This window comes from Aulonocara stuartgranti, assembly GCF_965226115.1.
Source record: "Aulonocara stuartgranti genome assembly, chromosome: 18".
Classification (NCBI taxonomy): Eukaryota; Metazoa; Chordata; class Actinopteri; order Cichliformes; family Cichlidae; genus Aulonocara; species Aulonocara stuartgranti.
The window spans coordinates 36,331,968-36,620,325 of NC_138954.1; the positions used below are offsets into that span (position 1 = coordinate 36,331,968).

Consider the following 288,358-nt stretch of genomic DNA (forward strand, 5'->3'; position numbering starts at 1 on the left):
CCACAAACACATGTAGACTGGTTGGGCAAACTCCCATGCATCCTCGAGAGGATAAAGAGCTGGTCCAGTGTTCCACGACCAGGACGAAAACCGCATTGTTCCTTCTGTATCTGAGGTTCGACTAGCGGACGAACTCTCCTTTCCAGCACTCTGGCACAAACTTTCCCAGGGAGGCTGAGGTGTGTGATCCCCCTGTAGTTGGAACACCCACTCGGTCACCTTTCTTAAAGATGGGAACCACCACCCCGGTCTGCCAATCCAGAGGTACTGCCCCTGAGCTGCACACAACATTGTAGAGGCGTGCCAACAAGCCTGATAAGACTCCTTCTTCAGCCTGGTGACTCCCTCACCTCTGGTGTCCACCATTTGGTTCAGGGATTACCACCATGACAGGCACCAACCACCTTGCAGCCGCAGCTCAGTGCAGCGGCTTCAGCAATGGAGATGCTGAATATGGTCCATTCGGACTCAATGTCCGTCTCCCTGTTGTTGAATCTCTGCCGGAGGTGTGCGTTGAAGATCTCATGGACTGGGGCCTCTGCCAGGCGTTTCCAGTGCACCCTCATTACACGTTTAGGCGCCAGGTCTTTCCAGCATCCTCCCCCGCCACCTGATCCAACTCACCACCAGGTGGTGATCAGTTGACAGCTCAGCCCCTCTCTTTACCCGAGTGTCCAGAACATATGGCCGCAGGTCCGGTGATACGATTACAAAATCGATCATCGACCTACGGCCTAGAGCGTCCTGGTTTCATGTGCACTTATGGACACTCTTATGTTCGAACAAGGTGTTTGTTATGGCCAAACTGTTGTTTGCACAGAAGTCCAATAACAAAACACAGCTTGGGGTCAGATCTGAGAGGCCTTTCCTCCCAATCACGCCCCTCCAGTTCTCACTGTCATTGCCCACATGAGCACTGAAGTCTCACAGTTGGACAACAGAGTCCCCAGGTGGAGCACCTTCCAGCACCTTGCCCAGGGACTCCAAGAAGTCTGGGTACTCTGAGGTGCCACTCGGCGCATAAGCGCAAATGACAGTAAGAACCCGTTCCCCAACCCGAGCACTGAGGTGAGCCCGACGTTTTCTAGCCGGTACCTCTCAACCTCAAGCACTAACTCAGGCTCCTTCCCCAAAAGTGAGGTGAAATTTCATGTCCCAGTTGCTAGTCTTGGTAGCCGGGGTTTGGTCTGCCAGGGTCTCTGTTCCTGGCTGCTGCTCGGCACACAATGCACCCAACCACTATAGCGCCTCCTGGGGGTGGTGGGCCTGCAGGAGACCCATGTCCCCTTTTTCGGGCTATTCCTCCATGGACTAAGGTCCGGCCCCCAGACGCTTGCCCTCGGGGACTCTCCCCAGGCCTGGCTCATGGGCGGGGCCCCGGTAACCCTACCCTGGGCAGGGTGAACTGTTCCCTTGGTGTCCTACTCATAGGGGTCTTCTGAATCGCTCTTTGTCTGGTCCCTCACTAGGACCAATTTGCCATGGGAGACCCTGACGGGGCAGAAGCCCCCAGACGACATAGCCCTGGGATCCCTGGAACACACAAACCCCTCCACCACAATAAGGTAGCGATTCATGGAGGGAATGAACATGTTTACTGAAATGGATTCAATACGTCGTACAAAAGCGTTTGTTGGCTTCAATACGCCTGCTGTATGCAGAAACTAGTCACAGTGACAGGTGTGATTTTACCCGTGCTGCCACACAGTCCAGAAGGTTCCGGGTCATTCTAGCAGCTTTGGTTTGTCTCTCTGAAACTAACCGAGTTTGTTGGCTGTGTTTGGCATCACTGTCCCCTCGTTTCATCTTCATCATCCTGGTAGGTGGCAGCAGGTTTTTATCAAGACTCTCAGGACATTTTTCCACTCATCCTTTAATTATTTGAATCACAGTGCTGTATGCTGAAAAACAGCCCCACGTCACGATGTTCCCACCTGTTGGTTTGGTGTTTTTGGGGTGATGTGCACTGCTTTTCACCTCCAAACATGGGGTGTATTCTGGCATCCAAAGAGTTCAGCTTTGGTCTCATGTGACCAGACTCTACTCTCCCAGTGTTTCACAGGCTTGTCTAAATGTTGTTAAGCAAACTTTAAATGTACTTGCCTGTGATTTGGGATTTTCATGTGTGGATTGGATGGGTTGTTACTGACACGTGGTGAAAATTTCACATCAATAGCACCTTTGGAAATAGATTTGCTTCGAAAGTTGGTGACTTGTTCAAAACTCATTTTACCTGCTGTATTGATAGTTCATATTACAGGATTTATAAAGAACAATAAAGAACTGAGCACTGAGAAACTCCATGTCAACTGGACAGTGGATGAAGTGCAAATGCCCCCGACAGTTTCAGGCTGTAATGATATGTCCACCCGATACTTAGACACCCAGGGTAAAAACACATGGGCAGCCATAGCAAAGCTAAAGGAGATGATCAAAATAGCTCCATCACTGAATATCATGAGTGTGTTCTTTTCTAATGTGGGGGAAAGATAATGACAGAATGAGAAATACTTTTGATATAGCAGTCAAAATTATTATGAAATACTACTACCAATGATTACAGTAATAGTAGTAATAATAACTACAAGCTGTTCCCCTGTATTTAGTTTAATCAGTGACCCTGCCAGAGCTAGCTAGCACGTCTAAACAAATAAAGATAGTGGTCAAAGACAAACCTCCAAACTACTGAATATGAATTCAATAAGGTGTATATACAGATATATAGGTTTAAATAAGTTCCAGAGCTTTGTTAGAAATGCCATGTTTGTTATTAGGAAAGTAAAGACACTTTGCTTTATGCGTCATTTTCTGTAAATACATTTATATATGAACAACATCTGAGTAAATGAGTGAAAAAATAAATCTTCAGTAACATTAAAATGATCTTTTGTTCTTTCAGTTCACTCTGTTCCATGTTTCATGTGTTTATGTTCATTTTAATCTTTTATTTTGATCACATTCTCTCTACTTTTATTTACTGGTTGTTTCACAGAGTACTACTATTGTAGTTCTGCCCATCTAGGATACACAGAGGCTTTAGGGTGGTTCAAATTACAAATGCGCTCCTGCCCCCTGCAGTAAATGCTTTTAACCAGCAGGGGGAGGTGTTGTCATTTTCTCCCAAAACAAGAACGCTCAGAGAAACGTCACTATTGGTGTTTTACTGATGTGGTTACAGATTTACAGATTTCGGATAAAGCGGATGAAGATGGATGGTTACAGATTTCAATGGTTTGACCCATATGAACCCACACCCTGTTAAAGTTTCAACATTAACTCTACCATAGTTTTCCTGACAGTCTGGGCTCTCATGGGTCAAAGGTGTTTTTCAGCCCTGAAAGGGTCATATGGCCGGCTGAAGATTGATAAATGCTGGCAAGACCGCATAAAGTGAAAAGAGCCAAATTTGGGCCCAGCCCTAGAGTTTAAAGGTAAAATGATGCACAGCTTCATCAACATATTAGCTGAGGTTACTAAGAATCAGCTGATTGTCAGGGTTGCCACAGGCTGACGGTCTGTACAGGCTGGATCCCGACATTCACCTGGAATAAGGCCTGAATCGGTAGAATGAGTTGAAGTAACTGCATGGATGGATGGCAGACACTTACTTTTCATGGAGTGGGCTTTTTGAGTGTCCTGAAGACAGCTCAGTGACACCTGGACTTAACCCATAATGGCAGCTTTCTCTGTTTTCGTCACAGCCACTGGATAAATGACAGGCTCTAAAAAAGCGTATTGATATTTGAATATTCATAATATGAATCAAAATGTGGGATGAGTGGACAAAGGATTAAACAACTGTGCAGTCTCCAATACAAACCCAGGTCAGCAGTCACAGGGAGTTGCAACTGTTGAGAGATTTAAATGATATCCACAGTATTGATACTAGCGCTGGCATTGGTATTGGATCTATACTATGATCGATCCTTTGTTTGTAGCCTCTAAGTTGAGTATGTAGCGCACCGATTAATGTTAAATTCATTGGTGTTTATGCACTGTGAGAAATGGCTGAACCTGTGCTGTCGCATCTATGTTATCTATAAGCCTCAAACACATTTAAACACACGTCAGAGACGAGCACAGCTCCAAAAACCCAAAACATGAATGAAAAGTGTGTTTTCTTATTGCTGTACCAATCCCAGCGTTTAGTTTGCAGATTCTTCCCAACCTCTCTCCGCTGCACGTGAAAGGTCAAAGTATCGGTGTCACTGCCAGTGTTGCCAACGTAGCGACTTTGTCGCTATATTTAGCGAGTTTTCAGACCCCTTAGCGACTTTTTTTTTTTTAAACTCGTGAAAGCTCGTATCGCTTTTACTCTCAACAAGCAGCGGGTGCTGTAACGCAGTCAGTTCTTTTACTCTTATGCTGTTTTGTGGATCACAAGGTTTAAAACTACTTATAAACACACACTCAAAGTAACTCCACCAGAGCGCCTATTTCGGGTCACTTGCCGGTCCAAGCCCGGGTAAAGGAGCAGGGTTGGAATTGTGACATTAAAAAAAACAATAATTGCTAAAATAAATTTAATTTGTAGTTCTAAATAAACTCTAAATGCATTTAGGACGTTTTTACTCACTTTATGTCTCTTCCACGATGTTATTTCTCTCTCCAACAACGTAGGTTACAATTACATTAGCATGACCGATTATGCAAATTAGGCGATGACGTCATTTAGCGACTCTTAGGACAGCCAATAGCGAGTTTCCTGAGAATCTCAGGTTGGCTGAAGATCTCACCTACATGGAGAGACAGTGTAGAAATAAACTGTGGCCCGTGACGAGGGAAAGAAGACCAAATGGATTGGTCCTGTGTAAGACACAGCGCATAAATAAGAGGTTATTAAAAGATCAGCAAGATGACTGAAATACTTTAAGTTCACTCTGTAAGTTACGTAACATTAACAGGTATTTCAACTACCTCAGGCTCCCAATGTTACTGTTCAATATTTAATCATTTGAGGCACTTGTATATTGTATCTTTTGTTTGTTTTGTTTTGCTTGAAATACCTCAGGTTCATTAGGTAATATGTTTACAACCAATAATATCCTCTTTAAATCTTCTATAAAACTTTCATACCTCCAAGTTAGTTGTACCAATACTTGGCAAACATTATTATGGTTATGTTTGGACTTGCTTATGTTTTACAGTGTGAGTAGTTAAACATCCTACTTTCTTGGTGTATAAATGTTAATTTGCTTAAAGTATTTGGGTCACTTCAATGGGGAAAAACGAAATAGAGTCTGAAGACTTTTACTTAGGTACTCAACATTTAGTTTTCCTGTTTGAGAGTATCTTTAGGTGTTTATACCTTAGCACCTTATAAATTTCTAGTTAATTTTACAGACATCCAGTTCACTTTATTCATTCCCTTCTTCTCTTATGACAGACTTACATTTCAGTTCCTTAAAAATACTATCCCTTAATGTTAGAGGGATTCGCGACAGTACCAAAAGAAAGTCAATTTTCATTTTCTGTAGACGAAAAAATGCTGATTTGATTTTTCTACAAGAAACTCATTCGAGTGATAATGATGTAAAATTCTGGAAAGCACAGTGGGGTGATCAGTGTTATTTTTGCCACGCCTCTCAACATTCGGCAGGCGTAGCCATTCTCCTTAACAACTTTAAAGGTAATATTATTGAATCGTTGTCTTCAGATGAAGGCAGATGGATTATTCTGGTTTTCAAATTGGACAACACCTTCTTTATAGTCTGTAATTTATACAGTCATAATAACACAACTCAGGCCAAATCTATGTGCATACAATTATCTGAGAAACTTGATTTTTTAAAATCAAAATATAAGGGAGCCCACATGATTCTTGGAGGAGATTATAATGATGCTCCAGACGATCTTATAGATAGAGTACCAATAAGAACATCTCAACACTCAAAATTTAAAAGCACTGCATTTTTCTGTGAACAACTTGCAGTTATAGATGTATGGAGATTCTTCAACTCTGATACAAAAGAGTTTACCTGGAGCAATGCAAATAGATCTCTACAATCCAGAATTGATTTGTGGTTAATATCTTCTTCGTGTTTACATTTTGTTTCAGAATCTTCTCATGATTTTGCTCCATTAACTGATCACAAATTCATCACAATTCTCTTAGTTGGCAATAAACAAAGTCAAAGTAAACTACGTGGTTTTTGGAAGCTAAATAATAATTTATTGAATGATGATACATTTTGTAGTATAGTGGAAAAAACGGCAGAACAGATATTCGGGGGTTTACCAATATGAATCACACACTAAAATGGGAATTTTTCAAATTCAAGGTAAGGAAAGCGGCAATAAGGCGAAGCAAAGAAATTAAAAAAAGAAATGACACTAAAGAAATCAGTATTATGAAGGAATTAAACATATTAATGAAGAAAGATGCTCTATCAGATGATGAAGAAATTAAATTGAAAAGACTAAAGGAAGAAATAGATAATGCATATATTAATATGGCTAAAGGGGCTTTTATAAGGTCCAAAGCAAAATGGCTAGAACTAGGTGAAAGAAATTCTAGTTACTTTTTTGCTCTTGAGAAACGAAACCAAAGAAGAAACAATATATCTGCTCTTAAGATTGATAATAACATAACCACTAATTATTTAGATATCTCAAAACATGTTGGTTCATTCTACAAAGATATATTCAAATCAAATTGTAATATCAATGATTGTAATAGATTTATCGAGTCAGTTAAAAACTTTGCACCAACTATCTCAGAAAACTTTAAAACTAATTGTGAACGTCCCATAACAAAATCAGAAATTTCAGAGGCAATTCGATCAATGAAAAAGGGCAAATCTCCAGGCAATGATGGTTTGTCAGTGGAATTTTATTTACAGTTCTGGGATATCATTGTTGATCCTTTGTTAGAAATGTTTAAGGAATGCCTTGATGGAAAAGAAATGTCCACAAGCATGAAACAGGGTATTATAACTTTAATTCCTAAACCTGATAAAGATCTTCTTGTTATAGAAAATTGGAGACCTATCACGCTTTTGAACATAGATTATAAGATCATCTCATTGGTCTATGCCAAAAGATTAAAGAAAAATCTGGATGAGATCATAGCTGAAACGCAAACCGGATTTATGACCAACCGCCATATCAGTTCAAACATAAGGCTTATTTTTGACCTATTAGACTACTCTGACAATATAGATGATGATTCCCTTATTGTGTTTCTTGATTTTTATAAAGCTTTCGATACAGTAGAACATTATTTCTTATTTAAAGCACTCAAAACCTTTGGTTTTGGTCCAAACTTTGTGTCAACTATCGAAATGTTTTATACAAATATTGACAGTTGTGTTATACTATATCCAAATACTACTAAAAGATTTCCAGTCATGAGATCTGTTCGCCAGGGTTGCCCAATTTCACCCTTTTTATTTTTGATTGTGGCTGAACTACTTTCATTACACATTTTAAATAGCCCAGTCATTAAAGGTTTATCTATTTTTGGTAAAGAAATCAGAGTGACTCAACTAGCAGATGACACCGTTTTATCCTTAAAAACAAAGATCAGATTGAAAATGCTGTTTCATTAATAAATGATTTCTCAATTGCCTCTGGATTAAAACTAAATAAATCTAAATGTGAAATTTTATGTTTGTACCAATCAAATGTCAAATCCTTACACAATATTCCTGTCAAAGACTGTGTTAGATACCTTGGTATTCATGTCTGTAAGAATGATACAGAGCGTCAACAACTCAACTTTTCTCCCAGGATGGAAAAACGAAAACTATACTGAACTGATGGCTCCAGAGAGACCTATCAATTTTTGGTAGAATCCTTTTGACTAAAGCTGAAGGTGTTTCCAGATTTGTGTATCCAGCCCTTTCCCTTAATGTGTATGATTCCACATGTAAAAATGTTAATAACTTATTTGTTAACTTTGTATGGAAGAATAAGCACCAGCATCTAAAAAAATCATTGCTTTGTGGACCTAAAGACAAAGGTGGTTTTGGCCTTCTGGACTTCATGGACCTGAACTATACATTTAAGGTGAAATGGCTAAAAGAATGCTTAAAATCTCCTGGATCATTATGGCATTTCATTCCACATAACATTTTTAGAAATGTTGGAGGTTTACACTTCCTGTTGTCTTGTAGTTACAGTATATCAAAGTTACCAGTTAAAATGTCTGCATTTTATCAACAGGCATTGTTGGCTTGGAAATTATGTTATTCACATAACTTTTCTCCACATAGATCTATTATCTGGAATAACGAATGTATTACTAAGAGGAACAAATCACTATATTTGCAGAATTGGCTTGATAAAAATATAATCTATTTAAAAGACTTATTTGACTCTGAAGGCCAGCTACTTAGTTACAATGACTTTATTACAGAAAAAGCATTCCCTATCAAATTTAAAGATTTTAGCTCTGTAGTAAAGTCCGTTCCCAGCGGACTGATTGATTTAATGAAAGGCTACAAAAACAGAACACACCGCATGCATCCGTTAACACTCTTTATATAAATGGTATTGATTTCTTAAGCAAGAAATGCACCAATAAACATATTAGAGAATGTTTGTATAATGCGAAGAAAATAACTCCAAGAGGGAAGTTTTTTTGGAATGCTATTTTTGATAATATCACCTGGGATAAAGCGTGGCTTGTTCCTTTTAGATTTTGCATTACAAACAAAGTTAGAGAATTACATTTGAAGATATTACGTAACATATATCCATCCAACATGTACATTTCAAGATTCTGTGACATTGATAGAAAATGTACCTTTTGTAAAACTGAACTTGAAAGTGTTACTCATTTGTTTTATGGCTGTTCATATAGTGCTACATTTTGGAGAGAGCTTGAAAATTATATACTGTGCAAGACAACACACGAAATCAAAATTGAAGGGAAGAACATTATCACTTATTTTGAAACTAAAGAAAAAAAATGTGCCATTGTCAATCTTTATATCTTATTAGGGAAATTCCACATACATAAATGTAAATTTCAAAACTCAACCCCATCATTTAATTGTTTTTTGATTGAAATTGAATATTACTTAAACTCTCTTAAATTAACTTCCAATAAAAAAGGTTTATCATTGATTGAAATTCATTCAGAAATGTTTAACAAATGAGCTGTCACAAGTACTAAATTATCAAGTCTGTCACCCCCCCCCCCCCCCCCCCCCCCTTTTTATCCTTTATTTATTCATCCTTCTTATTTCATCGTACTGTATATTGTTACCTTTACTTGCCTTGTATGTCTACTGTTCAGGCTGAACTGGAATGACTGGCTGTTCACTTTGTAATTTCAATAAAGTTTGAAAAGAAAAGAGAAAAAAATAAAAAAATAGCGAGTTTCCTTACTGAGGAGTTGGCAACACTGGCCACTGCTCCTGTAGGTCTTGTGTTGGGATCGATACCAACATCAGTATCGCGATGAGCAAACACTCAAAGTCCAGCTGCTCGTCACAGCTGTCTCCTCCTCCTGTCTTTGGCTGAAGGCTGCCTCCAGCAGTCAAATGTAAGCGGACCTGAGGGCAGCATGAACGGACCTCAGCTCAGCGAACTGCCGGACGACTCGGAGCAGCTCAGGCCGTACGTCAGCCGCCTGAGGCGGGGTGCGCTGCGGGCCGGCGAGCTGTCCGCTGTCGGGAGCTTATCCAGCGGCTTTCTCCTCAGGTTTCTGCGGGCCAGAGACTTCAACACGGAGCTCTCCCTCAAGGTAAGAGCCGTCACTGAGAGTCAGGGGAAACATGCTGAAGTTTAGGAGAGTCCAGGAGAGCTCACAGAAACCACACCGTGAGGAAGACGTTTGGTCGTGCTGACCATCATCATCATTCACCCACGTTGAGCTGAGCAGTTCAGTCCTGAGCTGGGCTCGTGGGGAGGCTCACGGTTGTTTCCAAAATCACTTAATGTGGAGTGTTGGCACTGTTCTTACCAAACTGCATGTAGGTTAACACATGGATTAAAATAATATGCAGCCTTGTTCTGTGCTATCCAATGGTAAAGCTAAAGCCTCACACGTGATTGAGTTTGCTCCTGTTTTGCAGGTGTTGGTCCACACAAGCTCGGTTGCTGTGATCTTGAACAGCTCATTTTCTGCTGGGTTGGTTCAAATGATCATTTTGTTCCTGCTTTGACAACATGAGCATTTTTGTTTGTCTCTCTGTCACCTGACTGTCTGCGCTGCACTCGCCTTATTATTCTCTTCGTGTCTGACCGCAGTGTGTTTGCATCACAGCAGACATGCTCCTGCGTGGGCTCTGAGGTGTCCTCTTTAGCTTTCAACGATTGCTCCCTGAACAAATGTAAGAAGGTCTGCTGGTTTCAAAGTTGCTGCAGAGCTGTGGTCACGTTGTTCTTCATGAGCACGTTAAATGAATCAGTGCAGTTTAAAAACAGCGTTTACTTTGCTCCACAGGATAGTTGAGTAATTTCAGGCATGTGGGTCAAAGCTCTGCCATTCAGTCGATCTGACTTTTATCACATAAACACTTCTTTGAATTTGCCTTTGTTTCAGATAAACAGCCGGGTCATAAATGTCTTATTTACTGTTTGTATTTGGTGCAAGGCTATCAGTGCTGACTCACAGCAAGGAGGTCATGGTCGTCTGAGCCTAACGATCGGCTCTGGCTTCTCTGTGCAAAGTTTGCACGTCCCTGTGCGGTCTTCCTCCCAGTTCCATGCACTTCAGGTTTATTAGCGATCCTAAAATGACTGTGGGTGTTGATAGCTGTCAGTCTGTGACAGACTGCCAACCTAGTTCCACCTTTACTTATGGTAACTGCAAAAGACTCCATCACACTGGTAATCTGGCTGTTGGCTGTGCTCTGCCCTGCAAGCTCACAGCCAACACTGAATGCAGCAGTCTTCATTTTGTTGTGTTGTGTGGTTGTTTTTGTTGCATGCAGTGATGAAGTATTAACCTTTTAACTACGTGTTTGAACCATGTTCATAGAGTCCTAGGAACTCCCTAATGTCCCCGGGGTGGAGTGGTGGTTCGATCCCTGGACAAGATATTAACCCAGAGTTGCTCTCCATGCATCCATCAGACTATGAATGTGTGTGGATAGAGAGCACTTACATGGGAAAGTGCTTGTGTGAAAAGGTGTGACTGTGTGAGGGAAGTATAAGAATGAGTCCCTCTGTAATGTGTCCTGTACAGCTCTTGCTCAACTACCAGCGGTGGCGAAGGGAAAGTCCTGAGATCAGCAGCTGTCTGTCTCCTTCCTCGGTGCTCGGCCTCCTCAACACGTCGTACCACGCTGTGCTCCCGCAGCGAGACTGCACAGGCAGCAGGGTGCTCATCTACAGGATTGGTCAGTATGCTTGGGTGTGGATGGATTATTGAAAGGGCCTGCTAGGAGCAGCCCCAACGACATCAACACGAGCTACGATAAGCAGGCAAAGCCTCCCTGGTCTGTTTCCTCAGTGATTTAACAGCTTTTAAAAGAAGCTGATCTTAAATTGTTATCTAGTTTTATAGGGTTACACAAATAAAACTAAGATGCTGTTTAATGCTGGTCATTCTCTTTGAGTCGACATTAAACTCATTCAGTCCTGTCACCATAGGACAGGAGCTCTGCTCCATCAGTACGGCCACAGATGAAATCCCCCTCATGTCTGTCACCACTGACCTACTCTCAAACTTGTTTCTCAACATTTTAAACATACTGACAGTAAAGGCAGCCTGCTGGGATGGTACGGAGATGAACTCTTCCTCTTTCAAACATGCAAAAGCTTCAAATAATCAAATGTCCTTCACACACAATTCTAAAGAGGAACAATACAAAAAGGAAACGTGACTGAATGTGCAGAGTAGAAGTTGACGAGCGTTTCAACGGTGCTACGATAACGAGCAGAGACATACGCTGAAACTTCTACTGTGCACGTGTCAGTCCAAAAACGGTTTATTGGCTCTCATTTATTAGCGAGGACTGTCTCGTTTTATTGTATCGTCTCTGACCGCGATGGCTGCACAGTTCCAGGACTGCACAGCACAATTTCAGGGTTTTAGTTGATTTTAAGCTAGATTTTAATGGCAAACATTGGTGTGTTTTGAAAAGTGGCTTTGCTAGTTCATGATGTATAAATGACACCGATTCAGAGATTAGCATATTAACTGTGCTCCACAGGATGATGCTGTGGTCCTTCTTCTGAAATATGTTTTATTCGTGTAGAGTAATGTCTGCTTGTTTGCAGGGCAGTGGAACCCGAAAGACTGGTCAGCCTTCCAGGTATTCAGAGTCAGCCTGATGACATCCGAGATCATCTCAAGGGAGAACGAGACACAAAGGCAGGGTGTGAAGGCCATATTTGACCTCGCGGGGTGGAGTTTGAGTCATGCCCTGCAGATTAACCCTTCGCTTGCCAGAAAGATTTCATCTGTGCTTTCGGTAGGACTGAGATCGAGCTGTGCAGATGACGACCTATCGTTTGTTCTTTAACAACAGAACATGTGTGTTATTATGAATGTTTACCAGTGTAACAAAACTCTGCACCACACTGAACCGGATGCGTTTTCCTTTCCTTCTATGACCAGAAGCCCAGGGTCTTGAGTCACCCCTCACTTCTTGCAGGCTGTCATGTTAATAATAATTCAGTGTTCTGGCCTGTTGGGACTGAATGAGCTATTAAATATTAATAGTTTTGTTAACACAAGATTTTGTATTCTTTCAAAATTGTTACAAAAGCCTTTAAATGGCCTGGTACATGCCACGCCCCCTTTAGTTTCAGCCCAGCTTGTGCAGGTATCGTTGCCATGGAGAGTGGGCCAGCTGCCTCAGCCAGCTGCTACATTGTATCGAGTTTACAGCTCATCAGCACATGTTGCTGTCATATCTGTAGCTTTACTGGACATGTGGATGCCTAAAAAACCTTCCTCAGCAATATCTGAGAGACAGAACAATCCATTAAAGACCTGACACGGTGCCTGAGAGATGGATCTGGACCATCTACTGTTTGCTGAAGCCTCAGCACAACTGGTCCCAGTGAAAGTGTGGCGGTCAACAAGCCATCCTCGAGGAAGAGAAAACGCTGACATGCCAAATTACACAAGAACTGATATGAAAATCAGGAGCAACAGTCCTTATGGAGATGAATCCACATGTGAAGTGTTTGGACCAAACAGAGGAGATACTGAGTAAAACACGGTGGAGGGTCTGTCAGGGTTTGGGATGGTGTTGGGCATCCTGTCAAAACTGATGGAATTGTGAATCTGGACAGCTACTGTCAGATGTTGGAGTTCCACCTGGAAAGCGTCTGATTTGCAACCTTTTCAGCATGATGATGATACCAAGCAAGCATTCCTGGGTAGAAACACACAATGGAACATGACCGTCCTGGACTGGCCTCCCCAGAACCCAGACCACAATGACTGAGGTAGAGTGGGAGAGAGTGGAGATTTAGAATTCAAGGAGCCTGTAGAGTTATTCCTGAAGACTGCTAATTACAAGAAAGCTGCCCGAGAGTTCGTGTTGAAAATTCAAGGTGGTCATGCCAACTTTGACTTTCCAGCTTGTTAGAATTGAGCAAACTCTGTTTTTGCCTGATATGTGCGTGTGTGCAGATCTTTGAGGAAACGACTGCACCTATTTCTCCTTTTCCTTTCAAAATGGAAAAAAGGTGACTCAAGACAGTTTTTTTGTTTGTTTTTACAGCGACCCTTTTCTATAGAAATGTCCTTAAAAAGCTTAAACTGAAGGCCAAATGCTTGTTAGAGACTTCCTGTGAAAGGTAGCATCTTATAGCTCCTAAAACTGCTTATTTGTAACTCAGTCGTAACCTTGCCCCTAAGGGACCGGCTGGAAGTTCAGAGGTAGAACTTTGATGTGCAGAGTTTTCTGTATTTTTATATTTTTAAGTTTTCAACTTGTTAAATATGCTTTGATGCTTGTTTATGTGTATGTTCAGGACTCTTTCCCACTGAAGGTCAGAGGAATCCACCTGGTCAATGAACCGATGTTCTTCCGTCCGGTCTTTGCTATGCTTCGTCCCTTCTTGCCTGATAAAATCAAGCAGAGGGTCAGTACCCGCGCTACCTCATGTACTGGTTATACTGAAGATGACAGATAACAACTGTGGATTTGAAACATCCTTTCACCCTCTTTGTTGTAGATCCATATGCACGGTTCTGATTTCCAAGATTCTTTAAGTGGCTTCTTCTCATCACACGTTCTGCCTCCAGAATATGGAGGGCATGGGCCTGGAATAACACAAGTGTGTCAAGGCTGGACCAATCACCTGCTTCAATCAGAGAACCTCCTGCAGCAGATTGCTGCCCACCCAACGGGTGACATCACAATGACCCCTGATGACTGTTTGATCACAGAGGAAGGCGGGACTCTGTGAAAGATGATGATTGGACGTTTGGGTGGCTGACTCGCGTATACGTGGCGGGTTTGTGCACATGTCTACGGTCTCTGCAGTGCTTGTTGTGGAAGTTGGCTGAAGTGAGAGAGCTGAAAACGAGATCCTTAATGGCCGTGCTGTTTCATGTTTACGCCACAGCCGACCAATCTGGAATTTTTAAGAACAATAACAATGCTGATATTATTATGTCATGATTTTAAAATCATATTTTGATCGATCTGCTGCTTTTGTTTCTGTTATCATTTTTTATTTGTTACATTACTCACATCATGTTATAAGTAGTTATTTATTTATTTAGCCTCTGCCCAACTCAGCTATAATCAGCTGATTGTTGTTTCCCAGACAGTTTTAAACCTTCCCTCTGGCACCAGGAACAAATCACCACCGAGCTGACATGGGCCCAATCACTGAGGCTTTATAGTGAATGCTTATGGTTTTTTAGGAGCTTGATGTAAGTATCTGGGAATAGTGCTGTGTTGTAATTTCATCGTCATATTAATGCTGCTCCGGGACCATCACTGTAAACGATGAGTCACGCTGATGTTTAGTCAAAGGATCCTGCAATAAAAAGCTCTACTCTTAGTGTTGTGGAAGGTGTAAAAGTAGGGCAACAAAATCTGTGTCAGTCACACTGCATACATGGGATCAACCGGTCCGAGGCCCAACCCCCGGGCCTCGTACCGGTACCGGTCCGTGAGTCGTTTGGTACCGGGCCGCGAGAGTTGAGGCTCGGGTGTGAAATGTGTGGTTTTCAGGGTTTTTATCGGTTTTCAGCGTTATTTTGTTATCGTTTTGATCGTTTACTCAGTTTTCCTGGGTCTTTTCACCTGTGTTATGAATAAATCTTATTTTTTGTCGGTACCGGTACTGGTTTTATTTTGTTGTATTTATCCGCGACACCTTAAAGGCCGGTCCGTGAAAATATTGTCGGGCATAAACCGTCCGTGGCACAACAAAGGTTGGAGACGGCTTTGGTCTCGGTGCTTTATAACAAAGGCACATTAACTCGCTCATCTAGATTCTAGTAAGATTTAAAGAAAGCTGCCAGCTCGGCCTTGCTGAACATCCCCAACATGTTCATGTCATTTGTTACCTTTTGGATAACTTCATATGTCAGGTATTAATGGCTCTCAGCTATACGAGTGTGCAAAGGTTTCAGGCAGCTGTAAACAAAGAACTTTACTGGCCCCAAATGTATTCTGCAGAAGGACAACGAGCCAAAGTCATCAAGAACTGTCTTCAGTGTAAAGAAGAACCTGAAGTACTGAAGTGAGGGTGTGGCCCCCACAGAGCCCTGATCCCAACATCACGGAGTGTCTGGGATTACATGAAGGATGTGAGGAAGCTGCATCCACAGAAGAGCTGTGCTGAGTTCTCTGAGATGTTTGGATCAACCTACCAGCCGAGTTCCTTCAAACTGTGCACATGGACCTAGAAGAAGGCAAAGGGCGGTCCCACCAACATGGATGTGATTCTCTGTTGTTCATTCACTGCATTTTGTTGATGGATGAAAATAAATGGTAACACTTTTATTTTTGAAAGCGTTCTTTGTCACAGCAGCGTTTTCTTTATCACGGGTCCGTGAGCTGCATGCTGACAGCCCTGTGTTAGAGCACATTTAATCTCTGATAAATGATATATTATGTACCTTTGGTTTGTGCCTCAGTGTCAAGGTTTCACTGTTCGCAGGAACGACTCTGTGGTCATCAGACACGATGGTGTTCAAAGTGCTGATGCTGGAAACCAGTGGAGGCATGATGCTGATGACATCCACTATTTATATACAGTATATGACACACACACACACACACACACACACACACACACACACACACACACACACACACACACACACACACACACACACACAGAGGCTGTCAGACTGTGGACACTGGGCCAAACCTCAGAGGGGACAAGCCTCCCTCTCTTGGCCTTGTAGGCAAAATATATATAAAATCCACAGTTTGTAATATGCTTGGCTCAAAACTTGTAATATTTTTAGCACTGATGGCATTTTTAGTATTGTATGCCACATGTTCTGACAAGTAAACGATGCAGATTTGTGAAAATATAAAGGGCTCCAAATATCATTGAAAGTGTTCTTTAGACTCATTAAAGTCTGAGGTTTTCTGTGTCAGGCTCAAATCCATCTAACACAGTGGTTCTTAAGCTTGTTGGAGGAGCGAGCCCCACCAGCTTCATATGCGCATTCACCCCTCTTTAGTGAAAATTAAAATGTGATTTTTTTTACTGGTGCACAAAATGAGCCGTGCACGTCACGGCGGAGGCTCTGCCGAACCCGAGACCGACTCACCGAACCCCTAGGGTTCGATCGAACCCAGGTTAAGAACCACTGATCTAACAGTTGATAAAACGATGAACTCACATCAGGGGAAATGGATGTTTGAACACTAATAAAATGAAGCCCATCCAGGCCACAGAGTGATGCTGCAGTCAGATTATCCCAATGTGAGGTTTAAATATATGATAAAGGGCTTTTACTCTGTTCTCTCAGTGAACACGAGCTCTGTAGGCACATATCAGCTGAGTCCAGACCTGATTTGACTTTAGCACCAATAACTTGAAGTTCCTGTTTTCTGTGTGAGTTATGAGTGTCGCATCGTTGTGGGGGGATGTTGGTCGAGTCTTCTTTGGCTTCAGTTCATTGATATTTGTGAACGTTTTCTTCCACGTGGCTCTGAAAGATCCTGCCACAGCATTTCAGTTAGACTGAGGCTTAAATCCCATCAACAGTTGGTCATGTGTGGTGACAGTCAGACAGGAGCTACCATGAAAGCAGTTGTCTGTTACTTTCTGTTGTTCTATCTCTCTCTCCAAGTTATCCCTCTGCTCCAACAAACTTTGAATATTCTGTTGACAGAGTTTTAGCTTTTCTCTGGAGAACAAAAAACACAGGATAAAGAAGACACAGTGCTAAAGGAAGATGACAGACATTTTCCATGGAACTGCATCACAGTTCATCAGGTGCTCAATGGCTCATGGTCCAGACAAATAAAAAGACGGAAGGAAAGTGGGGAGAAAGGACATTATAAGAAATGTTCTGTCCTCGGCTGAAATCATTTTCTACAAATTGCCGAATCAGTTGGAACAGATATGATTGGCCTTGTGTGAAAAGGGCAGGAGCAGAAAAAAATGGAATAAAACGGGAACATTTTTGAAAAGACTGGGCAAAAGCCTGTGTATTTTTTTTAAATTCTCATAAAAAAGCTTTTCTACTGGTACTGGTTTGTGTGGAGTCTAGAAAGGTTCACAAAATGTAGGTAAGGAGCTTCTGTAGCTCTAGAGGTCTGTCAGTGCCAGGTTCAGACCTGGCTTTCAGCACGTCATGCTCCTTCTGTCGGTGAAAGCAGTCCAGCTGGTCGAGGTTTCGTCTCAGCTTGAACATCCGTGCTGTCTCGGCAGAACTCCTCTTCTTACAACCGCAAGGTCACCATCGTCAACACCATCATCCTCTCTTGGGGCAGATGCAGAATTACATTTAGAAAAGGCTCCTTATGTGATGCAAACTCTTAGATACACTCACTATTATTCACAGACTGTCTTTCATGTATAGAAGTATATGATGCAACAGACTTTCAACAGATGCTGAAATAAAAAACAGAAATTGAACTTTATTGCTTTGCATAACAAGATCTGACCGAAGCAAGCACCGTGGTTTTGAATACAAGACACACTGCCATTTGGATTTAACTGCCCAAAAAATAAAAACTAGCAAACACCCACTCAGACAATTCTTCTAACCAGTCCAAATCAGCAGGCACATCTGACTCTTCGGCTTTAAAGGTTTCATCACTTGGATCATCTGAAATAAATCAGCATAATAAAAAAAAAAGAAAGCAGTTCTTTGTTTTGTCGATATAAAAATATGAGATTTGTGTGCTCGTACCACAGACCTTTGATCAGCATTCAGTCAGCATGCATATCAGCGTCGGCAGAGTTCAGGGAACATTGTGTTCTCTCCAACACTACAAACCCAAATGTTAGCAGCCAATCAATAGTGAAAATCAGGAGGTGATCTACAGCAAGCTCTTTATCACATCTTTGATCAAAAGCTTGTTGTTGGGATGAATCCCAGGCCCTGACCTCCCTATCTGTCCTTATCTGTTGGCTAAAGTTAAAGTAATATTTCCAGCTTAACTACATGAAGTCCAACGACTAACTTTGTTTTGAGGTGGTCTTGCAATAATGTGTAGTTATTACACCACCCACAGTAAATACAGAACTTGATGAAACATACCTGTGCACACCCAAAGAGCTAATCATTGAACGCGTCACAGAGCGAGCGACATGCTGGCAGGATTTCATCTGAAGCTGCTCAGCAGCTGGAGTAAATCTTCATTGATGAATTTCAGATGCATTTTTGTGTGTTTCACGTGTGCTGCTGTCACGTCCCATTCCACAGCAGCGTGGGAAACAGCTGTTTTTTATGTGCAAACATACGTGGAAATACAGCACATAAGGCAAATCAGTGTTTGCACAATGATGACAAGCCTGAAAGTCAATATTTGGTATTTTTCTTCAACATGTGAACTCTGAACTCTATTAGGCAAGTTTTCTCTAAGCAGCTTTCTGGAATAGTAACAAGGAAACATTCAGGCAGAACACCTGGACAGCTGCTGCTAACCTGCTTTTTAAGAGCATTCAAGAAGGTCGAGGGTTCCTGTGTGTCCTTCTGTGTGCTGGTGTGTCTCTGGTCATGGCCACATGCTGCTGTGCTCCCACTGAACTCTTCTCCACATATTTAACTTTCCAATGTGGTACAAAGGCTATCGTGCTCCTCTGTGTGCGAGTCGCCTCACCTACAGCTCCACTCAGACTCGCAGGCTGCTAATAATACAATAGTGTTATCAAAAACACATAATAAACTTTAAGGAACTTTGTTTTTGAGGGTAGATGCATTCTTTTAAAAAGAGCCTAAGATCCATTGCAGTTTTATTTTGAAAGTCAGTATATTTCTGCTTGTAGCATCCAGGAAACATTTTTATGGCTTTCATACTTTTATGCATACTACTAACTTTCTGCAACAACTTGGGGCTTTTATTTTGAAAACCACACGTATCTCATTTTAGCCTCTAAAAGAAAACTTTGGAAATTCAACAAGAGGCTGCAAGAACGTTTTTATCTGGCTCAGCCCACTGTGGAGAAATCCCATAACTTCAGATGAATGCATGGACTGTAGTTACGACATACTCAGAGCAAGTTCATCGTTTTAATTAATGCAGTGTGATGTGCTTTTATTACGTTTAGAGTCTAAAAACTACAGGATCCTGTGACGACACCGAGCTCTGTGTTTTCAGTGTTCGTTTCTTTTAGCTTTTATTCCAGTCTTGTGGACTCTAAACATGGTCAGCTCATCTGTACACAAAGCATATAGTGAAGCTAACAGCACGACTGTCGTTGGCACTGGTTGTTTCAATCCATCCAAGTCTGATTTCACGGACAGTGTGTGTAAATCGGATTCCTCTGGGAGGAAATCCGTAGAACCAACTGGTTTAGTGAGTACTGTGTGAGCCCGTGTGCACATCTTTAGAAGAAGACAGTGTGCTCATGCTTGCTCCGGTAGAGCTGTGAGTACATGCAGATTAAACATGTAAAATAAATGTTTATTGTCAATCAGATCCGTCCACTGGGGGGCAGTGTCTCCTTATACCTACCTGACCGCTGTATTATTGTAGGGTCTACCTTATAATAAAAACCACCTCGAGGTGACTGTTGTTGTGATTTGCTGCTGCATAAATGAAGTAAACTGATCTCACGTACTGGGTACATATACTGGACATACTGGGGTTGGACTAATTAGAGGCAGGTGTAATTGATTGCACTGATACACTAGCACACACAACAAACACTGCTGTGTTATTTTGTCTCTCTGTGCAGGCCGGGGCCTATTATATGCCACAGCCTAAAGGCAGCGGAGTTGCAGAGGCTGGAGTGATCACTGGCGATCTGCTTACAGGGTGGTGGGTCTGCGAGGACAACTGTTGAAGTCAACATGTGGTGTCGTAGCATAGCTGGCTCTGGCCTTGGGACTGTGTGTTTTTTACTTGATCTGCAAATGCGACACTGGACTGTTTTATCTTTTCTCTTTTGATTATTGTGTCAATAAATTACCTTTTAGAACTTTATTGACTGCCATCTATTTGCCCACAGCTGAGACAGTTGGTCAGACCTACAATCTTTCTGTGTGTGTTACAATGGGTCCAGAAGTCCAGGTCATCCTAGAACAGTGTCTCTGTGCTGTCAGCAGGGGGCGGAAGAGAGCTACACCTAAAAATGAAAAACATTGTTTTAATTTAAAAAATTTTAACCGGATGTCAAACCACAGATGTCCATAAGTGCAGTTATGTGCAATAGTGAGAAATGACACAAGGAAAAGTATTGAGCATACAAAAAGGCATGGAGCGTGCTGGCACCGGCTGGAATCTACCAGCAACTGGAAAACAATCGTGCAACTAACTGAAAATGATTTCATGTCAATAGCATATATAGAAATAGATTTACTTACCTGCTGTACTTCAGATTGTTCCACTGTTGGGTGCAAACAACAGTTATTGTCACTTATCATGTTTGTCTTTCCTGAAACCCAGAGTAACTGGAGAGCCTGAAGACGCTGACAAATCTTCATTTTTTGATAATATAGAGATTTTATAAAAGACAGATTTCTCCTGTTTTGGCTTCCTGTTAAATCCAGGATTCAAAATCCTGCCCCTCACATACAAGGTCTTAAATAATCAGGCCCCATCTTATCTTAATGACCTTGTAGTACCATATCACCCTATTAGAGCACTTCGCTCTCGCTCTGCAGGCCTACTTGTTGTTCCTAGAGTATTTAAAAGTAGAATGGGAGGCAGAGCCTTCAGTTTTCAGGCCCCTCTTCTGTGGAACCAGCTTCCAGTTTGGATTCAGGAGACAGACACTATCTCTACTTTCAAGATTAGGCTTCAAACTTTCCTTTTTGCTAAAGCATATAGTTAGGGCTGGACCAGGTGACCCTGAATCCTCCCTTAGTTATGCTGCAATAGGTGTAGGCTGCTGGGGATTCCCATGATGCACTGGGTGTTTCTTCTTCACTCACTGTGTGTTAACAGACCTCTCTGCATTGAATCATATCTGTTATTAACCTCTGTCTCTCTTCCACAGCATGTCTTTATCCTGTCTTCCTTCTCTCACCCCAACCAATCACAGCAGATGGCCCCGCCCCTCCCTGAGCCTGGGTCTGCTGGAGGTTTCTTCCTGTTAAAAGGGAGTTTTTCCTTCCCACTGTCGCCAAAGTGCTGCTTATAGGGGGTCATATGATTGTTGGGGTTTTCTCTGTATGTATTATTGTAGGGTCTACCTGACAGTATAAAGCGCCTTGAGGCGACTGCTGTTGTGATTTGGTGCTGTATAAATAACATTGAATTGAACTTAAACAAATTTGGTATCATTGGATGCAATCCCAAAAATCTCTTATTAAAACATGATGTGAATTTGGTGTGAAAATGTAAACACTGCTGGGTTTTTGTTTTTTGAGAAAGAAGCTGATTGGCAAAAAGTCTGTTCTGGGCTTTTAAGGATTTTGTGTGCAAATTCCAACGCAGCCTCCCTGAGAAGGCTCTGTACAGGATACAGGAGAGCCAGACCTCACAGGAGGAACAAAGCGGCCTTCGTTGTGGTCCTAGAAGCTCACCGTATCCTCTTATAGATATTTGAGTGTGGGATTTTGCCTAACCAGCATACATGGACTTCACCACGGCTGCTCCTCAACATTTTAATGGACAGGATAAATTCGGGGCCACATTTTGTGGATGCTGTGCTTCACCTTGCTTCTTCAGGTGGTGACCTGAGGGACTGTCTCACAGCTGACTGTGAAGCAGCGGGAATGAGAAAAACCACCTCCAAGTTTGAAAGGAGCACATACAAGGTCTGGGTTCTTCTGTCTGCGCTGACCAGAAAAATCTCATAAAACTGCTGAGTGTGAAGTTGGGCACTGTGACAGGCTGGACGTGCACGTTATATGTCTATACATCACACACCTGTGAATATTTAAAAGCCATTTTCAGCAGCTAATTAATGAATTTCTCATCGTTTTTATCCACTTTATTGTTGCAACAACTGACACGTGCCCAGGAGAAGCGACCTCTTACTGGGGATTTATGCTTTTTTGTACGTTCCCTCCAGTGAATTTTGATGGTTTCACCACTGACACCCAGGAATCTACCGAATCCTTAAACTGACGTTATTATTCTTTATGCTGAGGTTATGATTGTTATTCTCTCACTGATTAAATCCAGAACTGGGTGGAACAAATGCACAGCATGAATCAACAGTACAGGCCAGTCACAACAGCTGTGGGCTGCATCAATCCGATGTGTGCTTAAAATTCTCAGGTGTACATCAGGTCACGACGTAGGTCACAGGGTAGGCTATGACATAGATTTCCTGTCGAAGCGTACGTTGGGCATGACTGGCTTCTTCAGGAATCACTGATATCACAGATGTCCAAATCTGACTTGTCAGCCTACAGCAGATATGACAGGGGGGTCCACTGTCCTGCAGGTTTAGATCTCACCCTGGGTCAGCACACCTGAATCACATGATTAGTTCATTCCCAGGCCTCTGGAGAACTACAAGACATGATGAGGAGGTCATTTATCCATTTAAATCAGCTGTGTTGGATCAAGGACACGTCTAAAACCTGCAGGACATGCCCTCGAGGCCTGGCGTTCGACGCCCCTGAGTTATGACAGCATATTTATGTTGCACCACAGTGTGGCTGTGGCAATGCTGCTCAATCCAAAGAATTTCTGTTGACAAATAACTGTGCAGCATGTGTCCAGCCATGTTAGTGACAACACACATGTTACAAGGAAATATTTGAGATGGTTTGCTGAGGGATGCATCTGCATCTCCTGTGACATCCTGTATAAACAGCGATGCACCTGGGATAATCAGCGGCGGACTTTTCTTCTTCGTTATTGGCAGTTGGCAAACGACGAATTGGTACACTACCGCCACGCACTGGTAGGAGGTACATATGTAAATGTGTGCATTTAAACGACAGAAACAGAAATGAGTTAATGAGTCCAGAGAGTTATCACTTGTGCTGCCTCCGGAGTCAGATTGGACAATTAAATTATTAGCAAATTATCTGGCTGACTGAAACCATTGCATTAGTAAATGTAGTATTATGCTATTTACTATTAGTATTACTGTTTACTAATTGTTTCTTCGTGTAATAGAACACTGTACTATGGAATATCATGTAAAACGTAATATGTTAGCACTGTGATCAAATGTCCAGCAGAAACTATTTGAATGTGCTCGCTGCTGCTTTTCTTTGTTTTGCTTGTAAACACTGATTTTAAAGGCCGCAGATCTTTACGCTGTTGTTAAGAGAAATGTTTTATGCTCATATTTTGACATTTAGATGTTTAGATGGTGAGTGGAATAAACATGGCAGTGAGGGGGATCTACCATATTGCCACGTTCCAAAGCAGCGAGGGGGAGGGGCAAAGATAAGATTATCCACACGGCTGAATAAGCCTAAGGCTTCTCGATACCCATTGGTCATAACATTTCCAAACCCCGCCCATCTTTGTGTAACAAGGCATTCATTGGCAGAGAGAGCCGTCAGTGGTAAAGCGGGCGGGGTTTCTTTGGTTGCGAGTTTTATCAGATAGGAGCAGAAATTTTGATTTCTCTTCTCCGCTTTCAACAAGCACCGGTCGTTCCCGTCTTCCCGTCGTTTCCGGTCCTGCAACCAAGGACTCAGCTATGGTTTCAAAGAAGGGCAGCAAAGGGAACCCAAAACCAAAAGGTGGGTTTGATTCTGTCACGATAGCGTCGGCTGGGATGATGTAGCCGCCAGCTTTCACTGGCAGGCCTTTGGAAGTTGATTGGCTGTCGCTCTGTTATTTCATCCTAGCTAGCTGCTCCGCGCGGGGATGGTTTAGCCGTGGTTCAGGAGTCGGTGTTGAGAGACTGCTGGCTGAGCGACACCTGAGTGCTTTTGTTGGTTAGCGCTGCCTCCAGCGCGGATAGTTGTAATTATCGCAACAGCGCAGGTCTGCCTGACACGGCCGCTCCACCCAGCCTTCAGGTCGGTTCACCATGGCGACTCTAGCTCCCGGGATTACCGGGCAACATTGCCTCGCACGCGACAGATAACGTTAGCCGTCTCTCGTGAGGCTTCGTTGCGTTGGTGATGTTGGCAGGCCTGTTGGGCCAGTCAGTGTGGACTGCGGGACCCCGCCCCCAGTTTATCCCCGTCACTTTCTGCTCACGTGTCAGTATCCGCGGTGGGCTCCTACGTGGCTCCCGGGGCTCTCCTCCATCCAAAGGCTCTCCTCCATGGTTGTAGTTTCAGGCCCGTCGCTGAGCCTGCGCAGTCTTCTGTTTAATCTCAGTCCCGTTTTTGTTTATTTTTGGAAATAACATGTGAGGTGCAAAAAAATGAAATATTCGTTGTCACATCTTAACGTACTTTATGATTGAGTAAGGTGATGAGTCAAAGGCCGATGAGGGCCCCATGTGCTGAGGCTCACATGCAGAGTACACTCTGTCCTCACTGTGCTCGTTTACAGTTCTCCCTTTGCACATCTCAGGGTTAAGGTTAGCACAGGAAACTATACGAGCAGGTCATGACAGTGTTCTGCAAACGATGGATAAAGACTCCACTGTGGTGACAGCGGGAGATGAGCATCTGGTTAGTGTGCTGAAGACCTGAAACACTAAGACAGCTTATACTGAGCTGTCTTTGTTTAGCTGGCACAGATCAGGAAAGAACAAGACCAACATAACATATGGAAAATAAAAATGTTTAGTTCATTGTTAGTTAACCACTCCACTCTTGCTGTTTTGCCCCACTTTTCTCCAGCTCTCTGACTGTGAATGAATCTCAAAGAGGACAGGGCATGCTCACTACTGGAGCAGTGCAAAATCCCATATTTCCCCCCCTCGTTTCAATATGATCTGTAACAGCTCCGTAGAGGTAACATGTCTCTTTACATCAAGCTCAGTGCCTGTTAAAACACTCCGTGTCTAACCTGCTTCGTCCCACGCTCTCCATCCTTCCTTATGTTGCATAATTCACTTAATTAAAGCATGTAATACTACGTTTGCCTCTATTTTACAGCACGTAGATGTAGCAGACGTGTTGAAGAGTTTTGCATGCTGTAGTAAATCCAAAGGCAGTGTGACGTTTAGAAAAACCTGTGGCCCAGAATAGAACCGGTGCTTTTGGTCTCCAAAAACATTTTCATAGTTTGACTAATTGTTGCAGATAATACCTCCGTTTTTCTGTCTTTTTCACAGAGTGTGCAACTAGAGTTGGTTCTTTGTCAACATAGGGAAACTTAGCTGTACTTTGATAAGTCCAAGCATAGCTCCAAGTTGATTAGGTGAACACATGAATGTGTGTGAGGTCCAGGTATTGACCTGCAGGGGAATCCCAAGAACTGCAAAAGCAGCCATTTTTGTTTGGTGGTTAATGCTTTTCCTGACCCTTCCCTCGACATCCCTGTAGCCCAGGGGTGGGCTCAGAGGGCTGCACGAGAAACTGGACTGTCGTGGAACGCTGCTCGAATAAACCGATCTCTTTATAAACTGCTATTAATAAGAGTAGATAGAGCTAGGCAAGGCATGTGTGGCATAAGCACTGGAAAAATGCTAACGTTTTATTACTATTTATTTAACAATCGTAAACGAACTATTCATTTTTTTGCAAAATTCAAAGATTTAGAATGTTCTATAAAGTGCTGTTGCTATGTGACTTGTAGTTTAATGACTCCATCTGCAGCTTTTCCAGGGTTTTCTTGTTGGGTGAGAGAAATATCGTCTCTTTGCAGCTTTGAAAGATGCATTAAGGTCATGTTCAGTGTTTGAAGCAGACATGCATCTGAGAACTTGTTCATAAAAAGACAAAGCAAACAAACCACAGTGTTAGCACTTGGCCCAGGCTGTCAGCATGTTGTGGAAAAGTGAAAACTCCGTCCGTCAGTGCTTTTGTCTTGGTAAACTATTTTCTTTATAACATTAGTAACATGGTTTTAGCTCCGACTTACACACTGGCTCCTGGTGTATAACACAAATAACTGCAATCCCAAATGTAGTTCTGGCTTTTCATTTAAGTCAGTTTAACAGATTTGTGCTGCCATTGGTTTTAAACTCTGCCTGTTTGTCCCATTTCAGCCTAACCAAGTATACAGTTACCTCTATCACCAGACCTCTAATGTTGTAGTCAGTTTTACTGAGGGCATTGCTACCAGGTCTCTGCAATCTTATGTTATCCCACGTACAAACAGTGGACTGTGTCATGGACGTCACCACTCCAGAGACAAAGAGACAAAGTCAAAACTGTATCAAACTTGACAAATTTAAATGCTCAGTTCACCACTGGAAGCCCCCAGTAGGCTCAGCCTTTTACAGCATAGTTAGAGAGCCAGCCCTAACTATATGCTTTAGCAAAAAGGAAAGTTTGAAGCCTAATCTTGAAAGTAGAGATAGTGTCTGTCTCCTGAATCCAAACTGGAAGCTGGTTCCACAGAAGAGGGGCCTGAAAACTGAAGGCTCTGCCTCCCATTCTACTTTTAAATACTCTAGGAACAACAAGTAGGCCTGCAGAGCGAGAGCCAAGTGCTCTAATAGGGTGATATGGTACTACAAGGTCATTAAGATAAGATGGGGCCTGATTATTTAAGACCTTGTATGTGAGGAGCAGGATTTTGAATCCTGGATTTAACAGGAAGCCAATGAAGGAGAAATCTGCTCTCTTTCTAGTCCCTGTCAGGACTCTTGCTGCAGCATTTTGGATTAGCTGAAGGCTTTTCAGGGAGTTTGTAAAAGAACCTGATGGTAACGAATCACAATAGTTGAGAATAATACATGCATGAAGTATTTTTTTTCAGCATCACTGATACAGGATGCAAAATGGCACAAATGATCCTGTCCATGATCTTTAGACCCTCAGTGCATTAAAAACAGCCGCGACTCTGTAGGCTTCTAACTGCTGTAAGTAAATACAGTCACATTCAGAGTGATTCACTTCACTAGATTGTGAAGAGTCATGATAGCCTGAGAACTATGAGCAGGTGAAAGAGGCGTGTCGTATCATGCACTTTCAGTGCTCTGAAGTAGAGCAGAAAAGTGATGTATCAGAACCGGTCTGTTTACTGTTGATTTGAATGCAAGAACTCAGTCCTACACATTTGTGTTTTATTTGTTCCATATGTGTAGAAAGGATGTGTCCTGGTTAAAATCACTCCGATTCCTCAGCTTTCTCCATATTTATGACTGCTTGGTTATAAGAAAGAGATTTGGGCTGGTTGTCTCCTCTCCTGGAGCACACAAAGCGCTTATCAACCATTCACAGCCTTTCATACTCCAGTAGATGCATCAGAGAGAAACTGGGGTTCGTGTCCTGCCCAGTTGTGTTTGGCATGTAGACTGGAGCAGAACCACCCGTCTGTCAGCCATGTCTTCCTCCAAATTTACTCAGGCAGGTCCTTTTCACTGCTAACCAATGGCTGCAAGACGTGTGCACTTTGTTACCTCATGTGATCAAACAGTGACAGCTGCTCACTTAATATTGACTCTAGATTAAAGAGGGGACAGTGAAGCGTGCTTGTCGGGACTTTGGAGCATGTGATCATACCTGGATGCTAGATCTCGTCCTCTTTGTCATTGGTGTGTTTCTGCTGAAATGTGCACTTTCCCATTTCTCATTATGTTTCTCATTATGTTTCTCATTATGTTTCCTTGTCACATGCCTTCTTGACTTTCCACATTACCGTCCCTCAGGGCTGCTGCTTCCCCTCTCCAAAGGGCTGGGATCTCAGATGGAAGGGTAATGGCTGCGTCTGCTCCTCGGGGGCTGATGTGTGATGTTTTGTGTCCTTTGCGTTTGCTGAGCGTGTTGTTGTTCTAAATCCAACCCTGAGCACGGCGGTGGCTCCATGTAACCTTGCATGAGAGCACAGCGTTTGTGCATCTGTGTCAGGTATCGTGTTTTGGTTTGGAGCCGTCATAATATGCTGTGTGATTAATTTTGCAGAGCCAAATGCATGATGCAGAAATTTAACTCAACATGAGCATTTTATGCTGATGTCCAGAGAATAAGTTCAAAACCACGAATACAGTGGCGGTGCCAGAGACTCCTAATATGCAAAGACACATGGTGCATAATGCAGAGGTTACACAGCTGTGGCACAGTGAGGAACAAAGGCGCAGAGGTGCTACCAAAATAAAACAGGAAGGGAGACATAACGGACAGTGGAATGGCATTTTACACATGGAGCGAGAGGAGGATAAGACAGGGAAACATGGAAGACGAAGGACAAACACAGAAATGGAACGTGACAGGAAACTAAAAGCAACCCTCAAAGCCTAAATAAGACCAACAAGAGCTGAAGACTCGATATAGACGAATATAATGGAAGTTAATAAAGAAACCAGAAAGAGCCAAAGAAAAACAAACAGTCAGTTCGTCTTTCTTTAACTTTAAATGATAAACTCAAATGTCTTTTTCATTAATGTTTCATATCCATTGGCTTTCAGTCTGATGTTTTGTCTTCCAGTCCAGTTGAAATGTGGTTAGAGAGGTTGTAAAGACACCTGTGGATAGGGCTGCACGATTAATCGTTAGAAAATCCCGATCTCGATTCATACTTGTGTGCGATCTCATTTCCAAATGACAACGATTTAAAAAAAAAGACGACGATTGTACCGCGTTTTGATCCGGGACGTACTCTGCATGAAAACAAGCGCTCACTCTTCCTGCTCAACAAATGACAAGGGCGGAGCCTTATACCACGTGATACAGAAGCTGTGCCGTGTGATGCTAAAATTAGCAGGAAACAACAACGGAGAGCACGTCAGGGATGACGAGAAAGTGACAGGAGAAAATCCGTCCCGGTCAACCACCCAAACATCAATAACGGGAACCTTATACAGCGCTTCCCTATACCCGTCGAACTCGCGCAGGCACAAAGAAACTACGGAGGCTATTACTTATCACCTGACCAAAGATATGGCTCCATCAACACTGTGCAAAACGAGGGATTTAGGAAAATGATCAACACCCTAGACAAACGCTACACAGTGCCGTCCCGCAACTATTTTTCTATTGTTGCACTACCTGCTCTGTACACGCAGCGTCGAGCAACGGTGGAGACGGAATTGTTTTTATGTTCAGTCTCAACTGTTACGAAGTTGATGTGCAGTTAATAAGTGCAATAAATATTTATACTGGAAAAGAGAATCGTGAGAGAATCATGATCTCAATTCTAAGCCAAAAAATCGTGATTCTCATTTTATGCAAAATCGTGCAGCCCTACCTGTGGACACCTGGAACTGCACAGTTGCTCAGAGTTGACTAGTTTGTTTGTCCCTGTGATCTAATCAAAGTAGCTCGACGCTAGCTTCAACAGACAGCAGTCTGATCTAATGCTAGTGACTTTCTGGGGATCTGTCACAACAAAGCCCGGCGTGGGGTTGGTTCCTGCACATAGGTCGCTGCCACCATCAGTGGAATGTGCTGCGTACTGCAGCAGATCCTGGCGCCACAAACTGAACCAGCCTGCTGCACTGAGGAAGCGCATGCAGCTGCAGTCGTATGACGTGGCTTTTAAAATGTGTGTGTTTGAAAACATGGTGCCCCAATGAGGAAAAAGTGTTCCTGTAAAAGCTGGCTGAAGATCAGAGCTCTGCAGAGACCGTGCAGAGCTCCAGTGTCCTCTGTAGTACACAAAGCTGTGCACATGTGGACGTGCATGAGCTTGGACACACTCTAAAAGCTTGAGGGAATCGAGGTAAGTTTGAAGGCGTGCACAGCAGCCCTTATATAAGAGGAGCTGCTCGGGCTGAACAGTGTGTTCAGAATGTGACAGAGACTCTGCAGAGCTCTGGAGGACAGCACTGTGCATGTGCGTGTTTGTGCCGTGCTCATATGAACATGGAGTTTACACAACAACAAAGTGGTGTGTTACTGCATGCTTTCAGACGTTTTCTTTTCATGTGGAGCTGTTGGATGCATCCCAGCAAATGGATATGCCTCAGATTTCCTGTTAGTCCTTTTTGGGGTAAAATTGTGTTACTGGATACTTAAAAGCAACAAGTAATCCTCTGAGATCGTCCAGTTTGTGCTTTGTTTTCTGTCACAGCATGAGGGCACGAGGAGAACCGCTTCAGCGTATCTATCAGTGTATACCTCATCCTCTGTAACACGTGTAGCAGCGGGCTGCTCATGAATATTCTAAGTGTGGTCATATAATCAGATTTTGAAAGCGGGCTCTCTGGATCATTCAGCTGCTGTTATTTGTAAAGATGCCCAAATTATTCTAGTCACCATCCATCTCACTGAATTCAGGTGTTTCAATCACTTCCATGGCCACAGGTGTATAAAACCAGGCAGGCTGCATTTGTAATGAGTCGCTCTCAGTGAATCCCAGCGTGGTGCTGTGATAGGACACTAACAAGTCCACTCATGAAATTCCAGAGTCAACTGTTGGTGTTATCACAACAAAGTGGAAGCGGTTGGGGACGGCGGCAGCTCAGCCACAAAGCAGTAGGCCACGTCACAGAGCCCTATGCTGAGGGCCCAGTGGTCACCACAGGGCCCAAGGTCTACCAGAGCACTGAACACAGAGTGGGCCAAGCACCTGCATCCAAGCCGTATATCAGCCAGCACAGGTCCTCTGGGTTCTAGATCAGTGGACGCTGTTCTCTGGATTGAGAACACATTGAGTCTGGGATTGGGAGTTCATACTTGGTTCCAGTGAAGGACCTCTCAATGCTTCAGCTTATAGAGACCATTCCAAGGTCCAGACACTGTGGGAGCTGGTTCTTAGTGTACTTGGTATCTGACCTGACAGATGTGCTTCTGTTAGAGTGGCTAAGAGCTCCATAAACACACTTCAAGCCTTTTCAGAGAAACTGAAGCTGCTGTAGCTCCAAAGGCTGGGCCTGTGGACTCAGACTGGTGGTACGTGCATATGAATGTTTGATGTTGAGGATCAGATAATAACTGCTCTGCAGAGGTCGTCCAGTGCCAGTTCTTTGTTTATTTACATGTTCTAATGTTCATTTTGTAACATGTAGTTATGTAATTGTTTTGTCTCATATTATTCATTTGCCGTCTTGTGGGCATAATGGACTGAACATGTTTTGGCAGCATCACAGAGTAACATCACAAGTGAGCAAACAGAGGTGTGTCTCTGCCACACTGTTTGCATATCCAGTGTCAGTTGGGTCAGTAAGACTAAGGATGGTCGTCAGCCCTCATTCCCTTCATCTGTTGGAAGTCTTAATAATTCCAACGAGGAGAACATGCCTGTGGAAACCGGAAATACTCGCTGTGTTCACAATGTTGCCACATAGCTGCTTGTAGCAATGCTATTGTGCAATTGTACCAGTACAGAATATAGCATTAGAACCTGCTTCTTACAGAAAACAAAACACAGTGACAATAAACGGCTGTTCTGTTCTATTCTGTTCTATTCTATTCTGTTCTGTTCTGCTTTGTTCTGTCCTGTTCTGTTCTGTTTTGTTTTGTTCTGTTCTGTTCTGCTTTGTTCTGTTCTGTTCTATTCTGTTCTGTTCTGTTCTGTTCTGCTTTGTTTTGTTCTGTTCTGTTCTATTCTGTTCTGTTCTGCTTTGTTCTGTCCTGTTCTATTCTGTTTTGTTTTGTTCTGTTCTGTTCTGCTTTGTTCTGTTCTGTTCTATTCTGTTCTGTTCGGCTTTGTTTTGTTCTGTTCTGTTCTATTCTGTTCTATTCTGTTTTGTTTTGTTCTGTTCTGCTTTGTTTTGTTCTGTTCTATTCTGTTCTATTCTATTCTGTCCTGTCCTATTGTGTTCTGTTCTGTTCTATTCTATTCTGTTCTGTTCTGCTTTGTTCTGTCCTGTTCTATTCTGTTTTGTTTTGTTCTGCTTTGTCCTGTCCTGTCCTGTTCTATTCTATTCTGCTTTGTTCTGTCCTGTCCTGTTCTATTCTGTTCTATTCTGTTTTGTTTTGTTCTATTCTGTTCTATTTTGTTCTATTCTGTTCTGTTCTGTTCTGTTATATTCTATTCTGTTCATTCTGTTCTATTCTGTTTTGTTTTGTTTTGTTCTATTCTGTTTTGTTTTGTTCTATTCTGTTCTATTTTGTTCTATTCTGTTCTGTTCATTCTGCTTTGTTCTGTCCTGTTCTGTTCTATTCTGTTCTGTTATATTCTAGTCTACTCTATTCTGTTATATTCTGTTCTATTCTATTCTGTTATATTCTGTTATATTCTATTCTGTTCTGTTTTGTTTTGTTTTGTTCTGTTCTATTCTGTTCTGTTATATTCTAGTCTACTCTATTCTGTTATATTCTATTCTATTCTGTTATATTCTATTCAATTCTGTTCTGTTCTACTTTGGTCTGTCCTGTTCTGTTCTATTCTGTTTTGTTTTGTTCTGTTATATTCTATTCTGTTCTGTTCTGTTCTGTTATATTCTATTCAATTCCTTCCTGTTCTATTCTGTTTTTTTTCTGTTATATTCTGTTCTATTCTATTCTGTTATATTCTATTCAATTCTGTCCTGTTCTATTCTATTCTGTTCTATTCTGTTTTGTTCTGTTCTATTCTATTCTGTTATATTCTATTCTCTTCTGTTATATTCTATTCTGTTCTATTTTGTTTTGTTCTGTTCTATTCTATTCTGTTCTGTTATATTCTATTCTCTTCATTTATATTCTTTTCTGTTTTGTTTTGTTCTGTTCTGTTCTGTTCTGTTCTATTCTCTTCTGTTCTGTTCTGTTCTATTCTGTTCTCTTCTGTTCTGTTCTGTTCTCTTCTGTTCTATTCTCTTCTGTTCTGTTCTGTTCTATTCTGTTCTCTTCTGTTCTGTTCTGTTCTCTTCTGTTCTATTCTATTCTATTCTGTTCTGCTTGCAGTCACTGGGTAAGGACCTCACGGTGTCGTGACAGTTTTCAACACATTTGCCAAATACAACAATCACTGGATTTCTTGGATTTCTTTGTTCATGATTTGCATTCTGCTGAGGCTGCTTAAAGTTTCTCAGCCCTGAACCAGTTTTCATGTGCAGTATATTGCCGAGCTCTTGTTTCTAAGGTTTTGTGTGTAATTGCTGGTACATGCACTAACTTTAAGCTTCAAACAGGCCGGTTATGTAACAGCACGTTAGCAGGACTTCATTTGTGTCAAAGCCTTTGTGAAAGCTCGTTTTTCCTGTGTTGGCTGTGAGAGTGGCACCTGTGGCTCACTCGGTGAAGTTATGTGGGGTTGCTCCTGCCTCGGGTGGAGAAACGATCTGATAAATTGCTGACGTAGCTTAACTGTGCAGCTGGGAAGAGGGCTGTGTTTTCCAAAGACACAATGCAGCATGCCTGCTTGGTGAAAAACAAACAGAAAGCCCAACATTCTTTTATTTTGGTAGACTTCATTGTTAAAGACAAATATTCATTAACTTAACAAACGTGCACTAAAGTTTATAAAGGAGTCTTTATGGGGCTTCCATTTAAACACAAGATCTACTTCATTTACCATGTGGTAGGGACCTGGGCCGTCGTAGTGTAAGGATATCCTCCAACAATCAGGCGATCCCTGTAAGAAGCAACGACAACAGCGGAGAAAGCTCAGGCAGAACCAGGCTCAGGGAGGGGCTGTAATGTGCTGCCACCAGCTGTGGGTGAGGACAAGACAAGTACGGGAGACAGGTCAAAACATGCATTATGGGAGAGAGTGCGAGAGTGAATGAAGCTTTTTAATCAACAGCCTGATGATTGTTGAAACCTTTGACAAATGTAACCCTCCCTGATAGACGCTGCTCACAACACGGTGTTTCTTTACCTTGGCTCTAGCTCAGCAAACTGGGACTGTTGTGGAGGCCACACCAAGTTTGGATCCATTATAGTTTGAATTTGTCAATGTTTAAGTTCTCAGACATAAAAAAGCAAAGTTAGTATTTGGTGGGGCTTTATTTGGACATGTTACAGTAGCACAAACCAACTGAAACCAGTTTATGAGAAAAACAAGCCTCCTGATGATTGACCGTGACTGATGGTGCTGCACGCTGTGTTCATCTGTAGCGTCTGGAACCCCCTCAGTTCATGGCAAAGATGTTTGATCTGAGTCCATGCTGATGGTTGGAGTTTCATCTCATTTTAACCAACAAGCCCGTGATTGGTGAAGTGGTTTGTTCCCAGTTACATGCAGTGGCACAAATGTCTCTTCATGTAGTTACGTGTTTGTTACGTGTGTGACATGTTGCAGCTGTCTGCTCTGACATCCTTCCAGGACCTTGTTTTACTGCTGCTGTAAGAATACTGAAGGTGCAGTCGGCAGGTGCACCCTGCAAAGTAAACATGGAGGATTTTAAAGTTCACAATATCAGGCAGGGAGCGTTTAAATAATGTCCTCCCCTCTCTGTGCGAGGGCCAGCTGGTTTAACAGCACTATTAATAGCTGTGTATGACCTCTAGAAGCCATATCGTCTCAGAGAGAAGAATGGCACGCATGATGACGCTGGATGAGCAACAGAAAGAAAGCCAGTAAACAGAGAGAGAGGGCGGGGCCACATAGAGGGAGCGGCTGAGCTGATATTCGCCGTCGCTGGGCTGCACGCTTCTTTTTGGCCGGTTAACCTCCTGTTGGTCCACCATACGCCATAGATGGGTGATCCAGTGACCCTGGAGTCTGCCGCCTCTCCTGGTGTTACAGCAGTGCCCGCAGTGCTAGCTGCAGAAAACCAAGGTGAGGCTATCGAATACCAAGCAGCATGGCCTGGGTGGACGAGTATTTAATACCTGCTGGAGGAGCGAGTGTTCAGTCAGTGTCCAGGTTTAACATCCAGGTGTGTTACGATGCTGTGATCCAGATGTGTGACTGAGTGAGAGCTTCTTCTAACACGTAGTCACGCCTTTGCTGCTGCTGCCTGCTGTGAGTTAGATTTACACTCCCAGCTGCAATCATGCCCACGTATGGATTCAGCCAGAAACACACAAACGTCTGCAGAGGAAAAGATGATGTCACAGCACAGGTTGGATGAGTTGGGGACCTGGCATGTTTCAGGTGTGCAGAGGAAGGAGGTTTGACCTAGCATGTAGCGGACTTTAGCACCTGTTCGTTCTCTCTGCCACCATGTTCTCACAGCGAGCGTGTCTTTGTCACTCCAAGAATAGATCCTTGGCTACACTCTACTGTCCCAGCACCACATACACGGCACTGGCACAGTAATGTCCTCAAATGATTTCAGATTATTTACACCAGGGAAATGTGACTGCTGTGGAAAATGCACCGTCAGAAATCTGAGGGTGCGAGTGATTCACAGCCTCAGGAAGAGAGAAGAACTCTGAATCTGATCGATTTACTGCAGAGCAGCAGAATCAGGCCCTGATCCACTCACACAAGCTTTCTTTGAAGGGTCAGATCTGCTGTTTGTTTCCTCTGAGTGGACACACAGTGGTGGGAGGGGTGAAAGGGCATGGTGTCCAAACACCTGAACTATGTGGTGACCTCCTGGAAATAAGGGTGGAGCTAAAATCTGCTTTTTTTCCCCCCCTTTCTTTTTTTAAGCAACATTCTGGTTCACGCTCCACAGCAGCCCGCAGTGTGGGGGCCCGGCGGCGCCCAGTGTGGGGGCCCGGCGGCGCCCAGTGTGGGCATCCTGTGGGGGCGTGTTTCCTGGGATTAAGCATGCTCAGAGTTTCAAAATGAGGGCAGTTTATGGATGTACGTCCAAAGCTCAGACTGTCCTCAACATTTCTTTGAACACTTCGTCCTGCAGGTGTGTTCACGCCGTGCAGTTGGGCTTCATAAACACACAGGAGGACTTCAAGCTCCTCGCTGTGTTCACTGCTGTTTCGTCGCTCTCATCATTAGTCACACTTGTAACTCTAAAGTAGCATTAAGGTCAATGTACTTCAACTTCTATTTCAATGTTCTGAGTGTGTAAAGGAAAAGTTTGTGAGGGCCACAGCTGAACCTGACATCACGTGTGTTGTCTTTCCAGATGGTGCTAAAAGCCAGCCGTCTAACAAGAATGGGAAGAAGGCCGACTCCAGTGGCAGCAGCTTCTTCACCTGGTTCATCGTGTTGGCCCTGCTGGGCGTCTGGACGTCTGTAGCTGTGGTCTACTTTGACCTGGTTGACTATCAGGGAGTTCTTGGTGGGTACCCCCCCCCCCCCCCCCCCCCCCCACACACACACACACACACACACACACACACACCTAGAGGAACTTCCTGGGAAGGTGTGGCAGTAACCAGTTTGGCTTTTGTTGTCATCTGTCCACAGACTACGCCTAAAGTAAACCTCCACCTGCAATAAGAACCAGTCTAACTGTCGTTACCGGAGCATTAAATTCAGACCAGCAGTTATTACTAGTGAGCCTCAGTCTGCTGCTGTCTCAACACTTTAAACCAAATACTTTGGTGAACAGCCTGCCAGTCACATTAAAGCCAGTCAGATGAAATGAAGCTTGTAATGGTTGCATCTAACACAGCAGCATTTCTGTAAGTTAGCTTAAAGCTAGGTGCAGACTTTGCCTGCTGAGCCACGCGTGTAGAGGACGGCTGAAGCTGCTGCAGCCTGCCTGTCTTTGACCACAGCCGCCTGCATTAATGATAAATGGTCCATTCTTGTGTGTATGAAATGTGATTGTGTTTTATCTCTTAACCCTGTCTTTGTTACATTATGTGTGTTTTATTATTTGTTTGTTTTGCATGCAGATAAGGCTAAGGGCTTACAAATTAACCTGTCTGAAGCATTGCAAGGTAAAAACCCATAATGTATATTCTGCATATGTGAACAAAAATGACTGTTGTCACACACACTGTTTGCAGAGCCCTGAGTCGTGTAGTGTTTGGCAGGAACATCTGCAGCGCTACACACATCCACAAACACTACGTATGCAGTTCAACACGCCCTTATAGTCGACCTAAACTGGCACCTCTGTGTACAGTGACACGCTTCATGTAGCACTCAGAGCCCACAGGAGTACAGGAATCAGCAGCTGTAGAGAAAGGTGGAGTGAAGGCAGCCAAGCTGCCACACAGGCTGGAGGCTCGTCCCTAACCCTTGGTCACTAAGGACACATATGTAAGCAACAAGTTGGCTGTGGTCGGTGGAGGAGTGCACAGCCTTGCAGCGTTGGTTCCTGAGTGTGATTCAGCTGGTGTGACTGGTGTGGTCACACTGGTCTCCAGCTGCAGTGTTCATGTATGATCTTAGAAACGCAGGCATCATGTAGGAGCAGTGGTTGGTAAACTGTCTTTCTCTAAAGGAAGCATTGTTACACCCATGTTTGACTTTAATACATTTGCCTTTAAAGTCATTTCTATATCATGATATACAGTTAGAATAATTACAGTAAGCACATGTTTAATGTACACGTATGAGAATTTGTCTAAGTGTGTCTAACTGTGTTTGCTGCTGCTGTAGGTAAACTGGTGGCGTACGACACAGACGGCGACGGAGATTTCGATGTCGAGGACGCAAAAGTTCTGCTAGGCAAGTTGATCAAACTACGATTCACAGCTGTTGTCTCTGTCACAACTACAACAAAAGGAATATTATCATCACAACATCTGCTTACCAGCTGTGATGGCTTTGTGTTTGTGAAGTAGACTAAATGCTAGTTTGGGTTTCTTTTGCATGGCTCACTCATTAGAAACAAGAACTCAGAGCTCCCTGTTTGGCTTTTATTCCAACATGAACATCTGAATGGCCTCAAACACTGGCTAATGCAGTCTAAAGCTTAGCTCTCTACATGAAAAGGTAGCTGCTCGGCCAATCAGGCAGCTTGTAGAGGCTGAATGGAGGCTCGTCACCGTCGGGTATCTAAGAGGGCGTTACTGTTCTTTATTCGCTCACGCAACAGGTTCCTTTAAGGAGCTTTTGTGGTGCTCAGCCTGGACACAGGCAGCATGTGTCTGTTTCAGGAGTCATCTGTAGACACTTCAGGGTTATCTGAGTCCCTTTGTTGGGTCTCTGAGCAGCTTGGCAGATTTTGCAGCTGGTGCATAATATTCGAAGGGAATTTGGGATTTCAGCACTTTCATCATGTCAGCAGACGAACTAGATGAGTCTTAGTGCTGCTTTGGCCTCTGGAGCAGGAAAACGGTGTAAGGCAACTAAGCTGTTTCATCTTATGTGCCCGCTCCAGTCTTTTGGAAATCATAATGTATTCTGTCGTCGCTACATTGGGATAACCCATATTTAAGTTTCAGAGCATCTCCCCTGTTGCCCCCTTCACCATCCACATTTCCACTATTCTGAGACACGTTCTAATTTGTTCACTGGATTTTGAAAATGTAAGAGAACGTGGTAGTGGTGTGTGTTTGCGGGCAGGAGGGACAGAAAACACACAAGTTTAAAAAACATGTAGTTATCCCAGTTGGGCTTCATCCAATCAGCACAGGTGCAGAGTAAAGAAGGTCAGACACCAACTAGGGAGCCTCAGCAGGACAAACAATCCTGATGTAGCAGGTGTATCAGAGAAGATCAGGAGAGTCTTCTCCAAGCACGGCATCCCAGCGCACTTCAGACCCAGCCACGCACTCACACACAACCTGGTTCATCCCAAACACAAGCTAGCAACACAGTGTGTGCTGTGAAGTGCAGCAAGGAGTGCGCAGACCTCTGCAATGGAGCCACTGCATCAATGCACTGGAGCCGCTGCATCAATGCACTGGAGCCGCTGCATCAATGCAACGGATCCACTGCATCAATGCAACGGAGCCGCTGCATCAATGCAACGGAGCCGCTGCATCAATGCACTGGAGCCGCTGCATCAATGCACTGGAGCCACCTCGACATGACGAGACTCGGCTGTACATGTGCACCTAAAGGTCAAAGGTCACTCTTTGGAGGATGCCAGTGTTCACAGATTGACAGTAAAAGAGAACATCTGTGTCCACTGTGACCGACCGTGGTTGTGGTTTATCACAGCGACTGTCTGCCGCCTGCACTGCAGCCTCAGCCCTCACTCACATCTTGGTCAGGTGATCTCAGCAGGTCACGTGACAGGATGGGGCGAGGTCTCACAGTGGTTTCGCCCAAAGCCTCTGGATGTAATGACCAAACCTTTTTCCACATCTTGGCTCATGTGATGAGGCACATGACGAATGGTGGGTCAATGAGAAGCTGCTGAGGGACGACGCCCACTACCCACCGGGGGCTCCCACTGTTGGTTTTAGAACTGAACGAGTCTCTCGGATAAGAAGGGAACATCTCCAGGTTCACTTGTCTTCATCTGAAGCTGTTAAAACTACCAGAACCTTGAAGATGACCATCCTTCTTCTTCATGGGGATGTTTTATCCCCCTTTTATCTGTGTGGAAATAAATCCTCCATGTGTCAGATCGGCCCCCTCAGAGTCATCAGTGATCATTGGACTTCACATGAACCCTGACCCCGGGTCTTCATCCTAAGGATCACATTAAAGCCACAGTAGATCTGTTCATTTGCACCAAAGCAGAAATCTGACACCAGGACACCAAATGCACGTAAGACTTGACTGGTGTCTGAAACTGTGGTTGCCTTTGTTTGTGGCTACATGCTGTCTAACCCTAAATGAGGGTGATTGTGGTAAAGGCTTCCCAGGTCTCACCCTGCTGTGTGCAGGCTCTCTCATTAGTACACATGTATACAGTATTAGAAGCCGAGGAGGACAGCCCGACACATTTTAAACATGTGGTATTCATGCCTGAACAAGCTTTTATGGCCTTGTTCATACTTGGACAGATGTGTGGGGGCGTGTGTGGTCCTGGGCCATCTGCCTCCACATGACCTCTGCTCAGTGCTCTCATTACTTCCTGTAGTTGTCGACATGTCTCAGGTTATTGTGTTGCTGTTGGAGATGCAGGACTGTGACAACTCTGGTTCCAAAGCTGAAGCTGTTTCATTAGAGAAGCTTTCCCACAGAAAGCCAGCGTCAGTGCTCCCTCTCCTCCTCTGGGCTATCTGCACATGATGAGCATGCAGCACGAGTTTCTGATCTTTAAAGAGTGCACGTCTAAACCAGTAGATGACGCGTTGTTCTGCAGTCATGTGCAGACAGCCTGGCTTTGCTGATAAAGTCTGATTCCCTTGCTGTCTAACCTGCAAACTTCTCTGACCTTCTCCTGTTGTTTCCTCTCTTTCCTCCTGCACATCTTTTTCCTTCATTTGGTTTCACACTCTCCTTTTTCTTAGTTTTGTCACCACTTCCTTTCTCTCCTTCACTCCCACGTTTTGCTCCTCAACTTTCCTCCCATCCTCCCCGCCCCCCCTCATTTGCGTAGGCCTGTCCAGTGAGGGCGATGGTCAGGGTGAATCCCAGGTTCTGGATTGGTTAGAAGAAGTGGAGGAGGGCGGCTCTGATTGGTTAAACGGGTTCTTCACGTTCCTGTATGGACTGATAAATCCGCTGGAGCCGCTGGAGGAAGAGGAGGGTGAACACACTGCCTCAGGAAGAGCAAAGGATGTGCAGGAAGAGGATGAGGAGGATGAGAACGAGGAAGCGGTCAGAGGAAGACGACAAGCGAAAGACGATGGAAATCAGGGGCAGAAGATTGTGATTGTTGGCCTCCATAACCAATAGCCTCGGATTCCTGATAAATGTGTTGATCTGTGATCTGAGGGCCCATGCAGGAGCCGGAGCCATGGTGTCAGTATGTTTGGTAGATTTTACACAGCTAGGAAACGTTGGATCACCTCGTCTCCAGCCTGGCTGTGTCCACACCCAAGTTTCATCCTCTGTGACCGGAACAAACTCGGTTCTGGTTTCAAACTGAGGAGAAACTCTTTCTGTTGTTCTGGATACTCAGGAGCACTTTTAGAAGTGGGCGAGTACACTGAGTGCACAGCACTGTTAGCAGCAGCCAATGGCTGTGTGAGATTACACAAAATGCACTCGGACAGCGGCTCACGTGTCCCTCACATGGTCTAACAGTCACTGGTTTAATTTAAATGGCATGAATTAAACCAACAATTGCCCTCGTTATGGTTTTGGACCTGCTCAACACATAACCATGTTAATGGGAGTCAGGAAGTGCAGGAAGAGTCCATCAGGTGATCTCAAGCCACAGCCTCATCGTCCTACGTTTGCTGACTGCGTCTTCGTGGCGTCCTGACTGTAGCTGTCAGATATCGTCGCACCCACGTTCTCTGTGCAGCCACCACCAGCACTCATCACCTTATTAATGATTATGTTTCTGTAACATTGGGCACACACCCATCAGGTTTCATGCACCTTTGGGTGCAAGTGAGCTAGCTTCAGGTGGGCCCTGCTAGCAGTACAGCTCAGTATCACAGCATCACTTCAGCACATTCATAGATGGAGCTGATCAGGCTGCTCCGAGCTGGAAATCCAAGTGAGGGAATTTCCCAGATCAAACTGGGAAATTCCAACTTTGAATTTGGATCTAGAACACACTTGGTGCTATTGGTTAGTGGGACTAAAGGACGCGCTACCTCCAGCAGGTACTCCAGCTGTGTAACAGGTACACATCTGTGCAGATGTCAAACTTCAGCTAACATGAAACATGCAGCTCCATGCAGCCTTTGGTCGGACTGCAGTTCTTCTTCATGAAGCCTCCACACAGTTCACACTTATTAAAGACACACGTGCATGAAATAAGAGGCTCGTCCCTGGATGTTGTTGACTCCATCATGTATGCAGGTTACATGTTAATAAGAACATTTTGGTAGTTACGTGTTTGTTAAACTGCCTTTGTCCAACTGTAGGTTGCCATGTTTGTCTTTAAGCCCTTGTTGCACTCAGCAGTGTCACATTTCGTTCTGTCCACCTCCTCGTCTCATTTACTCCATAATAAAGAAAAGTGTTTCAGCGACCAGCAGTTGTGAGTTGACACCAATAAAGCGTTTGTTGGGACAGTGTACATGTGCAAGTTCATGCTGTAGGTAACAGTTTGTGTGACTAATGCAGGCAAACGTGTTTGTTTGCAGCTGAATCGACTAATATCAGCCACAAGCTTCGAGATGTGAAACCCACATTTGCTGTATCGACTCGTGCATGTGTGTGTGTAAGTGTGTTAACGCGCCTGCACTGAACATGATGAATGAAACAGGCTCTTCCTGCTCCGAGGGGGACACACTTCAACTTTGGCATGTGAGACCGGCTCACATCCTCAATGCTGTCAAAGCACAAAAACCGTCTGTGACCCAGACGCGAGTGCAGAGCAGGTAGCGTCTCACCTCTTTGCTGTTAGCCGCCGGGCCTGGACCCATCGCCGTGTGTCCACCAACATGCTGAAGATGACTAATGTGGAGCTTCAGCTCACACCTGGAGTGCTTTTTGTAGCTCAACAGTTTCTGAATTTTCAAAATAAAAGTGTGGAATAGTTAAAAATAATAAACTATAAAATGTTCTTAGCAGTCAGCAATATATTAGCCCACCTAAGTTAATTATAAACACTGTGTGTGCAGAATAAGTTCATAAGTAATAAATATGAGCTGAGCTTTGTTCCAGTGATGTTGGAAATAAGGTGACGAGCTACAGCTGTCTCGCTCAGGTCAGAACAGGAAAGTGGAGTTTAATTCTTATTCATGAATTAGAACATATATATATGTACAAATTCTATGTTTGAATGAATTTATCAATTCATGGATTTCAGCAATCGTGTTATTTGGTGTCCAGCCCTTTGCTTGATGCGTCCGAGTCGGCCTGGTCTCTGACAGAAAGTGTCCACCGCTGCTGTAACGAGTGAACTTGGAAACCAGACTGTTCCTGCTCCCTCGTGCAGCCTAACGGTCAGAATATAGTCAGTAATCCTCTGTGTGATACGTGACTTTGTGCAGATGTCAGTGCATTTACAACTTCAGGTACCCAAACAAAATAATCAGTAACAGGAAGTTTACTTCCAATACTTCCTTTTTCTGTGCTGTTGGGTGATTTTCAGACCGTAGATTGTGAGTCAGTCTGGGCAGCAGCAGGAATCGATTAAAAACTACTACAGGTTCTTTTGTCAGCTGTTGTTCTTACACTGCCTAACAGTGACCTGTGAGTTCAGTCTTTGTTTCACTGAAACATGTCCACTCTGACCAGTTCACTCCCTCTGTGCTTACTGGGCCACTAAGTATTCACTCCTGCTCCAGTGTTTACCTCAGAATAGACTCAGTATATCACTGTCAGCTATCAGAACTGGCCTGTGGTCAATGCTGTAGATGCTAATGTTGGTTAAACATCCTTTCTTTTTGGCTAACATCAGTACTGTTAGACATCATACACAAGTTACTATCATGGAGCATATCAGCTAGCTCCAGACAGATTGTTGGCTAGCAATAATGTTAGCAAGCAGGGCACATTTAGTTGGCTAGTAGTAACTTAGCTCATAGATGGTCAGTGTGTTTCTAGCTTTAGCTGTCCGTCTGTTACGTTGCCAGACTTATCCTGGAGTCCACTCTGGGAATGAAGTAGAATTCAACTTTATTGTCATTGCACATGTAGAGGAAAGGGCTCATCACACAGCCTTGTGGTACACCGGTGTTCATTGTGATGGTAGATGAGCAGCGGTTATCCAGCCGGACATGTTGGGGGCGGTTGGTCAGGAAGTCCAGTAACCATTTGCAGATGAGGGAACTGATGCCCAGGTCTGTCAGTTTCCTGATGAGTTGTGAGGGGTGGATTGTATTGAATGCTGAACTGAAGTCTATAAACAGCATTCTGGCGTAGGTGTTGTTGTTGTCCAGGTGTGAGAGGACAGAGTCCAGTGCGATGGAGACTGCATCCTCTGTGCTCCTGTTCCGGCGGTATGTGAATTGGTGGGGGTCCAGGGTGGGGGGGAGACAGGATTTGAAGTGTGCTAGGACCAGCTGCTCTAAGCACTTAGTGATGATGGGGGTGAGTGCTACTGGGCGGTAATCATTGAGGCAAGATGGGTTGGAGTTTTTGGGTATCGGGACGATGGAGGTGGATTTGAAGCAGGCCGGTACCACAGCGTGGGCCAAGGACAGGTTGAATATGTCTGTGAGCACTCCTGCAAGCTCCCCAGAACACGCTCTGAGAACACGCCCGGGGATGCCATCGGGACCTGCAACCGTGATCCTGCTCAGCACCGCTCCTACATCGGTGGGGGAGAGAGTCAGAGGTTGGTGGTCCGGCGTCACGTCTGCTTTGGTTGTGGTTGTGGGGTTCCCTCGCTCAAAACGAGCATAAAAGTTGTTGAGCTCGTTGAGGAAGGAGACATCAGAGGATGCGGGGGAGGGTTTGGTGGTCCTGTAGTCTGTAGACGTGAGCTCACTAGCTAATGTTAATAAACTGGTTCATGCTCAGTGTTGTGGATAACTGGCTAAGGTTAGCTTAGCTTGCTAATGTTGTCTCTTGCTCCATGCTTTGAATGTCTCGTCAGTGTTTGTTATGTTGTCCTTACTTGGAGGGTTGTTGTGATGTTTGTGTCGGTCTTTTCGGACACTTGGTATCGCTGTCACCCTGCAGGGCAGGCAGGAGCTGTAGACGCCATGCAGAAGTCTCACACTGATACCGCAGGTGAACAGATTCAGACTGGTCCTCACTACACCTGTTTGTCTTCCCTGTGCTGCACATGAAAGTGTTGCTGTTATAGCATGGCTGTGAATTCACACTCAGCACTGATTACAGTGAGATAAAGTTGAATCTATTTTTGATGTCTAGCATAATTCCAAGGCAGGTGAGGTCAGGTGTGCTTCAAGCAGCTCTGGTGGGCTGTGGATCGTTTCAAACGGTCCGTAAAGTGCAAACGCTGTAGGTCCAACTTAAACTGTTACAATTAAAAGCATTGCAGCACCATGACTTTGATCTTGTTTGTGTGTAACATCAGATGAAAAACCTGGATGTGCGCCTGGGGGAGGAGCTAAGAAAGGTATCGATGTGCAGCTGCATGCATGAAGCTGTGCTGTGTTGCAGTGTGGGTCAGACTGATCAATGAAATTTGAGCTACTCAGCTGTTTGTGGTCATTAGAGCATGTGTTTATTGGATTAACAAACTAAAATCCTGCAGATACGTGTTGATACGTTGGTGCTCGATTATCAAAGCTAGCCTGTGGTAATGCATCTGTAAGAAGCTGCTCGAGTTCCTGTTTTCATCTGAATATTAACAAAGAATATAATACTGCTCGTTCCTCAGAGGGGAGCATGAGAGGCGGCGTGCCTGAGACAGATGTTCCTAATGCCATGCTCGTGCTGGCCTGCTGTGTGGTGACCTCTGATAACAGAGTGAGTCTGAGCATGGCTCTTCCTGTAATGAGTTTTTAATGACTATCACCATCATCTACTCCAGAAAGCTCTCCAAAGAATGTGGGCTCGAAGCTCCGAGAGGCTCTAAAGCAGCAGGTCGCCATCATCCATGAACGCATGGAGGCCAAGAAGCTCGCCAAACTGGCTCTGGCTGAAGTCCGAGAGCTCCTAGCCAAAGAGGAGCAGGAGAAGGAGCTCGAGATGGGGAGGAAGGAGATGTCAGCCAGGGTGAAGGAGAGGGTGGCTATGAGGCTGAAGGAGGAGGAGGACAGGCTGGAGAAAGAAGAGATGGAGAGGGCTCTGGAGAAGCTACGAAAAGAAAAAGCAAAAGGGACAGATGAGGAGGAGGGAGGGGAGAAGAGGATAAAGAAAGGAGCGGAAAAAGACGAGAAGCCTGAGAAAAAGGAGGAGGGGCAGGGAAAGAAAGAACGGGAGGAGGCAGGCAAAGAGTCTGCAGCTGAAAAGAGAAAGAAGACTAAGGCAGAGAAACCTGACAAAGGGAAAGTCGAGTAGTGCTCAAACACAGTCACATGATGCTGAGTATCTGCTCACAGCGGCTGGAGCCACAAACATCATTCACTGCTTCTTCTATTCAGTCAGGCCGTGTGCCTGTAGTTTAGTCTGCACTGCTGCTGTTAACCTCACATAGTTCAGCTGCTTGTCTGCAATAAGGACAGTCAGCACCTACTGTGAGCTGGTCCTGCAGACGAGCAGGGACCAGGTCATGCAGCGTCGTGTGTGAGTGTCTGTGTGTGTGTGTGTCTGTGTGTGTGAGTGTGTGTGTGTGTCTGTGTGTGTGTGTGTGTCTGTGTGTGTGAGTGTGTGTGTCTGTGTGTGTGTGTCTGTGTCTGTGTGTGTGTGTGTGTGTTCGTCTGTGTGTTCGTCTGTGTGTGTCTGTGTCTGTGTGTGTGTGTGTGTGTGTCGTACTGCAAAATGCAAGTCTCCCCTGAGTTTAGAGAAGTTTGTGTAACTGTAACAAACGTTGTCGTTGGTCAATAAAGAGTCTGGGTCCTTGTAGTCTCACTGTTTTAAAGGTGAAAGCAAACGCTTGTCTGTGGATTTGTAAGAGGTCAAAGGTCAAGAAGTCAGTGTGAGGAGAGCATACTGGACACATTAGAAGTGTGCTCAAAAAGGACGACATGTTTCCCACTGATAGTTTTTGTCACCTGTGGATGAGAAACACCGACAGTGTCATTAATGTAGCGCACAGGTGTCCAGCTCCAGGCCTGGAGGGCCGGCGTCCTGCAGGGTTCAGGTGTGTCCTTGATCCAACACAGCTGATTCAAAGGGCTAAATGACCTCATCATGTCGTGTAGTTCTCCAGAGGCCTGGGAATGAACTAATCATGTGATCAGGTGTGCTGACCCAGGGTCAGATCTAAAACCTGCAGGACGCCGGCCCTCCAGGCCTGGAGTTGGGCCCCCCTGATGTAGCACGTTAACCACAGGCTGTACAGGAATAATGGGCGTGGCTATCAGGGTTAAACACACCTAAACCTACATGTTTTTTTCTAATGAGTCGTCTGGGGTTAACAGCCGAGACCTTTGACCTTTGCTGATGAGCTGTGCTCTAAACTGTTAGTTTTTTATTTAATGTTCACATTTTAACTTTGCTGGTTCCAGTTAAAGTTGAGGACAAAGAAATGCTTGTTTTCTATACACACCTCGAGGTCAAAGGTCATTATTGGAGGTTTTTGTCAGTTTAAGATGAACTGTAATATGTCAGCAAATGAAACCCAAACCTTTGATCGAACTGTAACACATTCATACACGTGTTTGACACATGCAGCCGGGTACACACATATGCATACAGTACATGTCCTGTGACACACTGTGCACACACGTGCTTCCTGCAAACCACATGTGCATCATCCCACGTAGGACTGAAAGAGAAGGATGTTGTCGTCACTTCCCGCAGCCCGGAGGCCGCTGCACCAGCGGAGACCGCTCATCCTGAAGCCACACCTGAAGGTAGCGCACAAAAGACACACTGACAGTACAACTGTGAGCACAGTGAGAATTATACAAGTTCACAGAAAGATTATTATTCATGTTTATGGGCCCGAACAGACACAGCTGTGAGGTGTGTCGTGTCCTCCAGTTCACATGGTCACACAGCACCAATCATGTTTCACTCACCTGTGACTGAAATATGGAGCAAAGGTTGTATGCATTTACAACATTATTCCAAAGTCCCACATCTGATGGTCTGTGCTGGATCCATGCAGACACGTGGAGGACCGTGTCAGGGTCAGAGGAACACAGCTGACGTGGTTTGAATAGAGCTGGACTGCATCCACACACAGCTGTTACCAGTGTGACATTATCTACTCCACCTGTGCAGTCAGGCGTGTCAGTATGTGGATGCAAACGGCTGTGCTCCCTACTCGCACTATTTATATAGCACATTTAAAACCAAAGGTAGGCCAGAGTGCGTCACAATAATACAGTAAGTCATTGTCATCAAACATCAACAGAGTGCAAAATCAAGCACTAGTACTAATACTAAGCACTCGTTAAACCAGGAGAGTGGGCTAAATACAATGGATATCGGGCCTCGGTTCACAGATCGGTTCATAAATATAAAATATTATCTGGGTGAATAAGAAATAATGCAGTAAAAAAGTTAAAATAGATGAAATAAGGGCACTGACTAGTGAAACTAATGAAATGGGTACGTTTTTAACCGTGTTTTGAAAGATTGAATAGAGTCTGAGGCACGAATAGTAACAGGAAGACTGTTGCAGAGGTTCGGTGCAGCTGAGACAAAAGCACGATCGCCCCGGGCTTCAGGTGGGCCCCGGGCTTCAGGTGGGCCCCGGGCTTCAGGTGGGCCCCGGGCTTCAGGTGGGACCCGGGCTTCAGGTGGGCCCTGGGCTTCAGGTGGGACCCGGGCTGGACCAAGACTAGTTCACCAGATGATCTTAAGGCTCGACCAGGGGTATACAAGCTAAGAAGGTCGGCGAGATAGCTGGGCGCAATGTTATTTATGATATTAAAGGTAAGCAACAAGATTTTAAAATCAATACAATATTTGATGGGCAGCCGATGTAAGTCAAGAACTGGAGTAATGGAAGCAAATGTTCCAGTTAGGAGACAAGCTGAGGATTTCAACAAGCTGAAGTCTATGAAGGTGGACTGATTGGAGACCAGGGTGAAGGGAAATGCAGTAACCTAATGTGGAAGTCACTAAAGCATGGATAGGTTTGGCACAGCTGGTAAAAGATTACTGAGGACGCTTGTTATCCAGCTTAAATGAACTGTCCAGGAAAACACGGAGATCGCTCACAGTGTCAGGAAGCTGGCGAGGGCCAAATAGAGCGGCTGGTTGGTCCCGAGGGATATGCCTATCAAACACCACAAACTCGGTTCCATTCAAAAGAGCGACAGTCCGTCCTCACTCCAGAGGCGTGACATCCCGACGATTCGTCACGTCCCGCGGCATTCCTGAGGAACGCCAAAGGTGACCTTGTGCGTTCTTATGCTACGCACCGAGTTATGGATGAGATCCAGTAGCGTACACGTCCCAGCCATGTATTCCAGCCCGACCTTATCCCTCACCATCATTTAAGTAAAACAAACGTACATGTGTAGATTCATTCCAAACGGTTCTCATGTTTCCTCATCTTCCGATCTCGTAACATTGGGACGTGTTGATGCCTGGAAGCGTAATATAGCGACGATTTGTAAAATGAGACGCTTTGGGAGTGAGACCGTTCGCCTGCACTCCTGTTACTGAACAAGGAGAGTGATGAGGACTGAAGTCGATCCTCGTTGTGACTGAGAGCTGCATCAATAACCTCGCTGCAGACTCGGGACCTACCAGAGCTTTATAAGTGTCTGTGTTGGCCTTTGTGCGATAACACAACCCTGAAGGTGACCGACGAGGACTGAAACACTAAGGACACTTCCACAGCGTCCTTGGTTACACATGAAGGCCCCTCTGTGATCTACACGTGTGTTTGCTTCCTCAGCTGCTGTGGAGCCTGACCCTGTTCCTGTGGAAGATGTGATTGAAGCTGCTGTGGCAGAAGACACAGCTGCACCCTCACCACCAGGTATGTGTGGACAGCAGAGTCAGCTGTTAGGTCATAGTGAGATATACTCGGTGTGTAAAGGCACATCAGGCACAGGCAGTGCTTAACGATCTGACAGTGGGAACTTTGTTTCCTCAGAGCCTGAAGCTGCATCAGAATCAGCTCCTGAGGCTCCTCCTGAGGCCGATGAGGTTATACTGACAAACCTTTCACTCTTATTTCTGTCGCGCTTCCTGCCTGCTGATGACACTTTGGTGGTCTACCTGTTGTTGTTCAGGTGATTGAGGAGGAGCCAGAGGTGCTGGAGGAGGAGCCTGCTGCAGAAGAGGAGGATGCTGCCGTTGAGGAAGAGGAGGTGATGTGTGTTTGTTATTAGTGTGCTGCCGTGTCAGTGTGTCGAGCAGAGACTCTTTCACTTTCTGAAACTCTGAGCTGCACTTTGGTGAAAAGGTTCATTTATTCACTTTTATTTGACTTCGGTTTGAAACTTTTAGATTAGAATTTGTTTCTTTAATCCATAGAAACATGGATATAAACAAATCCATGTTTCTATGGTAGATGGTAAAAAAACAGGAACGTCTGTCATGTAGCTGTTTACCTTTCACTTCATTGCGTTGGCGTATGAATGGACCCAGGGGTGTTTTTATTAACGGAAAAAGTTCTAAACGTTATGAACATGTAGTAAAAAGTCCAAAATGAGTGTCTTTCCCAAAGCTGCTGGGTGGGCTGCAGGAGGGCAGGCCTGGCTCTGCGAGCTTTGAAGGAAACTGAGCCACATCATGCAGAACAAACTCGGTGTGTCTCTGATGATCTGTGTCCCCCAACCAGTCTGACAGAAACACCCTCACACATCCAGCACATAGGAACACACAAACACTGGGCAACAATGCCAGTGTCCTCTAGGACAACAGATGGAAATTAGCCCTTGGCTATAATCTGGTATGTTTACATTCATGTAATTTTTTTTTTACATTTATGTTCATTAACATGCACTGTCCTAAATAAATAAATAAATGTTCTGCTCAGTTCATCCTTCCATGGGAATGCCATGTTCTTCGTTTGTTCACCGGCTCATGTGAGGCTTTCCCTGCATAAACAGAAGCTCTGTGGTCCAGAGTCATGCTGACAGCCTGATTGGTCCATGTGCAGGGAAGGCCCGGCGTCCACGTTAGCCTGAGCGATAAAGACACGGCTCAGGTTAAAGACCCGGTAACGCTGTAGTGACAGGAATCCCTCTCTATAGTTGGTGCAGCCTGCTGGTAAGATGCAGCAAAACTATAATTCAATTCAATTTTATTTATATAGCGCCAAATCACAACAAAAGTCACCTCAAGGCGCTTCATAGATACAGAGAAAAACCCAACAATCATATGACCCCCTATGAGCAGCACTTTGGCGACAGTGGGAAGGAAAAACTCCCTTTTAACAGGAAGAAACCTCCGGCAGAACCAGGCTCAGGGAGGGGCGGGGCCATCTGCTGTGATTGGTTGGGGCCATATAATGTCTGAATATGGTTTAATGTGACTGTGCTGATTCAGGTTGCTCCAGCTGAAGAAGAGCCAGCTGCAGAGGAGATGATGGGAGACCAGCCTGCAGAGGAGGAGGAGGAAACAGAAGCAGAGGCCGCAGAGGAGGCTACAGAGGAGGCCACAGAGGAGACTACAGAGGAGGCTGTGGAGGAGGCCACAGAGGAGACTACAGAGGAGGCTGTGGAGGAGGCCACAGAGGAGACTACAGAGGAGGCTGTGGAGGAGGCCACAGAGGAGGCTACAGAGGAGACCGCGGAGGAGGCTGTGGAGGAGGCTGTGGAGGAGGCCACAGAGGAGACTGTGGAGGAGGCCACAGAGGAGGCTACAGAGGAGACCGCGGAGGAGGCTGTGGAGGAGGCTACAGAGGAGACCGCGGAGGAGGCCACAGAAGAGGCTGTGGAGGAGGCCGAGGATGAAGCTGCAGCAGAGGTGGAAGAGTCTCTCGCTGATTCAGTGGAGGACACAGACGAGGAGGTGGCTGAGGAGACAGCTCTTACAGAGGAAGCTGTTGAGGAGCCACCTGAGGAGGAGGCAGCTCGCTTGGAAGAAGCTTATGAGGAGACGGCAGCAGTAGAAGAGGAGGAGGAGGGGGCTGCTCCATCAGAGGAACCTGCTGAGGAGGAAGAAGCTGCAGAAGAATCTGAGGCTGCAGCAGAAGAAATGGAGGCAGCACATGCAGAAGAAGCTGCTGAGGAAGCTCCTGTAGAGGAGCAGGAGGCTCCTTTAGCAGAAGCTGTTGAGGAGCAAGCTGAAGTAGAGGAAGCTCCTACAGAAGAGACCACTGAGGAAGAAATAACTGAGGAGGAAACAGAACCAGGTAAGACTGAAGCTCCTGAGAAAAAGTACACACTGACACATATCAGTTAAAGTTTCCAACTCAGGAAAGCATATTTGTTTAATATGTGCGTTGAAGGACATGTCCTGGTCAAAAATGACTCCAAGGTTCCTCACAGCGTTACTGGAGGCCAAGGTAATGCCATCCAGAGGAAGAATCTGCTTAGATACCATATTTCTAAGCTTTTCAGGGCCGAGTACAATAACCTCAGTTTGATCTGAATGAAGAAGCAGAAAGTTAGCGGCCATCCAGGTCTTTATGTCTTTAAGACATTCCTGCAGTTTAACTCATTGGTGTGTGTTATCTGGCTTCATGGACAGATAGAGCTGGGTGTCATCTGCATAGCAGTGTAAATGTATGCTATGTCTTCTAATGATGCTGCCTAAGGTAGCATCAGCAGCATGGCTCAGGTGTGGGTGCTGACACTCAGAGTGAGCTGTCTGTGGGGTCCAGTTTAACCTCAGTGGAACTATTGAGTGGTCATGGAGGTCACTTGTAACAAGCCTGAGCCTGTCTCATGTCTCCATCAGCACTGATAGCTGAGCCATCAGGACAGATCAAAGTCCAGCAAGCTCCTGAGAGCCTGTGCTTCACAGCACGTGTGCTAGCTGACCAACACAGTGCTGAGGCAGGAGAATAATGTTGTTTCAATGTTTGTTTTTTACAGTCGCAGAAGAAGAAGCAGCACATGGTGGTGGTGAGTGGGTACACATCTCATTCCTGAAAGCTGACCTTCGCTGTGCCTTCAGAGGGCTGTGACTCAGTGTTGTTCTCGCTCTACTTCAGCATGTGTGTTTCTGTTTTTGCAGCAGCAAGGGCTCCTGAGATGGAGGACCTGTGGAAAGACGAGCCTACAGGTAACCAGTTTCATGGCTTCTACGTCCCATTAGAAGATTTGAAGAATTGAACTCCCTAAATCGAACGTATAAAATGCATCTCTGCCCGACTCCCTGCAGTCGTAGTTTGAACAGGGAAATCAGTCTTAGCACAGCTAATGAAAGGTCACACAGCTGCTGTGTGACCTTTCATTAGCTGTGCACTGATGAGTCGGGAGGCAGTCATGGTCAGCTGTTTGGTGTTTAAACAGCTGCACATACTGTAGCTGGTTGTGATAGAAGGATGTTAATCTGCAGCTGTGTGCACGGAGCATCACACTGGACCACAGAGCAGTGGCAGAGGCCGGTCCAGGCTGAGTCTGTTTTCTTTGACATCACCTACCTGAGGAACTAAATGCACATGTGGGGTGCTTCATGGTCACCTGATTCAGCCCCTCTGTCATCCACAGGGTTGCGATAAAGAGCGATCATTAGCAGGAATGATGTGCATAGCTCAGTTTGAGGTGAGGCGGTCAGACTTAGGGAACCATCACAGCAGAACGTGATGAGGATTAGGGTGGGACCCCCGAGTCCAGACGCTGGGGTGGAGATGAAGAGGGAGCGATGGGGAGGAGGTGGGGTGCACAAAGATGTCTGCAAGGAACAATGACAGATGCACAGTGAGATTTAAAGTACGTGAAGAAGGCCAGAGGGCCTAGACCAGTGACGTGACAATCAGCCTGACGGCGTGGGAAAGTGGGAGTGATGTAAAGCTTAGATTAGCCGCCAACAGCTGGGAGCAGACAGATGTGTGACTGCAGATGTTCCTTATCAGAACGTACGTTTCATAAGAGATGAAGGGGGAGTGATCACCTGTCAGGTCACCTGTGAACACTGACCAATCGTCTCTCTGCTCTTGCGTCCACAGAAACGTAGGCCACGGCAGTCACCGCTGTGATGGAGCAGGGACCCACTGACATTGCATCAGCACCATCTGAGCTCAGATGATGATGCCCCTCTCCAGAGAAATGATTGAGTTGTCACGGCAACAATCGCCCCTCTCCCCCCATTTTCATCCCTCCCTTTAAATCTCCCTTTTAGTGTCAGTGTGTGAGATGATGTTCACTAACATGCTTCCTTTACCTTTGTTGTGTTTCTTTCAGGTTTGGGCTCATTCTTTTGTTTTCCTGTTTTCAGGGTGTTTTAGTTGAGTGTGTTTGGGCCGATGTCCACTCCCTGTGACGTGCGAGTGTGTGTTGCACTCGCACAGTCTTGTACCTCTCAGCAAAAAGAGCTGTAGCTGCACGTTAAGAAGCTTCACACTTTAAAGTGTCGGAGCAACCAAATCAAATGCCGGCTGAGAGCCGAAGCTGCTGCTCAGTGTAGAGAGGACTCTATGCAAAGGCGTGACGCGTGTCGCCCACCTCCTTCCTCCCCTCCTCCTTAGCATCAGGTGAATTTACCACTCAGTGTCGACTCCAGGATGAGCCATATGCTAACACATGAACTGTGTGTGTGTTTGTGAGTAATGCGTTGTTATGTGCGGACAGATCTTTGCTTATCCTTCTTGTTGTGTGAGCTGTAGTTTAGTTTTGCAGACTGTGTTTGACTCTTTTCGTTTTGTTATCTCACTACATCAAACTGTATTCTGTCGGCTCCTAGCTGGATCTTCTGTTTGCACAGCTGAACCTCAGCTTGTTGAGCTGTGAGGGCAGCGCCCCCCCACGTTTATAACAGTGGCTCCTTCCTGTGGAAATCCAGCCTCTCTGTAGAGGCGCAACGCCACCCTGTCACACACACAATAATGTCAAATCTTATTTTGAAGGCCAGATATAGACTCAAACATCGTTTCTGTTTGTTCTGTAAAAATAAATCACCTCGCTTCACTCGAGGATGATGATGTATGATGATGCGGTGAAAATGCTGTAGGAATCAGTAAACACTACGTGTGGTCCTCACTTACTGTAACAACAGCCGTGTGAATATGTCTGATTTTTCTTTCTCCTGTAACACTAGCTGGTGTTTCTGTTTGCTGAAACTTTGAGTCAATGTGAACTGAACCTTTGTAACATTGAAAAGTAGAATCTTTACTGAGAGACAACTTTTAGATTTTTTAATAGATTTTTTAAAAAGAATTTGGAGAGATGAGAAGAATTCTTATTTCCAGAAGATGCTTGCGGTGCTTTGTACTAAGCCATAAGCTGTTGCTGACTTTGTCCTGTGAAGCACAAACAAGAGAAACACTGTTGGGTTTTCAGTACTCGGCCCTGGTCACAGGTCACGTTCCTGTCTCAGATGGTTGTGGCGCACAGGCAGCGCTGTTGCTAAGCAGAGGCCACTTCTGATGAACACTATGCAACAAAGTATCAATGATGACAGAGGAGCGGAGGGGGCGTGGCCACGTCTTCGATGACATGCTGTCTTTGAGCCATAACCCTCAGATTATGGTTGAGTGTGCAGGTGTGACACTGTGCTGACTAAATGATCATGAAGTACTGACGGAGATTTGAAGTGGGAAGTTTTTCTGTTCTGGGAGCTACAATAAAAGATTTGGGACAACACAGCAGTGCCTGTTTATTTAGTTGTTGTTGTTGTTGTTTACCTGTTGTTTACCTGTGTGAAGCCTCGTCACAACACAAGACTTATTTAGTATTCCTAATCGATGCCGTGATGGTAGAGAAAATCCTCCAACATGTGACGTCGAGCTGCACAGCGCTGTCAGACTGCTGTGTGTGAAACGGCCACAGTGGGTCACTGTGTGATTATTGAACAGCTCTATGTCCCACTGTCCTGTCACAGAAACAAATCCGTGTTTCTGTGCTTTATGGCTATTTTACAGAATTTCAATGATCTTTTTCCTCCATGTTCAATTTTCTGTTTGTTTCTTTTTCTTTTTGCAGAAACTTGTTGTTGAAATTAGTTTAAAAACAGAAGAATAAGAATTTTATCATCATCATATAACACACTTTAAAACAACAGCTGACGCAAAGTGCTGTACATCAAAACTAAATAATACAAATACATAAGATGTAAAGCAAAAAGTACGAAATGAATTAGTTTTTTCTGTAATCAAACTAAGTCTCGCTGAGGCCAAAAGCCAAAGAATAAAAATGGGTTTAAGACGTATTTTATCTCATCTTATTTACTAATGCAGAGTGACTGCACAGGAAATGGTATTAACACTGCTGGAAGCACCGTGCACAGAATTCACCCAGTGAAAATGATTCAGAGTGGAGACATCAATCAGACTGAGGTGCACAATACTTTTTTTTTTTTTTTCGTGAGAAGAATGGGAATGTTTTTAGTTTTAGTATAGGAAAGTATTCAAAGGGCTGGTTGGAGCTGAAGAAGGTGGAGTCTAGCAAAGGGAAAGGCTTATACCGAGCTGTGGAAGGAAGGAGAAAATGACTTGTATCAGTTGGCTTCGCAGATCAAGCTCTAGCAGATTAGGGCGATCGTGGCTCAAGAGTTGGGAGTTTGTCTTGTAATTGGAAGGTTGCCGGTTTAAGCCCCAGCTCCAACAGTCTCGGCCGTTGTGTCCTCGGGCAAGACACTTCACCCGTTGCCTACTGGTGGTGGTCAGAGGGCCCGGTAGTCCGGCAGCCTCGCCTCTGTCAGTGCGCCCCAGGGTGGCTGTGGCTACAATGTAGCTTGCTATCACCAGTGTGTGAATGTGTGGATGACTGGATGTGTAAAGCGCTTTGGGGTCCTTAGGGACTAGTAAAGCATTATATAAATACAGACCATTTATCAAGGACGGGTGGAAATTGACTAAGAAGTGACGAGGGGATGTTAAGAAGATGTAAGGAATACTTAGCAGCCGATGAATGAAGAACAAGAGGATGGAGGACAGATGGTGGGTATGAAAGTGCAGAGGAACAAGTGATGACATGTATGAAGAGTGGAAAGGTGGTTGGTCCAGATGACATGTGGAGAAATCTGGGACTGTGGGCTTTTTGTAGACCAGATTGTTTAACACAGTCCTGGACAGTGACAGCATGTATGCTGCTGCTGATTTCCAAAAACAGGACAGAAATGCAGCAACTACAGAAGGAATCAAGTTGATAAGTCACAGCAACAGTATGGGTTCATACCAAGAAATAGTGCTACACATGTGATGTTTGCTGATGGAGGAGTATGGAGAAGGTAACAGAGTTGTATTGTCTTTGTATGAAGAAGTCAGGAAAAACAGATAAGTATGTGAGGGTGGTGCAGGACATGTATGAGGACAGCAAAACAGTGTTTAGATGTGGAAAGTGATGGATTACATCAGGGATCAGCTCTGAGCCCGGTCATGTTCACAGTGGTGATACGTTGGCCTGATCAATCATGTTTGAAGATGACATTGTGATCTGTAATGAAATTCAATGCAGTGCTATTTACACAACAAATCACAACAGTCGCCTCAAGGTGCTTTATATTGTGAGGTCGACCCTACAGTAACACATACAGAGAAAAACCCAACAATCATGTGACCCCCTATGAGCAGCACTTTGGTGACAGTGGGAAGGAAAAACTCCCTTTTAACAGGAAGAAACCTCCAACAGAACCAGGCTCAGGGAGGGGCGGGGCCATCTGCTGTGATTGGTTGGGGTGAGAGAAGGAAGTCAGGATAAAGACATGCTGTGGAAGAGAGACAGATTTATTTACTTTTTTTTGCCGAAAATTTAAATAGGGGCAGCACGGTGGTTAGCACTGTTGCCGCACAGCAAGAAGGTCCTGAGTTCAATTCCACCATCAGGTCTTTCTGTGTGGAGTTTGCATGTTCTCCCCGTGTTTGCGTGGGTTCCCTCCGGGTACTCCGGCTTCCTCCCACCGTCCAAAGACATGCAGCTTGTGGGGATAGGTTAATTGGATAATACAAATTGCCACTAGGTTTGAATGTGCGAGTGAATGTGAGTGTGAATGGTTGTCTGTCCCTGTGTGTTAGCCCTGCGACAGACTGGCGACCTGTCCAGGGTGTACCCCGCCTCTCGCCCTATGACAGCTGGGATAGGCTCCAGCGCCCCCGCGACCCTGAAAAGGATAAGTGGAAGCGAACGGATGGATTTAAATAGTTAAAAGTTGAAATGTGAATAGTTGGTTTTTGTATTATATGATTTATTTATTAAATTTTATGTGGAGTGAATAAATAAAAGTATATTTACGGTGGCCCCTACAGACAAAACACATACAAACTCCAAAACACGTAAAAACACGTACGAACTCCGAAGCACGTACAAACTCAGAATTATTTGACTATATATGAATGCTTGTGTATAAATACACAAACAATACACATATGCTTTCATGCTTTTAATTGTGTAATTTAAGTGATCTAGTAGCTCTGTTTTGGAAGTTCAGTTCATGCTAGAAATGTGTTTTGGAGTTTGTACGTGCTTTGTCTCTAGGGGCCACCGTAAATATTTATATATAAACATATATAAATAAAACCACTTTTGTTTTTTACATTAGTAATTCCTTTTGTACATAATTTTATATTATTGTTAATAATAAATTAATTAAAGCAACAAAACAACCTGAAGAGCCGGTTCGGAGCTGAAAGAGCCGGAAATCCCATCACTAATATGTGTGTGTTATGAGAGTGTGAGTAATGTGCATGTCTAAGTTGTGGAATAAAATTGAGGCACAGGTGGCCAGAAGGGGACAGATGGTGGGGAGTGTCTCCCCTGTACCCTGGTGACCAGAGATGGGCAGTAACGCGTAACGCGTTACTGTAATCTGATTACTTTTTTCAAGTAACGAGTAAAGTAAGGGATTACTATTGCAAAAACGGTAATTAGATTACCGTTACTTTCCCGTAGGAACGCTGCGTTACTGCGTTACTAAAACCGTGATTTTTTGCGAGAGTGTCTCATGACAGTGACGTAAGCGAGTGCGCCGTTAGTGACAACAGCTGTGTGCAGATCAACAATGGATCATATATCGAGTGCAGAGAGAGTATGAGCGTGCAGCGTTTAAAGCGTGGAAGTACTGACCTTACTTTGAGTTTGATTCCATAAAAAGTGACAAAAACATTAGTGTCCGCTGTGCGTGGGAAGAAAACTTCTTTTTACAGCGAAAAAAACCCCTAAACTTCCAACAAGCACCGAGTAGCTACGACGTAATGGGAAACTCACAGAGAAACTCACGGATTCTTCCACTGACCGCGGCACACCTGCACCAGGGTAAACCTCCGCCTACCCCACTCCTGCTTTACAGGTGAAAATAGAGCAACAGGACCGCTGAGTCTTTGACTTTATTTATTTTCTGCTGTGTTTTACTTGCATCTATTTGAAAGACTGAGTGTAAACACACAAAATATTTTATTTTATGTGCTGGAATGTGCAGAAAATAGGTTTAAATGTTAAACTAATTTATTCAACTCAGAGAATGTTGCATATAATTAAATGTTTGTTTGATGCATAAAGTTAAAAGATTAAAACTAATAAAACAAGTTAAAAAGAGACTTTTCCATTTGATTACATTTTGTATGATGGATTATGCAGAAAAAGTAGAATTGGGCTGAAAGATCTATCGCTTTATCACCTATTCAGGTTGTAAATCGTGTTTTTAAAAAGTAACTAAGTAATTAATTACTTTTGAAAATAAGTAATCAGTAAAGTAACGGGATTACTTTTTTGGGGAACTAATCAGTAATTAGTTACTGATTACTTTTTTCAAGTAACTTGACCAACACTGCTGGTGACACACCTGCACCCCAAGGCCCTGCATGTGTGGGTGGGTGTGGTGGAGCGAGTAGAGGGAGGCAGTTGAGGATCGAAATAAGGGAGGGGCAAGCAGCCCCTCCCTGGGTCAGCTCCCCTGCTGACCACAGTAGGCACCCCCGCCCTCTGGAACCCACCAAGGCCAGGGGGCCCAGACCCATCCAGACCCACGGCAGTAGCACCGCCAAGCCCCACAGGACCCGTGGCCAGAGATTAATAACAAGTATGGTTCAGTGCAGAGAGGTTAGGGTCATTAACACATCATGACAAAAGAAGAAACACCCAGTGATAGAGTTGTATTGTTGATTGTCATTTATGCTTAGAAATATTTAACCATAGATGCTTAGAAGTGTATAATCAATTGTGTAGTGATAAGTTGTGTGATCTTTAACAGGCTACAGAGGCCTGGTGTGCATTCCACACTGGGAGCATGGGAAAGTTCGTACCTTGTTTAATTGTTATGGTAGGATTAACGTAGTTACATTTGTTTTAGTTTAAGTGCTTTTTGTGTATAAATGAACTGCTAGACTTCCTTACTGTGTTATCTAGGATGAGGGGGGGTCTACCCTCTTCCTGACCAAGGATGTTTGCTTGTGTGCTTTTATGACCCTTTGATCAGCAGTAACACACACACACACACACACACACACACACACACACACACACACACACACAGGCAAGGTACTCTTTGTGTATGTAGACGTCATATGTTAATGAACCTATGCATATTCATGTAACCTCAATAAAAGGACAGTGATACGGGAGAACGGACGAGAGCAACTGGGGCCAAGCGAAGGAATGGCGTTTGTCCGGTTCTCTCCCGTGCACGAATAACATGAAGCTTGCCTACTTGCCTTCAACGTTTCAGCGAATAGGTTTATGCTACAAACCTATCACCCAGTGCATCATGGGAATCCCCAGCAGCCTACGTCTATTGCAGCATAACTAAGGGAGGATTCAGGGTCACCTGGTCCAGCCCTAACTATATGCTTTAGCAAAAAGGAAAGTTTGAAGCCTAATCTTGAAAGTAGAGATAGTGTCTGTCTCCTGAATCCAAACTGGAAGCTGGTTCCACAGAAGAGGGGCCTGAAAACTGAAGGCTCTGCCTCCCATTCTACTTTTAAATACTCTAGGAACAACAAGTAGGCCTGCAGAGCGAGAGCGAAGTGCTCTAATAGGGTGATATGGTACTACAAGGTCATTAAGATAAGATGGGGCCTGATTATTTAAGACCTTGTATGTGAGGAGCAGGATTTTGAATTCTGGATTTAACAGGAAGCCAAAACAGGAGAAATCTGCTCTCTCTTTCTAGTCCCTGTCAGGACTCTTGTTGCAGCATTTTGGATTAGCTGAAGGCTTTTCAGGGAGTTTTTAGGACTTCCTGATAATAATGAATTACAGTCGTCCAGCCTGGAAGTAATAAATGCATGAACTAGTTTTTCAGCGTCACTCTGAGACAGGATATTTCTAACTTTAGAGATGTTGCACAAATGGAAGAACGCAGTCTTACATATGTGCATTGAATGATTTCCTGTGTTGTTCAGTGGTGCATTATGGGTAATCTCAGTCTCTCACTGAGCGTGCTCCTGTGACTAGCCAGCACATCATGGAGTGGGTGGGAGGTATAATCCAGCACCGTCCTTATCTTGGACAGCATCCGCCTCTCAGACACCACCCCGAGGGAGTCCAGCTCCGTCCCCACAACATTACTGGCCTTGTGATCAGTTTAGTGAGTCTGTTGGCACCTGCGACTTCTGCAGGAAGTGGAAACACATAGGGAACACAGCTGACACAAATGAACATGATGCCACAGGGGAAGCAAAACTAAACACACTGAACAAGACTTTCAAAATAAAACAGGGAACATGGAGAGACATGAACTGGGACACATGAGCTTGACAGAGAGGGAGTCAGAGGAGAGAGACACAAGGGGAACCTTACAGAACAAGGAATTATTACTTAATACGAGGGAGAAAGAGTCTTTTTTTGCTTTTTGGTAGACATTTCTACTAAAACACTTTCGCCTTTATCCACACCTATTGTTATTTTATCAACTTTAGCTCATGACATGAGCTTAGCTTAATAAGCATCTTATCTTAATGACCTTGTAGTACCATATCACCCTATTAGAGCACTTCGCTCTCGCTCTGCAGGCCTACTTGTTGTTCCTAGAGTATTTAAAAGTAGAATGGGAGGCAGAGCCTTCAGTTTTCAGGCCCCTCTTCTGTTGCTTTTGAGCCACTTGCAAACAACATCCACACATAATTTAGAATCATCAGTGGAACCAACACAATACAACCAACCAATGTTGGGATGTCAGGAAACTTGAAACTTCAAAGAGTAATCAAATTACAGTATTTAATGGGTCACTTATATTGTTGAGCAGAAGCCATCTGTTTTTGACACAGACAGCAGTTTGCTGGTGAAAACATCGGAGCATTTTTCAGCTAAAGGGAAATTTTCCAAGAAGTAGATGGAAACCAAAAAGAGAGCTAAAGGAAGACAGCGCTGTTCTAGATTCAGCATGCTGATGACACTTTGTGTCTCCTCAGTTTGTAAATAACCACTTCCTAAATGAAATCCTATATCCCCGTCTGCTCCAGTCTGCATGCCAAATATCCTTGGGCAAGATGCTAACCCCAAGTCTCTCTCTGATGCATCCATCACAGCATGATGGTGTGAGGATGTTAGAGAGGAAGAGCACAGAGGAAGGTGCTGGTGTGAATGGGTGAACGAGGCAAGTCGTGTAAAGTGCTTTAGGTGCTCAGCTAGCTAAAGTTCTGTATAAGAACCAATCACCCCATATGTGCACAACTAGCTATTGGTCCAACTAGTTATGAGATATACTAGTCAGCTGAAGCAAATTCTGCATGTTATTCATGTATGAGCTAAGCTGCTGCACGCCCATCCTGCAGGTGGCAGCAGCGTTCTCTCTATGTTGGAAGGAGGCGGCATGAAGAAAGACGATAGTTTGGTTTTTCTAGTTCGTTGAAAGTGACTGGTTGTATGTAGAGTTTGTCATAGTAAACTAACATATAACCACTTGACCAGTGCAAGGTTGAACCCTTCTGTTGCAGGCATATGGGTATTAATGCTCACATTAGCCCCACTTGGCAAAACTGCTGTGATCTAGGATATGTCCATGGTTTTACACAGCATATGATGTGATCATCGAAGAATGACTCAAACCTTATGAGATTCTGTGAAATCTTGACTTTTAAATGAGTTTTCAGTAACGTCCCGCTGCATTTAAAACAAGTGTCTCCAAATCGCCAAAGATCTGTGAGTGCAGGTTCAAAACACACGATGTGGTCAAAGAGGCAGAGTTGTGTCTTTGGTCCTCATGGTTGATGTGCATCACTGTCACACACTACAGACGCCTCTGCAGTTCCCTTCTGGGGACAAATCCTGATTGGTCGACTAACCCTGAGTCGGTCACACGTCCATTTTGCATTCGTTAGTGTGTGTGAGCTCCAGTGTGCTGCATTCATGCTGAGCTCTCTGGCATAGTTGCCATGGTGACTTTCTGACCAACCAATCAAAGTTTTGTCTGCAGAATATTTCAGTGTTTTGTGCAAAAACACACATAACAAGTAACATGTTGGACCCACTATATAAATACTGCATAAACACACACACACTGCATGTCTGCATGGAAGTGTATAATAAAGCCCAGATCGCTCTCTTTCCCTCTGTATCGAGTACCCACCCCCAGTCTATCTGCTCTCCTCTCCCTCATGGCATTACCATGGAAACTCAGCTGAGATTACAAGGTTGCACCAGCAGTGAGGAGGACGAGACGGAGGGCGAGGAGCTACTGTAAAAGGAAGCAGGATGTAGTGTGAGATGGTTTTAAATGATTACCCAGCCATCGCCATCATCCTCACTCCCTCCTTTCATTGTCTCTCTGTTGTGTGTGTGTGTGTGTGTGTGTGTGTGTGTGTGTGTGTGTGTATGTGTATTCAGGTCGCTAACCGTCTGACTTTCCTGCTGACTGCTCTGCTGCCTTTTCTTCTTCATGCTCCCTAATGCTGTAACTCCACACAAACAGGAGAATATCCTCAGTAAACATCCCATGCTCCCACTCCACTCCACCCGGGCCCCACACACACACACACAGACACACACACACAAGCCCGTTCAGCTATCTTAGTGAGGACCTTCATTGACATAATGCTTTCCCTAGCCCCTTACCCTAACCATTAAAAATGAATGCCTAACCCTTACCTTAAACCTAACCATAACCTAACTGTAACGCTGACACTAAAACTACATTCAAACTTGTGAGGACCGGTGTGTGTGTGTCCTCACAAGTGACTGTTGGTTCTCACAAGTGTAGTAGAATGCAGATTTCGGTCCTCACAAAGATAGCTAGACAGGAACACACACACACACAAGTGATCAGGATGTTAAATGTTCGAACTAGGCCTTATTATTGTCGCTCAATAAGCCGTTAACAGGCTGAAACACTCTTGTAAACGCGCTTCTATTCCCTTTCCTCTCCACACCACCACAACTGCACCGCCTCATTTTGCCAGACAGTAATAACTAGAACAAAACACACTCACTTCATTATTTAACCAATAAGAAAGAAAACTGATATTTATGCAGAAATCAAGTGTTTAACAGATTTGTGCAGCAATTTTCAGTCCCACATGTCGCCAGCTGCTGTTTCACAAAGTGGTAACACTAGTTTGTTCTTCCAGTATTTAAATGATCAATGCTCATTTTATAGAATGGTATACATTATATTATTACTAAACAACACAATGATGCATGCATATATATATATTTACGTGTTTTCTTTTGCAGTCATAGTAAAGCTGTTCAGTTTTAAAGAGCCTCGCAGCAAAGGACACTAGGTTACTGTGAGGTGCAGAAGATCAAGAGGATGAGGATGGATAACAGACGCGTCCTTTTTTGGAAAACCATGCAGATGAAGGTTTTCCTTGAGATTGGTTTAATGGAGTCGAAGGTAGTACTCCAAGATTCCTCTCAGTGTTACTGGAGCCCAGTTCTCTGCTGTGGTATCTGAACCCCTGGTAAGGTCATCCTGTTGAATATGTTGTTACACATTGTGTTTGTGAAAAGTGTACCTGTATATTGTTCACATGTTGAAATAAATGACCAATCAATCAATCAAAGTGGGCAGAAACAGTTGTGTCCTATAGATGCAGCATCAACAGGCCAGTACAATAAAAGAAAGCCAAGCAGCGTGATATCAAAGCTTTATTTAGTTACAGAGACACCACTGCAGAACATCATTATCAGCAAACTGCCAATGTTCCACTTCTTTACAAATTCAGTTCATATCTGTTCATTCTGATACACTCTGACCCTTAACATTGACCTGCTTTGCACACAGAGACAGTCCTATAGTCCAGATCAGAGCTTGTTTTCATTAGAAGTGTTGTTACAGTCACAGATACGACAAGTCCAGTAATTCTCTTCACATGGAGCTCACATTTAGTCTCAGAGGCAGGTTATGGGAATGATTTGGTAATAAAACACACATGAACTGGCACTTAGCATTAACTAATGTGACACAACAAAGCAAATAACACATGAAAATAATACTAAAATTACAAATGATGCTGATTATTCTCAGTAGCAGTGTTAATGTTGTGATTCTGCAGCCTGAGCTTTTGTACCTTCTCTACATACTATGACCTCATTATGTTTAATGTGAGCATCCAGAATCAAACAGGACACAACAAAAACACCAGCTTACCAACAACACCTTTACAAAGATTGAACTTCCCAGAAGAACACCGCACATTTATATTCAAGTTGGTCGTCTTTACAGTGACGATGTCGTGTCATCTCAAGAATAGCAACTTATTCCCATAAAAATCTGGATAGTTTAATTATGATATAATAAATGTGTTGCTGTTGTTTTTGTTTGTTTGTTTTGGCAACGCTGTAACAATAAAAGAAACAGAGCATGAAACATACCACCCAGCAAACATGCACACAGTATACATACAGTACAATACCATGTACACGTGAGCATGTCCACTGAATGTAGAACATGACACCGTTTCTCTCTATGATATTAAATTCTATGTCTGCCTTTTCCATCAGTCATCTAGAAATGATGGTGCTAGCTGCAGAAAGATTTGTAGACATGTGGATTATCTGGTTGGTGCAGATGTCAGTGTGCCCTACAGCTGCAGGAGTCACTCGAGTTTCAGGCTTTAACTTTCTTGCCTCTTATTGACTTTAAGTGGGGTGACATAGCGCACTGCCAAATTGTGAGTTGTGAACTGTGCTGATTCGCATTGCTGATGCTGAAAGGCTGAGCACTGGCCAATCAATTCACAGTTTTTTAGCTGCTAGCCAACCTAACTATATTATAAAAATAACTGAAAAAGAGGAAGTGGGTAGTGATAGTGTGCTCGCTTGGCTCATCCTAGCTGCTCATTGAAGCTTGGTTAGCTTGGCTTCCGAGGATATTAGAATGACACGAGGAGACTGGAATGATGAGCACTACAAAGTTCAGGCAGGCCCGCGTCTCCAGGCCGAGCTCAAAATATTTTGCAGTCTATGCTAAACTTTAGCATTTTCACAGAGCTAAAACCCCAAACCTAACACTGCGGTTTGGCATAGAAGATTTACTGATGAGCAAAAAGATACAAATGTCTATGTACAGCATAGAAACAGGAAATGAATGCTGCTGCCAGTCATTACAAAGAGCTAGTATCTTTTATCTTCCAGTTATTATAAATCTGATAGAAAAAACCCTAAAAGTATAACAAGATTAAGATAACTTTACAGCTTCAGTTTTGTTTTGGTATTGCTTATTTGGATCCTGCTGGGCTCGTGTAATGAACGAACAGTAAAATAGCACTAAGTGGTCTAAACCTCAATAAGAAGGAAACTCTGGAAACAGGACATTATTTCCTCCCTGTCCAAAAGAACTAACTAACAAAGTCCTTCCACATTTCTGTGAACACAGACTTTGATCGTCCACTTTATATAAGTTACAGGATTTATGAGCCCTGGAAAGGCCAGCTATTTTCCTCTACTTTATAAGAAGCTTGGCTAACCACCACTTCACCCCAGCTTGGAGTCTTGTGAAAAACACATATTTTTCCAAATATGGACTGATCCCCGCCTACCGGCTGGCGACTGGGACGCGTATTCACCTTTCTGTTTGGGAAGGAGCCTGAGTGTGTGACACTAGTGGTGACTCTGGAACCAGTCTCTTGGAGAGGGGCTGGACTCTGTCCTAGTCTGGAATTGCCTTCGGTGAGAGGCAGTGGGCTGGGGTGGGGATTTTGGTATTAACTGTGGGTGAGAGGGTTCAGGTTTGGAAACAGATCTTGACTGTCATCTGTGCTGAACGACAGTTCAGAGTACCCCGCCTTCTTGGAGTCTCGGGGTGGGGTCTTCAAAGTGCTCCACCTGTTGTCCCCTTTATTGTATTTTATATTTGTATTTTATTGTACAGCACTTTGGTCAGCCTCGGTTGTTTTTAAATGTGCTTTATAAATAAACTTGACTTGACTTGTCCTACAGGGAGACTTTAATGTTCATGTAGGCAACAACAGTGAGATCTGGAGCGGCGTGATTCGAACCCAAACGGTGTCCTGTTACTGGACTTCTGTGCAAACCACAGCATGTCCACAACAAACACCATGTTCGAACATAAGGGTTTCCATAAGTGTACGTGGCACCAGGACGCTCTATTATGCAGGTCGATGTTTTTGTAATCGTATAATCAGACCTGTGGTCATATGTTCTGGACACATGGGTGAAGAGAGGGACTGAGCTGTCAACTGATCATCACCTAGTGGTGACTTGCATCAGATGGTGGGGGAGGAGCTGGGCAGACCTGCTGCACCTAAACATACGGTGAGGGTGTGGGTGGGAACACCCAGCAGAGACCCCGGTCCACAAAATCCTCAGCTCCCATCGCTGGTAGAGCTTCAACAGCATTCCAGGGCACACTGGGGATTTTACTTCCTCCAAACCATCAACGTGTCTTTTAGACCCCATTCCTACAAAACTGCTCAAAGAAGTCCTGCCATTAATTAATGCTTCGATCTTAAATATGATCAACCTATCTCTAATAATCAGCTATGTACCACAGGCCTTCAAGCTGGCTGTAGTTAAACCTTTACTCAAAAGCATCTCTAGACCCAGCAGTCTTAGCTAATTATAGGCCAATCTCCAACCTTCCTTTATATCAAACATCCTTGAAAGAGTAGTTGTCAAACAGCTAACAGATCATCTGCAGAGGCTTATTTGAAGAGTTTCAGTCAGGTTTCAGAGCTCATCACAGCACAGAAACAGCTTTAGTGAAGGTTACAAATGATCTTCTTATGGCCTCTGACAGTGGACTCATCTCTGTGCTTGTCCTGCTAGACCTCAGTGCAGCGTTCGATACTGTCGACCATAATATCCTATTAGAGCGATTAGAACATGCTGTAGGTATTACAGGTACTGCACTGCAGTGGTTTGTATCATATCTATCTAATAGACTCCAGTTTGTGCATGTAAATGGAGAGTCCTCTTCACACACTGAGGTTAATTATGGAGTTCCACAGGGTTCAGTGCTAGGACCAATTCTGTTTACATTATACATGCTTCCCTTAGGCAGCATCATCAGAAGACATAGCATACATTTACACTGCTATGCAGATGACACCCAGCTCTATCTGTCCATGAAGCCAGATAACACACACCAATGAGTTAAACTGCAGGAATGTCTTAAAGACATAAAGACCTGGATGGCCGCTAACTTTCTGCTTCTTCATTCAGATCAAACTGAGGTTATTGTACTCGGCCCTGAAAAGCTTAGAAATATGGTATCTAAGCAGATTCTTACTCTGGATGGCATTACCTTGGCCTCCAGTAACGCTGTGAGGAACCTTGGAGTCATTTTTGACCAGGACATGTCCTTCAACGCACATATTAAACAAATATGTAAGACTGCTTTCTTCCATTTGTGCAACATCTCTAAAGTTAGAAATATCCTGTCTCAGAGTGACGCTGAAAAACTAGTTCATGCATTTATTACTTCCAGGCTGGACGACTGTAATTCATTATTATCAGGAAGTCCTAAAAACTCACTGAAAAGCCTTCAGCTGATCCAAAATGCTGCAGCAAGAGTCCTGACAGGGACTAGAAAGAGAGAGCAGATTTCTCCTGTTTTGGCTTCCTGTTAAATCCAGAATTCAAAATCCTGCTCCTCACATACAAAGTCTTAAATAATCAGGCCCCATCTTATCTTAATGACCTTGTAGTACCATATCACCCTATTAGAGCACTTCGCTCTCGCTCTGCAGGCCTACTTGTTGTTCCTAGAGTATTTAAAAGTAGAATGGGAGGCAGAGCCTTCAGTTTTCAGGCCCTCTTCTGTTGAAACCTACAACTAACCCTAAACAAGTTGCCTGGAGCAACCTGTGGTTAAAACTCTGTCTTTATTGACATTTTGCAAGCAAATATTTGTAGCAACCATGAAACAATTTAGTAATAAGTCAGATATGCACAACAAACTGTTACCAGTTGTATCAGGATTTGATAAAACAGGCTCTTCATTCAGCCAGAGACAATTTTGTTATATTTTTCTTAGGCAGGTCATAAGATGGCCTGTTACCACAGTGTCAACATTTTTTTTTAACCGTTAGACGTCAGTGGGGATTGAAGCATCACAAGATGAATTTAACTGCAGCAACTGGTTTTTTGACTGACTTGTAACTCATGTTTTTAGTATCCTGAAAAAAAAATCTGATTTCCAACATGTGATAGTGTGAGACTCCTGTTTGTAGGTCATACTGACTCACAGGAGTGCACATGGTAGCAATCTGCCTCTGAAGTCTGACATCATTAGCTGTTTCCGGGTCCAAACTCAAACACTGCAGCATCACTGAGAGTTACAAACTGTGTGGCTGCTCTACCAGGTGTCACAATAAAGTTTAACATCCAGGAATCCATGAAAAAGGATTTATGAAGTTAGTTAGCAGGCAGTTAGCAGGCAGTTAGCTCACTAGCGTCCAAGTAAAGATGATACACCACGTTTTGGCTGAGGGATTTCTGAAATCCCTAACCCCTAACCCTATTACTTACAACATAAATGAAGACAGAAGACTAAACAACAGTTTGTAGGGTTACTGAAGTTGGCTGCTATATAATGCTGGTGGCTATGGTTATGATAACATAAGTGCATTAGCACAGTGAAGCTGGAGGATGAACACTAACTTTTTTCTCCTCAGTAAAAGTTACGGCGAGAGCCTCTGATGGGCAAAGACAAATGTAATCACATGACAGGAAAAAGATGCTGAAAACAGACCAAACTTCAGCCAGGAGACCATCTGAGATGATCCATCCCAGCACTACTGCTGCATGGTTTGTATTACTTGTAGTGAAAACATCCTGGTCCCCAGCTTCATGCACACATTCTAATCTTTCTCAGCCTACGAGTGATTCTTTTCTGTCCTGTTCAAATATGTGGCGTCTGGTAAACCGTGAGCCGACGAGCTGTAGTTGAGCTAATAAAAACCCAGCGAGGCCGGCAGTGATCACTGACTGTTTTTAGGGGCTTGTTCAGATTAAACAGAACAAGATCCAAAGCATTACAACACGTTAAAACGACAAAAGCCTTAATGAACACAGTGTAGTTTGCACCTGGAAGCAGGGTTTACACGTCATCACTTAACAACCGGATGATAATTAGCCACAAATTTTACAAGCAGATATAAAAAATTCACACACAACAATATAAAATATCTATACATTGTATCTATCAAGAGAGATTGAACAAAAAAAAGACAAAAATAACCCTACAATTATAAATAAGACAATTATTAAATAGTTTCAGTTATGGGTAATTTACATTGTATCAAACATTTTTAGGACATAATTTCACCAGATGGTTAAATGAACACAGTGGATGTGTTGTAAACAGCAGGCCATACATCGTGTAACAACAGGCAGGATAGCGTAAGAAGGTTACCCGTGTAGCTGTTAGCTGAAAAAACCTGCAACCCTGGTGTCCTTAGCTAATAACTGTTACTACTCCCAAACCAAAGATCGCTGTGCACTGAAGACTCTAGTCTGATAACACACTCCACACCATGGTGACACACAGAGGTCAAATTAACACTGTAAGGTTGCAACTTTGACATAAGTTGTGAGAAGCGCTTCAAATATTACTTTCAGTGAACACGATTAGTAACAGGTCATGTGAAACCATGCCTACTGATTCATAGTACTGAGCCATGTACCAACACTGTAGTGTATGCTGTAATTTGCACTGTGCACCTACCCACAACATAACTACACACTAAAGCAACACAGACCTGAAAAACTGGCTTTGGTCTGCTTGGCTGTAATATTCAGTGCAAACACAGCATATTTGAACAGCACATACCATGGCCCACTATGGCTCTACAGAGATTTTATACTGTACTATAAATTAAGGCTGATGGTGCAAAAAAAGAAAAAACCCTTGTTGTTATATGAAGTTATTATTAGAACCAGAAATCCGCGCAGAGCATAAAGAGGAGCCTGGCAGCTGCTTCGGTGACAGTAATGATCAGGTGCAGGGACACTTGGCTTGTACAGTTCTAGTTCTTGGGCTCACCATGACACCATGTGCACGATTGGCAGGGGGATTATCCACATCATTACTGTATTATTCCATGTTATTTGAAACAATTCCACGTTGTTCCAAATTACACTCCAACTACATCTGAGCATAGGTGCAGGTCGTTGTGTGCTTCAGACTTTAAATCGAATCCCCAGACTCTCAAAGTCCTTCACCTTCAACTGACAACATGTGCTTTTCAGTATCATCATCCAAACTCCTCCAGTATCAAACTGTACATCGTAACAATGATAAAATGAAGTAGAAGTGTTTAGAAATATTCATATTAGAAATATACAAATGCTTAAAAAACCAGATGAGAATCATTTATGACCTCCAGTCACAAGTTATGAATGTTAAGATGCAGAATGACGTCCCTGCCAGAGCTTAATAAAACTCCAAATTGTCCTTCAAGCACAAATCATAAACCAATTTTTCTGTTCCACAACTATCACAGCCCGTTTCACTCCATCCAAGCGACACACAAGTATAAAATGTTTAGAATGCAAACGTTCACTTTGAAATATTTGGGCTTTTGGGTTTTTGGCGAGTCAAAGTGACTCTCCACCTGCTCTCACTTTAAACTGTTCTCTTTCCAGGCCTGTACACAGAGATCAACATTGTCTCATGCCGCTCACAGCATTCGTGTCAAATGCAGCTGAACTGGAATCACATGCAGAGCACGAACCACAAACATGTCGGAACAATTCTACACGTGTTCTGGCTGCAGTTTCATACGTGTACGTCCACTCTGCATTCTCCCATTAACAGGACAAAGTTACCTGTAAACTTGTAAAGCAGTAGAAAAAAATGAATTTTTTTAAGCCTTACAAACTTCACCAAACCTTCTGAGCTAAAAACACATGCATACACTGCTCACCAACTGCTGCTTACCTAGAAACTTAGTTAACTTCCACTGCTGAAATGAACTGCAGGGCTCAGTTAGTGGGAAATACCTACCAGATTAAATCTTTCATAGCAAAGAGACAAAACGATTACCAGAAGATCAAAGAACTGATAGTAACTGCAGTCGAAGGCATTCTCAGGGACAACTCTAACCCTACCTCCAGGGAATCAGAATATATTTGTGTTTTTATTGGCGATCCAGAGACGAGGACAGTGATGCGTCCGTCAGTCAGCACGCAGTCTTTTATAGCTGCATCATTCACTGTGTTCAGAAATATCTTTCACTTCTGATATTTCAATTGGCCCAAATAAACATGCATTTGTTAACCAGTGTCTCTTTAATGTGATGATGCTAGAAGCCTCCACAACTTACACACCATTTCAAATTTACACAACATCTTTAGCTGGTCTCGAAAAAACAAAAACAACAAAAAACCAGCTGAAAAGAATTCGAACAAACAACCGAAACACAAAAATGACTTCAGCGGCCGGGAAATCATCAAACTGGTGCTTCTTGATCAGGGTACATTCAAGTTGTCTGTTGGTTGGGTAACAACTAAAAGTATCTTTCATATTAGTCCTCTGCCATAATCTTCTGAGGTTCCCTCGTGATTCCTATCAAGCTCCTCTACTTCCTCCTTAGTTCGCCTTGCACTGATTTCCATTGTGCTTATGTGGTTAGCATGTCACAGATCTTTGACTGAAAGCGATTTATGTCAACTTTTGTTTTGAAATTTACTATATTACTAAAGCTCGCTTGACCATTTAAAAACAGCTCGACAGGCCCAGTCTTTCCAGTAGCATCAAACGTTATCATTCACTGCACTGACAGCTGCAATAAGCAAAGAAATACTGGAGCACAAGCAAACACGTACAGAAAGTATATAGATATCTACACAGCACAGCAGCTGGAAATCACCCACCGCACATGTTGGTGCTTTCTGAATGTTTTCACAATCCCAACGTCACTTTGCTGTTTCTAGGCAGATTCTCATCAAGATAAACAAAGTAGAGTCCTGCACAAACACGTGGTATCTATGTGACTCGCCTACAGCTACAGGACTTTTCTTTGATGGCACTTGGGCACAAAGTTTATTGAACAATGTAAACACTGGGTTAAGAAAATGTCTATTAAATATTCTTCTAACTGGCAATCTATACATTTAAAAAGAAAACAACAACAACAAAAACATTTTTTTCCACTGACATCAATGACTGAGTGAAAAAAGTAATAATAATAATAATAATAATACTGTCTATACTCTATGAATTCACCCACACATGCAAGTATTAAAGTATTTGAGTGTATGAGATAAAAACAAAGTTTTCATTTCATATTTCCACAACTGCGAAACATTATAAAAAATAAATAATAAATATGTGAACAGAGAGCAGGGAAGTGTTAAAAAAAGAATTTTTAAAACCTTTCTCTGGTTTATTCCCAACGTTTTTTTAAAATCTTCGATAATGGGTGATTTATTTGTAAAATAATAAAGTATTATTAATGGAAATATTTTATCTTTTATCATTTATATGTTTTGAAAATAACATATATAATAAAATTACATTTGATTATTTTAAGAGTTTGACCTTTTCCTGAAAATGTTATTTAAATTATGATAATTACATTTTAATTATACTGTACACTTTTTACTTTTTAGTCTTTTTCTCTTAAAATATTCTGATTTCCTTTGAAAACGGAACAAAGTGGCATTTCACTTATATTTACTCGTTCTTCACTTTAAAGTACAAATCCTCACTGTTACTTCAGCGTGCTCGTATAATTATTATCTTTTTCATCATAAAACATTTTCGTATAAAACTTTATCTCATAACCGTTCCAACTTTATTCTGTAATGACTCCATGTTTCGTCCTTAGAGTGGCTGTAATACCAAGTCATAACGCTGGGAAATCAAACTAAAGAACAGGAAACGAATGAACTTCCTTTGTGCAGGCGATGCTGCGTGTGTCAGTACAACTACCACACAGTAAGAATCATTTATACACTGCGCACCAATAAAACACAGCATGAGAAAAAGTGCTTGTTTTAGTATCTAAACACCATATATGCCCCTTGATATTGTTCTTATTCAACACAAACACAATACCACCATCAAATAAGATATATTGTTATTACCCAGAAGGGACTCTTTGCAGTCCAGACATAATTAAGACCGTGGATTTAATTTCCCCTGTGGCTGCCCACACTCTTATGTACAAACACAATCACAGTTATAGGCTTTGAATACAAATTTCCATCTAAGGGCATGTGGTTACGATGTTCGATGTTACCTGTGTGTGACAAAAACGTGGATGTGTAGAAATGTCACCCCTATTTTAGCTGAGCTTTGTAGCCAGAGAAAAGCGAGTCATTAGTGTGAATCTGTCCTCACTGGCAGGGTAATAATACCAGCGTAGACCAGCAGTTTATTTAAGCCTCTTATCTTTGTGCCTACGAAGCAAGTGTAGCGATACGTGATAAAAATATGTAAATATGTAGTAAAATAAGAAGAAATGTTGACTCAAACTCAGTCCAACCGACTCCTTGTATGTTGACCAGGAGCAAACTGGGAGCAGTCATGACTCGACGTCTATGGCCTGTGAACCCAAGTCGATCTCTAACCTACTGCTAACAGAATTTAATAAGCTGGACAAAAGTGGCCATCTACTGTAGCCTGATTGGTCATTTGAGAACGTGTGAATGTCTTTTACCATGTCCTATTGGCTGCAGGTGGTAAGCAGATTGTTCACATCATCTCCAGAAACGTCCCATTGGTCTAGAATGGTTTACTTGTTTTTATAATTGTAGTTATAGATGGATAACTCACACTGAACATGCTATTCTTTATAGGCCAGCCCAAAAGTAGGCGGGGGAGTGTGAGTCAGGATTGGGCGGGGTAAAGTAGGGGGAGGGGTGGGGCTTGGACGCCCAAACACTCCCTGCAGCTGCCTGTTGGGGTGGTTGGGGTGAATGGGGTTCTCTTGAAAGCTTCGCAGGTTTTCGTGAAAGCGGTTGCTGCTTTCGTTGTCAAGGCGGTTGCCGTCATCACAAAGGCGGTGGTTGTTGTGGAATTCAGGGGTAGGCCCTCGATCCTGGACGTGGACCATGTTGCTGCTGCTCTTCCTTCTCAAGGTGGATTCACGGCTGGATGAGGCAACCGACTGGCAGTCCGAGCCGCCGTCACTGCTGGCAGCTGTCGCCTCCACTGGTGTAACCCTGATAGTGGTGACTGCTTGAGGGTGGGGGTGGAAGGGAGGAGCAAAGGTGGCAGTGGGTGTGAACGGCATGTTCGAGTTGTTAGAAGGAGGATTAAAGTTAGCGTGAGCGTTGTTAAAACTGGGATTATTGGAATTGTTAGGATTAAAACTGAGGTGCTGGTAGTTGTTGGGATTATTTGGATGTAAGGGATGTAACGGGTGCACAACATGTGGATGGCTGGTGTAGACACCTCCTCCTCCTCCCATTCCACTGCCCCCTGCGTCCCCACCCCCATCGCTCTCTGTTTCTGTCCCCATGACACTCCTCCTCCCATCCACCGATCCACCGTCCTTCAGCGAATCGCAGCTGTCCGTGTGTCTGTTCAGGTCATTGAGGTTGAAAGCCGACTGCCGAAGGGAAGCTCTTTGTTCTGGTGGTCTCCATCGCCAGGAGCCGCTTCCATCAGTGCTCGGAGGTTTCACTATTGGTTTGTTTGATCTGGACTCTGGGTGGGCTTCAACACGAACGATACTCCCAGTTCTCTCCAAACCTCCCCCTAGAAGAGCAAGCAAGTATTCAGCGAACTGAATCATCAACAAGCATGTAAGTACGAGCCAGAAAAGTATGAACAGCAAAATGTGTTACTGTAGGTGCTCACAGGGATGCACCAGCCCAATGATGGGATGTGTCAAAGTTTCCTTTTGTTAGACGGAGAAATAAGAAACAATTCTGAGAACTACACATTTGTTCCAGCTCCAGTTACTAACAACAGGGCTGGCTATGGTCACTGATTTCCAGGAGTGGGTTTAAAAACAAAACAATTTCCCGATTCAAATTGATTTGAGTTTGAATAATGCAATATCGATTTTTAAATCATGTAAAAATCCAATATAAATATATGCTACAATATAAATGTATTTTGCCAGAAACAGCAGAATTTCAGTGTAAAGCTCACAAAACTATGTGAACAACCACCAAAGAGCTCAAACACCAAACGATTAACGAGCAGGTAAACGGAGTCTGCAGAAAGACGTGAACACAAAGAGCGACGGCACGAACACGGACACGCCGTCGGGGCTGGAAGCCGACAGCTCACAGACTCTGATGCTGCAGGTTTCGTCACTCTGACCAAAATTCACTGAATCAGCAACAAAAGAAGATCCAAACTATGCTTCACGTTTGATTAAATTAATTTTTAAACCCACCCCAACTAACAAAGTGTGTCTCAAACCAGCCAACCGAAGAAGTCTTGTCGTATTCATGGATTCAGATCCTCAAGTCACGCCATTACACAGTTAGGGTCAGAGCCAGCACTACACACAGTTTGTCTGCTTATCATTATTATACTGTACTTAATTCTGTGTTATTCTTTTTGTAGCTTGTTTATTTTATTTTTTATAAATATAACCTTCTCTTCCTTTGCTCTTTAACCCATCTAGCTTGAGGATTTGGTTCATCAGCACTCTAAACATGTCCTGTTTCTTTTAAATTTGGTTGGACCCAAATGGAAACTCTTTTAGCAAAAAAACTCAAATCCCAAAATGCATTGTGGGATTTCATTTAGAGGCTTTTAAGAGCACAAACACTTTAAATATCAAATCAAAAACGGTCCAAACTGCACACAGCGTCTCCAAACTAGGACCTGGGGAGGTTAAAGGAAGCAGGGAAAGGTTTTTTAAAGCTGCTGCTGGGATCAAAATCCAAATGAGTTTACATTTAAAATGTTTCAGTGTCACATGTTGTCTTGTACTGTTTTCAATTAAAAGTAGAATTTGGATGATTTACGAGTCATTGTGTTTCACTGATGAGCAGTCGGCTGAATCTGCGCTATTAGAAGTACAGACCTCCTCCCACGGCTCCAGTGGTGGAAGCGGGTGGAGATGGATCCTGGTCTGTCAGGGCTCGGTACCGAATGGATCCGGTGCAACTGACAGTGCTGCCACCGTCCTCTGACCGAGGAGAGTGAAGCAGACCCTGTTGTTTAGATAAGGCTATGACCTGGAAAATAAGAGACAGGCAGTGTAACGTGAACTTCTCCACACTTGGAAAACAGGTCTAAGAAGCACGACCGTGTCAGCTTCTCAGCAGCCGCGGCTCTCATGATGCAACGCACCAGCACTGTAATAAAGCACTGTTACTTTTTTATTTTTAAACCAACGAGGAATCCATGTGACAGCTTTACAAACTGAAGCTTTTTGTTTCCCTTATGAGACAACTCAGGATTGTGTCAAACTGAAGGTTTAAAGATTATTGGAAAACAAGAAACTACATTAACTGTGTGTTTGGTCAAAGATGACGACCAGTGTTTTTGATGGAACTCTCTTTATATCTTCTCATGTTGTCGTAGTTATCATTCATTCGAATGTAGCACAAATGTTATTCAAACACACAAGCACAAAGAAACCAATAAATGCAGAGTACTGCATGCTGACTGTGAACATGTGGAGTGTGATACTTTTTGTTTAATTTTGTATTTGTTGTTTGAGTGTGTAAGACAGATAAACAGGGTTATAGTGGAAAAAGAAGCCAGTTTGTCTTTGTTTCCCTCATTATTGGGTTTTTTATTTCAATCAAATGATTTTGTTTTTTTCTGAACGCAGGCTGCTGCCGTTCTTTCAATCACTGCATTTAGACGCAGTCTGAGGAGGGCGCCGTTAAAACAGCGCTATTATATTTTCTGTTGACTGCTTCTCTTGGCTTCAACCAACATTATTAGCAAACTTACTCATGGACAAATAAATAAATAAATCGCTCGTGTAAAACCAATGAAAGGCTCAGCCTGTTGTCGATATATTCGCCCAACCTTGGTGAAGACCTTACAGTGTACAGAAAGTTCCCCTTGGAGCAAGCACACGGTGAAAAGGTGACAGACTCTCTGTGCTCTCCACAGAGAAGCTCTGTGTGCCTCCAGACAATAAGTGTGCCATTAATACAGGATGGGGGCTGGTTCAGGGCACCCCAGGCATCATCTGCAGAAGATTCAATCTCACAACACAAGTCGCCTCAAGGCGCTTTATAGTGTACAGTAGATACAGAGAAAAGCCAACAATCATATGACCCCCTATGAGCAGCACTTTGGCGACAGTGGGAAGGAAAAACTCCCTTTTAACAGGAAGAAACCTCCAACAGAACCAGGCTCAGGGAGGGGCGGGGCCATCTGCTGTGACCGGTTGGGGTGAGAGAAGGAAGACAGGATAAAGACATGCTGTGGAAGAGAGACAGAGGTTAATAACAGATATGATTCAATGCAGAGAGGTCTGTTAACACACAGTGAGTGAAGAAGAAACACCCAGTGCATCATGGGAATCCCCAGCAGCCTACACCTATTGCAGCATAACTAAGGGAGGATTCAGGGTCACCTGGTCCAGCCCTAACTATATGCTTTAGCAAAAAGGAAAGTTTGAAGCCTAATCTTGAAAGTAGAGATAGTGTCTGTCTCCTGAATCCAAACTGGAAGCTGGTTCCACAGAAGAGGGGCCTGAAAACTGAAGGCTCTGCCTCCCATTCTACTTTTAAATACTCTAGGAACAACAAGTAGGCCTGCAGAGCGAGAGCGAAGTGCTCTAATAGGGTGATATGGTACTACAAGCTCATTAAGATAAGATGGGGCCTGATTATTTAAGACCTTGTATGTGAGGAGCAGGATTTTGAATTCTGGATTTAACAGGAAGCCAAAACAGGGGAAATCTGCTCTCTCTTTCTAGTCCCTGTCAGGACTCTTGCTGCAGCATTTTGGATCAGCTGAAGGCTTTTCAGTGAGTTTTTAGGACTTCCTGATAATAATGAATTACAGTCGTCCAGCCTGGAAGTAATAAATGCATGAACTAGTTTTTCAGCGTCACTCTGAGACAGGATATTTCTAATTTTAGAGATGTTGCACAAATGGAAGAACGCAGTCTTACATATTTGTTTAATATGTGCGTTGAAGGACATGTCCTGGTCAAAAATGACTCCAAGGTTCCTCACAGTGTTACTGGAGGCCAAGGTAATGCCATCCAGAGTAAGAATCTGGTTAGATACCATATTTCTAAGCTTTTCAGGGCCGAGTACAATAACCTCAGTTTGATCTGAATTAAGAAGCAGAAAGTTAGCGGCCATCCAGGTCTTTATGTCTTTAAGACATTCCTGCAGTTTAACTCATTGGTGTGTGTTATCTGGCTTCATGGACAGACAGAGCTGGGTGTCATCTGCATAGCAGTGTAAATGTATGCTATGTCTTCTAATGATGCTGCCTAAGGGAAGCATGTATAATGTAAACAGAATTGGTCCTAGCACTGAACCCTGTGGAACTCCATAATTAACCTCAGTGTGTGAAGAGGACTCTCCATTTACATGCACAAACTGGAGTCTATTAGATAGATATGATACAAACCACTGCAGTGCAGTACCTGTAATACCTACAGCATGTTCTAATCGCTCTAATAGGATATTATGGTCGACAGTATCGAACGCTGCACTGAGGTCTAGCAGGACAAGCACAGAGATGAGTCCACTGTCAGAGGCCATAAGAAGATCATTTGTAACCTTCACTAAAGCTGTTTCTGTGCTGTGATGAGCTCTGAAACCTGACTGAAACTCTTCAAATAAACCTCTGCAGATGATCTGTTAGCTGTTTGACAACTACTCTTTCAAGGATGTTCGATATGAAAGGAAGGTTGGAGATTGGCCTATAATTAGCAAGACTGCTGGGTCTAGAGATGCTTTTTGAGTAAAGGTTTAACTACAGCCAGCTTGAAGGCCTGTGGTACATAGCCGATCATTAGAGATAGGTTGATCATATTTAAGATCGAAGCATTAATTAATGGCAGGACTTCTTTGAGCAGTTTTGTGGGAATGGGGTCTAAAAGACACGTTGATGGTTTGGAAGACTGTAACAGACAAACGTTCCCCTTGTGGTCTGAGGAGGAAGCACACACTGTATCCTGCCAGGTAACATCAACTGAAGCCTGGACAAACGTATATTACAAGTAAAGGATGGCATTAAGAGCTGTCAGTCAACAGCAACCATACTGCTGTTCAAATGAGTCCCTGTAGATTCCTGTAGGAAGGCGTCTGTGGTGCTTGTGATCTCCTGCCTGGACTAATGCAGCTCTACCCTGCTACACGTCACTGTCCTGGTTCTGACGTTTAAAGAAAGAAGTCAAAGAAGTTACAAACCTGCATGAGACGTGGCTGTCCTCCAGCACTGAGAGGCCTGCAAGGGATGGTGGTCTTCTCCGTCACTCTCAGCCACTTTTCTCTCACTGACCCACCCCCGTCCATGATGCTGTCCTCGGATTCACTCTCCTGATCCTTGCTGGTGGGATTTTCCTCCTCTGGGATATGAACTAGCTGAGAGGATCCAGGTCGGGACTGGATAGATACTCTGGCCCCACCAGTCACTGCAGTGCTCCCATTATGGGACAGATGATTATGATTGGCCATAGGAACAGAGCTAGCTGCTAGTTTCATGTACTGAACTGGGATGTGCGCCCCAGCACGCAGCTCAGCTTCCTGGCCTGTGGCTATAGGCAGGTGGGTCCCACCGCGGAGCTCCACCTCCAGACCCATGGCAGACGGCTCAGAGGAGCAGCGCAGCTCCATGTTCCTCTGAGGAGATGAAGAGGAGGCGGGCCTGATACCGTCTATCACCTGCAGAGACAGCTTCCTGTTGTCGTTCTTGTTCTTCCATTGGCTGAGCAGCTGTTTGGACCGGGTTGAGTCCATCGAGGCGTGGATGGAAGCGTGACGCCGTGGAATACGACCTTCCTCCAGCGAGGAACCTCCGTGGGATCTGAAAAGAAAGATAAAGGCACTATGAGAAGAAAGAAAAGAGTGACAGCACTGAGCTCATGATCTTCTTTGCTTGATCTTCACAAATGACTAATTGATTTTGGTAAATATAATTGTTCTGTCAAATTCATAAACTGAAAGCACAAATGCCCAGTTAGCGTTCTGGTAGAGCAGCCTTCTGTTATCTTTGTGCCCATGAACATTTCCAAACATGTTATGGTGTTGTTTAAAGTCTGGACATTTCTAATATAACACAGCATCACAATTTAATTTGAAACAACCCCCACCAAAAAAATAATAATTCAGCACTGTATGGATACTCAGAGGACAGAAACCTGGGCACTGGCATTCATGTCGCTGTCCAGCGGCAGCCCCAGTCTCCCCAGTAGGACGATGTACTGGATGCTGAGGTTACTGGTTCCACTGTATCTGACAGAACATCCAGAGAGGAGAACAGCAGCGTGAGCCACATAACAGGGAGCATGCAGAGGCCCATGGCCTGCATGCAGCTGTTCTTCATGTTGCACATGTGGCTCTTGTGTTTCTGTGGCGCTCTGTGACTCTTACCAGCTCTGTTTCTAGGGCTCAGTGCTTCTGCTGCGTTTTGACTGCCTTTTTGCTGTTCTGAGGTCAGTAGGAAAAAATGGCAGTCATAAAGAATCAAATGATTTTTTGTTGTGCAGCAAGCAAGTGTTGCCGTCAAAAAAGGAGCAGGGCATCAAATTGTTCTGTGACTGCTTTCAGCGAAGGCATTTTAAATGAAGTTAGCTCAGGAAGTAGATAACACACTCGTCTGAAGTGCGAGGCCACAGCTTCTCCTTCTGCACCACCTTAACCCCGAAGATCAACCCTGCAAGCGATACTGTCGTGGTATTCTTAGTCTTCGTGTGTTTTGTATTTTGTTCTTTATTCATGCCTTGGTTCCTAGGTTCTGTTAAGATGTTCCTTATTTGGTTCCCCTCTGTGTGCCCCTCTGTGTATCTGTGAACCCTTGTTTCCCCTCCTTGTGTTTTATTCCCCAGCCCGTTATGTCCGTGCTCTCTCCTCCTGTCTGAACCTCTGTGCACTTCCTGTTTTACTTTGACAGTCTCTCGTCAGTGTGCGTCATGTTGTGTTCACTCCTGCCCTGTCTCGTTACGATTATCTGTGTCAGCTGTGTTCCAGATGTGCTCCCACTTCCCTCGTTTACTCTCTGTGCATTTATGTCCACCTCTCCCTCGGTTCAGTGTCGCGTTCTCCCTCATGCTGTGTGTGACTCTCCCTGTGTTTCCTGGTGAGCTTTATATTTAGTTTTTCCCAGTTTAGTTTTGTATTACTCGTGATCCGTCTTTCCAGCAGTAAAGCTGTGCTTTCTGAGTTTATTCCCCGCGTCCCCGTGAGTTTTGCGTTTGGGTCCTCTCCTGCCTGCCACACAGCCTAATCATGACAGACTGCACAACAAGCCTGTGTAGAAATGTAAGGAAAGTACAGATTTTTGCCTAAATATAGGGAGTAAAAGTAACGTTTGCAGAAAAATATATACTCCAGTACATGTACCTGACAATTCTACTTAAGTACAGCAACAAAGTATTTGTACTTTGTTATCTCCCACCTCTACTCAGGCGCTGCTTTGGACTGTTCTGCTAACACTGTTGGCTTTGAGTCTGTCTCCCTGTCCATCTACACCGTCTCTGTCCAATAAAGGCTAAAAATGGCCTTTTTGTGTTTTTTCCTGTAAGATGCTTCACATTGAGCCGTCTGTCTTTAAACATCCTGTGCCTCAGGGGATCTTTGTTTTTACAGACACAAACATTAGATCCAGGTTTTGTTTGTTCTTGTTACCTTGGGGACGTCATCTATTAGTACGTTACTCAAATACTTGTTTGTACATGTATAAACCTATAAAGTGAAACAGCTACACCGCCCCATCAGAGAGCCGTTTTGCATCATCGTCCCTGCTCCACAGTGGTTCTGTCCAAGTCGTTTCCAAACCAGTTGTTCTCAGTGTCACCACACAAACTGTGAGGCTCCTTCCTCACATCAACAGACAATTTTGTCACCTCTGAAATCCCTTTGCTGTCTCTGTCATTGCACACTGCCCGTGGGAACAAAGGCACTCAAGGCCGACTGTGGAAATTAAAGAAAAAATAATATACAAATGTATTTCCAAACTTCCAATAATATTCCAACTACATGCATTCACACAATAACAAACAAAAAGTGTACACACACACACGTATGTATGTACTGGTATTTCACGTCTCAATGTGTACTCAGTGGCGGCGGACTCTGTGAGCTAAGACTGCTTAATAAAGACGACGGCTGAACGAACTGTTCACTCATCTGCACATAAAACACACTTTGTCTTCTCTTATAAACACAACAAGAACTTACTGTTTTACTCCTACAGCATAATCTAGTCTGTTCATATGCTCAGCGAATGCCAATGACTGCACGCTGCAGTTCTGTTATTCTACGGCCAACGGCGTCCCTGCAGAGGTCCCGCTCCATCACAGTTAACCTGTTAACAGCCACCGCCAACGCTACATCCAGAAAAGGCAAAGAGTAATGGCAGCATTAAACTGGCATTCAGTTTTTTACTTACATTTTCCATTCTGTTCACCTACTTCTAGATTCAGTGTTACCCGGATGAACGACTTGATATTTGGGTTTCTCACATCTACAGATCAGACAGATCTCTCTGAACACATCTCTCTAGCTGCAGTGTGAATGGAAAAACAGGCTATTATTACTGATGTACGAGGGCTGAATACAAAGAACTGGTGTTGCAGTGCTTCCATGTTTGTTCTTCCCCAAACCTCCCACTGTTTGCTTGGGAAAAACGATGATCTTCCAGGTAGCCTACCGAGACCATTAAACAGTATATGATACTCTATCTTCAAATTGTAAAGCAGCATTAAACATGTGTTCAGAATACTTGTTTATTAGTTTATTAGAAAGTTAATATAAATCCTGTTGCCAGAATAAATGACCTACATTAAGTCAAATTCAAATTCAAATTTTATTCAAATTTTATTTGTCACGTACACAGTCATACACAGTACGATATGTCGTGAAATGCTTGGACAACTGCTCGTGACCTAAAGAAAACAAAAAAGGAAAAGGCTATGAATAAGATAGGAAATAAATATGAAAAATTAAAAAGGGTAAATTTAACTAGGAAGGAATAAAATATAAATTAAGGTTAAAAATGAAATAACTGTACAACACAAATTAGAATGAAGGGTAAATTTAACTGGGAAGAATAAGATAAAATATATAAATTAAAGTTGAAAATAAAATAACTGTACAACAAAATACACAATATAGAACTATATAAGAATGTATGAAGAAATATAAATATAAATAAATATATACACAATAACAGCAGCTGTACAAGTATTAACCGGAAATGAAGAATATAGTGACCAGTGTTGTGCAATCCACATTATGTCTTGTGCAGTGCAAATATGCTTAAAGTGATTTAAGTGATGAAGTGAAAACAATGTCCAGAAAGTCCAGTGTGTGTGTAAGAACTGTATGTGTGGGTCAGTACTGTGTGGTGGTGTGATTGAGAGACCGTATCGCCTGCGGGAAGAAGCTCCTCCTCAGTCTCTCTGTGTTGGTCTTCAGGGAGCGGAATCGCTTTCCTGACCTCAACAGAGAGAACAGTCTGTTGTTGGGATGGCTGAGGTCCTTCACCATCTTCCTGGCCTTGGTCCAGCACCGCCTGCTGTAGATTGAGTGCAGGTCAGGGAGCTCGGAGCCAGAGGTGGGACCAAGTCATTGTTTTGCAAGTCTCAAGTAAGTCTCAAGTCTTTATCCTCAAGTCTCAAGTCAAGTCTCAAGTAATGTCAGGCAAGTCAGAGTCGAGTCTCAAGTCACTGGTGTAAAAGTCCGAGTCAAGTCACAAGTCTGAAATTTTGAATTTCAAGTCCTTTCGAGTCTTTAAAAAAAAAAGAAGAAAAAAGTATGTTGCAGTTATGCTAAATGTAAATATTAGACCATGTAATTTTAAAATCTGTGTTTTTCTCAACACATGACAAAATAGTGAACTTAGAAAATATACACAAATTGTGAAATTGCACCTCTTTAAAATGCAGCTCAATTAAACCTAGCTCCAAGAATAATTTTCACCGACAGTTCTGAGATAAGCTGCATGTTATTCTTGGATGCGGTTGTAGGACCGGTATTTGCCAAAAAGCGATTGCTCATATTTAAAGTGCTATAAGTAACTTGTTGGGCTATAATATGTTAAACATATGTCAAATGCATCCCTTATGGATGACATAAAGTCATCTTGAGCCACAAACAACATTCGTGTAACAAGATACAAGCCGCAATCAGTTTTTGGCAGCGACTTTTATATAACCTTTATTTATGCAGTAAAAAAAAATCTCATTAACATTAAAAATGTATTTTGTAAGAGTAAGTTGCCCAACAGGACAGCAGAAATGGCAGCAAATATTACAATAGTTCTGTAAAAATATTTTAAGTGGGGATAAAGGACTGGATTGGTTATAATGTAAGTACAAGTTGTAAAGATACTTAAAAAACAGATAATTTTTTAATTCTTTATGTAACCCCTTTGTATCCCCTGTTCACCGAAGTCTATTTACGAACATACGTAAAGATATTACACATAAAAAATACACAGAAACACTGGAAATCAGTTTTTGGCAGACAATCACTTTTTGGCACAACACCGGCTTTAAAATCGCATGACAAAAATATCATACACATAAAAAAAAACTGTATCACCAACGTAGCCTGGACAACATTTGCTAGTTAGATGAAGTCAGCTATCTCATCGTAGCATATTTATATGCATATTTATAATCATACGGTTCTTGGAGTGAGTGCATACACTCATGAAGTTTAGTAACTTCAGGTCACTGCAACAAGCCCAGGTACAGTTTACCGACGGATGGGTGCAGGACCTTGAAATGCACCGTGTAGAACGAAAGACCATCGTACGTATCATAAGTTTACCAGTCTCACAAATCGTCGTCATAAATACACATTCGTTATCCGTTTATTAATAGGACCTTTGAGCTTAACGGTAATTAATTAGTAGTGGAAATAATTTCTGGTACGCCTTACAGAAATGTAGCAGTGACAATAATACTGTATGCTGTAATCGTACTGGACAATTAGTGATACAAAACAACTGTTTTATCCTGTGAATAAAAGTATATGTTTTTGTCAATGTACCATAATAACAGAAGCGAAACGCAATATTGTGTCAGGACAATTCACTATTTATGCACAATAAACACAATAAACAAAGGAGCATAGCGCGGCAATTTCTGTTCAGCGCCAGACTTGCTTGTAACCTATATCACCAATTATGTTATGAAAATAACGTATTAACTACAACAGCAGACTGACCTTTGTGTAAATGCTTGGAGCAGACTAACCTGTGAGCTGGAGGGTTCTGGGACGTTATATTTGATCTTTGAATGGCTGCAATCCAGGCCATCCGTCGCGTCTTTGTTACTTCGGAAACATGGCTCGAACAATTTCTCTTCAACGACGTAATCCGATAACAACCGATCTCTTTACCCGTCGGCTTCCCGTGGCTGTCATGCGACCGGCTATTGCAGTTAATAATACAACGGCTTGTTGACATTTTTTGTGTTTCTTTTTATCGCTGTGTGACTGATTTTAATTGAAAGCCTGCGTGCGCTAGTACCTCTTGCCACGAGTTCCCAGAATCCTTTGCGGTTCTACCCGTGAATGACGTCACATTTTCAATCTCTATATAATATGCATGTTAAATTTTATATTTGGGGTAAAATATCAAGTCTTTTCAAGTAAACCGGTTCAAGTCCAATTCAAGTCCCAAGTCATTGGTGTAAAAGTCCAAGTCAAGTCACAAGTCTTAGAACATTTTTTCAAGTCAAGTCTAAAGTCATAAAATTAATGACTCGAGTCTGACTCGAGTCCAAGTCATGTGACTCGAGTCCACACCTCTGCTTGGAGCGGATGGTGCGCTCAGCTGACCGCACAACCCTCTGTAGAGCTCGTCTGTCCTGCATGGTGCTGTTCCCGAACCAGGTTAAGATGTTTCCCGTCAGGATGCTCTCTATGGTGCACGAGTAAAAGTTCCTGAGCACCTTGGAGGGCAGTTGGAAGTCTCTCAAGCGTCTGAGGTGGTGGAGACGCTGACAGGCCTTTTTCACCACAGTGTTGATGTGACAGGACCATGACAGGTCCTGCGTGATGTGAACTCCGAGGTATTTGAAGCTGTCCACTCTCTCCACTGGGCACTCGTTGATGACGGGGGTCTGGTAGTTCCTCTCCTGCTTAGTGCTGAAGTCCACTATCAGCTCCTTTGTCTTACTGACGTTTAGAAGGAGGTTGTTCCTCTGGCACCAGTTCTCCAGATTCCTAATCTCCTTCAGGTAGGCCGTCTCGTTGTTATCAGAGATCAGGCCCACCACGACGGTGTCGTCAGCAAACTTGATGATGGTGGTGGAGCTGGTAGTGGCCACACAGTCATATGTGTACAAAGAGTACAGCAGGGGGCTCAGAACACACCCCTGGGGGGCTCCAGTGCTGAGAGTGGTGGAGGCTGAGACATGTCCGCCCATCCTTACTGCCTGTGGTCTGCCAGTTAGGAAGTTGGAGATCCACTGACACATAGATGAGCTGAGTCCCAGATGCTCCAGCTTGGTGGTGAGTGTGGAGGGAATTATGGTGTTAAATGCAGAGCTGTAGTCTATGAAGAGCATTTTAACATAATTCCCCCTTCTAGTGTCCAAGTGAGTGAGTGATGTGTGGAGGAGATGAGAGATGGCATCGTCTGTGGAACAATTTGGACGGTAAGCGAACTGTAGTGGGTCCAGTGTGTCTGGTAGTGAAGAAATGATGAAGTCTCTGACCAGGCGTTCAAAGCACTTCATCACTACTGAGGTGAGGGCTACAGGGCGATAGTCATTGAGAGAAGCAGGGTGGGGTTTCTTCGGGACAGGAACAATGATGGACTCTTTGAAGCATGTGGGGATCACCGACTGAGATAAAGAGATGTTGAATATCTCAGTGAACACAGGAGCTAGCTGGTATGCGCAGTCTCTGAGGATACGACCTGGGATGCCGTCTGGTCCTGCTGCTTTCCTGGTGTTCACTCTCTTGAAGGCTCTCTTTACTTCATGCTCGGAGATGACGAGCACGTTTCCGGTGCTGGCAGTATCTTCCTGTCTGCAGCCGTTAGCGCCGCTAACACTAGCATCGTTGGAGTCCTTAGCTGCAGCCTCGAAGCGAGCATAGAAAGTGTTCAGCTCGTCTGCCAGAGTCACGGCCGCGTTCGTCATACCGGTTGTTGGTGCTTTATAGTCCGTTATTGTCCTTAGTCCCCGCCACAGGCTCCTAGAGTCACTCTGTTGGAGTTGTGACTCTAGTTTCCTCCCGTAGCGCTGCTTTGCCTCTTTCACCGCCCTCCGCACGTTATATGACGCGGCTTTGTACGGGTCCATGTCCCCCGTCATGAGTCCCGTGTTGTAGGCAGCGGTGCGGGATCTCAGAGCGTCGCGGATGGTTTTATCCACCCACGGCTTCTGGTTGGGAAACGTTGTGATAGTCTTTGTCTCCACGGTATCATCCGCTAGTTTCCCGATGAATCCCACAACCGCTTCCGTAAACACGTTGACGTCATCGTCGGAGCTGTTTCTGAACATGTCCCAGTCTGCGTCGTCGAGTGCGTCCTGTAACGCGGCCACCGATTGATCCGTCCAGCGCGCGACCTTCCTCTGAACCGGAACTTCCTGTTTCAGCCTTTGTTTGTATTTTGGCATGAGGAAGATGGCGGCGTGATCAGATTTGCCAAACGGGGGGCGGGATTGTGCCTTGTAGCCGTCCTTGACCGTAGTGTAGCAGTGGTCCAGTGTCCTTTCACCCCTGGTGGGGCAGGTGATGTGTTGATAAAAGTTCGGCGCTGCGCGTTTGAGGTTGGCGCTATTAAAGTCCCCCGTCACAATAAGCGCAGCGTCCCGGTGTTGTGTCTGGTGCTGTGTGAGTGCCTCATGCAGCTCGCATAAGGCGGTGACCGTGTCCGCTTGTGGTGGAATATAAACGGCACTTACAATGACCGATGTAAATTCCCGAGGTAGATAAAAAGGACGACACATGATGGACAGTAGTTCCAGATTTGGTGTGCAGGAGCGTGTGAGAGGAACAACGTTCGCACTGTTGCACCAGTTGTTGTTCACCATTAAACACACGCCGCCTCCCCTTGACTTCCCCGAGTCTCGTGTCCTGTCCATGCGGTGAACCGAGAAGAACTCGGCCGGCTGGATGGCGTGGTCCGGCACCGCTGGGTTCAGCCATGTCTCGGTGAAGCAGAGGAGATTGCAGTCCCGAATGTCTCTCTGGAACTTTGCATGAGAGCTTTCCACTCTGCATTTTTCCTCTGAACATTCAGGACCTGGAAACGATACTCAGCCGTTTTCTGAGTATCAGAGTCGTTGAACTTCAAATGGACCCAAACACAAATATTTTTGTAGCTCCAACGTACATCAGTGATCTTCTTGGTTCTTATCACCCCAGCAGGTCCCTGAGGTCTTGTGACCAGGGGTTGCTGGTTGTCCAGCATACAAGGTTAAAAACAAAAGGTGACAGAGCGTCAGCGGCTCCCAGACTCTGGAACTCGCTCCCTTTGAGTTTGAGATCTGTGGACTCAGTCGTGTCTTTTAAAAAGCAGTTAAAAACGTATCTGTTTAAACTCGCTTTTGGTTGATTTTGTTTTGTTTTAGATTTTGATGTCTGTTTTCTGCCTCTGTAAAGCACTTTGTGATTTTATCTTGAAAGGTGCTATATAAATAACATTTTACTTTACTTATTAAAAACCTCCACCTGGCACATGATTGTATAAAGTGGAATTCAAAAATACTGGCGACCACCAGTGCTTCCCTCAGCCTTCTAGACAACATGGTATCAATTTGCTACGTGTTCTTGTTTTCAAGTTATCACATTGACAAGAATTCGTGACCTGTGACGTTGAAGTCATGGACACCTACGCTCACAAACGTAGGTGTCCATGACACCCACCCCCCCGAACGTTGTCGAGGTGGTGACAATGACCCATCAGCCTCATATTGCCCATCAACACTCCCTCAACATGAAACTACATCAGGTTTCCTAATCATTGCCATTATTCCACTGTTTATAACGATCCAAAGATCATGGACCCTGCAGACAGCTCGTCTTGGTCTGCAACTCCTTACTTTCCAGAATCTCTAAAACAGACAATTTTACTTGCTGGAAAAAATTACTGAAAAAAATGGATAAAATAAACATGATATCTTTTCAACTAAAACAATAAAAAACTAGATATTCCAAAGTGCAACTATGACTATGGACTCATTAAAAAACAGCTACCTTGGCAGTGTGCTGCTGCTGAAGGTCATCATGTTGTCACGGTTGCCTAACGGACTGGACGGACTTATCACCTCCACTTCAGCACTGGCTCTCTTCATATTGGTCATAGACGGCTCTCGACAGGAGGCGCTACGCGTTAGCATGGGTCCTGTTTGCTCTGGGACTAAGGGGTGGGAAGAAGTCCTTGTAATAATAGGTTCTGGTTGGCTGGGACCCAGTGTGTGGTGGCCTATCAGAAGACAACAAAGCCAAGGCAAACATTAATAACAGGTTAGAAAGGGTGAAGCCACAGAAGTGTCAGTGTGTCATAGCCAGCAGCTCCTCTGTTTCAGCTCTATGGGAAACAAACACCGGCTCTCAGGGTTTGTGACCACACTAAACACTTTCATGTCGAGGTTATGGTCTCATTCGCCAGTTTCAGGTCATGCTGAAAACGAAGTGATGTTCAGTGTGTAAGTTATGATTCCCTTTAGAGCAGGTGAAACCAGTCTATGCTTATTGGTTCTTGACTTTTCATTCACAAATCACGAGCCGATGATTTTCAAAGTTTGATACGACATCTGGTTTAAAAATAGCTAAGATCATGAAAATGTTCATAGCTTCATAAGCGCACATAACCAACCAACAGGTGACATCACGGTGTTCAGGTAAGTATTTCATAGACATCTTGATGCACGCTCAGTCATCCAGGTAAGAAAATCTCCAAAAGCTGATTCTGTTCATCTGGACGTTTTCAGTGGGAAACGTTTCGTCATCATCAGCTGACGTCTTCAGTCTCAGCTGACTGCAGGTTTCAATCTTATAATCAGCACATTTACATAATGACTGAAACCAGCCCACTGAAGGAACAATGGGCTGGGAGGTCAGTTCATTGATCTTAATTATGCAAATTCTCATGACCATTGATCAACAACCATTGATCAACAACCACTGATCAATAACCATGAGTCCCATTCACAGAGAGTTGGGGAATGGCTGCAATCACAGCATTGGAAGATGGTGACAGATGTACCCTTAGGCCCCTCCTCCATTCAGAGATGGTCTTTCCCTTTTCACGTAAACGGCCTCCTTGACTCCGCCCTCAAACCAGCGTTCCTCCCTGTCCAGGATGTTACATCCTCATCATTGAAAGAGTGTCCACTGGCCTGTAGGTGTAGATAGACTGCAGAGTCCTGGCCTGACGAGGTGGCTCTGCTGTGTTGTAGCCAGAGGTTGTTTGGTTTCCCCGATGTATAAATCCTGGCATAAGTCCCTCATCTGGGACTCTCCTCAGCTCTTTCTGGGACAGTGGCGCGGCTGCCCCTCTGTTGGTCTTCCTTGGTCTCTTGTGTTCTGGGGGCCTCTGGATGTCTGGAGTTTTGATCTCCTCCACACCTGCTTCATGCCCTGGAGGACGGGGCTGTGGCCCCCCCACACCCTCTAGCAGATCATTACATGAAGGAACCTTTTAAAAACAAGCACGTCCATGCTCACAGGTGTACACACGGGTGATCACACCCACAAACTACACCCTTTTTGGCTCCTACCTCAAAGCACACTGTGTTCTGTTGATCTTATGTGCTGCACAATAATGTTTAATATTTAGTATTTACTGTCATATTCCCATATATCATTGTGATGTTGTTTATTCTATTACTCTTGTTTTCTTCTGCTCGTTTTCTTTTTTCTTTCTCAGCAGGTGATCCAGGTGATTGATAGATGCATTTTTTGTCTGCTTATTTTGTTGGTTTTTGTTTTTTTGCCATTTATCCCCGTCCCTCTTCTCCACTGTTTTTCCCCTCTTCCTTTCTCCCTTTTCTTTTCCTCATTCAAGTCTGTCCCGTATCTAGCAAGTGAAAATAAAAAAATAAATAAAATAAACAATAAAAGGTGAATCAAATAGACCATTACGGCAAGGCTGGGATGGTCCATTTGGTAAAGTAAATCCGTTGAGCATCTTTCTTTGCCTTTAGACAACAATTCTGATGCAAAAGAACCAAACGGGACAGGCGAAAGAAAAAAAAAAATCCTGGCAGTCCTCCTACACTTAACAGCGTACACTCTGTTACTCTGTTTGTGTCCGGGGACCCGATCCTTGGGGTGGACCCGTTTTTGGCGCAGAGTGTTTTGGGGTTTAAAAGCCACAGAGACGCGGTGTTTAGAGAAAATGCGTCTCTGCTGTTCCAATATTCCTAACATGTACGGGATCACTACAGGTTTTCTCTTAGGCAGCGGTTGTCCTTCTCTCCTGGATCAGCTGGAGCTTTCTTTTGGAGCCTTCCAAGCTTTGACAAAAGTCCAGCTGGGGTAACCACACTTACTCAGGGCCTTCTTGATGTTCTTCTGCCTCCCTGGCTGCTGTGTCAGTGGGGATGGTGTTCACTCTGTGTTGTAGCGTCCTGATGACACCCAGTTTGTGCTCCAGTGGATGATGAGAGTCAAATGTTGAATACTGATCTGTTTGTGTAAGTTTACGGTACACTTTTAGATGTCCCCCATTACTGATGGAAATCTCACAGTCTAAGAGTGGAAGGTTAGCCTTCTTAGACTGTGGCAGAGTAACAGAGTGTACGCTGTTAAGTGCAGGAGGATTGGCAGGATTTATACATCGGGGAAACCAAACAACCTCTGGCGAAGAGGACGGCACAACACAGCAGAGCCACCTCGTCAGGCCAGGACTCTGTTTACACCTACAGGCCAGTGGACACTCTTTCAACGATAAGGATGTAACATCCTGGACAGGGAAGGTTAAGGAACTGACCTCCCAGCCTATTGTTCCTTCACTGAGCTGGTTTCAGTCATTATGCAGATGTCCTGTTTATAAGATTGAAACCTGCAGTCAGCTGAGACTGAAGACGTCACTTGGACGAGTGACAAAACGTTTCTCCCACTGAAAACACTGCGTCCAGATGAACAGAATCAACTTTTGGAGATATTTCATAGACAGTTTATGACGTTGAGCTCAAGTGCAAACAGATCAGCTGATCTCAGTGCCAGCCCACATCAGCTGATAATGGGCTGGGCGTGGCCACAGTTGCTGCACATCTTCCAATCCACCGTGCTTTATTTCATATTTGTAATAGCCCATATGGAAAAGAAATAGTAAAAACTTATAAAAGACTTGCATCAGATGTGGCCTACTTCATATAGTGAATCATATCAGGCTTATATGATTTACTCATGAAAGTGGCCACTTTCTCATTACTTTCATATATTGTTTTAGGAAGTATCCAAAACATACAAGTTTCATTTATATAGATCTGTTTTCACTCTTGTATGCTTTTCATACAAGTTTCACACAAGACAGATACAAACTTTATAAGATTTATATAAATCTTTTCCATATGGGAGACCAAGGCTGCAGGGGGCTTCCCATGAAGTATTTCTTCTTCACTATCTGCTTTTACATAACTCTGCATGTAATCCTTACTTATTATTCATCTCTGGCTTTCTTCCAAAGTGTGTATTTAATCCTGTCTTCCTCCCATCACCCCAACCAGGCCGCCCCCCCTGAGCCTGCTTCTGCTGGAGGTTTCTTCCTGTTAAAAGGGAGTTTTTCCTGCCCACTGTCTCCAAGTGCTTGCTCAAAAGTGGTAATTTAAATGTCTTGTTGTCGGGCCTGCCTTACAATATAAAGCGTCCTGAGGCGACTGTTGTTGTGACTTGAACTGAACTGAATTGAAATCATACCACTAAATATGAATTAGTGCAGTCGGTAACCACAGCAGTCCTTTCTGATTAGGAGCTCACTTACATTAGCCAGTCTTCATTATAAATGGCAGCACTCGAGATTCACATTTCAACACATGAATTATTAAAAAAAGATGAATATTTAAATTCGGAGGAGTCGACTGACTACAGTGGTCTTGAGAATACTACTTGACAACAACAGCTGTATCAAGAGACCTTTCAGCTGATCAACTTTAGGAATCGTGTGACATTTAAACATCACATTACCCACTTAATAAAATCTGACATTTAGTATTTTCATGCTCACTGGATATACACAACTCTTTTGCCTATAGTTATCAATCACAGCAAAATAATGAAGAAAATTAATCTCAATCAAGCAAAAATGCCAAAGATTTTCAAGTTCTAGCTTCTTGAAAGTCATACTGTGAGCTTTTCCATGAGTTATAAGTATTTTCACACTGGCCCAGGATCACACTTGTTAGGACTGGGCTGAACCCCGAGAGCCCCTCAGATCAAAAACAGTTGTTAAGAACATTCTTTCTGGAAACAATGTTACTAATCGACATGTCAGGATGATGTAACCTGTAATCTAAAGTAGCAGGCGTAGCTTTACCTTGGTGGCTGTTGCCAATTGCTGACTGGCTGACATTGGGCAAGGAGGAGAGGGGTGGCTCTCTCAGTATGGGGGCAGGTTGTGTACTCCCGGAGCAATCTTCACTAGGCTGGAAATTCCCCACGGCATACACACCCTGCATCCAAACACACTGACAGTAATGAGAAGCATGTAGCTAACACAGAACCTTTTGAATATTGAACCAACGAGATTTTCAGTCTGTATGTTTTAAATTAAAAAAATAGCAACATCAAAAAAAACAAAGATTAAGGTAAAAGTGATGTTTCTGTAACTAAATCGCTGGAAGATAATGTGTATTTTTACTATTTTGGGGACTGCACTGACATATGATTATCACCTGTTACTGACATGTATTTATCTTTTGTGTCACATCAATTTTGTAGCAAAACTCTTTAGACTGAGTTAGACTGAGGAAAAGATTGTTCTACCTGATGCCATAGGTTTAAATACCAAGAGCTCTGTGATCATCTCAAGTTCAAAGACACCTCAAGGCCATTACACACTTGTGAAAAATATTCTTCTGCTTCACTTAATCTTAATGCAGCTGTTCAGACCAACAAATCTGTGGGACGGATTTGCAGCATTTGATTTTTCAAACACTGGTTGTGATAAAGGCTGACCAGAGTTTGTTTTTGACTTTCCTCAGTCTCTTTAGTGATACGTGGATGGACAGGCATCCAAGGTTTCTCTGGCTCATCTGGTGATTGTTTGGCATGTTTATGGGGCAGCTGTTTTTTTTTCAGAGGCAACAAGTCTATTCCAAGACTCTCTCTCTCCTGCAGAGAAACCTCTGTCAAGGTTGCATGGCTGTTTCTGCCAAGAGCTGCCAGAAGAACCGCGCTGGATTCCTGCCACTTTCACCGCTCCGACGTGCCAGCGTTCCCCTTACCTGGATGTCTCAGTGTCACCAGCCTGCCTCAGTTTGCCTACTTACCAGCCTACTAACCTGTTCACCTGCTCAGCCAGCTGTCTGCTGTAAAAAGTGTGACAGGTAGGATTTATTGATTCACTCGATAACTCCACTTATTAACTTGGCAATTTAAAATGTCAAGTTTTCCCTCTCCCCTCCGATCCCTCATGTGCTACCAGCCTATAAGTACTTTCCTGTGTCGTCAAATTGCACGGTAAATAACCTTCATCACTGCATTGTGAGTTTGGGTTGTTTTGAGTTTGTCTGCCCTTTTGGGTCTGCTTGACATAATCGCATATGTGCAGATGAGATTTCCCTGATTGGATTAAACAGATCGAGCTAATTAGACCACTCCGTTTGGCAACAACTGCACTAGTAGCTCAAAACACCAATACTGAATATACAAATAGTAAAATAACACCATTTTACATCAGACACACTGGACTCTGGTCAGGATCAATTGGCTCTCTGAAAGGATTTCTCTTGCTCTTCAGATGTGGTCACAACTCTGCTAACAACAGCTCAAAATTCCCCAAATGCTCACAGAGAAGGTCAAAGCGTATGACTCTTACTCTAGCAAAACACCAAATGTATCAGATCAGTGTGTACATTTTAGACAGCTGACAGCAGAACTATACATAGGTCAAAGCCAAAAAATCCCTGCTGGTGATGTGAACTGCACCACCAGGCTGACTGGTGCCAGTTAAAAGTCTTGTGTAAAATGGGCTTGGTGTAGCCAAACACTTTTAAACTGTGTAGGCACTTCAGTGCACTTATAGGCACCTCCAGACTTTCCCCTTGAAACCATTTATGAATGCTCAGCCACTCCTGATAGGCTGATATGTCCCGACAACAGCTATCAGACTACCATCTCAGCCAACCTGGGGGGCCAGCAGCACTGAAAACCATGCTAGACATTGCGAGTCAAGTCATGTTAACAGTGCAGCCACAAACAGCAGTGACCACCATCTCCTCAGCAGCAGTACTTTGGTAATTAAACTGGCCATGGATCAAGATGCCATTAACCTGCTGGAGGCAAACAGCTAGAGTGGAAGTAGCATCAGTATGCAGATTTGCCACTCAACTACTACATGCAAGTAACACGCCCACTCTCATTTCAGCGCCTGAAGCAGTCCTTCCCAGCTTGTGCGGTATAGAGCCTCAGCGGAGATCTAGTTAGATCTAGCCCTGCCCCCCAGTTACAATGAGGGGCGGGGCTTTTAGTTGCTCTGCCCCTCGACTGTGGCGTTCCTTACCCCCTGACCTCAGAAATATTACTTCATTCCCTCATTTTAAGTCCACCCTCAAAACTCACCTGTTTAAAATTGCTTATGTTTAAACCTCTGCATGCTCTTAACTTTTATCTGTTACTCTTATTATTGTGTATATTCCCAGCTTTTCTGTTTTTATATATATATCTGTTTTATTTGCTGTACAGTGTCTTTGGGTGTTCTGAAAGGCACTATTTTTAAATAAAATGTATTATTATTATTATTATTATTATCCATCCATCCATCCATCCATTCGCTTCCGCTTATCCTTTTCAGGGTCGCGGGGGGCGCTGGAGCCTATCCCAGCTGTCATAGGGCGAGAGGCGGGGTACACCCTGGACAGGTCGCCAGTCTGTCGCAGGGCCAACACACAGGGACAGACAACCATTCACACTCACATTCACACCTAGTGGCAATTTGGATTATCCAATTAACCTATCCCCACAAGCTGCATGTCTTTGGACGGTGGGAGGAAGCCGGATTAATTATTATAATTATTATTATTATTATCTAGAAAAGACTGAGGCTTACCAAGCTGAGACTGAGAAGCTAGAGAAGGCAGGTGATTACAGTGAGGGAAGGTTAGACCCTCCAGTCTTGATTCATTCTTCATCATATGGTGATTCATAATGAGACAAATCAAGATGTGTTCAGCTGTTCATTGACATACAAAGGCCAAAACCTGGATGAACTGCTACTGCCAGACCCAACCTCAGTGCATCTCTCCTGGGTTCCTCCTGACGTTCAGGCGGGATTTTGTTGCTATGAGGAATATTGGGAATATCCCACCAGGTGAGATTGCTACCTGAAGACCAGCCACTATTATACTTTCTCTGGTGTGATATGAGAAGAATTCCTAACCTAAGGTGTAGGAGTGGGTGTTTGTCATTAAGTGTTCCCCATGTTATGCCCAGATGCTCTTTGGAGGAATGGGCTAGGAATGAGCCATCAGGGAGATGGTGATTGTGAGTCCTTCAAGAAGTACTGTGAATGTGTATATAGAGGCCAATGACGTCATCAACAAAATGAGGGAACTATTAATGGAGGAAGACTCGGAGCTATGTCAGCAGGACCTCAACGATTGGTTGACATAATCAAAGACGTCAACTAGAAAAATTGGCAAATGTGGAATTTTGATGTGTCATATTCTAAAACCACATAGTTATGTTTTGCATTTTCATGTGTTTGCATTTCCTTTTGTGCAATACTTTTGTAAATAGTCAACAGTGCAATAGACCTCAATACTTGAAATGTGCAATTCACTTGTATTTGTATTTTTTATTTTTTATTCCTATTTATTCTATTTATCCCCTTCGTATATTTTATTTATATTGTCTCTGTATTTATATATATGTGTGTGTGTGTGTGTGTATATATATATAATATTCTGTAACTCTGTAACTTCTGTCGGTGCTGTGCTTTTTTGGAAATCGAATTTCCCAGAGGAACCCACCCGAGGGATTAATAAAGTTCTATCTTATCTTATCTTATTTCTGCAATACACTACTGGAAAATATGGGCGTTTTATGTTCTCAGTCATCCAGGTGATGATGGTCTTAAGAGCTTTAAAAAGGGGCAAATGGACTTCTTTACATTTGTGAAGATGTTTCACCTCTCATCCAAAAGACTTCTTCAGTTCACAAAGGAGCCCTCTCAAGTCAGGCTTTTTGGAGGCTCCTTTTATCAAGCTGGTAAGACTGCTGACAGTCTTTGGTTCCATAGCCAATCTGTAGCTGCCACCGAGCCATTGGACGGTTTACTCTATTATAAATACTGTTATACACATTATACAATGAAGGCATCACGGACGAGCAAAGAAGGTCCACGTCCTGGCTAGTTGCAGCAGTAAATACCCCTTGATATACTCTACCTGATGCTCAGCAGATTAGCACCTTCAATGAACTAGTGAAGGCAACCACGTGGCACCTTCACGGGGTGGCTTTAAACACTGAAGAGACCTCGATAGTGGACGAATTCTGGGAATCAGAGGCCAGCATCTTGCAGTCTGCTTAATGAGACAGCTTTCCTGAAGAAATTGAGTGCAGGTGGGAGAACAGGTGGGAATCGGGTCCCTTAATCAAACTGCTTGATGACCTTGGACCAACAATATGATGAATCACTTCAGCTGATACGGGTGGGTGGTTGTCTATGGCACTGTCAAAGTCTGGAGGATGATTTCCCCTGTAGTCCTTGACTTGAGATGTGGTGGCAAAGCTGTTAATCAGACACGTGGAGTTTAATGTGAAACACCCTGGTGCAGAGGGCCTCTTTGCTGAACTGAGGACAAAGCTTTGGATCCTTTGTGGCTGTGAGGCTGCTAGAAGAGAACAGCACTCTTGTTCTGTTTGCCAAAGATGGAGAGCCCAACCAATCAGCCCAAAGACCCTGTATCCTGCTTGGCTCTGACTTCATATCTCAACAGAAATGTACTGTTTTGGACCACTGCAGGTTAAAGTTGGCCGTTGGCGTGAAAAACATTGAGGTCTGCTTTTCACATTTAGAAGGTGGTGACAGGAAGTTACAAGAAACTTTCAATCCCCCACAGACTTAGCTGTCGGAGCACCAAATACAATTGCACTGCAACCCACCAGAGCTCCTGAATTTGGAGGCCCCTTGGAGAGCAAAATCAGTACTTTGAGCACTGCCCTGACTGCAACCCTGGGCTCAGAAGTCATCAGCCACGAAGTGTTAATATTCCTGGTTGAGATTGAGGGCATTCCTAACATTACGCTTGACAGACCCAGATCCAGCCAGTTTGTGGCTGATGGGGCAGTCCGCGCCTTCAGCACCGTAGGCAGTACATCATGATTCAGGGCGGTTTAGACGTAAACACTGAAGGGCCTGTCAAGTGCTGTCTGACTGCTTCTGGACAGGGTTTCTGCACCACTATCTGGCGGCCCTGCAAACTTGGTTTAAGTGGCAGTGAGATACAGCCTCTCTTCAGCTGGATAATGTCATAATTGTCGATCCCCAATTAACCAGAGCTTCATGGCCTGATGGAAAGATTAGCGAGGTGTTTCCTGAAGCCTTTTTCACACTGCAGTGGTTGAAGTGGGGGACTGTACCTATGTTGGACAAGTGTCACCCAGACTTGGTACTGTAGCAGGTTTTTTGGCAGCTGCTCTGAAGATGTAGCAGGACATGCTATTTGCAGGCCAGGCCACAATAGACAGCGGCAGACTGCACCCAATGCAATTAAATCAGTTATAAGCAATAAAGCAACATGCTGCCAGTCTATTCTGTCTTGTGTTTGATCAGATTCCCAGTTGATTTACTCACTGTGTCCATGTATTATATCATTAATCCTGGTTTTTCCATAAAGACAATACTCGCTCTTGCTCCACACTGGCCAACTGACCGCCAGTGGTCACAGACCTGGTTCTTGTCATTGAAGCAACCATTTCAAAGGCAATGATATCGCAGGTTCACTGTGCATGGTTGTAATCATTTTGGCCATGCCACAGTCCCCACCCACTGTTTTCCCTAGTGAGAGAATAGCAGATTAACAAAAGCTAAAGATGCTAGTTGTGGACATGTGAACAGTAGAAGTTCACAACTGTTTCAGAAGCTGTCCTTTGCACATATATGGTACAGGAAGAACTTGTATGGGAGGGGGTTTCACAATAAAAGCTACCAGGTTGTGATTTTGGCACTTTGGTCATGTGTCTACTTGATCAGTTATTTCTACTCATCCCATTAACTGTTGAAGTATGTAGCTATGCAATGCATTCTGGAAACTTCTCCGTCCCTGTGCTTCTGTTACTGTTTTATAATTTGGTGGTGTGAATGATTTATACCTGTAACTGCCACAGGAGTCTGCTGACAAGAGAAAAAAATAAATAAAAACTGCCAGTCAGGTCTACTTTTATTTAAGAGCAGAATATGAATTTGCGTTATAATTTCCTTTCTCAGTACATCTATCATCTCTCCACACCGATCTCTTATCACAGCAACGAAAGAGCGCAGCCAACACTGTGACAGACAGCTTCACATGTTGTTGAAAACATTCTGCTAGAGTGGAACACCTGGAATACAAAAAGTATTTATTTGTGTGCTATCAACTCATCCTCACCCTGTCCTGCTAACCAGAACCAGTGCAGCAGCCAAACAACAGGATGCTTCAGCCTCAATGAGTTTTTTCTTTTTATTCTGATCTAAATATTTCTAAAACAGCCCAGAGGAGTCCGGACTGCAGCGAGCCTACAAGAAGATCCAAGTGACAAGTAAAAAATAAAAACTTAATCGCAGAGATGCTATTCCAGTGAAACACTTTAAATGGAGAATCATCTGATGGTGGACAGTTGTTCTGCAGCAAAACCTCAAAGATTCTTCTTGCACAAAAGTGTAGGCAGTGTGTGTGTTTGTGTGTGTGTGTCTGGGTGTTTGTGGGCTGCAGGGTGATGGTGTGTGGGTGCAAGTATCCAACAGTTTCTGCACTACAGTTGAGCAGAAAGATTTCTTTCCAGCCCCTGAAGCTGTTTGGAGCCACATGTCCTAAAGCAGCTATATTACCTCGAAACGATCTTCATCAAACACAAAACTAAAAATCTAGAAAGAAGAACAATCTGACTCTGTGTGCTTTTATCGCTGTAACTGCTGGCCCTCTGAAGCTGGTGTGAGATGACTACAGTAGCATATAGTGTAATGTGCTATGTTATTCTTTCAAATATTGCTTTCGTGTTTCATCGTGATGTATGTAACTGTAACTTTTACCAGGTAAACAGCAATGGCAGCTCCCAGCACCCACCCACAGTATACATCAACAGGGTGGTTTCTAAACTGGATGATCCTGGTTAACCCAGACAGGATGGCCAGCATGACGAAGGAGAACACTAGGAGAGGCTTCAGCAGCTTGGCTGAGTCAGTCAACACCGTGTTGAAGTACATCTGAAACACACAAACTCACGTTAACAAATGTTTGTTTAACAGGCCTCATTCAAACCTGCTATTAATGTGTATTAAGTAACATGTGTGACTGCAAGAAATTCAAGATGGCGCCGAGTATGGCAGCCTCGTCGCGAGCTCCCCCAAGCAACGGCTTTCTTCTGTGTTTAATTTTACTTTTCCTTTATTTTTTCACGAGCAGCACTTGTCTCCTTGTGTACGACCGACAAACCTTACTGGACATAAAAGACGGTCTTTCTTATAACTTTCCGGAGTTCAAGTTTTGCAACACGGACGCTCCGTTTGCAGACCCCCCATTCATCTCACCTGAGACGCCTTTGTTCTCTGGCCCTGGAGGCCGCAAACGCCGACGCAGAGGGAGAAGACCTGGCGTTCTGGTTCGACTGAGACGGCGCACTTACAGACCACCGTTACCCAGTTTATTACTGGCTAATATGCAGTCTCTGGAGAACAAGCTGTGCGAGCTTCGGGCACGGATCTCATTCCAGCGAGAGATGCGGGACTGCTGCGTGATCTGCCTCACAGAAACCTGGCTATCGGACAAAGTACCGGACTCCGCAATACAACTGCCGGGGTTCTCTGTGCACCGCGCGGACAGGTCACAGGATCTTACTGGGAAAAGCAGAGGCGGTGGTGTGTGTTTCATGATCAACAACAGCTGGTGTGATTATGCGAACGTGCACCCGGTCAAATCCTTCTGCTCACCGGACCTGGAGTACCTGATGATTAAGTGCCGGCCATTCTGGCTACCGAGGGAATTTACAGCAGTGATTATTACGGCTGTTTACATACCCCCACAAGCCGACACTGACCGTGCACTCAGGGAACTGTACAGCGCGATCAGCAGTGAGGAAACCGCACACCCAGAGGCAGCGTTTATCACAGCCGGAGACTTTAATAAGGGAAACCTGAAGAAAGTCTCACCAAAACTCCACCAACACATCCTTTTCAACACACGTGGAGACCGGCTACTCGACCACTGCTACACCGCTTTCCGGGATGCGTACAAAGCCCTCCCCCGCGCCCCATTCGGCCAATCAGATCACTGCTCTATCCTGCTCCTGCCCGCCTACAGGCAGAAGCTGAAACAGGAAGCTCCAACCCGGAGGGCGGTGCACTGTTGGACGGACCAATCGGAGTCTGCGCTGCGGGACTGTTTTGATCACGCGGACTGGGAAATGTTTCACGTGGCCGCCAGAGACATTGATGAATACACAGACTCAGTCTGCGGATTTATCAGGAAATGCGTGGAAGATGTCGTCCCATCCAGAACAGTTAAATCCTTCCCAAATCAAAAACCCTGGATTAACGGAGATGTTCGCGCGGCACTGGCGGCACGGAACACCGCCTTTGCCTCCGCGAACACATCGGACTACAAACACGCACATTACCAACTCCGGAAGACGATCAAAGCAGCCAAACGTGAGTACAGGGACAGGGTGGAGCAACAGTTTGACAACCCTCGGAGTATGTGGCAGGGACTAAACACGATCACAGACTTTAGAGGGAAACCCAGCACACCGCAGACCACGGCCTCTCTGTGTGAGGATCTAAACGTATTCTACGCTAGATTCGACGCAGCGAACACCATGAGACCGGACAGTGTGCGCACCGCGGATGATGTCAGTGCGCACACTGTGTCTGAGGAGGATGTGCGGAAGTGCTTCAGGAAGGTGAACGCACGCAAAGCTACTGGTCCGGACGGGATTCCCGGCCGCGTCCTCAAGTCATGCGCGGCTCAGCTGGCTGGAGTGTTCACGCACATCTTCAACCTTTCCCTCTCTCTGTCTGTAGTCCCAGCCTGCTTCAAAATGGCCACCATCGTCCCTGTACCCAAATCCTCCACCATCTCCTCATTGAACGACTGGCGACCTGTAGCCCTGACCCCCATCGTCAGCAAATGCTTCGAGAAGCTGGTCAGGGACTTCATCTGCTCTGCACTACCCGACTCACTGGACCCTCTACAGTTTGCATACCGCCACAACAGGTCCACTGATGATGCCATAGCCCTGACACTACACACTGCCCTGTCACACCTGGAGAAGAGAGACACGTATGTGAGAATGCTGTTTGTAGATTACAGCTCAGCATTCAATACCATCGTTCCCTCGAAGCTGGACAGGAAACTGCAGGATCTAGGACTGAGCAGCTCCCTCTGCAGCTGGATCCTTAGCTTCCTGTCTGACAGACGCCAGGTGGTCAGACTGGGGAGCATCACCTCATCCCCCATCACACTGAACACTGGTGCTCCACAGGGGTGTGTACTGAGCCCTCTCCTGTACTCACTCTACACCTACGACTGCACAGCCACTAACAGCTCCAACATCATTGTGAAGTTTGTGGACGACACTACAGTGGTGGGTCTTATCACCAACGGTGATGAGACGGCTTACAGGGAGGAGGTCAGCGCCCTGACCCACTGGTGTCAAGACAACCATCTCACCCTCAACGTCGCAAAGACAAAGGAGTTGATAGTGGACTTCCGGAGGTGCAGAGAAGTACACACCCCCATCACCATCAACGGCGCTGCTGTGGAGAGTGTGAGCAGCTTCCGGTTCCTTGGAGTACATCTGGCTGAGGATCTTACGTGGTCAGTACACACAAACAAAACAGTGAAGAAGGCGCAGCAGCGCCTCTTCTTTCTCAGGAGACTGAAAAGATTCGGCATGAGCCCCCGCATCCTCAGGACCTTCTATCACTGTGCCATTGAGAGCATCCTCACTGGATGCATCACCACCTGGTATGGCAACAGCACCGCTTACAACCGCAAAGCTCTCCAGCGAGTAGTGCGGTGCTCTGAACGGATAATTGGAGGTGAGCTTCCCTCCCTCCAAGACATCTACAGGAAGCGGTGCCTGAGGAAAGCGGGGAGGATCATCAAGGACTCCAGTCACCCCAGCCATAAACTGTTCAGACTACTTCCATCAGGAAGGAGGTTCTGCAGCATCCGGTCCCGTACCAGCAGACTGAGAGACAGCTTTTTCCATCAGGCCATCAGACTGCTGAACACGTCATAGACACCTCAGCTTCACTACTGGAACTTCAACATTATGCACTCCATACTGTACAGTAATGCCACTGTTTTGCACATGTCTCAACTCTGTATATTTTATTTATTGTTTACTCTATTTAATTTGTAAAATATGTGTACACACACACACACACACACACACACACACGTAGAAAAATATTTAGTATACACATCCAGAAATGCATACACTATTATATATTGTACATATATTTATTAGTTTCAGATGTAGCCATTCTTGTATTTTGCACAACTCTGTTGCTTGTGAAGCTCGCACACAAGAATTTCACTCACATGTGCTGTACCAATGTACCTGCACATGTGATGTGACAATAAAAGTGATTTGATTTGATTTGATTTGATTTGCAACAAGCCATAACGGTTAGAACAGGACTGTGGTCACACTGAAGTGTTGTTCTTCATATGTGTAAATGCAGTAACCACTTACTGAGATGTAGACAGCAGCAAAGGCAGCCAGCGTAGCATGCTGGGAGGGGAAAGATTTCCTATAAAGCAGAGCGGCAGAGTGTTCTTGATGTTAATTATCATGTTCAGACAGCTGAGAACAATGCTGAATATTCATGTGCAACAGAAAAATGACTTTCAAAGAAACTTGGACGCGTGACGTGTGCGTGCTGACAAATCTGCCCGAGCAGGTGTTCAATAAGGAGGAAGGATAACCAGAAGGGCAACGGCTCAACCTGGTTTTTAATATCTGCTCTAGGTAAATGCAGCTTCTTAGCTAAAGCTTGATCTGTTGTCCTTAATATACCAAGTATGACGCAGTATAGTTCAGTAAAATGATTAAATGGGTCACTGAGTAGGTCTGTTTAATCTGTTTACAGATTTGCATAAAGGTTGCCTTTAATAATTATATTTTCATAACAGAAAGAACATTTTAATAATCTGAAGGAAATGGTGTTTGGAAAAAGATGCTCGAGATGACTGACAATGCCTTCTACATATAAATTTCAGTGACGTTGGTCAGCAGTTTGGCGTGTGCAGGCACAGTCTGTTACGCTCAACGTAAAACATACAGCTGAAACGCCCACAGTTTGGATTGTGGCTCTTGTTCAGTGCTTTATTATTATTGAAATGACAACATTTCTTTCATTCTATAGCTTCTGCTGTCCAATGTGTGTGCACTTTACAACTTGAGGCAGTACTAGTGTTTTGTGCAAAAACACACCCACATGCATCCACTCTCACACTCTCCCACACACAGTAAATCAAAGCCTCACCTGCCAGCATTGATGAGCCCTATGTCCTGTCCAGAGCAGATATCCTCTAGGATAAACGCTTCATCGCAGGTGGACATGTTAAGGTGGGTCAGGTTAGGTTTGCATACATCCAGCCAATAGGGAGTATGCTGGCCAGTGGATAGCTGAAGAATGTCTGTTATCAGTGCTGTCACACACAGGCCAAAGATATGGACACCTGTAAAAAAAGAAAGCTTTTACAATAGAGAACACTATACGCATTCATATAATACACCAACATATAATAGTCATATTACATAACATCGTTATTCAGTGGCTCCTATTAAGTGCTTGTTTATCTGCTCCAGACATGACAAGAGAAATTCTGTCCTCGTTCACAAACTTTATTTACGTGTTGGAGAATCAAAAATGTGCACGTACATGGATCAGAAAACCGCAGTCTGCAAGCACTTATCTGTAGGGATGGGTTCCGGTATCCGGGGCACCGGTTCTGACATAAACGGTAGTAACCAGACCGAAAAGCAGCGCACATTTCGGTGCTTTATTTCGGTGCCTTTTGTTTTTTCTTGAGATGTCATACACTTTGGATTCTAGCCAATCATTTTACCTTTCCAAGGATAGTAGGCGGGCCCAGGTACGTTCGTTCTTTTGAGCAGAGCTACAGATTAAAGGCAAAGGCGAAGTGGTCAAAGTCTGGCTGTACTTCACAGTAAAAGATGCAAACTCAGCAGCCTGCAACAAGTGCTTTAAGATGATACTGTGCAAAGGAGGTACAGCGGCTTGCAAAAGTATTCGGCCACTTGAACTTTCCCACATTTTGTCATATTACAGCCACAAACATGAATCAATGTTATTGGAATTCCAGGTGAAAGACCAACACAAAGTGGTGCACACGTGAGAAGTGGAACCAAAATCATACATGATTCCAAACATTTTTTACAAATAAATAACTGCAGAGTGGTGTGTGCGTAATTATTCAGCCCCGAGTCAATACTTTGTAGAACCAGCTTTTGCTGCAGTTCCAGCTGCCAGTCTTTTAGGGTTTGTCTCTACCAGCTTTGCACATCTACAGACTGAAATCTTTGCCCATTCTTCTTTGAAACAGCTCCAGCTCAGTCAGATTAGATGGACAGCGTTTGTGAACAGCAGTTTTCAGATCTTGCCACAGATTCTGGATTGGATTTAGATCTGGACTTTGACTGGGCCGTTCTAACACACGGATATGTTTTGTTTTAAACCATCCCATTGTTGCCCTGGCTTTATGTTTAGGGTCGTTGTCCTGCTGAAAGGTGAAGCTCCGCCCCAGTCTCAAGTCTTTTGCAGACTCCAAGAGGTTTTCTTCCAAGATTGCCCTGTATTTGGCTCCATCCATCTCCCCATCAACTCTGACCAGCTTCCCTGTCCCTGCTGAAGAGAAGCCCCCCCAGAGCATGATGCTGCCACCACCATATCTGACAGTGGGGATGGTTCAGAGTGATGTGCAGTGTTAGTTTTCCTCCACACATAGCGTTTTGCATTTTGGTCTCATCTGACCAGAGCAGCTTCTTCCACATGTTTGCTGTGTCCCCCACATGGCTTGTGGCAAACTGCAAACGGGACTTCTTATGGTTTCCTGTTAACAATGGCTTTCTTCTTGCCACTCTTCCATAAACGCCAACTTTGTGCAGTGCACGACTAATAGTTGTCCTATGGACAGATTCCCCCACCTGAGCTGTAGATCTCTGCAGCTCGTCCAGAGTCACCATGAGCCTCTTGGCTGCATTTCTGATCAGCGCTCTCCTTGTTCGGCCTGTGAGTTTAGGTGGACGGCCTTGTCTTGGTAGGTTTACAGTTGTGCCATACTCCTTCCCTTTCTGAATGATGGCTTGAACAGTGCTCTGTGGGATGTTCAAGGCTTGGGAAATCTTTGTGTAGCCTAAGCCTGCTTTAAATGTCTCAATAACTTTATCCCTGACCTGTCTGGTGTGTTCTTTGGACTTCATGGTGTTGTTGCTCCCAATATTCTCTCAGACAACCTCTGAGGCCGTCACAGAGCAGCTGTATCTGTACTGACATTAGATTACACACAGGTGCTCTCTGTTTAGTCATTAGCACTCATCAGGCAACGTCTATGTGCAACTGACTGCACTCAGACCGAAGGGGCTGAATAATTACGCACACCCCACTTTGCAGTTATTTATTTGTAAAAAATGTTTGGAGTCATGTCTGATTTTCCTTCCACTTCTCACGTGTGCACCACTTTGTGTTGGTCTTTCACCTGGAATTCCAATAACATTGATTCATGTTTGTGGCTGTAATGTGACAAAATGTGGGAAAGTTCAAGGGGCCCAATACTTTTGCAAGTCACTGTAAAACCTCGAATCTGATGAAACACCTGGTGACGCATAGCGTTTTTTAAAAGCCGAGAAATGCACCGTATTTGATAGCTTGCTGCGAGACCTCACACCGAGCACATCTACATCGGGTGTGGTGCCTGTTATCGGACCCGGAGATAGCAACCTCTCCCAAAAACCCGAAGAGGAGAGTCCTGGCCCCTAGCCCTGCCAGTGTAGCAGAAATGATGAGGATGATGATGCAGCAGCAGCCGTTCTTCTCTGCGTGAGTAGCTTAATGTTGTTCGTGTGTAATTTACGTTGAGTAGGCTAACCACGTTATTACATTAATGCATGTAAGGTGAACTAGCAAACATCATCATAGTTACATGCGGCTGTCCTCTTGTTTGATAGAGTGATACCATATACAGTGGAACCCTGACTTACGAAATTAATTTGTTCCAGAGGGTCTTTCGTAAGTCAAAATTTTCATAAGTCGAAGCACCCAGCTCCTTACCATGCATGGAGGGTTTCACCCCGAGTCCAGCATCCTGAGGCTGTACGCTAAGCAGAAGGAAGGGGGCCGGGGATGTCCAGGATGAGATAACGAACATCCACGAATACATCAGGAAGATGGCCCCAACTGACAGTGAATACCTCAGGCACCAGAAACCCAAGAAAGAGGAGAAACCATCATGGAAGGACAGGCCCCTGCACAGTATGTACCACCGGCAGATAGAGGAGGTGGCTGATATCCAGAAATCCTACCAGTGGCTGGACAAAGCTGGACTGAAAGACAGCACAGAGGCACTAATCATGGCAGCACAAGAACAAGCTCTGAGCACAAGATCCATAGAGGCTGGGGTCTATCACACCAGGCAAGACCCCAGGTGCAGGCTGTGTAAAGATGCCCCAGAGACAATCCAGCACATAACAGCAGGGTGCAAGATGCTAGCAGGCAAGGCATACACGGAACGCCATAACCAAGTGGCCGGCATAGTGTACAGGAACATCTGTGCCGAGTATAACCTGGAAGTCCCGAGGTCAAAATGGGAGATGCCCCCAAGGGTGGTGGAGAATGACCGAGCTAAGATCCTGTGGGACTTCCAGATACAGACGGACAAAATGGTGGTGGCTAACCAACCGGACATAGTGGTGGTAGACAAACAGAAGAAGACGGCGTAGTGATCGATGTAGCGGTTCCGAATGACAGCAATATCAGGAAGAAGGAACACGAGAAGCTGGAGAAATACCAAGGGCTCAGAGAAGAGCTCGAGAGGATGTGGAGGGTGAAGGTAACGGTGGTCCCCGTGGTAATCGGAGCACTAGGTGCGGTGACTCCCAAGCTAGGCGAGTGGCTCCAGCAGATCCCGGGAATAACATCGGAGATCTCTGTCCAGAAGAGCACAGTCCTGGGAACAGCTAAGATACTGCGCAGGACCCTCAAGCTCCCAGGCCTCTGGTAGAGGACCCGAGCCTGAAGGATTAACCGGGGGCAAGCGGGGAATTTTTTGTGTATATTACACACAGGTGTATATAGATTAGAGAAGCGTCCTTGGCCTTGGCTGTGATAACATAATGTTCTATATATATGCCCCTGAAGTTAATACATCTTTTGGCAACAACACACTGTGGAATGCATACCAACGTCAAATATCTCAATGGCTGATTTCAAGTAACCATGCAGTATAAAAATATAAACTTTTTGGTTAAGGAAGTGTATCTTGCATAAAATTAAGCTAAACAAAAAAAGGTGGAGTGCTCCGCTGTGATGACTCATTATTAAGGAGCAGCTGAGAGAACCTCCTTTCTGTTCCACATAGCAAAGTTAGTGGTTCTTTTTGCAGTTGCTTTTCAATCTATTAGTGTTTCGGTTCTTGTTGGAGCAAGTAAATGATACATATAATCAGTGAATATGTCCTCCTACCTATGAAGCGTACAGCCCTGCGAATGTAGGAGTTGAAATTGCAGCCTGCAGCATTGATGTTGGCCTCAGTCTGACTGGCTGATGACTTCCTGGACAGATAGCAGTACAGGATCGCTTCTCCTATCAGAATCTATACACAAAGAAATCAAAGAGTGTTGGCAAAGCAGATTTTTTTGTGATCTGAAAGTTTCTCTGATGTGCTGAGGGCATTTATATATTATTTACTTACAAGTGAAAAATCTGGAGAATAAATGAAGAAGAACATAAAATTTGGTTAAACCTTAGCCAAACTTGAAAGTGGACTTAGACTTTAAGTGAAACTAAGTTGCACACGCAATAACACATTGCTTCTTTGATAAATGAGAACTACATATTAGTAATAACGACTCAGTAGTTTTGCTGACGCCGTCACGTTGGCTGTGTTGGTCCACAAATGCAGGACTTCAAAGGCAAAAAGTAAAACTCAAAACAGCTTTATTGCTGAGCAATCCAAAACAAACAAACACATAATCGAAAATAATCCTGACAAGACATGTTGCATCTTCAAAAACAAAAATAAAATAACTGAGCCTTACACCGGAGTATCGTTGCAACTTGTTTACTGAACCTTCTTTTCAGTACATGTACAGAACATCAGTGTCCATTTTAGTGCCTCCTACAGAACACTCTCTTCTTCCTCTTTCTTACAACATAAATGTAACACAGAACCAATACTGCCTCTCCTGGCATTACCATTGTAACGACACACTCATTCTGTTTCTTTCAGATGAATAACAGGAACATAGGATGTAGGTATCTATGAATAATAACTATTATGCATACTCATATATAACCAACTAATTTCCTGCGATACCACATCTCCTCCCCCCTTAAGTCAACAACTCCCTGGACTTACAAAATAACTGCTTATGTAAAGAATGCTTAACAAGCAATCAACACGTAATTAAGGTAACCATACAACTGTACATATGTTTCAATGTTTCTTTTTCCTTTTTCTTTTTTTTTTAATAACTAGGAAGGTACGTCCTTCCTGTGAGATCAGAGCGCATTGTTGCTCTATTCCTGGAAGATCTCACTCTACCTAACAAAGTCCTTTAAAGTCTCTCTCTCTCTGGGAACGTCACAACACTGGTGTCATTAAGGAGTCTCCGGGAGCCGGAGTCTCCGGAGCATAAGGCAACTCCGTTGCCGGAGGTTGTGGCGATGTGTCCAACTCTGATGGCAAGCAGCACTCAGGCACTGCTTCTTTGTCATGCAATGGCTCCACCTCCCTGTCTGGTGTACTGGGAACAGTGTCAGCCACTCTTGCTCTCACCTAATTGATGTGCCGCTTCACAGTTTGACCTGATCCAATGGTAACAATGTAAGACACTGGACCCGATGCTCTCACAATGACTGCGGGAATCCACTTCGGGCCATAGGAGTAGTTTCTGATGAAGACCTTGTCTCCTGGTGTGAAACTTCTCAGTCTTTTCTTGGTGTCATGATTTTCTTTCTGTTTCAATTGTTTGTGCTGCACTTTTGTTTTCACATCAGACATGAGAAAGTCCAAAACTGATCTGAGTCTCCGTGACATCATCAGAAATCGGGACAGTCTGGTTTGCAAGGTATCACCTTTGACTTTCTTCATCCCCTCCTTAAAGGTCTGGACCGCCCTCTCAGCCAGCCCATTTGAAGAAGGGTGGAAAGGTGCTGATCTCACATGGTCAATTCCATTCTGCTTCATGAATGACTCAAATTCAGCACTTGTGAAACATGTTCCATTGTCTGAAACTAACATTTTAGGTAGTCCAAACACACTGAAACTCTGGCGCAGTTTCTCTATAGTTACCTGTAATGTAGAGGATTTCACAGGGTAAATGTCCATCCACTTGGAATGAGCATCCACAATGATTAGAAACATCTCCCCGAGGAAAGGCCCTGCATAGTCCACATGGATTCTGGACCATGGGGACTCCAGCCACATCATGCGGGGAACCAGAGATTTTGAGATGATCAATTGTATCTTTTAAAGCAGAATAAGACACTGGCTCAAACTGTTGGAAGACAGTCAAGCATTCAGAGGCTGGAACTGGGTCTAAAACTGATGATGAATGAGATGGATGAGAAGCCGTTAGAGCTGAGATTTTATCAGAGAAATACTTTAAAAATTTATCACAAAGAGCAGGGGAGGCGTCCCTATAAGTGATAGTGCAAGGGTTTATCACAGAGTTAAAAGTATTAAAAAGGGCTCGGGGTTGTGGCTATTAGTCATAATAATGCTAGACAAAAAGGCAGATTTTAACAGACTTTTGATACTTAGATAAACAATTATGGAGGATGTCCAAAGAGACGTGGAGTTTGTCTTTCCTCCATTTTCTTTCAGCACGACAACCTTCACGCCTGAGGGCGCGAGTAGTATAATTTAGCCAGGGTTGTTTAATCCTCAGAGGTGCCACAGAGTTAAGAATGTCAGTGCATGTAGTATAAAAGAGGTTAGCAAGCTCATCCGCTGATAAAACCCCATTACAGTTAGCAGCAGAGAGGGGAGAGTCAAGGAAAGCATTAATGAAGTAGGCGATTGACTGGGAGTTAATCGTGCGCGTTTGCCGCACAGGACCATCACTGTTCAAATCCACATCGCTCGCTACAGTATTAAACAAAACCGGAAAGTGATCTGAAATCCCAAAGTCCTCTATGTCCGTGATGCAAATATCCAGACCATAAGACCAAATCAAGTATATGACCTTTAGTGTGAGTTGGTTCACTTACCCACTGGGTGAGATTGAGGGTGCTAATAAGAGCGAGGAAATCCTTAGCTAGCGAACTGTCCTCACAGCAAACATGAATGTTGAAGTCACCGACAATTAGTATACAGTCATAACGTAGCACAAGGCTCCCCAGCAGATCAGCAAATTCTGGAAGAAAATCCTTGATAAGTTTCGGGGGGCGATACACCACAGCGCAGAGGATGGAGGGGACGCAGTTCACTTCCAATAACTGCACCTCAAAACTGGGGTACAGAACAGGTGGCAGCTGCCGACATCGAAGTTTGTTTTTAAAAACTGAAGCTAGCCCTCCACCTCTTCCAGTGGTCCGGGGTGAGCTAATAAAAGCATAGTCAGGTAGGAGCAGCTCCGAGAAGGGAAAAAGTTCGCCGGGGCGAAGCCAAGTTTCCGTCAGGAATAAGAAATCCAGTCCCGACGATAGAATATCATTTAAAATAAAAAACAATAAAAAAAAAAAAAAATATTCGTCAATGACCTTGTATTTAGTAAGACCATACGGAGAGTGGTCACACTGTTACTGGTAGGAAAACGCCGCAGCAGGCGAAGGTTGCCAAGATTCGCACCTCCTCTGGAGGACTGCACCCAGCACCAAGCGGGCGGAGGATCAGCTGGGAGATCCAGGTAACCATAAGGGCCAACAGGGCGAATCCAGCGATGACAGAACAGTCTGAAGTTAGCATGGTCCCGGAGGGCAGGAATAATAATAATAATAATAATGGATTGGATTTATATAGCGCTTTTCAATACACCCAAAGCGCTTTACAATACCACTATTCATTTAGATGAATAGATGACAAGATGTTTATAGAATAGCAATCATTTGTTGCAACATAGGACTTTAAAAAGGCCTTGATACGAACACGGATGCCGCCACGTTTACCCCATCTCCGTGAACGTTTCCTTTGAGAGAAGGTAGATGGTAAGTGGCGGAGGTAATCAGGAAAGTCCTTCGAAAGCGGAGGAGGATTCTCAGGTCTCCATTTAAAATCTTGTGTCTGGTAGTCCAAAGGCCAGAGATTCAAAAGAGTTTGGCGATCATAGGTAACTCACGTGGAGCGTGAGATATGTGAAGACTTATCAAAGTGTCTGAAATGTAACATTCCAGCCTCCCCTTTAGTATGCTTGCTGGGCAACTTGGATGAGGTCACTGCAGAAATAAACACAGCCCACGTTGTCTTTACGGCCCTATGCATTACCAAGAAAATGGTCCTCATTAACTGGAAAAATAAAAATAATCTTAATTCTAACCAATATAGAAACCATCTAATAGATCACATTAGTCTTGATACAACATCTGCCATCACATTTGATCAATCCCTTTGGGCTCCTTTGATCGGCTTCATCACCTAGTGGGGGTGGGGGATCATGGTTTGGTACTGCCTTCGCTATTGTGGTTGATATGGGGGTAGGGACGGCCTTAGGGCATCTGGGGAGTCCCTAGGGATGTTTCCCTAGAGGGCCTAACCCGGGGGATGTGGCCATGGCCTGGTTAGGAGCTCTGGGGGCTCTTAGATGGTGCTTTCCTTGTGGCTGCCTACAGCTGAGATGGGGGAGGGTCTGTGCTGGAGGACGTTGGTTACTGGCCTGGTAGCCTGGCTGCCCCTGGGAGGGTCCGGGACGGGCGTGGAGGCTTGGGGGTCTGGGAGTGCTCCGCCCCCCGGTCTGGGGTGCTGGCCGGGCCTTGGGAGCTTGGGTCCTGGCTGTTGTGTCGCCGGAGCAGTGGGCGGGTGGGTGCAGGGGGGCTCAGCCCCAGTGCAGGGGACCTCTGGTGCATCGGCCCTACTAGGGGGCTCTCTAACTGGTGGGGAGGTTGTTATATCTTTGCAGGTGGTCTCCTCACTACAGGAGCTCATTCTGCAGGTGGGGGGAGAGATATAGAAGAGGTGGAGAATGAACTCAACCTGTGTGTCTATTGTCTTGTGTAGTTTGGGAGATGATTGGATGATAGGGTGGGTGCAGTTTTCTCTGGGGTGGAGTCGAGTGGCCTGCCCCGGACTCTGTGGGGCTGGGCGGTGCTGCTGCTGCGGGCCCCGGTCCGGATGGGCCTGGGCCCCCTTGCCCTGGTGGGTTCCAGAGTGTGGGGGTGCCTACTGGGGTCAGTGGGGGAGCTGGCCCCAGGGAGGGGCCGCTTGCCCCTCCCTTTCTTCCCTCCCCATCCTCAGCTGCCTCCCTATTCCCGCTCTACCACACCCACTCACACACGCAGGGCTTGGGGTGCAGGTATGTCACCAGGGTGCAGGGGAGGCACTCCCCCTCTGTCCCCTTCTGGCCGCCTGTGCCTCAATTTTATTCTGCAACCTAGACATCCACATCACTCTCACATAACACATACATATAGGGCCTTGGGGATGGGCACGTTTTACAGCATCCAGAGGATGGTCGGTGTACTCCAACCCTACCCTCAATTTTAATTGCATTTAGACACTGAGGGTTTTCGGGAGGAGCCGGGCTGCTCTCTGAGAGGAAGCTAGTACCATGCTCTCCTGAGTTTTAAATGCACTTTAGAACAGCACACAGCAACACTACATATGAGCGGGCATAGGGAGGTTTGAGGTCTTCACTCACACTGGTTCTGTTAGCCGTCAGGGCTGGGGGGCTGGGAGGAGGTGCTGGCCGTCAGACTGGGGTCTGGGATGCGGGGCCTCCCTGCTACTGCAGATAAGGAGGTGGTCCGCTTGCCTCCACCCCAGAGAGAAGGGTTACATCTCCTGGGTCTAGGTGCGGCTTGCCCCTCTGAGGGCGGGGTTACCTGGACCTGGGATATAGAGTATGTTTGGGGAGTGTGACTGTCTGTGCAGTGTCTATTTGTGTCTGTCTACACGTGGGGTGAGTGCCGAGTACTTGGTTGTGCATATGGGGTGGGAATGCACATTTGTGTCTGCGTGCGCCTGTTCGTCTGTGTCTATATGTCAGGTTGGGTCTTAGACTCAACCTCTCTGGGTACATCTCAGGCCCTCTAAAGTACGGAGGCCTATCTCCCCTCACCACACTCCCTGCCGGTGGCTGATGCCCTCAGACGTTGGTGCATTGGTGGTCCTTGTCGCCTGGGGCTAGGCGCTCTTGTATGTACCGGCTCACTCCTGGTGGCCGATTGGCGGGGCCGGGCGCCTGTGGCCTGGCTGGGCTCCTTCCGGGGGGTGGGATGCCCTCTGGCCTCTGGGCCTGAAGCTCGGTCCTCTCTGGCACAGCTGGCTACCGGCCGAGCCTGCGGGCACGCCACTGCAACCCCCTCTGGCCTCTGCTCCGTAGCTGCGGGGTGACCTCTCGTTTGGGGCTCTACTCAGCTCTTCCCAGGAGGGTGGCATGGTTCCCCCCCCCCCTTTGGTGGTCCTCCTCGGGTCCTTGTACTCTGGGGCCTGGATCTCCTCCATACCTGCTTCATACCCTGGAGGACGGGGCTGTGGCCCCCCCACACTCCCTAGCAGATCGTTACATGGAGAAACCTTTGGAATACAAGCATGCTGATCCACACAGGTATGCACACAGGTGTACACACGGGTGTTCACAGACGCGGACTACACCTTTCTTGGCTGCTGCCTCAAAGCACATTGTGCGCTGTCTATCTTGCGTGCTGCACAATATTGTTTAATATTTAGTATCTACTGTTATCTACTGCTAGCTAGTTTATTGTGATGGTGCTGTTTTTATTATGTTGCTCTTTTTTTGTTTGTTTTCTCTTCTGTTTTTTTTTCTCCATACAGGTGATCCAGGTGTTTTGTTTGTTTTTCTTTCTTTCTTCCCCCCTTCTCACCGTCTCTTCTGCCCTTTGGTTTTCTCTCTCTCCCTCTCTTTCTTTCATTCTCTCTCCCTGTCCTATCCCCCAGTCATGTCTGTCCCGTTTGTAGCAACCGAAAATAAAATAAATTCATAATTATAATAAAGGTCAATCAAATGGACCAATATGGCAAGGCCATGATGATCCACTTAGTAAAATAAATCCGCTTGGCATCTTTCTGGGCCTTAAGACAACAATTCTGATGCAAAAGATCCAAACGGGAAACAAAAAAAAAAGTAACGTGCAGACATCAGGGCAGCACATAGAGAGAAGACGATAAACAACAAACAACAGCGCAGGAGACGGCTTGCCGTGAACACTGGCGCCATCTTGCCACACTGACTGACTTAACACTTGCTGAAGTGTTTTTTCTGTTGTTTTGACTCGGTGCAGCTTTCTGTTGTTACGACTGTTTTTCACTTCACTTCAGTCCAATTTCATTTCCTCAAGCCAAACTTGACCTAGCAAGTTGGGGCCGTCGCCTTCGACCACCACCGGGGGCAGATATTTTTTCTGCTGCTTGTATTTGACGCTGACTCGTGTTGCACCAATCACCTTAACAGGATCCCCTGTATAAGTTTCCAGCTTGATTTTGATGGGCTGCAGGCTGGGGGACTTGCTGTCTTTCCCTGTTTCTCTGAATGTTGCTTCGTTCATGACTGTTAGGCAACATCCAGTGTCAATTTCAAAGTTCACCTTTGTTCCATCAATTTGCATATCCACAGTGTAGGGGTCTACTCTTCTCAAGTGTACCACACTGCCACGCCCTAACTTGAACAGTTTTCTTTTGTGCCCTTGACTGCACTTGACACAGTTCAACATGAAAGAGTCATCTTTCATGTTTCTCGCCCACATTGTGAGTACTGTAGTGTGAACTCTGCTTTTTTTCTTTCTTTACATATGTCGATCCATACTTTTTCTGGTTCAGTTTAGTCTTGCTTCTACAAGCTCTAGCTATGTGTCCCACTTTACCACAAGCATGACATTTTTCTTGTTTGTACTTACAGTCTGCTGCTGTGTGCTTGGTTTCTTTGCAACGATAACACTCTTTACTTTCTCCTTTAAAGGTACGACTCTGGTGAGACTGAAACATTTTGCTGACGCCCCTGAGGTCTGCAGATCCTGTGCATTTTTATTTGCAGTCTCCATGGCTACTGCAATTGACAGAGCCTTGTCAAAAGTGAGATCTATTTCTGACAAGAGACATCTCTGAATTCGGTCATCCTTAATTCCGCAGACGATCCTATCTCTCAACATCTGTTGTAACGTGTTGCCATAGTTACAATCCTGCGCCAGGCGACGCAGCTCCGCTACATATTCCATGACGGTTTCATTCGGCTTGCGGGAGCAAGAGTCGAACTTATACCTTTGCACAATTTCACTGGGCTTCGGATCGAAGTGATTTTTCATCAGAAGCACCAGCTCTTGGAAGGTTTTGTCTTTGGGCTTGGCCAGGCTGAGAAGCTGTACGTCGCTGCTCCGACGACACTTATTAATATCGCTCTTTGTTTCTCTGCATCGTCGATCTCGTTAGCTGCGAAAAACTGATCGAGTATTTCCGCATACTCATCCCACGTCTGATTCTTTGGATCGAACTCTACTAGCGTGCCAATTGTAGCCATTTCCGCTTCGAGGTTACTGCCTTCTATTTCCAGCCGAAAACTTTTGCATTCTTTGAAAAGCTAGCCAAACCTGTAGCCGACTCCATCACTTTTTTTCTTCTTCTCTTTTCTTTCAGTCCGGTTGCCCCAAACTCCTTCCCCCTAAACGTCCTCGTCGCCAAAAGGATGTTGCAAAACAAAAATAAAATAACTGAGCCTTACACCGGAGAATCGTTGCAACTTGTTTACTGAACCTTCTTTTCAGTACATGTACAGAACATCAGTGTCCATTTTACTGCGTCCCACAGGGCACTCTCTTCTTCCACTTTCTTACAACATAAATGTAACACAGAACCAATACTGCCTCTCCTGGCATTACCATTGTAACGACACACTCATTCTGTTTCTTTCAGATGAATAACAGGAACTTAGGATGCAGGTATCTATGAATAATAACTATTATGCATACTCATATATTTATATAACCAACTAATTTCCTGCGATACCACAAAACAGAAACTAGGAAGCCTGACCTCAAATGAGGCAACATGGATCCCGCGTGGATCACAGCGGGGATCGCAACAGGGATCCCGCGTGGATCGCAACGGGGATCGCAACAGGGATCCCGCGTGGATCGCAGCGGGGATCGCAACAGGGATCCCGCGTGGATCGCAACGGGGATCGCAACATGGATCCCGTGTCGATCGCAACGGGGATCCCGCGTGGATTGCAACGGGGATCGCAACTGGGATCCCACGGGGATCGCAACAGGGATCGCAACAGGGATCCCGCGGGGATCACAACATGGATCGCGTGTCGATCGCAACGGGGATCCCGTGTCGATCGCAACGGGGATCCCGCGTGGATCGCAACGGGGATCGCAACGGGGATCCTGCGTGGATCGCAACAGGGATCGCAACGGGGATCCCGCGTGGATCGCAACGGGGATCACGCAGGAATCACATGCACATGGGAAGAGGGACACAGCGTGGAGTGAGAACCCAACAAAGGGAACCCTGAGACAACATAAACACACAGAGGATAACAAGAGAACAGCTCACAGTTGACACTAACAATGGACTAATGAGAAAAAGGAAGCAAAAAAAAAAAAAAGAACACAATGCAAACAGGATAAGAGACTATCAAAGTAAAACAGGAAATGACAAAAACTGAGACCTCGACTGAGAAGTGAACTTAACACGGAGAAACGAAAACAGGAAGACTGGATTACAACTGGAGACGCTGATGACAAGACACAGAGACAAGACTAGGAACAAATTGGAAAGGGAACTGCACAAAAGGGAACTAATGTAACAAAACAAGAACCAAAGATTTAGAAATTACAAACTCCGATTCACTAGAGAAATACAAAACATAAGATTAACAAATACAAAAAAAAGAAAAAAGAATGGAAAGCTCTTCAATCCAAAAGAACAAATCACAAATCCATAACAGCCTTTAACTTCTTTTACTTGACATTTTGAACTTTTATTTTCAAGCTTTTAAAGCTTGAAGCTTTTAAAGAACCGAGAACGAATTCTCTATAAAAACTGGTTCGAAGTAGGGCTGCCATGATTAGCCGACTAGTCACGATTACGTCGACTATCAAAATCAATAGCGTCGACTAATTTAATAGTCGACGCGTCATTTGAAGCTTTGTAAGATCTGAAAGACGCAGGAATAAGTAGTAGAATTTAAGAGTGTAGTAACGGACTGAAACGGCTGCATCCTCCTGAGGCCGCATTTGTAGGCCGATTACATTACAGCGACGCGACGAAGCCTGTCCAAATTCGAAGAATCCTCGAAATGCGGTTGACAAATGCGTCCTCCTTCTCCCCAGATTTGAAGGATGGGTGTATCCTTCGTGGCCCACCATATCCCAGAATTCTTAGCACGACCCAGCCATTTCCAGTTTCCAACAATGGCGGAAGCTACTTAGTTTTAATATTACTCTTATTACTCTTTCCGGGTCACAAAATAAACTTTTAACATATTTTCAGGCGAGAATGTAGCTGTGTAAACCTCAAATATCTGTTCGGTTTTTCAAGACATCACATATTTGTAAAAGTGCTCAGACGTTTTCAGAGAGGTCTGTTACCCACCAACTCGATAGCTGACCGGGAGCTCGAGGGGCACTAGAGCCGGGGAGAACAGCGAACTCCTGGCACATCGTTTTCAAACCCTCGCTACTCAGGTTAAACATGATATAGAAGTCACTTAGATAACTTATTGTTTGGCTTTTTTGCTGCATTTCGTTGACTTGTACTTGTGACATGTGCAATGACAATAAAGTTGAATTCTATTCTATTCTATTTTTTCAGTGTTTTATTTGCTATAGTTTTCACAAACATCAGAAAACAGATTAAACAGATGGTCGAGAATTTACTCCAGTGTCCTGTTATTTTGCTTAGGCTGCTGCCCCCGCGACCCAGCCTCGGATAAAGCGGATGAAGATGGATGGATGGATGGTCCTGTTATATTTTAGATAGCAAGGAGCAGACGGCTGAGTTTATTAAACTCCACCGAGACAATCTGCAAATTTCATTAAATTGCCATAACGGCAATGCTCAGTGGCTAGTGGATCTGAGGGCAGACCACAGCGACCTCCCTGAACAGGGTCCAGTAACCATCACAGTGGCAGATATCCAAGAAAGGGTCTCCAGTATGAAGAGTTGGACAGCACCAGGGCCCGACATGGTTCACGCCTACTGGCTAAAGAAGCTGACTGCACTCCACGAGCGTCTGGCAGCACAAATGAACCAGCTGCTAGTTAATGAGAGACACCCGGAATGGCTAACCGAAGGTCGGACGGTCCTGATCCCCAAGGACCCCAAGAAGGGACCGGTCCCCTCCAACTACCGACCAATAACCTGCCTCAGTACTACATGGAAGCTCCTGTCAGGCATCATATCGGCTAAGATGAACAGGCACATGGGTCAATACATGAGCGGGACACAGAAAGGGATTGGCAAGAATACCAGAGGCGCAAAACACCAGCTACTGGTAGACAGAACAGTCAGCCGAGACTGCAAGACCAGACTGACCAACCTGTGCACTGCCTGGATTGATTACAAGAAGGCCTATGACTCAATGCCCCACAGCTGGATACTGGAATGCCTAGAATTGTACAAGATCAATGGGACCCTAAGAGCCTTCATCAGGAACTCAATGGGGATGTGGCGTACAACACTAGAGGCCAACTCCAAGCCCATAGCACAAGTCACCATCAAGTGCGGGATCTACCAAGGAGATGCTCTGTCCCCACTGCTGTTCTGCATAGGCCTGAACCCCCTCAGTGAGATCATTAACAAGACTGGCTACGGATACCAACTACGGAACGGAGCAGTTGTCAGCCACCTCCTGTACATGGATGACATCAAGCTGTATGCCAAGAGTGAACGAGACATCGATTCACTGATCCACACTACCAGGCTATACAGCAATGACATTGGAATGTCATTCGGACTGGAGAAGTGTAGTCGGATGGTAACAAAGAGAGGGAAGGTAGTCAGAACTGAGGGGATTGAACTACCAGAAGGCAACATTGCAGACATAGAGGACAGTTACAAGTACCTGGGGATCCCGCAGGCGAATGGGAACCATGAAGAGGCCGCTAGAAAAGCTGCAACCACCAAGTACCTGCAGAGGGTCAGGCAAGTCCTGAGGAGTCAGCTGAATGGTAAGAACAAGATCCGGGCCATCAACACGTACGCCCTGCCCGTGATCAGGTACCCTGCTGGGGTAATAGGCTGGCCAAAGGAGGAGATAGAAGCCACTGACATAAAGACAAGAAAGCTCCTTACCATGCATGGAGGGTTTCACCCCAAGTCCAGCACCCTGAGGCTGTACGCTAAGCGGAAGGAAGGGGGCCGGGGACTGGTGAGTGTCAGCACCACAGTCCAGGATGAGACAACGAACATCCAAGAATACATTGGGAAGATGGCCCCAACTGACCGAGTGCTCAGTGAATACCTCAGGCAGCAGAAACCCAAGAAAGAGGAGGGAGACGAGGAACCATCATGGAAGGACAGGCCCCTGCACGGTATGTACCACCGGCAGATAGAGGAGGTGGCTGATATCCAGAAATCCTACCAGTGGCTGGACAAAGCTGGACTGAAAGACAGCACAGAGGCACTAATCATGGCAGCACAAGAACAAGCTCTGAGTACAAGATCCATAGAGGCTGGGGTCTATCACACCAGGCAAGACCCCAGGTGCAGGCTGTGTAAAGATGCCCCAGAGACAATCCAGCACATAACAGCAGGGTGCAAGATGCTAGCAGGCAAGGCATACATGGAACGCCATAACCAAGTGGCCGGCATAGTGTACAGGAACATCTGTGCCGAGTATAACCTGGAAGTCCCGAGGTCAAAATGGGAGACGCCCCCAAGGGTGGTGGAGAATGACCGAGCTAAGATCCTGTGGGACTTCCAGATACAGACGGACAAAATGGTGGTGGCTAACCAACCGGACATAGTGGTAGACAAACAGAAGAAGACGGCCGTAGTGATCGATGTAGCGGTTCCGAATGACAGCAATATCAGGAAGAAGGAACACGAGAAGCTGGAGAAATACCAAGGGCTCAGAGAAGAGCTCGAGAGGATGTGGAGGGTGAAGGTAACGGTGGTCCCCGTGGTAATCGGAGCACTAGGTGCGGTGACTCCCAAGCTAGGCGAGTGGCTCCAGCAGATCCCGGGAATAACATCGGAGATCTCTGTCCAGAAGAGCGCAGTCCTGGGAACAGCTAAGATACTGCGCAGGACCCTCAAGCTCCCAGGCCTCTGGTAGAGGACCCGAGCTTGAAGGATAAACCGCCCGCAGGGGCGTGCTGGGTGGTTTTTTTTTTTTTTAATATATAATCGCGATTTCAATATGTCACATATTGACAGTGGCTCACCGATGCCAATAACATAATTGCCCAGCTGCATTTCAGAAAGAATGCAAAAGCATTGACATATATTTTTCCTTCCTACGATAGGCTGACGGGCAGGGCAGAGATAGATTTTGGTAGCCCGACTGGAAAAATCGCTAGCCCCGGGACGTCGGGCTAGCGATTTTGCAAGCCCTGTATCTGATTGAGGGATCACTCATCTTTGGAAAAGAGAGTTTATTACAGAGAAATGTCTCTTTCCAAAATAAAAGCTATACTATACGCTTCTTCTGGGCTATATTCTCAGCAGCATATTAAACATATCAGGTCCCCATAAGGAGACTCATGTGCTAACGGCTGTCTAAATGACTCGGGTAAAGTTTGTAGCATGCTGCTTGTTGTTTTTGTCTGCTTCCACTTGTCTTTGCACTAGGATGATGTCGGAGTAAATGTGCAGTCATATTCGTTGTGTTCCCACTAGTGCTGTCAGCGTTAATTTGAAATGACGTTAACGCCACAACACAGCAAATCTCCGTTAACAAGCTACTGCGGATCGCCCCGTGCGTGGGGCTGGACGGCCAACAAGCTAACAAGCTAACTGCGCTAACACACTAGTTCCCACCCATGTAATTGAGCATTGCGTGGCACATCCAACATACTGTTTTACTTTAGTCCATGACGCGCTTACCTTCAGGGTCATACGTCACATGAAAACCAAAATAGTTCCAAAGGCCAGATCTGAATGAGGGTGGGGGAGGTTCAATTTGTCATATTGCAACGAGCTTAGCTTCTGTCTCAGTAGCTTACGCTGCACTCAGTGGATCTGCGCTCGACAGTGCAGCCTAGGCGGAGTAGTCGAACGCAGATCCACTGAGCGCTCAACACAGACAGCATCGTCAGAAGAAAAGTTGATCAAATAAATAAAAAATTTGTATTGTTTGATACATATGCGTACCGAACCGAAAGCACTGTATCGAACGGTTCAATATCGATACGAGTATCGTTGCACCCCTAATATATATATATATATATATAAAACTAAACACCCAGCACGCCCCTGCGGGCGGTTTATCCTTCAAGCTCGGGTCCTCTACCAGAGGCCTGGGAGCTTGAGGGTCCTGCGCAGTATCTTAGCTGTTCCCAGGACTGCGCTCTTCTGGACAGAGATCTCCGATGTTGTTCCCGGGATCTGCTGGAGCCACTCGCCTAGCTTGGGAGTCACCGCACCTAGTGCTCCGATTACCACGGGGACCACCGTTACCTTCACCCTCCACATCCTCTCGAGCTCTTCTCTGAGCCCTTGGTATTTCTCCAGCTTCTCGTGTTCCTTCTTCCTGATATTGCTGTCATTCGGAACCGCTACATCGATCACTACGGCCGTCTTCTTCTGTTTGTTTACCACCACTATGTCCGGTTGGTTAGCCACCACCATTTTGTCCGTCTGTATCTGGAAGTCCCACAGGATCTTAGCTCGGTCATTCTCCACCACCCTTGGGGGCATCTCCCATTTTGACCTCGGGACTTCCAGGTTATACTCGGCACAGATGTTCCTGTACACTATGCCGGCCACTTGGTTATGGTGTTCCATGTATGCCTTGTCTGCTAGCATCTTGCACCCTGCTGTTATGTGCTGGATTGTCTCTGGGGCATCTTTACACAGCCTGCACCTGGGGTCTTGCCTGGTGTGATAGACCCCAGCCTCTATGGATCTTGTACTCAGAGCTTGTTCTTGTGCTGCCATGATTAGTGCCTCTGTGCTGTCTTTCAGTCCAGCTTTGTCCAGCCACTGGTAGGATTTCTGGATATCAGCCACCTCCTCTATCTGCCGGTGGTACATACCGTGCAGGGCCTGTCCTTCCATGATGGTTCCTCGTCTCCCTCCTCTTTCTTGGGTTTCTGCTGCCTGAGGTATTCACTGAGCACTCGGTCAGTTGGGGCCATCTTCCCAATGTATTCTTGGATGTTCGTTGTCTCATCCTGGACTGTGGTGCTGACACTCACCAGTCCCCGGCCCCCTTCCTTCCGCTTAGCGTACAGCCTCAGGGTGCTGGACTTGGGGTGAAACCCTCCATGCATGGTAAGGAGCTTTCTTGTCTTTATGTCAGTGGCTTCTATCTCCTCCTTTGGCCAGCCTATTACCCCAGCAGGGTACCTGATCACGGGCAGGGCGTACGTGTTGATGGCCCGGATCTTGTTCTTACCATTCAGCTGACTCCTCAGGATTTGCCTGACCCTCTGCAGGTACTTGGTGGTTGCAGCCTTTCTAGCAGCCTCTTCATGGTTCCCATTCGCCTGCGGGATCCCCAAGTACTTGTAACTGTCCTCTATGTCTGCAATGTTGCCTTCTGGTAGTTCAATCCCCTCAGTTCTGACTACCTTCCCTCTCTTTGTTACCATCCGACTACACTTCTCCAGTCCGAACGACATTCCAATGTCATTGCTGTATAGCCTGGCAGTGTGGATCAGTGAATCGATGTCTCGTTCACTCTTGGCATACAGCTTGATGTCATCCATGTACAGGAGGTGGCTGACAACTGCTCCGTTCCGTAGTTGGTATCCGTAGCCAGTCTTGTTAATGATCTCACTGAGGGGGTTCAGGCCTATGCAGAACAGCAGTGGGGACAGAGCATCTCCTTGGTAGATCCCGCACTTGATGGTGACTTGTGCTATGGGCTTGGAGTTGGCCTCTAGTGTTGTACGCCACATCCCCATTGAGTTCCTGATGAAGGCTCTTAGGGTCCCATTGATCTTGTACAATTCTAGGCATTCCAGTATCCAGCTGTGGGGCATTGAGTCATAGGCCTTCTTGTAATCAATCCAGGCAGTGCACAGGTTGGTCAGTCTGGTCTTGCAGTCTCGGCTGACTGTTCTGTCTACCAGTAGCTGGTGTTTTGCGCCTCTGGTATTCTTGCCAATCCCTTTCTGTGTCCCGCTCATGTATTGACCCATGTGCCTGTTCATCTTAGCCGATATGATGCCTGACAGGAGCTTCCATGTAGTACTGAGGCAGGTTATTGGTCGGTAGTTGGAGGGGACCGGTCCCTTCTTGGGGTCCTTGGGGATCAGGACCGTCCGGCCTTCAGTTAGCCATTCCGGGTGTCTCTCGTTAACTAGCAGCTGGTTCATTTGTGCTGCCAGACGCTCGTGGAGTGCAGTCAGCTTCTTCAGCCAGTAGGTGTGAACCATGTCGGGCCCTGGTGCTGTCCAACTCTTCATACTGGAGACCCTTTCTTGGATATCTGCCACTGTGATGGTTACTGGACCCTGTTCAGGGAGGTCGCTGTGGTCTGCCCTCAGATCCTCTAGCCACTGAGCATTGCCGTTATGGGTTGCATCCTTCTCCCATATGCTCTTCCAGTATTGCTCCGTCTCCAGCCTTGGTGGTGCTGTTCTCTTATTGTTCCCTTGCCACTGAGAGTACACCTATACTGGTTCTGTGGAGAACAGCTGGTTTATTCTCCTGCCTTCTATCTCTCTGGTGTACCTCCTCAAGCGGCTGGCCAAGGCTGTGAGTCTTTGCTTGGCAGTTTCCAAGGCCTCAGGTATGGACAGCTTGCTGTATTTCTTAGGCACCTTATTTGTTGCACCTTTCTGCAACTCCGTTAGTTGGCTAACCTCCCTCCGTGCTACTTTGATCTTGCCCTCTAGCCTCCTTCTCCATGGAGGGTACTGCCCCTTGTCGCTGTTCAACTTGTAGCCAAGCATCTCACTGTACGGCTATCATTTGTTAACATGACGCTTGTTCTTATACATGTAATACATTTATTACCAACCTGAAAGCTTATCCGCTGGTCATTCGACATGACGAATGACTTCTGAAATCTTAATCTAGCTCATGATGCTGTAGATTTCCGTTTCGGTCCACTAGTAAAACCTAGTTCTATTAATCTGCACTCATTACTCTTGAACCGGAAGTAAGTCCCCAAAAACTGAATTTTGGAACCGAAACTGAATGGTGAGAAGTGAATCTGAAATTATTTGAGAGCTAAATTTTTAAAGGATAATATACAGTTTCAAAGCAAATGAATTCATTACCAAAATATAAAATTCAATTTCAATTTAGTGATGATCATTTTCAAACCAATAAACTGAACTTCAAATTAGGCTAATTCATATTCAGTTTCTAAAAGCATTTATTCAAGTTACAATTCAGATTCAATCCGAGCAATTCAAATGTAACTTATTCAAATTCAGTTTCTTTATTTTAAAGTGGATGGTAAAGCGGATGCTGCATCCAGGAGCGAAACAACCGCATTATACTGCTAACTTAACTTCTGCTCCTTGCAAGCATATGTGTGGACAGCATGCTAACACTAAGCTAGCAAGAAGTCAGCATGACTATAAAGACTGTAGCCTATAGGTTTATAATGATACCATATATAATGATAAATGGTAAGTATGAGACAATGGATTTCATGTCATTTTATGGAGAAATGTAAGAGTAATGTAATGAGTAGTATAACAAATTACTTTCTCCTGGGAGTAGTTTAGCAATGCACTGCATTGATTTTAATAAAAGTGTTCTGTGTGTGTGTAATACATTACTTTTTATGAGTGATGACCCCAACAGTGGTTACAACAAAGAGGGGAAAAACTTCCAACACGCACAAACATTTAACCACACGGCATGATATTAATTTGTACAAATGTATTAATGTTATTATGACACAAATGACATGCTGCTTAGCCTGTGAGAGCCATATAAGAACTCATAAGACATATAGATAATTTTCATGTTACCTATAAAAAAGACCAACATTAAGTTCAATGAGGAGAGATGATTAGAAAGAATGAACGTGATTTATTGATGAAAAGAATATAGATAGCGGATAGACTCTGGTGGCCCGTCTCAGCGGAGTGGGTGAAAGGGATTAGAGCAGGACGGAGATGCTGGTGGTGGAGATGAAGGTGGCTTGAATGGAGCCTGAGTGATGAGAGGTAGAGATGGGGAGGAGGTGGGTTGCACAAAGCCGTCTGCAAGGAGAATGATAGATGCCAATGAGATTTAAAGTATACAGCATGAATGCTGATTGGCCTGGAGAAGGTCAGGAGAATGTGATTGGACTAGACCAGTGATGATGAGTGATGATGGGAGTGCTTAGATTTAGCTGGCAGCACCTGGATGTGGACAGATGTGAGGCCATACATCTTCTTTATTGAACTTGTGCATAAGCTTCATTTGTATTAAAAAAGTCAGTTCAAAATAATTCATGTCAACAGAGAAATGGCTGGATTATTTCTGTTAGTACAACATAGAAACAGTGTAGAGCTTTCACTGCTCTCAGGTTGGTCAGACTCCCACAGCATTGGGAACAGATCTACAAAATGAGTAGGAGTGCAGATCTGCTGTGGGAAGATTGCTTTCCCAGTCAAACACAATTTACTACATTTGTCTCCACAAAGAAAAGAAGGAGACTTAACAGCTCTATTAGTCAGACAAGGAATACATTTACCTAGTTTAGTTATGTTTTATTTGTGGAAACTACAACCCTCTTTTCAAAGATGTGTAGACACTATATTAAACGTAAATAAAAAGACAACATAATAACCTACAATTTGCTGAAAGCGTATACTGGGGACGATCCACCCAAAGTGGCCAGGGAATGATATAGATGAAAACAAAAGAGGGAGCATAAGGAACAAAAAGAGATGAAGAGAGGGTAAACAGCAGGCCTAACGCTTGCCACTGGTACAACTGTTGATGGTGCAGAAGCAGCAGCCCCGACAGCAAATGTGGGGAAATTTGAAAAACATTTCACCCCTAAACTTTGTTCTACGAGTTGCGTGAGCCCACAGCGACGGTAGAGGAAGTGCCCGGCTTCATTAAGGGATTTGACTGGGCGGAGTCGGTAATGAAAATGAATGAACAGGCTGCGGTCAGTGCGTGAAAGTCCAGTGCACAGTGATCAGCCAAAAAGTGTGTCGGCCCACCGGGCAAATGCCTGATATGCCCATTCCAGCCCTGCAGTATTAGTGTCAAGTTTGAAAGTCTAGTATTATGACTAGCCTAATTCCCACCTACACCTGTAATCACAGTCCCTGAAAGCAAGTGGTGTTTTAGACACTATGTTACTGTGCTAGCCAATGTGAAAGCTGCACATGTGGAGATGTACTTACAGTGACAGTAGGTGCAGCGAAGGCCAGGCTGAAGAGCAAAGGCAATGGACAGACTTCCTGTCTTGGGAGGATGTATGGCAGAGATAGACTGCGATCATTACAACTGTACCCAGAATGCACCGGCTGGAAAATATCCGTCAGCTCCAGGAAGTAAAGACTGACAATAGAGGAGGCCAGAATAGGGAGCTGCAGAACAGAACACAGACCGATGCAAAACAAATGAACACAGTGTGTGGAGATGAAGTTAGGAGAAATACATCAATACAAAAAAATCACACACTTGTTTAAAAACAATAAACTGCATGGATATAAGAAATTGACCTGTCTCATTGTGTCTGTTGAAGACTTGTCCTCATTTTTATAGATTCAGGCCAGAGTAACTCAACTAACTTAAAGTACTCATTCAGGTATTTGTCACAGATAAATGGTAAATGGCCTGTATTTGTATAGCGCTTTTACTAGTCCCTAAGGACCCCAAAGCACTTCATACATCCAGTCATCCACCCATTCACACACACATTCACACACTGATACTCCATATGAAGCAATGCCCAAACATTACTCCGTTTACTGCCCTCCCCCCGGCTCAGAGATTTAGTGGGGTGTTGTATATGAGTGTGGACTTGTATACAGTTAAACATGTGTGGGTTATAAAATGGCAAATTCTGAATATTGATTTGAAAATAATGGAATTTGAACAAAGGGGGTTGAAACAGAAAACGTGTAAATGTCATGCTACTCCTTTTTGAGCATAAACACTGTGTAGATATTAGATATTCATGGAAACTTGATGTTTTTACGTTTTTCTCTTGTTATTTTAGTTATATTTACATGTTCAAAATAAACTGTTCTGCCTATCCACATTTTATATGTACATTCACAGGTTAGGTGCTCCTGTTTAAGTGCTTGTTGATGCAAATATCTAGTCAGCCAGTCACAATGTCACAACACAATGCATTAAGGCATGTAGCCATGATCAAGGCTACCTGATGAAGTCCAAACCAAGTGTCACAGTGGGGAAGAAAGGTGATTTAAATGAAGATGAAAGTAGCGTGGTCGTTGGTGCTGCTCTGAGTATTTCAGAAACTGCTGAACTACCAGGATAACACAACCTGCTTCCAGCAGGATAACACACCTTGTCACAAAGGTGAAATAATCTTAAACTGGTTTCTTTGAACACGGCAATTAGCTCACTGCACTCAAATATACTCTATAGCAGGGGTCCCCAACCCCTGGACTCCGGTCCAAATGTGGAGATCAAGGGGGTTTACTCCGGACCTAAAGCATTTTCCCATTTTCTATGTCGTTAGATATTTTATTCCTGCTGGCTGCAGTGGCTGACTTTTGAACAGGCGCGATGGGCAGCTATGTGGGTCAGCGACGTTCTAGTCCACACTCTAAGCCAGCTGGTGGCGGTATTGCACCACCAACTGCCAAAAAAACGACAAAGAAGAACAATGCAGGCCATTCAATGCGGGTTGCTAAGTGACTATCTTGGAAGCTCGCACTTGCTGACAGCACAATGACGACTTGGTGGTGCACAGAAGACTGGGTAAAAGAAGATGGCTCTGTCAAAAATATGTAAAGTGGACTATGAAAGATGAATGGCCATTCCCCATCTGTGAATGCTACTCATGACCACTGATCAGTGGTTGTTGATCAATGGTCATGACAATTTGCATATTATTGATCAAGGAGCTGATCTCACAGCCCATTGTTCCTTCAGTGGGCTGGTTTCAGTCATTGTGCAAATGTCCTGTTTATAAGACTGAAACCTGCAGTCAGCTGAGACTGAAGACGTCACCTGATGATGACGAAACGTTTCTCCCACTGAAAACATCCTGACGAACAGAATCAAACTTTTGGGATTTACTTACCTGGTTGATTGAGCATCGAGACACATTAATGTTGGTTTGTGTGCAATAGATTATTGCATAATTTCTTTGTTAAATAGTTTTAATATCAGTACTTGAACTGGATTGCACTTTTCTGTTCAGCAGATGATGTAATGAGCACATGAATAATTGATCAGTAGTTACAAGACAAAAATCTATATTGTTAATTAAATGTTTAATAAACATGAAAGAAAATATTTTTGTTGGTTCATTTAAAATGTTCTGACCCCAGATTGACTGGATGATGGAGTGGACCTCCTGCTATTGTAGCTGGATACCGCTGCTCTGTAGTCACCAGATCTCAGTCCCACAGAGCATCTTTGGGATGTGTTGGAATGACCGAACAGGAAGGTTTCTATGGAGCACGTCTGATTTTGGTTGGCACTGAATGATTTAAAGAAGCCGAAAAAGAAAATATAATTGAAAAATATTTTTGGATTTACATATAATTTGCATCCTACTTGTCTTTCTAAACCAGCCAGAACAACTGAAAGTCCATTTTAAGTTGGATTAACTCCTTCCTATGTTTGTGGTGTATTACATTCAACTGTTTCATAAAATGTAAATAGAACCTAAGTACATGTAAAATTTATTGTATTATCCTTTTCTAACACTTTTATGTTTTAACTGATTTAAAGAAGAAACACAAAAGACAAAGTGCTACATTTTAGATCTCTCTTTAACCTGTCAGTCAAATGTTCAACAGAAAGAAGCATCATATTGCATATTTTTGGCTTATTTAATGATACAATTATCTGCGCTGCACATATGTGAAACCCAGGGGTTAAAGTGGGCCAGAGTGATCTGCGTAATTTCAAATGGCTGAATCAAAATCCCCAAACACACAAACTGTTCCCACGCAGTTTGTCAGAAAACATATCTGTGAGCTAAATGTGCAGAAAACATGTGCAGCACTGATAGCTGCAGGAAAATGTAAGAGGAAGAGGAGAGATTATTTTCAAAGGTGAGGACTGCTCAGCAAGCTCACATGTAACGTCCTAAATCGCTGTAGGTATTTAAAATCAGATCATTTATCAAGTTTTTGGCTTGTTTTTCTGAAACATCTTGCAAAACGAGCTGACGTATGCAAATGTTGGGTTATTCACAGGTTGCATGAAAATACCAGGCAGCTTAGCGCAGCATAAAGTGGTGTGTTAGCAGGACTGTGATAACGTTTACAGTGATGCATTATGTTGGACTGGCTAAATCTCGATTACATCAAAGGTAACAGACATTAGTTTATAACACTGGTCAGATTCACTCACTGAATTCCACCTGTTATACCAGCTATCAGCCGTAGAACTCACATAACATTTGTTTATATCTTTTTGAAATTTGGCTGGCTAAATCCACACAGAGAAGCTATTACTGAAGCAGCACAGCTGATCACAGCCTGCACACAAAGAATGTACTGCTCCTACGGGGTAAGAGCATCACAGGAGCACAAGCTAGCTAATGTGGCTTAGCTGCTCAAAAGTGTATGCAACTAAAAAGTTGTGTTGGTTCTCAGTCACCTAGGTCATGGCAGTCTAAGGAGAAAGGAACGTTTCTTGAAGACATTTCACCTCTCATCTGAGAAGCTTCTTCAGTTCTAAAAGCCGAAGGTGGAGAGTCCCAGGTATTTAACCTGGGTTGGAGCTGACCCACTCACCATCACATAGCAAGGTCTCACACCCATGACCTCTGCTTATCTCAGAGGCGTCCTCCTTCGTTGTTTACTGCTGAGAAACCAAATAATGTTCATTTGTCTATTTAGGGTCCTGAGCTCCAGCATCATGACAGGTATGGCTTAACAGCTTGGACATATCAAACATATGACTCCAGCAGACAATCTATACTGCATTTAAAACATGTTTCTCTCCATGTTTGCTCTGATGACTGTCAGGCAGTATTGGGAATACATGTTGTGTTTCAGTGTCAGCAACAAACAAAGTTTCTTGTTTCTAAGCTGGCAAACCCTAATGTCTCTGCTCCTGAGCCGACTGAGCATCTGTGACTGTTTCTGTGTTCACCAGCCCAAGAAATTAGATAATGAATGTTGTTTTTCTCAGCCTGTGAAGACACAGCCTGAATTTTGTGTTGCCAAGCTGCCATGGCAGAGTCTTTCTGTGGTGCTTCACTTGAGACTATGCTAGTAGCACAGCTAAAGCCTTCAAGGACTGTCGCTCCATCTGGAGCCCAGGTAAGCACTGTTTCTGTTGTTGCTACTCCTAAAGACTGTTGTGCTCTCTTGTCTGTGCCAATAATGATTATAGCTCCACCAGTGATTGCCCCTGAGCCTTCACCTCCACCTGTGTCTGCTCCTAGGCCAGCACGGACCCAGCACTCTCCTGCACCCATTCCAGTTCTTAGTCTGCTGATTAAATTGTGTCCACAATGAAGATTCAAATTTTAAGGATCAACTCCTGGATTTGTGAGTGAACAACCTGTGAGTAGCAAACTTATCAGGGAGGGAAAACAGACCAAACTCATGTCATACACGAACAAACAAATTAGGTTCCTTTGCTGGCTGCAGGACGTCCTGCAAACAGCAGCAGGGTTTGCTTGAGGTGTTAAGGAAGACTGTAAAAACATCTGGTAGCTCAGCAGACTAATTAAAAATTTAACAAGCAAATATACAGCTTGAACTTTCAGGTGGAACCACATAATTTCATGGAAAAGATCAAGAACGAACACGGAGACACAGAAACCCATCATGGTGTTAAACTGACACAAGCTCACAGCAGGGTTCACATAGATTGAACTAAGTGGTGATATTTTATCTATTTTAAGAAATTGTTTTAATAATGACAGCAATTATAAGAAAGAATAAAGATTTCTAAAACTGTTGTTTTTTTACTATTATTATTATTTTTCTGTATCGTTCCAATCAGCCTTTATCTGTCTGTCTTTCCACATAAACAGGTAGCGATTTTAGCATTAGCATCTTGGCTAATCCAATCAGATGGCGACAGACAACATGTCATTCCACACCTGCAGAAGAAAATACTGCTAATGATGACTTGTGACAATATGTCTCTTGTGTAAATAAACACATACATCCAAATGTATTGTTGTTTTTAATAATGGTAAATGGCCTGTATTTGTATAGCACTTTACTTAGTCCCTAAAGACCCCAAAGCGCTTTACACTACAATAATGGTAAGCAACAATGCGTGCTCCACGGCTAGTCTGCCAGAAAATATAACAAGATATCAAATTTAAAATAATCCAAAGAACATGTGTAGCTGCTACTGTACAAAGAGATGAAACATGCCAAAGATGATTGGTTCAGGTAAAACAAGCAAGTCAAAGGTCAAGCAGAACTGGGTACAAGAGGCTGATTAATAGTACTTTTGCTTGAAGAGCCCACCCCAGTTGAAAGTAGGAGTGTGCCACATATGTTATATACTGATTTCATTGCTATAGCAATGCCATTTTCTTGTTCCTTAGTGTAATGAACGAGCCCAGGCATGTCTGAGAGCAAGAGCTGCTTGTCTGATCATAAGTATCTGCGTCAGCAACCTACAAAGCACCGTACCTTGAAGATATGCAAGAAAACTGATATGCAAGAAACAAACTTGTTTCACTACTTGGGGCAAAAGCACAGCACTGAGTACAACCAGGCTACAGACGAGGGAACACCAGCAGCTGGTCATGTTTAACCCAGATGACTACACTAAGCATCAATGGAGCGCTCGTAACTGTACCAGGAGCAGCAAACAATGGATGGAAATTATAAAATATTTTATTATGTCAAAATATTGTGTAGGGTTCTGATGAGTTACACGGTTACTTTAATGACTGATAAACTAAAGCGTAAAGCAGTTATTTTGCAGTTATTTACAGTAAAGACCCTACATATTAATCAGTAATTTTCATTTTATTATTTCATTGGAAAAAGTCATTGGTTACACTGGATCCAACAACTGAAAGCAGTTAAGTAGCTGACACACTGTAACAGGTAGGGCTGCCACGATTAGCGGACTAGTTACGATTACGTCGACTATCAAAATCGTCGACAACTAATTTAATAGTCGACTTGTCGTGTGAAGCTTTGTAAGATCCTGAAAGACGCCGGAATAAGTTGTAGGATTCATCCATCCAACCATAATCTTCCGCTTATCCAGGGCGGGGTCGCGGGGGCAGCAGCCCAAGCGGAGAAGCCCATCCTTGTCAGATGCCCGAACCACCTCAGCTGGCTCCTTTCGATGTGGAGCAGCGGCTCTACTCTGAGCCCCTCCCGGATGGCCAAACTTCTCACCCCATCTCTAAGGGAGAGGCCAGCCACCCTTCGGAGGAAGCTCATTTCCGCTGCTTGTACTCGCGATCTTGTTCTTTCAGCCACTACCCACAGCTAGTGACCATAGGTGAGGGTAGGGGCGTAGATCGACCGGTAGTTGTAGGATTTAAAAGTGTAATAACGGACTGAAACAGAAGATGGCAGCACTGCATCTACAAGGATGCCAGCTGCCCTTAAACGCCAAAGAAGAAGAAGCAGTCTCCGTCAGGGGCTGCATCCTCCTGAGGCCCCATTTCTAGGCCGATTACGTCACAGCGATGCGACGAAAGCTGTCTAAATTCAAAGAGTCCTCCAAATGCATCCGCCTTTTCCCCAGATTTGAAGGATGGGTCGCGTGTATCCTTTGTGGCCCAGCCTATCCCAGAATTCATAGCGCGATCCAGCTAATTCCAGTTTCCAACAATGGCGGCCGCTACTTTTTACTACTACTCTTATTACTCTTTCTGGGTCACAAAATAAACTTTTAACATTTTCAGGTGAGAATGTAGCTGTGTACACTTCATATATCTGCTCGGTTTATCAAGACCACATATTTGTAAAGCGCTCCGACGCTCCCGGCACATCGTTTTCAGACCCCCACGGTCTTTCGCTACTCAGGTTAAACAAGATATATAAGTCGATCGTGGCTCAAGAGTTGGGAGTTCATCTTGTAATCGGAAGGTTGCCGGTTCGAGCCCCGGCTCCGACAGTCTCGGTCGTTGTGTCCTTGGGCGAGACACTTCACCCGTTGCCTACTGGTGGTGGTCAGAGGGCCCAGTGGCGCCAGTGTTCGGCAGCCTTGCCTCTGTCAGTGCGCCCCAGGGCGGCTGTGGCTACGCTGTAGCTTGCCATCACCAGTGTGTGAATGTGTGTGTGAATGGGTGGATGATTGTGTATAGTGTAAAGTGCTTTGGGGTCCTTAGGACCAAGTAAAGCGCTATACAAATACAGACCATTTACCACTTAGATAACTTAAAAATGTGATTGTTTAGCTTTTTTCAGTGTTTTATTTGTTCCTCAGTAAATCGGTTTGGCTGAGATTAAAGTTATAGTTTTCACACAGCTGAATAAACGTCAAACAGAAAACTGGTTAAACAGAAGTGTGAGATGCTTGAAAATTTACTCCAGCGTCCTGTTATATTTGAGATATGAAGGATCAGATGGCTGAGTTTATTAAACTCCACTGAGACAATCTGCAAATCTCATTAAAAGTTTAATAAACTATCGAGGACTTTCGGTGAGGCATGTAGAGACATGGTCACGCCACATTGAGCTCCGTCTGTACTCTCCCTTTCTAGCAGCCGAAGCCAAAAGAGAAACATTGCAGAGCGTGATGAAAAACATGCGGGCAGAGGCCTTGGACCAAGCTCTATCGCCTGTCGGTGCAAGTATTTCTCAAAATGTAACCTTGCTGCAGTCGGTCCAAGACAACTTAAACATGCAGGTAGCTAAAGTGGATATGCCACTGGTCAAGGTCGATAACCTACAGGGCTCAGTCCGCCAAGTCAAAAAAGATGCTAACAACTGTATAACTGAAATGGGCAAGCTCACACTCAAGATTAATCAGTTGGAAGATCGAGAACGGAGAAACAACATCAGAATCACTAACCTACCAGTGGGAATCGAAAGGGATCCTTGCGAGATGGCATAACTCAGCTCATAACCTCAGGACGTCAGAGCAGTATGCATCACGTGATAGAGCGGCTGTGGCGTGCGAGACCTGTCGGCAGTCTGGTTGAGCATTTGGAGCCTCGCTACCAAACCAGCATTTAATCTCAGAGAAAGGTATCCCAGAGAAGTAAAGCAAGTGTGTAAGTTCATCTCTGAATGTTTGTAAAACATTCCCACATTAAGCTTAACAACTGATATAAGGAGCTACAGCCTCTTCTCTCTCCCTCCCTCTCTTGGTGCTGCTTCAATCATGAAACTGATCAATGATCAGCTGATCGGCTTTTCTCTCTTGTTTGTTTATCGCCCACTTTGCGCCAGAAAGAGGAAACCAGCGGCTGAACAACAGCAGCACGTTTAAGCTTGATCAGCTGCTGTTAGAATTTATTTAATATTACTTTCTACACCAGGATCTTTTTCTACAGCTGACGGCTGTAACTGTGCAGGGGCGGATCTAGCAAAGTTTAGCCAGGGGGGCCGATAGGGCATGAACAGGGAAAAGGGGGCACAAAGACATACTTTTCTTTCTTACTCTCATGTCTAGCTTTTAACAAATAATTATCTGAATCTTACAACCAAAGTTTTCATCTAATATAAAATGTATAGTCCATTATTATATATCAGAACTATTAAGTCAAATTTTTAACTTAGTAAGCTATAGTACTTTTTCCTTTGGGTACCATCTGTGCAGTCTGCAATTCTGTTGAACGAAGATATTGAATCTATTTAATTACTGTAGAAGAATAATTGATTTCTGTGCATTTTTTTGCACATACATTAAATTAAAGTTGATTACGTCGATTAAACATCTATTTTTCTTTTTGCTGGGAGTTTGCAACCCTATTAGTTAGGTTGCTTAATATTTCCTTCTTTTTTTTTGCCTGTCCCATTTGGTTCTTTAGCCATCAGAATTGTTGAAGACCAACAAGGATACCCAATGGATTTATTTTGCCAAATGGATCATCATGGCCTTGCCGTATTGGTCCATTTGATCGACCTTTGTTTTTATTATTTATTATATTTTATTTTCAGTTGTTACAGACGGGACAGATATGAGTGAGGGATAGGAAAGGGAGAAAGAAAGAGGAAGGAAAAGAAAAACAGAAGGGGAGAGGGACAGTGAAAAAGGGAAAAAAAAAATCTCCTGGATCACCTGTTGAGAGAAAAAGAATAGAAAACAAGCAAAAAAAAAACCAAAGCAACATACTAAACACAACACCATCGCATTAATCTAGCTAAGTGTAAACAGCAGTAAACACTAAATATTCAATGTTGTTGTGCAGCAAGCAGGACCAACAGCGCACAATGTGCTTTGAAGTAGCAGCCAAGAAAGGTGTAGTTTATGTCTATGGACAGTGAACACCTGTGTGGATCAGCACGCTTGTATTCAAATGGTTTCCACATGTAACGGTCTGCAAGAGGATGGAGAGAGCCATAGCCCCGTCCCCCAGGGCATGAAGCAGGCATGGAGGAGATCCAGGCCCCAGACATCCAGAGGCCCCAGAGTGCGAGAGCCCAAGGAGGACCACCGGCGGGGCATCCGTGCCACCCTCATGGGAAGGGCTGAGGATCCCCAGATGAGGTGTCACCCAGTAGCCACCGAGCAGAAGCCAGAGGGGGCTGCACCGGCGTGCCCGCCGGCTCTGCCGGCAGCCAGCTGTGCCAGAGTGAACCAAGCCGCAGGCCCGAAGGCTGGAGGCCCGAGGGCCCCCCGCACCCCGGAGGAGGCCTGACCGAGCAACAGGCACCAGGCCCCACTTAGGTTGCTTAATATTTCCACTAAGTACTCTTTAAAATGCCAGAATATGAAGGATGGAGCAGGTTTAAATTTATTAGATTGATCAGTTTTGTTGAACTATGAAATATTTTGGGTGCAGTGTATTTTTTGCATACAGGTATAACAGAATAGCTTTTGTGTTGTTGTTTATTTAAACTTGAGTATGAACTTATACAAAATGCAGCAAGATATTTAAAAAACTATTTTATTGATCAAAAAATACACTATATCGGATTTATATCGGTATCGGACATAAAAAAGTGGTATCGTGCCATCTGTAGTATAAAGTGGGATATATTACAAAAATCTAGACCAGAAGGAGGATGGGCAGTCCCAAATTTCAAACTATACCATTTGGCATTCACATTGAAATATATCAGGCAATGGTTGGATCCAGATGCAATGGCCCCATGGTTGGACATTGGAAAACACCTTGTAACCTCGATTACACTACAAGACTTTCTTTTCTCTGGGATTTCACTTAAACAGTGCTCATTGGAGTTACAGTAAATGGTACAAATTCAAATGCTTAGTTTCCAGGAGCTGGTTACTCGCTATACAGTCCCAGAGCAGTCATTATTTCACCATTTTAGATTACGCTCAGCCCTCAAATCGCATAATATCCAGTGGGGAGACAATTTAAAGTTACACTTAATTGTAGAGCTGGTGCAAAACTCACCTAAAAGAATAGCTTCATCTATCTATTTGAATCAATTAAAGTGGTTAAAATCCCAAGATTTTCTATTAAAGAATGGCAAAAAGACCTGGCAGGCCAACAGGAGAAGATGGCCTGGACCACAACCTGGGCCAATGTTGCCAGTTGATCAAAGAATCCCAGCCACCAATTTATCCATTATAAGATTAACCCTTGAGCCCACTGGTGCCATATAAATACAACTGAATTGAATGCAGCATTCTCAGGACTAGTGTAATATTTAGTAATAATATTAACTTACTGTGTTTCATAGTTATTAGCTTATTGAGTTGATTTACTGGCCTACAGACACCTGCTTCAGTGACAGAAAAGGATATTTTACACAGAGACAACGATCTATCATTTACTCAGCTGTCGTCAATGACTTCCCTTTAATCCTCATGGATGTTTTATTAAGTACATACAGGAAGAGAAATTTGAAGATGTGCCAAACAAAGCAAAGCCTTTGTGGATACTGTGCACGGAGGGAAGCAGGCTACAGTAAGGATGTTTTCCTCCTCTTAATGTCTGTAGCTCTGAATGCAGAGATATAAAAATACACCCCATTCAGTGGGCCATGTTGCCTAGCAGCCAGTTAGTGGGTAGGATGGTGTGACAGTGTGTGAGATAGGCAATGTACCAGACACAGAGCAACTCTGTCACGGAAAGAAAGAGAAACTGTGATTGACAGAGAATGTTTTCCACCTAAACTCTGTGCCAGGGGCAAACAATGAGCTGAAACGTAATCGTGCACGCTCCTCACAGTTAGCATCGCACGGCAATATTTTATGTATAGCACAGAATCAGCAAACCCTACATGCAAGCAGGCTTCCTCTTCATTACACATTCATATGAAATTCACACATTTTAGCTGAAAATACAACATTTTGGAAAGACTGGCTCGGGAATCTGCCGCGGGTCGGTAGATGGCATGGATCACCTGTGTTACTGTGCATCATAGAGCAGAAAAATATCAACAGGCCTAAAAGCTGGGTGTGTGAGTGAATATAGAGAATTGTGTAGAGGTTGTTTTGTGCGATGCACTGTCAGAATTGTCCTGGCATGCCTTCTCACTAATGCCTTTAGATTAGAGCTGGGCGATATAAGATTTTTTCATATCACGATATGTTTTTTTCATTTCAGGCGATAACGATATCTATCACGATATAAGCCAAATAACTATATTTGTACAATTTAAATGTGCCGTTGCTCACAAGTAAAATGTGAAATAATCAGCAGCTTGTTTTTAAATATTTATTTCCCATAATAAGTTCAACAGGGTAGATGTACTTAAGGAACATGAGACTTTTTCAGATAAATAAAGGCAAATATTGCAAACTACACAAAAGGCAGCCGCTAAAGCGTTTAAGTTTCAAAATAGAACAAACGAAACAGACTAAATTGTCAATTCCACTTAGAAACAAAATATTAATTCTAAAAATAAATCTTAGTTTGTTTTACAGAATAACAGACAAAACTGACTAACTTTTGTCAATATCCAATAAACTGAGAACTAAAAGGAAATTCTCAATCTCTCCTTGTTGTATAGCTGAGCTTTTCAAACAGTTTTAACAGTTACTTTAGTCTGACAAAAGCCGAATGACGAATTAGCGCTTCCAGTCAGAGACTGAGGCTACGTCCACACGTACACGGGTATTTTTGAAAACAGAGATTTTCCATTTTCGTTTTAAAAAATAATCCCGTCCACACATAAAGGCAGAAATGAAGGAAAACGCTGCTATGAACATGCCAAAGCAGCAGGTGGCGCTAGATTCCTAACCGTGCAGAAATGTTGGCCAATCAGAAGTCTAGAAGCCTCGGTGGGAAAAGTAAACAAAGCTGGGGCATAGAAGCAGAACCGAGTCGTATGTGTGGACGGACAGTAACTGTGTGTATATGTAAGCATTTAAACACTGCAGAGAGTAGAATTAACAGTATTGTAGAAATTCATTTCACCGAAACAATAACGTGGCGCACAGTGTGACGTCAAAAAATGCGCACACCTTTGACGCTGCGTTTTCTCCGTTTTTCTCGTCCACACGTAAATGCAAAAACGGAGTTTTCAAAAATATCCACCCTGGCCGGAGTTTTTAAAAATCTTCGTTTTCAGTGACCAAAAACACCGTTTATGTGTGGACGAAAGGTGCAAACGCATAGAAAAATCTGTGTTTTCAAAAATACCCGGGTACGTGTGGACGTAGCCTGAGCATGCACCAGTTTATTATATTTCCAGACTTGCTTTCGGCACATTTACAGTGCACGCTACTCTGTTTTTTGTCAGACTTGAAATAGCCGAAATACCTTCACACTACGGGACTTCTTTGGCTCTTCTGTTCGACAATCTCTCCGGCATTGGAACCAACATCTGTTTTCTCTTCGGTCACGCTCGGTTGATTTTTCTAGTCGGCACACTCATTTCCTCCATTACCCGGGCGGTACGGTGGCTGGCTGCTTCCCAAACATGTACGGCTTGGCACTTGTGCTGTACGTAACAAGTCACGTGACGTGACGCTGCAGCTGTGATTGGTTCGGCTCTGCGCTACTTAATTTGGATTGGCTGTTCTTTTTTTTTTTAAAGAGGACAAGAGCGGCGAGGTCTATCGCGATAGCTTAATTTTTCTATCGAGAAAAAGTTACATACATATCGTTATCGTTCTATCGCCCAGCTCTACTTTAGATTTAGCTGGGCCTGACCACTGGAACGATTATGTCTCAGGGCCAGAAATATCCACGTATCCAACGTCCAACTTCAAACATGACAGTAAGTGAAGGGACCATGAAGAGAAAATTAGAGCGTTCAAAGACTCGCTGTGCTGTCAGACACTTGACCAAGCAGGCAGGCGTGGTTTTACCTCCCATCCTTTCTCTGGACTCCTGTTTCTGCCACACACTCTAAGGAACATGCCCCACTGGTTTGGACGACACATTGGTGCCTGCCATGTGGTTGTTTTGGTGTGTTCGGAGCCAGACGTTAACATTTAAGGAGGAAATAGGGTTGTCTGCTAATGCTTGCACACATACGTGCACATGCATATACTCCACATGCCGCTGGTACTGCCAAAAGGTCTTACTCTGTGCCACGTCATGTTACAACCTGTGGTACAAGAACAAGTGGCCTACAGGAGGTGATGGCAGAGTCAGAGGTTTTCTGAACAGCATCATTAATCAAACTCACAGAAATGCTTTTACAGACTCACACATGTTCTTTTCTTGGCTCTTTGTCTACTTGTCATTAATTAATCAGTCAGTAATTAGAAAAAACAAACTGAGATTTTACTTCCAGTGGCAAACGCCTGTGCACAGTACACAACAGGACAGCGTGTACACTCCTGGGTTGTCCTGAAGACTGATTTTTTGACCTTTGGGGGTTTCGGAGTAATCAGCAACAAATAATCAAAGCTTCCCCCAGCAAGTGGAGGGTTGGGGTGGCGAACAATGACACGTCTAATTTGATAAACACAGCAAAATCACCATTAACGTGAGTTCAAGACAACGTTGACATTTCAGCTAGTTAAAAGTAGATCACTCAGATAGAAATTCACAAGCAGCAGAAAAGCTCTTACTGTCTCCTTTCACACTGCTGCTCTCTGTCACTGTCTGAAACCTTGTTTTTCACATTCATCATCGTTGTGAAGCAGTAGGATCCTGTCACCAGATTTCTGCTAAAGGGAACTTGAAAAATGTCTAAATCTAGCAACAATTTGGCGAAATTAGCAGCAGTGAGAAGAAATGTGAAAACAGGAAATCAGCTGACACGATGAAGTATGTTTGGCCTTTTCTGTGCTTTTATTTATTTCAGGTTCTTTATGTTTGGCTACTGCAGATTTTAAGAAATAATTCTACTCATATATGACGCTGTGTGGTCAAATACATCAGCGATCTTCAGCAGCAGTTTGCAGAAGGTTTGTCAAAAATTCTCTTGGGACATTTGTCACTTTGTCGTTCATTTTCAGTCCAGTCCTTGTACCTGAACATTTTCAGAGCAATGATTTTTGTTTGTTAAGTCATGTAACTGACATAACTATTATTCATGCATAAACACCATGCACCAAATTCACAGGATGAACCAGTGTTGTGCCTGCAAATAACAAAGATCATTTATATTTGGTTGTCCGTTATTTGCAGGCATGTCTCAAAAACACACGAGAAAACACAATTTGACCGACATTGCTGGTGGAATATTTCTGCACCAACAGCATGCTGGTTCTGCTCGGTGTTTAACCTTCCCTGATGTCTGAAAACTTGACATATTGCCATATGGTGTGCACAGTGTCCTTAAAAAGGTGAAGGAAAAAAGCACAAGTGGCAATCTGTCGACAGGAGATGAACGGTATCCAAAATTCACAACATTAAGAAATGAGGGAAAAATCCAGCAAAGACCTACATCTTGACCTGAGAGATGCACCTGGAACAAGCCAGCCTTTACAAAGAGAAACGGAGAGAAAAGACACGAGAACTGGCCTGACAATCAGCAGGGAGGGATCTTACAGAGAGAGGAATGCTAAACGTTGGGTCAAACCATCAGTATGTGCAGAGGACGTCAGGAGCAAGGCACAACAGTCAGTGTCAACAGCATCCTTAGAACACAGTACAGGCTCTGTCAGGGTTTGGACTGCACCTCAGCCCATCAGATGCTGATTCATCATGGAAAGCATCTTATTGTGTACAGTCAGATGGTTTCTTAGGTGTTTACAGTCTCAGTAGGTTGCATGTCTAAGTAAAGTAAAATCTTTACTTCCTACTAAACTCCATTGCTGGTGTGTACGTAGAGTCTGAGCAGCAACACAGCCCAGTCTACGCCCAACATGTTCACATTGTCGTCCAAATCTTGAGGAAAATGTCATTTTCCTGGTGCAGCACAATTGTGACTGGGGAACAAAAGCACTGCTGGCGCAGATTTAAGACGTAAACACCTTAGATATGGTGACAAGCAGGCAGAAGTTAGGCTGATGTTTAATTCAGTGTAAAGTTAGACTAACAAATCATCTTTGCACGCACTAACCTGACAGTATAAAGCAACAGATGAAATATTATTATCATGTTCTGCAGTCAGTACTAGAAATTAGAGATGGCACGATACCACTTTTTTATGTCCGATACCGATACCGATATCATAAATTTGGATATCTGCCGATACCGATATGAATCCGATATAGTGTTTTTTAATCAACAAAACCGTTTTTTTTTTATATCTTGCTGCATTTTGTATAAGTTCATACTCAAGTTTAAAACAACAACTACACTAAAGCTATTCTGTTATACCTATATGCAAAAAAAAATATTTCATAGTTCAGCAACACTGATCAATCTAATAAACTTAAACCTACACCATCCTCCCTATTCTGGTATTTTAAAGAGTACTTAGCGTAAATATTAAGCAACCTAACTAATAGGGTTCCAACTCCCAGCAACAACAAAAATAAATAAATAAAAAATAGGGAACCACCCCTCACGCTCCACCTCATGATGCTTAATCAACGTAATCAACCTTACTGGACTAAATGACTACAGACCCGTGGCTCTGACATCTGTGGTCATGAAGTCTTTTGAGCGCCTAGTTCTCTCCCATCTCAAGACCCTCACGGCCCCCCTCCTGGACCCCCTGCAGTTTGCATATAGAGCCAACAGGTCTGTAGACGACGCCATCAACATGGCCCTACACTTCATCCTGCAGCATCTGGACTCCCCAGGAACCTACGCCAGGATCCTGTTTGTGGACTTCAGCTCTGCCTTCGACACCATCCTTCCAGACCATCTCCGAGACAAGCTTTCCCAGATGAATGTGCCTGATCCCATCTGCCGGTGGATCACTGACTTCCTGACGGACAGGAAGCAGCATGTGAGGCTGGGAAAGAATGTCTCGGACTCCCGGACCATCAGCACCGGCTCCCCTCAGGGCTGTGTTCTTTCTCCTCTGCTCTTCTCCCTGTACACCAACTGCTGCACCTCCACCCACCAGTCTGTCAAGCTAATCAAGTTTGCAGATGACACCACCGTTATCGGACTCATCTCGGACGGGGATGAGTCTGCCTACAGGAGGGAGGTTGAACGTCTGGTGTCCTGGTGCAGCCACAACAACCTGGTGCTGAATGCCCAGAAGACAGTGGAGATTATTGTGGACTTCAGGAAGCACACAGCTCCACTCCCCCCCATCATCCTGACTGACACCCCCATCACCTCTGTGGACTCGTTCCGCTTCCTGGGTACCACCATCACCCAGGACCTGAAGTGGGAGCCCACCATCACTTCCGTCATTAAGAAAGCCCAGCAGAGGATGTACTTCCTGAGGCAGCTGAAGAAATTCAACCTGCCAACACGGACGATGATGCAATTCTACACTGCAATCATCGAGTCCATCCTCACCTCCTCCATCACCGTGTGGTACGCTGGAGCCACTATCAGGGACAAACAGAGACTGCAGCGTGTTGTGCGCTCTGCTGAGAAGGTGATTGGCTGCAGACTCCCATCTCTGCAGGACCTGTACACCTCCAGGACACTGCGGCGTGCAGCTCGGATCTCAGCTGACCCTTCTCACCCTGGACACAGTCTGTTTGACCTGCTCCCCTCAGGCAGGAGGCTCCGGTCCATTCGCACCAGAACCTCTCGCCATAAGAACAGTTTCTTCCCCTCTGCTGTTGGACACATGAACAATAACCATATGACTGTCCCCACCACTAACACATGACCCTACGCTGTGTCACTGCATCATTCCATGTTTGGCACTGATCACCACCTGCACTCATGTATATATCATGTATATATCTATCCACTTAGCACTTTTAATTCTTATTCTTATTTTTATATTTTTATGACAGTATGTTTGCACTGAAGCACCGCAGCAATTTCCTAATGTTGTAAACCTGCTCAACATTTGGCAATAAAACCCTTTCTGATTCTGATTCTGATTCTTAATTTGATGCAGTGTGAAAAAAAAAGCACAGAAATCAATTATTTTTCAAGAAATATTAAATAGATTCAACATCTTTCTTCAACAAAATTGCAGACTGCACAGATGGTACCTTCCCAAAGGAAAAAGTACTATAGCTTACTAGGGTATATATATTAGACTTAATAGTCACTATATACAGTAATTGACTTCTATTCATTTTACATCAAATTAAAACTTTGGGTGTAAGATTCGGATAATTATTTATTAAAAGCTAGACATTTTAAATGAGAATAAGAAAGAAAAGTATGTCTTTGTGCCCCCTTTTCCCTGTTAATGCCCTATCGGGCCCCCTGGCTAAACTTTGCTAGATCCGCCCCTGCACAGTTACCAGCCGTCAGCTACGTAGAAAAAGATCCTCGAGTAGAAAGTAATAATAAATAAATTCTAACAACAGCTGATCAAGCTTAAACGTGCTGCTGTTGTTCAGCCGCTGGTTTCCTCTTTCTGGTGCAAAGTGGGCCAAAAGCAAACTAGAGACAGGACTCGCGACAGAAAAGCCGATCAGCTGATCGTTAAGCAGTTTCATGATTGAAGTAGCAGCAAGAAGAGGCAGTCGCTCCATATATCGCTTGGTAAGCTTAACGCAGGAATGCTTTACAAACATTCAGAGATGGACTTACACACTTGCTTTACTTCTCTCGGGGATAACTTTGTCGGAGATGAAATGCCGGGTTGCTAGCGAAGCTCCACATGCTATCCAGACCACCGACAGGTCCTGCATGCCACAGCCGCTCTATCACGTGATGCATACTGCTCCGACGTGCTTCGTGATATTTAATGGATCGGATTACATTTTTTATTTTTCTCCGATATCCGATCCAGTAATTTAGGTCAGTATCGGACCGATACCGATACGTAATATCGGATCGGTCCATCTCTACTAGAAATACAGATCAAAACAAAGGCAGCCTTAATGGGCCAAAACCAATATTACTGCTATTATTATTAAAAACAGAGATGTCTTCTTTTTAATGCTGCTAGAAGAACGCTGCAGATTGTGGAGCCTACGGGAAGAAGGCTGCTTCACAGTCTGTGGGCGTATAAACGAAATGCAGCATGATGGCAGTAGGATTTAGCCCAGAAGAGGAGAGAAATGACTGTGCAAGTCCAAGCCTCGCACTGATCTGTCGGGAACAGACTAAAGCCCGAACCTGTGGCTGCTAATGTGCTAATCCTGATTATTCAAAACACAATGAAAGTAAGCTGCAGTAGTGCAGCGTTAAATCTGGACTCTCCTCACTCCTTTCTGTCTGCTGGCTCTGATCGACTGTGAGCCATGAACGATATCTGCACACTGACGATGTTTGATCTCAAATCTTTGTCCCCAACAAATCTGCTGTTTGCAAAAGGAATCGTAACAGGATGCAGAGTCACTGGCCTCTGAAACATCAGGTAAACATCACTGCTATACCATTACAGCCTGCCTGGCCAACCTAGAGCAAAAAGCATCCTCAGTGTGTATCCACAACAATTTAACAGGTGATTTCTCTGTGAGTGTGTTTGGCTCCCAGGACAGTGACGAGCATCGGCGAGGAGCACCTGCACCAGCTGCCCCCTCCCTCCCTCCACCGTCCCCACCAGAGCAGCACAGACCCATCGCTGAGAGCGTTTACATCGTAATAGACGGACAGATGTTCACCTCTACGAAATAGAAGCAGGGCAGCAGGGTGACGCTGTCCTTGGTCTCCTTCCCGCCTTTCAGTCGCTCCTTGGCACGAGACATCACGAGCGCCCGCTGGTCTCTCCCGTTGCCGGGAGACAGGGAGCTGTACCTGATTCCCGTCGTAATTTTGCCGAAACTGCGGCCGACCCCCCCCTCCCCCTCGACCCTCCCTAGCTCCCAAGCCTCTAACGGCGGACCTCCATCGCCGGGCAAGGTGAGCTGGAAGTGTCGGTGCTTCCTGATGGGGTCCGTCGCCCCTGAAAATATGGTGGCTGGTAGGCTTTAAAAAGCCGTGCTAGCGCACGACTCCAGACACCGTCTCCTCCAGAAGTGTTGGACCGCTGTGGCGACACTCAGACCATTCATCGTGGAAACGTGTGTGATACTGAGAGATGAGCCCTTCGGTCACGCTGGTCCTCCGCAGGTACCTCAGAGACGCTCACCCACTCGCTGTCCTCCAGCTCTGCTGCAGCAGGTGAGCCTGGTTGTGTTCGCCGGAATAAGCGTCGATGGTTCCTGTCGGGCTTTTCAAAATAATCTCAAAGTACTGCTTTTTGTTTGTTTCGGCTTTTTTTTATTCAGTAAATGCAGCACAGTTGCTATATATATATATATATATATATGTGTATATATATATATATATATAGAGCACAGGAAAATGAAGAAGAAAAAGATGTCCCACTATGCACCCATTTAGCCAGGAAAATGTACTGTACTTTCCATGTTATGTGACTGTTTTAGAGTCACAGACCCACTTGTGAATAGTTTTTCGTGGAGTACATGTCGATTATTGACCTATGAAACATATCAGCAAACTTGAGCTGCCACTTTGTTTCTGTTTTTGCCTGACAGAACTGACGACATTCCATAAATTTCTAAGTTATCAGCTAAACAGCAAAAATGTTTCCAAAGACTATGTATGTATCACAAATACACACTTATCTTCTAATTACTATACTTTCACTCACCAACACTGAAGCACAAACATCTTGCAGTTAAACAGTTCGATGCTCTAAAACGGGGGTGTCAAACTCCAGTCCTCGAGGGCCAGCATCCTCCTTGTTTTTGAGTTATCCCTGCCATACCTTCTGCTGATTACCTGGATCAGGTGTGCTTTGCCAAAAAGCTACAAAGGCAGGTTAGTTAGAAAACAAGCGAGACAGCGGCCCCTGAGGCCTGGATTTCGATACCTGTGCTCTAAAGGGTGACAACAGTGCAAAAACGGTCATGCCATACTGTAAACATGCTTTTTTAAATGTACTGCTTGTGTTACATGGACGTTTTGGGGGGGACAGACTCACTTTTTGAGCCAGTCACGAGTGTTAGAGGAGGGATGTGAAATTTATTTTACATCGTAGGCCACATACAGCTGACTTTGATCCTATGTGGGACAATTCATTGGCCAGACTATCCTGTAATCATAAATATAATGTTTTCATTAATTCACAGAAAATGTCATTTTTAAAATGTTTTTCTTATAACTGGGGACTCGCTGTACAAGAAAAATAAAAAAAGTAGTAGCTAAAAACAGAAAAATAGGAATTTTTCTGTCATTTATCTCTTAGTTAATTATTTTTGTGTGATATAAACTGGAATGGGAGAGGTGTTTATCAATGGGAAAAGCTGTAAAACAGTTAAAAGCTCACATTTTCTGAAGCTGTCCAGTGGGCCAGACTGGGGTCTTTGACGGGCTGATTCTGGCCACCAGGCCTGCAGTGTTTCTGACTTCAGCTCTACAGGTTAATTGACACTTCTTCTGTAATAACTACACATATTTTGACATATTAAGAAAAAATACTATAACAAAATCAGGTAGTGCCACTTTGCTCAGCAACTGATCTTTTTTTTACTTCCAAAATATGTTTTTTGTTGTTGTTTTTGTTTGTTTGTTTTTTTAAATATAGCGGTGTGCATCTTCTCCTCCGGTATGTGCACTGCAGACAGGCAGGTTGGAAAGAGTCTGATTTCGGGACATTTTTATTTCCCAGAAAGTCTGACAAACTGTTTATATTCCAAATGTAGAAGTTGTTGATATAATGGCTGAAATTAGCCTAAAAAATGTTACATTTCCTTCAAATTTTCCGCTTTAGATCTCAGTTAAGATGAATACAGTAGCCTATTATTAAAAATAAAATAGCTGAAAACACAGATGTGTTGCATTTTGAAACTGCAGAATGTTTAAAACATGTGGAGGAAACTCGCTAAGCACATGCCTAACATGATCTACGCCTTTGCTTCTGCTGTATCAACACTAACCTTTGAATCACACGTGAAAATCCATCTTCTCAACACACGATCTTCGGAAAAAAATCAAACCTGATCGACGCACATGACGTCACATGTTCTAAAAACCTATTTTCTGCAGCGCGCTTGAATGAATATGAAGGATCCTTTCTCTCAGCACTGGGCCGTAATGTTGTGTAATATGTGGGACACGCAGCCCTCGGGCCATGCTATGGCCGTGGGACACAGCCTGCTGTCAGTGCTGTAACAGGTGATCAATCCCATCACCCACGCTTAGCTTTTCATGAGGAGAGAGAGCTGGAGTGCAGAGAAGTCACTGATCAGGAAAATAAATCATTTACAAATATGATAAATAAACTAATCTAAATACATTTCTGCACTGCATTTTAAGCACATGGTGAAATCGAAAGTGGAAACGGACTGGCATTTTATAGCACCTTTTATCCAAGTATTCATACAGTGCGTTACAACCCGGCATCCACAGGCAGCTCAGAATCACCACTTAACCTACAGGCGAGTCTTTGGACAATTGGACAATGATGCTTATGTATGAGTGTTAATCCTCTAAGGCAGGAATGGCCCAGCGGTCAGTTCTGCAAAGTGTGGAAATTACTGAGACGTCATAAATACAGGGAGTGCAGAATTATTAGGCAAATGAGTATTTTGTCCACATCATCCTCTTCATGCATGTTGTCTTACTCCAAGCTGTGTAGGCTCTAAAGCCTACTACCAATTAAGCATATTAGGTGATGTGCATCTCTGTAATGAGAAGGGGTGTGGTCTAATGACATCAACACCCTATATCAGGTGTGCATAATTATTAGGCAACGTCCTTTCCTTTGGCAAAATGGGTCAAAAGAAGGACTTGACAGGCTCAGAAAAGTCAAAAATAGTGAGATATCTTGCAGAGGGATGCAGCAGTCTCAAAATTGCAAAGTTTCTGAAGCGTGATCATCGAACAATCAAGCGTTTCATTCAAAATAGTCAACAGGGTCGCAAGAAGCGTGTGGAAAAACCAAGGCGCAAAATAACTGCCCATGAACTGAGAAAAGTCAAGCGTGCAGCTGCCAAGATGCCACTTGCCACCAGTTTGGCCATATTTCAGAGCTGCAACATCACTGGAGTGCCCAAAAGCACAAGGTGTGCAATACTCAGAGACATGGCCAAGGTAAGAAAGGCTGAAAGACGACCACCACTGAACAAGACACACAAGCTGAAACGTCAAGACTGGGCCAAGAAATATCTCAAGACTGGTTTTTCTAAGGTTTTATGGACTGATGAAATGAGAGTGAGTCTTGATGGGCCAGATGGATGGGCCCGTGGCTGGATTGGTAAAGGGCAGAGAGCTCCAGTCCGACTCAGACGCCAGCAAGGTGGAGGTGGAGTACTGGTTTGGGCTGGTATCATCAAAGATGAGCTTGTGGGGCCTTTTCGGGTTGAGGATGGAGTCAAGCTCAACTCCCAGTCCTACTGACAGTTCCTGGAAGACACCTTCTTCAAGCAGTGGTACAGGAAGAAGTCTGCATCCTTCAAGAAAAACATGATTTTCATGCAGGACAATGCTCCATCACACGCGTCCAAGTACTCCACAGCGTGGCTGCAAGAAAGGGTATAAAAGAAGAAAAACTAATGACATGGCCTCCTTGTTCACCTGATCTGAACCCCATTGAGAACCTGTGGTCCATCATCAAATGTGAGATTTACAAGGAGGGAAAACAGTACACCTCTCTGAACAGTGTCTGGGAGGCTGTGGTTGCTGCTGCACGCAATGTTGATGGTGAACAGATCAAAACACTGACAGAATCCATGGATGGCAGGCTTTTGAGTGTCCTTGCAAAGAAAGGTGGCTATATTGGTCGCTGATTTGTTTTTGTTTTGTTTTTGAATGTCAGAAATGTATATTTGTGAATGTGGAGATGTTATATTGGTTTCACTGGTAAAAATAAATAATTGAAATGGGTATATATTTGTTTTTTGTTAAGTTGCCTAATAATTCTGCACAGTAATAGTCACCTGCACACACAGATATCCCCCTAAAATAGCTCAAACTAAAAACAAACTAAAAACTACTTCCAAAAACATTCAGCTTTGATATTAATGAGTTTTTTGGGTTCATTGAGAACATGGTTGTTGTTCAATAATAACATTATTCCTCAAAAATACAACTTGCCTAATAATTCTGCACTCCCTGTAATTCCTGTTCCTTTTCCTGGCATGAGAAACAGCTGGAGCAAAGATGATTACCAGTAACTTCTATAGACGGTATTGCTGGCTCCATAGTTATTGATTAAAAAAAGTGTGGGGGTCAGGTAAGGGTAGCAGGAGGCACATTTCCAATTATGTTTAATTACTCATTAAAGATGGATAAGTACACCAGCTGGAAGATATGAACCAGGGCAAGTCTCCCACCCCAACCTGCAGAAATAACAGTTCACCACATTTGCTGTAAACCTTGATTTGGATTATATATTTTCTTTTTTCTTTATTGTGATAGTTTCATAATAAGCAGATTAAACACACTGAGACAGAAACTCAGAATACAGATTCATCTGCTGGTTCCCAAACTTCACAGTTTTAACTTCTTAAAAATAAGTTAACTGTAAATATTGGTTTAATTTTAAGCAATGATTGAAAAGTTATCAGCCATTAAAACATCTTATTTATATTTTCATTCACCTGAACAAGGATAAGCACTAAAATCAAAATGTACAAGTTATGTAATGACTACAGTGTTAAAGTTATGCATATACAATGACTGTGCAGTGACAGTACACCAGAATATGTTATGTATCAGCCATATTTATAGTGCTGGGGGTTACATGTGGGTGGCTTTGTAATAACTACAGCAGTATCTCTCCTGGTGGCTGAACAGTATAGGAAGAACAACTCTTTGGAGTCTTTTCCTGCTGCCCTATAGTAATTAGCATCCCAAGGCTCTGATACTTTTGCAACATCCCGTGATAGAGCATATCTGCTATATGTCATGCCTGAGCATTACTAGTGCTAAAGCTCACTAAAACATGTAAAAGAGGCTTAAAGAAAGAAAGAAACTGACCTGTGGTCTGATCCTCATCATGTCCTCATGGCAAGCATGCTTGGTTGTATACTACACTCTGATGGGCTCGCACTGTTTTCCTCATTCTGCTATTCTCAGCTCTGTTGGCACCTAAAGATTCTAGGCCAGCTAAACCATGCCAGTCCAATGGGGGATAACTCCCCCCCCCCCCTCCCTCTCGCTCTCTCTCTCTCTCAGTGCAGTGCAATCCGGTTGTTCAGTCTGACGTCACTAGCCGTGTCTGGGTCTAAACTCCGCTGCAGGTCCATATATCAAACGATCACTATGGCATTACTGAGAGTTGAAAAACTGTCTAAAGTCTTTCATCTTTAATAAAATGATCAGCGTTCTGCTCTACCAGGTGTAACAATTGAGTTTAACATCCAGGCATCCATGAAAACGGAATTTATGACATTTAACGGAGTTAGAAGATAGCAGGGAGTTAGCTCGCTAGCTTCTATCTAAATACAATATAGCATGTCCTGACTGCGGGGTTTTGGAAACAAATTCAAACGTACAGCTCTGTTATCACTTCCAACATAAATGAAGACAGAAAACTAAACAGCAGTGACGTTTGTAGGGTTACTGAAGTTTGGCTAGCTGATATATAATGATGTGCTACGTGACTGCTAGCGACACAGCTATGTTAGCATAATATAAACAAGCTAACTTTTTTTCCACTCGATAAAAGTTACCGTGAGTGTTCTCGGTGGTCAGGAACAAATGTAATCGCATGGCAGGATGCTGTAAAAGGACCAAACTTCAGCCAGGAGAACAACTGAGATAATCCATCCACAATACGAGGTTAGTCATTCATATACTGCTGCATGGGCTGGGCTGTAGCTACATCCTAAGGTTTTAAAAACTGAGCTTAAATAAATGATTAGTGGTAATAAAAGCCGAGGGAGGTCAACAGGGATCACTGACTGTTTTAGGAGCTTTTTGAGATCAAATAGAAGAAAATACATAACATTAAACATGTTAACAACACAAAAGCCATATTAAACGCAGACTACTTTAGACCCGGAAGTAGGATTCGTCACGTCATCACTGAACAACCGGATTCAGTGGGGATTTTTTTTTTTATGTTTTGCCCTCCTCCCAAATCCTTCCATCCCCATCACACATGCAGGGGCTTAAGGTACAGGTGTGTCACTGAGGTGCGAGGTCAAGGTCAAATTTATTTCTACAGCACATTTCAAACAGCCGATGCTGCACAAAGTGCTTAACAATATAAAAATGGTATTAAAAAGCAACAATGTAATACAATAATAACAATAAAAAACAATAATAGGACAATAAAAGAATTAAAACAATAACTAAACTAATTCAAATAAGACCAGAATGCCTGGGTCATAGTGTGTTAAAAGCCAGGGCATAGAAATGTGTCTTTAGTAAAGATTTAAATTGCTCAAGTGTTTGTGCAGATCTAATATTTAAGGGGAGACTATTCCAAAGTCTGGGACCTGCCACAGAGAAGGATCTATCACCACAGGATTTGAGATTAGTCCGTGGGATGGACAGCATTAGTTTTGAGGTAGACCTCGTGGTTTTTCCTGGAGCACAAACAGAGAGGAGCTCAGACAGGTAAGGAGGGGCTCGGGCATTAAGTGACTTAAAAACAAAAAGTAAAAGTTTAAATTGGATCCTGTAGGAGACAGGAAGCCAGTGTAATGAAGCTAAAACTGGGGTTATATGCTCTCTCCGTTTGGTACCATGGCTGTGGCCCCCCCACACTCCCTAGCAGATCGTTACATGGAGAAACCTTTGGAATACAAGCAGGCTGATCCACACAGGTATGCACACAGGTGTACACACGGGTGTTCACAGACGCGGACTACAGCTTTCTTGGCTGCTGCCTCAAAGCACATTGTGCGCTGTCTATCTGTATATCGTTTATTATTTAGTATCTACTGATATCTACTGCTAGCTAGTTTATTGTGATGGTGCCGTTTTTTTTATTATGTTGCTCTTTGTTGTTTGCTTTCTCTTCTGTTTTTGTTCTCCATACGGGTGACCCAGGTGTTTGTTTTTTTTTCTTTTCTTTTCTTTTTTTTTCTTTCTTCCTCCCCTTCTCACCGTCTCTTCTCCCCTCTGGTTTTCTTTCTCTCCCTCTCTTTCTTTCATTCTTTCTCCCTGTCCTATCCCCCAGTCATGTCTGTCCCGTTTGTAGCAACTGAAAATAAAATAAATTCATAATTATAATAAAGGTCAATCAATCAATCAGTCTTTATTTATAAAGCACTTTTCATACAAAAAATGTAGCACAAAGTGCTTTACATAGTTAAAAGCAGCCCACCCCACCCTCCAACTCACTCCCCACACTCTCATTAACATAAATGACACATATCCCCCCCCCCCCCCACACACACACACACACACACACGCGCACACTTAAAGAGTAAAATTGGGCTGGGTTCGCATGAGCCAAGTGAGGAAACACTATAACAGGGAGCCGTCTGCACCGGGAGCCGGTCACAGACCGCAGCCTCCAGGCTGGGCACACAGCAGGAGGGAGGCAAAGGAGCCCCCCAACCAGGCTGAGAGGACCCCCAGAGACCCAGCAGCCACGGTCGATCACAGCCCCGGTGCAGAGAGCCCCCTCCGAGGAAACACTCGAGATATGACACAATAGGATATATACAGGGTAAAACGATAAAATAAATAAGAACAGGATACAATATAAATATAAATATAAATAGAGTAAGAAGATTAAAAAATGAATAAGAATAAAATCAATAAATATTAGGTAAAACCTAAATTAATAATATAAATAGAATAACAGGATAGAATAAATAAGCATAAAATAAATAAACGCTAAGTAAAAGCTAAATTAAAAAGGTGGGTCTTGAGCCTGTTCTTAAAAACATGTACGTTCTCTGCGGCCCTGAGCTCCTCCGGCAGGCTGTTCCACAGACGAGGACCATACCACTGAAACGCTGCCTCTCCGTGAGTATGTGTCCTGACTTTAGGGACAATCAAAAGGCCAGTACCAGAGGACCTCAGGGTCCGCGAGGGTTCGTATGGTAAAAGCAGATCTGAGAGATAAGAAGGCCCAAGACCATTAAGACATTTAAAAACCAATAAAAGAACTTTAAAATCGATCCTGAAACACACGGGGAGCCAGTGCAGCGATTCTAAAACCGGTGTAATGTGGGCCCGCCCTCTGGTCTTCGTCAGCACACGAGCTGCCGAGTTTTGCAAGAGTTGTAAAGTTGAAATATTCTTCTTAGGAAGACCAGAGAGCAGGGCATTACAGTAATCAATGCGACTGGTAATAAAAGCATGCATCAGCATCTCCGTGTTGGCCCGAGAGAGAATAGGGCGACTCTGGCTATATTTTTTAGATGATAAAATCCAATTTTGGTTACATGTTTAACATGTGGGATAAAACCAAGCTCAGAGTCAAAAATAACACCCAGGTTTTTCACTTGTAGCGAAGGACATAATGAAAATGCCTGTAATTTAGACAAGAGTTTCTCTCTCTGAGCCTCAGGACCGACAATTAAAACTTCAGTCTTGTCCTGGTTAAGCTGTAAAAAGTTTTCTGCCATCCAAGATCTTATATCCAAGACACAGTTAAAAAGGGCATCCATTGGTCTGGTGTCATCAGGAGACACAGAGATGTACAGCTGAGTGTCATCAGCGTAACTGTGGACGTTCACTCCATGCCTCCTGATGACACCGCCGAGAGGGAGCATATACAAATTAAAAAGTACAGGGCCTAGAACCGACCCTTGAGGCACACCACATGTCATTTTATGGATCTTAGAGGAGCATGTATCCATACTCACCATAAAAGATCTGTCAGAGAGATAGGAAGTGAACCAGTTGTGTACAGCACCAGAGAGGCCCACCATGTGTTTTAGTCTGTTTAAAAGAATAGCGTGGTCTACTGTATCAAAGGCTGCGCTTAGATCCAGTAGCACCAGGACTGAGAGCTTTTGGGCGTCCCAGTTACATCTAAGATCATTTAAAACCTTTAGGAGAGCCGTCTCTGTGCTGTGGTTCACCCTAAATCCAGACTGGAATATCTCCAGGATCTGTCTATCATTGAGAAAATCATTAATCTGAGTAAAAACAAGTTTTTCTAAGATTTTATTTAAAAATGGCGAGTTGGATACAGGTCTGTAGTTATTAAAATCATTACAATCCAAATTGCTCTTCTTCAGAAGGGGCCTCACCACCGCCGTTTTAAAGGCAGCAGGGAAGACACCCAACTGAAGAGAGCAATTCATCATGTATAAAAGCTCAGCCTCAAAAAATCCATAAAGTGTTTTAAAGAGTGAAGAAGGAATTGGATCTAAAAGACATGTGGTGGGTCTCACTGTGGAGAAAACCTTCTGAAAGTTCTCAGCATTAACCAGGACAAAGCTGTCCAGTGTCTCCTCAGGTACAATCGAGCCATCAGATGTGTTTACAATCATATTGCGATTAGATAAAATATCAGATCTGATGGCGCTGACGTTTCCCCTGAAGTGGTCTGCAAACTGCTCACAGAGCGAGTCTGTGGGTTTCTTTGGGAGCTGTTAAAATCAGGGTTAAATAAATGATCTATGGTGGAAAAGAGGACCTTGGGATTATTTTTGTTATTACTGATTATTTTGGTGAAGTATGAATTTCTTGAGTTCCTTAATGTATTATTGTACATTTTAAGTTGCTCGCAAAGTATTTGATGGTTGATAGTATTTTTATTTTTCCTCCATTGACTTCTTCGTTTCTCCAGGGTGATGCATGTTTTACGTTAATCTTTTTGGTGGTGAGTGGAGCAACGGAGTCAAGGCTTTTCTTCAGTTTGCTGTTGAAATGATTAAAAATCAGATCGCAGGGTGCAGGTAGAATCACAGGGGGGCATTCGTCTAAAACCCTGGTAAAATTTGCAGCCACTTCAGAGGTTAGAGAGCGCCTCCTCACAGTTCGCACCGAGGTCTCCCGCTGAATAAAACCGGTGATGTTAAAAAACACACAGTAGTGGTCAAAGACAGCCAAGTCAACAACAGAGGACACGCTGGTGGACAGCCCATGGGTGATGAATCAAATGGACCAATATGGCAAGGCCATGATGATCCACTTGGTAAAATAAATCCGCTTGGCATCTTTCTTGGCCTTAAGACAACAATTCTGATGGCTAAAGATCCAAACAGGACAAAAAAAAAAGAAAAAAAGTAGATAAATCTGCAAATCATCAGCAAAACAGTGAAATGAAATGCTGTACCGCGAGAAGATGGAGCCCAATGGCAACAAATAAAGTGCGAACAGAGCAGGACCCAAAATAGAGCCTTGAGGTAACCCGTATTTAAGAGGGGCTATTTTGGAGTTGTGGGGGCCCATACTGACATAAAAAAACCTTTCTGACAAATAGGACCGAAACCACTGTAGGGCAGATCCTTTTAGGCCAGCATGAAATTCTAGCCATGATAACAGGATGTCACGGTCGACCGTGTCAAAAGCTGCTGACAAGTCCAACAATAAAAGGGCAGCAGGGCTGCCAGAGTCCAGAGTTAAAAGAATATCGTTAAAAACCCTTAAAAGTGCCGTCTCAGTGCTATGTAGTGATTTAAAACCAGATTGAAGTTTTTCAGAGATCATATTAAAATCAAGGTGGGCCTGCAACTCTAGGTAGACCACTTTCTCCAAGACCTTAGATAGAAAAGGAAGCTTTGAGATAGGCCTGTAGTTGGACAGAACAGTTGGGTCCAGGTTTTGTTTTTTAAGAAGAGGCTGAACTACAGCTTGTAGCATGATGGGACGCAGCCTGTAGCAAGGGACGTATTAATTAATCTCAGGATAAAAGGCCCAACAGTATTAAAAGTGCTTTTAAGCAAGCTCGGGGGGAGACAATCAGAGGGGCAGTGTGATGATCTTAGGTTACTAACTACCGCGGTCAAGTCCTTAAGGGAGACGGGATCAAACTGCTCTAAGACAGCTGAGCACACAGGAGAAGGACTCTGATCTGAGGCAGCAGACAACGAGACAAGGGCCCTAATCGATAGGATCTTGACATTAAAAAATGCTAAAACATCATCGCACATACTTGGTGAAGAAATGACTCCAGCATTATCACGTGAACTAAGAAAGCGGTTAAGGACATTAAAAAGTACCTGAGGCCTGTGACTGCTTACTGACACTAAGTTTGAGACAAACGTTGTCTTTGCAGTTTTTACAGCTTCTTGGTGAGCAGAAAGACGAGTCCTTAAAGTCTGTAGGTAAACGTGCAATCTGTCCTTTTCCCATCTCCTTTTGGCGCGTCTGCAGTCACGTCTGAGGGAGCGCGTAGGTGCAGGAGGCAGTCCTCCTCTGTCTCCTTCTGGCCACCTGTGCCTCAGTTTTGTCCACAACTTAGACGCTCACATTACTCACACTCTCATAACACATACATATAGGGCCTTGGGGGTGGGCACATTAAACGGCATTCAGAGGACAGTTTGTTCATTCACCGTCACCTCTGGCGCCGGTGCCCGACTCTCGATTTTAAACACATGTAGACATTGAGGGTTCTTGGGAGGGGCCGTGCTGACACCAGCTGCTGTCTGGCAGAGGTAGCTGGCACTGTGCCCCTGCCATGTTTTAAATGCACTTTAGAGCAGCACGCAGCAACACCACATATGAGCGGGCGGCGTGAGGTATGGGGTCTTCACACCCTCGTCACCATTGCGGATGGGGGCCGGGAGGAGGAGCTGGCCATCTGGTCTGGGTCCGAGCTGGTGGGCTTCCCCTCTGGGGGTGCTGGTGCCTGGACCCATTTGGGGAGTGTGAGTGCGTGTACTGCGTTCAGTTCTGTGTGTCTCCGTGTTGTGCGAGTGCTGAGTATTTGTATATGTGTGCACGAGGGTGGGAATGCATGTTTGTGTCTGTGTGTGCCTGTTTGTCCATGTGCCAGGTCGGGTCATAGACCCCACCTCTCTGGGAACATCTGAAGCCCCTCCAGGTGTGGGGGCCTGGAGGGGCTAGGTGCCCAGGTATGTAGTGGCTCACTCCTGGCGGCTCCTTGGCAGGGCCTGGAGCCCGTGGCTTGGTCGGGCCCCTTCTGGGGTGTGGAGGGCCCCTGGCTCTCAGATCTCTGGGCCCGGTGATCGTTCCACCCTGACTTTGCCAGTTCTCAGCAAAGCCTGCGGGGTTGTCACCATGGCCCCCTGTGGCTTCTGCACTGTGGCTGCTGCTGGTGACCCTCCCCCCCCTCTGGGGCTCTCCTCAGCTCTTTTCTAGGTGGGTGGTGCGACTGCCCCTCTGGTGGTCCTCCATGGGCTCTCGTGCTCTGGGGGGCCTCTAGATTTCTGGGGCCTGGATTTCCTCGATGCCTGCTTCATGTCCTGGGAGGCAGAGCTACGTCACGGGCGGCACAGGAATGAACCTAAAAGCAGACACTGAACTCGGAGTGGTTCGATGCAAAAGTGAATTTATTTACAAGTGAAAAGTGAAAGTGCACAGGAAAAGTCTCGCAGAGAGGTGGGTCTGAAATCAGAGAGAGAGGAGTTAGCGATATGCGCCGCCAGGGACGGGACATGACTGTACTGTGGAATGTGTGGGTGGCTTACTTGAGACAAGGGTGAGCGGCACTGCGGGGGAAGCCAGAGAAGGTCCGGGGTGTCGATGAGCCGAGAGGGAAGCGTCCTTCCAAGCGGAGCAGGCGAGGATAGTGAACAGGTGGGCAGGCAGGTGAGAGTGATCTTCTGATTACGCAGATTGACAGCAGCTGATGTCCTTACTGGCAGAGATGCAACTGACATGACTAATGTTGCTGTGAGCATCCCTAATGCTCTTAGAATTTGTTTTACTACAATGAAAACATTTAGAAAAACTGAACCATACTACTGTCATAGTCCCTCTATGTATTGGCACTGTAACGTTGGGTTGTGTTGTGTGGTTGAGAAGAGGCGGCAAAACACCTAGCAGGCTAGGCGGAAGAATACACACCCACGCTGGTGTTGGGAATTCCACAGTGTGTTCTTTAATATACCTTCTCTTCATCAACCATATAAGCCCGGTTGAACGGCTGCAGCTTAACAAACATAGTGCACAGTGTTCGTACAACCAATAACGTTGCAAACAAAGGTGTCTGGAGAGGTAAAACATAAAATCCGTCCCTCCTCATGCACTAGCGTGCAAGCACATGTCCACACAATCACAGAGAGAGACCAGTGGCACAAACTGATGACACCATCAACCCTCGACTTGGGTGTCTTAGAGGGACACCACACCATAGTGGCTGTTACATATTCCCCCCGGGTTAAACAAAGGCTGTCCTCAGCCGAACCCAGGTGACCCTCCTCCCGCTACCCCCTTTCACTACACATAGCTACTTTAGGTAGTAAGCAGGTTGTGGAGGAATTGTTACACACCTGTACAGCATCGGTACAGTCCAGACTTAACCAGCCTCCATACATGGTCAGCAGGATAAGAAGTTAAAACCAAAACAGGGAAATGTACAGTGCAAAATCGACAAACTGGCATACATGACAGTGTCCCACATGGTGAATGTCCATTTAAACAAATGTTAAAGAAAGAAAATAAACTTAGGATAGCCAGGACAATTACAGAATGAAATTCCCTTTTTCTTTCATTGTGTTTCTTCTTTTTCCTCAAAAACAGCAACAGTAAGCATAATATGTGAAAACAGTACCAGAAAGTACTGTAGAAAACTTAAACAGCAGTCATGTCACAACAGTAACCAACACGAAATAGGGGAGACCGGGGATAGTTGTTACGTGGGTCAGTTGTAACACTTCCAGTTTCTCCAATCAGGGCTAAGTTTCAAATGATGTGACTCATCCTGTGCATGCCCAATTCAGTTCTGCTATCACGTGAAAAATCAGCACATTTTGTCAAACACAGACAATTTAACACGAAAAAAAGTAATTTGTATGCCCAAAAGTAAGTTTTTCTACTTTATTTCAATTTCTAATAGCATTATCTGCTTTGCAGTTAAACTCATCAAACCTAAATTATGTTATTTGTATGTCTATGGGGATATATTCTGTGTAAGTCTTTAGTGCTAATGTTTAGCCGTTGGCTGTAATGTTAGCTAGTTCATGGCTACAGGAGTCTGGGTCAGTTGTAACAGCAACAGTCTGGGTTAGTTGTAACAATAATGCAGATGTTACCACACTATTACTTTAACTTATATTAAACAAGTTTGTGAACGACATCAGCAGAGAGAGGTTCACTGGTCACTTTTGTATATGCGGTTAATGCCATTGGCAACACAATTCCTCCACTGTTTGTGTTCCCACACACACATTATGCAGACCTCTGTGTCAGAGATGGACCAGTAGGAAGTACTGGTAGTGGAAATAAATCAGGATGAGTGCAAGAAACAGATTTCCTCATCTTTCTGAAGCACTTTGCAAACCACACCAAGGTAAGCCATGATAAAAAGTAATGGAATTGCGATGCTGGTGAACAACTACATTTTTTCAGCTTCATTGTTATGTTCAAAATTGGTGCAAGAGTTGTAGGTTATAATGCCCACTGAGCCAATGAGGCCAAACTCAAGGAAGACCAACCAAAATTAATGAAATATTCAGTTGCAGAAAATTCCATAATTTGTCTTTTTTGGGGGGTTGGAATATGTTCAAAAGCTAGATTTCTGCATTCTGTCACACACACAGCTACATAAATGGCTCTAAGTGCATTCATGTGTTGAATAAACAAAGATTACATGTTAATGTTTTGTTAGTACCCTTATTTCATTGTGTTACATTTCACCCCAGGATATGTTACAACTAACCCAGACTATGGGGTTAATTGTAACATTTCACTCTTTGTGTTTGAGGCCATACCATGCACTGGGTAATTGTGCTGCAGAGAAAATAGCTGCACTATTTAATAGCAGAGACATGTAAATACTTTGCATTACATTTTGAATCCACTACCTTAAAAGAGCTCCAATTTACAGACAGAAATGTGAAAAATGTTACAACTATCCCCGGTCTCCCCTACATTAGAAAAAATACAAATTCAAGAACTATGGCAAAGCCGCATCGAACCCACGCCCAGGAAACGCAGCTCCACGCACATCCAATGGAGCCACGACGAAGAGGCCAAATAGAGAACGGCACCACAGTCCACAAACAGCGCTGAAGCGGCTCCAGTCGTTGCCACGGAAATGCACCGCCGCGACCCTTCGATCCTCCCGACGTCCGCGTCCAGGCCAGCCTGGTCCGTTCCCGCGAAACACGGCAGACATCCACTTTGCCGCGTCGTACCTTTTTATGTACCAATCATCAACCGCTCGAAGATACTGCACACTGAGGTCCAAGAGAAGATGTTCGGGCGCCATTTTGTAACGTTGGGTTGTGTTGTGTGGTTGAGAAGAGGCGGCAAAACACCTAGCAGGCTAGGCGGAAGAATACACACCCACGCTGGTGTTGGGAATTCCACAGTGTGTTCTTTAATATACCTTCTCTTCATCAACCATATAAGCCCGGTTGAACGGCTGCAGCTTAACAAACATAGTGCACAGTGTTCGTACAACCAATAACGTTGCAAACAAAGGTGTCTGGAGAGGTAAAACATAAAATCCGTCCCTCCTCATGCACTAGCGTGCAAGCACATGTCCACACAATCACAGAGAGAGAGAGCAGAGCAGTGGCACAAACTGATGACACCATCAACCCTCGACTTGGGTGTCTTAGAGGGACACCACACCATAGTGGCTGTTACAGCACCTTGTCATGGTGGAGGGGTTTGTGTGTCCCAGTGATCCAAGGGACTATGTTGTCCAGGGACTTTTACTGCCCCCTGGTAGTCTCCAAAAGCAAACAGGTCCTGTGTGAGGGGACCAGACGAAGAGCTCTTTATCGTGTTTTTTGTTGTTTTATTTTTGCTGCTTGCTGTCTTGTTTTCTGTGCTCTTTGCCAAAACTTGGATGTGGTGCCTTGCTTAGGATTACCATAATGACCCTAATATCAGTAAAAAGCACAGAATTGCTGCTTTCAGGAACTGCTGGAATTTTGCAATTGCACCAGTGGTTCAAGAGTCACGGTAGTTTGACACCGTATTCACACATAAGGATGTTCATAAGTGCACAACGCACCAGGACATCCTAAGTAGCACTCAGGTGAAGAGAAGGGCAGAGCTGTTAACTGATCAACTCCTGGTGGCGAGTTGGATCAGGTGGTGGGAAAAGACGTCGGACAGACCTGGCACACCCAAATTTGCCAGGTGCACTGGGAATGCCTGGCAGAGGCCCCAGTCTAAGAGATCTTCAACTCCCACCCCCAGCAGAGCTACAAAAGATTTGATGGGAAGCTGGGGACACTGAGTCTGAATGGAACGTTCTACACCTCCATCGCTGAGGCTCCTGCAAGGAGCTGCAACTGCAAGGTGTTGCTTTTCAGGCTTGTTTAGCCTGTAGGATTTCTGACACAGCTGATGGGTACTGGCAGTCCAAATGGTTTGTGGCTCGGATCGTAGCTGAAGCAAAAACGCTGGTGTGGGAGATGTTTGGTGAGGCCATGGATCGAGACTTTCAGTCTGCCTTGAAGCAATTCTGGCAAATTTTCATGCAACTGAGGAGGGAAGCAGTGCTCTGCTCACACAGTGTATAGTGGGGGTGGGGTGCTGATGTGCTCAGGTAGTTGGGAGTTGGAAGGAATACTCCGAGGGCCTCCTTAATCCCACTGACACACATTCTGTAGAAGAAGCTGAGTTTGGGGACAAGGGGGACGACGAGCCCTCTCCTGAGGCCAGGTCACTGAGGTAGTTAGACAACTTCTTTGTGGCCCCTGGGGTGCACAGAGTTCTTGAATGCTCTGGATGTTGTAGGGCTGTTTTGGTTGACACACCTCTATACCATATCACATGGACATCTGGATGGTATCTCTGAAATGACAGACTGGGGTGGTGGATCCCATCTTTGATAAGGTGGTGGGTGTTCTCAAACTTCAGGGGGATGACACTACTCAGCCCCACTGGAAAGGTCTATACCAGGGTACTGGAAATGTGAGTCTGTCCATCAGTTCAACCTCAGATAGAGGAGGAACAATGCAATTTTTAACCTGGTCGCGGAACACTAGACCAGTTATTTATCCTTTCAAAAATATTTGAGGGTCCATGGGAGTTTTCCAAACCAGTCTACATGTGTTTTGTGGACCGAGAGAAGGCATTTCCTGGGTACACTGTGACGATAAAGGGATTGACATGGTCAGCAACAATGAGCAGTTCGCCTGTAACATTTAAACAATCCTCAGTGGGGGCCAAGGAGAGCAAAGTGTGCCAAGCAAATAAAGTCACTGTCATATTATCATCTGTCTTTGTTGGTTTTAATTTATTTGAAAACAAAAAACAACAACAACAAGAAAATATTCCCCACGCCATTATACCCCCGGCAGCCTGAACTGTTGATACAAGGCTGGATGGATCCTGCATGGATACTTTCAAGTTGTTTATGGCAAATTCTGACCCTACCATCTTAATGTCGCAACAGGAAACAAGACTTATCAATGTTCCCTCTAATGTTTCACGTGTCTGAGCGAACACACAAACTCCCTGAGCGTCCCTTGGACCACTGTGAGCGACAGCAGACGTGTGCACTGTGGTCACGCTGGCATCGAATCCATCCAAGTTACATGTTTTATTAAAGTAATCAAATTACAGCATTTATGTTAGACTACTTTTAATTAACTGTCCATGACCTGTGCAGCATGTTAACACTATTAGAAGTAAAAAATAATTTGAACTTCAATTTTGAAAACACAACTTTCTTTAAATAAAGCTCTGACTTGTATTCTGAGTCTGTGGTCTGGGAGAGAGTCTGTAACTCTGTCTGCAAAATACAGGATATAATGACCAATGTTGGGCAATTAATTATATAGTTACTTCTTCAAAAAAGTAACTGAGTTATGCAAACAACAAAGTTTTTTGCAGCTGTTTACCTAAAAATGCAGCCAAGGCGTTTTTAAACAAACATTTCAAACTATTTACAGAACAATCAGCTGTTCTGCATCAAATCTGATGCCACACAAATTATTTGTGCCACTCCAAAAATAATTTCTGTCCACTATGAGATGAAGGAGAACAACAGCCTGATACCTGCAGGCCTGACAGCAGCAGATGTATCACTATCGTCTTTACCGTTTCTTCCCGCAGTAAACATAAACAACGACAGTATTCAGGAAGAAAACCAAACATTGCAGATATTTTATCATAACTCTGGTTTTACGTGGCCGATCAACACAATTTAAAAACTGGTATAAAGTCCACACTTTGTCCGTCAGTTGTTCCGTCTGTCCTGCTCACGTCTCCAATGGTTGTACACGTTGTCATTAATAGGGATGGGTATCGAAACCCGGTTCTTGTTGAGAACCGGTTCCCACTGTTTCAATTCCTTGGGATTGTTTGCCATTTTTGCAAACGATTCCCTTATCGATTCCAGTCGCCCCGAATGACGTCACCACGTTGCGGTGCGTCATTTACCTGGCAGGAAACACGGCGCCTAAACGGCTCAAACGCTCAAAAGTTTGGTTATACTTTACAGAACGAATGTCAACAGGGCAACTTGCAATACTTGCAAAGTAGATATTTCATTTAAGGGAGGAAACACTACGAATATGCAAAAAACACGCGATGACCTTAAATGAATGTCGTGTTTTTAATTCCGCTCCGGACTCGTGAATCTCAACCCAGCAGCAGCGGTAACGTTTGCACGTCCTCTCCCGTTAATGCGGCAGGTAAATAATCAACTAACAGTGCATATTATGTTAGCGCGATCTGTCTTATTACAAACCTGCCATTACTGTGCGTTTAGGTGACCATGATGAGACAGAGTCTGGCTCAGATGCTGGCAGTTCTTGCTGCAGTCTGCCGGTAGCGTCTCCTTTCAGGCAGGATAGACGAACGTCACCGAGCAGAGACTCAGTTTGTGGTCAAAGGCTTGCACCCGTTTGCCACAGCAGATGATTTTCAGTAAGTGAATGTGTTTAATTGTAGGCAGGGACATTACTGGATATTCTTGTGTAATTGCTACAGAATAATTTATGTTATACTTTGTTATTGCTACAGGAGAATATTTATTTTATTATTTTACATTTACATGTTTTTCCTGGGGACCCTGTGACACCCCATTGAAGAGCCACAGGCTGGATCTCTTAAGATCTCACTGTTGGGTTTGTAAGGCCATGTTACTCCTAAATTTCTATCTTGTTCAAAGAGAAGATATAAAACAAAGTTCTAAGCTAATCGACCTTAGTGTTCTCCTTTTTTAAAAGAATCGATAAAGAATCGAATCGTTAAACAGAATCAAAAATGGAATCGGAATCGTGGAAATCTTATCAGTACCCATCCCTAGTCATTAACGTGGCTTCACTCCACATCAGCCGCTTTGCCAGCTAAAACACCGGCACATAAGGACGCTGTCATAGCTGCGTATATACGAATGTAAATCGCATTATTGGCTGGACTATGGGATAAGGTGGCATCGTTCTAATCCCATACGGGAGCAGCCAGTCACTGACTGACACTGCAGAACAGAATTGTTAAAGTTTTAATTTTAATTTCAATTCAGGTTAGATTTTTTCTTGTGCGCAACGCAGATTTTCTGTGCAGAGACCGTGCCAGCAGTGCGCAATTGCGCACGCGCGCAGCTTAGAGGGAACATTGCTGGCAATGTTTTTTCCAGTCCTCTATTGTCCAGTTTCAGTGAGTCTTTGTGACCTGTAGCCTCAGTATACTGGTCTTAGTTGACAGGAGTGGCAATTTCTGTGGCAACTTTAGTCCATCTGTTTCATTTCAGCGTTGAACCTGCTGCACTGAGAGATGCTTTTCTGCATACCTTGGTTTTAACAAGTGCCCTTTTTAAGTTACTATTGCCCTCCTACAGGCTTGGGGCAGTCTAGCCTTTCTCCTCTGCCCTTTGGCATTTTCACCCAGAGAACTGCAGCTCGATGGATATTTCCTCTTTTTCATCCTATTCTCTGTAAACTGTAGAAATGACTGTGAAAATCCCAGTAAATCAGCAGTTTCTGACATACTCAAACCAGCCCGTTGGTCACCAAGAACCATACCTTAGTAGCGTATGCTTCAACTTCAGCAGTAACACTAATGACCCCAAGGACACTGTTATTATAAAAGAGACACACAAAGAACTTCATATTGTTGCATGGAGGCCTTTTTGGCTACCGAGACGAGAGACTTGCTTCTAAAAGGGCCATCACCCAAAAAACGGTCTTCCCAGCTACACTTCCACTTAACTACAGCAGATGGCAGTGTCGCTGCTGACTGCCCTTCATCGGTTCCAGTCCCACTGAAGAAGAAGAACCAGCCCTCCGTGAAGCTAACAGCTAACATCCGTGAAGTAAAAAGGGATGAAAGCTTATGAAGGCCGGCTCATGCGACAGGCAAACCAGGTTAAAGTAGCGGCTCGGCGTGCGGAGCTATGGAGAAAAGCTTCGCTCAGTGGAAAAAGCAGTGCCTGAACAAAGCGGACCTGAGTAAGAAGGGCGCCGTGGACGAGGCCATCGAGCACGTCGTGTCTCTGCTCAACAGCCGGGAGGAGTACTTCACCACCAGCTCCTGCTCTGGGAGAGTCATCCTCATCGACGGGGTGAGTCTCACACACTTTTATTATAGAGGGATGTTTATGACAAGTAGCTGGGAGAAAACGATTGCCTTCACATTTTATTTCTGTAATACCTCTGAACTGAAATCAGCTGAAACATGAAGCTGCAGAGGAGAGCATTGTGCTGTCAGCGATCGGAGAAGAGGAGCAGTTCTTGGAATCATTTGAAGGCTCCGGTTGATCTGACCTGGTTGCCATAGTTTGCAGACTGTGTGACTTGAGACTGATTGTCAGCACATCGTCAGCTGTAGAGGTGAAAGTGTCTGACCTGATCGCTGTTGCAGTGCTGCAGACTGGTTCAAGATGCAACACTCTGGGAGGCGTTCGTCATTATCGTTGTTGGACGTATTCAACATCCCTTTTGTTTTGCTGTCTTGGTTTCATGTTCTCTGGTGTTTTCTTAAGTTGCAGTTTGTTTGACAGCAAACCACATCCTGACTGCTGTCGGAGCAAACAAACAAAAACCATGGAAATCTGTACTGAAACATGACAGTTGTCCCCCCTCTCTAGGCTCCAGAGAGCAGTGCTGTCCAGAAACAGAACTGTGCCTGGCTGTTTGTCTCACATCACAAGTGTACCTCAGAGGACCTGGTGAGACTCGTGGTGTCCTGATGATTAATACCCGTCGTGGCTGAATGTGCTGTTTTATCACATGCCTGTGTGTGTGTTTTCTAGCTGTCTGCTCTGGCCGGGTGCTCCGGTGACGCTGTGTTGAAGTTTGAGCCCTTTGTACTCCATGTTCAGTGCCGACGGCTGGAAGACGCACAGCTGATGGTGAGTCTTTCTTAGGAGAAACAAATAATTTGTCACATTTTCTGGTTAGTTATCTCTCAAAGGCAGCTCTACTAATCTTTTAGGCTTGAACGTGACCCTTGCTTATGCTTAGTGACTTGTTTCTGCCGTTCATATATGTCAGTGACTCTGCAAACATTTAAGAAGCACAACACCGACAGGAGTCAAGATCTTTACTGACATGAAGAACACACGTTTCATCCCCTAAATCTTTCCTCACTGTGGTGAGTCCTCCAGTGTTTCTGTGTAATCTGTGTATATGCTGATGCCTGCACGTGTGTAAATGGGGCTTTTGCCAGCGTAACTACACGCTGTGCAGTCTTGGACCACATGCTGTAGCTCCTTCAGCTCTGCAGCGGTGGGGCTTTGGGCTTTGACCAGGCTTCAGGTGCTGAAGGTCCATCTCAGGTTGTTGGACATGGTGAGACCAAGGACGTTTTAGTTGTTCATAGTAAGAAATATGAGAATACAGGAGAGTGAAACAATAAGACCAAACTGTGTGTGGGTAACACTGTGACTCAAGTTTCATATACGAACCATCCAGTTGCCTTTGGTCATGTAGTTGACAACATCCAGCTTCAGGTGCTCTCGCACTGCTCTGTTTACGTGAGGAGCTGTGAAAGGTACAGGGTGAAGCCTAACATGCTAGCACACAAGTGAAGGTTTTTTAAACCCACGATGCTGCAGTACATCTCTGTAGTTCGTGAGCAGGTCAGTGCTGCTATGGCCATAGCTCCTACTGAAGGAGAAACACTAACTGTGGGTCAGAAACTCACTCAGCCTCGCTTCAAAGGAGCTAAAATACATTTCGCTCAGTGAAACCAATTTATGTGGTGATGAGCTGATTAAGATGAAACCTTACTGAGATGACCTCAGACATTTGTAATGTTTTATAGTTTTCTTTCTTTGGCTACGACGTGACGATTGTTCCCACTTATGGCCATTCGACACACATGTAGCGCAGATCACTGCCCACTGTAGAGGCCCTGCTCACAGAGATGCTCTCACACTGTGTTCAGTTAGCTTTGCAGGGAAAACTGTGACTCCTATAAATTCTGCTTTGTTTTTCCTTTTTACACCTTTACAAAGAAAGACCCTTTTTGACACACTTTAATTTGAATGCTTAAAGCTTTTATGCAGTGCTGCTGTCACTGCTGAACGTGGCACATGCTGCTGACAAATCCTCTGTCAGCTGTTATGTAAAGCAGCTAGCTCATGCCTTAGTGCAGGGGTGTCGAACTCCAGGCTTCGGTGTCCTGCAGGTTTAGATCCCACCCTGGGTCAACACACCTGAATCACATGATTGGTTCATTAACAGGCTTCTGGAGAACTTCAAGACATGTTGAGGAGCTAATTTATCCATTTAAATCTGCTGTGTTGGATCAAGGACACATCTAAAACCTGCAGGACACCGGCCCTCCAGGCCTGGAGTCCGACACCTGTGCCTTAGTGTCACTATTCTCTAACATTGTCAACACACTACAAAGTATTAGGATCACCTCTAACACCAAAGAGAGGATTGTTTAGGATCGAGTCTCAATAATTTATCCAGGTAAACTGTGTGTGTGTCTAACATGTCGTCTCACCTGCAGCATTCAGTGGCCATCGACTCCGGCTTCAGGAACTCAGGCCTCACTGTCGGCAAGAAGGGAAAAATCATCACGGTATGCTTAAAAATGAATCTGAATCCTTTTGGCCGGGCTCGTTACACTGATGCATTTATCAGTGTGTGTGTGTGTGTGGGGGGGGTGGGTCGTATTTTCAACGATTGCCATGTTTATATTTGTATGTATGTTAGGGCTGCTCGATTATGGCAAAAATGATAATCACGATTATTTTCACTGAAATTGAGATCTCGATTATTTGTTTTTTACCTCTTTTCAACCAACAGCAGTCACTCTCCAAATAACTTCTGCTTAGCTTTCCAAGCTTCCCTCGGGTCCTCTTAATTGCTGTGACGCGTGTTCGAAATGCAGAGAGGTGCGCTCGATTTTCCACACGGAGCAGCGCGAGAGTAAAGCATGAGGGAGGGGCTAATAATCGGCTCAGTCATTTTTAATGATCGTTGAAAGCCCAGATCGTAATCGTGATTAAAGTTCGATTAATTGAGCAGCCCTGATGTATGTAACCTGCTGTGCATGTCTGTTGTAAGAGGGCTTGCACAGCAGGATGAGTGGGAGTGAGGTCGCTGTGATGTTTGGGGGAGGTTGAAGGCCATCAAAGTGAATTCCAGTGTCAGTGATTATCGGACTAACAGTTTACAGACAGTGTTCTTATTGATCAAAGCTAGATGCTGAGTAACAAGTAGAAATGTAACTATAAGAGTTTGACAGTAGTGATGAAAGCACAGAAACAGTGAACATTAAAGTCAGCTGACTCCTGCACGATGACACGCCGTCGTGATGCAGCTGTTGAGCCGAATGGATCAGAAGTAGACTTCATGCAAGTGGCAGCCTGCCCTGTGCTCGCTGCTAACACGGCGTGGTCTATAGAGCAGCAGCCCCACTGCCATTAGGTGTTGGATGAAATCATGTATAAGAGCAGTACTGAGACGTTATGATTGATGCCACCAGGCTACATCTCCGTGAGAGGTTCCCAGGACATGTTGTCTCATTAGAACAATGCTGTGATGACAGCAGGGCTCCAGCCGCTGCAACGCTCCGTTGGATAAGTGACGGAGAACTGACGGTTCTTTTGGGGGGCTTTTCTACACTAACTGACACTCAGAGGTTACCACAAATTTTCACTCAGTCCCACACATGTTCATGCAGTTGCTTTGTTCAGGTTTCATTTTAGTTCAATTCAGTTTCTTCTATATAAGGCCAACTCACAGCAGCATTCAGCTGAACGCATTTTCCATCCCCAGCTGCTCTTTGCTGAAGTACCTTGTCTGGCTGGCACACACACACACACACACACACACACACAGGGTTCAGTATCTGTGGCCTTGGATACTTGAATACATGAAGGCTGGAGTAGCTAACGATTGAACCTCTGGTAGTCGACACTCTGCATCCACAGCTGCCCACATGTATATGCCCTCTTTGTATAATACAGTTACAATGATTCAGTAAAATTAGACCTTCGTTGTCGGCATTTCTTCCATAAACTGTAGCATAGTAATAAAAATGTCTTTACTGCATTTGTCCCTGTAGGCAGTCCGTAGCACCCATGGCCTGGAGGTTCCTCTGAGCCATGATGGAACGCTCCTACTTCCACAGGAATACATCACCTATCTAACACAGGTAGCCAATCAGAAGATGGAGGAGAACCATAGAAGGATATTCAGGTCAGTGTGTTGGTTGGCTGTAAAGTCAGAGGCATACTGGAGTCTCACTGGATTTCCTGTCAAACATGTGATTTTTCTCTCTCTCTCTCTGCTGCCAGCAGGTTCTACCAGAACCTCCACTCAGCCCTGCTAACAGAGAAACTCCAAAGAGTCCAGATCCAAGATCCTCATGATGCTCCGGAGACAGAAAAGGGGACAGACGAAGAGGAGGAAAAGGAGGAGAGGAAAAAAACTAGTGTATATAAACGGAGGCGAAAGAGGGAGCAGCATGAGACAGACGGTTGCCATGGTGATGGGGACTGTAGTGTGCCAGGGCTAGAAGACTGTCTGGATCTGTTCACGTGAACTAATGGCTCAGTTTCACAGACTGGTTTCACTGGATTCTAGAGTTTCCAGTTTTCAGTTTTAGAGATTGCTAGTGTTGCAGTGATGATGGGCTTTCATCACTGTGATCACCATGGTAACAACGACATTAAAGCAAATACCAAAACAGAAAAGACTGAAGGGATCAGTTATTTGAGTTCTTATTTGTGTATAGAACGAAAAAATAATTCAAAGCATAATATGTGAACTTAGAGTTTATTTACATGCTGTGACCACTAGAGTGCAGCAGTGCTCAGAAAAATGATTGACTTGAGTTACATTAGAATGGAGGGCGAACACCGTGACCTGAAATACAGAACCTGACAGTATGAAGCAATCCTGGCACATAAAACTAAGACATTGTATTTACTGAAACATATTTTGATGCTAGCAACACACATTCAGAAACATCTTTCCTTTGATTATCTCTGAGTCTTAGGCTGTATCCCAATTCAGGGTCTGCCGCCTTAAAGGCTGCATTTTAAGGCCGATTACGTCACAGCGACGCGACGAAGGCTGTCCCAATTGAAAGGCCGTTCAATAGTTGACCTTAGAAAATGTGATCATTTTATGGATAATTAAAGTCAGTCATATATCCACAAACACAACAAGCTGAAAGTCAGTGATGCTGCTCGGTTTGCAGTCCTGAACATCGCGGCACAAGCAGGATTCACTGCACTGTTAATGTTAGCTATGTTATATTGCTGCCTCTGTTCGGTGGTGTCGAGCCAAACGCACTTTAACGTGTGTTTGAACGAGCTGACGGTTCACTCGTTAAGCTGAAAGAAAGATGCTTTAATCACAGCAGTCACACATGTGTCCACTGCACCATCTGGAACTCTTCTTGTTTACACTCGTAATAACACAAACACTAAATCCTGCTTCTCTGTGCTGTTGTGTAGCAGTGTGTACACCTGAGACTGTCACCTGTCTGTCTGTCCTGCACTCGCTCTCTGTTTCTTTCTCTCTGATTGTGGAATAAAAGTATGAACATGTGTTTATAAGTTACACTTGTGTTTGAATCCTGCAGCTTATCACACATTTGATTTCCATGTGTGACGACTGCAAGTGTCCAGAGCAGGGGTGGGCAACTCCAGGTATATATACAGATATATATACATATATACATGTATATGTTCTGTATATGTTCTAATCGCTCTAATAGGATATTATGGTCGACAGTATCGAACGCTGCACTGAGGTCTAGCAGGACAAGCACAGAGATGAGTCCACTGTCAGAGGCCATAAGAAGATCATTTGTAACCTTCACTAAAGCTGTTTCTGTGCTGTGATGAGCTCTGAAACCTGACTGAAACTCTTCAAATAAACCTCTGCAGATGATCTGTTAGCTGTTTGACAACTACTCTTTCAAGGATTAAAGAATAATTCTCACAGCTTTTCACAGAAGAATATAAAGTCATGAGTAAGGCCACGGGAGGTGATCGGTCTCTGTTTCTGTGCCGGATTTGGTTTTGTCTCCAGCTTTGAGTGCAGTGGGCATGTCTCTAACACTCATGGCGATTGTTGCCGACTTGAAGATTGTGGAATGCATTTATAAGCACATAATTAACCCTGAAGGAAGGCTTGCGTGTTCCTGCAGAGAAATAACTCGTCCTTTTACTCCCAGTGCAGAGCGCTTATTGAGCCTTTTGTACCAGAGTTGGCATTTAGTGAATTAGGAGCAATTTTAGATTTACTCCTGATGTATTTTTTTTAAAAAAAACATGTTTTTAGTGTTTTTTGGGGCTTCTAAAACGTGTTAGCAGCTCAGCGTCACAATTTTATGTTTCATGTTGAAAAATTGAAGCTTTGCTGCAAGTCCTAATCCAAAATGTCATCACGATTGCTTCTGTGCCTGAAGCGCTGCGGCCGTTTCTTATTGCGTCTTGTTGAGGCATGAGTGCGGTCGCAGGTCTTGAACCACAGTTGTGAGTGTGCTACTCTTTCAAGGATGTTTGATATGAAAGGAAGGTTGGAGATTGGCCTATAATTAGCTAAGACTGCTGGGTCTAGAGATGCTTTTTGAGTAAAGGTTTAACTACAGCCAGCTTGAAGGCCTGTGGTACATAGCTGATTATTAGAGATAGGTTGATCATATTTAAGATCGAAGCATTAATTAATGGCAGGACTTCTTTGAGCAGTTTTGTAGGAATGGGGTCTAAAAGACAGGTTGATGGTTTGGAGGAAGTAATTATTGAAGTTAACTCAGAAAGATCAATTAGAGAAAAAGAGTCTAACATCCAGACTGGCCAACAGCCTGTATCCACAGGCTGTGAGGCTCCTGAACTCTCTGCCCCCCTCTCACGGACAATAACCATATCCAACTTCTTAATAGCAATGAACTGGTCTGCATTGGTGCATCATATCTTTATTCTCTTCCCCCTCCTGCCCCCCCCCCCCCTCTTTCTTAAATAGATAACTATCATATCTGATATCATATCTCACAGTACAATAATATTGAATGGGTTGCATTGTTGTATTTTGTCATGTTTCTCAGGTCTTTGTCTGAATTTCTACGAACATTATTGCTAAGGATTGTCTTATTGCATTGGAGTCACACTGGGTTAAATATGTACACTTGGGTTTTAAGGGGTATTTATTATTTTCTTCTTTTTTTTGGGGTTGTATGGAAGCCCCAAACGCAATTTCATTGTTCTTGACAATGACAATAAATAAATAAATAAAATAAATAAATAAAAAAACTTAACATCAATGGTACTAAGAGTAGCTGTAGATAATATTACATCTGTGGGATGATTACTGGTAATTTTTTCTCTAATGATAAAAATGTTATTTGTGAAGAAGTTCATGAAGTCATTACTGGTTAACGTTAAAGGGATGGTTGGCTCAACAGAGCTCTGACTGTTTGTCAGCCTGGCTACAGAGCTGAAGAGAAACCTGGGGTTGTTCTTATTTTCTTCAATCAGTGATGAATAGTAAGATGTTCTGGCTTTGCGGAGGGCTTTCTTATAAAGCAGCAAACTATTTCTCCAGGCTAAATGATGATCCTCTAAATTTGTGACACGCCATTTCCTCTCCAGATTACGAGTCATCTGCTTTAGTCAGGTACTTCTGATTTAAGGCCTTAGTTGTCATTAGTGATGTGTCCTGTGTGTCGAAACTTCGAATCGCGCGTCGGGTAATCGCGGGGGCGTTTTTCTGAAGCGCGTATCGAGGCTTGCGTTGATTACGTATGCAGTGACGTTCGAGGCCTCGCGGGCAGTCCGTACCACGTGACTGATTCGGGAACTGGTTCACCGGTTCGCGCCAGATTCGAAATAAAATGGGCAGCAAAACACAGCTGATTCCCTCATCACATCGTGTTGTGGAATTGGATTACGTACGTGTTACATAGCTACTGGAGTACTGGACACAAATTTCTTTATCCAAACTTGTATAAACTTGCTGTGGTTTTTCTTGCAACCCCTGCTTCATCTGTGCCCTGTGAGAGGATATTTTCAAAAGCAGGAGAAATCCTCTCAAAAAAGAGGAACCGTCTTCAGCCCAGCACTGTGGGAAAGCTGCTATTTTTGAATAAAAACAAATGAAAACTTTTCCCTAGTGTCATGAGCACTGTTATACAAGCACATTCACATCACAACTCCCTCCCTTTTTGTTTCCATGTACATTCCTGTGTTAAGCTGCCAATTTATTATACACAATATTAATTAAATTAATATAAAATTAGTATAATATTAAATATAACTAATATTTAGAGTTCAGTTATTGGTGTCATGAACAATAGTAATTCCTTTATTCATTCAACTTGAAGTGCCACACACTAGTTTGTGTCATTATTGAGATGTACATAAGAATGATTACGCAGTTACACAATCATCCCAAAAACTGTGTACTGATAGTTTCCACTTTCTCTTTTGTATCAGACATACTGAGACAATATTCGGGATAAATAACCATGAAAAACAATTTATTTATTCGGTTTAGCGGTTTACACATCACATCATTATAATTATTGAGCCCGTTTCACTTGAATTGTCCACTTGATGGCGCAGTAGAGCAAATGAATCATCACAATGCTTCGAACCATGAGTCGACCAGTTGGATGGGAAGCTTCAGTTCATCATGAGGCTTCATCTCACCATCACTAGTTGTCATGGTCCTGGGTCGATGACCCAGCGTTTTGAGTGCATTATTATTATTTTCTAGTTTATTCTGATTTTGTATTAATTCTTTGGGTTTAGTTCTCGTGTCTTATTATCCCTACCTGTGTCTTCTCTCTGTGCTCTGTTCGTGTCTCCGAGTTTTGTGTTGTAAAACAGTCTGTGAGGTTCCTGTTTTACTTTGTAGGTCTGTGCCTCGTTATGCCCATTAGTTCCAGCTGTGTCCACCCCTGCGTGTCATTTCCTCATTACCTGGTTTGTATTTATAGTGTGTGTTTGCCTCTGTTTGTCGTTGTGCCGTCTGTGTATTTTGGTATTCCTTGCATCTCTCTGTGCGCCTTTCCCTGCGTGTCCTCACGTTTTCAGGTTTGTTTATTAGTTTTCCCAGTCTAGGCTTTAGTTGCTCCTTGTTCCTTATATCCTGTTTTGTACTTTCATTACAAATAAACACTTACTCACACCCCAGCCAGTACCTGCACTTTGGATCCTTTTCTCACTACACCACACGACTGCTGCCCCAGCCGTGACAGTACGGAGCAACCACAAAATGGATCCAGCGGACTTACCTGGAGAGAGCAATCTCGCACGCGTCTTACGCCTGGTGGACTGGATAACCCACACATCTAATGCCAGGGCAAAACTTGTGGGAATGAACGTGACAGAAACAATCCTTGAAGGAAATCCCTATCTCCGCCAGGCTAGAGGATTTACGGACTTAATCGCCGATCTGCATGAAGCCCGGGAGGCGGTGCAGGGTCGGGAATCAGCTGACTTTGTCTGGCAGCAGCGAGCAATGGCCTTCCCAGAGCCGCCGCGTCAGTTTCACCTGCTGGAGATTTTGCCTGGCCCGCTGGATGTGGTTTTTCCCGGCCCGTTGGAGCCGGCAGCCGCCAGTGTGTCAGCCCACAGCCGGATTTTGGGACTTCACTGCGGCTGGCTGTGGTGAATGAGAAGGACACTAGTATTGTTTCTGAGACTATTTTTTTGGGGGGGGCTGTGTGTTGTATGATGAAGGATAGCAGTCGTAGTTTACCTACCTCCATCATAACTGACCTCACCCAAGTGGGCATTTTTTAAAACTTCCATGAAAGTTACAGGCTGTGTTTCTTCCGCTCCTTCTGAGCCTGGATTTGGTAACTCTGAGACAATTAACCCCACTCAGAGGATGTTAGGGACAGTTTTTCACCTGCTCCACTTCTGCTACAATCGGCAGTACAGTCAGCCACTCTGAGTGAGTCAGTCACTCACTCAGCCTGTAGTTTTGCCGTTAGACCAATTATCAGTTCTGTCATTAGTTCACTTATCAGCTCAGCCATCAGCTCTGCCATCTGTGCAGCCTTTAGTGCAGCCTGTAGCACTGTCTGCAGTTCAGTTACCTGCCTCCTCATCCACTCATTCCTCTATTTTGTCACCTGTAGAGCCTTTGCTTTTACCTGCCTCTGTAAAGGAAGCTATGGCAATACATCCTCGCCTGGTCCAGCCTCATCCTCATCCACGCCTGGTCCAGCCTCATCCTCATCCACGCCTGGTCCAGCCTCATCCTCATCCACGCCTGGTCCAGCCTCATCCTCATCCACGCCTGGTCCAGCCTCATCCACGCCTGGTCCAGCCTCATCCACGCCTGGTCCAGCCTCATCCTCGCCTGGTCCAGCCTCATCCTCAGCCTCATCCTCGCCTGGTCCAGCCTCATCCTCATCCTCATCCATGCCTGGTCCAGCCTCATCCTCATCCTCATCCATGCCTGGTCCAGCCTCATCCTCGCCTGGTCCAGCCTCATCCTCGCCTGGTCCAGCCTCATCCTCGCCTGGTCCAGCCTCATCCTCATCCTCATCCTCGCCTGGTCCAGCCTCATCCTCATCCACGCCTGGTCCAGCCTCATCCTCATCCTCATCCTCGCCTGGTCCAGCCTCATCCTCGCCTGGTCCAGCCTCATCCTCGCCTGGTCCAGCCTCATCCTCATCCTCGCCTGGTCCAGCCTCATCCTCATCCACGCCTGGTCCAGCCTCATCCTCATCCTCATCCACGCCTGGTCCAGCCTCATCCTCGCCTGGTCCAGCCTCATCCTCGCCTGGTCCAGCCTCATCCACGCCTGGTGGTCGTCGGGCATCAGCCTCCCTCTCCAGAACTATTTCATGGTGAGTTGGATAAGTGTGCAGGATTTCTCACACAACTCACTTATTTTTTTCGTCAGCAAATTCACTTGTACCCTGGTGATGGAGATAAGATTTCATTCTTTGTGCAACTGTTATGTGATCGCGCACTACAGTGGGCCCAGGCAGTGCTGCGATCCCACCCCGAAATCTCCTACCCCGATTTTTTTGTCTAAGTTTAAGAGCGTTTTTGACAAAGGATCCGAGGCTGCCGCCGCCGCTCAACGCCTGTTAAATCTCAAACAAGGTAGACGTAGGATGTCGGATTATTCTGTCGATTTCTGGGTTTTGGCTGAGCAAACGGGGTGGGGGAAGGAAGCGCTGAAGAGTGCCTTGCTAAATAACATCTGTGATGAATTGAAAGGCGAACTGATAATGCATGACCTGCCTGCCTCTCTTGACTCTCTAATGGCTCTGTGCATTAAATTAGATGATCACCTTCGGGCTCGCAGAGACCTCCGGGGGCGGGCCTTTCAGGAGCCACGGGTGCTCATGGACCCACCAGCGGGGGAGTGGAGGGCTAAACCCAGTGCTGCCCACAGTGGCGAGCTAAGCAAGGAAGGCGAGCAGCCCATGCAGCTGGGTCGCTCACGGCTAACACCCGCGGAACGTCAGCGACGCATGGTGTCTGGTGAGTGCCTGTATTGCGGCCGTAAAGGCCACTTCATTGCCACCTGTCCATCTCGACCAAAAGGGGGCGCCCGCCCGTAGTTAAGGGAGTACTGGTGGGCGACCTGTCTAGTAAAAGCTCCCTTCCGCGCTTAATGTTACTGGCCAAGTTAACAGTCTGCACAAAGACCCATTCTGTGATGGCGTTAATTGACTCCGGCGCGGAACAGAACTTTATCGATTCAGCCCTCGCGGAAGAATTAGGGGTTGGGTCTGACCCTCTACCTCATCGTTTACATGTCACCGCCTTATCTGGATAGCAGCTGCCTGATATAACCCATGTCTCAGAGCCCGTGTCACTCACACTCTCCGGCAACCACACCGAGGTGCTAAGCCTATTCGTGTTTAAAGCTCCTCAAACACCGCTTGTCTTAGGTCATCCCTGGTTGCGACAGCATAACCCTCATATTGACTGGAAATCCGAATGCGTGGTGGGCTGGGGAGTGGATTGTCACATGAATTGCCTCCGGGCTGCTACTCCGCCCTCCGCGTCTCCTCCAAATAACCTGTCTGAGCCTCCGGATCTCACCTCTGTTCCACCTGTGTATCACAACTTGGCTGAGGTTTTTCGTAAAGATCGTGCACAATCGTTACCACCTCATCGGCCGTATGACTGCGCCATTGATCTTCTCCCAGGCGCCACACTTCCCACCTGTTGCCTTTATAGTCTCTCCCAACCTGAGAGAGCATCTATGGAGAAATACATCACGGACTCACTGGCAGCAGGCATAATCCGGCCGTCCTCTTCCCCTGTGGCAGCTGGCTTCTTCTTTGTAGAAAAGAAGGACAAGTCCCTCCGCTTTCAACACCCATCTGGGGCATTTTGAGTACCTGGTGATGCCCTTTGGGCTGACTAACGCCCCAGCAGTTTTCCAGGCCCTCGTAAATGATGTCCTCCGCGACTTTATCAATCGGTGCGCGTTTGTCTACTTATCTTCTCTAAAACAGTGGCGGAGCACGAGACACACGTCAGACAGATTCTGCAGCGTTTGCTAGAAAACAGACTGTTTGTGAAAAGCGAAAAATGTGACTTTCATGTGGACTCCGTGGCCTTTCTCGGATACATAATAGAGCGGGGTGATCTAAAACCAGACCCAGCGAAAGTCCAAACAGTGCTTACCTGGCCCGAACCCCCAAACCGTCGACAGCTCCAGCGCTTTTTAGGCTTTGCCAACTTCTACCGCCGCTTCATTCGAGATATCAGTAAACTCGCTCTGCCTTTAACCAGAATCACTTCTCCTAAAGTGTCTTTTCAGTGGGACCAGTCTGCGCAGGAGGCCTTCCTACATCTCAAAGAACGGTTTGCTAGAGCGCCTATCCTCTGCCAACCCGACCTCAAACAACAGTTCGTCGTTGAGGTGGACGCGTCAGATTCCGGGGTCGGAGCGGTGTTGTCCCAACGGACGGAGGGTAAGCTCCACCCGTGCGCCTTTTTCTCTCACCGTCTCTCCCCAGCAGAGCGTAATTATGATGTTGGAGACCGGGAACTTCTGGCTATCAAGTTAGCACTGGAGGAATGGAGACATTGGCTAGAGGGAGCCACTCAACCATTCATCGTGTGGACAGACCACAGAAACCTGGAGTATCTCCGAGCCGCAAAGCGACTCAATCCCCGGCAAGCGAGGTGGGCTCTCTTTTTCACGAGTTTCAACTTTTCAATTACTCACAGACCCGGGAGCCGCAATGTGAAGCCAGACGCCCTCTCCCGACTGTATGACTCCTCTGAAGCGGAACCCGAGCCAGGTCCGATTCTTCCAGCCTCCTGCTCCATCGGCACGGTGACCTGGGAAATCGAATCTCAGATTAAGGAAGCTCAGAAAACAGAACCAGATCCCGGGACCGGGCCCCCAGGTCAGTTGTTTGTGCCCTCCTCTGTTCGTTCTCAGGTACTGCAATGGGAACACGCCGCCCGGTTCACCTGTCACCCGGGGGTACACCGAACCATACAATTCCTCCAGCATTACTTCTGGTGGCCCACTTTGGCTCGGGATGCACGGGAATACGTTGCCGCCTGCACGACCTGCGCCCATAACAAGTTGTCTAACCAACCCCCCTCCGGATTGCTACGACCACTACCCACTCCGGGACGGCCTTGGTCCCACATAGCCTTGGATTTTCTAACCATTGTGGACAGGTTTTCTAAAGCTGTCCATTTCGTTGCCTTGTTCAAGCTGCTTACGGCCCTGGAGACCGCTCACTTCCTCACCACGCATGTGTTCCGCCTCCATGGAATTCCAGAGGACATTGTGTCAGACCGTGGCCCCCAGTTCACGTCGCGGGTCTGGAGGGAGTTTTGCTCCGCCCTCGGCGCTAAGGTTAGTCTGTCCTCTGGATTCCATCCCCAGACTAACGGGCAAGCTGAGCGGGCGAGCCACGAACTGGAGGCTGCTCTGCGGTGTGTGCTGTCCACAAATCAAACGACCTGGAGTGAACATCTGCCATGGATTGAGTACGCCCACAATTGCCTGACTTCCTCAGCCACTGGAGTTTCACCTTTTGAGGCGTCATTAGGATTCCAGCCTCCGCTCTTTCCAGCCGTTGAGGGTGACCTCTCTATGCCGTCCGTCCAACACCACCTGCGTAGATGTCGCCGGGTGTGGAGAACCACCCGAGCTGCCCTCCTCCGGACAAAGGCACGTAACAAACAGCTCGCGGACCGCCATCGGACACATGCGGTCCGACAAAAGGTATGGCTGTCCACCCGCTATGTGCCCCTCCGGGCGGAGTCCAAGAAACTGTCTCCAGCTTTTATTGGGCCATTCGAAATCGGTGCGCTTGTGAACCCTGTGTCTGTTCAGTTGAACCTTCCACGCAACATGCGTGTCCACGACGTTTTCCATGTCTCCCAGATTAAGCCCGTGCTCTCCAGTCCTTTGTGCCCTCCTTCCGGGCCCCCGCCTCCCGCCCGGTTCGTTGATGGGCTGCCGGCGTATGGCGTCTCCCGCATTATGGACTCCCGGCGCTGGGGGCGGGGGGTCCAGTATTTGGTCGATTGGGAGGGCTACGGGCCGGAGGAGCGCTCCTGGGTGCCTCGCTCGGCTGTCTTGTGTCGGCGCCTGCTCCGTGACTTCCACTGCCGGCACCCTCGTAAGCCCGGTGGGTCGCCGGGAGGCTCCCGTTGAGGGGGGGTGCTGTCAGGGTCCCTGTGCCTACCCGGTCGGCTCAGTATGGCTACATATGTTTTTGTATTCTTTTTTTTGTTCCTGCTCTCTCCCTTCCCCCCTTTCCCTCCTCCCTCTGCCTGGGCGGAGCTCACCTGTGGGCTCCTGCTCTTGGCCCACGCACCTGTGGCTCATCACGAGTGATCCAGCTCCTTTATAAGATGGCAGCTCTGTGTTTCTCGTCGCTGGACCGTTGCCGACCCTCGTCAGTGTAACCCCAGCTCAATTACTTCTAGAGTGCTTTCACAGCGATTTGCCTTACTATCCCTTCGTGTCTCTGTGTACAGATTCCCTGGACCAACCCCTGTGTTACCCGAGTGAGTGGTGTGTGAAGAGGAGTGGACGGAGTGTGTGTGTGACTATCGGCGTCTTTCCCGTTCGTGGTGTGGACCCCCGGAGCCCGGCTTTCCCCTCACTTTTGTAAATAATCACCTGGTGTATCATAATAAAGACTCTTGTGCTTTCAAGACCTAGAGCCTGCGCGTGAGTCCGTTCAGTCGCAGTGTGACAATTTTTAAACATGTTTCTAAACAGGCTCCACCACTCTGCAGTCTGCCCCCCCAACCCACTACTAGCAACCATCATGATCCCCCGGCCAGCTCCTTTCGCCAACCTACACAGCTATGCGGCCTCCCCAGCAAATAGTCTGCGTTCAGTACCTTTTCTAACGACTGTATGCTTTGAAACAATAAGCTGCATCACAATTACATTGTAATCTTAACTTCAAAACACTAATTTATGCTGCTGAATATCATCTTATTTTGCTTTTTTAGATTCCAGAGAGTCTCAGGCCAGTTCTAAAATTTTGTACTATGACATTTTATGAACAGGCTAAATTGTAAATAGTTCTAACAGATTGAACTACTTGAACATGAATGCAAAATGTGAAGCCATCACTTATGAATATCGTTGTTTTTCTCATCACAATGCTTGTCCAGTTTATCACAAGCCAGTATTCTTTGTGTTATTGTTTTTTTTTTAACAGATGCAGCCTTCTAAAAACGTATAACCATGGGGAGAGAGCTGATCAGAGAAGTCGGGGACCTCCGTGAGGAGTTCAGAGCCTCCGTTAATCTTGCAGCACTGAACCTGTTGATGCCGGTGTATTGCCTCTGGATTAGCCTTTTAACAACATAGATGAGATGAACAATGCAGAGGCAACTCTGCAATGACTAGAGGCAAATGAAGCACTGGTAAGTTCTTAAAGGTTAGGGGACTTTTGTAACCCAGAACTTTAAAAATTGTCCAAGTTGGTTAAACTGCTTAAAAATGGCCTTCTGCTGTATGTTCTGCTTGAATATACAACAGCAGGCTATCGTTGGAAGATCCAACAAATCGGAATAGAAATATATTTCACTGCAAATGGTTTGGCTTATTTATTTTACCTCTAGAAAATTAGGCTTTGAGCTATTCAACTAATGGCTCTTTGGGAATCGGTGAAGCAGCAGTTTGCTGATTTCTGCCTTGTGACTTTCATATTAATCAACCTAGTAGTTTAGATGCTTTCTCCCTGCTGAAGACAATTGACAAGAGGTTATTCATATTTAAGATCTAATTTGGTCTTTTTTTCTTCTTCGTTTTGTTTGTTTTTGTCCTAGTTGGCCTAACTCGACAGGTAAACGCTGTTTCTGAGTTTGCCTTTCCCCGAGCAGTGCAGAAATGTCTCTGCTACGCTCCAAATCGGATAGCTGGTGCAGGATGCCCGATACCGGAGTAAACATTTAAAAAAACAAAACAAAAAAACTGACTTGGACCTAATACATGTAACAAAGAACCTTTTTCATATCATAAATTACTTTGTTATTGATATAGAGATTTCTGTCATTTTTAATTGCATAATGCGAGATGCTTCATATTATAGGGATATTATTATGGACGTGACAAATTGTAAGATAATGTCCAGCATATAAAGGGTATCCTGTTTGTGGATCATACACAGGGATTCAAGGAGCTTTATTTGTCATTCGCATCACATGTTAACATGAGGTGGAACAAAATTATGTACACACGGTCCCGGAGTGAAAAGAAACAAAAATAATGAAGAAGAGGAAGGGTTTTGTTTTGTTTGTTTTTTTTAGTAATAAATAAATAGTTGGGTTTTTTGTTTTGGTTTTTTAACAAACAGAAATGACAAGTAATAAGAAAATACAATAAATAATACAATAAGTAAAGTGCAACAACCTGAGTACCAGGGAACCTCCCCATTTATCTGGGCTTAGGACTAGCACTGGGACTCCACTGGCCTGTGGCTCCCCCATGGCTGGGTTATCAGATGGGTTTCCCATTATTTTCAGTAGCTTTTTGAAACAGTTTTTTGATCTAAGTAGACATGTCAGGCATACATTTTAACAACTATGTAGCTCTTTGTAGTGAGGTAGAATGATTAAACAAAGCTTAGATTTATTTGATCTTTCTCCAAATAGGAGTAAAGACTTTCTGGAGGTGTTACAGAAATGACCAAAACCCCAAAATGAATTGAAATGTTTAACATTTTTAAAAACTGTCTTCTTTTGTTTGGTTCTCTATGTCTGTCACAACAAAAAAAATCACATTTAGAAACTTTAAAATGTCAGATGACACGTGATTACATTCATCTTTTATTTACAGTCTATTGACCTAACCTGTGACGTGTATTGAAAAGCTCTCAATGCTATCTCCCATTCACTCGACCTGCTCTTTAGTGAGTTTGTGTTCAACAGACTGTAAGTGACTCTTTAGAGATTGTTCACTGAAACAGAATGAGCTCGCCGGTCCACTCAGATGATTCAGTAAAGTCACAGGAGTGGAAGGACGAGGTTTCCCACTCACAGAGTCACTGTGGCTTTCCTCTAACAGCCTGGTCATCAGTAGAATCATCATCACTGTCTGCATTTAGATTTTTGTGCCTAACCTCTGTATTGCTTGACATTTATTGTTCCAAAACTGGGTGATAAACCGTGAGGGCTGGATTTCCAATTATAGTGACAAAAAACAGAAATCTTGAAACTGGATTTGGAAAAAAATGGTGACTGAAATTTGAATGGCTACTTTGTCTTCATTACATCAGCAGCAAAGACCTCAAAAAGCTGGATTTTCCTGTTCAACTGGACTAATGTGGTAACCGATGCTGACTCCATCATGCTGTACTTCCAGGTGGTGATACTCGCTGCTACAGTCATGCTGGTTTACTACTGTGAGTTCACTGACACTTTCAGTCCAGCAGAGCAGGGCTTCATTTGCAGAGATCCCACTTTGACCAAACCTGATCCTGGACCTGAGCAGAACAGCCGCATGCCACCTATAATACTGTACTCTGTGGTGAGCGGACTACCTGTTGTACTGGTAAGTCAATAGAGCTACAGAAAGCCATGCATGTTAAAGGACTGTTAGTATCTGTCAGTTAGTCGATATCTGCAGTGGATGGAACCATGCATTATTGTGCATTTCACAGCAGGTAAAATAAGTATTGAACATAAGTATTGCAGCAGGTCTCTGCAGGTGATTTCAGCAGTGCTGGAACAAAGTTCCACAACACCTTCTCAAAGTCATCAATATCTCTGAGCCCCCCACCGTCACGGCAGGGTGAGGCAGGCATGCTGTTCGAGTGGATATGTGCAAACTTTCTCCATGTGTTGGTGTTGTTCCACCTGTATCCTTTATCTGGAAGCTCTGTCCTCCTTCCACACCATACTGATATTCATGGGGAAACTGAGTCTGATGTTCCCATACCTGCACAGGCTCAGTCTCTAATATTCACCCTCTGTAAACACTTTGCTGATGAGCTTATGGTCAGTTTTGTAAATTGTGGTTATTTTAAGTGTCAGAGAGGATGATTATCCAGTGTATGTTTCCTGATTGTGTGATTGACGGGTTGTTAGTCGACGTTAACGGAGTTGCAGTCAGAACCACGCCCATCGCATATAATTTTAAAATACTAAAAAGGTGAAGATGAAACGTGCAATAAGGCTTCATAATGGGATTTCACAAACTGGAGGGTAACATCATGGTGGCTGTGTTTGTCTTTTCTGCTGTTTGTGGTTGCTGTACGTGGCTGTTTGGTAGGCCCCGCCCACCTCTGCATTAGCTCTGCTGATGTTTTCTCTTCAATGGGTCAAAATTAGTGTGTGGCTAAAATAGCAGAGGATGAACCTTCAATATTTTTTTTCTCAACAAAATGTCAAATGCTAATGCTGATACATGATATGGGTTTTACTGCATGTCAATAACATATCACATAAAAACATGTGAACAAATAAAAATTTGATTTAATAGTAACTTTTAAAATCAAAGCTACATCATTGCAGCAAATTACTGGAATATGACAACGCCATCATTACTGCAAACTTTTCAGTACTGTATACTACAGCTAACATTTTCTCCAATTTATTCTTATTTATTTTGTTTTTCATTCTGTTTTTTTTTCTTCTTTTTCAGATTTCAGGGGTGGAAGTAGTCATCTTCCTCTTTTACTACAACTCAAACAACTTTTATGAGCAGGAGAAGGTTGTTGTCGTGGGAGACTGCTGCTATGTTAACCCCATGGTGCGCAGGACTGTCCGTTTCCTTGGTAATGTAAGACCAGCCCAAAATATTCCCACCATTGATTAACCCAGTTGTCGTGTCTGACATTTTTAAAATGTCCTTATAATAATGTTCTGGGCTACTGTAGAGCTAAACACAATTATGGTGTCTCTTCTAACGTTTTAGGATCAGCTATGTTTAAAATGGCCATTTTCACAGAATTTAAATGAACCGTCTATAATGTAGCCTATGTGAGTTATGCAATAGTTATGTTGGTTTAAGTTGTTTACAAATATCACCTGTGTGTCTTTCTGTAGGTGTCTTTGTCTTTGGTTTGTTTACAACAGACATTTTTGTTAGTACTGGTCAGATGGTCACAGGAAGTCTGGCTCCCTACTTCCTGTCTGTGTGCCAGCCCAATTACACTGCTCTCGGCTGCCAGGATACAGCGTTCTTTGTGAGCCAGTCAGATGGCTGTACTGGTGACCCTGATGACATCATCAGAGCCAGGAAGACATTTCCCTGCAAAGAGGCTGCACTCAGTGTCTACTTAGCTGTTTACTTGGCAGTGAGTAGATCTGTCTTTAAATAATCCAACAGTCTTCACCAATGTCAATAAAGTAATATTTGGTTAAAGTGTCAGAGAAATAATCTTCCTTTTCAGATGTACATCATGTCCTGCGTTGGATCTGCAGTGGGGCGTCTGGCTGGGCCCTTTGTCAGCCTCTCATTGGTCAGTCTGGCTTTGCTAACAGGCATCAACAGAGTGGCTGAATATCGTAACCACTGGAGTGATGTTATAGCAGGACAAGGCATTGGTGCTGCTGTTGCTGTCTTTCTGGTCAGTTCCTGTTATTATTAGACTTATTCATATCAGTGTAGACTTCATTAGTGGGTCATTATGAAAAACAGATATGCCAATAAACACAGCATTTTATGGTAGCTCAAACCTGAAGTTAAATGACTGCTTATTTGTAAACATATATATATATATATATATATATATATATATATATATATATATATATATATATATATATATATATATATATATATATATATATATATATATTAGTGCCTCAGCACAGAGGCACTAATCATGGCAGCACAAGAACAAGCTCTGAGTACAAGATCCATAGAGGCTGGGGTCTATCACACCAGGCAAGACCCCAGGTGCAGGCTGTGTAAAGATGCCCCAGAGACAATCCAGCACATAACAGCAGGGTGCAAGATGCTAGCAGGCAAGGCATACATGGAACGCCATAACCAAGTGGCCGGCATAGTGTACAGGAACATCTGTGCCGAGTATAACCTAGAAGTCCCGAGGTCAAAATGGGAGATGCCCCCAAGGGTGGTGGAGAATGACCGAGCTAAGATCCTGTGGGACTTCCAGATACAGACGGACAAAATGGTGGTGGCTAACCAACCGGACATAGTGGTGGTAGACAAACAGAAGAAGACGGCCGTAGTGATCGATGTAGCGGTTCCGAATGACAGCAATATCAGGAAGAAGGAACACGAGAAGCTGGAGAAATACCAAGGGCTCAGAGAAGAGCTCGAGAGGATGTGGAGGGTGAAGGTAACGGTGGTCCCCGTGGTAATCGGAGCACTAGGTGCGGTGACTCCCAAGCTAGGCGAGTGGCTCCAGCAGATCCCGGGAATAACATCGGAGATCTCTGTCCAGAAGAGCGCAGTCCTGGGAACAGCTAAGATACTGCGCAGGACCCTCAAGCTCCCAGGCCTCTGGTAGAGGACCCGAGCTTGAAGGATAAACCGCCCGCAGGGGTGTGCTGGGTGTTTTTTTTTTTTTTTTATATGTATGTATATGTGTGTGTGTGTGTGTGTGTGTGTGTGTATATGTATATATGTATATATATATATGTATATGTGTATATGTACAATCACAGAATGTACATAAGGTGCAGTTGCAGTCTAGGAGTGGGAGCAGTGTGACAGTTCAACTGTTTAGGAGGGAGATGGCGAGGGGAAAGAAACTGTTCCTGTGTTGGTTGGTCCCAGTCTGCAGGCTTCTATACCATCTGCCAGAGGGTAGCAGGTCAAAGAGTCTGTGTCCAGGGTGTGAGGGGTCTGTGATGATTATCCCTGCCTGTTTCCTGGTTCTTCAGAGGTACAGGTGCTGGATGGAGGGCAAGTTTTACTGAAATTTTAGTCATTTATTCAAAGTCAGAAAAAACGGTACAATTTAAAGCACACTTTCAAGCAGCTTTTCAAAATAATTCATCTTTCCAAGAGTAAGTTCAGCACCTTACTTCTGCACATCATTGTGTAACTTGGTCAAACATATTTAGACTCTTTCCTTAATAGAAAACCGATCTAATGGACTAAACTGCTGCAAGATACTCTCACACACACAAGCTGTGCTTGCATGGATGAACATGAATTAATTTTTTCCACTTCGTGAACAACAGTCTTAGTGGGGACAAAGATCTGGGTCACAGAAACAATGTAAACAAAAATAATAGAGCTCTATTTCCCTGCAGTAACAGGGAAGTACTTGCAATCCAAATGGTTGATCCGTGTGAAAGGAATAATTTTGAATGATCAAATGTATTCAACTTTTCTTCTATCTCTTCCTAGGTTGTTTTTGTGGTTCAGTATTTCAAAAAGAGACCTGTGATTCCCCAGAGTCCCTCAGACTCAGGCACGGCTAATACCGATGAGGTTTCCCCTGAAGTCAATCACAATATGGAGACCAGTGATAAGGTAAGGTATAAAGGACTGCACTTTATACCATGCTGTTAGGGCTAGTGGTTGAAAACATGGATAGATAGCAACAGTGGCGTTACCTGTTACCTTCGATACTCCTATATTTGAATCTTAACATTGTATTTATTTATTTATTTATTTATTTATTTTTGGGCATCATGTTGCTTTTTAGAGCCAGAAGCGGCCATATTTGGAAGGTGGAGTACAAAGCCATCAGCTAATGCTAGCAAGCTTGGTTATCAAACTGCATTCATAAATTGACACTTAGTGTTATGTGTTTTAAGTAATCCAAAGTGAAAACCTAAAAAAAACTGTAGAATTTGATTAACCAGAACAGAAGCACAAACGTCCATCCATCCATTCATCGATCCATCTTCTTCTGCTTATCCGGGGCTGGGTCACGGGGGCATAAGCAGAGAAGCCCACCCCTCCCTTTCCCCAGCCATCTCCTCCAGCTTTTCCGGTGGAACACCAAGGCGTTCCCAGGCCAGCCGAGAGATATAATCTCGCCAGCGTGTCCTTGACCTGCCCTTGGGCCCCCTCCCGCTGGAACATGCCAGGAACACCACACCTAGGCATCCCAGGGGGCATCCTTGTCAGATGCCCGATCCACCTCAGCTGGCTCCTTTCAATGTGGAGGAGCAGCAGCTCTACTCTGAGCCCCTCCCGGATGGCTGAACTTCCCACACTATCTCTAAGGGACAGGGCAAGCCACCCATCAGAGGAAGCTCATTTCTGCCGCTTGTATCCGCGATCTCGTTCTTTCAGTCACTACTCACAGCTCGTGACCATAGGTGAGGGTAGGGACGTAGATCGACCGGTAAATTGAGATTGAAATTTTACACTCAGCTCTCTCTTCACCACAACGGACCGGTAAAGCGTCCGCATCACTGCAGCCGCAGCACCAATCCATCTGTTGATCTCCCGCTCCCTTCTCCTGTCACTCATGAACAAGACCCCGAGATACTTAAACTCCTCCACTTGGACCGGGAACTCGTCCCTGATCCAGCGTGGGCTTTTTTTGGGGTGGCTGTAGCTGAGGAAGTAGAGCAGGTCACCTACTGATCAGAAGGTTGGTGGTTCGATCCCTGGCTCCTCCAGTCTGCATGTCATGTATCCTTGGGCAAGATACTAACCCCAAGTTGCTCTCCGATGCATCCATTGGAGTATGAATGTGTGTGAATGTAGTTAGACAGCACTAAGTAGAGCGAAAGTGCTTGTGAGAATGGGTGTGACTGGGTGAATGTGACATGTTGTATAGAGCGCTTTGAGTACTCCGGGAGAGTAGAAAAGCGCTATGTAAGAATCAGTCCATTTACCATTCTGGCTGAGGACCATGGCCTCAGATTTGGAGGTGCTGATTCTCATTCCCACCGCTTCACACTCGGCTGCAAACCGTTCCAGTGCAAGCTGGAGGCCATCACGCAATGAACCCAACAGAACCACATCATCTGTGAAAAGCAGCGATGAGATTCTGAGACTACCCAGGTAAAAGCCTTCCGCCACTTGGCTGCGCCTAGATATTCTGTCCATAAAAATTACGAACAGAATCTGTGACAAAAGGCAGCCCTGGCGGAGTCCATCACCCTTCAGGAACAAGTCCGACTTATTGCCGGCTACGCATACCAAGCTCTTGCAATGGTTGTATAAGGACTGAATGGCCCGTAGCAATGGGCCAAACACTCCATACTCCTGGAGCACCTCCCATAGGACACTCTGAGGGACACGGTCAAATGCCTTCTCCAAGTCCACAAAACACATGTAGACTGGTTGGGCAAACTCCCATGCACCCTCAAGTATCCTTGAGAGGATAAAGAGCTGGTCCAGTGTTCCGCGACCAGGACAAAAACTGCATTGTTCTTCCTGTATCTGAGGTTCGACTAACGGACGGACTCTCCTTTCCAGCACCCTGGCACAAACTTTCCCAGGGAGGCTGAGGTGTGTGCCCCCCTATAGTTGGAACACACCCTCCGGTCACCTTTCTTAAAGATAGGAACCACCACCCCGGTCTGCCAATCCAGAGGTACCACCCCTGATCTCCACGCAATACTGTAGAGGCGTGCCAACCACAACATCCCTACAACATCCAGAGCTTTCAGGAACTCAGGGCGGACCTCATCGACCCCAGGGGCTCTGCCACCAAGGAGTTGTTTAACTGCCTCAGTGACCTTGTGCCCAGGGATTGGAGGGTCATCCCCCTCATCCCCAGACTCTGCTTCCTCCACGGAAGATGTGCCAGTGGGATTAAGGACATCCTCAACTTATACCTTCCACCACCCGACAATTTTCTCCCTTCCGCAAATTGCTACCTTATCGTGGTGGAGGGGTTTGTGTTTGTGTGTCCCAAGGATCCCAGGGGTATGTTGTCTGGGGGCTTCTGCCCCCTGGTAGGGCCTCCTGGTAGGGTCTCCCATGGCAAAATGGTCTTGGCTGAGGGACCAGACAAAGAGTGATTCAGAAGATGCCTATGAGTAGAACACCAAGGGAACAGTTCACCCTGCCCGGGGAGGGTGCCCGAGGGAGAGCATCTGGTGGCCGGGCCTTAGTCCATGGGTGCCCGGCTGGGCACAGCCCAAATAAGGGACATGGGCCCATCCTCTTGCAGGCCCACCTCCCATAGAAGGCACCGTAGGGGTCAGGTGCATTGTGTGCTGGGCAGCAGCCCTTGCGAACCAATCCCCGGCTACCAAGACTAGCAGTCTGGACATGGGATGTCACCTCTCTGGTGGGGAAGGAGCCTGATTTAGTGCGTGAGGTTGAGAGGTACCGGTTAGATATAGTCGGGCTCACCTCAACGCACGGCTTGGGCTCTGGAACCAGTCACCTGGAGAGGCGCTGGACTCTGTCTCAGTCTGGAGTAGAGATGGACCGATCCGATATTACGTATTGGTATGGGTCCGATACTGACGTAAATTACTGGATCGGATATCGGAGAGAAATAAAAAAATGTAATCCAATCCATTAAATATCAAAAAAGCACCTCACAAAACTTGTGACACGGCATAACTCGGCTCATAACCGTAGAGCAGTATGCGTCACGTGATAGAGCGCCTGTGTGTATTTGTAGCCTCGCTACCAAACCAGCATTTCATCTCCGACAAAGTTATCCCAGAGAGAAGTAAAACACGTGTGTAAGTTCATCTCTGAATGTTTGTAAAGCATTCCAGCGTTAAGCTGATCTTTTTCTACGTAGCTGACGGCTGGTAACTGTGCAGGGGCGGATCTAGCAAAGTTTAGCCAGGGGGGCCGATAGGGCATGAACAAGGCAAGGCAAGTTTATTTGTATAGCGCAATTCAACAACAAGGTGATTCAAAGTGCTTTACAGAGACATTAGAAATAAAAACAAATAAAAAGCATGATTTAAAATTGATTAAAACAAGCAAACAAACAAACAAACAAACTAATTAACAAACAAACAAAACAGTATATAAAATCAAAACAGATAAAAGCAGAACAATAGATAAAATCAGTAGTTAAAATGTTAGTTTTGAAATTTAAGCTTAAAAGTGTGGATTTGGTGCTTTATTCAAATGCAGCTGAGAACAGGTGAGTCTTCAACCTGGATTTAAATAAACTGAGTGTTTCAGCTGATCTGAGGCTTTCTGGGAGTTTGTTCCAGATATAAGGAGCATAAAAGCTGAATGCAGCTTCTCCGTGTCTGGTTCTGACTCTGGGAACTGATAAAAGACCGGATCCAGATGACCTGAGGGATCTGGAAGGTTCATACTGGGTCAGGAGGTCATTGATGTATTTTGGTCCTAAACCATTCAGAGCTTTATAGACCAGCATCAGAACTTTAAAGTCTATCCTCTGACGGACAGGCAGCCAGTGTAAAGACCTCAGAGCTGGACTGATGTGGTCCACTTTTTTGGTCTTAGTGAGGACTCGAGCAGCAGAGTTCTGAATGAGCTGTAGTTGTCTGACTGATTTTTTAGGTAGACCTGTAAAGATGCTGTTACAGTAATCAAGCCTACTAAAGATGAATGCATGGACTAGTTTTTCCAGGTCCTGTTGAGACATCAGATCTTTTATCCTTGAAATATTCTTGAGGTGATAGTAAGCTGATTTTGTTATTGTCTTAATGTGTTTTTCTAAGTTTAGGTCTGCATCCATCACTACACCCAAATTTCTCGCCTGGTTTGTGGTTTTTAGATGTATAGATTGAAGTTCTCTGGTGACCTGTAATCGTTTTTCTTTGGCTCCAAAGACTATTACTTCAGTTTTGTTTTTGTTTAGCTGGAGAAAATTGTGGCACAACCAGTCATTGATTTCCTCAATGCATTTACCAAGAGCCTGTACAGGGCCTTGGTCTCCTGGTGACATTGTGATATATATTTGTGTGTCATCTGCATAGCTGTGGTAGTTTATTTTGTTGTTCTTTATAATCTGTGCCAGTGGGAGCATGTAGATGTTAAACAGAGGGGGTCCTAAGATGGAACCTTGGGGAACTCCACATGTGATACTTGTCTGCTCAGATGTGAAGTTACCTATTGATACAAAGTATTTCCTGTTTTCTAAGTATGTTTTGAACCAGTTTAGTACAGTTCCTGAAAGACCTGCCCAGTTCTCCAGTCGTTTGAGTAATATGTTGTGGTCAACTGTATCAAATGCTGCACTGAGATCCAGTAAAACTAAGACTGACATTTTTCCACTGTCTGTATTCAGACATATGTCATTAAACACTTTGGTCAGAGCGGTTTCAGTGCTGTGGTTCTGTCTAAAACCTGACTGGAAGGCATCGTAGCAATTATTCTGTTTTAAGAAGTAACTGAGCTGTTGAGAAACTGCTTTTTCAATGATCTTACTTAAAAACGGGAGATTTGAGATCGGCCTGTAGTTGTTCATTTGTGTCTTGTCAAGATTGTCCTTTTTCAGTATAGGTTTTATTACAGCAGTTTTTAGTGGTTCCGGAAACACACCTGACATTAAAGAAAAGTTGACGATCTGTAACAGGTCTGACTCCAAAGTCTTTGAGACCTTTTTGAAAAAACTTGTTGGCAGGACATCTAAACAGCAAGAGGAGGAGTTCAGTTGACCTAAGATGTCCTCCAGGTCTTTGCTGTTAATAGGGTGAAACTGTTTCATGGTGTTTAAACAGTTTTTTGGTGGACACAGTACATAGTCTGGATCTGCTGTTGATGTACCAATTGCTTGTCTAATCTTTTGGATTTTTTCTGTGAAGAATTTAACAATAGCAACCCCTCCTCCTCTCCTGCTCACACTCTCGTATACAGGGGTAGAAGAGCTTCTCTGTCTTGTAGGAAGTGAAGGCCAGTCGGTTTCAGAGATTTCAGCTCGCTGTGCCCTGCCTGTGATACGTCCTCCCCCTTCCAGGAGACATGATTTATGTCTTGGTTTTGCACCAAGACAGTCCAAGGGGGGATTATCGCTTGAGGATTTATAATAGTGCACAAAGTCTACTTTCTTGGTCATGTTATCTGTGCTCCTTAGCTGTGTACTAGCTTGCTCATCGCCATTGTTTTGAATCAAAGGCAAGGTTGTTTCATTTCCACACAGTCCATTTACCTCCACGTTTACTTCTAAGCGATGAATTTTTGTCTCCAGTACTGCAATCTTCTGCAGGAGGCTGTGGTAGTCATCTGTGGAGAGGGAAGGCATCTTGTTGCTAGTTAGCCTAGCGGTTAGCACCATTCCAGGCTATTGAGGCTGCTCGGTGCCCAGACGCTGTAATCAGCTGTGTTTAGGCCACAGACACACGGAGCGCTGAGGATAAGGTAACTATAAAGATAAGATAAGATAACCTTTATTAGTCCCACACGTGGGAAATTTGTTTTGTCACAGCAGGAAGTGGACAGTGCAAAAGTTATGACGCAAAAATTAGAATACAATAAGAATAAATACAGTACACAGCTGTACAGAATAGAATAAAATAATATACTATATACAGTAGAATAAAATAGAATAAAAATATACAATAAGATAAAAATAGAATACGAATGCTATATACAACTGAGTAAAAATACAACGATGCCAGAAAAGATTATTGCACTTAGTATTATTGCACATGTGTGGATGTGTGTGTTTGTTCAGTTAAAGTCTTTGTTGTGGAGTCTGACAGCAGTGGGGAGGAAAGACCTGCGAAATCTCTCCGTCCCACACCGTGGGTGCCGCAGTCTCCCACTGAAGGAGCTGCTCAGTGCTGTCACAGTCTGCTGCATGGGGTGGGAGACGTTGTCCAACAGGGATGACAGCTTAGCCGCCATTCTCCTGTCACTCACCACCTCCATTGGGTCCAGAGGGCATCCTAGAACAGAGCTGGCCCTTCGGATCACCCTGTTCAGTCTCTTCCTGTCCCCAGCAGAGATGCTGCCGCCCCAGCAGACCACACCATAAAAGATAGCAGAAGCCACCACAGAGTCATAGAAGGTCTTCAGGAGTGGGCCCTCCACTCCAAACGACCTGAGTCTCCGCAGCAGGTACAGCCTGCTCTGCCCTTTCCTGTAGAGGGCGTCTGAGTTATGAGTCCAGTCCAGTCTGTTGTTCAGATGAACACCAAGGTACCTGTAGCTGTCCACAGCCTCAATGTCCATACCCTGGATGTTCAGTGGTTGCAGTGGAGAATGCTTGTGCCTGCGGAAGTCTACCACCAGCTCCTTGGTTTTACTGGCGTTGATCTGGAGGTAGTTCAGCTGGCACCAGTCCACAAAGTCTTGAGTCAGTCCTCTGTACTCCTTGTCGTCCCCATCAGTGATGAGGCCGACTATTGCAGAGTCATCAGAGAACTTCTGCAGGAAGCACTGGGTGGAGTTGTGGGAGAAGTCTGCAGTGTAGATGGTGAAGAGGAACGGAGCCAGAACCGTTCCCTGTGGGGCCCCCGTACTGCAGACGACCCTGTCCGACACACAGCCCTGAGTCCTCACATACTGTGGTCGGTCGGTGAGGTAGTCCAAAATCCAGGTAGTGAGGTGATGGTCCACTCCAGAGTTCTCCAGCTTGTCCTTCAGAACCGAGGGAAGAATAGTGTTGATGGCACTGGAGAAATCAAAGAACATGATTCTCACAGTGCTTCCAGCGGTCTCCAGGTGAGAGAGGGAACGATGTAGGAGGTGAATGACGGCATCATCCGCTCCAATGCCAGGCTGGTAGGCAAACTGAAGTGGGTCCAGTGATGAGCTTATTAGGCGCCGAAGCTGAGCCAGGACCAACCGCTCCAGGGTCTTCATCAGGTGGGATGTCAGAGCCACCGGCCTGTAGCTGTTGAGGTCCTTGGGGCGTGAAGTCTTTGGCACTGGTACAACACAGGAGGTTTTCCAGAGCTGTGGGACTCTTCCCAACCTCAGGGAAGAGTCCCACAGCTCTGGAAAAATGTTGCTGTTTCTGTTAAGAACACTTTGGTCCTAATGATCTATAAGTGTCCAGAAGCTATCGCAGGTAAGCTCATACGGAAAAAAGGGAAAAAAGTCAGCATAAAAATCAATAAAAATCAATACAAGAAGCAAAGCATTTAAAGAGCAAAGAGACGAAGCGTCCACACTCACAAAGGGGGAAACACAAACAGGGAAAAGGGGGCACAAAGACATACTTTTCTTTCTTATTCTCATTTAAAATGTCTAGCTTTTAATAAATAATTGTCTGAATCTTACACCCAAAGTTTTAATCTGATGTAAAGTATATAGAAGTCCATTACTGTATATAGTAACTGTTAAGTCTAATATACCCCAGTAAGCTATACTACTTTTTCCTTTGGGAAGGTACCATCTGTGCAGTCTGCAGTTCTGTTGAAGAAAGATGTTGAATCTATTTAATTATTCTTGAAAAATAATTAATTTTGGTGCATTTTTTTTCACACTGCATCAAATTAAAGTTGATTACGTCGATTAAGCATCATGAGGTGGAGGGTGGGTGGTGGTTCCCTATTTTATTTATTTTATTTTTTTGCTGGGAGTTTGCAACCCTATTAGTTAGCAGAAATATTAAGCAACCTAAGTACTCTTTAAAATACCAGAATAGGAAGAATGGAGCAGGTTTAAGTTTATTAGATTGATCAGTATTGCTGAACTGTGAAATATTTTGGGTGCAGTGTATTTTTTTTTACATACAGGTCTAACAGAATAGCTTTAATGTTGTTGTTTATTTAAACTTGAGTATGAACTTATACAAAATGCAGCAAGATATTAAAAAAACAGTTTTATTGATTAGAAAACACATTATATCGGATTCATATTCGTATCGGTATCGGACATAAAAAAGTGGTATCGTGCCATCTCTAGTCTGGAGTTGCCCCTGGTGAGAGGCGGCGGGCTAGGGTGGGTATCCTAGTATCCCCTCGGCTTGCTCCCTGTGTGTCTGGGTTTCTCCCAGTGAACGAGAGGGTTTGGTCCCTGTGCCTTTGGGTCGGGGAACGGGTCCTGACTGTCATCCGAGTGATGGTTCAGAGTACCCAGCCTTCTTGGAGTCCCTGGGCGGGGTGCTGGAGAGTGCCCCGCCTGGGGACTCCAATGCTCATGTGGGCCACGACAGTGAGACCTGGAGGGGTATGATTCGGGGGAACGGCCTCCTGGATCTGAACCCGAGTGGTGTTATGTTGTTGGGCTTCTGTGCAAACCACAGTTTGGCCATAACTAACTCTATGTTCGAACATAAGAGTGTCCATAAGTGCATGTAGCATCAGGACACCCTAGGCCACAGGTTGATGATCGATTTTATAATCATATCACCAAACCTGTGGCCATATGTTCTGGACAACCGGGTAAAGAGAGGGGCTGAGCTGTCAACTGATCACCATCTGGTGGTGAGTTGAATCAGGTGACGGGGGAGGACACTGGAAAGACCTGGTACACCTAAATGTATAGTGAGGGTGCACTTGGATTGCCTGGCAGAGGCCCCAGTCCGTGAGATCTTCAACTCACACCTCCGGCAGAGAGTCAACAGCATTCTGAGGGAGACTGGGGGAGACCACCCAGGAGGATATATTACTTATGACATAATACTATTAAAAAGACTAAAAAAGGCACTAACGTCACAAACAAGATGGAGAGGTCCAGTTCAGTGACTTGAATACGTGGAAGTAGAGTCAGTAAGGACCAAACTTTTTGCACCAGACTACAGATGCTGAAGTTAACATCAGTGTCTGTCAAGTTACTTGAAAAAAGTAATCAGTAACTAATTACTGATTACTTCCCAAAAAAGTAATCCCGTTACTTTACTGATTACTTATTTTCAAAAGTCTTTAGTTACTTAGTTACTTTTTAAAACATGATTTATCCCCTGAATAGGTACTAAAGCAATAGATCTTTTAGCCCAATTCTACTTTTTCTACATAATCCATCATACAAAATGTAATCAAATGAAAAAGTCTCTTTTTAAAACTTGTTTTATTAGTTTTAATCTTTTAACTTTATGCATCAAGCAAACATTAAATTATATGCAACATTCTCTGACTGGAAGAAATTTGTTTAGCATTTAAACCTATTTTCTGCACATAAAATAAAATTGTTTTTTTGTGTTTACACTCAGTCTTTCAAATAGATGCAAGTAAAACACAGCAGAAAATAAATAAAGTCAAAGACTCAGCGGTCCTGTTGCTCTATTTTCACCTGTAAAGCAGGAGTGGGCAGGCGGATATTTGCCCTGGTGCAGGTGAGCCGCAGCGGTCAGTGGAAGGATACGGCAGTTTCTCTGTGAATTTCACATTCCCGTGGCAGCGCACTGTCGGTGCTTGCTCGGACGTTTAGGGGTTTGTTTCGCTGTAAAAAGAAATTTTCTTCCCACACAGTGAATAGCGGACGCTAATGATTTTGTCACTTTTTACAGAATCAAACTCAAAGTAAGGTCAGTACTTCCACGCTTTAAACGCTGCACGCTCATACTCTCTGCCACACTTGTTATATTATCCATTGTTGATCTGCACACAGCTGTTGCCACGAACATCACACTCGCTTACGTCACTGTCACGAGACACTCTTGCAAAAAAATCACGGTTTTAGTAACGCAGTAACGCAGCATACTAACTGGAAAGTAACAGTAATCTAATTACCTTTTTTGCAATAGTAATCCCTTACTTTACTGGTTACTCGAAACGCGTTACTGCCCATCTCTGTTTTTTTTTTTGTTTTGTTTTTTTGCCTGTCCCATTTGGTTCTTTAGCCGTCAGAATTGTTGTCTGAAGACCAACAAGGATACCCAATGGATTTATTTTGCCAAATGGATCATCATGGCCTTGCCGTATTGGTCCATTTGATCGACCTTTGTTTTTATTATTTATTATATTTTATTTTCAGATGTTACAGACGGGACAGACATGAGTGAGGGATAGGAAAGGGAGAGAGAAAGAGGAAGGAAAAGAAAAACAGAAGGGGAGAGGGACAGTGAAAAAGGGAAAAAAAAAATCTCCTGGATCACCTGTTGAGAGAAGAAGAATAGAAAACAAGCAAAAAAAAAAAAAACCAAAGCAACATACTAAACACAACACCATCGCATTAATCTAGCTAAGTGTAAACAGCAGTAAATACTAAATATTCAATGTTGTTGTGCAGCACGCAGGACAGACAGCGCACAATGTGCTTTGAAGTAGAAGCCAAGAAAGGTGTAATTTAAGTCTACGAACAGTGAACACCCGTGTGCATACCTGTGTGGATCAGCGTGCTTGTATTCAAATGGTTTCCACATGTAATGGTCTGCAAGAGGATGTAGAGAGCCATAGCCCCGCCCCCCAGGGCATGAAGCAGGCATGGAGGAGATCCAGGCCCCAGACATCCAGAGGTCTCAGAGTGCGAGAGCCCAAGGAGGACCACCGGAGGGGCATCCGTGCCACCCTCATGGGAAGGGCTGAGGATCCCCAGACGAGGTGTCACCCAGTAGCCACCGAGCAGAAGCTAGAGGGGGCTGCACCGGCGTGCCCGCCGGCTCTGCCGGCAGCCAGCTGTGCCAGAGTGAACCGAGCCGCAGGCCCGGAGGCCCGAGGGCCCCCCGCACCCCGGAGGAGGCCTAACCGAGCAACAGGCGCCAGGCCCCGCCAGGTAGCCACTGGGAGTGACGCCGTTAACGTGCCCACCCTCAAGGCCCTATATATATGTGTGTGTTATGAGAGTGTGAGTAATGTGGATGTCTAAGTTGTGAGATAAAATTGAGGCACAGGTGGCCAGAAGGGGACAGGGGGGGGGGGGGGGAAATGTCTCCCCTGCACCCTTGTGACACACCCGCACCCCAAGGCCCTACCTGTGTGGGTGAGTGTGGTGGAGCGGGAAGAGGGAGGTAGTCGGGGATGGGGAGGAAAAGGAGGGAGGGGAGGATGCCCCTCCCTAGGGCCAGCTCCCCCGCTGACCCCAGTAGGCACCCCCGTCCTCTGGTACCCACCAAGGCAAGGGAGCCCAGGTCCATCCAGACCGGGGCCTACGGTAGCACTGCCAAGCCCCACAGGACCCGGGGCAGCCCACCCTACCCCACCGCAGAGGAAACTGTACCCACCCCAACATTCAATCGTCTCCCAGACTACACAAGACAACAGACACCCAGGTTAAGTTTATTCTCCACCTCTCCTATGTGTCTCCCCCACCTGCAGAGTGGACTCCTGCAAGGATGGAACAACCTCCCCGCCAGTTGAAGAGCCCCCCCAGTTAGGCCGATGCACAAGAGGCCCCCTGCGCCAGGGCTGAGCCCTTGTGCACCCACCCGCCCACAACCTCGGTGACACACCGACGAGGACCGAAGCCCCCAAGGCCCAGCCAGAGCCCTAGCACGGAGGCGAGGCACCCCCGAGCCCCAAACCCCCACGCCTGCCCCGGATCCACTCAGGGGCAGCCAGGCCACCAGGCCAGTAACCTACATCCACCAGTACAGACCATCCTCCAGCCCCGCTGCACGCAGCCACGAGGAGAACAACCTCTGAGAGCGACCAGAGCCACTAACCAGGTTATGAACGCAACGGGGTAAGCCCTCCAGGGATAACATCTCTAGGGGTCCTCCAGCCGCCCTAAGCCCGTCCCAACTCCATATCAACCACAGTAGCTAAGGCGGGACCAAACCACGACCCCCTACCCCCACTAGGTGATGGAGCCGATCAAAGGAGCCCAGAGGGATTGATCTAATGTGGTGGCAGAGGCTATATCGAGACTAATGTGATCTATTAGAAGGTTTCTATATTGGCTAGAATTAAGATTATTTTTATTTTTCCAGTTCATGAGGACCGTTTTCTTGGCGATGCATAGGGCAGTAAAAACCATGTGGACTGTATTAGTTTCTGTAGTGACCTCATCCAATTTTCCCAACAAGCATACTAAAGGGGAGGTTGGAATTTTACATTTCAGACACTTTGATAAGTCTTCACATATCTCGCGCCAAAACTTCTGCACTGGTGGACAGAACCAAAGAGCGTGGATGTAATTGTCTGGTGAATTGGTTTGGCAGTGTGAGCAGTTGTTGGAAGATGTAAAGCCCATCTTGAACATCCGATGACCTGTATAGTGCACTCTATGTAGTATTTTGTACTGTATTAATTGCAGACTGGGATTTTTAATCAATTTAAAGGTTTTTAAGCATACCTGAGACCAGAAGTTTAGGTTTAAGCTGACTGATAAATCTGCTGCCCATCTCTGGTTAACATACAACTCTATGGTGGCTTCATTGCTTTTAGAGCGAGCGATAAAAACACCATGGAAAGAAATTGAGACTTACCCGGAATCATTAGGGCAAGATTTACTGTCAGACTTGTTAAGGGTACAGATAAAGGCAGGTAGGAAGGTACTTAACATAAACAAATGTGAATATTCAAACAAATGTTGGCTTGTGTCATGCACTACAAAACCTACGCTAGGAGCACAGAGATAAAAGAATAAAGTTACGTTGAAACCAAGCACACCATTGTTTTTCTTGTGACATTACCAATAAGTTTGATGTGTCACATGGCCCTCTTCCTATTGAAAAAACAAAAGTTGTATCCAAGATGGCCGACTTCTAAATGGCCACCATGGTCACCACCCATCTTGAGGAGTTTGCCCCCTCACATATACTAATGTGCCACAAACAGGACTTTAATAATATCACCAACCATTCCCATGTTATTACGGTGTATTCATATAAATGGCCTACCCTGTAGTGAAGCCACCAGAACATCCTGTGGAGAAAGGAGATTCTGTCCTGGGTGAAGTTAAATTTGCTGTGTGTGCACAGTGGATTACCTGGAATCTTGCTGCTGTAGGAACATAAAGTCTTTTGAGTGGTCCTCCCCCATTATCACAGTCAGTCTGCTGGTCTGTCCAGTCCCAAAATGCCTCAGGTCACTATGCCAACAATACAGCTGGGGGGCCGGATGGACTCCAGGAGGGAGCATCCAGCGTCATGTTTCATATTTTCTATATTTTAGTCAATATTTAATCAATGCAGGCAAACCCTTTGTACATATTTATACTAAATCACTTTTTCCTGCGTCTGTCGACATGGTGTCTGGCCAAACCAGTCAAGGCTCAGGCTAGCTGTCCCACTCCCATCTCCCCATACCCACACTTCAGACAATGAACAAAGTCCACTGATATCAAAAGAATGGGGTGAGTTCTTTTATGTCAAAAAGGCCCCATGGTTAAATTAATTTTTATTCTGCACTATTTATTTGGTAATAATACATTATCATTATGTTGGATTATTATATTGGAGAAGTGTGCTTTGCTCTGCAAATATTTTGGAGTGTGCGAGAGCTTTAAGTGAAACTGATTTGAGATCCACAATATCTCATGACAGAGATATATATCAGTCGGCTACACTTTGCCTGAAAATTGACAGCCAAAGGATTATTTAATTTATCTTTGCTAATGCTTACTTAAAATACTAAAATATTATTATGTTGTCAATGCAAACAGAGTATTATAAATAAAAATCTGTAACCTTAAAAAAAAATTTTTACATTCCACAATTCCATTCAAAACGTTAATGGATATATTGTGTTTGATGTGAAGATACCAATCAATATTAAAAACTAAATAACATTGATCCATGTCTGCACAGTGTTATATTTTTAGGATTGGCATGCGTTGGGGCCCAAAGTCATTGGGGTTTTTTTTATTTTGCTTTTGCTTTTGCCACGGGTCCCATATCCCTGGTGGCACCCTGCTCCTACCCCAGAGTCCATGGCATTAACTTCCACAATGAATTGTTTGGATTTGTCAGACTGGATGAGAACTAGCACAGATGCAAACAGTCACTTCACACAGTCAAACACTTGCTGTGCTTTGGAGTGGAATGGGACCTTGAGGGAAGTGAGACTCTCACTAATGTTCTTGACCAACGATACAAGTTTGCAAACCCCAAGAAGATTTTCAGCTGTTTGCATGTGGTTGGCTCCGGCCAATCCACCACCTCCTGAGCCTTTAGAGTCTGCCTTTACGTGCCTCCTCTCAATGATAGAGCCTGTGTCTGACTTGATGAACTGAAGTAAATTGTAAGATTCAGTTGACTCCAGATAGTATTAGTGTAGCATTAGCTTACCTGCTTGTCGCTCCGCCCCCCAAGCCTAATTCTGTTTTCCTCAGTGGTTTTGCTAACTTACTTACCCACCTTTCATCTGTCTCCCCACGTGTTAGTTTGATGGGAGATTTCAACATTCATATGGTAAATGGCCTGTATTTATATAGCGCTTTACTAGTCCCTAAGGACCCCAAAGCGCTTTACATATCCAGTCATCCACACATTCACACACTGGTGATGGCAGCTACATTGTAGCCACAGCCACCCTGGGGCCAGAGGCGAGGCTGCCGGACACTGGCGCCACCGGGCCCTCTGACTACCACCAGTAGGCAACGGGTGAAGTGTCTCGCCCAAGGACACAACGACCGAGACTGTCCAAGCCGGGGCTCGAACCGGCAACCTTCCGATTACAAGGTGAACTCCCAACTCTTGAGCCACGATCGCCCCATATAAATAATAATAACCTTCTGCTCACCAGAGACTTTTCCTCCTGTCTTGAGGACTTCGAATTCAGTTTATTGACTTTCCCACTCACTCCAAAGGAGACACCTTGGACTTGATCTGCTGTTCTGGTCTTACTCCCTCTAATCTTTCTGCTTCCCATAACTGACCACTTCCTCCTTTAATTTAACCTCCCTCTCTGCTGCTCTTTAACCAAGCCAACCTATCTCATCTCACTCCACAACATCAAGAACATTGATATGCACATTCTCACTGCCAGTTTGGATAATATTCAGATTCCAGACTTCTATTCTACTCCTGATGATTTGGTGTTATATTTTAATAATTGTTTAGTCATTGTCCTTGATTCTCTGGCTCCTGTAAAAACTCACTCTGTTTCCTTCGCTTCTTCTGCTCCCTGGTTTACCTTTGACCTCCGAGCTCTGAAGGCCAAAGCTGTGCAGCTAGAGCATAGATATAAGAAATCTGGTTTAACTGTTGATGAAGAAATCTATACATGCCATGTACTCCAGTATAAAGACTCCATCAACCAGGCCAAACAAAGCTTCTACTCTGGTATTATCAGTTCTTATGAGGGTAACAACAGGATTCTGTTTTCACTTCTTGACAAACTTCTTAAACCCTCTGATGCTTTACCCCCACACTTCTATTCTTCTGAAACCTGTAACTCCTCGATTCTGTTTTTCCCCTCTCCAGAACCTTTTCTCTATTTTGAGCCGTTTTCCACTTTTCATCTTCATCATATATCTGAGTTTATATGTAAATCAAAGCCATCATGTTATCTTGACCCTATACCTACAGGGCTTGTGATATCCTGCCTCTCTTCCTTACTCCCACTCATCTCTGCTATCATTCACTCATTACTCACCACCGGTATCGTTCCCTCCTTATTCAAGATAGCTTCAGTCACTCCTATACTGAAAAAACCTTCCTTGGATCCTAACAACTTTAACAACCTCCGTCCAATTTCTAATCTACCCTTCATCTCTAAAATACTTGAAAGAATAGTCGGAGCTCAACTTCATTCACACCTGGTTAATAATAACATCTACGAGAGGTTTCAAACTGGCTTTCGCTCATGTCACAGTACAGAATTTCTATTCTAATTTTTGCGTCATAACTTTTGCACTGTCCACTTCCTGCTGTGACAAAACAAATTTCCCACGTGTGGGACTAATAAAGGTTATCTTATCTTATCTTATCTTAGAAACTGCTTTTCTTAAAGTTACTCATTCCACTCTATTCCCAGTCACCTCTGGTGTACCCCATAGTTCAGTCTTAGGCCATCTTCTCTTCATAACATACATCCTCCCTCTTGGTACCATTTTCCATAAATTTGATCTTCACTCTCACTGTTTTGCTGATGACACTCAGTTATATCTCTCCTGCAGGCCTGATTCCTCCCTCCCACCTTCTTCTCTTACAGAATGCTTATCCCAATTAAAATCCTGGTTCAGCTTAAGCTCAATGAGGATAAAACTGAAATCCTCCTTACTGGCACTAAATCCAACCTACTGAAGGCGAACCATTTCACTCTCACTATCAATAACTCCACAGTTTTCCCTTCACCTCAGGTTAAGAGCCTTGGTGTCATCCCAGACAGTTCACTATCCTTTAAATCTCACATCAGTGATATCCTATTTCCATCTATGCAGCATTAACCTATTTCGTCCTTCTCTTTCCACCCAGTCTGCATCCATTCTTGTTCATAGTCTCATTATCTCCCGCCTTGACTACTGTAACATCTCTTACGTAGTTTCCCCCCCAAAATTCATCCAAGCTTCAACTGGTTCAAAACTCCGTTGCCCGCATTATTACCAGAACCCCTCCTACCAGCACATCACCCCTGTTCTCCAGGAACTTCACTGGCTCCCTGTGAAGTTCCAAATAGTGTACAAGCTTCTTCTGCTCACCTTCAAGGCCCCTCATAACCTTGCTGTTAAGTACTACCTCTTCTGCCCGCTCACTTCGATCTTCTTCTTCTATCCCCAAGTTTAAATCTGTTCAAGTCTGCATATATTCACTGTGAACTTATTGTCCATTTGATCTTGTTTTGTACTGTTCTTTGTTTTGTCATTGTCCTACTATGTGTTTTATTTTATTGTTAAGTGTCTTTGGGTGTCTTGAAAGGTGCTTTTAAATAAAATGTATTATTACTATTATTAGTAATATTAGTATAGGCAGGCCACAAAGTCAAGATCAGCTGCTATCCAATTGCTCACAATTGTTGACTTTACAACCCACCTGTGTATCAAAACACAATCTTCTTGTGGCTATAGTAGCCCTGACTGAATTGTTGCTTTTCTTTACTGTTTCTGTAGAGCCCAGGGTCCATCACAGAAGTCACATGACTATGAAGGACCACCCCCTCACCCAACCACATCAAGGGGGAGATTGACGTCACCAATTCTGTGTAGTTCATGGACCTTTGTTTTTTACATCAGTCTCATTTGCGTCTCATTACATCAGCAACATTTTCTGTCATTTAAGAATTAATCTATCATTGCCACTTTTATTTTGCACTGTAGTGTTGTTCTCCCAGGGTCAAATGTGGCACGCACAGTTTAAAAAAATGTTTACTGTAAATGTACTGTCAACTTAAGAAATGTCACTGTGGATATTGTAGCAGCCATTTTAATTAATATATGATTTGTTTTCTTTATGGGTAAAAGTATTTGATATGTGTATTCAATGTAAATTTGATGTGAATACATGTAACACGTGTTAATGTCATATATAAGTCAGTAAGATTGCATGATATCTGATATATGAGGTTATAAAGAGGGATAAAGGGATAAATAATAACTAGTTTAAGACAAGATCATTGGTTGTCATGGTTTCCACGATATTGTCTGTGTTATGTAGGAGTCTTTGGAAATCTGAATTCAGTTCATTTCAGTTTTCCATTTTATTTATATAGCACCAAATCACAACAGTTGCCACAAAATAATTTCACTGGAGGGAATGATTGATTCTGTATTGTCATTGTCGTGGTCTGGGTGGTTTTCCACAGCATCAGCTCCTCCCCACTGGGTGGAGTCTTTGTTGTTCCTCACCTGATGGCAATCGGACCAGCAGTATTTATGACCGGCGCACTCAACGGGTCTTCGCCAGATTATCTGCCAACTTTAGTCAGTTCTCGGCCTCACGTCCGTTCCTTGGTGACTAATCGTGTGTATTAACCGTATCTCTGTTTTTTTTTCGTCAGCCTCTGAAAACCACCTACCAAGCTCTCCTGGATACCAGTTTGCTGCCACCGGTAACCCCTCTCCGTTTTGGAGCTGCCATTCTCTCCTGCCTGCCTCCCTGCATTGCATGCAGCACCCACCTGGACCTCTCCTGCCTCCCCCCTCCACGCAACCCCCACCTGCAAGCTTGTAAGACAGCTCAGTGTACTATTTTTTTAGATTCACTCGCAACCCTCTGTGGGATTCCCCTGACTGCTCTGTCCTCTGTTTCAGTGCCCGGGCCCGCCACAGTTTTCCCTGCCCAGTACCTGCACCCAGTTATCCCTGCCATCTAGTTTTCACCACAGTATTTTTCTCTCGCCTCAGACATCTAGTTTATGTTCATTGATTCTAGTCTGCACTTTCTGTTAGCCTCTGAGCATTGTAAAAATAAAGTCTCTTTTCGTTACACCTCACCCCTGGCCTCCGGTTTTGAATCTGCGCTTGAGTCCATCCCATGTCCACGGGCCACTGCGCCTGACAGTCATTAAATTATTCACATTCTTAGGTACAATAAGTGGCTAATTGCAGACAAAGGAAAGAAAGAAAAGAGTAAGTTTCACTAAGTGCCAATGTAACCCTGTTTACATAGCATCTCATGGTTTTACAGTCAAACATAGTGGTGTTTGACTGTAACATGGTGGACGAGTGGCAACACTTCTATGGGCAGAAATCTGTGCCATCAGAAACTGAATTTGAATAAGTTCAATTTGAATTTGAATTGCTCAGATTGAATCTGAATTGTAACTTGAATAAATGCTTTTGAAAACTGAATTTGAATTAGTCTAATTTGAAAGCACTAATGAATTAGACTAACTATTCACTTTAGCTAAAGTTATTAAGTTAGCTAAAGAGTTGGGATGCTGTGTAAGACATAAATAAAGCTAAAACACAAAGGTTTGGACACCGTTTTGCATGTTTCCCTACTGTAGGGGTCTCTGCAAGCATACAGAGGGGTACTCTGAGAGGGTCCAAGATGACAACTTTGGAATTCTACTAGAAACAGTCGATCATATTTGTTGTCAAAGCTGAATTCAGGGCAAACTACGCTAAATTAGCGTTTTTAGCTAGCAGCTACAATAAGCATAAAAGTTACCGTACGGCTATCATTTGTTAACATGACGCTTGTTCTTATACATGTAATACATTTATTACCAACCTGAGAGTTTATCCGCTGGTCATTCGACATGACGAATGACTTCTGAAGTCTTAATTCAGCTAAAGACGCTGTAGATTCCCGTCAGTAACACTTTCGGTCCGCTAGTAAAACGTAGTTCTATTAATCTGCTCTTGAACCGGAACCGGATGTAAGTTCCAAAAAACTGAATTTTGGAACTGAAATTGAATTGTAGAACTGAAACTGAATGGTGAGAAGTGAAACTGAAATTATTCGAGAGTTGAATTTTTAAAGGATAAAATGCAGTTTCAAAGCAAATCAATTCATTTTCAAAATATAAAATGCAATTTCAAATTAGACTAATTCAAATTCAGTTTTCAAAAGCATTTATTCCAGTTACAATTCAGATTCAATCTGAGCAATTCAAATTCAAATTGAACTTATTCAAATTCAGTTTCTGATGGCACAGATTTCTGCCCATACACTTCTCATTGCTATTGGCCGCTAGGTTGACAGCTGTCAATCAGCATCACAAAGACCCGCCCACCTGTACCTGTGGGCTGTCTGAGGAGTCCTGCGTGGCAGCCACGAGAAAAGACCATCCTCTGGGTAGGTGAACAAATATATGCTTGTCTTTCAATAATTAATAACGTGAAGTTGAAGTATTCTGTGAGGTTTGTTGTTGTTCTTTAAGAAAACGTCCTGTCCTGTCAGAAAGACTCAAATGTTCCCATATGAAGTAGGCCTACGTCTTTTATCCTCCCAAATAATGCAAGCTGTCAGTCTGCAGCTTAGAAACTGTTTGATAGCATCTTGACAAAGGCTGTTATCCTCTGCTGGTAGCAACGTTTGTTTTGGAGTCATGTAGAGAAGCAGATATAAAAATGTTTTATAAATAGTTAATGTGCTAAATTGAGCTGACCTTTATTCTACAACAGAAACAGGACCAAACGGGAGAGGTAGAGATAGCTCCTTAATTCTCTAAGCTTCTGCTCATCCTGACTGATCGTCCCTGCAGGGCTTACAGCATATTGTAGCCTTCAGTTTGCACTCACTGAAAATCCTTCACACACTTTATGTAGCTTCATTTCCTTTTTGACTTGACTCTCAGTAAGCAGGGTGATTATTTTAAGGTCACCCATTGTTTCTGGACTTTTTGAAGCCGCACCATTGGTGGGTTTTTGTTTTCTTTCCTGACATCAGTCATGTTAGCTCTAAAGTGAACATATTTTAGACCACAGGGTGAAGTGTTAAGACATGCTAGCAAGCTTTGTAATTGCAGTCACAATCAACACACACAGACACACACAGGAAAGGTCCAATTTATTCATTCAAATTAGCAAAGTTGAGTCTCGCAGGCTCTAATCGGCTACAGTTGGCTGTGTAGCAACTGTAACACACACACACACACACACACACACACACACACACACACACACACACACACACACACACAAAGAGTACAGAACATGTTTTTCACAAAGATTTATTTCACACAAAACAAATCCCAAAACTATCCACAGCTGAGATGTGACTGATTGCTTACTTGGTATATGAAGGTGACATCCAGGAAGGGTGAGAGTCTGCACGGTGGGAAGTTGGGGGGCGGGGTCAAGGCACCGGAGGGTGGGCAGGCAGGTGAAGCGGTGAGCAGTAATGTTAAAGCCCTGAGGCCTGTGTTTATTGAGGGGCGTGTCCAGATGAAGCCCATGTCGAGGCTGCTTATTGGTCTTATCTTTATCACGTGATAAAAGATAAACAAGGCCCCGTTTCCTTGAAATGACATCACTGTCTCGTTATGGGATTCAAGCTGTCACAAACACATGGGAATGAGTTTTTGGCATGAACTGGATCTGAGGTGATTCTGAGGATCATCACGAGCTTGCACGGAGATTTTAAGCACATGAAGCTTGCATGGAGAATCTCAAAAAACATCAGCAGTTAGGGAGCATTTTGATATGCTGGTGCCCAATAATAACATAAGTCTTGAATCAATCTCAGGTTGAGATTGAAGCAATCCAGCACATAACAGCAGGGTGCAAGATGCTAGCAGGCAGGGCATACATGGAACGCCATAACCAAGTGGCCGGCATAGTGTACAGGAACATCTGTGCCGAGTAGGGCAGCTCCAGGAGGTCGATAGATTAAAGTACAATAAAAGGATTTCAGGGAACAGCCCGTAATCATCTGTAACTCAGATCATACATTTGATCAGCCTTTATTTGAATCTGTCCTGGTACGCAGCAAGTCATCCACCACGACCTGAAATCACAGTTCTTGTAGTGGTACTTGTCTGGCTGCATTGTGCCAAGTGGAAGTGGGCTTGTGGTGCGGGGCTGATTTTCAGGTCTTGTAACCTTAAATCCGGTGAGAGGAACTCCTGATGCTTCAGCATACCGAGACATTTTGGGCAATGTCACATTTCCAACTTTGTGGGAACAATTTGGGAATGACATGGACGAGCAAGTTTGGTCTGAACAGGTTCCTGACATGAACCCAACAGAACACATGCAGATGAATTCGAGCTGAGACTGTGAGCCAGCATCAGTGTCTGACCTCACAGATGTGCTTCTGAATAATGATCAGACATCCCAATTAAAACCTTTGTGGAAGCCTCCCTAGAAGAGTTTAAGCTGTTATACCTGCAAAGAGTTGGACGATGTTATATTAAACCCCGTGGATTCAGAATGGGACGACACTCAAGTTCATATGCTTGTGAAGGCAGACGAATAGTTTTGGCAACACTGTATGTGGAATTACCCAGTTCATGATGTATTTACATGTGCATTGATAAATCAGTAACACAGAGCTCTGCACCCATGAACAGTGTGATTCTTGTTTAAAGGCATAAACATTTCAGCACTTATATCTATTTCTTATCTAGATAACACACAAAAAAACGAATCTGAATTTTATGAAGCGAGAAAAGAACCCACAACAGAAGCAGTCTGGTGTGGATCCAGTGCATTACTCAAGGAGAACGATGTGTTCTGTGTGATTTCTAACATTTCCTATAAATAAAAAGTTCAGACTTTTCAGTTAATAGAGTCTAAACCACACAGCAGCCCTGCCTGTGGTTGGCAAGCAGATGGTTTACGCAGATTATCAGGCTCATGAGCAGATTAGCTTAGCGCTTCAGTGACAGGTTACTTGATGGACTTGTAGATAAAGCCTCTCTCCGCCTTTCTTTAATTAGAGTGAGACAAAAGTTACAAATGGCTCGTTTAGGATAAGCAGATGACTGTGTCGTAAAGAGTGAACAAGCTGGCAGGTGGCAGTGTGCTGTCAGAGGAATGAATACTGAAATAAAATAGTGATGTCACAGTGTACCGTTGTGTCAGGGTGCTGGAAACAGCTGTTTCATGCTGCTCATTTCAGTCTTCATATTTTTATTCTTCTACTCAGGCAGCTGTGCATGACTCACACTGCAGATGCTTATTCTCTTATATTGAACCGTCAGTTTGAGTTTGTAAATGTGGTTAATGTTGCTGGTGGTCATGTTTATAAGTGATACTGTGAAATAAAGGCATCTGACAGGTTCTCTTTCTTCTCGTCTCCAGTCTCTGTGTTGATCCTGAAGCAGTATGGAGGAGAGTGACCTGCTCCAGGAGAGGCTCCAGGCCATCACTGTAATGCTCCCGTCTACTCTGAGCAGTCACAGACACTTGTGCTACACTTCTAAAGATATCTGCTTATCTATGTGACAATTATTCACACTTTCATTTAGAAGTTTTAGAGCATGATGCAGATGTTACTGAGACATGTACAGTCTGTACCTTTTTTCTTTTTTTACTGTACTCTAAAATAAAACATGTAACTTACAAATAATTATTATTATTTAAATAAGTAACAAATTAAATCTTTGTGGCTTTTGACTCTAAAAAATGTAAATTAGTACTTTTGTCATTTGTTTATGACCTTTTTCTGTCCTTTAACATTCACTTAACTTTGGAACATTTAAAACTTAAATGAAACAGTTTAAACTACTCTGAGGATTAGTTTGCTTTTGTAGCCAAGTACAGGACAGGGTAGGGGAAGTTAAAGTAGGATGGAGAGAATGGGCCAATAGCTCGACTCGCAGGAGGGTCATGGTGAGTGGCGTGCAGAAGAATGAGTGGAGCCACAGGTAAAGTTGCTTTGAATTGTACTGAATTATATAGCAACAATTAAACAGCACTTCATAAACAGGAATGAAACATTAAATAAGATACAACAACAGCAATAATAATAGTAACCAGAATCCCATCTGAGCTCAGATATGTCAGTCTTGCCGGCTTAATAGTCAGTGTTCAGTGATTTTGTCCAACCGCTCTGCTGCAATTCTTCGTGAGAGAAGAGCAACCTGCCCTTCTGGGCCAACTCGGAATGGCTGTGGTTCGGTTCAAAGGGAACGGCTCGCCATCTTCCTCGTCAGGAAGAGATCCAGGTTGCACGATCCCCCAAAAAAGCCTAGCCTGTAAACAACAGGGCTATTACTAATTCAACTCACACTCTAATGATATATATGGCCATATGTAAATAATTTAAGTGCTATAACAAATCAAGCACAAAACATTAATTCTAATTTCTAATTACAGTCTATACAGTGCGTCTTAATCATGAATGCAATCTTTAAATCACAATCAGCTTATTTTTCCATCAAGGAGCACATTTCTATCAGAAACCAGAAATAAACCATGAACTATGGTAGATTATCTTTCCCAGTACTGCCCCTTTTACTGAATTACAGGAGCCTTGCTTTGCACTGCATAGCAACGAAACAATATGTTAATTACACTCAATGTACAAAATAAAATGACCAAAAATATACAAAAGCCCACAGGCTGTAGTTCTACAGTATGTGGTAACGTATCAGCACAGTAAGAATATGCAGAGGCATCTTTACAGTGCCGCTCGAGCATCAAATAAAATAGATTCATAACCTTTAAGATCAAAATTAACTTCATCCCATCATCTTATTTTAGTGCATTTAATATTCAACATGTAATACTAGAACATCATCAGCACACAAGCTGAGTGCTCAGAGTAGCTGAACTCCAAACCCCGTGTGTTCTCCCACAGTGAAAACGTGGTCGGCTAATTAGCTTGTTAATTAGCCTGATTCGCCCAGTCCCAGTTTAACTCACCAGCACGCTTCTAATGTTCAACTCTCAGAAAGGATCTTGTCCACTTCATCCGCACCCGTGCAGATCTACAACATTGAAATTGGGCCATTATATTCCCGGTTAACTTCTTGTTAGCTTGTTAGCTTGAAGGTTAGCTTCTGACTCACGGCAATGGTTCCAAAGTCCAAAATGTTCAAAACAAATCAGGTCCGTTTCTCCAAGGTCCATGCAGATCTCCGGTATGGATATTTGCTCAATTTATCAAGTTTATAGTTATTTTCCAGTAACAAGCTTGGCGGTGAAAATCAGCGACGGTGCACCTCCTCTCTCTCTGTGTCTGAGCACATACAGAGCAGGGGAAGGCAGGGCTTGTTTCTTCCTAACCAGTAGGGGTGTCAAATATACTCTCTGGGGTTTTATTTTTATATTCAGATTATTTATCTTTTATTATTGATTTACTTTAGCTCAACTCAGTGATTAACAGAGTAACGATGAATCACAATTAGCAATAACAATGTTGTAGTGCATTACAGAGTCGTGTAAACTCACTGGGTTACATTTTCAATAGATATTTGACTTATTCTGACAATCCATTGTCAATTGTAAATGTTTCATATATTCACTCATTTAAGCTTTTGCTTTTGATGAAACAGCAGAAGCATCGAATTCAAGAGGACATTAAAAAGAAGAAAGTGAAACTCGATCAAGAGAAATTCAAACTGCAACATCTGAAGGTTGGTTTGAATAAATGATCGGCTATAACAGCAGATAAAGTGTAGAGCAAATCATTTCATTGGATGTGTATTATCAGCATGAACTGCAGAAGTAATCAATTCATTTCAATTCAGTTTTACTGATACAGCGCCAAATCACAACAACAGTCGCCTCAAGGTGCTTTATATTGTAAGGTAGACCCTACAATAATACAACAGAGAAAAACCCAACAATCATATGACCCCCTATGAGCAGCACTTTGATGACAGTGGGAAGGAAAAACTCCATTTTAACAGGAATGTCGCAGCAGATGGCCACGACTGGTTGGGGTGAGGAGAGAAAGGCAGGATAGTCGTCCTACCTGTTTGCAGACCTGCATTTTTACTTCCAGTCCCAATCCACACTAATGATAATTCTGTTCTTCTGTACAGAAAAAGGCTCTGAGAGAGCAGTGGCTGCTGCGAGACTCCAATAATGGAGTCGACTGCACACAGCAGCAGAGCTTTCTGTCTGACCGGGAACACACCAGAGCCCTGCAGCTCAGCATCCACAGGTACAAAATCAGCTCAAACAGAGCTCACAGAGAAGCAAATATCATCACCATAGATTACGCATGGGCATTGTTTGGCCTTGCAGGCCACAGCCTTTTGGTGTCTCTGACATCTAAAGGTGAATGGGAAATTAGAATTCAAATGTAAATAAGTATAATGCAGCTTGTTCCATCTTAGACATCAAACACTCATTGATCATCTCCAGAGAACGGTGTACTGTGTGTTTTGTACGTTTGTGAGAGGTGTGGGTTTGCTAGCTCTGAAAGATGTCAGCACACAAAAAAGATTGATGCAGAATATAGTTTTTAACGAGGTAAATCCTTAAACACAAGGATTACAATTTGAATTGTTGTTAGGAGACTAAACATGGTAAATGGACTGATTCTTATATAGCGCTTTTCTACTCTCCCAGAGTACTCAAAGGGTTCTATACAACATGCCTCATTCACACCCACTCATACAAGCAGTTCTAAACACAAGTGCAAACGACTCTACATTCACACTCCAATGAACGCATCGGAGGGCAACTTGGGGTTAGTACAGTGGGGCAAAAAAGTATTTAGTCAGCCACCGATTGTGCAAGTTCCCCCACTTAAAATGATGACAGAGGTCAGTAATTTGCACCAGAGGTACACTTCAACTGTGAGAGACAGAATGTGAAAAAAAAAATCCATGAATCCACATGGTAGGATTTGTAAAGAATTTATTGGTAAATCAGGGTGGAAAATAAGTATTTGGTCAATAACAAAAATACAACACAATACTTTGTAACATAACCTTTGTTGGCAATAACAGAGGTCAAACGTTTACTATAGGTCTTTACCAGGTTTGCACACACAGTAGCTGGTATTTTGGCCCATTCCTCCATGCAGATCTTCTCGAGAGCAGTGATGTTTTGAGGCTGTCGCTGAGCAACACGGACTTTCAACTCCCGCCACAGATTTTCTATGGGGTTGAGGTCTGGAGACTGGTTAGGCCACTCCAGGACTTTCAAATGCTTCTTACGGAGCCACGCCTTTGTTGCCCGGGCGGTGTGTTTTGGATCATTGTCATGTTGGAAGACCCAGCCTCGTTTCATCTTCAAAGTTCTCACTGATGGAAGGAGGTTTTGGCTCAAAATCTCACGATACATGGCCCCATTCATTCTGTCCTTAACACGGATCAGTCGTCCTGTCCCCTTGGCAGAAAAACAGCCCCATAGCATGATGTTTCCACCCCCATGCTTCACAGTAGGTATGGTGTTCTTGGGATGCAACTCAGTATCCTTCTTCCTCCAAACACGACGAGTTGAGTTTATACCAAAAAGTTCTACTTTGGTTTCATCTGACCACATGACATTCTCCCAATCCTCTGCTGTATCATCCATGTGCTCTCTGGCAAACTTCAGACGGGCCTGGACATGCACTGGCTTCAGCAGCGGAACACGTCTGGCCCTGACAACATCAGCAGGCGAGTTCTGAGACAGGGCAACTAGGAAGTGTGTTCTGGACTCTATTTCAAAACTCAATTGACAGTCACACCGTCCCCAAAAGAAACAACCCAAAGTCTCTGAATGATCTTCGTCCTGTGGCCCTCACCTCCCTGGTGATGAAGGCCATGGAGAAGATCATAAAACAGCACATCAAGAGCAACTGACCCACTGATGGACCCTCCCCAGTTTGCTTACCGTGCACGCAGAGGCGTCGATGATGCAACAACCTTCATCTTGGACTCCATCCACAAACATCTGGAGTTCCCTGACTCCTCCACCAGACTTCTGTTTGCTGGTTTCTCATCAGCATGCATCACTCTGCAGCCTCGTATCCTGCCCACTAAACTTTCCTTCTGATTTCACCTGGATGATCAGCTAATCCTGTGGACAGAGATGGGCAGTAACGTGTTACTTGTAACGCGTTACTGTAAACTGATTACTTTTTTCGAGTAACGAGTAAAGTAAGGGATTACTATTGCAAAAAAGGTAATTAGATTACTGTTACTTTCCCGTAGGAACGCTGCGTTACTGCGTTACTAAAACCGTGATTTTTTTGCGAGAATGTCTCATGACAGTGACGCAAGCGAGCGCGACGTTCGTGACAACAGCTGTGTGCAGATCAACAATGGATCACATATCGAGTGAAGAGAGAGTATGAGCGTGCAGCGTTTAAAGCGTGGAAGTACTGACCTTACTTTGAGTTTGATTCCATAAAAAGTGACAAAAACATTAGTGTCCGCTGTGCATGGGAAGAAAACTTCTTTTTACAGCGAAAAACCCCCTAAACTTCCAACAAGCACCGAGTAGCTACGACGTAATGGGAAATTCACAGATCCTTCCACTGACAGCTGCAGCACACCTGCACCAGGGTAAACCTCCGCCTACCCCACTCCTGCTTTACAGGTGGAAATAGAGCAAAAGGACCGCTGAGTCTTTGACTTTATTTATTTTCTGCTGTGTTTTACTTGCATCTATTTGAAAGAGTGAGTGTAAACACAAAAAATATTTTATTTTATGTGCTGGAATGTGCAGAAAATAGGTTTAAATGTTAAACTAATTTCTTCCAGTCAGATAACGTTGCATATAATTTAATCTTTGCTTGATGCATGAAGTTAAAAGATTAAAACTAATAAAACAAGTTTTAAAAAGAGACTTTTCCATTTGATTACATTTTGTATGATGGATTATGCAGAAAAAGTAGAATTGGGCTGAAAGATCTATCGCTTTATCACCTATTTAGGGGATAAATCATGTTTTAAAAAGTAACTAAGTAACTAAGTAACTAAAGACTTTTGAAAATAAGTAATCAGTAAAGTAACGGGATTACTTTTTTGGGGAAGTAATCAGTAATTAGTTACTGATTACTTTTTTAAAGTAACTTGACCAACACTGCCTGTGGATATTGGACTTTTTGACCAACAGGACGGGTCAACAACTCTCTTTCCGGTCTCAGCTCCACTGGCTCCCCCCAGGGCTGTGTGCTCTCCCCCCTGCTCTTCATCCTCTACACTGATGACTGCAGATCCACACAGATCTGTCACCTGGTGAAATATGCTGATGACACAGTTCTCCTGTCACTGCTGTCAGGCCCTCACAACACCACGGGCGCTCTGCAGGAGTTTGTAGAGTGGTGTGACAGCTCCAAACTTGAACTGAACGTGAGCAAAGGTGGTGACCTTCTCCAGCAGGCAGAGGGATCTGGCTGCTTCAGTCACCACCACCATCCACGGGAAGCCAGTGGAGGTAGTTGAGGAGTACAAATACCTGCGAACCATCTTTGACAACCTCCTGAGATTCTCTGCCAACACTGAGGAGATTCTCAGGAGGTGCCACCAACAGCTATACCTCCTTTGGAGTCAGCACAGCCATCATGATGACTTTTTACTATGCTTTCCTGGAAAGCATCATGACCTTCTCCATCACCTGCTGGTTCCACTGCCTCAGCCTTCATACAGGAACAGACTGCAGCGCACTGCATCAGTGTGCTCTACAGTCATTGGCCTGTCAACAGGCCCTCAGACAGGCAGCCAAAATCATCAACGACCCCTCTCACATTCTTCACCCCGCGTTTCAATGGCTCCCCTCTGGGCGACGCCTCCGCTGCATTTCCTGCAGGACTGAGAGGAGGAGGAGTGCCACCTTTGTCCCCAAAGCCACCCTGCTTTTTAACTCCAGCCGATGAGACCGTTTCCCACACCAGAAACAGAAACTACTCTACACTCTTTTATACTGCCGACACTTTACTCACTTTTAGTCACTTACAGTTATTTATTCACCTATTCAGTCACTTTAATTTTAAAACTGTGTATATACTGTATATTCTGTGTATTTATTATTTCACTATTATTGTATGTTATCGCCTCTGTAAGTGCACCCCAGGGCAGCTGTGGCTACAGTGTAGCTGCCATCACCGGTGTGTCAATGTGTGTGTGAATGGGTGGATTACTGAATGTAGTGTAAAGTGCCTTGGGGTCCATAGGGACTAAGTATACAAATACAGGCCATTTACCATTTACCATGTTTATGCCCTGTCCTTACCTTCAACGTCATGCTGCTCTGTTGTATCTTAATTGCCCCCTGGAGATAAATAAAGTCTTTCTGATTCTGATTCTGTAACTTTGCATTTTTGAAGCACATGCGAGACAAAGTTGTTAACTTAATCAAGGCAAGAACACTGACTCGCTGACAATTTGTTGCACTTTTGATTCACTGCTGTCACTACTGGAGTCATGTCAAACAAAAAATTCCCCACTCGTCCCTGCGGGCGGTCTATCCATCAAAATTGGGTCCTCTACCAGAGGCCTGGGAGCTTGAGGGTCCTGCGCAGCATCTTAGCTGTTCCTAGGACTGCGCTCTTCTGGACAGAGATCTCCGATGTTGTTTCTGGGATCTGCTGGAGCCACTCGCCTAGTTTGGGGGTCACTGCACCTAGTGCTCTGGGACCACTGTCACCTTAACCCTCCACATCTTCTCCAGCTCTTCTCTGAGCTTCTCATGTTCCTTCTTCCTGAGGGCCAGTCCTTCCATGATAGTTCCTCCTCTTGGGTTTCTGCTGCCTGAGGTATTCACTGAGCATGCGGTTGGTTGGGGACATCTTCACGATGTACTCATGGATATTTGTTGTCTCATCCTGGACTGTGGTGCTGACACTCACCAATCCCCGGCCTCCTTCCTTCTGCTGCTCCATTCTGCAGTCGGTCCTATGCAGAAAAGCAGTGGGGACAGAGCATCTCCTTGGTAGATCCCGCACTTGATGCTGACTTGTGCTATGGGCTTGGAGTTGGCCTCTAGTGTTGTATGCCACATCCCCATTGAGTTCCTGATGAAGGCTCTTAGGGTCCCGTTGATCTTGTACAATTCCATGCATTCCAGGATCCAGCTGTGGGGGCATTGAGTCATAGGCCTTCTTGTAATTCAGTTCAATTCAATTTCATTTATTTACACAGCACCAAATCACAACAACAGTTGCCTCAAGGTGCTTTATATTGTAAGGTCGACCCTACAGTAATACATACAGAGAAAAACCCAACAATCATATGACCCCCTATGAGCAGCACTTTGGTGACAGTGGGAAGGAAAAACTCCCTTTTAACAGGAAGAAACCTCCAGCAGATCCAGGCTCAGGGAGGGGCGGGGCCATCTGCTGTGATTGGTTGGGGTGAGAGAAGGAAGACAGGATAAAGACATGCTGTGGAAGAGAGACAGAGGTTAATAACTTAACTTATTTTATGTATTTTATGACTATTGTTCCTTTTATTAATTGTGTTTTTTGTAAGGTGACCTTGGGTTTCTGAAAGGCGCCCTCAAATAAAATGTATTATTATTATTATTATTATTATTATTATTATTATTAATAACAGGTATAATTCAGTGCAGCAGTCGTGTTGTGGAATGAAAATGACCCAAAATGCAGGAAGCTGACTGGTCAAGAGTGTGACGTTTATTTACAAGGTGGGATAGCAGTGAGGCATGACAAATAACTGAAGAAACCAAAACTGGGAGAACTAAATAACAAACCTGAGAGCATACAAAAGGGGTGCGGGGCAGAGAGACGCAGAGACAGGACCGAAACACCATGGAACACAGAGAAATGCAGACGAACACAGACGAGCCACAACGAACACAGACCGACACCCACTAAATATACACACACAAGGGTCACCTGGTCCAGCCCTAACTATATGCTTTAGCAAAAAGGAAAGTTTGAAGCCTAATCTTGAAAGTAGAGATAGTGTCTGTCTCCTGAATCCAAACTGGAAGCTGGTTCCACAGAAGAGGGGCCTGAAAACTGAAGGCTCTGCCTCCCATTCTACTTTTAAATACTCTAGGAACAACAAGTAGGCCTGCAGAGCGAGAGCGAAGTGCTCTAATAGGGTGATATGGTACTACAAGGTCATTAAGATAAGATGGGGCCTGATTATTTAAGACCTTGTATGTGAGGAGCAGGATTTTGAATTCTGGATTTAACAGGAAGCCAAAACAGGAGAAACCTGCTCTCTCTTTCTAGTCCCTGTCAGGACTCTTGCTGCAGCATTTTGGATTAGCTGAAGGCTTTTCAGTGAGTTTTTAGGACTTCCTGATAATAATGAATTACAGTCGTCCAGCCTGGAAGTAATAAATGCATGAACTAGTTTTTCAGCGTCACTCTGAGACAGGATATTTCTAATTAATCCAGGCAGTGCACAGGTTGGTCAGCCTGGTCTTGCAGTCTTGGCTGACTGCTCGGTCTACCAGTAGCTGGTGTTTTGCGCCTCTTGTATTCTTGCCCATCCCTTTCTGTGCCCCGCTCATGTATTGACCCATTTGCATGTTCATCTTAGCCGCTATGATGCCTGACAGGAGCTTCCATGTGGTGCTGAGGCAGGTTATTGGTCGGTAGTTGGAGGGGACCGGTCCCTTCTGGGGGTCCTTGAGGATCAGGACCGTCCGACCTCCGGTTAGCCATTCCAGGTGTCTCCCGTCAACTAGCAACTGGTTCATTTGTGCTGCTGGACGCTCGTGGAGTGCAGTCAGCTTCTTCAGCCAGTAGGCGTGAACCATGTCGGGGCCTGGTGCTGTCCAACTCTTCATACTGGGGACACTGTGCAATACCTTTTGTGCAATACTTTTGTAAATAGTCAACAGTGCAATAGACCTCAATACTTGAAATGTGCAATTCACTTGTATTTTTATTTTTTATTCCTATTTATTCTATTTATCCCCTTCGTATATTTTATTTATATTGTCTCTGTATTTATATGTGTGTGTGTGTGTGTGTGTGTGTGTGTGTGTGTGTGTGTGTGTGTGTGTGTGTGTGTGTATATATATATATATATATATAATATTCTGTAACTCTATGACTTCTGTCGGTGCTGTGCTTTTTTGGAAATCGAATTTCCCAGAGGAACCCACCCGAGGGATTAATAAAGTTCTATCTAATCTAATCTAATCTAATCTAATCTTTTCTTGGATGTCTGCCACTATGATTGTTACTGGACCCTGTTCAGGGAGGTTGTTGTGGTCTGCTCTTGGATTCACTAGCCACTGAGCATTGCTATTATGGGTTGTGTCCTCTCCCCATATGCTGTACCAGTATTGATCCGTTTCCAGCCTTGGCGGTGCTGTTCTCATATTGTTCCCCTCCCACTAGGAGTACACCTTGGCTGCTTCTGTGAAGAACAGCTGGTAAATATATATATATATCTATATATATCTATATATAGGTCGTTGACCCAGCATTTTGTGTTTTACCAACCGGACATAGTGGTGGTAGACAAACGGAAGAAGACGGCCGTAGTGATCGATGTAGCGGCTCCAAATGACAGCAATATCAGGAAGAAGGAACACGAGAAGCTGGAGAAATACCAAGGGCTCAGAGAAGAGCTCGAGAGGATGTGGAGGGTGAAGGTAACGGTGGTCCCCGTGGTAATCGGAGCACTAGGTGCGGTGACTCCCAAGCTAGGCGAGTGGCTCCAGCAGATCCCGGGAATAACATCGGAGATCTCTGTCCAGAAGAGTGCAGTCCTGGGAACAGCTAAGATACTGCGCAGGACCCTCAAGCTCCCAGGCCTCTGGTAGAGGACCCGAGCTTGAAGGATAAACCGCCCGCAGGGGCGTGCTGGGTGTTTATTTTTATATAACTAACTGCGCTAACGCACTAGCTCCCACCCATGTAATTGAGCATTGCGTGGCACATCCGACATACTGTTTTACTTTAGTCCATGACGCGCTTACCTTCAGGGTCATACGTCACATGAAAACCAAAATAATTCCAAACACCAGATCTGAATGAGGGTGGGGGAGGTTCAATTTGCCATGTTGCAAGGAGAGCTTAGCTTCTGTCTCGCTAGCTTGTGCTGCGCTCAGTGGATCTGCGCTCGACAGTGCAGCCTAGGCGGAGTAGTCGAACGCAGATTCACTGAGCGCTCAACACAGACAGCATCGTCAGAAGGAAAGTTGATAAAATAAATTACAAATTTTGTATTGTTCGATACATATGCGTACCGAACCGAAAGCACTGTATCGAACGGTTCAACATCGATACGAGTATCGTTGCACCCCTAATATATATATACACATATATATATATACACATATATATATATGTGTATATATATATATATATATATACACATACACACACACATATACACACGCACACATACACACACACATATACACACGCACACATACACACACACATATATACACGCACACATACACACACACATATACACACGCACACATACACACACATATATATACACGCACACATACACAAACACATATATACACACGCACACATACACACACACATATATATACACGCACACATACACAAACACATATATACACACGCACACATACACACACACATATATACACGCACACATACACACACACACATATATATACACGCACACATACACAAACACATATATACACACGCACACATACACAAACACATATATACACACGCACACATACACACACACATATATACACGCACACATACACACACACACATATATATACACGCACACATACACAAACACATATATACACACGCACACATACACACGCACACATGCACACACACATATATACACGCACACATATATACACGCACACATACACACACACACATATATACACGCTGTCATGGTCCTGGGCCATGTTGGCCCAGTATTCTTAGTTTCTTGTATTTCTGTATTTCATTTCTTATTTAGGCCATGTTTCCTGAGTTGTCCTGTTATGTTGTTCCCTAAGTGTTTTCCCTTCGTGACTCTTACCCCCTGTGTGCCCCTGTGTAACTGTGAGCCCTCGTCTCTCCTCGTGTTTTATTCTATGTTTTCCCCAGCCCATTATGTCTGTGTTCTCCCCGTGCTCTCTCTCCTCCTGTCTGAACCTCTGTACTTGCTGTTTTACTTTGCCCGTCTCCCATCAGTGTGGTGTTCACTCCTGCCGTGTCTTGTTATGATTATCAGTGTCACCTGTGTTCCCCGTGTGCTCCCACTTCCCTCGTTAACCCTCTGTGTATTTATGTCTGCGTCTCCCTCAGTTCTGTGTCGTGTCGTCCCACATGCTGTGTGTGATTCTCCCCGTGTTTTCTGATATTTCTTACAATTAGCTCTTCCCAGTTTAATTTTGTATTTTCTACGTTCTGCCTCTCCTGTTATCTTTTGTCAGCAATAAAGCTGCACTTTGAGTTCAGTTCTGTTTTCCCGTGAGTTTGCGTTTGGGTCCTATTTCCTGCCTGCCACACACCGGTACATGACACACGCACACACACACACACATATATATACACATATATATATATACGCACACATACATATACACATATACATATACATATACACACATATACACATATATATACATATATATATATATACATAAAAAAAACACCCAGCACACCCCTGCGGGCGGTTTATCCTTCAAGCTCGGGTCCTCTACCAGAGGCCTGGGAGCTTGAGGGTCCTGCAGTATCTTAGCTGTTCCCAGGACTGAGCTCTTCTGGACAGAGATCTCCGATGTTATTCCCGGGATCTGCTGGAGCCACTCGCCTAGCTTGGGAGTCACCGCACCTAGTGCTCCGATTACCACGGGGACCACCGTTACCTTCACCCTCCACATCCTCTCGAGCTCTTCTCTGAGCCCTTGGTATTTCTCCAGCTTCTCGTGTTCCTTCTTCCTGATATTGCTGTCATTCGGAACCGCTACATCGATCACTACGGCCGTCTTCTTCTGTTTGTCTACCACCACTATGTCCGGTTGGTTAGCCACCACCATTTTGTCCGTCTGTATCTGGAAGTCCCACAGGATCTTAGCTCGGTCATTCTCCACCACCCTTGGGGGCATCTCCCATTTTGACCTCGGGACTTCCAGGTTATACTCGGCACAGATGTTCCTGTACACTATGCCGGCCACTTGGTTATGGCGTTCCATGTATGCCTTGCCTGCTAGCATCTTGCACCCTGCTGTTATGTGCTGGATTGTCTCTGGGGCATCTTTACACAGCCTGCACCTGGGGTCTTGCCTGGTGTGATAGACCCCAGCCTCTATGGATCTTGTACTCAGAGCTTGTTCTTGTGCTGCCATGATTAGTGCCTCTGTGCTGTCTTTCAGTCCAGCTTTGTCCAGCCTCTGGTAGGATTTCTGGATATCAGCCACCTCCTCTATCTGCCGGTGGTACATACATGCAGGGGCCTGTCCTTCCATGATGGTTCCTCGTCTCCCTCCTCTTTCTTGGGTTTCTGCTGCCTGAGGTATTCACTGAGCACTCGGTCAGTTGGGGCCATCTTCCTAATGTATTCTTGGATGTTCGTTGTCTCATCCTGGACTGTGGTGCTGACACTCACCAGTCCCCGGCCCCCTTCCTTCCGCTTAGCGTACAGCCTCAGGGTGCTGGATTTGGGGTGAAACCCTCCATGCATGGTAAGGAGCTTTCTTGTCTTTATGTCAGTGGCTTCTATCTCCTCCTTTGGCCAGCCTATTACCCCAGCAGGGTACCTGATCACGGGCAGGGCGTACGTGTTGATGGCCCGGATCTTGTTCTTACCATTCAGCTGACTCCTCAGGACTTGCCTGACCCTCTGCAGGTACTTGGTGGTTGCAGCTTTTCTAGCGGCCTCTTCATGGTTCCCATTCGCCTGCGGGATCCCCAAGTACTTGTAACTGTCCTCTATGTCTGCAATGTTGCCTTCTGGTAGTTCAATCCCCTTAGTTCTGACTACCTTCCCTCTCTTTGTTACCATCCGACTACACTTCTCCAGTCCGAACGACATTCCAATGTCATTGCTGTATAGCCTGGTAGTGTGGATCAGTGAATCGATGTCTCGTTCACTCTTGGCATACAGCTTGATGTCATCCATGTACAGGAGGTGGCTGACAACTGCTCCGTTCCGTAGTCGGTATCCGTAGCCAGTCTTGTTAATGATCTCACTGAGGGGGTTCAGGCCTATGCAGAACAGCAGTGGGGACAGAGCATCTCCTTGGTAGATCCCGCACTTGATGGTGACTTGTGCTATGGGCTTGGAGTTGGCCTCTAGTGTTGTACGCCACATCCCCATTGAGTTCCTGATGAAGGCTCTTAGGGTCCCATTGATCTTGTACAATTCTAGGCATTCCAGTATCCAGCTGTGGGGCATTGAGTCATAGGCCTTCTTGTAATCAATCCAGGCAGTGCACAGGTTGGTCAGTCTGGTCTTGCAGTCTCGGCTGATTGTTCTGTCTACCAGTAGCTGGTGTTTTGCGCCTCTGGTATTCTTGCCAATTCCTTTCTGTGTCCCGCTCATGTATTGACCCATGTGCCTGTTCATCTTAGCCGATATGATGCCTGACAGGAGCTTCCATGTAGTACTGAGGCAGGTTATTGGTCGGTAGTTGGAGGGGACCGGTCCCTTCTTGGGGTCCTTGGGGATCAGGACCGTCCGGCCTTCAGTTAGCCATTCCGGGTGTCTCTCGTTAACTAGCAGCTGGTTCATTTGTGCTGCCAGACGCTCGTGGAGTGCAGTCAGCTTCTTCAGCCAGTAGGTGTGAACCATGTCGGGCCCTGGTGCTGTCCAACTCTTCATACTGGAGACCCTTTCTTGGATATCTGCCAAAACAGAACAAACGAAACAGACTAAATTGTCAATTCCACTTAGAAACAAAATATTAATTCTAAAAATAAATCTTAGTTTGTTTTACAGAAGAACAGACAAAATTTACTAACTTTTGTCAATATCAAATAAACTGAGAACTAAAAGGAAATTCTCAATCTCTCCTTGTGTCACGGTTTGCCGGGGCAAGCCGTGTGGAGTTGGAGAAAGGACCCAAAAGGCGGCAGCTCTGGTGCAGGTGAGTATTTATTTACAGGAGTGGGTACAAACAGCAATGGTGGGTGAACATGAAACCGGACACCTAAACTGGGTAAACTAACAACACAAACCAGAAACGAAGATGCAGGGAGATCCGGGGAAATACACATGGAGAGATGCAGGGAGACCGAGGGGAAACAACACAGACGAACCAGCAACTACTATGACAGAAGACACAACTTAAATACACTCAGAGAACACAGGGAGGTTACACACTGGTGGGAACACAGCTGGGAGTAATTAACATGACGAGACTAGGGAGGCAAATGAAAACACTCACATAAGACGCAGACCTTCACAATAAAACAGGAACTTACACATGAAAGGACACAACTAAGAAACGCGGACTAGATACAGGAACACACGGGCAGAACAGAATAAACACTAAACAGAGGAAGAACAGAACCAAAATCACAAGAAGAGAAAACACAAAACGCTGGGTCAAAAGGACCCAGGATCATGACACATTGTTGTATAGCTGAGCTTTTCAAACAGTTTTAACAGTTACTTTAGTCTGACAAAAGCCGAATGACGAATTAGCGCTTCCAGTCAGAGATTGAGCATGCACCGCTTTATTGTGTTTCCAGACTTGCTTTCGGCACAATTTACAGTGCGCGCTAATGTTTTTTGTCAGACTTGAAATAGCCGAAATACCTTCACACTACGGGACTTCTGTGGCTCCTCCGTTTGACAAGCTCTCCGGCATTGGAACCATCATCTGTTTTCTCTTCGGTAACCTTCGGTCATGCTCTCGGTTGATTTTTCTAGTCAGCACACTCATTTTCTCCATTATCCGGGCGGCACGGCGGCTGGCTGCTTCCCAAACAAATACACATGTGCAGCTTGGCACTTGTGCTGTACGTAACAAGTCACGTGACGCTGCGGCTGTGATTGGTTCGGCTTTGCGCAACTTAATTTGGATTGGCTGTTCTTCTTTCTAAGAGGACCAGAGCGGTGAGGTCTATCGCAATAGTTTAATTTTTCTATCGAGGAAAAGTTATTTCGCAATACATATCGTTATCGTTCTATCGCACAGCTCTACTTGAAACAAAACAAAAAAAAATCAAAAATTAAACATGCTCTTTAATGCTGTAAAGTTGGGTATTTTAACAAGAGAGTCTATGAGGTTGCCAGCCTCAAATAGCCTTCAGAGGCACTGCAGTTTTTGTCACTTTCACATTGGCCACATTTTCAGGCCCAGAGGTTACTGTTTCTCATGTGATGTCCTGCCCTGTTACTACCCTGCTCTGACCCCTCTGTCTCCTTAGGATTGAAATGGAGGTGGATTCTCTGGAGAGAGAAGAGTCTATGATCAGCGTTAATGAGAGTTTTATCCTCAGTAGACTCAAGGCAGTGGAGAAAAGTCCGGAGGACATTATCAAGGTATATACAAACACACATTCTCACAGATACACAGGTGTAGTGTTGTGCTCCCTCTAGTACCTGTTATACTTACTGAGTTGTGCGTGTCTTCTAGGAAGCCCACAACAGCTTTGTTCCTGGTAAGTCATGTGACATCATTTGCAACATCTCTGGTGTTGCGACGAAAGATGAACCCAAGCTAACAGTTCTGTTTTTGTTCTTGCAGAACCATTACACATAACCACAGCAATCCCTGAATCCTTCTCCTCACCAGCCAGTGAACAGTGTGAGCCAAACACACCACGGCAGCGTGAGATCATTCATACATTTAAAACTGTTATACACAATAGCACTGAAATACACAAGAGTTTGCAAATGTAGAACTGAATTTATAGTGCTGTGTTCTGATAATTAATAATGGATTGGATTTATATAGCACTTTTCAAGGCACCCAAAGTGCTTTACAATGCCACTATTCATTCACTCTCACAAACTGGTGGAGGCAGCTACAGTACAATAAGTGCTTTCAAAAGATGTTTACGCCATCTTCTGTCAGCACAGAATGTGACGTCGCCTGGTTGGTTGTGGCTAATAAACCCACATTGGTTTATGTTAGCTAACTGGTGACAGAACCAATAACTCAGTGGAAAACCCTTTTGTGCTGCCCCTGGCTGCAGCAGTAAAACCAAGGACATACTGTCCACTTATACTGTCTGTCTCTTTAACAATAATTGGCTCCATTGTTTGGCTACATTCACTCAAACAGGAAAATCTGTCCTCATTTTTAAATTCTTTACAAACACACAGATTATGAGTAACAGCTGGATTTTTACGTTGTAAATCAGCCTTTGTATGTGTGTAGTGTTTCATGTCTGCTTTAATTTGGCGTTCCAGTGCGCTCTAGTTTTTGAGGATCTACCTGTGAACTTTGCACAGGTATCAGAACGCTGAGTAAAGGATGTCTATATGACTCACTCCTAGTTTCTGCACAAAAAATGTGATTCATCATTTTCCACAGATCTTTAAAAAGGACATCAGAAAGTCACATAAATGTAACTTTTTCACCTCATTAGTGCACATTCTTTCATCTTTGACCACACATCTATGTTTCTGGGTTCTACACATACTGTCCTGTATATGTTATATCAGATATACCATATCTCAGAGCTCAAAGCGAACTTTTTCCTCTGCTTTATTTTTATACATTTGTATCACCCATTGAGAATGACCTGTGGAGACTTACATTAACTAATGTACAGGACATGGATTGTGCTGTGCACCTGGACGGATGTCATGATAATCAGGATAAACTTTAACTGCATTAACTGCCCTCTGTGTCCCAGCTCTGTTTAACATGCAGCTCAATGTGGCTAAAAATACTCTGACTGGGGAGAGCTCAGTACTTTCTACGCCTGATGTTCTTCTGAAAGACTTTCACCAAAACACCGGGCTCAGGGTTCCTGATGATGTCCAGAAGTGTGTTTGTGCACTCAACTCTCAGCAGGTATTTTTATTATTCTGAGCCAAACCCTGACTTCACTTTAAGCAGTGGAGGTGCATGCTTTGTTTTATTCCATTTTAGCTTTGAAACAGATTTGTATGAGAATATTAGCTCCCTGTAACTTTTGATTAGTGACCCTAATACTCCACAACTGGTAATAATGACACCAGCATTTTTACCAAAGTCCCAGTAGCTGCGACTGGCACAGAGCAGTGGACTGGGTGGGGCTAATGTTACACTGGATTAATGTAAAGCTATCTACCTGGGGTGCCAAAGGCAAACAAAGATTTGTTGTATATGATGAATATAAATGGAGGCATGCACTATATCGTTTCTCTATTTCAAGAGAGAGAAAACTACAGTAATGAAGGATGCAGCCGACTGTCGTCTGTTACTGTTTGAACCATCTGCATGGTTCTTAGTTGGTTTTTCCTTTGTTTAAATCTTTATTTTAATAAATCTCAAAAACTATGACAATAAATAAAGGAGCAATAATCCACTGTCTCTTAACTGAGTTCTGTATCACATAGTAGCAACTCCAAATCCACAGTCCTGAACTGTGGCCTCACTTAGCTGCAAAACAGTCACCCACACGAATAAAGCCTGTGTGTGGGAAACACTGGCATGAACATCTCAAGCTAATATAGATTTCTGTTAGCAATTCTGCTGACAAAGAACAAGCATTTTAGCTGTACATGTTCCTTTTCAAGTAGCTCGTGAAGTGACATAAACAGAATGCGTCATGTTAGCTTCTGTTGTGTTTGAATTTCTTTCAGTTTCTGAGTCCTGGTTTTTTTGTACTTCTAGGCATCACGTGGCCAGAATGGTGTTTCTGAGCTATCGGCCAATGAGGTGGAACATTTACTGAGAAATGCTACAATGCATGGTCAAGCAAAGCACCAAAACTGGAACAGGGTGGAGGAGCATGACCTCAGGAAGCAGCCAGGACACTATGATGTCCTGCAAAGACACAAAGCAGACAAAGACTTTAGCTCCAACGAAAACAGCCAAAGAAACCCACACAGTGAGCATCACTACTGTAACCAGGACAGCTGTCCTATCAAAAATGAAGGCAGGAGCCAGCAAAGCAATCTGACGGAAAGTTGTGTGACGCGCCTGGATCACTATGGCAACCAGCGAGATTGTCACTGTAGTTCATATCCAGTGACAAATTGTCACCGTCTTCAGGAAGGCGGGTCTGCAAGCCACCAGCCCAGTGGCATGACCAGAAGCAGCAGCAGGATCACTGAACCATCCAGGTGCTGCGTACCTCTTAGAACACATGACCAGGAAATACTAACACACACACGCTTCAGCTACACTCCCTGTTATATTCCTGCTATTGATTATATCAGTGAGGAAGAACATTACCGCCCATCATTGTACCAGTCAAACAGACAAACTGGGAACAGACACAGAGCACCCCTTACTGGAGATGACCCTCCTTGCACAGTCCTTAGCGTCTTGGACACTGCTGAGCCAATCACAGCCATATTCATGGGTTTTCAGTCAGCGTTGGACGAGAGCCGGCAGGTTCGGGAGTTTGAAGGTTCCCTCAAGGCTGAACTGGTCATTGTTGAGGACGATGAAGACTATGATGACAGCAACATGAAGGAGAAGAAGAGCCACGGGCACATTCCAAAGCCAAGCGCAAGCAATGGAGCTGCTGCACACGTGCAGGGACTTGGAGACGGACACAGAGAGAGCGCGGTGGGACCAGGCGTCAGAAAGATCTGGAAAAAACAACAACCGTGCTGTAGTGTCTGCTAACTGAAAGCCTTCTTTTTTACGTGGTGCTGCCTAAAATGACCGATTCTCCTCGAGCGCTTAGTGACCTTTTGTGAAAGGGAAGATGTGAAATCATCTCCAGCTAATAAACATGTGACACTGTAACTAAAGAGCCCTGTTTAATTTGGTCAGTCTTTATAACGTGTTCCCCACGTATCACATACTGCTGTGTGTCGCTGTAAGTGGACTGTTTTTATATAGCGCTTTTCTGCTTCTACTTCACCAAATCACACACAATCACACAAGCACTGTTTTCCATGCTAACAAGTACTAACAATGAATGAATGAATGAATGAATGAATGCATCAGAGAGCAACTGGGAGTTCAGTATGTTGCCCCAGGATATATATGCTACAGATTAATGTAAAATGTAAGATGACTTGAAAAGATTAACCCACAAATCTGTCATCTGAAGTTGGAATGCATGGAGAAAAAAGACAAACCAAAATAAATCACTTTGAACAGGATTAAATCCAAGTGACACACGTGTTCTTACTGCACATGTGCTAGCAGTGCTTTAGCATGTCTGCTCCTAGCTCCCAGTATTCAAAGCCCAGGCAGCTAGCTTTAACCTCTCAGAATAACAACTCAAAACTGTACTGTTTAACATTTACTCATTTCATTGTTACACTGCAGAGCTGCTGGTTGTGACAACGAACAGCAGAGCAACACCAGCATGATGATGACTGGACTGTAAGATGCTTCACTTTTACTGCTTCAAAGCACTCAAATAAGCCCAGCTCTGATCGTTAGGATTAGGTTTGGACAGCATGTTAGCCTGAAGAACTTTGTAGCTTCATGCATGTTTTTGTTTTGTTTGTTCCCAAAAGCCTACGACAGTAATAAATTAACCAAAATTACGCATTTCCAAGACGCAGCTCTTGATCTGTTGAGGAGAGATCACATGATCTTGATATGATATTTTCCATATGTTGACAATGCACAGCACAATTTTAAGAGTCAGAACTTTGAATTTAAAAGGCTTTTTGTCCGTTTTCAACCAATAAATCATGAAGCTGATATTGAAGACCGTAATGGATGTAAGCTAACATTTAATGGGTAGTTACCATGACCCCAATCTAAAATCCTTTATCAGAATTAATTCAAAACAATGGTTTACATAGACACACACAGACACACACAGACACACATGGAGGTAATAACATTAATGATCTTCTTATAGTCCTCAGGTCCAAATTAAACAATATTACAGAACAAGCACATGTTCCCATAGCAACAGACACAATATTAGGTTTGACCAGTGGAGCGCACTGTGGCTCCCTCTGCTGGTAATAACGGATTGGAGTGACCTACTTCAGAATGACTTCACACTGTGTTGAATGTGTCGGTGAATGTTTGCATTACTTTCCTGTGCTATGCAGCATATTCTGTTCTGGGCTGGCCCACGTGGGTTTAATAATACCAAAACAATATCAGCTGATAAATACTGAACAACAACCGGATGGACAAGTGTGATATTTGTTATAACTGGATGGACTGAGCTGCACAACAGCAGCATGACTGCATTAGCATTCACAGCTCAGGTGCCAATGTTTCAGTTGTGCTTTCTCCAACTGGAACATTTGCATATGAGAAACAATATTCATCATTTCCTGACAGTGGAAGCTTAAACATCTGGTTTGTAAATACCTGACAGTAAAATCATAATTTTACTGTCATCAGCATTTGTAAACCCTTTCGTTCTGATACGGTGTCTGTTGTGATATTTTGATACCATGGTAGCATTTACAGGATATTGTTTTATAGTGATATTATACAGGAAAACTGTTACTCAATAAGGCCCATTTACTAGTTGTTTTTCTCTTTCTCTGTGACCCAAGAATTAATGTGTAAGACTCACAGGCTGGTACCCCAAGGTCGAAAATACCACAGAGACGAGACCACTTCCTTACTCCCATCCTCCCTTCCTTATCCTTTAGAAAAGAGCTTGTTAAAGGCCAGGTGGTTTGTTTCAGAATTCACTAATGAAAGAACTCTGTATTCTATGTCTAGGAGTGTATTTTGCTGGGATGATCATAAATTGTAACTGAAGAGATAAACTACACAAAGGATACTTCTTTGCTCAGGAGGCAGGAAGACGTTTCCTTATTTGGTCTGTACCGGTTTGAACTGAGAACATGCTGACACACGAACCTTTTCCCTCTATATAAGCTGTTGTCTGATGAATAAACCTTTGAGTTGATTGTGGGAAAGCAACCTGAACAGTTTCTGTCACTTTGTTCTCCTAACTGCTCCCGACGTCGTAACTAACCCAGCTGAACGGCATACCTGAGTGTTACTCTGAATAATTAGGAGTATTATAAGGAAAGGACAAAACTCTGCTTATCGCTCACGCCACGGAGGAAACCCGGGACGGAAATTTCCTTCAGTGTCCATTCTGATAGTGCCTTTAAACATTTGGGTGCAGTGTGTGAGATGACGAGCATGTAGAAAGCCCTAGAACAATGATGCTAATAAACCAGCTCATCCCGTGTACGCTGCTCTGACCATTTAATGCGTGTGCGACATTAATCCTGTGTGACACGAGTCAGCTCAGACGTCCCCACAGAGTCACGCTGGATATCACTCTCTGTTAGTCGCTCGTGTCATTAAAGAACTATCCACGAGTTTAACGTCATTAATGCAGGTGCCCGTATCACTGGCTTTGGCACACAGCCACCATTATATTTATCAGCAAACACAATGAAACTGTTTGTGCTGTGGCAGGCAGGACGTGGACCCAAATGCAGACATTCGTGCACGGAAAAACAAACTTTGAATCGGCAGCTTTATTTGCTGGAAAAACCCTTCATGATATAACTTACAGAAAACAAAGCAAACACCTAGAGTATAAAACTAAGAACAAAACACTGCGAAACTAGAAGCGTAGAAAAACTGAAACCAGAAACACGGAGCGACTTACAGCACATGAGGAGGTACGACGTGACAAAGGGCAGAGGAAAACACAGGGCTTGAATACAGTAAAGAGGGAAACTAGAGGGAAACACAGCTGTAATCTGATTACTTTTTTCAGGTAACGAGTAAAGTAAGGGATTACTATTGCAAAAACGGTAATTAGATTACCGTTACTTTCCCGTAGGAACGCTGCGTTACTAAAACCGTGATTTTTTTGCGAGAATGTCTCATGACAGTGACGTAAGCGAGTGCGCCGTTAGTGACAACAGCTGTGTGCAGATCAACAATGGATCACATATCGAGTGCGGGAGAGAGTATGAGCGTGCAGCGTTTAAAGCGTGGAAGTACTGACCTTACTTTGAGTTTGATTCCATAAAAAGTGACAAAAACATTAGTGTCCGCTGTGCGTGGGAAGAAAACTTCTTTTTACAGCGAAAAAACCCCTAAACTTCCAACAAGCACCGAGTAGCTACGACGTAATGGGAAACTCACAGAGAAACTCGCGGATTCTTCCACTGACCGCGGCACACCTGCACCAGGGTAAACCTCCGCCTACCCCACTCCTGCTTTACAGGTGAAAGTAGAGCAACAGGACCGCTGAGTCTTTGACTTTATTTATTTTCTGCTGTGTTTTACTTGCATCTATTTGAAAGACTGAGTGTAAACACACAAAATATTTTATTTTATGTGCTGGAATGTGCAGAAAATAGGTTTAAATGTTAAACTAATTTCTTCCAGTCAGAGAATGTTGCAGATAATTAAATTTTTGCTTGATGCATAAAGTTAAAAGATTAAAACTAATAAAACAAGTTTTAAAAAGAGACTTTTCCATTTGATTACATTTTGTATGATGGATTATGCAGAAAAAGTAGAATTGGGCTGAGAGATCTATCGCTTTATCACCTACTCAGGTTGTAAATCGTGTTTTTAAAAAGTAACTAAGTAATTAATTACTTTTGAAAATAAGTAATCAGTAAAGTAACGGGATTACTTTTTGGGGGAAGTAATTGGTAATTAGTTACTGATTACTTTTTTATTGTACTTGTCTCTCAGGGACACTGAAGCTTGTTGGGGTCATGCCAGTTTTCAGCATGGACATTTTCAGAATCATGTTATTATTTTTATATATTGTCATTATATGGAGAAGCCTAAACAAAACGAGATTAGAAATTGTCACGACCATGTCTGCTGTAAAAGTGTGTGTCCATGGTGATATCCCATAATAAATGTGCTTCATCCTAATCCGAGTGGGTGAGTCCCACCCTGTGAGTCCCACCCTGTGAGTCCCACCCTGTGAACACACAGTGGAAATCTGCAGATCCAGACTCCAGGTTAGCTCTTCTATGCTTTTTGTGTTATTTTGAAGTACATTTCTCCTGAAAGTGTTTAGAACTAAAACAAAATTAAGACCAAGTACAGCTAAATATACAATGCAGCAGTTCACTTCGTTTACTTGGTGTTTCTAGTTGTGTAGGTGAATGTGGTTGATGGAGAATAAAGAAACGCTGAGCACCACTCAGGAGTTATGCTTTATTTAAGATCACCACACCTTTATTTGGCAATAATAAATGAGTGAATGTGGATGCAAACAAACTAATACACATAAATAACACGTATGAGGGAAACATCTGTGACTCCACACTGAAGATCGGACCTTTGCACCAGCTGAGAAGTACATCTGAAATCTAAATTCAATTTATTTCCAAAACTAAACAAAATTAAATGCAAAAACAACAAAACTTAAAGTAAAACTGCAGCCAGGTGTGGATGTGGACTCAAATCCTTGAAATTACAGGCTGATCACTGAGTGCACAGTACAGTGTAATCCAGGTTATAATACAGTATCACAGCAACACAGAAACATGCTGACCCTTCATCCTGTTCTCACAGAGTGCATTCAACACATCTCAGAATTCATAACACAGAGATTTAAGCAGCATATTCAGACTTCCCAAAGCATTAACACAGCATCTAAGTGCAGTCTGCGACCTCTGTGACCTCTGATCAGGGGGTGGGGGTGTACATTTTGCACTTTGAGTTGAATTTTTAGTTGCATTTGTTTTCTGTATTTCAGTTTCCAATATGTGGTCAGCAAAAGGCCATTTCTAGCAGTAATAACTGATATATGTGTGAATAATCCGACATTATTATTGTAGGGTCTACCTTACAGTGTTGTTTGATGCTGTATAAATAAAATTGAACTAAATCTCCAACAAAAATCTTTAGATGGACAACACTGATGTATTAATTATCCTGGTAATCTAACCAGGTCTGAGCCATCGTAGGTGGTAGACCTACCTTAACCGTATATTTTGGAGTAAGGCAAACTGAATGTTTTGGGGAGGAAAAAAAAAAGAATAGTTGTGACAGGTTTATTAAATTAGGACTATTTTCTTTGTAGCATGGTTGCTACTGCTTCATTTCCACGAGTCACTGACAGTGTGTCCAGGGTCAGGGGTCAGACGCCAGTCAGCATTATCTTTGGATTGAAGTCGTCTACTTTCATTCCAGAATTCCAGCTTTCCAGTCAAAAGCTTTTCCAGCTTTTAGCTGTTCCACAAGGGTGTGTATAAAGACTGTATATAAAGATGGGCATAAAAGCTGATGCTGTTCACTACGGCCGTTATTGTTATATTACAGCTTAACTGAAGCCAGTGATGGTTTTGTGGTCAACACCATCTTTTCAGGTGGAGGTTAACATTGCCAGAATATGTGCAGTGCGGTGGAGTAGGCGGTTAACAGCTGGAAGCTGATTGGAGGAGATACATCACCAAAGAGCCAAATGCACTGTTAACATTTGAGCACTAATATTGCTACATGGATTTAAAGGAAAATATTAACTGAGTGAAAAATCTGAACAACATAGTTCCTTATGTTTATTAGTAACTGGCCAGTGTGTTAATCACACAAGACGGAGCATGTCAATCAAGCACCTAAAAATGGACCTCTGTCTTATTTAAAAAATTACCACCAGCATACTGATCAGAGTGGCTGGTGAAAAATACTCAGTGGGAAAGTTTTTTTGCAGCCTTCTATTAGCAATCTTTCTATTTAAGGTACTTAAAGCTTCGCCTTCAATTTCAAGATGAAACTATAACACCTAGTGTGGATACAAAGCTAATTATAGTATCTAACAACACCTTCAGCACTTGAAAAGTAGTATTACTTTAACATTGTCATAAAAAGTTGTAAATGTAGGATTAAAATATTAGGAAGGTAGGGCAGAAGGTAAAGAAAAGGTAAGCCAAACTACTATAATCTACTGAGCTGTGGATCTAGCTTCAGGTTGCACAGTGACTCGCAGGTTTAGCTAGGTAGTTTGAGATACTGTAATATAGTTTATTCAGTAATACACTGCAGTGTAGCACAGCTAAAATAAAGTGATCCCAAACAATCTGCTGCATTCCTGTCTGGTGTTGTTCCCTGTGACAGAGAAATCCTGCATCCTGAGCTGACTTGAACGCACCTTTTATCCAAACTAGTGGACGTACTCTGGAGTCATACTGCAGAAGCCAGAGCCACTCATGTGTAAGTCCCATGTGTAAGGAGGATGGATTGGTATGCACTCGTGCACATACGCACACACCACACGGAAATATCAGCTTCTAAAAAACATGGAAAGTTTTCAATAATCTTACCATCACAATATGTTATAAACCTTTTACAAATAAAAGTTTTAAGAATTTATAAGCACTGCTCAGTTCATAAATATATGCAGCAAAAATACAATACGATAAATCTCTCTTTGTAAGAATCAAGACAGGCGATAAAAATCTGTAAAAATATTGACTAGATCTTGTGGTCAGAGCTGTGACGAGCCCTCGCCTCCATAACTGTGGAGCCATACAGGGTTTGGCCAGGTTGTATCACTCCAAGAGAAGCGTGTTTGTCTGGGGATGATTATAAAGCTCAAACAGCACGGGGACACGGCCGTGCAAACGTTTGTTTCAGCTTGAGATCTTTCATCCATTTTATAGATGGAAGTTGTTGGTGAGGCATTAGCTACAAGCTATCTGGCAACATATTCGAATAACTGTTGTCCTCTTTTAACTTTTTCACTTCTCTTCAGTTCCATTGCACAGTAATCCTTTTCCTGAGATACATCTTTGTTCCTTATTTGTTTTACTTCAGGATGAAACACAGGCTCTATGATGTCCATTTTTTGTATGATGGTGTGAAGTTAACCTAAACTAATTAACTTATCTACAGTCTAGATAAGAGTAGACTCCGTCCTTATACCTTGGACTCTCGGGGGATAGCTAGGCTCATGATGGAAAAAAGCCTGTGGCACACACAACAACACAGGTTGCAGAGCAGAAATTACACATTTTCTTTTGGTTCCTAAAGTAAAAAGGCTGTAGGCCAACTACTGAGAGGATGAAAACAATACAGTGTGGATGCCAAAGGCAAACTATTAATGTTTAAAACTAAAGGGGGAGGATCCATCATGCAAGGGCAAGTTTCCCTTTATGAGCTGCTCTCATCGAGATCATGCAGCCACTTAACAGAAGCTACTTAAACTGTTTAAAACACTAACAGCTTTCCTCAAAATTGACACGTGTGCCAATAAGGGCCTAAAGGAAGGTAGAGTGTATATTTAACACACTGATCAGAACCTGTGCTAACAGCTGACCTTCATCAAAGAAGCAAAAGTAGCTCTTTAGGAAACCTGGGACATCCAAACTGTTTGGATCAATGGCTCATTGTAACACTTCATTAAGGCAGTGATTTTCAAAGTTTGGCGTGGCACCTTTAAAATACATGAACTGTTATTGTGAAGAAAACAACATGCAACATCTTGTCTGCATCTCTGCAATGCATAGCTACAATATTTTCACATATAAAGTCATTAAAATCGAGCATGTGACTGCCAAGAAGTAAAATTGAAAATCACTGCATTCGAGTCAGTCATTCACATAAAACAGATGTCAATAAATAGTTCTACTAGTGCCTTAGCTCAGCCATATCTAGTTATCAAAGTGCTGTAAATATCATATATCGAGGAGAAAATCACAAATGTTAAAATGTGAAAATTCACATTAAATATCACATGTTAAAACCAGTGGGATTAGCATGACTGCAGATTAAGACTTATATATACTTATGTTTGTTATACAGCTTTAGGTAATCTGTCCACAGGAATTATTATATAAAGGAAAAAGTGACGTTACAGGCAGGTCCAATGTGTCGGACTCTTTTAGATAGTCTGACTTTTAAAGCCACTGAGACATTGTGAGAAAACCAGCTCAGGTAAATTACTGAAATCATTGAAACCGAGAAACAGTTCTCTTCTTCTGTGGTGTCCAGGTGAAAAACCCACATTTGAGCTATAACCCATAGCTCTGACAAATGTTGTAAAACACATTGGCTGCCGATACAAGGGACTGACTGAGAGCAAAACTAAGGAAGAAACAGGCAGGGGACTTGATTTTGGCTTTTACAATGTCTGACAGCTGAGCAGTACCGTTGCTTACTTCTTCTGATTGGCTAGTAGGGAGGCCTCCCATCGTTGTGCCATGGCATTTTGCTGTCGAGGCACTGAAGAGAGGGAAGGAGGGAACTGGAGGGAGGGGAAGACTCAGCTGAACCACTGGAGCAAAGATGGATGGATGGATGATGGAGGATGGATGGATGGATGGATGGATGAATGAATGATGGATGAATGATGGATGGATGGATGGATGGATGAATGATGGATGAATGATGGATGGATGGATGATGGATGGATGGATGGATGGATGAATGATGGATGAATGATGGATGAATGATGGATGGATGGATGGATGGATGATGGATGGATGGATGGATGGATGGATGGATGGATGAATGATGGATGAATGATGGATGAATGATGGATGGATGGATGATGGATGGATGGATGGATGGATGATGGATGGATGGAGGATGGATGGATGGATGGATGGATGATGGATGATGGATGGAGGATGGATGGATGAATGATGGATGAATGATGGATGAATGATGGATGGATGATGGATGGATGGATGGATGGATGGATGGATGGATGGATGGATGGATGGATGAATGATGGATGGATGGATGGATGATGGATGGATTGATGGATGATGGATGAATGATGGATGGATGGATGATGGATGGATGGATGGATGGATGGATGGATGGATGGATGGATGGATGGATGGAGGATGGATGGATGGATGGATGATGGATGATGGATGGATGATGGATGGATGGATGGATGATGGATGATGGATGGAGGATGGATGGATGGATGATGGATGGATGATGGATGGATGGATGGATGATGGATGATGGATGGAGGATGGATGGATGGATGATGGATGGATGATGGATGGATGGACATTAGAGAGAAAGAAAAATTAAGAGAAGATGTAACAGAAATGCTGGATAAAGTGATGCAGGTGTAATGGTTCGATGAAATGAGGTAAATAATGAATATATTTGCTAAATTGTGAACTGGTGAATGAAAGGTGCGATCAATCCAACTGATTGATGAGTCAGAAAGGTAGGGTAAAAAATGAGTGAAACAATGTGTATGACATATACAATGGGTGATGTACAAACGAAAGTCAGAGTGACAGTTTAAACAGCATCATTACATTCTCTGCTATCATGCACTCTATAAACCATTACTTTGAAAATGACCATTTAACTGTTTGACAGCAACTGTATTTTAAAATAAAAGAAAGTTTAGAAATCATTTGTTTGTGGCCACCTTAGAAGCCTGTGGTACATAATCTGCTGATGAAGATAGAATAATCATATTTAAGCATTAAATAATAGTGAAAATTGTTTGAGGCGCATTCATGGTTTAGTCAACTTAGAAAGATGATAAGAGAGGAAGAGCCTAGGTAAAGTAAGCAGTTATTAAAGTTCCTGCATTTAATGCACTTCATATGGGGCAGCTATGAATTCTTTTTTCTCTGATGGTTAAAATTTTATTTCTGAAGAATTTCTCGTTAAAGTTAAAAGAAAACCTCAATTTAGCTCTGACTCTCTGTCAGCTCATTTGTATTAGAGGTGTGCATAATGATTTCCAGACTTTGGTGCTGACACAACTTTGTCTTCTACAACAGCTGTAGAGTGCATGCATATGAATGTGTGTGTGAGTCTGCCAACCTTGTGGTCACAAGACAAACTGGATCGCTCTATTTTGCGGGTCCTGGAGGGGGATGACGGGGAGGAGACGCTTCTGTCTGGAACCACTGACACTGGTATCAAAACAGAGGAAGTTCCCACAGCATCATCAGCATATATGAATTAGGGCCTAATTGAGAACTACACAGTCTATAAGACATTTTTCTAACATTTCTTTTCAGATCCGGAAACACTTATAGATGCTTGTTGGGAAATTTTCCCAAGATGTCACCAATCATAAAAAAGGGAGTCCTCATTAAAGCCTTTAGTGGTGAAGCATACATCAAAGGCTGATTTATGTGTCATATTGGTAACAGATTAACACTGTGCTGTTGACCTGTTTGACTTAGCAATTGTTGTTTTCACTCAGCAGTGAAAACTGTTAGTGTTGGCTAACATCATGAACATACGGAGCCCCGCAGGGGACATGGGAGAAAAAAAAATTAAGACGGACTTTTGCGAGATCTCGCACTCAGAAAGAGAAAGAGAGATTTGTTAGAAACTTAAATGTGGACTCTTTTACCTATCTATGCCTAAGCACACGGTCTTACATTCAAACACATTCAAACACTGACTCATTTGAATAAATCTACAATAAAATAAAAGGTTTCTAGTATGTTAGGTTGTGTGCTTCCTACATCATTAGTGTTTTAGTTGTGTGGATGATACATACCGTTGTACGTAACATTATCACTCAGACCCGGAGACACCAAAACAGTATCGTACCGCTCTCTCCCTCTCTTCCACTCCTCCTCTCTTTTCCTCCTCCACATCTCCTCCCTCTGCCTTTTCCACTCCTCCTCCCTCTGCCTCACCATCCTGATCTCTTGCTCCACCAGTGACTGGCTGCTGAGTGAGCGCAGCTTGAAAAAAGGATTTGACGTGAAGGTGCTCTCCTGCGGTTCCACGGACAGTTGGGTGGAGCTTAGGCAGAACTCAGACGCACTGCGAATGATCAGATTGGAGGTTTCTACAACAATGACATTAACGGAAGGCACTGCATCTGAATTTGCTGGCCAATCGGAAAGGCCGCCGATTGCAGAAGAGAGCAGACGATTCCTGGAGGCGGGGCTAGAGGAATCAGGCTCCAGGATGATGACATTGTTAGCTGTCATTTCATGGTAGACAGATCGGGGAAGGGACGAGGAACAGGAAGGAGTTGGGGAGATGGAGAGTGTCGGGGTGCGGCAGGCTGGAGGTCTGGGTGGAGATCGTCCTGTCTGCAAGCTGGATGGCCTGCATACAGAAAAGAACAATGTGAATGTTAAGTGTTTTGAATGGAGGGGTTTTGGGTCATTTTGACAAATATTCAGAATCCTTTCTGAATTATTCTGTCTAAAATGTGTTTCTACAGTAGAACTATCACTCTTCTATGCACTTCTTTTAACTCAATAGGTTGGGTTTATTTTGGTTGTAGGGTGATGGGTACAGACAGCAATTTTAATTAGATTTCACTTCTTAAAAGCTTAATCAAATGATTACCTGCCCAGCAATAAACAAACATGTACAACCTTCACTGGGACACTAACAGTTACATTTGATGGAAGCCAAACCAGAGCTTAACGAAGAGAAATAAATAGACAAATGCTTGCTATCACAGACACCATGGCAACTTTAATGTCAACTTTTATTAGGGGTCTGCGTAAAAATGAACATCGATGTGAAAGTGCTGCTAACCTGGCCAGCAGGAGGTACAGTAACTCAAGAGTCAGCATGCTTGACCCATGGCCTCAGTAAACACTTTCATGATGAGTTTATCGTTTCAGTTTCTCATTGAATAAAATTAATATTATATAGATATTGTAAATGGTGGCCTCCAATAAAGTAAAATAGACAAAAATGTAGACACTTTATGACTGACAAGCACATACAAAAGGGCAGTATCCTTATTTCACACTCAGGTCCATCAAAATCACTTGAAAAATCTAGTTCTAACAGGGTATTCCCCAAACTTGAATACCCTGCAATCAGAAAAAAAACCAGTTCCTACTCCTTATAGTTAATCTTCAATTCTATCTACAGGGTGGGCCATTTATATGAATACACCATAATAACATGGGAATGGTTGGTGATATTAAAGTCCTGTTTGTGGCACATTAGTATATGTGAGGAGAAAACTCCTCAAGATGGGCGGTGACCATGGTGGCCATTTACAAGTCGGCCATCTTGGATACAACTTTTTTCAATAGGAAGAGGGCCATCTGACACATCAAACTTATTGGTAATGTCACAAGAACAACAATGGTGTGCTTGGTTTCAACGTAACTTTATCCATCCATATAGCCATCCATCCATTCACCCATCCATCCATTTATCTAACCATGCATCCATGCATCCATCCATCCATCCATCTTTCCTTATATCTATCCATCCGTCTGTCCATTTATCTAGCCATCATTTATCCATCCATCCATCCATCATCAAGGCTGCCCAGACTTCCCTCTACACCTCAGCCACCTCCTCCAGCTTATCCGTAGGAACATCGAGGCATTCCCACAACATATAAGAGTTGTTATCTGTCCAGCATGTCCTGGGTCCGCCCTGGGGCCTGCTCCTTATAGGACATGTCTGAAACACCTCTCCAGTGAGGCATCCACCTCAATAGGCTGCTTTCAATGCGGAGGAGTAGCGGCTCTACTCTGCACCACTCGATCTGAGCTCCTCACCCTATTTTTAAGGGAGAGGCCAGCAGTCCTTCGAAGAAAGCTCACTTCTGCCGCTTGTATCCATAATGTCACTCTTTTGGTTACTACCAGAGCTTGTGACAGTTGAGAGGCAAGGCTTTCAAATGAATGAAAATTCTATCTAGGTGCATTTAAGTGCCTTTGAGATCATAAGGACTGCATTCTGTTGCTATGTGAGTTTTCATGATTGCACAATACAGCAGAGCCAATTACTGCTGGTGTGTAGTGGTAGACTAGGACTTTTTGGCTGCTGTACCTGGGTATTGGGAGGCCATGTGCAATCATCCCCCTCTCCCTGCGGTGTCGTTCCTCTCTCTCTAGAGTCAATCGGATCTCTCTCTCCACTGCAGTCTCAGGCTCCTCCAGGGTGCTGCGGTATGACGAATCATCCAGACCTGAGTCCTCTGAGCTAGGGGACAGGGTGGAGGACAGAGGAGGTTCCCTGGGCATGGGGATTTGAATTTCCCTTGTATAGGACAGGAGGAAACCACACTCAAGTTGAGAAGGATGTGAAACCTACAGCGTACTAGCTACTTGCTAAGTGTACTATGTTGGCTGAAGGACTCATCTTGTTAATGTGGTGCATTGTTCTTTGTTTTACTGCTGGGCATGAGCCCTGAAAACTATTCCACTGTCACTCTACAGCGTCTGTTAGCACTATAAATTGTATGACGCATTTTTAGGTTGAGTCCTTGAAACCTCAACGAAGGCTGTAGTAGAAAATATTTACGGTGAGGATGACTAAGACTCCAGGGTGAAGATTTACCTGTGTTTGAGCCGGGGACTGCGAGTGGGGGGATACAGTGAGGAGTGGGTGCCCTGGAAGCTCCCCTGAGCTCTCAGTCCCGGTTTTGGGATAGGCTGACCTTTGACCTCTTCTTCCATCTTCTTCCACTGCTGACGGGCCAAAAGGAAGTCCACATGCTCAGTAGAGACATTTTCACTTTGGGTCTCTTCATGCACGCAGAAATCTACAGGGACCTGACGGGAGAGATTAAATGTGGGGTTAGCAAACAGCCAGTGACTCTTTGACTCAGCTAGAGTCCGACAGCCAGGCTGGGCATATCAGGTGAACCATCTGTCACATGACTCAGGCTCTCCTCCAGACTGTTTTCATTCATAAAGTGCTTTATAAACTCAAACATTAAGGTTAACAAGTGGAGCTTCCAGTTTCAGTGCAGTTAGTTAAACAACAAAAAAACACTTACTGTTTAAAGGACTGTTGGGATTTCTTTCTATCTGTCAGGCTAATGTCTCATAATTAGCATCACATATCTGTGTTTTGTCTAATACTGCTCACAGTGTATTGCAGAACAGTTTTGGATTCATTCTGATAGCGACAGACTAAGACCCCGTCACAAGGGCAGAGATAGCTCAGTAGGTAGAGTGGTGGCCCCATGATCGGAAGGTCGGGGGTTCGACTCCACGGAACGGCTACCCTGAGGTACCCCTGAGCAAGGTGCCGTCCCTACACGCTGCTCCCCGGGCGCTGCATTGGTGGCTGCCCACTGCTTCACTGGGTGAATGGGTTAAATGCAGAGGAACTATTTCCCTATGGGGACTAACACGCACACTTTATTATTAAGAGTGTGGACGAGGTTGTAGTACCTACAAGACAACAAGGCCATACATCAGACCTGATGGAGGACAAGAGGTGGTTGCCATGGTGATGGGTGAAGTGGCATCTCCAAATAAGGAAATGCCCAGAAAGATGCAGAAGAAAAAACGTGAGCCAAAGTGCTGGATCTCAGCCCGATAAATAGAACTGTGGCTTTCCTCCAACTTTTGACCAATCACCTTAGAGCCCTGTTTACCACACATAATAAAAGCATTAGTGTCTGAGGGTGGGGCTCTTTGTTCATTTGGGTCTCCTGAGTGAGCAGAAAGACACACAGCCTTTTGTCTCTGAGCCAAAGAGACTGAGGTCCATTGAAATTTTAACCGTTTTCATAATAAACTGTGAAAACTTACAACATATTTGTCTTCTCTCTCATAAAAACCCTACAGGACAGAGAGAAATGGACAGCATGTCCTTGGTTTCGTATAAAACTGATATAGATATAGACCGAGTTTTAGTTTTAATGAGTTAATGATTCTGTTACTAGTTAGCTAACAGAAACTAATCTAAGTCTATTAGCAGCAACCAACCAACTCAGTGACATCACGTTCTGTATTGGTACAAGACGGCGCTAAACTTGTTCTAAAAACTTCAAACACGTATTTTTAAATCCAGCTTCACAGTCAGTGTTAAACCTATGACAGTATGTGAGAGCAGGGATCCACAGTGTAAATTAGCCTTTTCATGTCACCTTTGAGTGGACTATGCTATCACTTTCAGCTGTGGTTGCACAGTTTGGACACAAGGTGGCAGCGATGATCTTTATTCCCTTTTCTTGTTAAAATGGACATGTTTGTTATAATGCAGCAATGAATACTTCTGAGATTCGTCTGTGTTATAACTGCAGAGTTCGCTTTAGTTGATGCTTGAATTAATGTCCTAGAATTCTGATACAAACTACGAGTGCTAATGCTGGGTGATGGGTTCAAGGCTCTTACAGTCATTGCACATGTTGCAGCTCCCTCTATCAGACACTGACAGTGCAGTTTTGGGTGGTACAGATGAAAAGTGTCAGAAACTGTAACAGATGAGTGACAGAGACACAGCTCCATCTACTGTTGGCTAACTGACAGGCACCCTGTTAAGACCAGAGTTTATAAAGCTCATGTGTGCCTATACTGTACCTGCTCTGGTTTAAGTTTAGGCTTTTCTTTTTAGAGATAGCTTAAGTTACACAGCAAAATCTAGGGTGTCTATATGGGTCCACACCTCTGAGTGTTAAATACAACACTGTTGAGTGTTAAATTAACACTTTTGACAGTGTTATATGTTTAAAAGTAACCTAGTCAGTTTTGAAGATTAACAAAGACTAACACTGAGCAGTGCTGATTTTCTAACACTGGAAAATAACTCAAAATGTTAGAAATGTTCCAGTGTTAGAAAACCATCACTGCTCAGTGTTAGTCTTTGTTAATCTTCAAAACTGACTAGGTTACTTTTAAACATATAACACTGTCAAAAGTGTTAATTTAACACTCAACAGTGTTGTATTTAACACTCAGAGGAGCTTATTGCATTTTGGCAAACATTTTTTGTTGTCATAATTCATCTCTGTTAAATGTCTGGTGAAAAGTGTTGAACCAAGTTAAAAGCACAAAGAAAACACCGCCGTGTCTCTGCATCAGGCTACATATAAACAGCAAACTCACCTTCTTGTCAGGGTCTGTGGAGCTCGCTGTGGAGCTGACTGAAGGAGACCGTAGGAAAAGATCTCTCCTCAACCTCATCTGGTCTTCATCATCATCCTTTCTTCCCACCCTGTACTCCTCCACCGCCACCTCTCTCTTCTGCGCTTGATTTTTTGCATCTGCTTTGACTTCATTGTCTTCTTCCTCTCTTTTGGCCTTCTCCTCTTCTTCAAATCTTGCATCTTTCTTCCTCTCCTCTTCGATCTGGCTGGTGATGTCAGAGGGGGCAAAAGCTGACCACTGGTCCTCACCTGCATCGCTGTCTGAGTACACGATGACACGCTCTGCTTGGAGGCAGTCACTGAGGTGGCTGTCACTGAGGTCATCCCTGATTGTGAAGTCGGGACCCCAAACTTCTTGTGACACGGCCTCCAGAGGATGTGAGGTGGTGCCTAGTGGCTCAGATGGTGAAGGACACAGCAGACTGTCTGAGGGGAAGAGGAGATCTGAAAGGACATCTTCTTTTGCCTCTTCCTCTATTCCTCTGATCCAGCTATCCTCTTCTTTTGTTCCTGGGTCTTCTCCCTCTTCTCCACCCCCCACCTCCCCACCCTCTGTATTCTCTCTGCTTTCATCATCTCCCTCTGTCTCTCTTCTTTCCCAGCTATCACTCTCTGTTTCTCTTTCGTTTCCATCTTCTCCCTCTATTTCCCCTCTCCCTTCATCCTCTCCTCCTTCACTTTCACTGAGGTCTCTTCCTTTCTCATCTCCCATCTCAAAAATGAGATAGTCACACTCATCTCCTTTCCTATTTTCTCCTCCTACAGCCTCGTCTTCCACCCTATGGACCCCAGGAAGACACAGTTGGTCCTCTTCCTGGTTGTGGCAGCTAAAAAGGCTCTCTCTTTCTATGTCTCTTAGCGGTGCTGATGAGCTCATCTCCATGGTAACTGCACTGACTAGCGGTGGGGGAGAGGGAGGGCAGACGGGGTTATTGCTGCTGGAGCTAGCGTTGTCGTGGTTAGCGTCTGTTAGCTCAGGTGTTGTCCTCCTTAGCCCAGTCGTAGCTCTCTGAGGAAACATACGTGTAGTTGTAATTCATTTTGTGGTTATAATGGAGCGGAAATTAAAAAAAAAACATACTTGGATTAAAAACATGAAGTCAATTCAAAAGTCCAATCTACTAAAATCTCATAATTATGATAACAATGACGGCTTATGGGTTTGCATTCTTTCCAATGAGCGGCAGTGACCAACATGCATAAAGGAAGCCTGCGAGAGTTCAGGCTAATAGGTAGATGGATACACATGGATGTCACACAGTGACACCCAGAGGAGGATGACAGAGTCAAAGAGGGCTATCTGAACTACAGGACTGCTTTCCTGCAGAATCTCACAAAGCAGACGTTGGTGTGAATCATGGATGAAAGTGCTCCTGTCACTGCTGTGCTTAGCAGTACGAGGTTCTAAAGGAAAAGAAAGCATACCTGGTGCACTAACTGGTCAGAGGGCCCGGTGGCGCCAGTGTCCGGCAGCCTCGCCTCTGTCAGTGCGCCCCAGGGTGGCTGTGGCTACATGTAGCTGCCATCACCAGTGTGTGAATGTGTGTGTGAATGGGTGGATGACTGGATATGTAAAGCGCTTTGGGGTCCTTAGGGACTAGTAAAGCGCTATATAAATACAGGCCATTTTAACCAGTTCTGATAGTGAAAAACAGCTCTTCTTACTGATGCATATACAGGAAATACTTAAGCAAGGGCGGGGGTTACTGGAGGTGGACAGGCTGCTTCTGATTGGAGGCTGTTAACATTATAAATTTCATTTAATTTCGTGTCAGCTTAGCAATGGTTTAATCTACATCACAGTTACTCAGTTAATAACACTGAAAACACAGCAGGGAGTAACTCTCTATGAGAAAAGTCACAGTTTTAACTTGGTATCTCAAATATGTGTTTCCCCTCACTGGGCCCACGTCCTCATTTGAGGTTTGATAGCGTTTTAGTAGGTAAAGGTGAATGGCTTGGACAAGAATTGAGCTGCGGTTTGGGGAAGACCCTGACCGGGCCTGGCAGGTCCCCATGTACTAAATAGAATTGAAGAAGCTAAAGAATTTAACAAGGCAGGGAAGGTGGGGCACGTAAATGAGAATGAACAGCTTGTAGAACTGGGGGAACATACATAGATGAGAACTGGAAGGAGCATATTTGGAGGTGTGGTCCTGCTCCTGAAATTCTGATACTTTATCTCCAATTTAGAATTTGACAATCACTCTAGTTAAAGTCTGCTTCTACAGTAACCTGTATTTGGTGTTACAGGTCTGTTACATAATACATGAAGGATCAGTGCTAATCAGAGATTATAGATCAGAAACATCATGAGAACCTTGGATGGAGGTGGTCTGCAAAGTGGTTTGCAGATGGGTAACAACTGTGGGTAGGCTAAAGCATCTTATCGCCTGTTTGAATTTATCACCCTACATGGTTTAGTAAATTAGAAGTTAAAACTGGTAAATCTTTAGCAGCTGCACAGGTATGCACACGAGTAGGTGGAGACCAAACACAGAGCTAAGATTAAAGTAGAAACACTTGGTTAATTCAACACACACTGAGCTACACTGTTAAACTTACACTATAATAAGGCATATGCAAATATACAATTACTCAACAATTACTGAATATATTTGAATATATAACCGTCCACATACTCATGAGTACATCAAGGTACAGTACTGCACATGGCCTCATATGTTTGATGAGATAAACTCAAGCCATCCTCTCATTACCATGGTGGCACTGCGTTGGCTGTGAGTGGGTTTGCATATTATTATGGTCTGTCGTTAAAAGCATGTGCTGGTGACAGATGGGAGGTGTTGCTATGGTAACACTAAGTATAGCTGCAGAGGCAGGCAAGCTGCTAAAGTCAGTTCCTTTTCAGTTCAGTCCCACTGTGTGAAGAGAGATCACATATTATAGCCCATCACTTCTCCTTGGTTGCGTGAATAAAGTGACTTCATACAAAAACTTCTTTAGTTGCATAACAGCACATTTATGGTATAACATTCATAAACAGCAAACGTAGGAACTAAAATGACACCGAGCAAATATAAACTAAAACATATGAAGACAGAGTCCTCTGCATCAATGGCCCATGACATGCATACCTGCACCAATGTGTCAACTACAACACTGGATCAGTGCCAATGCAGCTATAGTTTGTAACAAGTTTGTGGCAGTAAAGTCATCAGAATTTCTCGGTGGAGTAATGCTTTTTTCATGCAGCACCTCTCTGGTTTCTAAAAGTTCTACCCAACAGGATTTATCACAAACACTTATGAAGATGACCTGTTTCTTGTCCTCTTCTGCATTTCCAGCACTGGAAATGATTCCAGACGGCATAAAGTCCATGAGTGAAAGGGGCTTTAGTTTTACTCAACAACCTCAATTAATTCTGATGTGATGAGTCTCTGAAGGCATTTACTTTGAAGAGATGTCATTTCCAGTATGCTGCATAACAGATGATTAACGTCTCTCTGCATCAATTAACATTAAGCCGTAGTACAAACTGAGTGAATGCGCATAGGCGGAAACATTTACTTACATTTTGATTCATAGGGGAACAAAATTACTTTTCATCCTGAGCTCTCACTGCTTTATTTAGACACGTTGTTCTATCCATGGCATTTTTAATCAAATTCATGGAAAAGGTTGCGTGCATCTACCAAGGCCAACCATCCCAGCTCACAAATCATTTTGTTTACACTTTAACTATTAACCCTGCACTTCCAGCTTTCGTAATATTATGCATGGGTTTTAACTATGCTGGCAGTTAGCCTGTAACTGTTGTAGCCTTATTCTGCAATTCTTCCCCTACTTTAAGCTTTCCAAGTATAACAGCTGTCCATTGATTTTAGCTAACAGTTCATCTGTGGGCTTGCATGGATTCTGTCCAGAAACTCCAGTTTTATCCCACAGCCCAAAGACATAAATGCTAGGGACTGTTTATACTAAATTTTCCACAGGTGTGGATTTGAGAGTGTGCAGCTGTCTGTCTTTTTGTGCATCTGCTGTGGTGGACCTGTCCAGGATATACCCTGCATCTGCGTAAGGAGGTAAAAGCAAGAGGTAAAGTGGCGACTCAGTATTTTGAATTTCAATTGTTGGTTATGTTCATAGCGGAGGTGGAGTAGTGGGTTAAGGGTGTGGTGTGAAGGAGGCTGACCAGAACACATGAGCCGGCAGCTCAGGCTGAGGGAAGAAGCTGAAGCATCCCGACAGCACTGTAATTAGAAAAGCATGATTGGAAATAAAGCCTCCAATGATCTCCAACGCTGTGGATACAGGGTCCTCACTTTACAAGTGATGCTGAAACCCAGGCATTCTTGTACCCAGTCCGTCATGTGCATGGAGCAGGCAGCAGTGCACCAGCACCAGCTGTTGGAGGACAGGCTATGGTGGACCCTGGCTCGCACATACCCTTGTGTGGCATTGTTGGAGAGCGAGTGGGTGGATGTTAGGTAAGTGCATGGGGACTAGGGCTGGGCGATATGGCCTAAAATCCATATCGCGATATAATTTGAAGCATGTGCGGTAACGATATATATCACGATATATTCTTTTCTTCTGTATAACGTATTTTTCCACACTATAAGGACTTAAAATCCTTTAATTTTCTCAAAACTCGAAAGTGTACCTTATGTATGAATTCTGGTTGTTCTTACTGACCTCGAACCGATTTTGGCTGCAGAAATCTGTTAAAAAATGTTTTAGTACAACTTTGGTAAGCAGCACTGCTTGATGGATTGTCAGAGCATTACGGCTGCCGTAGTGAGGAGCTTCACGGAGTAATCTGGGTCCAAAACTCCGTCCGCTTCAGGTCCAAAAGTCAAACGAACACTGAGAGTTAAAAACGGTCTAAATTCTTTCATCTTTAATTAAATCATCAGCGTTTCTGCTTTACCAGGTGTAACAATTAAGTTTAACATCCAGGCATCCATGAAAACAGATTTATTAAATTTAACGGAGTTAGAAGTTAACAGGAAGTTAGCTCGCTAGTTTCCACCTAAACATTTCATACCATGTTCTGACTGAGATTTTTGAAGCTATTTCAAACGTACAGCTCTGCTACCACTTCCAACATAAATGAAACTAAACAGCAGTGACGTTTGTAGGGTTACTGAAGTTTGGCTAGCTGGTATATAATGTTGTGCTACGTGATTGCTAGCGACACAGCTATGTTAGCATAACATTAGCACAGTGAAGCAGGAGGATGAACGCCAACTTTTTTTTCCACTCGATAAAAGTTAACGTGAGGGATTCTGGTGGTCAGGGACAAATGCAGTCGCATAGCAGGATGCTGTACACGGGCCAAACTTCAGTCAGGACAACAACTGAGATTATTCATCCACAATACGAGGTTAGTTATTAATGTACTGCAACAACATGGGAACAGAGCAGCTGCGAGAGAATTCAACATTAATGAATCAATGTTATGGAACGGCTGCGTGCAGACAGGAATAGGACCCAAGGTGCAGACACTCGGAGGCAAAACTTGAACTCAAAACAGCTTTAATGTTAAACTCAAATTTAACATAACTGGAAATATCAAAATAAACTTACACCGGAAGACTGACAGAACACACAGCTGGATAAACAGTAGATCCCAACAATGACAACCTGAAACACAGGGCTTAAATACATAGAGGGAGCAATCAGGGAATGGACAACTGGAGGGAAACACAGCTGGGGCAAATCAGAACTGACGAGACCAGGAAGCGTAAACCGAACACACTGAGATAAGACAGAGACCTTCAAAGTAAAACAGGAAACACATAACACAGACTGAACAAAGACAGACTCACATGCAGGCACTACAACAGAGGGAACAGAGACGTGGGACCAGGGCAGACACAGACACTGACTGGACACGGGGATATAGCGGACAGGGGAGACAGCAACTAAGGATTACACAGAGACAAACCATAAGACATGACTCTAACAAAAACCCAAAGACTAGAAATTATAAATAATATAATAAACTCAAAAACCCTGGCATCCTAACAGAATCAATGTTACGGAAGTGGAGGAAGCGCAGTTTTTGGCTTTCCCCATATTTCAAAAGTGCTTCATCTCTTTGCTATGACTGTCGCCCGCCATAATTTGCAGATGATTATGGTTGTAGCCGCTGCGATGCTTTCGACCAAAACAGGCGCAGCTTGATGACATCATCAACATGCGCTATCGCGATAGAGCGGTATAGTCAAAATCTCTATCGTTGGCCAAATTTATATCATTTCTATTGTATATCGTTTATATCGCCCACCCCTAATGGGGACAAATATCCCATAGGCTGCGGTTAGCTCACACTGGATGCATCCCTTAATTGTGGTGACAGATTGGCTCGGGTTTAATAACCTGTTGGGAAAGTGTGTGGATGCGTTCATGACCTCACCAGAAAGGGATAGAAAATCCACTGGTCCCAGTTAAGCATGTCTGTGCACCAGCACCCAGAGCGATGTTAAAGCTGAGTGAAAGTCAACCCCAGCCTAACAGAAAGACCCTGAACTTCAACAGGTAACCAAGGCAGTAATGAGCAGTCAGGTTTCAGCCTTGATTTCTACCCGTTCATGTTTCTAAAATAAAATCCCTGTGTTGATTTTGCTAAGTCTCTTTGTGCTTGTGCTTTGGTTTTTGTGTTTGCTTTTGCATTTTGTCCTCAAAGCTGATTTTTTAAATCAGCAAATATGAGTATGTGTAAAGCTTTGAGCAAGTGTGATGGCTAGATGACTGGGTCAGAGCATCTCTAACACTACAGCTTTCATGTTCCAGGTCTGCAGTGTTCAGTATCTATCAAAAGTGTTCCAAAGAAGAATAGTGGTGAACCAGTGACAGGGTCATGGGTAACCAAGACTCACTGATGCACAAGGAGAGGGAAGGCTGGGCCGTGTACCGTATTTTCACGACCATAAGGCGCACTTAAAAGTCTTGGATTTTCTTCAAAAAGTACGGCGCTCCCTATAGCGCAGTGCGCCCTGTGTGTTGTAAGGAGGACGTAGTAGAGAACACCATGAGAACGCTAAAGGGTGAAGTGTGGGCGTTGATCGTATATACCGGACAATCGCACATACCTGTATAAAAGGACAGGTATGTGCATTATGTGGAACATCGTTGTTTTAACAACCCTGAAAATGGCAAAGGGTACCTAGTCCCGGTTTGTAGAGTACGCTTGGGGAGTGTGATCGTGTGTACAGCGTCTCTTTATGTCTGTCTCCACGTTGGTTGAGTGTGGAGTAAGTGCATATGAGAGCATGAGGGTGGGAATGGATGTTTGTATATGTGTGTGCCTGTATTTCTGTGTCTATATGTCAGGTTGGGTGTCAGGCGCCACCTCTCTGGGGACATCTCAGGCCCTCCAAGGTTTGGAGGCCTATCTCCCCCTACCACCACTTCCCCTGCCAGTGGCGGACTCCCTCAGACATCGGTGCGTTGGTGGTTCTTTGTGTCCGGGGATGGGCGTCCAGGTACACACCGGCTCACTCCTTGGCGGCCGCTTATCGGGGCCTGGAGCCTGGGGCTCGCTCGGGCCACTTCGGAGGTGGGGTGCCCCCGGCCTCTCGGCCTGGGGCTCGGTCACTCAGGCACGGCTGGCTGCCGGCGGAGCTCACAGGCGCGTCACTGCAACTCCCCCTGGCTTCTGCTCCGCGGCTGCTGAGTGAGCCCTCATCTGGGACTCTCCTCAGCTCTTTCTGGGACAGTGGCGCGGCTGCCCCTCTGTTGGTCTTCCTTGGTCTCTTGTGTTCTGGGGGCCTCTGGATGTCTGGAGTTTTGATCTCCTCCATACCTGCTTCATGCCCTGGAGGACGGGGCTGTGCCCCCCCCACACCCTCTAGCAGATCATTACATGAAGGAACCTTTTAAAAACAAGCGCGTCCATGCTCACAGGTGTACACACGGGTGATCACACCCACAAACTACACCCTTTTTGGCTCCTACCTCAAAGCACACTGTGTTCTGTTGATCTTATGTGCTGCACAATAATGTTTAATATTTAGTATTTACTGTCATATTCCCATATATCATTGTGATGCTGTTTATTCTATTACTCTTGTTCTCTTCTGCTTGTTTTCTTTTTTCTTTCTCAGCAGGTGATCCAGGTGATTGATATATGCATTTTTTATTTCTTTCTTTTTTTTTTTCTGCTCACCCGCCTCCTACAACGCGGGTCTCGCCACTGGCGATATGAGCGCCTACAAAGCGGCCTCATACAGCGTGCGGCGCGCGGTGAGAGATGCCAAACGCCAGTACCGGGAACGTGTGGAGTCCCGCTTCCACCAGGGCGACACACGGAGTATGTGGCACGGACTACGCACCATTACGGACTACAAAGCCAGGGACACTGCGCCGATCAACGCCGACTCTGCATTCACCAACGAGCTGAATCGGTTCTACGCCCGTTTCGAGGTTAGCCAGGCGGCTAATGCTATCTACCGCCTGACTACCGAGGACAGTGACGTCATCAGCGAGAGACCGGTGACCAGAATCGCGGAGCATGACGTCCGAGCGGCACTGAGGAGAGTGAACACAAGGAAAGCGGCAGGGCCAGACGGCATCACCGGCCGTCTGCTGCGCTGCTGTGCTGACCAGCTAGCAGGTGTGTTCACTTACATCTTCAACGAGTCCCTGGCGAAGTCTGTGGTCCCCACATGCTTCAAAAGATCCACCATCATCCCTGTGCCCAAGAACAGCAAACCCTCATCCCTGAACGATTACCGGCCAGTTGCACTGACCTCGGTAGTAATGAAGGTGTTTGAGAGGCTGCTGAAGAACATCATCTCCTCCTCCATCCCAGACACCACAGATCCGCTGCAGTTCGCCTACAGATCCAACAGATCCACAGAGGATGCCATCGCCCACGTCCTACACACCACTCTCAGCCACGTGGACAAGAAACAGGGTAACTATGTGCGAATGCTGTTTGCTGATTACAGTTCAGCGTTTAACACAATAGTGCCCTGCAGACTGTTCACAAAGCTGAGGGATCTGGGACTTAACAGCCGTCTGTGTGCATGGGTGTTGGACTTCCTCACTGGCAGAACTCAGGTGGTGAGGGTGGGCAGGTGCTTCTCCAACAGCATCACCATCAACACAGGAGCACCTCAGGGATGTGTCCTCTCGCCACTGCTCTACTCCCTCTACACTTCAGACTGTGTGGCCACCCATGGCTCCAACACCATTGTGAAGTTTGCTGACGACACAGTGGTGTTGGGTGCCATCTCCAACAACGATGAGGCGGCCTACATGGATGAAGTGAAGAATCTGGCATCGTGGTGCCAGGACAACCACCTCCAGCTGAACGTCAGCAAGACCAAGGAGCTGGTGGTGGACTTCAGAAGGGGTCAGCACAGAGACTACAAGCCCATTATCATCAATGGAGCTCCAGTGGAGAGGGTGCAGTCCTTCAAGTATCTTGGTGTCCACATCTCCTCAGACCTGACATGGGCTGCCCACATTCAGGTCCAGACCAAAAAGGCTAGGCAGCGCCTGTATCACCTACGACAACTGAGGAAGTTCAGGGTCTCTCCAAAGATCCTCAGGATTTTCTATACAGGCGCTGTGGAGAGCATCCTCACACAGAACATGACATCGTGGTTTGGGAACAGCTGTATGAAGGACCAAAAAGCTCCCCAGAGAGTGATCCGTACAGCAGAACGCTGCTGCAGGATTGCTCTCCCCGCGCTTCAGGACACCTACACCAGGAGATGCTGGACTAGAGCAGCGCAGATACTGAAGGACCCGTCCCATCCTGGCAACAAACTGTTCCAACTTCTGCAATCTGGTAAAAGGTTCCGCATCTTCCGGGCAAGGACAGAGAGACTCAAGAGGAGCTTCTATCCCCAAGCCATCCGTGCCCTAAACACACACACCCGCCCTCTCACATCATCTATAATTGACTGAGACAGGACTCTTCCAGACACTAAACCAAGGCACAATGTACATTTCAATTCCTTTAATTTTAAATATGTTTACATTGTCTATCCTGTAAAATAGTCAGATGTCTATTCATATTAATGTACAGAATTCACCTGCTTGCTGCTACTACTGCACATTCACCCAGTGTATATACTGTATGTATGTATATATATATATATATAATGTTCTTCCTCTACACCCCCCCCCCAATTTTTGCATATGTCGAGGAGCGTGTCAGGCTACATTTCACTGTGTGTTATACTTGTATAACTATGCATGTGACAAATACAGAACCTTGAACCTTGAACCTTCTGTTGGTTTTTGTTTTTTGTCCTTCTCCCCGTCCCTCTTCTCAGCTGTTTCTCCTTCCCTCTTTCTTTCTCCCCTTCTTTCCCCCAGTCAAGTCTGTCCCGTATTCAGTAAGTGAAAATAAAATAAACAATAAAAGGTGAATCAAATGGACCATTACGGCAGGGCTGGGATGGTCAATTTGGTAAAGTAAATCCGTTGGGCATCTTTCTTTGCCTTTAGACAACGATTCTGATGGCAAAAGAGCCAAACGGGACAAGCAAAAAAAAAAGAAAAGAAAATGGCAAAGAGACACGCTTATGAAACACAGTTTAAACTGAAGGCCATCAGCTATGCGGAGGAACATGGAAATCGAGCAGCGGCGAGAGAATTTAAGATTAACGAATCGATGGTTCGCAAATGGAGGAAGCTAGAAAACAAGCTCCGGCAGGTCAAGAAAACGCAGCTGAGTTTCCGCGGACATAAGGCGAGGTGGCCCGAGTTGGAGGAAAGACTCGAGCGGTGGATCATCGAGCAAAGAACGAGCGGGAGAAGCGTTTCGACGGTCACCATTCAGCTCAAAGAAGTTTCACTAGCTGAAGAGATGAACATTGAACATTTCCAAGGAGGTCCATCTTGGTGCTTTCGTTTTATGAAACGGTGCCATTTTTCCATCCGGACCAGGACTACGGTAGCGCAGCAACTTCCAGCGGATTATAAGGAAAAGCTGGCCATCTTCCGCTCCTACTGCAGCAAACACATCGCCGCCAAACACATCCAGCCCAGCCACATCACAAACATGGACGAGGTGCCGCTCACTTTTGACATCCCGGTGAGTCACACTGTAGAGAAGAAGGGGACCAGCACGGTAGCGATACGCACAACGGGGCACGAAAAGTCTTCTTTTACTGTTGTGCTTGGCTGCCATGCTAATGGACAGAAACTGCCGCAAGGGGAGGAGCTGCCGAAAAACCGCAGCTCCTCCCCTTTGTGAGTGTGGATGCTTCATCTCTTTGCTCTTGAATGCTTTCCTTCTTATATTGATTTTTATTGATTTTTATGCTGATTTTTTTCCCTTTTTTCCGTGTGAGCTTACCTGCAATAACTTCTGGACACTTGTAGATCATTAGGACTAGAGTGTTCTTAACAGAAACAGCAACATTTTATGGTTACCTTGTCCTCAGCGCTCCGTGTGTCTGTGGCCTAGACACAGCTGAAGCCTGATTACAGCGTCTGGGCACCGAGCAGCCTCAATAGCCTGGAAAGGTGCTAACCGCTAGGCTAACTAGCAACAAGATGCCTTCCCTCTCCACAGATGACTACCACAGCCTCCTGCAGAAGATTGCAGTACTGGAGACAAAAATTCATCGCTTAGAAGTAAACGTGGAGGTAAATGGACTGTGTGGAAATGAAACAACCTTGCCTTTGATTCAAAACAATGGCGATGAGCAAGCTAGTACACAGCTAAGGAGCACAGATAACATGACCAAGAAAGTAGACTCTGTGCATTATTATAAATCCTCAAGTGATAATCCCCCCTTAGACTGTCTTGGTGCAAAACCAAGACATAAATCATGTCTCCTGGAAGGGGGAGGACGTATCACAGGCAGGGCACAGCGAGCTGAAATCTCTGAAACCGACTGGCCTTCACTTCCTACGAGACAGAGAAGCTCTTCTACCCCTGTATACGGGAGGAAACAGGACTGGACAACCGTGAATAGGAAGGTTAACAACAAACCTCCAAAACAACTGAATGTGAAACTGCAGAACAGATTTGCTCCACTATCAAAGGACCCTGGATCTATATCGGACAACCATCCATCTAAAAGCAGCGAAATAAGGTCTGAAAATCTGTTGAAAAGTGAAAGGCCACAGGGAAAGCTAAAGGCTAGGCCTGAAACTCTGATTGTGGGTGACTCTGCTGTAAAGGATGTACAAAGGATGTGCGGTAAGAACACTAAAGTCCTCTGCTTTCCTAACGATATGGTCAACAACCTGAAGGAGAGAATTCTTCAAATTGCAGATGAACATCCAACTGTGACAAACATTGTTCTGCATACAGGGTCAAACGATGTGTCCAAACAACAGTCGGAGGTTCTGAAACGGGACTTTACTGGATTATTAAATACTGTAAACTCTCTGAATGCAGCTGTATTCATCAGTGGACCTGTACTGCCGGTCAGAGGAGGAGACGAGAGATTCAGCAGGTTGTTTACACTGAATAAATGGCTTATATCAGCATGTGCTGACCACTCAGTGCACTTTATCGACAACTTTAATATTTTTTGGGAACGCAAGCATCTGTTCAAAGCAAATGGATTTAATTTTAACAAGTCAGGGGTGAAACTGTTCACCTCCAACTTGTTTTATTCCATACGTCATCCATCCGTGCTTGGTGCCAAGGCTGAGATAAACGAGGAGTTATCTCATAAAGAGGAACAAACAGTACTCCAAGAACAGACAAAGCCCAGCAGAAACCTTGAGGAGGAGCTCCATCTGCCCCCACCCGGGAAGAGCCTCAGAAAGGAGAGACATCCATGGCATCTGAGGAAGAGCCTCAGAAAGGAGAGACATCTAAGGCAAGAAGAGGGGTCCCTATTTGCCTCCAACTCTCTCAACAACACCAACGACCAGGACAAGGGACCACGACCTTCCCCAGTCCCCCAAACCCCTGACAGGCCATCACCCTCCTCCCCCTCCCTTTCTCCCTCCTCCCCACACCTGAAATTCACTGAGGAGATGATGGAGCGGGTCAATGCTGGGCTCAGATCTACCCCCCGTCCCAATCCCTTTTTGTCCCCCATAAACCCCCCACCAGAGCGGCCAAAGGTTCGCCATCGAGCCCCACCCTCAACAGAGCAATCGAAGTCACATTGCCCAGCCTCGCCCCCCTTAGTTCCTCTTCATGCCCTGTCTCCGCAGTCTGATGCGTGATGTGTGAAGGGTCGGGGCTGTGAGGATTATGGCAGTGGTGACTTTTCCCAGGAGAAGCTGGGACCCTGTTTACTAGAAGGTTTTAAAATTTCTGTACTTTTAGGTGACAGGAGACATGTGGCCTGGTCAAAACACAGAGAGATGCACTCTAAAAGATCTTTAAACATAGTAAACATACCTTGTGTGCCACAGACTGCTCCCAAACACGAGGGGACAAGTAATACCTCTAAAACACTTAAGTTGGCTTTATTAAACATTAGATCTCTAGCTGGGAAAACATTTTTAATTAATGATTTAATCACTGAGCACAGCCTTGATTTTATGTTTTTAACTGAAACTTGGTTGGACCAAAGTAACAGTGGAGCTGTTCTCATCGAGACGACCCCTCCTAACTACAGTTTTATCAGTGAGGTCAGGGCGAGCAGGAGAGGAGGAGGGGTTGCTGTCTTATTTAATGAATCATTTCAATGTAAGCAGCTATCTCCTGGAAGTTTTCAGTCTTTTGAATATGTGGCTTTACAGCTGAAGGCCCCATCCAAAGTTGTGTTTCTTAATGTTTACAGGCCTCCCAAATACTGCACAGACTTTTTTAATGACCTCAGTGAACTGCTGTCTGTGATCTGTGTTGATTTTGACTGTGTAATTATTGCTGGGGATTTTAACATTCATGTGGACAACCCTCAGGACAAAGGGACTAAAGACCTGAGTAACACTCTGGGCAACTTTGGGCTGACTCAGCATGTAACAGAGGCCACACATAATAGAGGACACACTCTTGACCTACTGATCTCCAAAGGCCTGAGCATTTCAAAGGTTACTGTGTCTGATGTGGGCCTGTCTGATCATTACTGTGTTTTCTTTGAAAGTAAAATCTCAGCCCACATAAATATATCAACAACAGTGATCACAAAACGGTGTATAACTGAACACAGTAGTGCAATTTTTAACCAGGTCTTCCCATTAACACCCGACCTGTCCAGAGGGTCAGTCAATGAGCTCGTCAATAGCTTCAATGCTAACATGTTAAATGTAATGGACACTATTGCTCCCATTAAGGTGAAGGTTATCTCTGGAAGGAAAAAGTCTCCCTGGAGAAACTCCACACTGGTGAAAAATGAAAAAAGAGAGTGTAGGAAAGCTGAGCGCAGATGGAGAAAAACAAACCTCCAGGTTCATTATGACATTTATAAAGAGAAACTTCACAATTATAATTTACAACTGAGGAGTGCAAGAAGGTCCTACTTCTCTGACATCATCACTAAAAACAGCCATAATGCTCGGGTCTTATTTTCTACAGTTGACAGGCTAACAAACCCTCCTGTGCCAGCGGCAGCTGAACTTCATTCAACCATGGCCTGCAATGACTTTGCCAAATTCTTCACAGACAAAATCCAAAAAATTAGACAAGCAATTGGTACATCAACAGCAGATCCAGGATATGTACTGTGTCCACCAAAAAACTGTTTAAACACCATGAAACAGTTTCAACCTATTAACAGCAAAGACCTGGAGGACATCTTAGGTCAACTGAACTCCTCCTCCTGCTGTTTAGATGTCCTGCCAACAAGTTTTTTCAAAAAGGTCTCAAAGACTTTAGAGTCAGACCTGTTACAGATCGTCAACTTTTCTTTATTATCAGGTGTGTTTCCAGAATCACTAAAAACTGCTGTAATCAAACCTATACTGAAAAAGGACAATCTTGACAAGACACAAATGAACAACTACAGGCCGATCTCAAATCTCCCGTTTTTAAGTAAGATCATTGAAAAAGCAGTTTCTCAACAGCTCAGTTACTTCTTAAAACAGAATAATTGCTACGATGCCTTCCAGTCAGGTTTTAGACAGAACCACAGCACTGAAACCGCTCTGACCAAAGTGTTTAATGACATATGTCTGAATACAGACAGTGGAAAAATGTCAGTCCTAGTTTTACTGGATCTCAGTGCAGCATTTGATACAGTTGACCACAACATATTACTCAAACGACTGGAGAACTGGACAGGTCTTTCAGGAACTGTACTAAACTGGTTCAAAACATACTTAGAAAACAGGAAATACTTTGTATCAATAGGTAACTTCACATCTGAGCAGACAAGTATCACATGTGGAGTTCCCCAAGGTTCCATCTTGGGACCCCTTCTGTTTAACATCTACATGCTCCCACTGGCACAGATTATAAAGAACAACAAAATAAACTATCACAGCTATGCAGATGACACACAAATATATATCACAATGTCACCAGGAGACCGAGGCCCTGTACAGGCTCTTGGTAAATGCATTGAGGAAATTAATGACTGGTTGTGCCACAATTTTCTCCAGCTAAACAAAAACAAAACTGAGGTAATAGTCTTTGGCGCCAAAGAAAAACGATTACAGGTCACCAGAGAACTTCAATCTATACATCTAAAAACCACAAACCAGGCGAGAAATTTGGGTGTAGTGATGGATGCAGACCTAAACTTAGAAAAACACATTAAGACAATAACAAAGTCAGCTTACTATCACCTCAAGAATATTTCAAGGATAAAAGATCTGATGTCTCAACAGGACCTGGAAAAACTAGTCCATGCATTCATCTTTAGTAGGCTTGATTACTGTAACAGCATCTTTACAGGTCTACCTAAAAAATCAGTCAGACAACTACAGCTCATTCAGAACTCTGCTGCTCGAGTCCTCACTAAGACCAAAAAAGTGGACCACATCAGTCCAGCTCTGAGGTCTTTACACTGGCTGCCTGTCCGTCAGAGGATAGACTTTAAAGTCCTGATGCTGGTCTATAAAGCTCTGAATGGTTTAGGACCAAAATACATCAGTGACCTCCTGACCCAGTATGAACCTTCCAGATCCCTCAGGTCATCTGGATCCGGTCTTTTATCAGTTCCCAGAGTCAGAACCAGACACGGAGAAGCTGCATTCAGCTTTTATGCTCCTTATATCTGGAACAAACTCCCAGAAAGCCTCAGATCAGCTGAAACACTCAGTTTATTTAAATCCAGGTTGAAGACTCACCTGTTCTCAGCTGCATTTGAATAAAGCACCAAATCCACACTTTAAGCTTACATTTCAAAACTTACATTTAACTACTGATTTTATCTACTGCTCTGATTTAATCTGTTTTGATTTTATATACTGTTTTGTTTGTTTGTTTGTTAATTAGTTAGTTAGTTTATTTGCTTGTTTTAATCAATTTTAAATCATGCTTTTTATTTGTTCTTGTTTCTAATGTCTCTGTAAAGCACTTTGAATCACCTTGTTGTTGAATTGTGCTATACAAATAAACTTGCCTTGCCTTGCCTTTCCTATGGTGATTTTTAAGCGAAAGACTTTGCCTAAAGAGAAGTTTCCAGGAATCATCATTAAGGCAAATGAAAAGGGCTGGATGGATGAGGAAATGATGAAAGAGTGGCTGAGGGAGGCGTATGTAAGGAGACCAGGTGGTTTTTTCCACGCATCACAATCGCTCTTAATCTGTGACTCTATGCGTGCCCATCTCACAGCCGATGTGAAAAAACAAGTGAAGCAAATGAACTGTGAGCTTGCTGTCATTCCGGGAGGCCTGACAAAGGAACTCCAACCGCTGGACATCGGTGTGAACCGCCCGTTCAAAGTAAGGCTGCGAGCGGCCTGGGAGCAATGGATGACCGATGGAGACCAGTTTCCCCAAGAGTGGAAGGCAGCGCCGGGCGAGTTATGCCACAATTTGCGAATGGATTGTAGATGCTTGGGCTAACATGTCTGCTGGCACTGTTGTTCGAGCTTTCGCAAAAGCCGGCATCATTTCCGAGGAGCCGCACGGCACGGAAAGTGACTCTGACAGTGAAGAAAGTGAACCTGGCATGTTTGATGGAGATTTAGCGCAGCTGTTCAATTCAGACACAGAGGATGAGGACTTCGATGGGTTTGATTGATGATAAAAATGTGAGTACCAAACTTTGTTTTGCTCCTGCTTTATTTTTAAATACGCACACTTGTATGCTTGTGTGTTGTTGATGATGACGATTACTGGTAATAAAAATGTGAGTAAGGTACCGAACTCAGGTTTGCTCCCGCTTTATTTTTAAATACGCATACGGTACTTGTATGCGCCCTATAATCCAGTGCGCCTTATGTGTGTGTTAAATACAGTAATGGCACACATAACTGAGACTGCGCCTTTTAGTACAGTGCGTCTTATGGTCGTGAAAATACGGTAGTCCGAGCCAACAGATGCACTACTGTAGCGCAAATTGTCAAAAAGTTGCTGGTTCTTGATGTGTACCGTAAACCTACGGTATTTAAGGTTTGACTCTCATCATCCACTGGAGCATAAACTGGGTGTCATCAGGACGCTACAACACAGAGCGAACACCATCCCCACTGACACAGCAGCCAGGGAGGCAGAAGAACATCAAGAAGGCCCTGAGTAAATGTGGTTACCCCAGCTGGACTTTTGTCAAAGCTGGGAAGGCTCCAAAAGAAAGCTTCAGCTGATCCAGGAGAGAAAGACAACCGCTGCCTAAGAGAAAACCTGTAGTGATCCCGTACATGTTAGGAATATTGGAACAGCAGAGACACATTTTCTCTAAATACCGCGTCTCTGTGGCTTTTAAACCCCAAAACACTCTGTGCCAAAAATGGGTCCACCCCAAGGATCGGGTCCCCCGACACAAACAGAGTAACATAGTGTACGCTGTTAAGTGTAGGAGGACTGCCAGGATTTATACATCGGGGAAACCAAACAACCTCTGGCTACAACACAGCAGAGCCACCTCGTCAGGCCAGGACTCTGCAGTCTGTTCACACCTACAGGCCAGTGGACACTCTTTCAATGATGAGGATATAACATCCTGGACAGGGAGGAACGCTGGTTTGAGGGCGGAGTCAAGGAGGCCGTTTACGTGAAAAGGGAAAGACCATCTCTGAATGGAGGGGGGGCCTAAGGGTACATCTGTCACCATCTTACAATGCTGTGATTGCAGCCATTCCCCAACTCTCTGTGACTGGGACTCATGAACATTGATCAGAGATACATTGTGCAAATGTCCTGTTTATAAGGGCGGGGAAACCTGCAGTCAGCTGAGACTGAAGAAGTCACTTGGATGAGTGGCGAAACATTTCTCGTACTGAAAACTCTATGTCCAGATGAACAGAATCAACTTTTTTGGGTTGGTAGAAGGTGGCCAGATAGGTCACGTTTTCTTTTACATCACATTGCTGGGTATATGTGTGTCATTTACCTGGGGAACCACTGGCTCCTGGATACACAATGGGAACAAAGCAAGCTGGAGGAGGCAGTGTGGCGCTTTGGGCAATGTTCTGCTAGGAAACCTTGGGTCATGTTACATTAAGATGTACCACCTGATGGCAGCAGGTTAAGATGTCCTGCCACAAAGCAAAAAGGGTTCAGGAATGGTTTGAGGAACACAACACTGAGTTTGATGTGTTGGCTTGGCCGTAGCAAATACCCCATGTGGAATCATCTCCAGACATTTAGTTACTTAATGTATGAAGAAATAGGTTTCACATTTCAGTGAACTTAACCGCACTTTAGGACTGTGTATAAAAATGTATCCAATTCCTCAGCGTTTAATGCAACATTTTTGTTTAAATCTTTAACTTAAAAATTGACACCTCCATATTTATAATAACAGAAGATTAGATACACATCAATTAGATTAGATAGTACATCTAATCTGGGGGTTGTGTACAATTAGATAGTACACAACCACCACCTGGAAAAAAAGGAAAAAAACAGCATCCCAAAAAATATTAATGTAACTACAGTTTTCTGCTGTTGTATTATTTCCCATTTTAACAATTGCTACACATGCCAGTACACTGATCAACTTCAAACCCTAAACTTACCAAAATCACAAAGTTGGCTTCTGTTTTTATTGACCTGCACGAATGTTTTTGATTTAACACCATTCCTTTAAACATTTGATGTTTATTATGATTAGATTCTGACATCTCATATCTGAAGCAAATGTTCGGTTCGGGTCACTGAAACTTATTGGTTATAGACTGGAAACACAGCATTCATTGAAAATCAACCAATGTTTACTGCATGAGAAGAAAGATTACTAAGATAAGATGGTATTTTCATTATCCCATATTTGGAAAATTCCTTTGTTAAGGCACTTTAAATATTACTAATAATAATTGTAAGTAAGTAAGTAATAATAATAATAATACTAATACTACTAATAATAATAAAAATAATAATAAGCGGATACATTTATCAATTCAATGGAGTTCAATTCAGTTGTATTTATATGCGCCAAATCACCACAGCAGTTGTCTCAAGAGGCCCAAGGCCTTATACAACACGCTCATATACTCACCTGTCCATAACTGTACATTGGGATGCTGTGAATAATTGTGCATCATCCCTGACAGGTGACTGACTTGCAGAAGTGGCATTCTTGCCTCAGTATAATATAGCTCTTTATATTGTACTATTGCTAAATGTAAGTTAGATGATGCTAAGATAACTTTTCTATTCCCCTTTGTTCATTAGTACTGCTGTAATATTGATGTAATATGAACATAATTAATGTAAAATAATGGAAATATTATTGATGTTATATTGACCCACATTATTATTGTTGGGTGTTTATCTAACAAAGCACTTTGAAGTGACTACTGTTGTTATTCAGTCCCTGTGACCCTGATAACAATAAGCAGAAGAGAATCGATGAAGTGAATTTAATTAATTTTGGAAGTCGCTATTTAATGAAATTCATGTATACATTTTACATCTAGAATTTGCATTGGCAGTGGCATGGTGGTTAGTACTGCCACTTCACCTTCCTCTGTGGGATCTGCATGTACTGCCCGTGTTTGTGTGGGTTCTCTCTGGCTTCCTCCCACAGTCCAAAGACATACAGTTGTAGGGTCAGCTTATTTGGTGAATCTAAACTGCCCATAGGTGTGAATGTGATTGTGAATGGTTGTCTGTCTCTCTGTGTTATTCACAGCTTTAGTGAAGGTTACAAATGATCTTCTTATGGCCTCTGACAGTGGACTCATCTCTGTGCTTGTCCTGCTAGACCTCAGTGCAGCGTTCGATACTGTCGACCATAATATCCTATTAGAGCGATTAGAACATGCTGTAGGTATTACAGGTACTGTGCTGCAGTGGTTTGTATCATATCTATCTAATAGACTCCAGTTTGTGCATGTAAATGGAGAGTCCTCTTCACACACTGAGGTTAATTATGGAGTTCCACAGGGTTCAGTGCTAGGACCAATTCTGTTTACATTATACATGCTTCCCTTAGGCAGCATCATTAGAAGACATAGCATACATTTACACTGCTATGCTGATGACACCCAGCTCTATCTGTCCATGAAGCCAGATAACACACACCAATGAGTTAAACTGCAGGAATGTCTTAAAGACATAAAGACCTGGATGGCCGCTAACTTTCTGCTTCTTAATTCAGATCAAACTGAGGTTATTGTACTCGGCCCTGAAAAGCTTAGAAATATGGTATCTAAGCAGATTCTTACTCTGGATGGCATTACCTTGGCCTCCAGTAATGCTGTGAGGAACCTTGGAGTCATTTTTGACCAGGACATGTCCTTCAACACACATATTAAACAAATATGTAAGACTGCGTTCTTCCATTTGCACACTATTGCATTGAGGCGAGTGTTGTTGTGATTTGGGGCTGTATAAATAAAATTGAACTGAGCTGAATCGTGTTAGCCGTGTGACATAATCATCTGTCCTGCCCTGGTGCTTATTTCATGACGTGCAGTTATGTAAATATGGAAATCAACAGTCACCCTCATTCTTGCTCCCTCACACACACCGACATACTGGTGAGCAAAGTTGGATCCATTCATGACAGAAATCAAATATGTCCGTCCTGTTTCTCGCTGAAACTATTATTAATTTTGCAGTGACCCTGCTTTAACTCGCTGACTGATACAACATCTGCCAGTTTGAATCAATATTCATGGGTTTGTTTTTCAGAGTTCATGTCTGGCCTGCAAGGTCATCATTCTGATCTGCAAAACTCTTTTAGCAGAATGTGACTATAGCCTTTTTACAGCTCTGTTGCAGGTGTGCTCTTAGCCATGAGACACAATACTCATGAACTTTGACCAGCTTACCAAAACACAATAATGTCATAGTTATGGAGAATCCAGGACCCAAGATGCAGACTCTAAAGCACATTTACATAAACGAAAACATTTATTTATATGAGGCAGCGATTCCAGAGAGCTGAGATAAAGCAGAGATGATGATCCAAACTGGAACACGCAGGCTGACAAACAACACAACAAAGAACTGAGGAAAACTAAGGGTTTAAGTGTCTGTGAAGGTTCTCAGTCATCCAGGTCATCGTAGTCAAAGGAGCTTGCCAAGAAAAGCGTCTGGACTTCTTTAAGTTAAAGAAGTCCAGACGCTTTTCTTGGCAAGCTCCTTTGACTAAGGGTTTAAGCGGACATAATATCATGGAAAACCTGATAAACAGAAACTCTAATAAATAGCAGACTATGCAGAAAATATAACAATGAACAATGCTGCACTATGACTGCGTGGGTTGAAGACCCTGGATTTTTGCAAATAAAGCCTTCTGCAGGACAGTCCAGAGTTTTGCTGCACAAAGTATATACAGGGAATAACCTTTCACAGTAGCTCAGACTTCATCTGTGCAACAACTGTTGGTTAGCAGCTGTCAACATCTGCTTGCCTCTCACAGAAGCTTGAGCAGCAGGATGTGACGGTTTATGAAAACATCAGATCCTCCTGATACTGAAAATGATTTCTTTAATCTGTCAAATGAATATAGTTTCTAATTAGGGCTGGGCGATATGGCCTAAAATTCATATCGCGATATAATTTGAAGCATGTGCAGTAACGATATATATCACGATATATTCTTTTCTTCTGTATAGCGTGTTTTCCACACTAAAAATCCTTTAATTTTCTCAAAAATCGAGAGTGTACCTTATGTATGAATTCTGATTGTGCTTACTGACGTTGAACCGATTTTGGCTGCAGAAATCTGTTAAAAATGTTTTAGTACAACTTTGGTAAGCAGCACTGCTTGATGGATTGTCAGAGCATTACGGCTGCCGTAGTGAGGAGCTTCACGGAGTAATCTGGGTCCAAAACTCCGTCCCCTTCAGGTCCCAAAGTCAAACGAACACTGAGAGTTAAAAACGGTCTAAATTCTTTCATCTTTAATTAAATCATCAGCGTTTCTGCTTTATCGGGTGTAACAATTACGTTTAACATCCAGGCATCCATGAAAACAGATTTATTAAATTTAACGGAGTTAGAAGTTAACAGGAAGTTAGCTCGCTAGTTTCCACCTAAACATTTCATACCATGTTCTGACTGAGATTTTTGAAGCTATTTCAAACGTACAGCTCTGCTACCACTTCCAACATAAATGAAGACAGAAAACTAAACAGCAGTGACATTTGTAGGGTTACTGAAGTTTGGCTAGCTGGTATATAATGTTGTGCTACGTGATTGCTAGTGACACAGCTATGTTAGCATAACATTAGCACAGTGAAGCAGGAGGATGAACGCCAACTTTTTTTCCACTCGATAAAAGTTAACGTGAGGGATTCTGGTGGTCAGGGACAAATGCAATCGCATAGCAGGATGCTGTACACGGGCCAAACTTCAGTCAGGAGAACAACTGAGATTATTCATCCACAATACGAGGTTAGTTATTAATATACTGCAACAACATGGGAACAGAGCAGCTGCGAGAGAATCCAACATTAATGAATCAATGTTACGGAAGTGGAGGAAGCGCAGTTTTTGCCATATTTCAAAAGTGCTTCATCTCTTTGCTATGACTGTCGCCCGCAATAATTTGCAGATGATTATGGTTGTAGCCGCTGCGATGCTTTCGACCAAAACATGCGCAGCTTGATGACATCATCAACATGTGCTATCGCGATAGAGCGGTATAGTCAAAATCTCTATCGTTGGCCAAATTTATATCATTTCTATCGTATATTGTTTATATTGCCCACCCCTATTTCTAATACACTACTGAAGCCATATTTATTGAGCATGTCCTGATCGTAGCATAGAAATGTAGTCAGTACATGTGCTCCTGCGCACATTCAAAATAGCATTGTTTCTTCTTCAGTTTCTGAGGACAGCCTGCACGGTCATTAGTGGTGTAGTGGCGCTCTGCTGTAATCCATGCCCCTGGACACTGCCTGTCTAGATTTGAACCAGCAGACTTTTGGATTATTGGTAGACCTCACTGACCTTTGTCAGCTGAACTTTAGGTTTAAAACATATTAAATCCGCAACATGGAGTTATATTCCCTGTATAGTGAATTCCCTTGCAGTCTCTGCCCCCACATCAGCAGCTGGAGACAGCATTATGATGATTACTTAATCAGACACCTCTGTGTGTGTGTGTGTGTGTGTGTGTGTGTGTGTTTTGAGAGGATTACACAGCAGCTTTAGGCATCATGTGTTTTACCAAAGATGAGTTATAAATGGAGCCATGATGCTGTTGCACTCGGTTCTAGCGTTCCATTTTCTCCTGTTCTGCTCTTTGTAGTTAAATTCTAATGAAAAATACAATTATCCTCCTGGTTCTACTGCGTTCTGTCAGATGAGTGCTGTGCCAGCAGTGTTATATAAGACAATATTCTAAACTTGGGCAAAGCACCAAAATCGTGACAGATAAGCGTGCATACAGAAGCCAAGCTGAGCCAGAGCCTCGCGCATACACCGCGTTCACAGGCTACACGGTGTGCATCCACACAGCTGCAAACCCACGAGGAAGACGCTGTTCGGCTTTATTATTCAATGTTGTTGATTGGTTTATTTACCTACCAACAGCTTCCAGCACAGCAGCCAAAACGAGATCATCTCCAGTCGGCCGCGGCGCGCGCATTCCTCTCCACCGCTCCCCAACGGCAGCGCGAGCAGCCAGGCGGCCACTCTCTGGCGCGAGGAGGGACGCATACAAGCTGGCGGCTGCCGCGAGCGTACGTGTATGTGGTGGAGAGAGATAGAGAGAACGAGAGCAGCGGGGGAGAGAGAGGCAGGCTGTATCGACCTGAGCTAGTGTGTGAATTAGAGCAGAAGAGATCGATTTTTATTGGCAGACTCTTGCACATCTCTCTCTCTTTTTACTGTACGCCTGGTTCCGACCCCCCTCCCCATCTGCGCCCGCTGCATCCGCCGTTCACGCCCCCCAGGCTTCAACACTGTAAAAGATAGCTATCTTAGCAAGTAGGCTAGGCCTGTGGGGGATGTACAGTTAATATCTACTGTTAGCATCACGGACATAATCTTTGTTTGTATATGTTAACTGTTATTTGAATTGCTTTAGACTGCGAATTCATAATTTACTGTTTTAATGGATTTTTATCTAATTACTTAATTTATTTAATTTTATGTAGGTAATTACATTATAACTATAAATACTGCCACATATTATATTCAGGTCTGTGACGTCATTAAACACTTTCCTTATGCCTTTGAGGACAGGTAGTTTCAGGTCATGCAAAAACAACTTTAATTTGCACATTTATGGTCATTAGAGTTAGAAAGCAAGATAAACTAGGCTACTCTCTGTCATGGTCCCTGGGTCTATGTGTTAACAGACCTCTCTGCACTGAATCATATCTGTTATTAACCTCTGTCTCTCTTCCACAGCATGTCTTTGTCCTGTCTTCCTTCTCTCTCCCCAACCAATCACAACAGATGGCCCCGCCCCTCCCTGAGCCTGGTTCTGTCTGAGGTTTCTTCCTGTTAAAAGGCAGTTTTTCCTTCCCACTGTTGCCAAAGTGCTGCTCATAGGGGGTCATATGATTGTTGGGCTTTTCTCTGTATGTATTATTGTAGGGTCAACCTTACAATATAAAGCACCTTGAGGCGACTGTTGTTGTCATTTGGTGCTGTATAAATAAAAGTGAATTGAATTGAATTAAATTGGGTCTTGGACCCAGACTCTTGCAGAGTGTGCAAGAGTGCAGAGTTTCCTGTTTGTTTGTTTTTTCCATATTTATTTACATTTTCAGTTTTTGGTTTCTCATCTGGTTCTGTTCGGTTGGTTGTATTTTATTCCCTGAGTCCCTGTGTATTGCTTCCCTTGTTTTTCCATCTCTGTTTTCCTTTTGTGTGAAGTCATTCATTATTTACCTTGTTCTGCCGTCTCTCACATTTTACTTTGGTAAGCATTTCTCTCTGTGTCATGTGCTGACTTGTACTTCCTCATTTCATTTGGTCTGGTGTCTGCAGCTGTTTCCCAACTGTTCCCCCTCCCATCATTATCTTATGCATACATTTTCTCAATTTCCATTTGTCCTTTGTTGAGTTGTCCCACATAGCTGTGCTCTCCCTAGTTTCCCCAGGAATTGCTTTCTTCAGTTATTCCTTAAGGCCTTTGGATGTTTTCTCTTTTTGGACTGTGAGTTACTTTTGTCAGTTTGGCAGTAAGCACCTCTGTATACTGCATTATGCTTTTGGGTGGGTAAGCCGCCACCACACTTCACACAGCTAAATCTGACACTCCCATTGGCTCCATGTTGTTAATCACAAGGTGTTAGCCAGTAAGCATGGGTTACAACCAGATCCTCTCCTCATTTGTCACATCCAGTTCCAAACACCAAAATGGTGCTGGCATAAACGCTCAGCGCTAGGCTTCATATCAGGACACCTTTGGGTGAGGGCACACTGGCTATGGCCGTCTTTTATTTACTGGTTTTGTGATAGAGGTTGATAAATGTTTAATAAGTAGTTTAAAATGTTGTTAGATAATGTTTGAATAAATTAATGTAATACTGTAACTTTTTTTGATATGATGTCACAACATCGCATTTGCTTCTTCTCATGTTTTATTTTATTGTCTTTCTCTTGTTCATTAAATAACTTGTAAATTACTTTGGTCAACTTTGTTGCTTTTAATTGTGCTATAGAAATATATTGTGACACTAACAATTATAGTAAAATAATAAAATAAAGGAAAAAAACAAATTGAAATAGATGTTGCAGTTTTCTGTCCCAATGTTGCAATTCCATCAGAAGTAATGGCTAAAATAAAATCCCACAGCAGGAACATTTTTAACACTCTTATATCGTCTGTGTTTGTTAGAGAGCAAGTTCGTGAACGAGGTGAGCTGAGGTAAGTTCAATTCAATTCAATTTTCCACGGAAGAGGTGCCTGAAAGCAAAGGCTCTGCCTCACATACTACTTTTAAATATCATAGGAACGATAGGGAAGAGAGCATTCTCAGACTGAAGTGCTCTGTTGGGGTGATATGGTACTATGGTGCATACCTCATCCCCGGCTCCTGTCAGGATTGGGCTGGTAAACGCCAGATCGCTGGTGAACAAATCTTTTATTCTGAATGAGTTATTCACCTCCTGGAACCTGGACTTCATGTGTATCACAGAGACTTGGCTTAACTCTGGTGAGTCCAGTATTTTATCCAAACTTTTACCAGCGGATTGTTCCTATTTTAACACACCAAGGACATCAGGGAGAGGAGGAGGTAAACAGTGTTTTTTACAGCCCTCGTCTTCCAGCTTTGAGCTCACGTGTTTTGAAGTCAGTCGCTCTAACTCTGTGCTCTTTGCTGTTATTTATCGTCCCCCTAAATACAATAAGAATTTCATTAATGACTTTTCAGAATTTCTAGCTGGGATTATGCCCAACTATGATCATGTTCTTATTGTGGGAGATTTTAATATCCATGTCTGCTGTCCTGACAAACCTCTGGTGAAGGAGTTTTTAAGCCTCATTGACTCTTTTAATCTGGTCCAGCCCGTACCTGGTCCCACACATGAACACGGACACACACTAGACCTGGTCTTGTCACACAGTCTACCTGTGTCTAACGTGGAAGTGACTGACACTGCTTTCTCTGACCATATGGCTGTATTATTTGATGATGTGTTTTCGCGCACTACAGTTCAAACCAGCGCTCCTGTTCGCCGCTGTCAGATTATTAACCCTTCCACTGCTGCCCAGTTCTCAACTGCTTTTAACCAGCTGTCTATCCCTGCCGATCGTACTCCCTTGGACACAGAGGACCTCAGCTCCTGGTTTCAATCTTCTTGCCTAACCATTCTGGACTCTGTGGCACCATTAATAACCAGGCAGCCCAAGGCTAAAACGGACCCTTGGTTTAACGACGCCACTCGGGCTGTGAGGAGGGAGTGTCGTAGAGCTGAACGCAGATGGAAGAGGGACAAACTGCAGGTGTCTCTTCAAATCCTAAAGGACTGCTGGCGCCTCTATCAGGATACGGTCAAAGAGGCTAAAAGAAAATATTTTTCTAAGATCATTTCCTCCAACAGTCACAATCCACGTGTGTTATTTACAGTGTTGGTCAAGTTACTTGAAAAAAGTAATCAGTAACTAATTACTGATTACTTCCCCAAGAAAGTAATCCGTTACTTTACTGATTACTTATTTTCAAATGTAATTAATTACTTAGTTACTTTTTAAAAACACGATTTACAACCTGAATAGGTGATAAAGTGATAGATCTTTCAGCCCAATTCTACTTTTTCTGCATAATCCATCATACAAAATGTAATCAAATGGAAAAGTCTCTTTTTAAAACTTGTTTTATTAGTTTTAATCTTTTAATTTTATGCATCAAGCAAACATTTAATTATATGCAACATTCTCTGACTGGAAGAAATTAGTTTAACATTTAAACCTATTTTCTGCACATTCCAGCACATAAAATAAAATATTTTGTGTGTTTACACTCAGTCTTTCAAATAGATGCAAGTAAAACACAGCAGAAAATAAATAAAGTCAAAGACTCAGCGGTCCTGTTGCTCTATTTCCACCTGTAAAGCAGGAGTGGGGCAGGCGGAGGTTTACCCTGGTGCAGGTGTGCCGCGGTCAGTGGAAGAATCCGCGAGTTTCTCTCTGAGTTTCCCATTACGTCGTAGCTACTCGGTGCTTGTTGGAAGTTTAGGGGTTTTTTTCGCTGTAAAAAGAAGTTTTCTTCCCACGCACAGCGGACACTAATGTTTTTGTCACATTTTATGGAATCAAACTCAAAGTAAGGTCAGTACTTCCACGCTTTAAACGCTGCACGCTCATACTCTCTCTTCACTCGATATGTGATCCATTGTTGATCTGCACACAGCTGTTGTCACGAACGTCGCGCTCGCTTGCGTCACTGTCATGAGACATTCTCGCAAAAAAATCACGGTTTTAGTAACGCAGTAACGCAGCGTTCCTACGGGAAAGTAACGGTAATCTAATTACCGATTTTGCAATAGTAATCCCTTACTTTCCTCGTTACTTGAAAAAAGTAATCAGATTACAGTAACGCATTACAAGTAACCATCTCTGATTATTTAACTCTATTGACTTAAGTCTTAAATACTCCACAAAGTGGCTGCTTGGAGGCCTCTCATAAACTAATGATTTTATGTGTTTTTCATTGAGAAGGTTGCAGCCACGCGGGCTCTCCTGAGTCTGACCGCTCTGTCTTGATCCCTTGCTCTGCTGTTTTTAACCAGTTTGAGCCTGTGTCTCTTTCTTATTTAGAGGATGTGGTTGGCCACCTGAGGCCCTCTGGTTCCCCAAATGATCCTGTCCCACCACAATTTTTTAAGGAGATTTTTCCTAGCATAGGCCAGGCTGTTCTTACTGTTATAAACAGCAGTTTAATATCTGGTGTAGTCCCTGCTAATTTTAAGCATGCAGTAGTACAACCCCTGCTTAAGAAACCTGCCCTGGACCACACTGTGTTGGCTAACTACAGGCCTATCTCCATTTGTGGTACTGCTTTGAAATGGTTTAGGTCAGGGGTCCCCAATCCCAGTCCATGAGGGCCGGTGTCCCTGCAGGTTTTAGATGTGTCCTTGATCCATCACAGCTGATTTAAATGGATAAATGACCTCCTCAACATGTCCTGAAGTTCTCCAGAGGCCTGGTAATGAACTAATCATGTGATTCAGGTGTGTTGACCCAGGGTGAGATCTAAAACCTGCAGGGACACCAGCCCTCGTGGACTGGGATTGGGGACCCCTGGTTTAGGTCTTATCTTTCTGACAGAACTTTTAGTGTTAACTTTTTAGGGTATGAGTCCTCCTCTGCCGCCTTTCAGTCTGGGGTCCCGCAGGGCTCAATTTTAGGGCCTCTGCTTTTTTCATTATATTTACAGCCCCTGGGAACTATCCTCAAAGGCATGGAATATCCTTCCACTGCTATGCTGACGACTGTCAGATTGATCTGCCTCTGAAGCAGAAAGATGCCTTCTCTATTAAGCCACTTTTAGCATGTCTAGAAGATATTCAATCTTGGATGTCCCTAAACTTTCTAAGATGTAATTCAAGCAAAACTGAGATGATTGTGTTTGGTCCCAGTGGACCTTGTGAACCCTCCACTATTGACTTGGGACCAGAGATGGGCATAACGCGTTACTTGTAACGCGTTACTGTAATCCGATTACTTATTTTGAGTAACGAGGAAAGTAAGGGATCACTATTGCAATTAGATTACTGTTACTTTCCCGTAAGCACGCTGTGTTTTAACCGTGATTTTTTTGCGAGAGTGTCTCATGACAGTGACGTAAGCGAGCGCGACGTTCGTGACAACAGCTGTGTGCAGATCAACAGTGGATCATATATCGAGTGCGGGAGAGAGTATGAGCATGCAGCGCTTAAAGCGTGGAAGTACTGACCTTACTTTGAGTTTGATTCCATAAAAAGTGACAAAAACATTAGTGTCCATCGTGCGTGGGAAGAAAACTTTTTTACAGCGAAAAAAACCCCTCAACAAGCACCGAGTGCGCAACAACATAATGTGACATTCACAGAGAAACTGCCGTATCCTTCCACTGACCGCTGCGGCACACCTGCACCAGGGAAACCTACGCCTACGCCACTCCTGCTTTACAGGTGAAAATAGAGCGACAGGACTGCTGAGCCTGTGACTTTATTTATTTTCTGCTGTGTTTTACTTGCATCTATTTGAAAGACTGAGTGTAAACACAAAAAATATTTTATTTTATGTGCTGGAATGTGCAGAAAATAGGTTTAAATGTTAAACTAATTTATTCAACTCAGAGAATGTTGCATATAATTAAATGTTTGCTTGATGCATAAAGTTAAAAGATTAAAACTAATAAAACAAGTTTTAAAAAGAGACTTTTCCATTTGATTACATTTTATATGATGGATTATGCAGAAAAAGTAGAATTGGGCTGAAAGATCTATTGTTTTATTACCTATTCAGGGTTTTAAAAAGTAACTAAGTAACTAAGTAATTAATTACTTTTGAAAATAAGTAATTAGTAATGTAACGAGATTACTTTTTGGGGGAAGTAATCAGTAATTAGTTACTGATTACTTTTTTCAAGTAACTTGACCAACACTGCTTGGGACCCCTGGCAGAGTATTTTAAACCTGTTGTTTCTAACCTGGGTTTTAAGATGGACAGTGATTTTAAATTGGACACTCAAATTAGGGCTACTGTCAAGTCCAGTTTTTATCATTTAAGGCGTTTGTACCTGGAGGTACCCAGGTCCAAGAGAAAGCTCAGAGGGGATAGGGCCTTCTCTATTGCTGCTCCTAATCTGTGGAACAATCTTCCCCAGCACATTAGAGAGGCCCCTCACTGTCCACTTTTAAAACACGTCTTAAAACCCATTTTTACTCTTTGGCTTATTGTTTTAATCTAATTATCATTTTATACTATTTTATTATTGTTTTTGCTATTTGTGCTAATTTTATTATTTTAAATGTCATTTTAATTATCCTTTTTTTATCTTTATTTTATTTTATTTTTACTTTACTTTTAAACTTATTTAATGTATCATTTCTGGGATGTCAACTGTACAGCACTTTGTGTTCAGCTGGGACTTATTCTAAAAGCGCTATATAAATAAATTACTTGCTTGCTCGCTATGACATCTTGAAGTTAAGATGGGGCCTGATTATTTAAGACCTTGTATGTGAGGAGCAGGATTTTGAATTCAATTCTGGATTTAACAGGAAGCCAATGAAGGGAAGCCAAAACAGGGGAAATCTGCTCTCTCTTTCTAGTCCCTGTCAGGACTCTTGCTGCAGCATTTTGGATCAGCTGAAGGCTTTTCAGTGAGTTTTTAGGACTTCCTGATAATAATGAATTACAGTCGTCCAGCCTGGAAGTAATAAATGCATGAACTAGTTTTTCAGCGTCACTCTGAGACAGGATATTTCTAACTTTAGAGCTGTTGCGCAAATGGAAGAACGCAGTCTGACATATTTGTTTAATATGTATGTTGAAGGACATGTCCTGGTCAAAAATGACTCCAAGGTTCCTCACAGTGTTACTGGAGGCCAAGGTAATGCCATCCAGAGGAAGAATCTGCTTAGATACCATATTTCTAAGATTTTCAGGGCCGAGTACAATAACCTCAGTTTGATCTGAATTAAGAAGCAGAAAGTTAGCGGCCATCCAGGTCTTTATGTCTTTAAGACATTCCTGCAGTTTAACTCATTGGTGTGTGTTATCTGGCTTCATGGACAGATAGAGCTGGGTGTCATCTGCATAGCAGTGTAAATGTATGCTATGTCTTCTAATGATGCTGCCTAAGGGAAGCATGTATAATGTAAACAGAATTGGTCCTAGCACTGAACCCTGTGGAACTCCATAATTAACCTCAGTGTGTGAAGAGGACTCTCCATTTACATGCACAAACTGGAGTCTATTAGATAGATATGATAGAAACCACTGCAGCACAGTACCTGTAATACCTACAGCATGTTCTAATCGCTCTAATAGGATATTATGGTCGACAGTATCGAACGCTGCACTGAGGTCTAGCAGGACAAGCACAGAGATGAGTCCACTGTCAGAGGCCATAAGAAGATCATTTGTAACCTTCACTAAAGCTGTTTCTGTGCTGAGCTCTGAAACCTGACTGAAACTCTTCAAATAAACCTCTGCAGATGATCTGTTAGCTGTTTGACAACTACTCTTTCAAGGATGTTTGATATAAAGGAAGGTTGGAGATTGGCCTATAATTAGCTAAGACTGCTGGGTCTAGAGATGCTTTTTGAGTAAAGGTTTAACTACAGCCAGCTTGAAGGCCTGTGGTACATAGCTGATTATTAGAGATAGGTTGATCATATTTAAGATCGAAGCATTAATTAATGGCAGGACTTCTTTGAGCAGTTTTGTAGGAATAGGGTCTAAAAGACACGTTGATGGTTTGGAGGAAGTAATTATTGAAGTTATCTCAGAAAGATCAACTGAAGAAAAAGAGTCTAAATTATGATCTATTGAAATATTGAAAGTAGCCATACGTAATAATATAGATCTGTGGGATGTTATGAATATGTTTTTTTCTCCAATTGTTAAATTTTATTTGTGAAGAAGTTCATGAAGTCATTATTAGTTAACGTTAAAGGGAAGGTTGGCTCAACAGAGCTCTGACTGTTTGTCAGCCTGGCTACAGAGCTGTAAAAAAAAAAACTATGATTGTTCTTATGTTATTTACTTAGTGACGAATAGCAAGATGTTTGAACTTGCTCCTGCCCTCTGTCCAGCAGATCACATCTAAACAGACAACAGTAATGCACATGCACAACAATAACTGGGTCACCTTGGATAAAGAGCACAGCTGAAAGAGAACAATACAGACTGAAGGGGAAGAGAGGGAAACTAGGGGGAGAGAAAGAGAGGAATGGGTGGTCGCTTTGCTGCCATGACGGGGAGCAAAACTGAGATTTAACCTTCAGATACAAAATTATTGTTAAACTGCAACTGGAGTAGATGGTCAATGTAATGAATTCTGGGTTTAATCCGGCACTAATCTGCTTTTAATCCCTTATTGGAAGAAAAGATTTTGATGAAGTCTTTCAGGCAGATTTGGAAGTGATTTTATATCGAAGTATCTCTACAGGCTACAGCAGATGGTGACATTAACTGGACGTAGTCTAATTGGCATCCTTCCCAGTGAGGAGGATGAGCCAAGGGAGGATCAGCTATATCCTTCACCAGAATCTCAATATTGTTTCCTATTTAATCTGTAGGAAACGCCCACAATACTGAATTATTAACTAGGCTATAGGAGTGGATGTGAGCATATATGGTTGACTACGTCTTTGAGTTAGTCCTCTTATGCCTGGGAACCTGCCTAGGGGGTCGCAGGTGGGATAGACTCCAGCTCCCACACAACTCTAAATTGTTTGATTTGTGACTGAAATGGTGCAAAAGACGGGGCCATGTAATATTTGTTGGTTTTGTTTGTCTATTTCCTCTGTTCTGTCTCCATCTGCATCTTTGTCAGTATAAGTTTCTCTTTGAGTTACTTTTGTGATTTAATAGTTTTCTGTTGTTTCTGGTTTGCTTTCTTTTCCTTCTTATCCTGATTTTCTGTAATTTGTTAATTTCTTCCAACTGCGTCTCACTTCATATCTTTCTCCGTGTCTTTGTCGATATCTTTTGTTGTTTTACATTTGAATCTTTCATTTTAAATTGCTAACACACCAGAAAACACACAAGTCCCATTGGCTGAAATGTTTCAAGGCTTTATAAATAAAGTATTGTGGCGACACACTGGTGCCTGGACTTAATAATAATAATAAGAAGAAGCTCCATCACAAGTTAAAGCACTTATTGTGACTTGCTAAAATGACGTGTATGTGTTTAGCTCAGGAAGCTCAAACCCTGAACCAAACATGCCAACGATTTTCTGTTCTGACAAATATCTCTATAGCACCACCTCCAAAAATATATTGCCTACATCATTTCAACACAATTTCACAACCACAGATTATATTGGTTTTATATATTTAAAATGCTTATCATGTAGGTCTTTGTACTGTGTATGCTTTCATCTCTCTCACTTTAGGCCAGTCAGTTAATCCTGTGATGCTTATTCTGTTGTGCATCTCTGGACATTTCTTTTTAATTTATAACTGTTTGCGTATCACACAGTGGGCTATATCTCGCTTCAAAGCTTCTATTTGCATGTTGCATTTATGTGTAAGTTGTATGATATATAAATTATTAATAGTAATGAAACATTACTTGAGCTAAAAATGGACAAAAAATTGAGCTAAAAATACAACTTTTGATGTGTCTGTAATGGTTCATCTACCAATACAGAAGTGCCTAAAATGCAGTACCACTGAGGGTCGGTAGGTCTCGCCTATTCCCACTCACACTCCCACTGAAAAATTGTGACCTTATCTCATGAATTTCAATCTGATGTCAGTGCAGTCCTAAATCATGAGATTTGGGTGTCCCCCAGCAGTTCTATCCACTTGTGCAAATATGGTCTGTTCCTAAATTAAGGCCACCATGTGGTCAGAAGGATTGAAGAGGAACGCTGAAACTTTGTGTTGGGAAAGTTTCAGTGACTTACCATTATTCTAATTATTGAAGTTAATTCAGAAAAATCTTTAACAGAGAAGTTTTTAGTGGGAGGAACGTTTTATCACTCATCAGGTGACGTCTTCAGTCTCAGCTGACTGCAGGTTTCCAACCTTATAAACAGGACATTTGTACAATGACTGAAACCAGCACCACTGAATGAACAATGGGCTGGGAGGTCAGTTCATTGATTATTAATTAATATGCAAATGTCATGTCAAATGTCAATGTCATGGCCATTGATCAACAACCACTGATCAATGGCCATGAGTACCATTCACAGAGAGTTGGGGAATGGCTGCAATCACAGCATTGGAAGATGGTGACAGATGTACCCTTAGGCCCCTCCTCCATTCAGAGATGGTCTTTCCCTTTTCACGTAAACGGCCTCCTTGACTCCGCCCTCAAACCAGCGTTCCTCCCTGTCCAGGATGTTATATCCTCATCATTGAAAGAGTGTCCACTGGCCTGTAGGTGTAGATAGACTGCAGAGTCCTGGCCTGACGAGGTGGCTCTGCTGTGTTGTAGCCAGAGGTTGTTTGGTTTCCCCGATGTATAAATCCTGGCAATCCTCCTGCACTTAACAGCGTACACTATGATACTCTGTTTGTGTCGGGGGACCCGATCCTTGGGGTGGACCCGTTTGGCGCAGCATGTTTTGGTGTTTAAAAGCCACAGAGATGCGGTGTTTAGAGAAAATGCGTCTCAGCTGTTCTGATATTCCTGACACATATGGGATCACTACAGGTTTTCACTTAAGCAGCGGTTGTCCTTCTCTCCTGGATTGGATGGAGCTTTCTTGTTGACAAAAGTCCAGGTGGGATAACCACTTACTCAGGGCCTTCTTGATGTGATGTTCTTCTGCTTCTCTGGCCGCTGTGTCTGTGGGGATGGTGAAGACAGATGTAACATCGTACGAGACCATGGTTTCATCTGCCTCCATCATGACATCTCTCACTTTCTCAACAAAATCCAACGTGTTCTGGATGTGGTGTTCAGAGCTGCCTACCAGCCGTTGAGGATTGAAGACAGAAACTTAGAGATGTTATAGGGTGACCGAGTTGATCATACAGACAATCGGTCTTAAACCCTGTTTCTGTATCTTCGGTAAACCATACAGACTTGGTGTAGACTCCCCTGGGTACAGCCTGTGGTATGAGGTCCGGTTGGTAGCCTTGTCTTGTTCTAAGTGCTTCAGACAGTCTATCACCCTCTTGCTGTAGCCACTTCCTGGGTCTGGTTTCAGGGGCTCATAAGTATTTTTGTCACTAAGCAGTGACAAAATTTTCTCATGATAGTCTTTCTGGTTTAGCAAAACTGTGCACCTGCCCCTTGTCTGCTGGAAGGATGATAATGTTGTTGTCATTGTTAAGTGATGTGAGTGCCTTCCTCTCCTCCATGCTGATGTTGGATGCTGGGGGCTTTGCATTGCTGAGGCAGGCCCAAACTTTTGTCCGTAGTTGCTCTGCTTCCATGTCTGCATGTTGGTGTTTGAATTCCTGTTTCTGTGGCTGTGATAACTGATAACAGCATTCAGGTAGCTGTTCTGCACTGTATTGGCACAAATTATATCTGTAAATTTCGTAACAGTACTTTCAGAAAGACATCTACTGTGATGAAATCTATTCCCCACTGCATTTCTGTAAATAAATGCTATTAGTAAATGATCAGAGAAACAAGGGTTTTCAGGAAACACTGTTAAATGTTCAGTTTCTATGCCATATTTGAGAACAAGATCTAGAGTGTGATTAAATCTGTTAATAACAGATTAAATGTTGAGGCTGTCATTTTTAGCATCTACATGAATGGTAAAATCACCCAAGTCTGAGAAATCTCTGACTGAGGCCCAGGTGGACGATAGATATCAACAACAAAACAAAACAAAAACGTTTTTTGATATTTCCAGCTGGGGTGGAAATGCGAAGCATCAGGCTTTCAAATGAATTCAGACTCTGTCTGGGTCTTTGGTCGATTAATAACTTGGAGTGGAAGATTGCTGCCACACCGCCCCCTTCTGTCCTGTGAGGGTTCGAGGATTCTGACATTTATATAACTGTTGATTCATTTAAACTAACATAATCATCCTGCTGTAACCAGGTTTCTGTAAGGCAGACTAAATCGATTGTTGATCAGTTATTCATTCATGTGCTAACAGAGACTTAGAATAGAGATCCCTAGTGTTTAAAAATCCACTAATACATAATATAATAAAAACATCCAAGATTAAAAATACTGTATGAAAACTACAACAGTGGCTCCAGTGGACACATTTTTTTGTGTTTTACACTCAGTTTCACTTCAGCTCTTTGTAACTTTCCTCGGCTCCACAGCTGCACTGTCTGTGCTTCTAATTCTGTATATATTTTATTTTATGTTTATCTTTGTTTATTTTATTCTTCTTCCATCAGCTCTGTTCCATCAACTTCAGTTATCAATTAAACACAGACCTACAATACAAAATAATATTCAAATACTACTTTTTCTCTTACACTTACGGGACTTTTCAGCTTCACAACACTTGAGATGGAGTTCTTACTGAAAATAGAAAAATCCCTGGTCCCAACAAAGAATAATTTCAGCACCTGTTAGTTCACATTGTTGTCAGCATGCGATCAGGCTTTCAGAAAACTTTAAAGGCAGGCAGAAAATTGAAGAAGGGCTGATTCTTACCTGCTTTTCCTGCTGTTGGAGTGCTGATTGTGGTTGATAAGACTACTCTGAAACTGATAAATGATCTTATCTTTCTGCTTCTTTAACTCTTTCTGTCGCCCCTGATGTTATTCTGGTCTTTCCACGTTCACTCTAACCCCGAGTCTCTCGTTCTCTCGTCCATATATCTCACTGCCAGCAGGGTGCATTCTGAGTATGTGTGGGCAGCAGCCAATCAGAAAACAGCAGCCTTTGCGACACTGGTGGCACACACATGTTCAGCCTCACACTCTCATACTGACTCACTTTTTACAGGCTACATAGCAAACGATGCTCTCTCTGTCTCTGTCTCTCTTTCTCCAACAGAGAGAGAGGCACATCTGTCATCTGCTACTCTCATCCAGCCAGAGGATTTTTGTATGTTAAAACTTGATAATCTCCTGGCAACGCATGGTCCCTGCAACGCTGAGATTGAATGATTTTATGTTTAAAGTTTCCTTGCAGTCCTTGTGCTTCATGTAAGGCTTGAAAAAGCTGGTACTTACGTGCTGGTTTCTATGTAATGTTGGGTTAAGAATGTTATATAATCTCTGATGTCACGTCAAGCACATCAATGGAGGTTTTTTTCTGAATTCAGAATAGTAACAGAGAGTGTCAGCCAGGCCTCAGGATGGAACATGAAAATATCAGTGATATGAAATAAAACATTAAGCTGTCACCATGATGAAAGTGTCCTGAAGGAGTATTTAGTATAACCAACACACCGCAGGCCCTCTTCTGTGTTGTTCTCACAATATTAAGCATCTGAACTGGATCTTATGTTTGAACTGAAATCCTTTATTGTCATTGTACACAGTACAATGACAATAAAGACCGTGGCTCAGGGGGTTGGGAAGCGTATCTGTAACCCGAAGGTCGCTGGTTTGATCCCCGGGCTCTCTGTCCTGGTCGTTGTGTCCTTGGGCAAGACAGTTTTCCCTACCGCCTACTGTTGTTGGCCAGAGGGGCCGATGGTGCGATATGGCAGCCTCGCTTCTGTCAGTCTGCCCCAGGGCAGCTGTAGCTACAACCGTAGCTGCTTCCACCAGTGTGTGAATGTGAGAGTGAATGAATAGTGGCATTGTCAAGCGCTTTGGGTCCCTTGAAAAAGCGCTATATAAATCCAATCAATTATTATTACAACAACGAGATTTAAAGATAACTTCTCTTTAAATACAAACAGTAAAATAAGAAAGCAACTCTAAGTACTAATGTGTTTCAGTTCCATCAGAGATGCACCACTGATAGCCTGTTTACTCCAAAGGACATAGGAAATTTTTCCCAAAAGAATTTCACATTTCAGTTAATCTGACCACAGAACAGGTTTCTACTTTGCTTCAGTCCATTTTAATTTAGTTTTCTCGGGTGGATCGGTCGTAGGTCAGCAATGGCAGAAATGCCCTCAATAAAATGTTAAACTAGTCCATAAATGACATGGTGAAAGACCTTGATCAAAATTTAAGCAGAATACCAACTGATAAACTGTATGAACCTGTGGACACTTCTTGGTCCAGACGTGCAACTGCAGATGCTTGCTTCAGTTGGCCAAACAGTTCCTGGTGACACCAGCTTCTTCTGGTCCTTGTAAAAAAAATGGTTCTCAAATGCTGGGGAAGTTGTCTCAGCAAGGGAGATACCATGTAAGCCCATCCACTGTGGAATGGTTATTATTTCTCAGTCAAAACACCTGAGTTATATAAGCACACACATCCAGTACCCCAAACACAGTACCAAAGAAAATATCCAGTACACCAAACAAAGTCAGAACTAAATAAATAAAAAAGCCTTTGCATTATGTAAAAACATTTTCACTGTCCATTATGTAATTTACAATGTTTTGGTCTATTTGATTATTTTATAGATTACTCAGGTAGATTCTTTAATACGGGATGCAAAAACCTAAAAAAAAATAAAATAAAAGGTCATATTTCCAGGATATTTGAGTCGTTCTCCCTCCATTAGTTTGGATTTTATAATACATTTGAAATGTGAATCACAAGTGCAAGGATTCCTTTGGCTGTGCAACAACCAATGCTGCCACTAGATATAAAGCTCCTTGAGGAGACTGTTGTTGCAATTTGGCACTATGTAAATAAAATTGAATTGAACTAGATGACACCCATGAGTGCAAAGAGTAAAGCTCTCAGTAAAGAACCAAGTTTTGACACCGTGTGCCGAGCTGGTCCAGTCACTCTTCTCACATCGGGTAATCACAGAGAAAGTCTTACACTGTTCACCTTCACCCACCAGAGTCGCCACTCATTTTAGGTTACTCCTG

At 43.9% G+C, this 288,358-nt stretch overlaps 8 protein-coding genes across 27 annotated transcripts; 6 read left to right on the forward strand and 2 right to left on the reverse strand.

The window, feature by feature from the left end:
- Nucleotides 1–9,353: 9,353 nt before the first annotated feature.
- ttpa (tocopherol (alpha) transfer protein) lies at nucleotides 9,354–15,892 on the forward strand. Its single transcript, XM_082513046.1, has 5 exons — nucleotides 9,354–9,694; nucleotides 11,141–11,294; nucleotides 12,178–12,371; nucleotides 13,888–13,998; nucleotides 14,092–15,892. Exons 1-5 carry the CDS (start codon nucleotides 9,515–9,517, stop codon nucleotides 14,323–14,325), a joined length of 873 nt encoding a protein of 290 aa, XP_082369172.1. The 5' UTR covers nucleotides 9,354–9,514; the 3' UTR covers nucleotides 14,326–15,892.
- An 8,077-nt stretch (nucleotides 15,893–23,969) lies between these two features.
- Nucleotides 23,970–46,559, forward strand: asph (aspartate beta-hydroxylase). Of its 3 annotated transcripts, none has more exons than XM_082513049.1 (6): nucleotides 23,970–24,166; nucleotides 36,340–36,495; nucleotides 37,058–37,102; nucleotides 37,770–37,838; nucleotides 45,127–45,168; nucleotides 45,586–46,559. In XM_082513049.1, the coding sequence occupies exons 1-6, from the start codon at nucleotides 24,124–24,126 to the stop codon at nucleotides 46,053–46,055; spliced, it is 825 nt and encodes a 274-aa protein (XP_082369175.1). In that variant the 5' UTR covers nucleotides 23,970–24,123; the 3' UTR covers nucleotides 46,056–46,559. The 3 variants fall into 3 exon arrangements, with proteins under 3 accessions (XP_082369175.1, XP_082369174.1, XP_082369173.1); XM_082513047.1 differs by lacking the exon at nucleotides 23,970–24,166 and adding an exon at nucleotides 34,842–35,081; XM_082513048.1 differs by lacking the exons at nucleotides 23,970–24,166; nucleotides 37,058–37,102 and adding an exon at nucleotides 34,829–35,081.
- Nucleotides 46,560–46,681: 122 nt separating this feature from the next.
- On the forward strand, nucleotides 46,682–55,318 carry LOC309693639 (uncharacterized protein; the record flags this gene model as incomplete). Its single annotated transcript, XM_082513059.1, has 9 exons — nucleotides 46,682–46,797; nucleotides 47,331–47,512; nucleotides 49,516–49,599; nucleotides 49,717–49,769; nucleotides 49,856–49,933; nucleotides 51,117–51,924; nucleotides 52,610–52,639; nucleotides 52,752–52,799; nucleotides 53,686–55,318. The coding sequence occupies 9 exons, from the start codon at nucleotides 46,682–46,684 to the stop codon at nucleotides 53,691–53,693; spliced, it is 1,407 nt and encodes a 468-aa protein (XP_082369185.1). The 3' UTR covers nucleotides 53,694–55,318.
- An 18,236-nt stretch (nucleotides 55,319–73,554) lies between these two features.
- On the reverse strand, nucleotides 73,555–153,648 carry LOC309693618 (phospholipid phosphatase-related protein type 4-like). Of its 3 annotated transcripts, none has more exons than XM_082513019.1 (11): nucleotides 153,509–153,648; nucleotides 129,303–129,488; nucleotides 110,172–110,301; nucleotides 105,954–106,149; nucleotides 105,161–105,218; nucleotides 101,493–101,666; nucleotides 94,578–94,713; nucleotides 90,293–90,521; nucleotides 80,321–80,936; nucleotides 77,008–77,161; nucleotides 73,555–75,719 (listed from the first exon to the last, which is right to left on the reverse strand). In XM_082513019.1, the coding sequence occupies exons 1-11, from the start codon at nucleotides 153,527–153,529 to the stop codon at nucleotides 74,803–74,805; spliced, it is 2,817 nt and encodes a 938-aa protein (XP_082369145.1). In that variant the 5' UTR covers nucleotides 153,530–153,648; the 3' UTR covers nucleotides 73,555–74,802. The 3 variants fall into 3 exon arrangements, with proteins under 3 accessions (XP_082369145.1, XP_082369144.1, XP_082369146.1); XM_082513018.1 differs by lacking the exon at nucleotides 153,509–153,648 and adding an exon at nucleotides 148,186–148,795; XM_082513020.1 differs by lacking the exons at nucleotides 129,303–129,488; nucleotides 153,509–153,648 and adding an exon at nucleotides 123,874–123,904.
- A 14,390-nt stretch (nucleotides 153,649–168,038) lies between these two features.
- On the forward strand, nucleotides 168,039–173,642 carry tyw3 (tRNA-yW synthesizing protein 3 homolog). Its single transcript, XM_082513050.1, has 6 exons — nucleotides 168,039–169,049; nucleotides 169,575–169,655; nucleotides 169,740–169,838; nucleotides 171,449–171,520; nucleotides 173,012–173,145; nucleotides 173,247–173,642. The coding sequence occupies exons 1-6, from the start codon at nucleotides 168,882–168,884 to the stop codon at nucleotides 173,488–173,490; spliced, it is 798 nt and encodes a 265-aa protein (XP_082369176.1). The 5' UTR covers nucleotides 168,039–168,881; the 3' UTR covers nucleotides 173,491–173,642.
- Nucleotides 173,643–179,719: 6,077 nt separating this feature from the next.
- On the forward strand, nucleotides 179,720–202,410 carry LOC309693625 (phospholipid phosphatase-related protein type 5-like). 6 transcript variants are annotated; one of them, XM_082513044.1, is made up of 8 exons: nucleotides 179,720–179,764; nucleotides 184,595–184,802; nucleotides 186,742–186,930; nucleotides 188,023–188,155; nucleotides 188,427–188,677; nucleotides 188,747–188,950; nucleotides 190,708–190,833; nucleotides 202,359–202,410. In XM_082513044.1, the coding sequence occupies exons 3-8, from the start codon at nucleotides 186,766–186,768 to the stop codon at nucleotides 202,398–202,400; spliced, it is 921 nt and encodes a 306-aa protein (XP_082369170.1). In that variant the 5' UTR covers nucleotides 179,720–179,764; nucleotides 184,595–184,802; nucleotides 186,742–186,765; the 3' UTR covers nucleotides 202,401–202,410. The 6 variants fall into 6 exon arrangements, with proteins under 6 accessions (XP_082369170.1, XP_082369168.1, XP_082369169.1 ...); XM_082513042.1 differs by lacking the exon at nucleotides 179,720–179,764 and adding an exon at nucleotides 180,344–180,410; XM_082513043.1 differs by lacking the exon at nucleotides 179,720–179,764 and adding an exon at nucleotides 181,809–181,858.
- Nucleotides 202,411–210,583: 8,173 nt separating this feature from the next.
- palmda (palmdelphin a) lies at nucleotides 210,584–235,110 on the forward strand. 3 transcript variants are annotated; one of them, XM_082512999.1, is made up of 10 exons: nucleotides 210,584–210,667; nucleotides 213,619–213,687; nucleotides 215,817–215,897; nucleotides 216,309–216,430; nucleotides 228,175–228,222; nucleotides 229,511–229,625; nucleotides 229,720–229,744; nucleotides 229,831–229,914; nucleotides 230,948–231,108; nucleotides 231,913–235,110. In XM_082512999.1, exons 2-10 carry the CDS (start codon nucleotides 213,643–213,645, stop codon nucleotides 232,873–232,875), a joined length of 1,644 nt encoding a protein of 547 aa, XP_082369125.1. In that variant the 5' UTR covers nucleotides 210,584–210,667; nucleotides 213,619–213,642; the 3' UTR covers nucleotides 232,876–235,110. The 3 variants fall into 3 exon arrangements, with proteins under 3 accessions (XP_082369125.1, XP_082369126.1, XP_082369127.1); XM_082513000.1 differs by having other exon boundaries at nucleotides 229,831–229,890; XM_082513001.1 differs by lacking the exon at nucleotides 228,175–228,222.
- A 2,215-nt stretch (nucleotides 235,111–237,325) lies between these two features.
- LOC309693619 (uncharacterized protein) lies at nucleotides 237,326–286,282 on the reverse strand. Of its 9 annotated transcripts, none has more exons than XM_082513026.1 (8): nucleotides 286,063–286,282; nucleotides 248,901–249,950; nucleotides 246,400–246,614; nucleotides 245,890–246,099; nucleotides 243,623–244,185; nucleotides 242,932–243,023; nucleotides 241,284–241,369; nucleotides 237,326–239,414 (listed from the first exon to the last, which is right to left on the reverse strand). In XM_082513026.1, the coding sequence occupies exons 2-8, from the start codon at nucleotides 249,822–249,824 to the stop codon at nucleotides 239,408–239,410; spliced, it is 2,097 nt and encodes a 698-aa protein (XP_082369152.1). In that variant the 5' UTR covers nucleotides 249,825–249,950; nucleotides 286,063–286,282; the 3' UTR covers nucleotides 237,326–239,407. The 9 variants fall into 9 exon arrangements, with proteins under 9 accessions (XP_082369152.1, XP_082369148.1, XP_082369147.1 ...); XM_082513022.1 differs by lacking the exon at nucleotides 286,063–286,282 and adding an exon at nucleotides 272,883–273,299 and having other exon boundaries at nucleotides 245,890–246,042; XM_082513021.1 differs by lacking the exon at nucleotides 286,063–286,282 and adding an exon at nucleotides 272,883–273,298.
- Between the last annotated feature and the right edge of the window lie 2,076 nt (nucleotides 286,283–288,358).

Coding starts and splice junctions, on each gene's coding strand:
- ttpa (XM_082513046.1), top strand. CDS start 9,515: ATGAACGGACCTCAGCTCAGCGAACTGCCGGACGACTCGGAGCAGCTC. Junction 9,695..11,140: donor ACACGGAGCTCTCCCTCAAG/GTAAGAGCCGTC, acceptor TGTCCTGTACAG/CTCTTGCTCAACTACCAGCG. Junction 11,295..12,177: donor GGTGCTCATCTACAGGATTG/GTCAGTATGCTT, acceptor GCTTGTTTGCAG/GGCAGTGGAACCCGAAAGAC.
- asph (XM_082513047.1), top strand. CDS start 35,000: ATGGGTGATCCAGTGACCCTGGAGTCTGCCGCCTCTCCTGGTGTTACA. Junction 36,496..37,057: donor TGACTATCAGGGAGTTCTTG/GTGGGTACCCCC, acceptor TTTTGCATGCAG/ATAAGGCTAAGGGCTTACAA. Junction 37,839..45,126: donor GGACGCAAAAGTTCTGCTAG/GCAAGTTGATCA, acceptor GTGTAACATCAG/ATGAAAAACCTGGATGTGCG.
- LOC309693618 (XM_082513018.1), bottom strand. CDS start 148,269: ATGTCTCGTGCCAAGGAGCGACTGAAAGGCGGGAAGGAGACCAAGGAC. Junction 77,162..80,320: donor GACAGCCACGTCTCATGCAG/GTTTGTAACTTC, acceptor CTTATTTTCCAG/GTCATAGCCTTATCTAAACA. Junction 75,720..77,007: donor CACTGGAGCCGTGGGAGGAG/GTCTGTACTTCT, acceptor TTGCTCTTCTAG/GGGGAGGTTTGGAGAGAACT.
- tyw3 (XM_082513050.1), top strand. CDS start 168,882: ATGGAGAAAAGCTTCGCTCAGTGGAAAAAGCAGTGCCTGAACAAAGCG. Junction 169,050..169,574: donor GAGTCATCCTCATCGACGGG/GTGAGTCTCACA, acceptor CCCCCTCTCTAG/GCTCCAGAGAGCAGTGCTGT. Junction 169,839..171,448: donor TGGAAGACGCACAGCTGATG/GTGAGTCTTTCT, acceptor TCTCACCTGCAG/CATTCAGTGGCCATCGACTC.
- LOC309693625 (XM_082513040.1), top strand. CDS start 186,727: ATGCTGTACTTCCAGGTGGTGATACTCGCTGCTACAGTCATGCTGGTT. Junction 188,678..188,746: donor ACTTAGCTGTTTACTTGGCA/GTGAGTAGATCT, acceptor ATTTGGTTAAAG/TGTCAGAGAAATAATCTTCC. Junction 190,834..202,358: donor ATATGGAGACCAGTGATAAG/GTAAGGTATAAA, acceptor CCCCACCTGCAG/AGTGGACTCCTGCAAGGATG.
- palmda (XM_082512999.1), top strand. CDS start 213,643: ATGGAGGAGAGTGACCTGCTCCAGGAGAGGCTCCAGGCCATCACT. Junction 216,431..228,174: donor CTGCAGCTCAGCATCCACAG/GTACAAAATCAG, acceptor TGCCGGGGCAAG/CCGTGTGGAGTTGGAGAAAG. Junction 229,626..229,719: donor GTCCGGAGGACATTATCAAG/GTATATACAAAC, acceptor CGTGTCTTCTAG/GAAGCCCACAACAGCTTTGT.
- LOC309693619 (XM_082513021.1), bottom strand. CDS start 273,014: ATGCGTCCCTCCTCGCGCCAGAGAGTGGCCGCCTGGCTGCTCGCGCTG. Junction 249,951..272,882: donor TGCTGTGCTGGAAGCTGTTG/GTAGGTAAATAA, acceptor ATGTTTCCTCAG/AGAGCTACGACTGGGCTAAG. Junction 243,024..243,622: donor TGATAATGTTACGTACAACG/GTATGTATCATC, acceptor TTTTGATACCAG/TGTCAGTGGTTCCAGACAGA.